Here is a 288,358-nt window from a genome sequence, read left to right as displayed (position 1 = left end):
GGTATATCTCCTGAGGCAAGGGAAACAAAAGCAAAAACAATAAACAAAAACTATTGTGGCTTCATCAAAATAAATGCTCTGTGCAGCAAAGGAAACAATCAACAAAATTAAAAAGAACTTTCAAAATAGGTGAAGACATTTGCAAGTGCAGTTATCTGATAAAGGGTTATTATCCAAAATATGTAAAGCACTTATAAAGCTTAACATCCAAAAACAATCAGTTAAGAAATGGGAAGAAAACATGAACAGGCATTTTTCCAAGGAGACATCCAGATGGCTAATGGACACATGAAAACATGCTTAACGTCACTCATTATCAGGGAAATAGAAATCAAAACCATGATGAGATATCACCTCACACCTTTCAGAATGACTAAAATTAAAAACACAAGAAATAACAGGTATCAGGATGTGGAGAAAGGGGACCCCTCTTGCACTGTTGGTAGGAATGCAAACTGGTGCAGCCATTCTGGAAAACAATGTAGAGGTTCCTCAAAAAACTAAAAATAGAACTACCCTACGACATACCAATTGCACTACTAGGTAGTAACCCAAAGTATACAAAAATACTGATTCAAAGGGATACATGCACCCTAATGTTTAGAGCAGCATTATCTACAATAACCAAATTATGGAAAGAGCCCAAATGTCCATGACTGATGAATGGATAAGAAGAGGTGGTGTATAATTTCACTTATATGTGAAAACAGAACAGATGAGCCTGGAGGGGAAAAAAAGAGGCAAACCAGAAAACAGACTCCAGAGAACAAGCTGATGGTTACTGTTGGGGAGGTACATGGGGGATGGAGTAAATGAGTGATGAGGATTAAGGAGAGCACTTGTGATGAGGACTGGGTGTTGTATGTAAGTGATGAATCGCTAGGTTCCGCCTGAAACTGATATTGCATTGTTTGTTAACTAACTGGAATTTAAATAAAAATATGCTGTGTATAAACCTTAGGAAAAAAAAAAAAAGACGTGATACACACACATGCACAGGAATGTTACCCAGCCATAAAAAAAAAAAAAAAGAGAGAGATCTTGCCATTTGTGATAATATGGATGGACCTAGAGAATATTGTTAAGCAAAATAAATCAGAAAGATAAATACCATATGATTTCATTTATATGCAGAATCCAAACAACATCAACAGTAAAAAACTTAACAGAAACAGATTCATGAATACAGAGAACAAACAAGTGCTTGCCCAGAGGGAGAGAGGATGGGGTTTAAAAAAAATACTATCGCTCTGTTTTGATTTCCTCATGAACAAAAAAAAAAAAAAAAATGAAGCACAATAATACCCAGATCTCTGTATTACTTTCAGGTTTTTTTCTAAAGCATTTTTAAAAATATGTGTATGTTTGCATGTGAGTATACAGATATAAATTTTATATGTGGGCAGCCTGGGTGGCTCCACGATTTAGCACCGCCTTCAGCCCAGGGCGTGATCCTGGAGCCCAGGGATGGAGTCCCACGTCGGGCTCCCTGCATGGAGCCTGCCTCTCCCGCTGCCTGTGTCTCTGCCTCTGTCTCTCTGTGTCTCTCATGAATAAACAAATAAAATCTTCCCCCCAAAAAATTTATAGGTATTTAAAAAATATCAAATGCTCCTTCAAATTATCTCTGATGCATGTTTTGATGTAAATACCTTTTAGGAGTAGATTTGGGGGAGCATATATCCATGCACAATGGATGAAGGCATTTAGCTAGGTGTAATCAAAAGTATGTATTTTAATCAGCCCTGTAGAATTTGGTGTTCTTTCTATTTTGTGTATGATTCCCTTAATAAATATTTCTTGATATTTCTCACTGATTTCATTGGTACCATTACACTCACACAGAACATTTCTATTTTAATTGATAACTTTTGACACTCATAGAACATGAGAGATTTTGGAAGAAAAACAACTTAAAGCAAATAAAAACATTCAAAATTATGTAAACTTTAAAGTGAAGCATGTAATATATTTTCCTCTCTACTTTTGATATGTAAGAGAAAAAAAAACAAAAACAAAAAAAACCACCCTGAATCATGGAAGGCAATCCAGGTAGATGGCTGTCCGTTTGGCCCCAGACAGCCCTGACACATAACTCATCCCCTCCACTGGCTTCCAGAAGGCATCTAATCACACTGGCATAATTTGTTTTCTGTAATTTTATTCAAGATTTGTGGGGTTATAAGAAGGGTCACATTGCCCAGAGCACTTAATACAGCATTTCATTTCAAAAATTCCTGTCCTACTCATTTCTTGTGTAAGTTCCCCGCTTTTTCTGGCCTCTTTTCTCCTGTATAATAATTAGGCCCCTAGTTTTTCTTTCTTTCTCTCAGGAAACTTCCACTTACTGTGTCTCTTTCTTATGTGCCTATGAATTATCTAGGAATGTCGTTCAAATGAATCAGATTGTTTCAGTAGGTCAGGACAGACCTTAAGGTTCTATATTTCTAACAATTGTACCCATGTTAATAGATGCAGCTGGTCCATGAACCACATTTTACTAGTCAGGACCTCACAGATGAATTCTTGTGCCCCATAAAGATTTCACTCTTCCCGGTACCCCTCTAATTCAGGGCATCAAATTATTCCTCAGTAATAGATCAATCCCATCTCTAAAGAAACCAAATCTAGTCTTTCTTTCATTAAAGATAATACTCCTCCACCAAATTTACAATGTTCTTGGCACATTTGTGCTCTCTTAATTTGTAAACACGAAAAGCTATTTTCTTCCTTGAGGCCTTTATTCATATTGTTGACTACAATCCGAATGATACTCTCTGGCCAACTCCCCATTCTGTCTTTAAATGTCTGAATCCTTCTGATTTTTACCTCTCAATTTAAGTGTAACCTCTTCTAAGATTCCTTAAGCATATCTTAAGAAGAACAGTACAAAATGTCTGATGATGTTCTTTCTCCGGCAACACTATGAATCTTTGCCCTCCTTGGTGGTGTATTGGACTCACTTATCCTATTTTATAGCTCCCATTTATCCACCTTTCAGATTAGTACTTAGCTAAATGAAACATTTTAATCAATTTAAATTAGTATCCTATTGCTGCTTTTAAAACACTACAAACTTACTGTTTTAAAACGAGACAAATTTATCGTACGGTTTTTAATGTCCAAAACCCAAAATGGATTGTGAGAACTCTAGGACTCACCAAACCCACTCTCACTGTCCAGTATTCTTTGGAAAAATGGTGAAGTCTACTTGTTTGTAAAGATGAGCTTTGGAGGGATGAGCTAAGCACCATTCATCGGCCACATTCACTAGTGGTATCTGCGTAAGCCAGCACAATGTGGCAGAAATTTCTCTTGTTTTCAGTGTATAAGAGGGGGTGTATCTGTAGATAGACATGGGCAGGGTTATATGAATAAGAAAGATTTCCAGGCTTTAAAGGGATTTAAATGAGATCTTGCTCTGTTAGATTTGTGGGTTTGTTTTGAATTATTTTACTTACATTTTCTAGATCTGCTGTGTATTTTCAAAGCACATTTTAAAAATGTTTCCACCTGTTCCATCAGAGGGTGTGTAATTTTAGGGCATCTGGAGTAAATTTAGTAACATCAGTGTTAACATTTATACAAGGACTTAAGTCACGGAACCCTAATGGGATCCAGAAAGACAGGTTTGAGAAAATATATTTGGCAAGGAGATCCTGAACCAAGACAATCCAGCTCTGATGCCCTTGATTTTTCTCACCCACAGAAATTGTGAGATAAAATACATTTATTGTTTTAAGCCACTAAATTGTGAGGTGATTTTTTATACAGCAATAGGTAATTAAGAACTCTCTTTTCTTATTTTTTCTCTACTTTTTGTTCTTAATCCTAAACTTCAAAATAATATATTTTCTCACCACGATTGACCTGGATCATAATATCCATAACACCTCACACTTGCATTTAAATGATAAGCTCAGTAGAACACCCATATTTTGAAGTACGCATGAGGGAACTTTTGCGATTATAGTTAGGCTTCCATAGGAAAAAAAAATAGAAATAGAAAAAAATAGCTACAAATATGTAATTGGACCTTGAAGATAAACTTTAGCTCAACAGGCTATCTTTTAGTTCTGTTAGCTGCTATTCTTCCTATTTTCTGTTTTTAGCTATGACTTAATGATTTGTTTTCTGTTTTTTTTCTAAAGATTTATTTATTTATTCATGAGACACACACACACACACACAGAGACAGAGAGAGAATGAGAGAGAGAGGCAGAGACATAGGCAGAGGGAGAAGGAGCCTGGAGTCTTGCAGGAGCCTGGTGCGGGACTTGACCCCGGATCCCAGGATCACAACCTGAGCTGACGGCAGCCGCCCAACCGCTGAGCCACCCTGGCATCCCTGTTTTCTGTTTTAGAAACTCAAAATGTTTATAGTAAGAAAGCAATAACTGTATCCAATATATAATTTTATACATAGCTACTGAGGCTTTTCTTTGACTTTTACATTAAGCACTGACATTTTCAGTTTTGACAGTTTATTTACCACATAATTAGGATAAGTTTCCCATTAAGATAAAATGAACAGAAAAATAATACTAAAAACAACAAATGGAAAATAGAATGTGCTATAATATAACCTTAGATGTAACACAAAATGTAGTATATTAAATGTTACTGACAAATTTATGTGAAGTGTTGACATTTTTTTTGAAACATTGAAATCTTCTAAAAAAAGAATCACACCCTTCATTCAAACTCAGTGAAAATAACTTAAAACTCTGGTCTATTTCTTATTTATCTCTTAAGTCTGTGCTGATTTTCAGATTGATATAATAACATTAATTTGCATCATAAATATTTTGGAAGTTTAGTTTTACTTCATGGCTGTTTGTAAAGTTTCAATTTGTGGTCTATTATTGTTTTATTAATATTACTAATCTTGTTATTAATTATAATGTATGTTTTTGAAACTTCCTTGCTTAGCTGCTCACACTTTGTAAAAAAATAAAATCATCTCTACACACTTTGTAAATAAAGAATCATCTCTTTACCTGGTTATATTTTCATTCCTCTGGTTATATTTTATTTCCTCTGCTTCTAGTGGAACAGAATATTAACAAATTAGTATATTATGAAAGCTTTCTTTTCTTCAAATGTTTTCTAATTTTCAATTACTTATTTATATTTGTTCTGTCTAGAAGTCTTTTGTAGACTGCTTTTTAATAGACTATTCATAAATAGTATATCAAGAAATAATAATGGCAATTTTTGAAGGAATTATTATGGCACTACAAATTTAGATTATCTTTTTAATTCTAGTATATTTTCTTGTTTTATAGTTTTCTTTCTACGTTCCTTTAAAAAGTTCTCTGGAAGTAGATATTAGATTTTGTTTCCTTGAAAATATGTTACTTTTATTTATTTATTATTCATGAAAGACACACCAGGAGGGGGTGGTCAGAGACAGACAGGGAGAAGCAGGCTCCATGCAGGGAGCCCAACGTGGGACTCCATCCCGGGTCTCCAGGATCACACCCTGGGCTGCAGAGGGCGCTAAACCGCTGAGCCACCTGGGCTGCTGGAAAATATGTTTTTTAGATGTGATTTTGTTATTTTGGCTTAGTGGTATGTATGTGTGTATGTATTTATGGTATTTGATGTTTATCGTATTTGCAGTGCGGTCATATGTTTGCTGAGGAGTTTGTGGATAAAATAGCTTGAGAATTTAGAGATTTTTAAAATATTTCATATTTGGTAAGCATATCAATTTCTCATCAGATTCAGATGAATGATGTTAGGAAAGGGGAGTAAGCAAATACCCTTTAAACACTGAGATAATTAAAATGTAGGGAAACTCTTGGAAGGTACCTAATGTGTCCTTTCCTGAGAGTACCTGTTTGCTTTAGAAATTTTGAAATCCTAAATACTAAAGAAAATAAACTTGTTATATGCAGTTACATATTTTAATTGTAAGAACTTTTCCTTGAAATGAGAATATTTTTAATTTAACTAAAATTACATTTATGAATAACTAATATGGATCTTAGAATTAATTATAACCAGTAATTAAAAGCATTGTGGCCCTTAGGTAATAATGATATTGCAAAGCATGCATCCAAAAGATCATTATATGAATTTTAGTTAAAATAAGTTTTCTTAGCAATAAGTATAAAATACTAGTTAAGCTGGGCAAAATACAGAAATAAGGTATATGATGGTTACCAGACAAGGAGGAATGAGGGAATGGCTGAAAGAGGTGATGGGAATTTTTTTCATCGAAATGAAAAAATAATTAACAAGATAAAATAAATAAGGTATAAACTTCCAATTAATTTTTTGTATATACATATATATGTCTGTGGGTTTCCTGGATGATATTTTTTACATGCTAAGAATTAATGCTAAAATTACAGCATTTCCAGCATATGTTAAAAAAATGATGATTCCAAAACTCTTCCCCCAAATTTTATGATTTTAACCAAATCTTCTCTGATAGATGCTTGCATCTCTGACTTGAGTAACCTAGAGGTTTACACATTTTAAAGATGAATCAAGTTAGCTTTAATTTTACATTTGTCAGTTAAAACCCATAGCAATAGCCAAAAAATCATAAAGACTGTATAATATACCAGTGTCCCTGTGGATTTCACATACCTTACAATCTTTTTAGTCTTCTCCAAACCTAACCCTTTAACCATGGCTACCCCTACATCCCTTATTTAGCCAAGTATTCTGTAAATGAAACACAGCATTGCTCAAGACAAAGATGTCATTTTTTGTTTCATGATAGATGAATAGAGACTAGAGTTACCAGGGGCCCGGGTAAGGTAGCTAGCCCCCTCTTTGTCCAAGACTGAAAGGTATAGCATACGTGGGACTTTTGATGCTAAAACTGGTAAGAGTATTAGGCAAACAGGGAAGGTGGGAGAGTTCGTCTTTCTGAAAGTCTTGGTATATGTAACATCAATGAAATAACTTGAGTAAATGTGTGATTGGTCAGTTTGGTAGACAGAATAATTAGTCCTTCCAAAGGTATTCATCTTTTAATTCCCAGAACACATAAGTATGTAACGTCCAATGGAAAAAGGGATTTTGTCAATGAGATTAAGTTAATGATATTGAGATGCAGAGATTATATTGGATTTTCCAGATGGATTCAATGTAATTTCAAGACTCTTCATAAAAAAGGCAGCAGAAAGATCAGAGCTAAGGAAATCAATGTGACAGTGGAAGCAGAGAGAGATTTTTAAATCTTTTTTTTTTTAATTTTTATTTATTTATGATAGTCACACAGAGAGAGAGAGGCAGAGACATAGGCAGAGGGAGAAGCAGGCTCCATGCACCGGGAGCCCGATGTGGGATTCGATCCCGGGTCTCCAGGATTGCGCCCTGGGCCAAAGGCAGGCGCTAAACCGCTGCGCCACCCAGGGATCCCCCAGAGAGAGATTTTGAAGATGCAACATTGATGGTGGTGGAAAAAGAAATGACAATATAGCCCCTAGAAGCTAGGAAAAAGAGGAAATAGATAGTACTATAGAGACTCTAGGACTAAGTCTGATGATGCAATGCCTTTAGCCCCATGTGACTTTGATTTTGTAGTTTTGACCTCAAAATAATAAGATAAAAAATTTGGTTTGTTTTAAGCCACTCTATATGTAATAATTTGTTATTTCAGCAATAGGAAATTAATAAACAAATTCCTGAGTTGGTGCTTATTTTTCGACAGTTTTTATGGGTTTATTTAATCACTATTTTCATCTTTTATCCATTTGATTAAAAACATATATTTGCTATCAGTTATTAACATCTTACTTTGTGCCAGGAATTGAAGTAAGCTTTTTCTGTCCTTCATTTTGATACTCTTTCTTTTGGACATGGAATCTTGTGTAAATGTGCATTTCCTCTCTTTTTCTCTTTTTATATTTTTAGCTTCCATAAATTATTGGAGCACCTGGGCAGCTCAGTCAGTTAAGTGTCTGACTCTTGATTTTGGCTCAGGTCATGATTTCAGGGTTGTGAGATAGAGCCCCATGTTGAGCTCTACACACTGGGCATGGAGCCTGCTTAAGATTTCTGTCTCTCTCTCTCTCTCTCTCTCCTCCTACCCCACCTCTCTCTCCTTCTCTTAAAAAAAAAAAAAAAAAAGGAAAAGAAAAAGAAAAAATGTTTAACTTTCATGAATTACCAACAATATTAACTTAGTATCTTTTAATAATTTATTAATTAGAAAACACTATAAATATGTAGATGCACTGATATATACACACAGTTTCAACCAGAATCCCTTCATGATTAACAAAATGTATCTGTGGAAATTCTAACCATGGTAAAAGAGGTCCCTCATAGATATAGAGCACGATGATGTTTTCTTGGCACAAGTGTAATTCCCAACCTTTTTTTCCTGTTTCCCATTATGTTCTGACTTTTTTATTCAACCTATAAAATACACAAGGAATACTGCTTAGACAACAGTAGCATACAGCACCTTGGATTAAGAGATCTGCATTTAAATTTTAGTTCTAACACTAAAGCTTAGGCAATTTACTTAATGCATCAAATAATAATTTTTCTATCTAAATATAGATATATCTATCTATAGATAGACATTTAAAATGAACACTTTTCATTACTGAAAACAAAATGATAGTGCTAATATTTTCAGTATTTCTACTAAAGCAGTATTAAAACTAATATAAGGGCACACGTTAATGTTAGCATTTTAAAAATATTATCTGATAAGATGATGATAGGTCATCAATGAGAGATTCTTTCTAAAACTTCTTCATCTTATTAAGAGAACCCTTTCACACTGAAATGTGGAGCTTTTGCCTAATGGATATTGAAGTTTAAGATGATTTATGTGTGATATTTGGAAGTTGACTAGGGTCTCTCTAGGGTACAAAAGATGGTAAAGTTTCTTGAGGGGTCCATTCTCTAACACTTTCCCAAAGTATTCATTATATAAGATAAATGGTGTCAATCTAAAAGTTTCAAACCATTCTGAAGTTCCCTATAATGCCTGAGAAGTCTTTTTATACTAACATAAAGAAATAGTGTCTTGACAACTACTGTATTATGATGTGCTAAAGCCTTTTTTTTTTAAGCCTTAAATAATTTCATGTTTTCTCAAATTCTATCCAGAGAAGGTTTTTTTTTTTTTTTTTTTCTCATTTGTAGAAAATAGTTGAAACATCTGGCTACCCATAGTTCTGTAAGTCATTTGCTTCTTCTGATTTGTCCTCAACACAGCAGGATTCTCTAAAAAAATAAGACAAAACTAATTTCAAGCTTATGGTGTAATGATGCTGTGATGCTGTGAATATGATTCCTTTGAAAATCTTGGAAAGCTACTTAAGAAATCAATTCCAAATGGGAAATGCATTAAGACTAGGATGAATAAGACAATTTTCTTTGGTTTCATGGAATTACCAACTGGGAATTTTAGCTTATTTTCTTCAGTTGTGACAAAAATATACCAAAATATCTGTGCATGTAAACTAAATGATCATAAACAGCCATGGCATTTTATAACAGGTAGAAAGTTGTATTAGAAAAATAAATATCTAGGGGTGCCTGGGTGGCATAGTGGTTGAGCCTTTGGCTCGGATCATGGTCCCAGGATCCTGGGATCGAGTCCCTCATCAGGCTCCGCACAGGGAGCTTGCTTTTCCCTCTACCTATGTCTCTGTGTCTCTCATGAGTAAATAAATAAAATATTTTTTAAGAAAATAGAAAAATAAGGATATTAAGGATTTTTTAAAATAGTTTTGTTAATGATCTACATATGAAAGAAATGATATTAGAAAGGATAAAATATATAGTGTCATCAAGACCAAATTTACTTTATTCTCATATTTGAATCTTCAGCATGATTCTCTGTTTGCATATATATTGTTTTCTTTTTTTAAAAAAGATTTGATTTATTTATTTTAGAGAGAGAGAGAGAGAGAGAGAGAACTCAAGTGGCAGGAAAAGGAAGTGGGGCAGAGGGAAAGGGAGTGAGAGAATCCCAAGCAGACTTTCATTGAGTGGATTCCAGGACCCTGAGTACATGACCTCAGTCAAGAGTTGGATGCCTAAACCAGTTGAGCCACCTAGGTGCCGCATTACTTTTGTTAACATTCATGTAAAACTCACTCTTTTTTTTTTTTTAAAGCATTTTCCTTGCTTTTTATTTTTATTTTTATTTTTTTAAATTTTTTAAATTTATTTATGATAGTCACACAGAGAGAGAAAGAGAGGCAGAGACAGGCAGAGGGAGAAGCAGGCTCCATGCACCGGGAGCCCGACGTGGGATTCGATCCCGGGTCTCCAGGATCGCGCCCTGGGCCAAAGGCAGGCGCCAAACCGCTGCGCCGCCCAGGGATCCCCAAAACTCACTCTTAAATAACTGAAAATTATATGTTGCCTCGTGTGTTTTAATTCAAATAATGGAGGGGTCATAAATGCATAACCCCAAATTATCATGATAACTGATCATTTTTAAGGCCTTTAATCTATTTAGGTGGTTTGGCTGAAATATAGTATGGTTCATTAAAAAGTCTTAAATGCCAATAAATTGAATAGTAATGGATTTCCGTTTATCTTAATTTCTTAATAATGTTAGCATTTTTCAGAGTCACCTTCTATATTGTTTCCTGGCCCTTCTTTTTGATGACAAGAGTGACTTTCAGCCTCTAGTACACCCAAAATAATGCCCCATCAGAGGAAGAGTAGGGCTAGACTCTACTTAATTCATCCTGTAGTTTATCAGAACTTGTAGAAGCCCCCAGCATATTTCATTTCAGATTCAATTAGCAAGAATAAGGCCTGGTGGCTGACACTAGGTTACAGTAGAAGTGAGGAGTGTAGTCACTGGCCTTCTCAACCTGTAGAGAGGTGGGCTGGGCACTGCAGCAAGGAAGACTCAGTTGGGAATTATCAATGTTTAGATAACTGAAGGAGTCTGCCATTTGCTTGATACCTGAGGCCACAAGAGAAAGACAAGTGGTGATTAATTTTGATGAGATTAGTGACTAGCAAATGACATTTGCAGTAAACAAAACATAAGCAAATCATGAAAGCCCAAGAAATAAATACAAAAGGAGATATAGCAAAATGTTGCTAAATTTTTCTTGTATAGGATCATAAAAAATGGGGCAGTGCTATAAGGTGGACATGATTCCTGCTGTGTACTTTACAAATGTCAGTGCTATTACCTTTTAGTCACATTGAATAATGATGAATACTTGCAGTCAATTTCCCAGAACCTTCAAGGTGTGATGTATGTGATGTATGTGATATATGGGCTAAGGTCAAATTTTATTTCATAAATCAAGAGAATGTACCTTTCAATGACACTAAAGTTTAAAGATTAAATAAGTACTTTGTCTTCTAGATTATCAGGTCATAACTGTATATTTAGAAAGATATCTCTAAATATGTCTCTATTTCCATATTTTATTCCAACTAATAATATCTTATTTCTCTTCAAATCCCTTAAGTATGCAGAATAAATACATATAATAATCAACATACAGTATATGCATCAGATTAGATTTTTGAAATCTGAAATTTCTTAATTTAAATCACATTTGCCCTTATGAGTTTCTAACTACGCACTGTGGACCAGAACCGACTAAATTTCACAGTCTTCTTTATTTTATTTGCAAGTATAATTATGACTTTTAAATTTCTCCTGGTTAATTATCTCTAATGTGGAGGTCAGAGTGAGAGCTAGGTTAATAATACCCTATTTTGAAAAGAAAATGATCTACATCTTAAAATGTAATAGGAGTACAGGTATTAGCCCTTCTTTGCAAATATGGAGGCGGAAAAATTAAAAATGGAATAGTTTGCCTACTGTCATATCACTAGGTCACCACTGAATCAGAGCTCAACACATTCCCCAGTGATCATTTTATTGCTTTCATCTCTGTCTTCTCTCATCCCTGTGGTATTCTGCTTAGACACAGGATTCTTAATCTCAGAAATGAATTCAAGCGGAGATGTTTGCAGGTGACAATGGCTTTTGAAAACATCAATATTTTATCATCAGCTTTCACTTGCCTATGATACAGCAACATGACAAGGCCCAAGGAAGAGATCTATTTTTTTAAAATGTGATTGCAACATTGGCACTTAACAGAAGACCAGCATGAGCCCCAAATGTGATTTGTCTGTCTAGGCAACTCAATGCTAGAGAATTTCACAAAGAACTCTTTACATTTAAAAAGAAAGTGATTAATTGACCAATTACTAAAGAGGAGTCTTGTATTTTTATATTTGTATTTGTCTATTCAGTAAGATTTCCATACAAAAGTATTTTCAACAAGTTGAAGGACTGTGAGTTTAAAGATAATGTCATATCAGTACAAATTAATGGTAAATACAAGTTACAGGGATGATAATTATAACATTATTCACACAAACTTAAGATCAAAGATATTTTCTTGCTTACAACATTACCTGTAAATTTTCAAGTATATTTTAGTCAAATAAAAGAAAAGTGATGAGATACAATATTTAAGCAACTTGTCAAATACTCATGTATTATGTATAGTGAGGTACCATGATCAATGGAAACCTGCCATAGATTGCATAGATATTTCTATTCACATGGTTTGTTGTTGTGTTCTGCATTATTGATGTTTTGGATTGTTCTTTACCGTTCTTTATGTTATAAATATAACGAAATACTATGTTATCTTTTATGTTTCAAATATAACTAAACACAGTCATATTAATCATTTTAAAAATCGGCCATTACAACCACATAAATAAATTTCAAACTGTTATACCAAAAACATTTAAGCTTCATGTTTATCTATAAGAGATAAAAGTATTTTTTAAAAGGTTTATTTATTTATTTTAGAGGAAGAGTGTGTGAGTGAGGGCAGAAGAGAAAGAGAGGGAGAGAAGCAGACTCCATCCTGAGTGTGTGGAGCCTGAACGATAGGACTCAAGGTGGGACTTGATCTCACCACTGTGAGATCATGACCTGAGCTAAAATCAAGGCTCTCCATATTTAAGCGATGGAGCCACCCAAGTGTCCCCAAATAAAATTATTTTTAAAGTGTTTTGTAAAAAAAAAAAAAGAAAAAAAAAGTGTTTTGTAATTTCTTATGTGGCTTCAATTTATAAAGTGAGCTCATTATTTAAATAGTGTTTTAGATATATGGAAAATAAAGCATCATTCAATATACTTGAATGATTATTTAATAAATGTTTGCTTGTTTTATCATTTGTTTTTATTTGCTTTGTTTTGTTTTTACACAAAGAGATTTAAGACTTTTAATATGTTGAGTTTTAAAAAGCACACAGTTTCCCTAGAGACTGGCTTTGAAGTGACTCCCCAAAAGAAGTGCTTTAAAATGTTCCAGAGGGAGTGCTTTCCCAGTAGGAAAAGAGTTGGAATGCTGGCGGGGCTGCTATTAATACAGTTGGCTTTTGTTTCACAGAAATACCAAGTAGCCCCTGTCATCAAGGTTCAGTTCTGAATAGAGAAACCACACTTCTTAGAATAGAGAATGCCTCCATTCCCAGTGACCAAATGTTCTCAATTGTCCATTTCTCTCTCTTTTTTTTTTAATGTTTTTTGTTTGGACATAATTGATACGCAATGTTGCTTTAGTTTCAGTTGTACAACAGTGATTCACCAAATGTATAGATAATGCTATGCTCCATGAGTATGGCTACCATTTGTCACTATTACAATGTCACTGATATTTTTTTACCCTATGCTTTGTCTGGACCAACAGTTTGTCAGTGTTCTTTCCTGCTTACAGGTCCCAAGCCTAATGCTCCCGAGTTTGAGCAAGAACTAAAAAAGTGGAACATGCCCTCTTATCCACTTATTCTAGGAATCCACTGATTGCAGCAAGACACTCTTCCTGTCAGACTATAATGATCATTTTCCCTTACTTGTCCAACTTTCTCATATAAGTTTTTGCTGATCTTTGTTACTCGTCCTCACCACATAAAGAAAAGCCTTTTTCCTTTTGATTTTGGGGCACTTGTAGATTTCTAAGATCGAGGCATTCTCCCTTTATAATAAACTTTGTTCTGAGTAAAGTATTTCCCCATCTAGGTCCAGATTTATATTTATTTGACAGCACCCTGTGGCTTGAATTAGGATGAAAAGAGAGGGGCAGAATAAGGCCAACTGTTTGTTCTGACAAGAAATCCCAGCAGATTTCCACTGATGTGGCCCCTTCTGCTTTTATCAAGCGCCTATCCTTGATACTTTTTTTTTTTGGGGGGGGGGGCTACAGAGCTAGGACAGATGGGGAATTGCTTGGATTCCTGTCCATGTTAGCACTCAGAGTAAAGATGTCTGAAGCAGTGAAAAGTTGTGGAAAAGTCTCGCCAAAACTGTGATGTTCTTTTATTGCGGCCTGCCTTATCATGGAGTGAGAGGTAAACATGTCATCTCTGTCTATCTGCCTATTGATCTCCACAAATAGAAGTGTTGAAGAGTAACAGAAAAACCTACCACAACCAAATAGTTTGTATCAAGGCTGAATTTATTAATTTGGCAGGAAAGAGAGATTCATATCACTCTGGAGAGAGTTCAGTAGTTCACTCGGGTAGTGCGAGGGCTAGATTATAGGGCCAAAATGAGCGAAGTTACTTCAAACTATGACAGGCTTTTGAGGACATTTTTGATTGGTTACTAAAGGTAATCTAAAAATCTCTCTTTTGACTGGTCACTTTTCATCATGACAATTTTTGGGTGGATATGAAACTGGGGCTCAGTTCTTAATAAGCTCTGGAATGGTTTAAGGCTCAAGAAAACTGTGAACTTGTGAAAACTTCGAGAATTCCTTTACAGAAGCCAATGATATGCTTCTGAGATACTAATCTTTAACAGTAGGTGAAACATGTAATGCTATCGAATATGTGTCAAATAATGGTAAAATGTGTCTTAGGAAAGTATTATGTTCTTAAAGTCCAGACATTTCAGAATCATACATTGTCAACGTTTCCCACTCGCATGAAAAATTACAGGGAAATGTGTGTTTAGGATAAAACAGGCAAAGTTGTAATAGAAGTTTAAAAACCTAGAATTTTTTTCTCCAGTCCTTAAGCTCAAACCATAGCCTCACTACGTGATTAGTTTGTTAAGGCTACCATAACAAAGGGTTACCGTTTGAACAACAGAGATTACCGTTTCAAGATTCTAGAGGGACAGAATACAAAATCAAGGTGTTGTCAATGTTTCATTCCTTCTGAGAGCTAGAAGTTATTTCGGAAATATAATTAAAAACAAAATTCTGTTCTATCTTAGAGATCTTCCCCATGAATATCATAGAGAAAGAAAATAATTTTATTATTGAATGATCATTAAAGTAGAATGTGATGCTCTAATAGGCAAATCACTAAGAGGTTGCAAAGACAGAAAGGAGTCTCAGCCTTTTATATAGTCAAGCAGATAAGCAGATACTTATTCTCAAGATGAACAATAATCAGTCTTGAAGTCAGAGTAGGTGACAGCACCATTTTTCACATATAGTTTATACCAGATTCACCTGGTAACTGGGGTGACCACCTCTGTTAGCTAATTGGCTTTATGGGAGGAAAAACAAACTTCTCATGTCTTTATGACACAGGAGGGAGTTCAGCAATTTGGAGCAAGTGCTCATAGAAATTGGGCTCCTATCCTTCCACAAACACTGGGAGATGGGGATTCTATCTCTCTTGCTATTTTGATTTCAAAGAAATAACAGATCTTTGAAAAAAAGATATTCGTAGGTCATAAGATAGACAGAAAGCTCATTTATTTTCTAAAAATATTTGTCTACATGTCAAAGAAGCAGAGGGAGACTTTAGTCTCTTAGGTTTTCTAAAGTAAATGATTTAAGAGAAGGGAAGTGGATGAGATGTCTCTAATTTATAAGAGGGAGAATTAAAACTCAATTTTTAAATTTTTATTTATTCTTATAAAGGGAAGGATGTGTTCCAGGCATCTTCCTGGACTGTAGATGACCATCTTCTTGTGTTTCTTCACATCATCTTTATTTATGCTTATCGGTCTCTATGTTCAAATTCCCACTTTTTATAAGGATATCAGTTATATAGGATTAGGGCCCACTCTAAGGCCCTCACTTTAAATATTTGATTACTATTTAAGTACTTAATTACCAATCTCCAAAAAGTTCATAATTTGAGTTCCTGAGTGTTAGTTAGAACTACCATATAAATATTTGTAGGGGGTAGAGTTCATTCCATAACAGCATCATATTACCACCTGCAAGGATAAGAGACTGAAGAAATTGGCAATGCCCAGAGAAAAAGCCACACAGGTGGCTGGCTGGAGGTTCTGATCCAGTAGGAAAAAGATATATTTCTTTAGCTCACTTTAGTCATAGTAAATTCAGGAAGGCAGAAACAGTGAAAAGGAACAATACCACTGTTTTATAAGGGATTTATCACTTTGCACACTCCTGCTGCTTGAAAGGAGGAAGAAAAAACTTCTTGACCTTTTAATTCATTATGATTCTATCAATCAGTAAAAGTAGCACAATTAGAGAAATTTGAAATTTGCACCTGAAGCCTGGGAAGATTTACGATTCTTTTTATGGATTGTCTCAAAACTATAGACACTTTGCTGGTGAAATGCAGATTGAGAATCTTTTTTTTTCACTTTTTTAGAATATATATTTTTTATTGAAGTTTTATTTGCCAACATATATTAAGAATCTTAAAGCAGTTTCCTCCCAGGGTCTATGAAAACCACTCTACCCTGAGGCAAGTAACCACTTATAATGGACGAATCCATTTTTTGTAATCCTCTAAGACAAGGATTTTTACTCATTACAGGAGTATAAATGTCCGCCTTGTTTGATATTAGAAAATTTATCCACTCTTTACCAACCACAAGCCAGAAGTCTCGAATACTTGTGCAGATCTTTATGTGGAGAAATTTGAGAAACATTATTGAAATTTACTATCCTAGCCCAGTCTCTGGTGACTGAAAGAGTACCAGAATGGAAAGTTTTAAACGTACTGGAAGCATATTACATCACCTGAATTTTGAATTAAACCATCACTTACAGACCATTTGAGTCCGAGTTTTGGGCTAGCTGCAGAGAGTGAGAATGGAGAAAAGCCAAGTCTCCATTCTTTGCAGCCAATTGGGTGTTTGCATCAATAAGAACCATGACAAATGGTCGCATTAATTCCCCCTCTTGTGTGGCCTGGGGTCTTTGCTAGCCTTTACATTAGCCCAAAACCTTGAATAGTAAGAATCCCACTGAAAACTGTAGAGGAATGTCAAAATCAGGGATTGCATAAAGCTATGATTACAGTGGTAGACCAAAGTAAGCCAGAAAAATTGGCCAGAAAAATTGATAAATTAGAGGAAACAGAAGCATTAAGTTCAAATGTTGAAATATGAAAACCATTGAATAAGAGCAGAAACTATGGATCAAGGGCAAACCAAAAAATATTCTTAGGTGAAGTTATTTTGGTCTAAGTTCAAATGAAAAGAAATGCATATTCTTGAGGTGTGTATGTATGTATGTATGTGTGCATGTATGTATGTATGTATGTATGTATGTATTTTTAAATCAATATGTGCCAGATGTTCTGTTGTAAATGGGTGGATGACAAAATTTAAAGAATTTATAGTAGAACATTAAAATAAAATATTTTATTTTCGATTGAAATAAATACATTAAAATTATATACTAGTTTTATCGAAAAATACTTTTGTCACCAGTGAGTCTGTGTTGTGTGAATGGAGGTCTTGGGCTCCCCATGGGAAGACTGACGTGGGGATTCATGCTGGAAGAAACACAGCCAGAAGGAAAGTAGCCAGCACAAAGCAGTTTATTAAAGTAAAAGTACACTCTCAAGGTGGGAGAGGGGGCAGGTTGTCTGGTTGATGGAACCGGCCCTGTTGGTTGTTTTGTGATTGGGTGTTCTCAGGTCTTTCTGAGCTGGGAGGATTTGTGATGTAGGGTGGGGTGGTCTCTAGTAAAGGCTGCTTCCAGTCATTTGCAGGATTCCTCCCACAGGCAAGGAGGGGATGTTTTGGAACCTACAAGATTAGTACTGGAACTATCACAGCAGCCTTGCTCCATGGGGTGCTGTACCCGAAATGCAAATGAATTAAAATGAGTCTAGGGGTTACTTAGGGGCAGAGGTGGAAGAGGAGAGCTCATGCTCCGCACCTGTGGCCCTTTGGTCTGTCAGCCTCCAAGGTGTTGGAAGCCGCAAGATCAGGGTGTTGTGCCCCCAGCTTTTAAAGTGTAGCTTATTTATCACCATCCTTGCCTCCTGCTTAGGTCTCTATCATTCCCCTTCAAGGATTTGGAGGGCATTCCTTCCACAGCTCATCTAGCTTCTACCTAACACTTCGAATCTAAATTAATTAACTGTAAGTTTTGTGGTGTCTCACATAGAGAACAGAATTAATATTACCATAACGCAGTGTATATCTTACACATGTTATTGTATAAAAGGTAAATATTATACTAAAGCATCTGTTTGTTCTGTTTCAGATTTTGTATTCTGGTATATACCCCAGGTATAGCTTGGCACAATATATGAGGAAAACACAATTCAGCAAAATGTAATAAATGTCAAGGCATAACAAGTTTCATCATAGTGGTTAATTTTGACAAAATGGTGAATCAGCAGAACTCAGCAATTCCATTACATGTAGTATACAAAAATCTGTTGAATACTAAAATATGTTACTTAATTTTGACTGTTCCAAGTGTGTAAAAAAATTGCGTAAAGAATAATTAACTATTTTTAAAAAGAGTAAGTTAGATCATGATTAATATACTTTAATGGGTATCTATGATCCATTTTAAGCTAGCAAAGTTATGTCAGAGGAAAATTTTACTAAGCGATACATGCTCTGATTTAATAAAATAAGAGATGTGTGCGAATGTACAAATGTGTGTACATACATATATACACATAACATGTAAATTATTTGTTGCATGCAATTTATTTATTGCAATATAAAATTGATTTATTTTTTAAATCAAAATTTAATTTATAAATAAATCTAATACATTGAAAAATGGAACATGTTCTAGTTTTAAAAAGATGAGATGGTAATTTTTGTTGGCCTTCACTTCCCTGCAGATAATTTTCTTTTAATGGTCTCTAAGGAAAGATAATGATGCAGTATCCCTGAGTGAGTATCTCATCTTGAGAGAGCACAAGATTATAGTTTTTAAATGATAATGAGTTTGAATTAAAATTTGGCACAGTAATGAGTTTACACCATTTCATTCTTTGTCCTTGCTTCAAACTCTGTTTTGAAAAGGAAGTGTAAGACTGTTAATGGCTGATATTGTCAGAGCAAATAATGGTAATAGAGACCTCTTTTCCAAGGGATTTTGACAGAATCTGTACCATGGAAACAATCTCTCAGCAACAAAATTGTTCAAATTGGGAAATAATCCCCAGATCCACGAACCCTTTTTGCTTATACTTTTGTGATTTTCTTTAAACTAATTTCCCTATCAAAAAAAGCCTCCCAGGATAAAAATCTAGGACTACATTAATACTGTATTCTCTCTGAATTAGAAAATCACACCGTAGAATCACGTCTTTGAATGTTCCTTTAGACATAATCAAGAATAGCACATTCATTTGAGATAGGGAGGGAACGAAATCCAGGATGCCAACCTGCATTGCCCAAGGCCAAGTAGCTAGTGAGTAGCAGAGCCTCTAGGGAGATAGACTTCTTCCTTCCTATTCCTTTTCAGGGACTCTTTTACTTAAGTTGTTAACAAATACAAAATATAAATTGAAGGAGTTATCCATAAAATTAGAAATGAAGTATACTTTTACACAGTTTTATTTATTTATTTATTTATTTATTTATTTATTTATTTATTTAAATTTAACTTTTAAAATTTGAGTTAGTTGACAATGTTACATTAGTTTCAGGTGTACAACATAGTGATTCAACTTCTGTATATATTATGCTGTGCGCACCACAAGTGTAGCTGCCATCTGTCACCTTACAAGGCTATTATAATATCATTGACTATATTCCCTGTGCTGTGCTTTTTATTCCTGTAACTTATTCATTCCATACCTGGAAGCCTGAATCTCCCACTCCCCTTCCTCCATTTGCCTATCCTCTAACCCACCTCCCCTCTGGCATGCATTATTTTTTTAAAAGGACTTGATTCTAGAAAATAATGCCCTTATGAAACTTTCCATTAATGTCATATTTAAAATTCATGTTGATTAGAACTATGATACTTGCTTTTAAAATTCTAGTGAATAAATTTTAATATGGATTGAATTGGGCACATTAAATCATTTATATATTATTTCTTATAAAACAAAACCCCCAAAATATAAGAAATTCCTCATCTTGTTACCAACTGAAAAAGGAACTCAATTCACATTAGACCAAGAAAATGAAAAATTTGAGTAATGATTTATAAGCAATCATTAGAAGAATAAATGTTTTCTCTACAGGTAGATATATCATCTACCTAAATATGTTTTGTTATTTAACTTTAATTAATTTCTTTTTTTTTTACATGTATGTTTTTATATGAGCGACTGCCATCTGTTCAAACCAAGAAACAAAAATGTTTCCAGAATCCTCTTTTAGCTTATGCATTTCTGAACAATTGGTTCCAGAATTGCCTCTGGCACCTTGCTTCTAAAAAGGAAAATACAAAACAAAACAAAACAAAAAAAAACATGATTAAGTTAGTTTAAAACCAGAATGCTTCCAGTAAGCCTATAATGGCTCTATCTTTGGGAAATTATTATATATTCTATGGAGCACTATTGTTCTACATTAGGGTTTCTCTGTATTTTTATTCAGTTTTTCCTTCAATAAGTATTTAATGGGGACATTCTGGGTGCTCAGTTCAAAGAGGACATTAGTGGAATAATTGTGAGCAAAGCACACAGATTCTTAACATTGTAGAGTCTCAATCTAATGAAATAGTTTGTAATCAAGCAAATAATCACAAAAATATACAAATATATGTAAACTACCATAACGCTGGTGAAACTGCACATGTTGTAACCTTGAATAAATATAAAATAAGTAACTTTGAAATAGTGTAAGAGGAGGGGTTAATCATTTGATAGACCAGAAAAATCTCTGAAGATGTGATCTTTAAGTTAAAATTGGAAGGAAGAGTACAATTTCACAAAGTGGGAGGATGTGTGAGGTAGAGTTAATACTGTCCCAAGCGATGGAAGCAAAAACTGAAAGTGACTTTGAGCAGAAGCATGTCATTTTTGCAGAAATATAAAAAGAATAAAATGGCTATTATCCAAAAAAAGTGGGGAGTGTATTTGAGGCAAAGCTGAAGAGCCAGACTTTTGATGGTGTTAAAGAATTTAAGAGTAGTGGAAGTGCACTGATTATTGTGTTTACATTAATTTCTTTTTAATTTTATTTTTAAGGACAGGGAGTAACATAAATAAAATGTTAACTTCATACAAATATTCCTGAGTACAGCATAAATAGAATGGTTTGTAAGTGCTTAAGGCACTTGAAGTCAAATTAAAAGACTTGCTGACTCCAGGAGGGATATGAAAGTGTCTGGGAGTAAGAAGTAGTTTTGCATGTGGAAAGAAATAGAAACAGTGTTTGCGGTGTTTAGGAGGGGAAAAAATGGACAGGAATATGACAACAGATTAGAGATAATGAAGACTGTGGGAGAGTGTGATACTGTGTTTCCTGGCTTCTATAGCTGGGTGGAATCAGTTGTCATGTAGGCAAAGCTGGAAAATAATCACTTCTGATATTGGAGAGGATGTGCAGAAAGGGGAACCCTCTTGACTGTTGGTGGGAATGTGAATTGGTGCAGCCACTCTGGAAAACTGTTTGGAGGTTCCTCAAAGAGTTAGAAATAGAGCTGCCCTACGACCCAGCAATTGCACTGCTGGGGATTTACCCCAAAGATACAGATGCAATGAAACGCCGGGACACCTGCACCCCGATTGTTCTAACAGCAATGTCCACAATAGCCCAACTGTGGAAGGAGCCTCGGTGTCCATCTACAGATGATGGATAGAGAAACTGTGGTCTATGTATACAATGGAATATTCCTCAGCCATTAGAAACGACAAATACCCACTATTTGCTTCAACGTGGATGGAACTGGAGGGGATTATGCTGAGTGAAGTAAGTCAATAGGAGAAAAGACAAACATTATATGGTCTCATTCTTTTGGGGAATATAAAAAATAGTGAAAGGGAATAAAGGGGAAAGGAGAGAAAATGAGTGGGAAATATCAGTGAAGGAGACAGAACATGAGAGACTCCTAACTCTAGGAAACAAAAAAGCGGTAGTGGAAAGGGAGATTGGGGTGACTGGGTGTCGGGCATTGAACAGAGCACTTGGTGGGATGAGCACTAGGTGATATGCTATATGTTGGCAAATTGAACTCCAATAAATTTTTTTTTTAAAAGATAATCACTTCTGAGGGTAGAAAGATCTTGACTTTGGTTTGGTCTTGTTGAGTTTAATTTGCCTTTGAGTCATCCAGGGAGTGATTCAAGCAAGCAAGTGGGTTGTAGGTCTAGAGCTAAGAGTATTTTAGGAGAAAGTGTTTTATATGTGGAAGCAGATCTGCCTAGAAGTAACTTTTATTAAAAAAAAAAAAAGTACTTTTGTCTGATAATATAGAATAGTTATTAAAACTGTGTTCATCCCAAACCAACTTAATGTCATCACATTTGAAATCCACCCTCAAATATGGCTGTTATGCAAATGAGTAAATACCTCTTCTATTCTATTCTGAAATTAATGCTGATCTTTAAATTACTATTTAGGAACATATTGAAATTTTAAGTAAGAATTACAATCTAATTGAAGCAAAACAAATGGTGATATCTGAATGGAATACTCCTATCATGCTTACAGATTCAAATATATGCCAAAATAAAGTTCATCACCCAAGACAAGGACATTTAATTGTTTTATTAGTGAAGATTTAGGTTTCAGAGGCACCAAGACATTTTACTTACTCCGAGTGGACTGTCAAAGACATTGGTGTTTGTACCCTAGATTTCTGGGACCGTGTAAATAGCTCAATTTGAAACATTCCTTAGTTATGAGGGTGTGGGAATTGTATATAAAGCTTATAATGGGGGCTTCAAATTAAATCTCTTAACTAAGACTTCATTGCATGAAATATCATCTGTTCCTTTAATAAAACATATAGTAAGACAATATTATGTAAAAAGCCCTTGGAATGCCCCGAACCATTAGACAAGAGTTCTTACTTTTGTGGCACTTAACAGTCTATCCGAGTGAGACCACTATAAAGCTAAAGTGCCCGAGAATATTATCAGAGAACAGTATTCAGGGTCAAGTAGTAACCCAAAGGGAAGTGTGGTCCATTGTACCCGGAGGTGAGGGTTAGAGTCTTAAAGGGGTGAAAAGGAGTAAGTGCTCTTGCTTCACATAGAATTAAATTTAAGTGCAGTTGATGGCGGAGATGCACTCTCCTAGATGCCTGTGTCACCTTTCTCTCTCTTAAATCACTTAAGACTTCCTTTTCCTGCCTTGATCCAAGAGAACTTTAGCACTCTCTTCACAGAGAAAACAGAAGCAATTAGGAGAGAATGTCTGCATGTATCTACCACCACATTTATCAAATCTACCTGAATCTGTGTTTTTGTCTTTCTTTTCTATCACAGTCGATATGCTGCTTGAATTCCTTTATGTCAGAAATATCCTCCTGTGATTTTCTATGTCTCCCTTTCCCTGTCATCACTTCAGAAATTGTTCCCTCTTTCTACCTCTACCAGCATGTTTTCTTTCTGTTAAATCATTGCACTAACATACATCTTGGCTTTCGTATCTCACAATCTCAAAAACTCTCTTTTGACTCTGAACCCCTTCCAAGTAACATAAACTTTTTAATTTAAATCTTCTGGCTTACTCCTCTCTTTTTCCTTTGGATACACTTCAGTCATGATTCATTTCTCATGACTCCACTGACACAGCTCTTCTCAGGATAACTAATAGCCGTTGGATGCCAAGTTCAATGGACAGTTTGAAAACTTCATCTTTCTCAACTATCAGCAGCATTTGACAAAACTGATACTTATCTAAGTGAGCTTTTATGCAGTCTCTTAACTTTTTAAATGCTCTTTATATAGATCAGCTGCAAATTCATATCTTGAGCCCACACCTTACTCCTTAACTCCAGAAAAGCATTTGTACTTGGTTGATCTGCAAGGCACTTCAAGCTTAATATATACAAAATGAAACTATAATTCCTCTATCAAACCTACAATTCCAGTCGTACTCCAATCTCAAAAAAGGGATATCTTCACTTTTCTTCTTGCTCAGACCAAAACTATGGAATGATCCTCGAACCTTGTCCCTATTTCATACTCAGTACCTCAACAATGCTATAGACTATTCCACTGACATTTCTCCCTTTTCTGACCAATTCTCACTACCTTACTTCAGCCATTGTTGTCCATGACACCAAATTTTATGATTTTAAAGTCTCACCATATTGCTCAAACTCTTCAGGGTTTTCCTACTCCAACAATCCAAATTCTGTGAGAAGGTCTGGGTCACTGTTTTATCTAAAATCTATCCCTAAAAAATAAAAAATAAAAATAAAAATAAAAATAAAAATAAATAAAACATATCCCTTACCTCTTTCCTTCATTCACATTCTTATTTTCTCACTCTGATTGTGTTTTTCTATTGTCCCAGAGATTGTGCCAAGGAAATTCCTGTCTTGATGACTTAGTTTTGTGTTTTGTAGTTTTGTTGTTGTTTTCTCTTTCTGCCTGGGAAATGTTCTCCCAGAATTTACAAGCACTTTTGTCCTTTCCTCAAATATTACCATATCAAGGAACCTTTACTAAACACCCTTGCATAAAGCACTACATACCTACTTAAGAATCTTTGTCTTTTAGGGCACCTGGGGTTGCTTAGTCATTTGAGCATCTGACTACGTGTTTCAGATTAGGTTATGATCTCAGAAGTCATGAGATTGAGACCCACATTGGATTCCACACTCAGTGGGGAGTCTGCTTGAAGAGTCTCTCCCTCTGCCCCTCCCTGCCCCTCTCTCAAATCAATAAATGAGTCTTTAAAAAAAAGGAAACTTTGTCTTTCTTAAGCTGTTTTGTTTTCTTTCTGCCACTTACTCAGCCTTTACACTTATATTTATGTATTTGTTTTGTATATTTTTTCCACCAGAATACAAACTATATCCACCAAAATATGACTACAGTGAAGTCTGTTTTACTCACAACTACATTAATGATGCAAAAGTCTGCATGTAGCACATATTAATTTCATAATAACTTTTGCTAAACAATTGACTGAATAAATAAATAAAAGATACAATGTGAATAATGTTTCAAGTGTTATGGGAAAGTATGCCTAGAAATATAAAATATGACTTTAGAATGCGGTTACATTTTTTGTATGAAAGAAAATTTAACATGGCTAATTATCATTTTATCAGATAAACAATTATTATTTTCTATGTTAATCTATAAAAACTTATAATTCCATTTCATTTAGGATTTCCTGATATAAACAAATAATTTTGAGGGTCTATCATGTCCTTGGCATCACATTAAATAATTGGTACACAAAATGGATGAAGAAGACTTGATATCATTGACCGAAGAAAAGAACCATCATGCAATTTCTGTACAGAAAAGTAAGTGCTCTCATTGGAAAATACAGTTTTAGAGTATGCTTAGCAGTGGGGTACCTGAGTGGACCCATTGGTTAAGCAGTTGACTCTTGATTTCAACTCAGTTCATGATCTCAGGGTCCTGGGAGCAGTCCTCATGTCAGGCTCCCCTGCTCAGTGGGGAGTCCACTTGTCTCCCTCTCCCTTTGCCCCTCCCCCTACTCACACACACTCTCTCTCCCCCTTTCTCTAAAATAAGTAAATAAATCTTTAAAAAATAAAGTACGCTAAGCAGAAGTATTTCACATGGTCTTTATTCTAGGCTCTACAGATTTAACTGTTAGAAAAATTGAACACTTGCTTGATGCACCAGCTGGACAAAGATGCCACCTAAAAAAAAATAAATGTATTATTTTTTTTGATGCTTAGGCCTTCAAGAAGTTTTAAAAGTGCCTCTATTGTCATGTTTCTCAAAGTGCCACAATCGCAAAAGGCTTTAACCATATTTTTCTAAGGATAACCTTACATCTTTAATTTTATTACCATACATTCAGTATAAGAAAGAGCCTTTTGTTTAATGCTTATGACTACATTTATCTAAAAACTGGAAAGAACAGTACTGAATGCTGATGGGTAGAGACATCTGCCAATGCAGATCTGAGATTATGTTGTACCACTTAAATCTACACATGGTAGGCCATAAAAACTTAAAAGTGAAAGTGTTCTGAATCCATTTCCTACTTTCTCTGACTCTAATGGCTTCTTTGATCTTGCTCAGAAGCTATAATTGGGACACTTTGGAGTGAGATAACCAGAGTTTCATTGACAGGGGGGTAATTTTGTTTCCTGAGGGTATGATCATCCTTTTGGTATTTTGCCAAGAATCATTTTTAAAATTCAAATATGATTAGTGAATCCTTAAGAAAATATATATATATATATATATATATATATATATATATATATATATATAATGTTCTTACTGTGCAAAAAGAAGTAAAATAGCTATCCTTCAAATGTAAAGTTAAAGGGATCACATTACATGATGGAATATCTATTTCGCACTGATGTTAGTATTACAAGAAGTGAAATGGAGGTGCAAGAAGAGAAGAGACATGATAAGTGGCAAAACAGAATCTTCAAAGAACAAAATAAAAACATTAAAAAACGGGAGGAGCAAAGGATATAGAAAGCTTATAAATTTTCTCAGTTAGTACAATGGAAATTTAATGGAATTAATCCTTTTTACACATTGGATCATTTCAGAGAGAGGCATTGCAGAGAGACTTTCCAGAGCAAACAGAAATGTGGCAAAAGACAACAGAGGAACAGAAGACAATTTGAATGAACATGGGTCAGAAAGAAGAAAAGAGATTTAAAAAATTCATCCCTAAAGAGACCCTTACCAAATATCTAGTTTGACACAAAATTGAATGACTACACTTTTAATATATTGCCAGGATAAGCATAGGTTTTGTTTTGTTTGGGGTTTTTTTTTTGGTCTTGTGATGAGCACTTTTAAGATCTATACTCTTAACAATTTTCAAATATGAAGCACGATATTATGAAACATAGTCACTAAGTTATACATTACATCCTCATAACTCACTTATTTTGTAACTGGAAGTTTATACTTTTTGACTTCCCAGTCTTTTTTTATTTATACAAAATGCATAATATTTAATGTAATGACTATAAATGTAATTACAACTTTTATCGTAAACTAAGTTCTTTGTTCTACATTTTATGTTGGGTATATGATACAACATATTTTGGTTGGCTTAAAATGAGGAAAATTGTCATGTCAATGGAATTGAGGTAAACTGAGCAAATCACCTTAAATGTTACTATTTCTGCTGCTCATAGTTATCATGGAACCATGATGAATAACAACTTAGCTTGGTGTTTAAAGCATTTTTTTGATCCTGGAATTGTTGATTAGTTAGGATGATATGCAATTTTCCTATTCGTCCTATACAATATAAGGTATTATTTTTTATATAATTATTTTATATGCACAAATTTTCAGGTTGGCATCTCGAATGACAAATGTGGAATTTTATTGTAAACTTGTATTTGGAACATAATGAATTGTACAGTATCAATTGATATGTCAAAATGAGAATTTTAAATTATAATACCCAAAGAAATAGATTCACAATCACTTTTGGGAGGATAATTGCCTTAAAATAATTTGTGGGCTTACACAAAAAGGCTGAATTTACATGAGATTGGAAATGATGCTATTAAGTTGACTTTAGGTCAACTTTTGCATCCTTTGGGGAAAAAAAATTTTCTTTCACCTGGTCTTGAAGAATTCCTTTGTCTTCTTAAATGAATACATTAGGAACCTTTACTTCAATAAATAACCATAAAATCCTGTAACCTCAGGGGATCCTACCTTTAGTCCCCTTTTTTCTTACTCTGAAATGTAATGGGCCAATCTTTTCACCATGGGCCTCTGATAAACTAACCTTATGGGAAAATAGTAAATTTATTCCAGTCAGATCCAGGAAAAATATGACTATGAATTTAGCGTTCAGAAGTAAACATCTATCTCCTAGATGCTGGAAAACAAGCTTGCACTTAACATAACCTCTATGTATTTTTCCTTCTTGCCAGTGTGTTCTCACCTAGTGACTCACTAGTCAGTCCACAATCATCCACAGATCCATTCAGCTCAACCATTTTAGGCTTGAGATAATTGCTGTGTTTGATGCTTATATGCATAGAGAAAGAACAAATTGGATGCACATAATCTATTTTTTCTCTTTTTGAGAATGTCATAATAATTACTAGCCCTTAAGAAAATATGTTAAGAAGACTATTTTCTCATGTGGTTTATATAAAATGCTAAGTTCGATGGTATTTAAATAGATACTCAGTTGACGCCTGAACAACACAAGGATTAGGAGTGCTGACCTCCTATGTAGTCAAAAATTCCTGTATAACTTTTTATTCCCCTGAAACTTAACTACTAAGAGCCTACTGTTGGATGCAAACCTTACCAATAACGTAAATAATCGATTAACCACTTTTTGTTACATATTTTATATAACGTATTCTTACAATAAACTAAGCCAAAGAAAATAAAATATTATTAAGAAAGTCATAAAGAAGGGCCAATACATTTACAGTACTGTATGGTAAAAAACAAAACAAAACAAAACAAAAAAAAATGCAGTTCAAATCAATGTCGTTCAAGGATCAACTGTGATCAAAGAAAGTTATAGTTTTAAATGTTTTTGATGAATCACTACATTAAACATTCGGTGACATGTCCCTTCTCAGCACCAAAATCTGGACCCTATTGTATGTTAATGTAGTGTGAGAATGTTCATTGAATATGTAGATAATGCTTTTTACATTTAACCACAGAAATCTTTTTTATAGTGCATTTAGCAAGATAGTTATTCCATGAAATATACTTTGATATATTCTATAGTCAGCTCTTTCAAAGTCTTTCCATTTTCTCCAAATTTCTCATTTGTAAGAAGAATTTATGTATTTATTTATTTGAGACAGAGAGCAGAAGTGAGGAGGAAGGTCAAAGGGAGAGGGAGAAACAGGCTCCTTGCCCATCAGGGAGCCCAAATTGGGGTTTGATCTCAGGACCCTGGCATCCTGACCTGAGCCCAAGGCAGACACTTTACCTACTGAGCGACACAGGTGCCCCAAAAGTTCCCATTTCTTTTTTTTTTAAGATTATTTATTCATGAGAGACACAGAGATATAGACAGAGATATAGGCAGAGGGAGAGCAGGCTCCTCGCGGGGACCCTGATGCAGGACTCCATCCCACGACTTCGGGATCATGTCCAAAGCCAAAGGCAGATGCTCAACCGCTGAGCCACCCAGGCACCCCAAATTTCCCATTTCTAACATTTCCTAATATTCAGTAGAGAACAGATGTCAATAAGTGGAAACTCACCCAAGTTCCTATCAGAAATCCGCAAAATTACTTGTACGTGCATCAATTTATTTCATTCTTCTCCTATCTAAAGAAATACCTCCAACTATGCTGTGAGCTCATTGACTTTCATCTTCTCAGAAATTTCCCCCACTTTAGATTTTTTCCTGTTTTCAGCCTTTCCTTATTTAATTCACAGTGGCATGATTCTATTGACACTATTTTAACTCATATCATACTCATAAAAACAAAGTAAAAATATCTTGCTTCCAGCTCATGTTCCATTGAGTTTTTGTGTTATTAACTATAATGAGTATAGTTGTCACGAGTGACAAAGATAAACACAAGCCACAAACTTATTTTTGGCTAGTTGATGTGTGTTGGGAGAAAATCCAGTTAGTGTTCTATGTCAGGTAGATGTTCCATATAGTTTCCAATTTTGCGGTAAACCTAAAATTGCTCTAAAAGTTGTCTTTAATAAAATAAATAGAAAAACCAAAAACTAAAAAAAAAATCTTTATATTCTCAAGAAATAAAGCATATCTACACACAAAAACGTGTATGCCAATGCACATAGCAGGATATTCCTAATAGTCAAAAGTAGAAACAAATTAATTAATGAATGGATGAACACATTTTTATATATCCAAACAATGAAATAATATTTGGCAATAAAAGAAATGAATGCTGATGACATGCTATGGCATGGATAAACCTCGAAAACATTTTGCTAAATGAAGTAAGTCATAAGAGGCCACATATTGTATGGTTTTATTTATGTGGAATATGCAGAATTGGCAAATCTGTAGAGGCAGAATTTTTTTACTGTTTGCCTGGAGCTACTTATTACCTTTGCATCTATGTGCAAGATAGAGGTTTATTTCTTTGTCATATAAAGGTCTTAGCTAGTATATTGGCTCTGCTCCATCTATTTCCTACATCATCATCCCTAGTAATTTACCTTTATACATATATTTCCACATTTACTACATTAGGGGGTGGAATAGGCAAGGAATATCGTGTTCATGGTTAAACACATGATAAAAGTGTAATGGCTAAGGGGAATGGAGTTTTGGAGAGGATAATAAAATAAATGTCTTATAATTTCTTGGACTTGTGGTAATAGAAGCAAAATGTGGTAATGGATGCACAATCTTGTGAAAATACTAAAAATTGTTAAGTCATACAATAATACTAAAGATTATTTAGTAATTGTTAAGTAAGTAATTACCCATTAAGTAATACTAAATGGTTAAATTTTATGGTTATGAAATATATGTTTGTTTCAAAATGTAAAATAAAATTTTAATTATTTTACAGAGGAAGGGACCCACAAAGGCAAAACTTCCTATGGTTCACAAAAGCTATGATGCAGCCCTGACTCTATGTTAGCAGAGGCTTGGAGTAAGTGTGCATTACAGGCTGCTTTTGCCACTACTTTTTTCTTTTTCTTTTCTTTTGAGAGAGAGAGAAAAAGTGTGTGTATATGGGGGTGGGGAGGCGGGCAGAGGGAGAGAGAGAATCTTAAGTCGGCTCAACCCCCAGCACAGAGCCGAGCATGGGCCTCTAATCTCACAATCCTGAGATCATGACCTGAGCCAAAATCAAGAGTTGATGCTGAACTGATTGAATCAGCCAGGCACCCCTTTGCCCTTACTTCTATTTCTGACCTTAAAATTTGAAGCAGAAGCAAGCCAGTACTAATAAAGCTTACTTTTCAGATCCTTCAGTCTCATTTTATGTAATGTTGAAAACATACCAATAGTTCACGAGATACTTAAGGTTAAAAATACCTTTGGTATTGAAAATTACACAAGATCTGACTGTAGATAGCATGTAGACAACTGAACTCAGCCTTTTTTTTCTGGCATGGCAAATTAACTGAATGACCTCAATCTGGATAAAAAATCAGAACAGAATTAGTGCCCTTTAGTTTTCATAAATGCAGCATGTATTAAGAGAAAAAAATATCCTAAGAAAAATTCAGTAGAAGTATAGGCCCCTATTCTGATATTTAAATGAATAATACAGGCTGGGAAATAGCAAAATGAATAGGATACTGAAGCCTTGGCTGGATTTCCAGATAGAATTTACTAAGTATGGGGTGTTTCATCTAAATGGCATTAGGATTCCAGTTCCCCTAAGGATAACATTTGGTAAATGTTCACAAATCTAAAATTGCTCCTATTCTATATTTGGAGGACGGCTAATACATAAGCTAGATTCAGTTTTTTTCTTCCAAATACATGGTTTCTTTGGTAGTTAATTATACCCTTTTATAATGAGAAGACTTGAATTAAATTATTTAATAATCATCTTTTTTTGGTCGTGGTAAAGTTAGGCTGTAATAGAGATACAACAATAATTTAGCTACTTAAAAAGGATAGGGATTTTTTTCTTTTTCACGCACTAAATCACGGTCAGTATTACAGTTGGCAGGCAGCTCTGCTCCATGAAACATGGCTCAGTTCTCCATGATCTCCAGCTCCACAAATTCGGGTTGATATTTGAGGCTGGTTTATCTTCCCATTATAGACTATTTAACTTATTCAGGAACTTTCTTCTTTCATCTTTAGAGTCCATTATTTAATCCATCCTGAAGGGAGGAGACTTTGGGGTTGACTAAAATAAGTGGTTTAGAAGCTGTGAAAGCCCTCTGATGAAATACTCCTGGATTATTATATAATAGTCACATCTGCAGAATCTAGACGCAGACTGCCTGGGGGATATTTTCAGCTTTGTTATTTATTAACTGTGAGAACTTAAGCAAGCTATTTAATGTCTCCTTTTCCGTTTACTCATATAAAAAATGCATGTAATAATAGTCATACCTCAGGGGAGCCTGGGTGGCTCTGCCAGGGAAGGGCCAGACTCTTGGTTTCAGCTTAGGTCATGATCTCAATCGTGAGATTGAGCCCTGTGTAGGACTCCATGCTCAGCACACAGTCTCCTTGAGTTGCCTCTCCCTCTTCCTGCTTGCTCTCTCTCTCAATTTCTCAAATAATAATAATAATAATAATAAATTTAAAAAATAGTGATACCTCAATGATATATCGAATCAACTAATAGATTTAAGGAGCCTAGATAGTAGCAAAGCCATAGTAAATGATCAATAAATAATCCTGAGTACTGTCCACTAAAATGTTAAATGACTTAAGGTAACATGAGATATAGTTGTCTTTTTTGTTTATGGTTTTATATCTAATACCCAAAGGGCCTGGTCAATAGTAAGCACTGAAATGTTTGAGTTAATGAATATTGAGGCATTCCACAAAATATTCTTACGTTCATCTATTTGTTAATACAAAGAACCTAATACCCAAAATATGGTCTAATGTAATTGATACAGCGTAATGTTTGTGAACTAACATATTGGGATGGTTCTGATTCAAATGCTAGATCTTCCACACCTTAAAGGTTTATTTAACTTCTGAGTCACATTTGCCTCCTCAATAAAGTAGGATTACTAAATGCATACCTCTCAAAAGTTATTTTAACATCAGGTAATATGATATACCTAAAGTGCTTAAGAGGATAATTAGAAAAGTGATGAATGTATTACTGGTATTATTATTACTACTATTATCACTTCCCATTTGGATAATCATTTAAAGTGTAGGGGTTCTCTTTATGTTGTAATTACATTAACATTCACTAAGCCTACTTTATACCCTTGTTATTTTGTCTTTCATTAACTTTTAAAATGCTTGTTTTCTCAGTAGACATGTTTCATACCATTTTATATTCCATCTGCTCTCACTGGTATATGACTGCAATGAATGCCAACTGGTGATTCATCCCAGTGATTTAGAGAAAGTGTTCTTTAGATATAAAATCCAGTAAGCCAGTTTCTCTGTGATCAATTACTCATGTCTTTCCTTCTGAAAAGAGATATTATTTAACAGGGCTGTCACTCAGTAAACCTCTCAGAGACATGGTTTCCTCTAGATACCGTCTTCATTTAAATGAAGTTTGTTTTTTTTTGTTTTGTTTTGTTTTGTTTTTTTTTGCCATCATGTCTCAGAAGAGCAGTGCTTCTCTCCGGCATAGGTTCACTGATCCTAGAGGCCTTGCTGCTAAGAAAGATCTTCACAGATTCTTTGACACTTATTGTCCTTTTGTTATTTTTCTCACTGACAAAGGACAAGAAAATGAGCTCTGACCTTATTATTATTCTGTAAGTCTTTTCAGCGGAGACAGTCCCTTTGGAGAAATTGTTGTCACTCATTTAATTTTCTTCCTGTAGTATCATTTTGAATACCCTCTGACTTTTATGAGATAAGGTTCTCCTAGTCTCCTCTCCTCTTTGAAGACAAGGAATATCCATCCCAAATATTTTCATTGAGGTAACCAACAAATACATATATTACCCATTCCATAGTATTGGCATAGGCTATGTGCTAAGGATAAGTAGAATTTACTCCGTTCTCCTGGAGCCACCAAGTAGTATGAAAGATGGCTGAAGATTAAAAAAAAAAAAAAAAAAAAAAAAAAAAAAAGAAAAAAAAAAAAAGTAAGGCCTGTAATCTAGTGCATTAAAAGGATCTAATTTTTTAGATTTTTGAAAAACAAAAGAAAAAAAAGAAAATATATATATTCATCCAACATATTGTTTGGGTTGACTTTTAAACTTCGAATGCCCCTTATTTTACTTTCAGTCTGTATTTTATTTTATTTTTTTTTATTTATTTTTTTTTTTTTTATTTTTTTTTTTTAATTATTTTTTTTATTGGTGTTCAATTTACTAACATACAGAATAACACCCAGTGCCCGTCACCCATTCACTCCCACCCCCCGCCCTCCTCCCCTTCTACCACCCCTAGTCTGTATTTTAAAAGACAGTCTGTACCAAGAAATAGAAATAATTTATTTTAGACATAAAGGATCCTTCTTTCTCGTATTTTCTACTGAAATAGTGCCAAGATTAATAAAGTACAAAAGCCTGATAGATCATCATTGATCATCATGGTCCTATTTTATGATAATTTATTAACTTTCAGACTTTAGGAATCCAAAAGTCATTACATGTCTACAGGTTTATTAACATTAGGGAGTTAATGCCATAAGGCTAAATTCCCACAATTATCTTCTGTTTTTGGTATAGTACATATTTTTTGGGTTGTGGAATAATTACATAATTGTGGTTTGACCGTCAGAATGTTTTCTAATAATAGACATCTATCCATGTAAGTTAGTTGCTTTCCTACATATGTTTGATTAGTCAGAATGTTCTTATAACTTATGTAGGAGTTCATAACTCCATCCCAGACATTTAGAATTGGGAATATATTAAATTTCCACATTTCTCATGAAAATTGAAATCATAAGAATTTATATAGATTGGCTATTTTGGTAATATCTTCCTGAAATAATTTGAAATAGGGGCACTTGGGTGGCTCAGTCAGTTAAGCTCAGGTCAGCTCAGGTCATGATCCCAGGGTCCTGGGATGAAGCCCTACAGTGGGCTCCCTGCTCAGCCAGGGTTCTGCTTCTCCCTCTTGTTGTACTCCTCCCCCTGCCCGTGCGCTCTCTCTCAAATAAAATCTTTAAGTAAGAATTATTTTATTTTATTTTAAATAAAATACAATAATTTGAAATAGTTTTCTCTTGAAGATATTCTTTGATTTATGGACAATATGGCAATTTCTTTTAAAGTTTTCTGAAGCAAACCATAATCCTATAATATTATCTTCAGGTTGATAAGAGATACTATCTGCCTTGACTTGAAAGAATGCTTACCAGAGTTGGATCCTTCCGAAAGAGTTGACACATACAGTTGTTCATCTTGATCGGAATCCCCTTAGGAGAGACACCTGGGTGGCTCAAGTCAGTTCAGAGTCTTCCTTTGGCTCAGGTCATGACCTCAGGGTCTTGGGCCTGAGCCCTGCATCAGGCTGTCTGCTCATCAGGGAGTCTGCTTCTTCCTCTCCCTCTGTGTGCACTGGATCTCTCTCTCAAATGAAAAAAAGACTCCTCTTAGGAGATTGTTAGGAGACATGCTTAGGTCAATTGAGTGATCTGCTGACCGAACAGCTACAAAGTATATATTAAACAAGTTTTAGTACAAAACGCTGTGTTAGAGTTTGCTTCTGGTTATTAGGGGATAATTTGTGTGGGGTAAAGGGGAGTGAGCATGACCATCTCTTCCAATCTGACGGAGCATGTGTGTAAAGTGAGCTCCCAGCTGAGTCTGCTCAATCTGGGAAATGATAGGGAGGCAGTACATGTACCTGTAAAATTTGTGTTCCTTTTGAAAAACGTCATTTAATTTCCACCCATTAATTTCAGTAGTGCTTCTTAGCTCTGTTTCCAGGGCTGTCACTATTACTTAATTCACCAGTAGTTGAATACTTCAGAGAAGTGAGCAAAATCATCTATTCTGAAGCCGGAGTATCTTTTGTTTGGATCTTCCTTTTAGCTGTATGACCTTGGGAAAATAACTCTCTGTGCTTTGGTGTCCTCAACAGGGAAATAGGGACAACACTGCTACTACTAACCTCATACTGTTTTCAAGAGGGATAAGTGCATAAAACACTTCGGTTGATACCTGGCACATAAGTTTGCTCAGGAAACATTAGCTTTATATGTGCAGAGTGTTATGGATGTTGAAAGGGACTTAGACTAAGGTCTCATAATAGACAACCTGATGGTTCATTTCTGTTGCCGCTCCAGATCAATTTGCCAAGCTTTTTTGCTGTGCTTTGTATTGATCTGCTTTGTGCTACACGATGCTAACATCTATATGCCGCATCACTGAGCTTCCTTGTCTTTTAGCTTTTCCATTGGGTTTAGCCAATGCAAAGCACCAGAACTAGATAAGAGAGTAAGAAGACAGGTCAAAATGTTGATGTCCTTCTCTGTTTGCCATGGGTATGGTATCTTAGATTTCTTTACCCACAGGAACTGGATTCCAAACTTTGTTCCTATCACACTACTTGTCTCCTTATTCTTTTTAAACTATGGGTGAAAAGTCCTATTTTCATCCAGTCCCCCTTTTAGGTTCTCCTGACTCTGTCCTCTCTTTTGCACATAATCCTTTTTCTTGAGTTAAGCACATTGAATATGTTGAATATGACATCTCTCTTTTCTGATGAATTAAATATGAGGACAAAAATGTATCATGAAGAACTTCTTTGAGGCTTGCAAAAAGGCCCTTGAAATATCTCTGCCCTCCAATCACCAAACACCTACTCTTCACCTAATTTTATGTTCTTAACATTACAGGGAAGTGGAGAGATGGTCATGAGGTGTCAAAAGTTACAAGAAATCTTGTTCATGGAAAACTGAACAATTTTGATTCCCTTCCTCAATGTGCAGGGTAGGTAATGATTCTTTCCCAGTGCTTCTGCTACCTGTGGCTATATAACAAGCTACCCCCAAAACTTGTGACTGTAAAACAAAAGCATTTCACGTACCACACTATTCCATGGATTGGCAGTTTGGTCAAGGCTCAGGTCCTTCTCAGATAGGCCTGGCTGTTATTTTCTGGGCTTGATCAGAGTTCCGGGTGATTAGCTAGAGTAACTAGAAACACTTTTTGTACAAGAATTAACTCTTATCCTCCAGGAGGGCAGCTGAGCTTGTTTGTGCCAGGGAGGACTATTTCTTAGAGCAAGGGTAAAACTGCAAGTCTTTTCGAAGGATAAGCTCCGAATTTGTACAAGTCACTCCTGCCATATGCTATTAGATTAAAGTAGAAATGCCAGCAGCCTTAATTCATGGCATGAGGAAATAGATTGCAATTCTTGATGGGAGAAGTTATAAGCAATCTATGTGCAATTTTTCAAAGTACCATAGTCATACCTCCCAGAGTCAGGGAAAATATTGCTTCATGAGAATAAAACAAAATTCCCATGAACGGATCAGAGATATATTAGCAAACATACAATCTGGCTCCCTTTCTCTTCTTAACTAGATGTTGACTAAATTCCTGAATAGGAAAGTTACTATATGGTTCTCATCAAAGCAGAACAGAAAGGAGAGAACAGAATGCTTTTGGCGAGGTCTATCATGTGTCTCCTAATTTTGAGTGGTGGGCCAAATTCTGGAAGTCCTTTCCATTACTGATTAAATGCTTAAAGCTTTGGTAATGAAATAGCCCATGATAGGGGGCTAAGGACAAAGTATAGATCAATAGAGTACTTCCAGAAAAGACAGAGGCTATCTCCCAGCAACTCAATTCCGACTCCTTGCTCCACATTCTCCATGACAAATATTTATTTTTATTTATTTAATTTTTATTTTTATTTATGATAGTCACAGAGAGAGAGAGAGAGGCAGAGACATAGGCAGAAGGAGAAGCAGGCTCCAGGCACCGGGAGCCCGACGTGGGATTCGATCCCGGGTCTCCAGGATCGCGCCCTGGGCCAAAGGCAGGCGCTAAACCGCTGCGCCACCCAGGGATCCCCTCCATGACAAATAGAGGACAAAGCATATCTTAGAACTTCTGAAATATCATGTGAATGAAGACATAAAGCAAAGAAAATTTGCCTGAAGTAAAGAGATTAATGATATCTAGAAAACTGGAAAATTCTGATTTGTGAGTAAGAAGTCAGTTGGTCAAATCAGTAAACAGTACTATGCAAAAACTGACCCAGTGCCTAAAGGCAAGGAGATAATACTTCCATAGTAAACTAAGTAAACTAGTGATGATGGACACTTGGCAACTCCCAAGTGGAAATGGTAAAAAATATCTATATAATTTATTTATTTTAAAATATTTAAAAAAAAAAATAAAAAAATAAAAAAATAAAATATTTTTATTTACTTATTCATGAAAGACGCAGAGAGAAAGGCAGAGACAGAAGCAGGCTCCATGCAGGGAGCCTTGATCGGGGACTCTAGGATCATGCCCTGGGCCAAAGGTAGGTGCTAAACCACTGAGCCACCCAGGGTTCTCAAAAAAACATAATTTAAATAAGACAGGCAAGATAAACCAGGGAAAGGTGTGTGTTCTTTCTTGTTTACTGTCCCTCTGGCTACTTCTTTTTTCTCCTTCAAGATGCATTGCTAGGTCTTGTATTGATAAAGGACATTTATACAATGAAAGATAATGAATGCTGTAAGAGCACATAAGAACTTTCATATGAGCATATTATTCCTGAAATCGTTGTGATCTTTGTTCTCAGTGGATTAGAACTTAACGCATTTCTATGGTTGATTTTGTTTTAAATTAAGTTTTAATGAGGTAATTTCCTTTTCCTCACAAATTGAAGAATAAGGATGAACTTTCTTCGTGTTTCCTCAGAATAGAATTCTACTTTTAAAACAATCTTGAAAATGCAACTACCCTGTGAGATTTGTAGCACATTTTTTTAGCGTGGGGATTTTCTTTTTGATCACTTATATTTACTGTTTTTCCTCTTGGACCTTCCATAGGAATCTATAAAAAGAGCTTTTCTCTCAAAGATTAGCAGAATTTCCCCTTTATCTTAAATTCACTTCCTTGATCCCAATTCACAAAAGTGTTTTTGCTGCATATGCAGAAATTTACCAAAAATATATGCCTAAAATTGTGAAATCCACATTAGTTTTTCTTCTGAAGTATTATTTATAGATTTCTGTTGCCTGGTGACATGTATATTTATTCTTAAAAGGAAGATGAATATACTATTTAGAGAATAAATAAAACATATTTTTGTTATACTGCTGAATATAAAAACAAATCATGTTAATTAATTTGTCATATATGTTCTAACAGCAAGCAGTTTAGCTCTATTAGTTTCAACTGAATTAGAGTAGATTTTTAAATAATTTTTTTTAGGAATTCAGATCACTCTTTCATTTAACAGAGAACTGCATTTAAATATCTTTTAACATTGTTTATAAATTGTTATTCAGTGAGTAAAACTGATGGTTATTGCATTAAAGCTTTAATGAATAAAGGTTGGGAATATTTAATATAATTTCATGATAATAAGTAAGTATGAGAGTAGATTAATAATGAAAAAATGCAAAATACGATCTTTCATTATAGCTGGAAGGTTAAGGAATTAATTTTACAGACCATGAAATGGAAATAACTTCCCCAGTATTTTATTAACTGATGCTCAGATCGGTATAATCAACTCTCCTATTCAGAGCATGTCTGTTCTCTGATCTAGTAGCACCAGATCGACATTTCCAGCAGTTCATTAGGTTAACATAATTCAATAAATAAATACCCAAGTAAGAACTACATCATATTACATGATTATTTCTTGATAAGATGCCTTATTTCATTAAGCAAATACATCAACAGTTCTCAAACTGAAACAAGTGTGAATTTGTTATCAACATTTTTGTAAGTCAGGCAATGTATTAGCACGGTGCCATCAATACAGGAATCTACCCTTCAGCAAGAAAACAGGAATGTTTAGAATACTGTCAGCCTCACAAACAGTTCTTTCTCACTGATAGGGAGAGCTGTAATTCAAAGTATGGGATTTTTTCTATAAAAATTCGAGTATGACTGTATAAACACTCTCAGATGACACCTTTGGAAGATATATATATATATATATATATATGTATATATATATACAAATATATAGGTTCTTGAATATATTATAGATATATATTATGTCTGTCTATATGACTATCTCTCTATAGATTATATATATTCTAGTTTTGCCCTTGGGTAATTTAATTTTTTTTTTTATGATAGTCACAGAGAGAGAGAGAGAGAGAGAGAGAGAGAGGCAGAGACACAGGCAGAGGGAGAAGCAGGCTCCATGCACCGGGAGCCCGACGTGGGATTCGATCCCGGGTCTCCAGGATCGCGCCCTGGGCCAAAGGCAGGCGCCAAACCGCTGCGCCACCCAGGGATCCCTGCCCTTGGGTATATATGACGTTGCTCATCATTGAGGAGATACAAGCTAGTTATGGAATGAAAAAGTCACAGGAATAAAAAGCACAGCACAGATAATGTAGTCGGTGGTATTGTAATAGCATTGTATGGAGTGAACAAGCATAACATATAGAGAAGTTGAATCACTATGTTGTACACCTGAAAAGCATGTAACATTGTATGTGAACTATACTCAAATAACAAAAATATTAAAAATAAAAATAATCATGTTTGGGAAATAGGCGGATATTTGTGTGGAGAGCCATCAAAATGTTTCCCTGGCTCACCTCTGTGATTTGCTTTAATTGAAGACATATGGGAAAAGAAACCATATATTTTATTCAGTGGCCAGAGGAAAAAGTAATGAGATTAGTGTCACCATTGCCCGTTCCTCTGTTCTTTCATTCTAGTAAGATGTTCCTAAATTCCAAATTGGCCTCTTTAGAATGAATGTGGCTAATGATAAGTGTGATGTTCAATGTTCCTTCTTGGAATTAAACTTAATTGCTGCCAGGCACCATTTTTATTTGCTTGCTCTACAGATTAATTTAGAAGTGGTCTTTCAAAGGTTTTAAAGCATAATATCCAAATGCAGGACATAATTCTCACTTCTGATCTGTTTTCTAGTGCTTCCTCTGCCCCAGTCCTATGCAAGAGAACAGGGCAAGTTTCCCAGTATTGCCTGGCTTCACGTATAGGATTGTATTAAAAGTGTGAATACAAATTTACCTATTATTATTAGTGTTAACAGAAGATTAAAAATAAACCCAAATATATTTTAGTTTTTTTTTAAAGATTGTATTTATTTATTCCCGAGAGAGAGAGAGAGAGAGAGAGGCAGAGACACAGGCAGAGGAAGAAGCAGGCTCCATGCAGGGAGCCCGACGTGGGAGTCCTGCAGGACTCCAGGATCACACCCTGGGCCAAAGGCAGGCCCTAAACCGCTGAGCCACCCAGGGATCCCCTATATTTTAGTTTTTAAAGAAAAGTAGACATATCTAATCTACACATACTCCATATGACTTATTTTCCAAGGCATAGTAATAATATACAAAATTCTGTGGGAGTTTCCCCCAATCAAAGGTTTATTTTCTCATCTGAGGAAAAAAAAAATAGAAATCTCTTCTGTACTGTGTCACTTAGGTTTTACCGTTGGTGATATTTTTTCGACACTATCCTAACATTTTGCCATGTTTGTGTAATTAGTAAAACTATTTACTGACTCATTGGATTTTTTTTTTATAAAGCAGAGATTATTATTCATGTTGTTATTTAATAGTAAGCATTTCAATGACTGAAGTCCCATTGCTTCATTCAGCCTATTTTTGTAGTTCATGTCATTAACGAATAATAATGTAGACTCAGTCCCTCACTCACTATAAGTACACAATAAATCTTGTTGTATGTACTATTTGGAACCACTTATTTAATACTATGATGGAATATCAATTTTATTTTATTTTTATTTTTGTTTTATTTTTATTTTTTTATTTATTTATGATAGTCATACACACATAGGGAGAGAGAGAGGCAGAGACACAGGCAGAGGGAGAAGCAGGCTCCATGCACCGGGAGCCCAACGTGGGATTCGATCCCGGGTCTCCAGGATCGCGCCCTGGGCCAAAGGCAGGCGCCAAACCTCTGCGCCACCCAGAGATCCCCGGAATATCAATTTTAATACATTATTTTATATAACTGCAGTTTTGTTAGCTTTTTCTATTATAATTTGATATTCTGTGCCTTCAGATTCAGGTATTATCCTTATCTAGAATTTGCTTTTATAATTTTAGATCCTTTCATTTGCAAAAAAATATTTTAGGGCTACCTGGGTAGCTCAGTCAGTTAAGTGTCTACCTTCAACTCAGATCAGGATCCCAGGGTTTTGGGATCCAGCTCCACATCAGGCTCCCTGCTCGGTGTGGAGTCTGTTTCTCTCTCTCTTCCTCTCTCTCTGCCTCTGTCCCTCTCTCCCTGCTCATATTCTCTCTCTCTGTATCTTAAATAAAATCTTTAAAAAATATTTTAAATTTGTTCTTTATGTTTATTATAGGTTTTAGTTCCCTGTTTTAATATAATGAAGACAAGGGTAATACCTAAATAAAGACATTTGAGAGTAAAGTGAATAGTCATTGTAAAATGCTGAGTACAATGCCTAGCACATAGAAGCATCAATCCATGTTAAGGTAGCTATTCTCCTCCTCTATTTACCACTTCCTTAGTCTATCAATGACCAAATGCACATCACACTATAATTAAAATCGCAAATATGCTCTATACTAAATGATTGAATTTAATAAATGACTACAATGATAATTTGAGCAATGTTATGACATCTCAAAAACGTCATTTTTAGATATCTCCTAGATATTTCTAAACTACCATGAAGATGGGGATAAAAAGGCAGTGATAAATATTTTCTTAAATGTTTATAAAAACACAGTTTGGGGTACCTGGGTGGCTCATCTGGTTAAGTGTTTGACCTTGATTTCAGCTCAGATCATGATCTCAGGGTCATGAGACTGAGCCTCACCTTGGGCTCCATGCTCAGGATGAGTGGGCTTGAGATTCTCTCTCTCTCTCTCCTGCCCAACCCCCATCCCCGCTCACACTCAAATAAATAAATAAATAAATAAATAAATAAATAAATAAATAAGTAATAAAATATTTAAAATTTATGTTTTTAGCCTTACAAAATTACTTTTAGATATCAAAAACTTAATTGTAATTTGTGTATTGTGTTCTCTTGCACAGGTGAATGGACTCCATTCAACATGTAGTTTGGATGTGGAGACCAAAGATGCCATGCACACACCAATGAGGTATGAAAAGCTTTATTATTTATATATTTGACAACTCTGGAGAGAACACCAAAAGCTAAGTCCAATATGGCTAAGTTTTCATTATGGTTAGATAGTAGGGCTGGATAAAAGTTTGCTCCAATGGACAGGATGTATGTGAATTGAATTTCCTGCCTGTGCCCAAGGAAGGGACAGCCAGGCTTTCTTATCAGCTTGTGTAGATGTGGGACTCAAGAAGATGGAAGGGTGAGACTTTAAAACAGTTAGTAGTCAAAAGTCAAAAAAAAGGGTGTTAGTGTCTTCGTTATGCTGTGACCTTAAATTTCAGTATCAAAATTGACTGAGTTCAATAGAGTCAAAACAGTTTCTCACCACATTCTATTCAGAGATTCCTTTGACTTTTTACTAAATATATGGTAATTCTCATTTACTTATTTTTAAAAGATATAATCGTGAAACACATTTGAAGCCAAAAATTATAATTTTATTCTTTATCTTTATACCATTTCTAAGACCTAATCAGGTACCACTTTACATTTTAGTTACTTGTGTTTATGTTTTGTCTATTGAGTTGAGTTTTAAAGTTTTAAAAGGAATGGGTTCTGCATTGTACTATTTTTGTTTTAATTTCTCATCTAGCCTCACATAATACTAGCATTTAATAAAGAATTACAAAATTAATAAATTAATTAACTTCTTAATATCCTATCAATGAAGTTTCTTGGTTGATATACCATCTTGCAAAAAAGGAAATTATAATTCTTTCAAATACTTTTTATTAAAAGCATTACTTTTCTCAGTATACTATTCCTATAGTTAATAGAAAAAGGCACCAATATGTTTTCTATGAAAAAAATAAACTTGGAACTAACATATCACATAACTGAGCCATTCTTTAAAAGTTGGTATTAGAGAGAGTTTATAAATGTGATATACTCTGATGATTATAACTTTTAATTCTAATAAATATATAGAGTTGAATGCTTTATTTGGCTGCAATTGCTGTTTATATGCATATTGTTCTAGAGCATGTTGTACTTGATTATTAAGTGAATGTGAGCATACCGAATTTCCAAATATATGAAAGGTTTTAAGTGAATTTTGTAGGATAATATACACTGAAAAGTAGTATTGAATGGGCATATAGACAAAATCAGAGCTGAATCTCTATATTCATCTCAAGAATATAATTGTCTAAAATATATGTCCTTATTATATATATATGTGAGGTTATTATTTATTAGTGTAATGATTATATACTAAATTTATAATAATAAATAAATAATATTTATTCATCACAGCATTCATAAATATTTTAGAATTCTGGTCAATGTTACATAATAGGCATTACAAACTCAAATGCCTAAATCTTATGATAACAGGCAGGCCATAAAAATTTAATGAAGCAGTTGTGTAAATGTCCATAGAGAAATTTCTGGTGACTAAAGAGTTGAAATACTTCCTTCCAACTAGTGTAACTTCAGGGTACCAAATACAGTTAGAACAAAAAAAAACTAGCTTACTAAACAATTTCTGTTTCTCTTGAACCTAATAAAACTCTAATATTAGACACAACTATACAGTACCATCATTGAAGAGAGAAATAGACCAAATTATACTAAACATGACGAGGAGAAGGAACAAGAAAAGCAAACTGAAAGTACTTGACATAGGATATAAGGCTCAAGACTCTGTCTATGTAGGAGAGATCCAGAGACTGCCCAGGTGAATGGCAAGAGGAAGTACCAGGGGGCACGTGGCATGGAAGGCAATTAGTCCCTCTCACTGAGCAGTTTGGTGACTGAGGAAAGATTTCTTCAAGGAGATCACATTAGCTCTCTACCTTTTTGTGCTTCTGAATATGAGAGAAAATTTAGACATTTGACAGAGTTTGGAGCTAAATTAGTAATAAGAATACATAGAAAACCAAGCCAAAACTAGCAGGGAAACCACAAACCATAGTCTATATAATTTTGGTTACATGGAAATGAATTATAGTAACAACACAAACCACATATTTGTGAAAGATATTTATAGTATATGTTGTTGAAAAATGACCAGTGTCGAAATTACATAATTAGGTGTTTAGAAACAATAAGAAAATACCAGTCATGAACAGGCAATTTGTGAAATTTACTGGGTGACATATAAATATAATGGAAACTTTCTAATTTTCACGAGTAGATTCCATAAGAAAATCCAGAGGGAATTATTTATGGATGAAATATCTTGACTTATAAATGCTAGTAATACTGTGGTGATTTTTGCTTCATTTCTTAAGAGTATATTAGATAACATATTCTGTCAAACAACAACAATGGTAACAAAGATTGCAGGTAAGAGAAGGTCCAATGTCTGTACATCGCTAGTTTAAATGTAATGGCTAATCAGCTGGTGTTTCTATTCCATATAAATTGTTATTAAGCAATATTTATTTTTACAAAACACATACTATTACTGAAATCTGTAATGTAACTAAATATATTTAAGTAAGAAAACATTTTCATAGCGTTGTTCAGCTTGCCTTTACTCACAAACCATTACCCAACTGTGAGAAAAGAGGAGCAAGAACAGCCCAATAATTAGGTGATTACAAAGATAATTAAACATGCAGAGAGAAGGCTATGTATTTGATTCCTTCTTTGTGTTGGCTTGTGTTCTGCTTCTGACATTTGGGGTTGATGGCCTGCAATCCTGTAAAATCTCATTACCATATTCGTTTAGAAGCGCAGATCTCTGAATACAATTTTAGTGAGGTTTTAGTTTAGTGAGGTTTGTTTGTTTGTTTGTTTTAAACAACTGGAAAAAAATAGTCATGCTCTTCTGTAATTTTGGAAAGATCTTTTTAAATAGTGACCTGATTATGACTAATAAGAATTCCACATACAGTCCTTAAGTTTAGCAGTTTAGGCTCGAATCAATACTGTGTTGAAAGCATTCATGTTGTTATGAATTTGAGTATAATTATTTTACATTTATTTTATTTTAATCTACTATGTGTTCATAATATTTTACCAAATTAAGAAAAGTATAACTAAATTTTGAGCCTGTCACTTAATATTTAACAAATCTTTGCTTCATGTCGACAAGGTATGATTTGGGACCAATCGGTTTCGGAGGAGGTCGTTGAGGGGGTGTGACCTCAGGTTGACTCAAACACTGGACCCCAGGCAATGGGAAGCTCCTCACAGCCCTCTCCTGTCCTTGGAATGCACAGTCTGCCCACCATTCCTGTGCTAGGAGCTGTTTCGGTGACGCAGCCTGGAGACAGTAAGGAGCTGTTGAGACTATCTAGACTGGGTATGACTAAATTCAGTTAAATCCTCTCTATAAACTTTTAAGATTCTGGGAGGCGAGCGCAGCGATCCTCTTGCCCTGTTGCTGCCCAAGACAAGCTTTGTATATAAGTCCCCTGGCTTATCACACCTACCTGCTGGGCTAATCTCCCCTTGCCCTTCCTATAGAGGAGCCAGTGGTGAACCAGCAATCATTCTAGTGGAAGTAGGCAGATGAAAGGGTAAAATGATAAACACACCGTGTCTCATGCTCCATGGCGATATTCACTGTGGAAATATTTATTTTAAAATAAATTAGGAAAGGAGAAATGGGTTTGAGGAGGTGTAGTTTTAAAAGTGGCATTTAAACTGGACTTGAAGGAAGTTCTGTGGCTAACTTCCTGGATTTCTGGGCAAAAGTAATTGCAAGGATGGTGATCAGTCAGTGCAAAGGGAAAATGCTTAAGGAACAGCAAGGAGCCCAGAATAACTAAAATGGAATGAGTTAAGGAAACAGAGGAGAATAAGATCAAAGAGATAATGGGTACTTGATCTGTGATCTGATAGATCCTTGTGAGGACTGACTTTCACTTTGAAGAACAATAGAGATAAATTTTGAATAGAGAAATGAGATGCTCACACTTAATTGAAAGGAAGTAGAAAAAAAAGAGAAAGAAAAAGAAATGCAATACATTCTGTATTCTGTGTTCAAAATTGGTGGTAGGGCAAAGGTTAGTTAGAACACTTGGAAGCACACTGCAAATAATACAGGTAAGATTTTTAGACCAGGATTTTATCAGGGGATGTGATGAAAAAAAAAATCATTCTATATCAGGCAAATTTTGAAAATTCTATATCTTATAATCAATAAGATTTCCTGATATTTAGGATATGGATTATGGAACAGTAGGAATGAAAGATGACTGCAAGATTTTTGGCCTGGACGAGTAGTAAGATGTTATTGCCTTTTTGTTTGTTTGTTTGTTTGTTTGTTTGTTTTTTAATGTCAGTTTGGGCCAAGTTGAGAATAGAACAAATTTAGGGGTGAAAATTGGATGTTAAACTTTGGGCATATCCCACTTAATTAGACATCCAAGTGGAAACTTAGAAGAGTTTGTTGGAAATATTTTTGGACTATAAGAATGAGGCAAAGACCAAGGTCTAAGTTTAAGAATTTCCAGTTTATCTTTGTATTTATATATTTGTATGTCTACATATTGATTCAGATATGCATAGTAACTGAGAGAATGGATAGATCATCAAGAGCCAGAACTTAAATAAAAGAAAGAAGAAAGAAAGAAAGAAAGAAAGAAAGAAAGAAAGAAAGAAAGAAAAAAAGAAAGGAGGGAGGGAGGGAGGGAGGGAGGGAGGGAGGAAGGAAGGAAGGAAGGTAGGTGTGGACCACTCTAAAATATAGAGTTAGAGAGAAGAAACCAGTCAGGGAAAGTGGAGTAAACTCAAAGAATAACCAACATAATATAATAAAGGGTCCTGGAAGCTAGCTCTGGTGCTTGTATACCAAAGTGGAAGGAATCAACTGTGGTCAGTTCAACCACTGGCTATGGCAGGGTTAATTTTACTTATTTGTTTGCTTGCTTTTGTTGTTTTTGTTTGTTTGTTTTTTTGCTTTTGTTGTTAATGCTGTTTTGTTTTCTTTACTAACTTGATTTTTAAGTCATTGCAATCTATTTTTTATGCCTGAGAGGAGTATTGAAGGTAATACTATCCAGACCATATATTAAAGTTCAAATAATGTAGATTCCTCTCTCTGAAAAAAATCTTCAGACATAAGTATAGACATATATTATTCTGACATTTTTGAATATACAAAATAAAAAGAGTGATTATGTTTTAATTGTATCTGGAAAATATGGTGACTCAACTAGCTTCAATTCTGTCTTAAGATTAAACAGTCAAAACTAACGGATTTATTTTGTTTGGAAACTAGGCACATTAAGAATTAATCCCCCCCCCCAAAAAGAATTAATTTCCCTCAAATTTTACCAATGACACAGTCCATGAGGAAAAGAAAAAAAAAAAAAAAAAAAAGCTGATCAGACTTCTAAATGCATTTTTTCCCACCAGAGGAACTTCATAGATTATTTAGAAGTTATAGAAAGTATTAATATTTCACAGATCTGGTGATTTCTTTGATCAAATTGTACCCTTTGATTTATAGCAAAAACAATCATATACCTACTAAGTATGAAATCTGTTAGTTCTATCCTCATAAACACTTTATCAGTCATTCTCAGATCAATGGAAGGGAGAACTCAAACCAGTTTTATTAAAGTGCTGAAAAATGGTAGTCAAATGAACATTTCTTTATAAACAAGCTTAAAAATTTAATGTGTCTTATTCTATGTAGTCTCAATATATTTTCTCCTAGGAGGTGCAGGTTCATAACTTACAGGTGGCTGGGTTTGTTGTGATGCACTGAGTGTTTAAATCACGGGTAACCAGACATGTGATGTAACTACCAATTCCCCTCTCCTGACTCAACATAATTTTTTCTTTTCTAAGCAGGCATTGCACATGCCATAATTATTGGTTGCTTTTAATTTCCTTATTTATTGCCACTTATTCTTCTACTGATTATAATGTGATTATAAGAAATATGAATAGATATTTAACTCATTTTTTCTGACTACTTCAAACCACTCAGTGTCATCTTCCTCAAATATTTGATTCATGCTGAAATAGCGCTAGGAACGGAAAAACTAGTTACTTCCTAAACTGAAAACCAGAATGTTCTGAACGAAAATGCAAACTAAAAACTTTGTTTTCTGGGAAATTCCAAAGATTAGAAAAATTTCAAATATTAAGTGCAAAGTATGTGTTATTTTCTCAGCATCAAATTGAATCTTTAATATGTGTTAGCTCCTGGTAGTAAATCTGTTGAAATAGTCTTCAAAAATTTTATAATCTAGTAACAGAACATGTAAGTTTGTTCATAACATTCAGTGTTTGTTATTTAAAAAAGTTTGGTAACAGACTAGTCCTGTCAGTGCTAAATTTCTATATATTTTTTTTTTTTTTTTTTTTATGATAGTCACAGAGAGAGAGAGAGAGAGAGAGGAGAGAGAGGCAGAGACACAGGCAGAGGGAGAAGCAGGCTCCATGCACCGGGAGCCCGACGTGGGATTCGATCCCGGGTCTCCAGGATCGCGCCCTGGGCCAGAGGCAGGCGCTAAACCGCTGCGCCACCCAGGGATCCCGCTAAATTTCTATATAAATTCCACTGTAGGAATCACCCTGGGCATGATATTTACTCCTTACAGGATGAATAATAAAAGAGAAAGAGAAAAGATAAAACATGGCACAGAAAAGGAATCATATGCAGTCTTCCTGTGAAGTTTCTATCTTTTGTTTAGGTCTTATTCTCCAGATTAAACCAAGGCAAGTTTTCTGGCAGTTTTACAGATTTGCAAATAATTATTATATACAATTCTCCTTCTCTCTCTTCTCCTTTCCCATGTCTTAAATTGTCTATATTCTGTTTTCTGGACAATCCCCATTGTTAGTAAAACTTTACATTCCCTAAGGGTTCTTATCTCCAGTCTACATGTTTTTAGTTCTTTTAAGATTTCCTCAAATATACGGTGACTTGCAATCTCCTTGATAAAATTTTCAATGAAAAAAAACCCCAAAACTCCTCTAGTCTATTTGTACACATTTTAAATGTCATCCAGTTTATATTCCATGAGTTAACTGATCATGAAGAAACAGAATCAGAACTATTACCTTTTATTCTGAAAACTATTCTATTCATGAAGGAAGAGTGTTTTAGATTTTCTTGTCATCTACATAGCATTCCTTACATGTATTTCATATATTCTCAAATAAAATTCACTGATTGATTCCATAGAAAAAATTGTACAAAAGACTTAATCATTCACAAGCATATTTATAATAGTTCATATTTCAAAGGTCTCACATCCTATCGATGGGTAGATAACGAGGGTTCAATAACACTTGTCCATATTTAAGTGGCAGAGGCAAAACAGCATAACTTGTACTAAAAGCTCTTTTACAGTCTTGCTGCATTCTAGTTCCAAATTATATGCAGTAACTCAGCTGTTCTTAATTCCCTGAGTGAATCATGTTTTGCCTATAAAGATGTAAAAAAATTTGTTATAAGTGAGATCAGAACTGCTTCTAGGAATTAAATAAAATGATATTCATTTTTATAAATACTAGTTTATTTCATAAAAATACAAAAATATAAATATACATTTATAAAAATATGAATGAATTAACACAAAGACATTCTTCAACTAAATAAATATGGCAGTAATAGTCATTCCTATTTCTTTAGGGATATATATATTTTCATATTAATTTACAAAGCCGTTGCACAATGTTTAATAGTAAAGGTGACTGTAAGTCAGTTAAGAAAACATTTATAAAGTCTTTATATTTAAGTAAAGGCACAAAAAGCCTTTTATGTAATTTTTATTGATTATTGATGTGATATACTTTCCTTCAGAGATTGTTAGGCAAAGAGAGTGAACTGGTTATTATTACTTTTTTTTTAATCTATATCATTCGTATTCATTCACGGAAACTTACTGATTAAGCAAACCCTTACTAAGACAACACCTACGTATTGTTTGTGATTTTGATTTTTTAAAAAATTTCCTCCAAGGAAGAGAATGCAGGCCACTCAATCTAGGAACAGGAGAGTACTTCCAAAAACATGGGTCAACTCATACAATACTCTTAATCTCGGTCACTGTCATCACCCCCATACATATCAGCAAGCTTTTTAAAACGAGGCCCCCAGTCACTGAGGTAATCATAATCTTGGTTACAATCTGCTGTGAGAGACTCCAAAGAACTGAGTGAATCTGCGATGGAATCATTCCCTTCGTAGGCATATGTTGCCAGTGAATCGTAAGGTGGTGCACTTGGGTCTGAGTCATTTTCTTTTAATCTTCGGTGGATGAAATCTTGTACATCAATATTTTCCCACAGAGGCACAGTCCTCCTTATCTGGAAAATAGTTTCAGGCATTACATCCCTTCTAAGTTTACTGTCTTCTCTTGCTTCTGGATTCCTTAGTGTGCCAATGTCAAAAGCTTGGGTATCTTCTTCCCCTCCACCTTCATCATTGTAGGTCACAATGTTGTCCCGGACATCATCTTTTGAAATAATCAGGGGTTCCTTTTTCCTCTGCCTCTTCAGTGCAGCAAACAGTACAACTAAAACTATTCACAACAACAAAGAGAAAATAGTGAGATTTCATGAATCAGGTGTAAAGTCACTGTAAGAAGACTTTGGCGAGGGGAGTTTGTGTGGTTACGAGAGATGCTAAGATTTGTTTGGACAGAGGAACCATCTTACACAAATACAAAGTGCCTCGGCCAATGAGTGGATGTCCTGTATTGGTAAAGGAGCAGTGACTAGAGTCCATTTATTTACTCTCAAGACTCCACTCTCCTATAGAGCTCTGGCCTTGAAAAAGCCTTACTCAGTTATGGCTAATTCATTTAGCCAACTGTTAATTATGTGATACCTCCTTCCTCTCAACAGTGTGCTTGCTTAAAAATACTAAAATTCTAAAGCTACAGTCATTATTATCCCGAGAGAAATTAAAACCAATTTAAAGTTTTCTTAATGACTCAAGGGAATATATGCAATCATAAATATGCATGTATAATATGTATTATATATGAATGTATTACACTTATGAATATATGTGTGTGCATATATACATAAATACATACGTGCTACTGATCTAATTCCTTCCAGTAGCTCATATTAATTTAAATTCCTTTACGGACGTGGTTTTGAAAGCCTACTTAAATTCTGAAATATAACTATAAACAGCAATATACAATTCAAAGTCTAACTTATCTTTAACTTGTACTCATCTTACAGAGTAGCTCAGACTAATTATCTTGTTACTGAGGACTCCCTGGACTTAGACAGTTGCATTGGAAGCTTCTGGCTAAAATGTTAATTGTAATCTATTTGCTATATTGTTTTTATTATTTACATACCCGTGTTATAAAGTTAACTATGAACCTCCCTACGTAGTACATACTTTCTTGTTTTTCGTTATATTACTAAAATTTAACATATGCATGTATGTGACAATGAATCTCTGCAAAATAAATGTTTTGCAATTTACACATACATTTTTAAAAAGAAAAAAATACATGATTAACAAAATAAAAATTTTCCATTGCAAATGACCAAGTCCCTAATTTTATATATAAGAAAAGTTAAGAGGGACGTCTGGGTGGCTCAGTGGTAGAGCATCTGCTCTTGGCTCAGGGCATGATCCTGGGGTCCTGGGATCGAATTCCACGTTGGGCTTCCTACATGGAGCCTGCTTCTCCCTCTGCCTATGTCTCTGCCTCTCTCTGTGAGTGTTTCATGAATAAATAAATAAGTAAAATCTAAACAAAAAAAGTCAAGAAATGAAGATAGTCTCCCTAAAGCACACTTGCACATTGTATGGGATAAATAAAAAACAGCTTTCCCTTACTTCAGGTAGCTAAATGTTTTATCAATACCCCTTATGTTTTATTAAAAAACAGGAAAATATTAGCTCAAAAATCTGTCATTTCTTTTCTCAATTATCGTATTGAGATTACACAAAGCAAACTCATTTACATCGAGACCAAATTCACCATGGCCCTTGAGTTCCCTATAACGCCATTAAAAGCCTATTTAATGCTATTTTCATATTTGCCCCACACACATTCCTTTGCTCCTACTAATTGGTAGCAATAATGAAAAAAAATTCATTAGAAGCATCTTCAGTTAACCTCCAAGGGATAGGCTATGGGTCCTGAGCTATATTCAAAATCATCTTGGAGACAATTAAAAAATATATTTTCAGTAAAAATAGATCATATATATCCTCTCCCCTATTAAAGGATGAAAATAAGTTATTTAACGCCAACACAGATCTGAAATCCACCAATCTAGTGAATTGTGCAGTAAAAAGAAGTTTCCTTCTAAATTTAATATTGAATTAATTTATAAATTCTCTACTTTCCTCAACATTTTTATAAATTCTGGCTATAAAAGAACAACAATATAGTCAAATTATTTTCAGGGCTTCAGGGCTAATATAATATTTAACTCCCACAAATGAACCTTAGAACCTGTTCTGAGTTTTTTCTCCTCTGTTAGGTCAAAATCATTTGCATCATTTCCCTAGGCTGAGGTTATTAATTGAGTAGAATTCAGAGAGATTAAGATAAGTATCAGAAAATAGTGTATCATTATCTTTATTAATCTATAACTGGAATTTAGTATTTCTATTTTGAGCATCAGAATATCAGTTACAATAGTCATAGTAAGAGTGTGTATGATTATTAGACCAATAGAAATCACAGATATTTTATATTGCATTTTAGTTATGATGTATCTCAAATGATCATTAAACTTGCACTAGAGCAAGGCACATATGACAATAATTAAGCACAATTTGCTTTTATTTTTTGTTTAATTTGGACAAATGTATTTCTTTTGTCTAATATATCCTATTTTTATTAATTTAAATTATTATTCTAAATAGTTTCCATAAGTTTCATCTGACTTCCAAGGTGTCTAAGAAACCCAAAAGCTTAAAGGGTCCCTCCTCAGGTTTTAATGCTTGATTTTGCCTTGTAACATAGACAAACTTAAAAGCCACATTTCTTCAAACTGTAACAGATATGTCTAAAATATCATTGTTCTGTATCACTACCTTGCAAAGAGCAGCCTTTCTTTACTATAGAAGTTTAGTTAACTGTGTGAACAACAGGTGTTGGAGAGGACGTGGAGAAAAGGGAACCCTCTTGCACTGTTGGTGGGAATGCAAGCGTGTGCAGCCACTCTGGAAAACAGTATGGAAGTTCCTCAAAAAGTTAAAAATAGAGCTACTCTACGGACCAGCAATTGCACCACTATGTATTTACCTAAAGGATATAAAAATACTAATTCAAAGGGATATATGCACCCAGATGTCTATAGCAGCATTATCAACAATAGCCAAATTATGGAAAGAGCCCTAGTATCCATCGACTGGTGAATGGATAAAGAAGTGGTGTGTGTATATGTATACATATATTACTCAACCGTAAACAAGAATGAAATCTTGCCATTTGCGACAACATGGACAGAGCTAGAGTGTATTATGCTAAGTGAAATAAGTCAGAGAAAGACAAATACCATATGATTTCACTCCTGTGTAATTTAAGAAACAAGACAGATGAACATAAGAAAGGAAAAAAGAGCAGGAAACCATAAGACAGATTCTTAACTATAGAGAACAAACAGAGATGCCAGGAGGCGGGTGGGAAGGGGGATGGGTTAAAAGGGTGATGGGTATTAAGCAGTGCAGTTGCTGTGAGGAACACCGGGTGTTGTTTGGAAGTGTTGAATCACTGTGTTGCACACCTGAAACTAATATTACACTGTATGTTAACTGAGATTTAAATAAAAACTTAAAAAAAGATGAAATTACAGCAAAAAAGCTTTATGAGCTTTGATAATGAAACCTTCTAAATTAGAACCAAGTTTAACTAAAATAATAGAAAAGCACCCCATATGTAGGCAACCAGTTGGGAAGGAGGAAAACAAGAAATGTGTGCCTTCTGTATTGCATAAGACAGAAACGTGGCACACTTTTCAAAATAATGGAGCAGCCCTCTAGGATTTCTGTATAGAAAAAAATACTATACAATTTAGTTTCATAATATTATTGATCTAAGCTTATTTGGAGAGTGTTTTTGTTCCCCCACATATGCATGCATGTCTTCATGTCTGTGTGTATCATCTTAATATGGAAATTTTAAAAATAAAATTTGAAATATACACATGTCCATGTTGTTCAAAATAAGGAAAGTAGAACTATTTGAGCACATAGAACAATATAATATCAGTAGCACTTAGATGAAAGGTAAGCCAAAATTTATTCTTCGTGAGGATACCAAAATATTTTACAGGAGAGTTGACCTTTCTAGCAGCAATTCTGAGATGTGGCTTGGTGATATGTATGTTCGGAAGCACCCTGAGAAAATGTTTTTCTAAATAGTTGGATCATTTTAGCTGAGACAAGTGTTTTCCCCTCACTTTCATCAATCCCCCACTGAAGTCCTGCAAGGATATCTGGCCAGAGGGATTTCATCCAGATAGCTTGAAAGGATTTGCAGTGAAAAGGAGCCAGCACATATGAGCGTTGGAACATAAATTTGGCTGGCTCTCATGCCCTCAGCATAAGCATTTTGGATGAATATTTGACGGAAACAATTTTGAGGGAAATGTTTTACAGTGGAACGACTGTTTAATTGAATTAAATTGCTGTCCTGTTAGGGCATGTTCCAATAAAAGATTTGCTATTGGAAGCATGACTTTAGAAGACATTGCAGGACTAGGTATGACCACAATGTCATAGTGATATATTTTTTTAATGAACTTAAACTTTTGATTTGCACCTATGTATAACATGCTGTATGAATAAAAAGCTTATGTTATCTTGACAATTTAAATGTACTTGTGAATTAGGTGTCAAATATGTATAACTTAGTATTTGTTAGTAATATTACTTATAAAGATAGTCTTTGGTTTTGAGAATAGTGGTTCAAAGGGGAAATTCTGAAATAGACTTATCTGGGTTTGAATGCTAGTAAAAACTTTCTAAATGAGTGAATCTGTATAGGTTATTTAGTCTTTCTTTTTAAAATATTTTTATGTATTTTTTTATATTTAGTCTTTCTTGAGAAGAATCAAAGTATTTATCTTAATGGAGAGATTAAATCAGTTACAAAATTAAATGTCCTTAGAACAGTGACCATGATTAGTTAGCACAGAGCGGTAATAATATAAAATAGATTTAAAAATATGTCTATACCTATGTGTATAGAGCATTAGCCATTATCTCTGTCATCTCTAGAAAGCTGAACGTAGAGCCAAGTGAATTTTTTTTTCTAATCGAAAGAACAATTTTAATAAATAGTTAAAAGTTTCAACCTTTAGCTCTAGAGAAGAGTGCTCTTCAGTTGCATCATCACTGAACAATATGGGAGAGGCTTATTGAAGTGAAATGAGCATTCGGAGGTACGACTTACCAAGTAGAATGATGACACAAAGAAGGATAGCAATGAGAGCCCCCGTGCTCAGGCCAGCAGATAGGACCAAGGCCTCTGCATTGCAGGACTGCATGTTTCCTTGATTGTCGCAGGCGCACACACGGATAGTGAGCGTGCCAGTGCTGCTCTGAATTGGATAATCATTGTCAAAGATCAAAATCGGCAGTAGATAGGTGCTCATTTTGTTGCGGCTATACCCATCTTTTCGAGTCATGATCCCTGCTGTGTTATCTAGGGAAAAAAAAAGGTGGGGGAAACAAAATACTTAGGGCAGTTATTCATTTTGCATCTGAAGGTCTCAATTTTAGCTTTAAAAATGTTCTATACCTTTATTGTCTACAATGGTGAAGTTCGGATTGAGAGGAAATTCTGGTACTGGTTCAAAGAAAAATTTGTGGCCTCGGGGAGGATCATCTTTGTCCATGACACTGACAGTCTGAATCAACTGAAACCAAATCAATAAATTAAATAAAGCACAACAAAAAGCAACTCTCCTTGTTATATGACATTTTAAGTCAGTGTTTATGCTTTACATGTGTCATTGACATTAAAGAAACAAAAAAACAGGCCATTTTCAGAAATTTTTATAGTTCTGCATAATATAACAATTAGTTAAAGGTAAAAAAAAAAAAAAAAACCTCCATCAGGTATTACTGTGCAAAGTATCACTATGAATATTCAACCACTGGAATATCCAACCTTAAAGAAAAATTTAATCACTCCAACATCTATCCTCTTTTAATATTCATTAGAAAGCACTGGTCTGTTTTATTAGTAATTGGTTACCAATCTGTTGCCCAAACTAAATGATCGTCTCAAAGACAGAGAACATAACAGATGCATTTTTAAAAAACAAAAGTGCTTAGCACAACCACTCCCACAGATCAAGAATGCTCTGAATATAGTTTTGGATAAATAAGCAATATGCCACATAATACCAGAAAAGCAAAAGATCTTAAAGCTATGGGCCACCCCAACTACAATCAAATTGCATATTTTACTCAAATTACTTGCTTTTCTTTTAATGATATTTGCAAAGTTTAGCAAGATATATAAACAAATGCTTTTAGAGTTCCAAAAAAAAAAAAATCAGTGCCAACGTTGAGAAATCACAACACCTCTTAGCTGTGTTCACTCTAAGTCAGACGTGTGCCATAGTGTGAAGAGGGAGCAACAAATAACAGGTCAGGCAGAAAAAATTCCATTGAGTGTTTTATAGTGGAAAAAGCACATTGAGGTTTTGTTTTTTTTAGTCATGGGCCTGCCATCTGTATGACTTGAAATCACAGCCATCTAATCACTCTTATTTTCAAATTTCTTTTCCACAAAAAACAAACAGTTGCACCACTTCCAGGTATAATAGTCCAACTCTTGTGATAAACAGTTATTGGACTTTCATATATATGGGACCATATATATATAGTTTTCTAAAGTGCATAATAATTAATACAAGCTTAATGCATCTTTTCTCCTTAGGAGATCGGATCCTGACAAAGTATTTTTAGTACATTAATACTTTTGTTCAACCTCCTGCTCCAGATTGGCAATGATATATCTAATTTTTAGTAATATTTTAAATCATGAACAGCATTGGTCCTCTGGTGATACAGCTGAGTTCTTGAAATGAGATGGGCCACTGTTTAAGCGTATTTTAACATATGCATAACTTAAAATATATCTTTAACCTTGTTAATTTCAACAAGCAAGTTGTTTTCTGCCAAGCATATGAACAAGACAAATTTTAGTAGTAGTAGTATCTATTAAAATAATTATTAATTAATATCAATTATACTTTATTGTTATCAAACATTACTTTGTAATATGTATCAATTGCTCACATGAATCAATAAAAGCTATTAACAGACAAGTAAAGACTATATATATGCTATTGTCAGTTGTCTCATGTCTCTCCAAAATATATGTTCGAATTCTAATTTCCAGTACCTGTGAATGTGATCTCATTTGGAAATAGGCTCTTTGTAGGTGTAATCAAGTTGAGATGAAGCCATAGTAGAGTAGTGTGGGCCCTAAACCAATGAATGGATTCTCATAAGAAGAGAGAAATGTGGATACAGAGAGATAGAATAAGGATGTCATGGGACAGTGTACACAGAGACTGGAGCTATTCTTATAAACCAAGGAATGCCAGTGATTGCTGGCAATTATACAGAGCATAGGAAATGGCAAGAGTCCTCTCCCGGAGTCTTTACAGAGAAGATGGCCTGCAGACACATTGAGTTCAGACTTCTGGCCTCCAGAACTGCTTGAAAGCACATCCCTATTGTTTTAAGCTCTCTAGTTTGTGATTATTTCTCATGGTAGCCTTAGGAAACTAATACATCCGTGAAGATTATTTTAAAATGGCTTACATTTATGAAAAAATGTTCATATTTTACGCAAATGAGTAATTTGTGAAGGATCCATGTTAAAATTATTATGAAATATACTGTTTGGTGGACATTTAAAATCTAGTATTCCAATAAATAGGCAATCATCCACTAGCTATATGACCTATTTGGGCAGCTGTTTGGAGGCATTGATAAGTATTTATATATAAAATTTATATATAAAATTATGCCCACTTCAAAGGTAGAAAAAGAATACCAGGGAGTGTATAAATACAAATGTACTATAATGCTCACTATAGTGTTGTCTGCTAGAGTTATATTTTGCTTGTAAACCAAATTTCCATTATTAAGTGGATAGTTGACTAAGCTCATTAATATATAGCAATGCTATAAGAATTCAGCATCGAATTAAAAATAATCATTACTAAATTGAGAATATGTCTATTACATGTTACAAAGTAAAAAAAAAAGAAAAACAATTTTTAATCCAGATAACTGCATAATGATTCTTTATTTTGGAAAGTAATAATAATACCTTATTTTTACTTTTGTGTATGTAAGTGGAATATGGTATGTATCTCTGTCTTAGTCTGCTTGTTCGGGCCGCCATAAAAATTACTACAGCCTGGATGGTTTCAGTACCAGAAATTTATTTTCTCCCAGTTCCGAAGAGTGAAAGTCTGAGATCAAGGTACCAGCTTGGTGAGCTTCTGGTGAGAGCTGTCTTTCTGGCTTGCAGACAGCTGCCTTCTCACTACATCCTCAGCTTGCTTTCTTCTGAATGTGTGTATGTAGAGAGAGAGAGAGAGAGATCTCTAGTGTCTCTCCTTTAAAGGACACGAATCCTCTCAGATCAGAGCCCCAACCTTACGATCACATTTATTTAATTTTCATTGATTCCTTAGAAGCTCCATCTCCAGATATAGCCAAACTGGGAGTTAGGGCTTTAAATGAACATTCGGTCCATTGCAATCTTTATTGGAATAAAAGGAAGACAGTATTTCACTTTTATTTTCTATATTTAAATAGACATGATGGAATTACATATGATTCTTAACATCTATCTACTTTTTCTTCAAAGAAATGGCTAACTTGTTAACATTTATTTCAGTAAAATTTGTGCAGTCATTTGTAAAATATTATATTAGTGTCAAAAATGAACACATTCTGCATTTGCTTAAAATTACGTTAGAGATCTTTTATATTTTGGAGGACTTTACAAGAGGACTTTGTATGTCTTGTACAATCTTTTTATCTCAATAATATTAAAGTTAAAAAATCACAAAGTATAATTTATCAAACCAAAATATCCTGCCTGGGAGATTAAGAGGAAAATGTAATCAACGAGACAACTACTACTATTCCCTCTATACTAACACAGAACAATTTCATTTTCATACTTCATGTTTTAGTTAGTAATGTATTCCATTGTATTCTTTAATATAATTCAGTATAAGCATACTTAGGAATCCAGGTAGGAATTTTCACATAGATATAGTTATAGATATTCATTAGATACCCTGTATATAAATTAAAGCATATCTTATAACTTTTCCTATCACATCATGGGTTCCATAATAAAAACAACTTTAGAAATCATCTGTTTAGATCACTGTGAATGTTTTGGTAAAGGGAGATGAACAGGTGACAAAGAGGATTGACAAGAGTTTGCATCAAAAAATTTTGTGCAAGTGAATTATTTTAATGTTATCTGTCTTTGTGAAGAGGAAATATTTCTTTAAAGTTTATAATAGTTTTATTTACCTGCCCAGGTTTTGCATTTTCACAAACAAATGTTTCATAGTACATGGCAAATTCCGGAGCATGGTCATTTATATCTAGAATTCTGATGAAGACAGGGATGTGGCTACTTTGTTTTGAGTTATCTGCAACGAGAACATGTGTAAGACTTCAGTCTCATTTACAGAGAAGCAGTAATACCACTCACCCCATTTGTAACTTAGCAACAGATCATTTCGGTGGTATGCACTTTCTCAATTGGATGCTGATGAATATCTCAGCTTTCTTACATGGTCCATATGGAAAGCATGATCAAAAAGAGGAGAATATGATTGAGAATGAAGTATTATTTGTAAGACATAATTTTCTTAGACAGATTAATTATTTTTATGAGGTCAGATCCTATTTCTATCCTAGAGTAGGTGTAAAAGAAAATCAAGTTTAAAAAATGGATATTTGGTAATCATTAAAATAATGAAAAAATCCAACACATTCTGATGTTACTAACGATAAGATTATTTCACTCAAGAAATAGAGCCTACTTAATGCTATCATTTTACCACTTTGGTGTTCAAGTGATGTATCTCCCACTCACTTATTTCTGTGGCTGTAATGGTGATGTTGTGCCAAGGAGATGATTCCCGGTCAAGGGGTTTCAGAGTGAAAATAGAGCCATTTTCGGAGTGAATGCTAAAAATCCGGTCCATATCAGTATGTCGATCAATAGAGTATCTGGCAGAAAAGAGATTCATGAATCTAGGCATGAAGATTATTAGCTCATCTACTATTTCATAATGTTATAGGCAATTCAAGCAATGTTCTCATGAGGCATGACCAGTAAAATGCCAATAACTTTCTTGAATTTTTATTTAATGTAATTGTCATTTAGAAGATTTGATATATTCGGCTTTTTCCATCATTACTGTTCTATGATTATGTGTAGTTTAGAGTTATTATTTATATTCATGAATCCTTGTGTCAGTCTTTAAGAGAGTTTTTAATTGTCACTTGATTTATTTGACCTATCTTAGACCTATGGCAATGCTTGAGACACATTAAGCAGTCATATTAAATTTGATAGAGTCAATTGCATTAGATAAATTGAAATTATGTCAAAAAACATAAGAACATGCATCCACAGAGTCCTTATGACTATAAGTGAATAGAGAGAAGCTGTGGCAAAATGAATTGCTCTTGAATGGCTTTCTATTCAAGGAACATCTCGGCTGAATCAAAGGTTATCCTCCAATCGATTCCTCTGACCTATTCCAGCTAAAATGAAATGACATATTACACAGAGTTCCATGACTCTTTTTTTTTTTTTTTTTCATCAAGGCTGAATATGGAAGATGTCATCATAAACTTTGTGTCAGTCTGTGGTAGAAAATAATGCCTCCCCGCCTCCCCCAAAGATGCCTACCCACCTCCAAATCCCTGAAACCTGTGACTGTATTACTTTACATGGTAAAAGTAACTTTGCCAATGTGATTAAAGTTAAAAGTCATTGAGGAGAGATTATTCTTGATTTTCTAGATAGGCCTACACCAATCATATGAACCATTTAAAGTGGAAGAAGAAGGCAGAGTTGGGCTCTAGAGAACTGAGACAGGAGAAAAAAAAAGATTTAAAGTATGAGAGGGACTTCTCATTACTGGCTTTGAGGCTGGCGGAAAGGGGCCACATGCCAAAGACTGCAGGCAGCCTCTAGAAACTCAGAACGAAATTTGGGCTGACAGCAAGAAAATAAGAATTTCAATCCTACGACTGCAAAGAACCAGAATCTACTAATAAACTAAGTGAGCAAGGAAACCATCTCTCTCCTACAGTCTCCAGACAGGAATGTGGCCCTGTCCAGATGAGCACTTTGACTTTTGTCCAATAAGACTCATCCCAGATCTCTGACCTATGAAACTGTAAGATAAGACACTTGAGTTTCTTTAAGCACTAAGTTTATGGTAATTTGTTATGACAGCAACGGAAGGCTATAATATAAGGGATATCTTTTAAAAGACTAACTTATAATAATAGAATCATTTAGTGATGTCAGGCCATAGTAGGCTACCCAATACTTTACATCTGTTTGAGGTTTCTGCTGCTGAGTATTTAATTAAGCCATATAGGGAAATAAGTATTTCTCAAACATTAATGTTCATATGAATTACATTGGAATCTCATTAAAGACAGATTATGATTCAGTTGATGTGGTGTCGGAGCTGGGATTTTTATTTCTATCAAACATCCTAGGCAAACCACATGTCATAAGTCTATGGACAAGGCTTCATATAGCAAGGTTATATACAATGGAATAAACTGATTAGAATAAAGATAGAAAGGAGGAAAAAGAGAGACAACAAAAAGACTAATCAGCATCTGGTGTAGTTCTCATTTTCCTAGGTATCTTATTAAAGTCACTTAGCAAAAGAACTCCTTTTTGATCTGGTGAATCAAGGAATTACAGCCCCCACTATGAATTTGTAATATATTCGCTATCAGGTACTGACTTTGACAAACATAAGTAATAGATATTGAGCAGCCTATGTTCTAAACATTGTGGAACATTTGTAATTTAAAAAATATTAGATGAAAATCTTATTTACCTAATTCTATGATTTTTTTGTTTGCTTTGGCTGTTTTAGTAAAGAACCCATGATTTAGTCTACTGCTATAAGAACTATATTGAACATAAGAGATTCATTCATAAACTCAGATTTCCAAAATAATTGTTAATACTTTAACATCATGGGGCTTGCCTAATTTATTTTCTGCTAAACTTTATCAAGTGATTTTCTTAGAATGACAGACACTATTTCAGAGTATTTGGGCATGTAGAAAAAAATGTATATATATATATATATATATATATATATATATATATATATATAGGATTTCATCTCAAAGATGGAATAAGTAAAAATTTACTTAATTGGGTTCAGGTTCTTTTATGTATCTAGTATCAAAATATAAAACCAGCCCGGTGGCCTTCTTGTCCTTTAGAAGGTTTGTGTAATGGACATTAGAGCCACATGGAAATGGTAGTATCATCTCACTTTTTCAATAATCATAATTATAACTTTCCTATATGATGCTATGAAAAAAATTAGGGAGATTTAAAGAAACTTTATATGGTATATGGTCACTGCCTAAGAGCTGCACTTCTGGTGGGGGAACTCCTAAAGAGATAGAGGATAACTAGAAACCAGATATAAATATAAATACTTAAAATAAATAATGGTATATACATATATCTTCTAGGAGCAAAAGTTATCAAGTTTTAACTAGCAATTCATTGTCACACAAGTATCTGAGATAGATCTCACTTTTAAAATAATTGCTAATGTACTAAAATTGAGGATGGCAGTCATATTAAATTTTCTTTTTAATCACTATTGCTTAATAAATGCTAAAATGGAAAAAAAAAGTGTTTCTTATCTCTAGGCCTCAAGACTCCTACAGTTTAGTTCCTAATGTGTAAGCTAAAAAAGTCACTAGAACATTTTTAAAAATGTTCTATTTTACTTAAATATTTACACCAAATCCTGCTTATGAATAAAACAAACCTAAAATGAACACAAAGAAAGCACAGTAAAAGAACATAACTCAACCACATCTATGTGTATTGAATGGAATTCAATTTATAATATTTGCCTGAATATATTTCTTTCCATTATTGGAAAAATCAATAGCTAGCCATTATCTGCTTATGGCTAAACAGACATTGGATTTCTTCCTACTGTTTGCATTGAAGATCAAAATAAAAAGTTAAAATCCCTTTGTGCTCATTGCTACTTGCCCTAGAGATTAGCATGAGGGTTTCTATGATTGAGGAATAGCTAACAATTCTAACATTATGCAAGTCCAGCTTTGACTCATTTGGGGCTTATGTGGGATCAGAATAAGTTTCTGACTGTCCTACTCATAGATTCTATCTTGAAAGGTACCACTTTTCACGTTAAGAATTCATGGGGGAGAACCACTTTGACAATTTAAAAATAGCTCTCTTTAACACTGCAAAGTTCCAGGTCTATATTCAGAAATTTGCTCTGGTGCAAATGATATCTTACAATTTGTCAAAGCCCAGAGATAATTTTCTATTAATCAACAGCCAATATTCTATTGTCAGTGCAGAATGGGACATGCTGGTTTACCTATTAATAATAAATACACTGGATTACCACAGCTGACCAGAAAGAGCCTGATAAACAACACAGGACAATGCTATCTCTATGTTCCAGCAGATGGCCTATTAAAGCAGCACTATTTTATTCATCTCCTTATATTTAATTTTGAGCAATAAGATAAAAAAAAAAGCCTACTGGTATAATTTTTTAAATGAACACCTTCTGCAGAAGCAGGATCTGCACAAACAGCAAATAAGTGAAAAAGAGCACAAGCGATCTGAGCCTGTGGAAGCTGAACTCTGCTTCTACCTTGTTTGCTTTTCAAATTTAATGCTTTACCTTTAAGAATCCAACACATATGAGATCCCTGTATTTTCATCTATCACAATAAAACACATAAATTAAATTACAAACACAAGAACAAATGAGTTGTGTGCAGAAATATGTCAAAGGTAGTACTCGTCTTCCTTTACTGAATTCCAGGTACATCTTCCACTAAGTCAATATAATTAGGCTGTATGTTTGCTCTTTCCTTTCCAGCTACTGCATTCCAGAAATGTATTTTCTATCTATGAACTACAAAACTTTCATTGTCCTTTAGAAAGAGAATGTGGCTATACAGTGCTTGGGCAAATAGTTCAAATCTTTTTTCCCCCAAATATTAGTGTCATGATTTTTAAATAATCATAGTCTTAAAATAAACAAACATTATTGTTTTACTCTCTATAATAAAATCAAGTTCTGGGAAGCACTGGCACATGCGTGCACACACACACACACACACATCCACTTGTTCACTCATTTCAATTTAGGGTGGACTCATGCACACAGACTAGCTTTTATTAATGCATAACTAAAAAAGCATTTCTTTCCAGCAAGTTTGTTGTGTACTTCCTTCTCATTTTGACCGCAGTAGAAAAGATCTCTTCTAAAATTTGTTTAACTTTAAATATGTTGAGCATAAAATAGGTGTGAAATGAGACAACATGTTCTTTCAGAACCTGTAAAGCTATAATCAACCCTATAACTTGGGAAATCCATGATTACTAATGAGGTGAAGCAAAGCTGACAACAGCTGCTAATTGTAATCATAATCTCATGTTGCAAGTGGCAGATGTATTTCAGAAAATATGTTTGATGAACAGATTTGCTGGTGGGTGAGAAATAGTTCCTAAGATTTCCCTGGAAAATATCTCTCCATTATGCTTATCATAGCCCATTGCTGCTCTGGGGATCAGTCATCCTTCTAAATTCTATAGCAGCAAAAATACATATTACAATATTGTCTCCTTGTTGAATTATTGCTAGTTTCTCATGCTGTTAAAAGTTTTTGTGGGGAAAAAAAAAGTTTTTGTGGGTTTTTTGCGTATATCTTTATGCAAACAAGAATCAGCCTATATTCTATATTTCATACATGGCCTTTCATGTTGACAGAGTTGGCAGTATAATTTTAGCACCATAATTTGGGATAAATTTGTTTCTTTCAGTATTTTTCTTCTCTTTGTCATAATTTATGAGATTTTATAGGTAAAAACCACTATCCATTGTTTCTTTATTCTTGAGGGCCCTATTAAACACAAATACTTTTGGGAGAACTTAAAAATTTATCAGTCACTTTTATATTCTATGAAGCAAGGTTGCAAAATTTACTATCAGTATTTGACCTAGAAATTTTACTTCTAAAATTGTACCTGAGGAAACTGCAGATAAAGGAAAGGATATATTTATATAGATTGGGTGGATTATGTATCTATATCTATTTCTATATTTGTATCTCTGTCAATCTACATCTATATCTAATCCATGTAAGGTCCAAAAAAAATTAAGATGTTTTGAGTAATTTAAACACGTATCTGAATGCAGCTCAAAAGTATTTATGGAAATGCAAAGCTAAAAGAAAAAAAAAAGAAAGAAAATGCAAAGTTACCTAATACTAAATACAGTAAGAGCATGGTATCTGTCATCCAATAAAAAATTACAGGCATGCAAAAAAAAAAAAACAAGAAAATATGACTGCTCTGAAAAAAATCTGCCAATTGAAAACAACCCAGAAACACTTCCAGAGAATGAATTATAATCTATGAAATGAAAAATACTCTAAATGGAATTAAAGCAGGTTAGATATTGGGGAAAAATTGATTAGTAAACTTAAAGATGAATATAAATGGGAACTATTTAAAATGGCTAAGACAGAAAAAAAGAACACTAAACAAATAGCATCAGTGCACTGTATTGCACTTTTTTTAAAAAGATTTATTTATTTATGATAGACATAGAGAGAGAGAGAGAGGCAGAGACAAAGGAGGAGGGGGAAGCAGGCTCCATGCCAGGAGCCTGACGTGGGACTCTATCCCAGGACTCCAGGATCGCGCCTTGGGCCAAAGGCAGGCGCCAAACCGCTGAGCCACCCAGGAATCCCCCTGTATTGCACTTTTAAGAGACCTAACATAATTATAATTAAATGTCCTTAAAGAGAATATAGGGCAATAAAAATATTAAAGAGACTGGCTGAAAATTTCCCCAAGTTTGAGGAAAGCTATAAAGTCATATATTCAGAAAGCATTACAAACATCAAGTACAAAATAAATGAAGCATATTTATAGAAAGGTACATCATAATGTGATTGCTTTCAACTAGTGACACAATTTAGAAGCATCCTAAGGAACAACTTGCAAGGTATGAAGAGAAAAATAAAGACAACATAAAATTTTTACTGTATTGGTAGAAAAAGCAACAACACATCTAAAGATGTACCTAGAGGGAAATTTATTTATCACTAAAATACACATATGAGAATAATAGTACGTCTCGAATCAATGACCTCCACTTCTGATTCAAGGACATAGACAAGAAGAGCAAATGAAACTTGATTTAAGCAGAAAAAAGGAATGAAGATCAGAGCAAAAGAAAGAAAGAAAGAAAAAACAAAAGAAAAACAATTCAAAAAAATCAATGAGACTCGTCCGTTCTTTGAGAAGATCAATCAACTAAAAAAGTCTAGTTACACTGGTCAAGAAGAAAAGACACTAGATACAAATTAACAATATCATCGGTGGCTATCACTACTAGAGTATCTAACGGACAATATAAATATTATGAACAACTTTTTTCAACTTTTATAAAATTCAAAAACTCTCTGAAAGATGAAAAAAAGAGAAAAAAAAAAAAGCCAAACAACTCATGCAAGAATTAAGAAAATCTGAAGAGCCTTACAACTATTAAGGAAATAAAATTTGTAATTATAATTCATATAAAAAAGATTATACAGTCCCTTGCTTTTAAATTCTACCAAACATTTAAGGAAAAATGTCAATTCTACGCAAACTCTTCCAAAAAATTAAAAGAGGATCTTATACTTCTGACTACATTCTATGAGACAGTTTTATCATGATACCAAATGAAAACAGACATTACATGAAAACAAAACTGTAAAATAATGTCCCAATAAAAATAGGTGCAAATTTATTTTTCAACTTTTGTAAATTGAATTTTATATAATAATTATAGCATAATGTGACTAGGTGGTATTTATCCCAATAGTGCAGAGCTTGTTCAGTACTTGAAAAATAAATTTAAAAAATCATCGCTTTACTATATGGCCATTTCAATAGACATAGAAAATACCATTTGGCAAAATCCAAACTCTATTCCTGATAAAAATGCTCAAAACAAAAGGAATAGAACAAAATTTTCCCTGCAGATGGCATAAAACTAAACGATGAAAGACTATATGATTTCATCATAATACAAGAAAGAAGTCAAGGATTTCTGCTCTTATTTCTTCTTTTTAACATTGTTTTGGAGGTTCTTGCAGTGCAATAAAGCAATAAAAAGAAATGTAAAAGATGTTTTTTTGTAGACATAAATACCTGAAAACACAGCTGAAAAATATCCCTATAAAAGCAAAGAAGAATACATTATTTTGGGTTAATAGATTCAGTATCATTATGATGTCCTCAATTCTGTTTATATTAATCTACACACAAAACAATTCAAATCAAAATTCTAACAGACTCTTTTGTAGCAGTTGACATTTGAAAATACAAAGGGCCTAGAATTACCAAGCAAATTTAGGAGAGAAAAAAAGTTAAATGACAAATAGTATTTAATTTCAAGATTTTTTATAAGAGTACAGATAATTGTGATTTTGTGAACATGGATAAATACATAACTGGAATAGAAGGGAGAGTCCAGTGTTGGATCCATATCTACGTGGACAATTGAATTTTGACAATGGTATGAAGGCCATTCAGTGACAAGAATAGTATTTGCAACTTGTGATGTTGGAAAATCAGAGTTCCATCTACCAAAAAGCCATTGATCCATACCTTACACAATATAAAAAATAACTTAAAATGAATCATAGATGTAAATATAATACTAAAAACAATAAATCTTCTAGAAGAAAACATAGAATAAGAATTTTGGGACCAGGAAGATGTTTTCAATATAAGTCACTAAAAGCTCAATCTACAAATTTAAAAGTTAATAAATTAGATTTCATCAAACTTGAAACCCTTTGCCTTTTGAAGGTCATGTTATGGGAATGTACATACAAGCCATTAAGTAGGAGAAATGATTTGTAAATCACAAGTCATAAAGGGCTTGTATCTTCTGTGTGATGTGAGTGTGTGTGTGTGTGTGTGTGTGTTGTGTATCTCCAAATTAATAATAAAGAGATAACACAGTAAAATCTAAGCAAATATTGTCTAAACACTTCATCAAAGAACAGGTATGGGTGGCACATTAAGCACATGAAAAAGTGCTCAATATCGTTGGCCCTAGGGGCAAGAAGGATACTCTTACACACTTATCAGAATGGCTACAGTTAAAAAAAAAAAAAGCTGACTGTGCCAAGTATTGGTGAGGTTGTAGAGAAATTGGATCCATCATAAATGCTGTTAAAAATGTGAAATTGTATAGCCACTTTAAAAAATACGGTAGTTTCTTAAGCATTAAACACATATCTACCTTATAGTCCAGTCATAACTCTTCTAGGTATTTACTCAAGAAAAGTGAAAACATATAAAAGTGTGTGTGTGTGTGTATACACACAAAGTGTATATATAAAAACTATAACAAATTCTGATGCACAAAGTTTGTGTACATACTTATACACAAATGTGTTTAAAGGTATCACAATATCCAAGTATTTGAAACAACTCGCAATGTCAACGGATAAGTGAACAAATAAGCAAATCGTGGTATTTCTGTCTGTTGAAATACTTTTCATCGACTGGAGAGGTAAACTATTAATGCACGTAACAACATTGAAAAATCTCAATATTAAGTAACTCACTGAGTTACTCTTAGTGAAACAAGTTAGACAAAAGAGAACAAACGCTGTATGACTGCATTTGTATGAATTCAAGAAAGCCCAACCTCATCTGATCTGTATTGACAGAAACCTGATCAGTGTTGGCCTGGAGATTGTGCGGCAGGGGGTGGGGAGGTGGTGGCGGGAGGTGGCGGATGTTAGGTAGTTGGGGAGGGAGGTATTAAAAAGGTATATGAGCAAATTTTGGGGGTAAGATATATATATGTTCATTATCTTGATTTTGATGATGTTTTAGTGGGTGTAGGAATACACAAAAGTTTATCATACAAGTTAAGTTGTACAGTTTATTGTTGGTTAGTAACCTCAATACATTTGTTATAAAGGAAGAGTAAAAAGGCTGTAATTTTCTAAGCTAACATGTCTATATTTGGAGCTTATGAAATTCCCTATTGTGGGCAATGGGAAAATGAAGGGAAACTAGACTAAATACAAGGGACAAAAGCCATATTTCGCCCTTTGCATAATTTTGTCTCTGAGGAATCTGCCTTGTGTAACTGAAATCAATCAAATTAGCCTACAAATGAGGAATATTATATTAATTATCTCTAATTAGTAAACAGGTCATTAGGAAGGCAGGATATGTTTGCTCAAGAACTGGCTGTGCATTCAGATCAACAATAGTTTGGGTCTTTAGTCTGCTAATTATCTGTACTGTGTCCTTTAAAGTCTTTGCATCTCAATTTATTCTTCTATAATTTTTTTAAGGTTTTATTATTTATTCATGAGAGAGAGAGAGAGAGAGAGAGAGAGATAGACAGGCAGAGGGAGAAGCAGGCTCCATGCAGGGAGCCCGATGCGGGACTCAATCCCAGGACTCCAGGATCACGCCCTGGGCCCAAGGCAGGCGCTAAACCGCTGAGCCACCCAGGGATCCCCTAGTCTTCTATAAAATTTGGGTGACAACAATTGTACCTGCCTAATAAAGTTGTGGTGAGGCTTAACTGAGCTAATACATATAAATCTCTTTAGACTCTCTGGTTTATAGCAATTGCTCAATAAATGGTAAAAATTATTTTACAGAAGAAAGGATAGGCAAAATGTGTGACAGTCTCATGTCATGGAGTTAGGGCCACAGTTGGACATGGCTACCCATCTTTCTCCACCCATCCTACCCATTCACTTATGTCACAACCATATTTGCATTCCCCTTAAGATCCACGTGTAGCCATCACTTAAGGTTCTGGCATATTTGAAAGCTTTGAAAGGGCTAATACAATATTCAAACTTCGGCAAAGTGTTACACCAAACTTCCAAATACCACGTTAATTTAAATACGTTGTCATTCTCAAATGCCATTACTAAGTCTCTGCTATTATTAGAATATAACTGACATACTGTGTTTTCCCCCGAATTTTGATAGATGGTGTGCCGAGTGACTATTTTAAAAGGAAAAAGCAATATTACACTGTACGGTAACACTTTAAAGAAAAAGTTGAAAAAATAATGTAAAAATGAATAAAAAGTATTTCAACATTTTCAAATTACCTCTTAATAGTATTTCTAGAACAATTTTTTTCTAACTTATTGGTTTAGATCACTTATTATTTGAACCATGATTTCTCCAAGAACGACGGTGAGATAAGATTTCACAGTCGTTAAAGGATTAAGATCGCAGACTCTGAAGCCAGATGGCCTGATTCTCAAATCCAGCTCTGCCACTCACTAATTGGCAAGTTATTTAAACGCTCCGTGCCTTAATCTTATCATCCGCAGACAGGTATAATATAATAGGACCTACCTTGTAAAGTGATGAGTCAAATGCAATGACATATTGAGATCACGTAGAAGGCGGTCCAGCTAAGGGTTTCTGCTATGGAAGTCTTATTACTATACTTGATTATACTTATTACTATACTTGATCATACATAGAACTATGTAAGGTTTTTCACACATGCTTGTAAATAGTGAGAAGACGATCATCTTTCTGCAAATGTAAAGTTTCGTGAACTACTTACTTTATTAAATTGTTCATGGCATCTGGGTCATATGCTGTAACCTGTCCAATGATGCTGCCCTCCTTCACATCTTCATCTACTTCTATCAGGTAAAAAAGTTTACTGAACACAGGAGGCTCATCGACATCTTCCACAGATATTTTGACCACGGCTGTGTCTTTGAAAGGTCCCAGGTGTAAGAATCGTGGGTCAGGGTGAGTGTTACTTGCATCCACTCTTAAAGTGTATAGCATTTTGTTTTCAAAATCTAAATTCTGAAGTTAAATAAGAAAAATTAGTATAATATACCAGGCAGGACAATGGAAGACAAGATTAAAATTTAACAACCAACTCTGTTAATGGTACCATCATTGTGGTTGAAAAATTTTCCCAATTATTCCTTTTAGGTATATCAAATATATTATAAATTATTCATAGAGGGTAACTGGGTATAATGGTATGCACATTAAAATTGATTCCCACTTAGTAATGAATTTCACATTTTGATGGTCACAGGCAAATGTATTATCTAATGGATATATAGATTATTTATTATTATTAAACTTATACAAAGTTAAAATCAAAGAAAATATAGAATAAGGTAAAGATTTCGCTAAAACTACGCATATAAGTTGCTTTCTTAAGCCCAACATTTCTAAAACTGGTAATTTTAAAAAGAATAAAAAAACATTTTTCATTAATCTGAACACTATGGAAAGCAAGATGTGAATGAAAACAAGAATCAGGAAAGCAGAACATAATCCATATTTAGCTAGATTATAGTATGTAAAGTTTCATAATTTTCTCCCACACTGCATTAAAAATCAAGAAATCCAACGTACAAACATGCAGCATCTTCAGGTTTCATCTACTTGAAGAGACTAATTTAAATGTCTTGAAATAAAGTTATGGCTGCATGCCTACCTTTTTGGCCTGAGAAGATATAAAACAAGTACTTTTGAGGCTATCGAATCCTAGTTTGTCTACTCTTAGCACAAGCAGGTAAGGATTTGTATCACTTTTTGTAAGTGTCAGTGGTGAAGATGGTTAACTTATTTGAGATGAAACCGCAACTGTACCCACTTCTGTGAAGGCTGGACAGTGTGTAAAGGATGGGGAATAATAACCCCTTGGCTTTTCTTCCCTCAACTGAAAAGCAAAAATAAACTAGAGGTGCTCAATGAAGAAATGAAGACAGCGTAAAGAAACCTGTTTGACAGTTATAATCCCTTCCTGTGTATTCTTGTCAGTGATGACATCAAACATGTCTGCTCCATCTCCTTCAGCAATGCTGTATTCCATCTCAGCATTTTCCCCCACATCGGGGTCATTGGCTTTTATCCTTCCAAGATGGGTTCCAAGAGGTACAGACTCGGGAGAATGAAATTGATACGTACCTGAAAATTAAATCAGAGCTGTTTTGACAATTCATCTTTAGATAACAATCTTTCGCTTCCTCTGCCTTTGTTACTTCAATAAATCAATTTTAAATTGGGAGAGTTTTTCATCATATTGGATTGTAATTGGAAGCTGCCAAAAATTATAGATTTATTAAGTTGGAAAAATAATTTATAAAGGCAGAACACTCTCATTTTGGAATTATAAATTCCAGGAAGATTAATCGAATGTTCCAAGGTTATTTAGATAATAGATGGTAGACATGATATTAGAATCTAGAACTTTTACTCAGGAGGGCAAGAAAGGTGATTATTTACTGCGTGTCTGGAGCTTTCAATAATGTCATTATACATTTTTACCTATTTTAAATTATTTCAAAGATATGGATTTATTCTTATATCCTAAGTCAGAGATAGAAAAATAAATCCATACACAGGAACTTTCTCTTCCTTCCCTTCTTTCTTTTCTTTCTTCCCTCCTTGCTTGCTAATTAACGCCTGTAAGTGGAATATGAATGTTTCTATTTCCTACAGTTCCAGCCAGTCATTATATTGCATTGTGCTCCCCTTGAAAGGATTTCAGTTTGTGACTATTCAAGAGACAATAGGAAAAAGTTACAACAAGTTAATGAAAGTTAGGAGTGTTTTTAAACATTTAATATGTGCTGAACTCTGTTTAAGGCCAAAGGCCCTCTATATTATTAATTAATTTAATTCTAACATTAGTCTTCATAAGACTAAGGTAGGTACATGATCTTCAGGGACAGGGCTCAAGGAAATCATCCTATAAAATTGAGAAATGCAGGGTGCATAAGTCTCTCTGACTTCAAAGTCTATATATTCTTTCCAATTTGCTTGGTGATTATGAAGGACTTCTATATCCAGCTGCCTGGATTGGGATTCTCATCACTGTGCAAGTTAAATTCTCTAACCCTTGATTTCTACATTATAAGAATAAGGTGATAATGACAGGAATTAACTCATAGTTTTGTTTTGTTTTTAATGAGAATTACATGAAACTATGTCTTTAATATGTTTTCTCCGTGACTAGTTCTTAAACATTTTTATTACTGTTATAATAGTTAAAAACTTTTTAGCTAAGACTATAATAGATCATGGAATTAAAGAGTGGCAGATCATTTGAGAATTCAAGTCATACTCTTTCAGTTTATATTTAAGGAAACTGAATGCAAAGTTTAGATTTATGCTAATTAGGCTTGTTATTCATATTCTCAGCAAACTTTTTAAAAACATTTATCAGATGCATCTGTCAACCACCCAAAATTGAATCATCAAATATTTTAAATTTGACTAGTTTGGCAAATGCTCTATGTATTGGATTCAATATCATAAATTTAATTTTGAGACCTCTTAATTGAACATTTCAAAATAGGGCCCTTTATATATTTATTCACTGCAAAAAGGAAACATTTGCAGCAAAGGATTGGAATCCATTTTTGTAGTAACTCATGGCATGCAAAACATCCATCGTTTAACATACAGGCCTAAGATGGGGATGACTACAAGGTTAGTGAGTGATTTAATCTTTACCAGGAGGTAACAGATACTAGCAAACTTTAACACATCTCAGATGCCATCAGAACTAAGATATACTATAACTCTACAGGCCATTAGGAAAAACAAATGCTATCAGTGAAACCCAACTTGCACGGATTTTGATACAGTATCTGATTTCAGAGACTTCAAAACATCGAGTGTGTTTTAGAACCAGTTAAATAAGAGAGTCTTATTCTTAGATACAGACCAGATAACTAAGGTCAGACAAGTGACAGACATGGATTTGAAACCAGGCAGTCAGAATTGAGAGTCCACACCGTGAACCATGAAAGAGAGAAGAAAAAGAGTGAGATGATCATAGCAAATATTGGGAAATCAATTTGTGGAAATTGTGATGTTTGTCGGGGCGACAGGCTGTGGATTTGCTTTTATTCATAAACTAATAGTGAAAATATTAGTACAAATATTAGCCTCTGTTTGTTGTGTGTTGGAGGAGGCTTTGGACATGAGGTAAATAAAATCTTCCTTACTCTGGGGAAATCGAGGAGGATTGTTGTTGACATCCGTCAGAGTGATGTTTACTGTGGTGGTTCCAGAAAGGCCTCCCATCTGGCCGCCCATGTCTTTGGCTTGTATAACCACTTGGTACTGCTCTCTATTTTCTCTGCTCATGTCTGGTAGTGCAGTTTTTATTATGCCTTTTAGAAAAAGTAGACAAATATTTTACAATTTAATCACTGAGTTTTAAGATTAACCTATGCAAGATCTATTTTACAGAAGTTCATCATAACAAACAGATAAAAAGTTGGTGAACCTAAACATTTAGTGTTTAGTTTAATGATCCATAAACATTAAATTGTAATGGACAGAACAGAAAGAATTTTTCCACTGGCTATTGTACAGGGGACGAGTTTTGCTAAATCAATTTAATTATTAAAAAAATTAATTATCTTCTTGATTAAAAAAAACATTAACTTCATTCAAAAATCTTCAGATTAACAAGCTTACTTGATTTCGATGATTGCCACATTCTTTAGGTTTTGAGTATTTCCTGACACGTGAAGTGCTAAATCTCTGAAATTTTGTATTCTGTGTCATAAATTTAGACTCAATAAGTAATAGTCCCAAAAGATAACAACAGTTCAAGTAATCTATTTAAATACTATGCAATTTGCTTTTATTTCCATGGAATAACTATAGAGGACAAGTGGAACCTTGATGCTGGATAGCTGTTAAAATATAGAAAAATCTATATTTGTGCATTCAGATGTATTACATCTTGAGAAAGAGAGCAGCAAGTCTTAAATGTTATTACCTGATTCTGGATCCACTGAAAAATAGGGCTGTCCTTGCAATATGCTGTAGACCACTTTGGCACTGTTTCCGTAGTTGGCGTCATCTGCATCTGTCGCAGTCACTTGTATAACAGATGTACCTACACGAGTCCCCACCCAAACACAGATGCTTAAATACTTCTAACTTTGAAAACTTTCTGAAAAATTACTGCTGTTCATGTGGTGTGTTAGACAACGGTATATGTTTAAAGAAATTTGTTTAAATGACACTGCTTCAAAAAAAATGGACACCCCTTTTCTTTTTCATTCTTTTTTTTTAATTTAAACATACTTCAATTTTATGGTTTGAGCTATCTGAAAAAAAAAGTGAGCAACTTGTTTTATCACAAAAATTAACATACCGAGACAAATACACTGCCCTTTTATTTGATCAAAAATATTGTAAAGAACAATTTTTCTCTGGATACAGTGCACATGCAATTTTCAATTAATGTGTTTATTGCTAACTGGGAATGTGTATCCAAAGATAAAACCAGTATTGGTAACACCTGGGCTGCTTTTTTTTTACTCTGGTAGATTAGTTGTACATTGTAAATAGAATAAAAAAAAAAAAAACAGGTGGACCCTGTTTTTATAAAAAACAAAAACATAAAATTGACCTGTAATGTTGTATCTGGGTGAGATATAAATGATTATTAAGCATCAATGTCTCCTTTTAAATCGTAGTTAACAAAATCACATGATTATTGCTATGCCTCCTATTATTTGCTGCACATAATTAACCAGTAAATATTTCCCCACAAAGTTGAGAAAGTATATAGTTCTGTCACATGCAATACTGAATTATACACGACTCTCGGTTTAATTTTATTTTATAAGACTTGAACCATTTTCTTTTTATTTTATCACAAATTATGATCTTTAAAAGATAAATAGATTTTAAAGTTGCAAATTTCAGGAGCTTAGCATCATGAAATATCTTAGTGGGCTTTTCTGATATTTCACTAATCACTCTAAAGATTCAAAGCATGGTTGTAAAACTACTATTAACTAACACCTACTATGGATCCCTTGGGCAACATGAGTTGGTATGACGTTTTCTAGTACACTACATATGATTTTCCAAAATTTACTTCTGCTTCTTACATAAAGTTTAAAATTACTTAGGACAGCACAAGGTCCATCTGGGCCCTGTCACCTACTTTAACACCCCAAGTAGGTTACATCCTCAGAACTTGTCTCATAGACTTGTAGTGAAAGTTCTTCAAAATTTGCATGTATATGCTTATGCAAATTCTAAAAATTAATTAATTGTACACTCCGATTAGATTAACAGCTCATTTCCTATCAATGTATCTGAATACTAAAGCATGAATTTAGCAGCATGCTTCTTTGTTTTTTCAAAATTAAATAAGAGAAGTTGAGCTCTCCCTCTTGAGGCCACAGAATGGGTAGTCCTGTGAGAGGTCACCCTGTGACTCACTAGGAGGATCCCAGGTTTTCTCCTTTGTCATTTAAAAACACCCACTCACGTCCCAGCCAGACCAATGCAGAGAAAATAAAGTGCTCTCCACCTCCCCACAATAATGTTTAGAAGTTCAACTAAAATGGTTTTCTGATTTATACTGAATTTTTTATGCAAACCTATGTGAACATATATTAGTTAGAATAAGAATTATTTTCATACTTGAGGGTTATTTGAAATATGAATTATTCAGTGTAATCAATATGCTAAATGCAAGTAGTTAATTCATCAATTCCATGACATGTATTTTGCTATGTTTTCATTTTTCTTTTACTGTGGGTGTCATTTCATAGTGAAAAGAGGTAAAAATACTCTTCCTTACCTTTTGACATTTTTAATAATATATTTTGTCGTTAAATTTGTTTTCTGTTGTTTGCTTTTTATTGTGGGTATGTGATCTTTGAACATATTCAAAACACTTGACCCAAAAAAGGCAAATAGTTTAATCTAAAGAATAAAAAATCAATCTTGTAATGTGACTAAAATGTTATAAGCACTCATATAAAGTACTATCCCTTTTCTTAGAATCGTGGTAATGATTAGGAATGCTTTTTAACACTGATGAACACTGACAGCATATTATTATGACATTTATAAGAGTAGAATGAAAACTACTGTGTTGAACTTAAGGGAATGGATAGTTGTATTTTTTTAATAAATGTAATGATTTATTGCACAGTTAATTTTATTTAGTAATAAAATTAGAAAGTAGTTTCTGGGCAGCCTGGGTGGCTCAGTGGTTTAGCGCTGCCTTCAGCCCAGGGCCTGATCCTGGGGACCCGGGATCGAGTCTCACGTCAGGCTCCCTGCATGGGGCCTGCTTCTCTCTCTAGCTGTGTCTCTGCCTTTCTCTCTCTCTCTCTCTGTGTGTGTGTCTCTCATGAATAAATAAATAAAATCTTTTAAAAAAATTAGAAAGTAGTTTCTATGTTTATTGTACTTATTTTATAATTATGTGTTCATAAAGATGGATTAAAAGATTTTGATTTTTATATCCCTGAGAATTTTCTGAAATAATTTATAATTTTCATTTGTTCTCACATACTTTGAAATAAATATTTTACTTCTGTATTAAACAAAGATTGAAAAATTAAATTTAGTGAAGTCTGAATGATAAATTTATCATATTTATTATTTGTAGACTTTGTCCCTTTGTCCTGTGTGATGTAAACTCTCCAAAGGCGGGGGCTAAGTCTGGTTTTATTCAACATTTTATCTTTGAAGCCCAGCAGAGTTCTAGCAGAAAGTCATAATGGGAATGAACATTTACAGAATGCTTAAGATAGGCTTGGCAAATAGCCCTTAATTTATATGATTATTCTTGTGATAAGCATAAGATGAAGGCCTTGAGACATGGAGAGGTTGGTCATGGCCACACATCTAGTAGGTGAGAGAGATGGAATTCAACTGAGCCCGTCTGAGGAAAGAAGCACCATTCTCAACACTTCAATCCATGGCTCGTCAGGGCATCATGGCTTTTATGAAACACATTATTGAATCCACAGGCAGTGAACCAAGAAAAGGCTTGGAATGAGTCATAAATGATTCCTTGGGTGAGTTAAATGTGTGATCTGTGAAAACTACAGAAGAATTTCTTCTTGAGGAGATAGATGGTATGGGAGGGGAACTGGATAAGTTTTTGAGAGACCAGTTGGGGGAAATACCCAGTCCAGGAGAAGGTATGCATCAAACCCTACAAATACACACAGTGGGATTTTGCCTGGATGAAGATGAATGCATGCAAATATAGATAGGAGACAGATAATCTTTAATCAAAGTATAATGATCACAAAAAATGCAAAAAAATAAAAATTGGGATCTGCCATAAAATCACTGCATTCCATTTTCCTTCATTATATATCCTTATACATTATCCAGATGATGTGTTCTGATGAAAAGATGCTAATGCACTTCAGATTTCAACAATTGGAGTCATTTGATTTTAACTTTTGAAAGGGAGAGAAGTGTGTGATTCTGAGAAACACTGTGGAATATGGCATATGGTTTTGACAGAAAGAATCAGAGGCAGGGGGCTAAAGCAAGGAAAGGAGTTGGTGAGAGAGAAAAAGAAGAGACAATTAGGGCAAAAATAAACTGAAAAAGGTGACAGTATGGAGGAGAGCACTGAAGGATATTATTGAGGAGAAGGGTAGGATACTAATAAAGAAATTTCATTTTATTTTATGACTCTATTTACCTCCAAAGTCAATAATAGTAGTTCTTTCTTTTTCTTTTTCTTTTTCTTTTTTTAAGCTCTGGTTTAAGTAAAAATCACTAATATAATGAAACTAATATTAGAATTAAATAATTTATAAAAGCAGTCTATTATTATTTATTATTTATTATTATTTATTTTTTGTCTATGTATGGGCTTTAACTCTTAGTATAGAGATTACACACAGCCTGAAAAAGTTCTTAAGTATCATCCTTTAGTATTTCTTTGCAATTGATTATTTGTATAGGTAAAAATAGAGACAATCACATCTACAAAATTATTCTGAGTTAATATTAATTTTCCCTTAATTACAACAAAAGACAATATAATTTCAAAATATAAAAAGCATTAACTATTAATTTATATATTAATAGATCTAAAATCTTAAGGTACATTGCAGTCCTTCCCCTTCCTCTTATTTGGATTTAACTTTGTTGAGAAGGGCATTTGAATTAAAGAATAAAATAAGAAAAATGCTACTTTTGAAAAGTTACTAAGAATGTAACAAAATTAGAAGTTTTTCAAATTATGTTTTGCATAATAAGCATAACTATCTTACAGTGGGGGAAATACTAAGGCATTAAAATTATACAGCTTTCTCTGCTTTTATTTTTTTTTTTCTTTTTGCAAATAGTATAGTAACAAATTGTGTGTTTGGGGGCTCACTCTTTGGGGCTTTTTTTACTTATTTATTAGAAAAGGTATAATGTGGTGTCTTCTGTGTGTGTGTGTGTGTGTGTATAATATCTACATTTATATTTAAAAAATAGTCACACATATATTAAAGTCTATCTGTGGGCCAAATATGAAGAAATTAATGCAGTGATATCAAGCTTAGTATTAATAATAAATATCACCATAAATAAGATAAAGATTTACCTGTAGTGTAATTTTTTTAAAGATTTTATTTATTTATTTATTTATTTATTTATTTATTTATTTATGAAAGAGAGAGAGAGAAAAAAAAATCATGAGCCGACTCCGAGCTAAATGCAGAGCCAGTCACAGGGCTGCATCCTAGGACCCTGAGGTTCTGACCTGGGCCACAACCAAGAGTCAACACTTAACAAACTAGGCTCCCCAGGTGTCCCAAGATGTAACTGTAGTTTTAAAATCTTCTTATATTAATATGAAAAGCTACAACCAGAGAAATATAGCTACCTGCTATATGGTGGTTGTTGTGGTTTGTTTGTTTGTTATCAGTTTTGTTGGAATTGTAGGCACAGAGGCAATGCAATTGATAATGATTTGAATTTTTAATTAGGTTCTGCTATAATCAGAAATTGTACTGCCCACAATTTAAAATATATATAAATGAAATATAGATTGTCTTACAGGGAAGGGCTTTTTTGACAACATAATCTGCAAGCTTTCTTCCATGTATAAACTTATATATTCTGTATTTTATTATGGGTATTAAACAAGTGAAGTATTTTTTTAATAAAATATTCAAGTGCTTATTCTAGACCTGCTCTTATTATATACTTAATAAATATTAATAAAACAGTGATATAGAATATATTTGAATTAGGTAGTTGGGGGTGCCTGAGTGGCTCAGTGGTTGAGCATCTGCCTTTGGCTCAGGTCATGATCCCAGGGTCCTGGGATTGAGTCCCACATCGGGCTCCCTGCTCAGCAGAAGAGTCTGCTTCTCTCTCTCCTTCTGCCCCTACTCACGTGCTCTCCCTCTCACTCACTCTATCTCTCAAAAGGAAAAAAAAAAGAAATTAGGTAGACAATAGGAATACACAGAGTAGAGAGATAATATTCCATTAAACAGCACAAAATAATATGGGGAAAATATAGGTTAGTTGAGTTTCAATATCAGTAGTCTCTGATAGATAAATATTCTGGTTTTTAAAATGAGGTAATTTGAAAATTTTTAGAGTTATTCAAATATAAATCAGTTATTATCAAAATGTGTCATATTCAAATATCTGTTGTCCAAATTACACACTTTATTCCTGTAGATCAAACTATTTCCAGAAGGATAAATGAATTTTTTTTTATTATTAAGTGTCAAAATATCTGGAAAAATAGGGGCACCTGAGTGGCTTAGTCAGTTAAGCATCTGACTCTTGGTTTTGGCTCAGGTCATGATCTCAGAGTTGTGAGATCAAGCCCAACCCCAGTGCAGGGTCTGCTTAGGGTTCTTTCCATCATCTTCTCCTTCCCCCTCTGCCTCTCCCCCTGCTCACACTCTCTCTCCTCCTCTCTCTCCAATAAATAAGTAAATAATTTATTTTTTTTATCTGGCAAAATAACATACATGCAGGATAAACAGTAATATTTTATAAAGGTTAAAGTGTGTTACCCAAAAAACCAAACTACTTTTTTTTTTTCAAAACTACTTTAGAATACTCATTAATAGGAAGTTGAAATGGAGAGCATAATTTTAGATGTATCTTTAACTCAATAATACGCCCATAGGAGATCATGATGTTTATCTACATTAGCCCGCTAGTCATCATATATGGACCAATCAAGTACTTTCCACGAGACTACACTGGGCCAGCAGATATTTTAAAATGTTAAAGAAAACACAACCATTCATATTTCATCCTAGGCTTTCTGGTTTCATAGCACTCCTGTCTAATTTGCTAACCTCCTTTCATATCATTGGAATGGATACCTGAAAAGGCAGTAGAACTGCACTTTTCTCAGAGGGATGAGATTTCAATTGAGGTGAGAAGAAATAACTTCTTTACAAACCTTGGTTCTTCTGGCTAGATGACACACATAGTTAAGAAACATTTTATATCATTCAGTCGGTAAAGATGGATAGAAGTTTGTTTTTCCTTGGAAAGAAATCGTTTTAGACTGAAGCATGTATTGATTATAAGAATTTCAAAGTTAATCACCGAAAAGTGACTTTGAAATAATACTCAACTAATTTAGTATGAAACTTTGAAAATTAGTTGTATATTTTAGATATTACAGTAAGTTTATATCACTTTTTTAAAATATGTTTTATTTAATAATAGGTCTTATCTCATTAACAAATCTTAACTTACACATACAGATAAAAAATTGCATTATAACAGATGGTATTTAAAATTGTGAGCAGCCTTAAAAGTGAAACAATTATTTTCTGTTTGCATAATAAACTATTATTCGGGAGTGAAACACAGCTAAAATAGCATTAAAAGACTTGGAATATTGTTATTATGGTACCAGGTTATTTGATCTTATTTCAGTTGCTTAATCTTTCAGAATCCTGGGTTTCTAATTAACAGAATGAGGATTTAAAGTTCTATTTCCCATGCCTCCACGTGAAGTTGTTTCAGTGATCAAATGAGATGATCAAAAGAAATTTGTCAAATGCAAGCATTAGTTGTTATGCAAAATAATGCAAACAAAACTGTCCAAAACTGTGCAAAACTGCTGACACTCTCTGATATGTCTTTTCTGTTTCAGGCGAAAATACATTCAGCTTGACTGCCATTTGAATAGCGGTTGAGTAGAGGTGAAGATGTTGATTGAAATGCAATGGAATAACTGTTCTCAGTAATCATATTTTTAGATCACATACTTAGATATCATTTTAAGTATAAGTTACAACATAGTAGGATTCATTAAAATATATAAAATTGAAAATAATTAGAAGTGAGATAGTTAAGACTAAATAGTAGTTTTCAGTTATAGTTCTTATCTTGAAAGGGGCCACATATGGTAACTGTATGCCCGTAATAATTATCTTAGCAAGCAAACAAATAAAAATGTTAGTTTACATGGATTAGCATATACCTACCGACTCCAGACATTTCAGGAACACTGGCAGTGTATAAGTCTTTTGTGAATTTTGGTTCATTGTCATTGATATCATGGATTTTAATAATAAATTCAGATTCAGGTTCCACCTGCCGCCCGGTCTTTCTGTCTATAGCCTTGGCACGAAGAATGTATAGGGATTTTTCTTCTCTGTCTAATTTCTTTGCAGCATGAATATCTCCTGTATTTTCATCTATAACGAATAGACTGCCAGCTCCATCTCCTGTTAATATGTATTTTAAATTTCCATCTCCTTTATCTTGGTCAGTGTGAAGCTTCAGAAAGGCAAAAAAGAGAAGTTCTATAAATACATGCATTGCTATTACAGAAAAAAAATAATTTTGGCACATATCAATTCGTCTCCACATAACATCACGGAAACAATGGTTATAACAGCTATCTTAATTTTCACTGTAAGAATACTAAACATTTCAGCTTTATCATTCTCCAAAACTTTAAATAATTATATTTACATATAAGGGACTATATTTAAAGTAAGATAAAAATGAATATATTTTTTGAAACACAGTTTTGAATGATTCAAAGATTTAAACCTGTAGCACATTAACAAATAAAAAAAAGATCAATAAATCTAATTTGGGTGTAAAATATTGACATACTCCTGATTACATTTTAATATCATTCAACTCAAAGAGATGATATAAGACATTTTGAACTTTTGATGATAAGTTTATGATATATTCCATAATTATAAACTGATTTTACATCCCTTCAGTATGATATTGTTTGTATATTCAGAGGCTCTGTCTTCAGAGAGACCAAACAGAGAGAGAGAATTTTAATTTTAGTTTTAACTTCAAAAATTCTTCTCTATATGACTTTGGGAAAGTACACTCTCAACCATGATGTTCTCTCTCTCTCTCTCTCTCTTTTGAGATTGACATATTTTCTGGGCTTATATAAAATCCAAGTGATATAAAAAAACATAAGGCTTTTCCATTGGTCATATAAATATTTTTTCATAAGTTGCCTTTCTTCTTTTGATATATAACCATCTTAAAAATAAACTACTTAATGTATGAGGCTGTCCAAGGAGTATAAAACAAACAAATAGATCATCTATTCATAGAAATGTAACAATTGGAAAAAATCTTAACATTTTTTTCAATCCAACACTATTCTGAAACTTGAGCCTTAACTAGCCTATTCCTCCCATGTTGTCTTCCGCATATACTCCCATTACATCCTGGCTCCACCTATTTTTTTGGTGTCCCCTTCCAGCTTTGAATTATTTGACTATTTAAATAATGTTTCTATTTTTTATGTTAGCCAAAATAACAAAGTTGGGATTCATATTTTATTCCTCTTTACTTTTAATCCCAATGCTAAACTAATCATATACAGTCTTTTCTTCTCTGAAATCTCTTCACTCATCCATATGTCTCCATCTCTATGGCTATCACCCTGGTTTTGTCCTCCATCAGAACTTTTCTGGACCACTGTAGTAATTTCCTAACTGACCTCTGTCTCCCCTATCGCTCTACTCCAAACAATTTTCCATTCTATAGAAAGTGATTTTTCTATATCAAAAGTATGGTCATGTTATTTCTTAGCTTAAAGATCTTCAGCAAGGTACAGTGCAACAGAAACATGAATATAAATTCTTACAATTGGGTTAGTCTCATGCAAATTTGTGTTACATTGAGCAAATTATGTGTGTGTTTAATCTAAAGCTATTCTATTAAAAGGAAATAGTATTCTTTTAAAAATAGTCTTTATTTTTATTATTGTTCTAATTGTTTGGACTCTATCACTTTACTTATGCATTTTCTGTAATCTCGTCCTTGTCTCCAGATATATCTCTGTCACCTTTACCCACTTTATTATCATTCTGTACAGACCGATAGTATTGTTTTGCCTTGTTCTATTTTCTTCATTTCCAGAGGGCCTGTTCTAATTTCATATTTCATGTTTGTGTATTTTTCTCTTACCCTTTAACATCCTTCCCTTCTCTGCATTGTATCTTAACTAAATATTTATCATAACTCATTTAAAATAAGGATGATTTCTCTGAGTCTCTAGATTAGAATGGATATGCCAGTTATGTAATTAAAAAGCACATTTCAGTGCCCTATCATGATATTCATCACATTTGGTGAAATTGTTTACTGAGCTCACTAAGATGTAATCTAAAAGAGAAAGCTTTATTTTTCTTTTAAATTGCTAGGATTTCATTGAAGATGACATAAAAATAGAAAGACATTCCATGATCATGGATTAGAAGAACAAATTCTGTTAACATGACTATACTACCCAAAGCAATCTACACATCTAATGTTATCAAAATACCAACAACATTTTTCACAGACCTTAAGCAAACAATTCTAAACTCTGTATAGAACCACAGAAGACCCCAAATAGCTGAAGCACCCTGGAAAAGAAAAGGAGAGCTGGAGGCATCACAATTCCAGACTTCAAGCTTTATTTATTACAAAGCTGTAGTAGTCAGAATGGTATGGTACTGGCACAAAAATAAACACATAGATCAATGGAAGAGAATAGAAAAACCAGAAATGAACCCACAACTACATGGTCCAATTAATCTTCAACTAAGTGGTAAAAGATATTCAATGGGAAAAGAGTCTCCAAAAAATGGTGTTGAGATAATTGGACAACAATATGCAAAAGAATTACACTGGACCACTTTCTTAGACAAAACTAAATTTGAAATGGGTGAAAACTCTAAAACCATAAAAATCTTAGAGGAGGTCACAGACAGTAACTCTTATGACACTGGCCAAAGGAACTTATTTGCTAAATAGATCTCCTGAGGCAAGGGAAACAAAAGTAAAAGTAAACTATTGGGACTTCATCAAACTAAAAAGCTTCTGCACAGTGAAGGAAAGAATAAAACTAAAAGGCAACCTTTGGAATGGGAGAAAAGATATTTGCAAATGTCATATCTGATAAAGGGTTAATATCAAAAATACATAAAGAACTTATAAAACTCAACACCCCAAAACCAAATAATCCAATTTGAAAATAGGCAGAAGACATGAATAGACATTTTCCAAAAGATGACATCCAGATGGCTAATAGACACATGAAAAGATGCTTAACCTCACTCACCATCAGGGAAATACAAAGTGACAGTGAAATATCACCTCACACCTGTCAGAATGGATAAAATCAACAACAGGAAACAACAGGTGTTGGGGAGGATGTGAAGAAAGGGGAAAACTCTCGCACTGTTGATGACAATGTAAAGTGGCACAGCCACTGTGGAAAACAGTATGGAGGTCCCTCAAAAAGTTAAAAATAAAACTAACTATGATCTGCCAATTCCACTACTAGGTATTTACCCAAAGGATACAAAAATACTGATTTGAAGGGGCACATGCACCCCAATGTTTATAGCAGTGTCATCACCAATACCAAAATTATGGGAGGAACCTAAAGTCCATTGACTGCTGAATGGATACAGATGATGTGGGGTGTGTGTACATGTGCGCACATGTGTGTGTGATGGAATATTATTCAGCCACAAAAAAAGAATGAAATCTTGTCATTTGCAACAATGTGGGATGGAGCTAAGGAGTATTTATGCTAAGCAGTATAAGTCAGCCTGACTCATATGTGGAATTTAAGGAATAAAACAAAAGAATACAGTGGGGCGGGGGGGGGGGGAGAGGAAAGCCAAGAAACAGACTCTTTAACTATAAAGAACTAATTGATGGTCACCAGAGGGGAGGATAGGGTAAAATAGGTGGTGAGTATTAAGGAGGGTGTTTGTTGTGATAAGCATCTGGTGCTGTATGTAAATGTTGAATTGATAAGTTTTAAACCTGAAACTAATTTTAAACTATATGTCAACTAACTAGAATTTAAATAAAAACTTGGGAAAAAAAAAGTCAATAGAAATTTTACATACATACACATAACAAAATTATTTTTAATTTTCTCTATATCCTTCCTCATCAGTTTTCCATGTATTTAGCATAATTATAATATGCTTTAAAAAGCCAGTTATTTTATTAGCAAAATGAATGTATTTGGGAATAGCAGAAGAACTCTAATTCAGGGCAAACAAACTATGGCAAGCCATAGGCACATCTGAGGAGACAAAGGGAAAGTTAGCTTTTATTAAGTTTGAGGGGGAAAATGGAGGAAATTTGTTTTAAACCAAAGTTCATTGAGGAAGAGCAAGACTTTGAGATGTGGCAGTTTCTCATTGGCTGCAAGTGGTGAAGAGTGTGTTGTTGCTGGAGCCGGAAGAGATCTTCCTTCTCCCTGCAGGTTATATAGGCGCAACCAGTGGTATGTGTGGGAGGTATGTTTTTATATTTTACTGAGATGCAAATTCCTATGGAAACCATTCACTTTTCAAGCTTTCTCTCCTTATTTAAAGTATTTTGAAGTCTAGAAGAATATTTAGCCAATATGGTAACCATAATCACTACACTTTTCTCTGAATGATTTTTATATTTGATTTTAAAAATTTCAAGGAAAATTCAAAATTAAAATTTTGCCACTGGGATTGAATATGAGGTCCAGAGAGAAATTAAAATAGTTACAGATTTTCAGAATAAATACATTATGTGAATATATTGGATTTTACAAGATTTTCAAAATAAGCTTATTGTCTGAAAATACTGAATTTTAATTGAAAAATAAAATATTTGCAACAAAATATTATTTTAGTCATTCATATATTGAAATCATTATAATTTAGATTTATAACTTTGTCCTACCTATTCTAATTCCTGCCATGATATTTTATATACACGCTTTATTCTGGTCATTTAAAATGCCATATTAAAAGAATTATCTTACATAAAAATACATATTTTAAAGCAGTGTCTTTAAATCCACAATTTCATTTGAAAGAATAAAAACTCACAATACTTATTTTCTGGTGCAAGCTAAGGGAAAAAATACTATCTTAAAATATTGGATTTTTTTTTTATCATATATACTATTAATTTTAAATTATACATTTAGAGTTGATAGAAATCAATAGTAAAACCTATTATACTATAACCTAAATATAAATAACAAACATGAATCCAAAACTCAACAATTTCATAGGATCGATGAAAACAAAATAAAGTAGAAATCTTATGAATATTGTTCATCTATTATAGAACAAAGGCCACATAAAATTCCTGAAGAAATATGAGAAACCAAATATAGTTATTTTCTTTAGATCTCAATGTACCAAGTAGTCTTTCCTCCCTGGAAGTAGCTTACTTGCCTCTCTTCTAAATTTGAATAAAACCCTGGTAGCACAATAAAACCTAGATAGAGTTTTGAAATGCTATTATTTTTCAACAGATCATTTTTGTATGGTATCAACTGTATCATAGTTTTGCCAGCTACATTTATTTATTTTTTTAATTTATTCATGAGAGACATGATGAGGAACTCCTTCCCAGGACCCTGGGATCACAACCTGAGCCAAAAGCAGACGCTCAACCACTGAGCCACCCGGTGGGGCCCCTGTTTATTTGTTTTTAAGAAATTTGAAAAAAGTAAATATGTATATGCAAAATAAGCTAAAAATTTTAAATTATGTCTGTTTAAGACATACATACCCACACTGAAAGGGTCCAGAGGATAAACCTTTCACCACTACTAGGAGAAATAAATTTGTGTGGGAGCTCAGCGTCATTTAAGAGCTTTGGGATCACTCCTCTCTGTAGGCTACAGCTTACCACGGAAACTGCAATCACTGAATTGGGGTACCTAAATGCAGTGGGAGTAATTGGATCCCAGAGTGGCTGGGGCCAAGTAGAAGCACTCAACTGCCCAAAGGAAGGTAGCAGGATTACCATAAAGGACAGCAGAGTCAAAGCAGTGGTCAGGATAGTCTGACTCACTCAGACCTAGGACGTTGGCTAGTTGATCATGGTGTTCCTTGAAGGGCAATAGATAAGCAGTCTACTAAATTCTCATTTGATCTGTAAAAGCAGAAAAGTTTAAGGTCAAGAAAACAAAAGACTAACTTGAGCCATAATACAGAGAGTCAGGACTCCTCAGTTCATTCCCAGACTTGAGCCAGTTTGCTGACCCAGATCCTTTGAATGAAGGTAATGTTGAAGCCCCCCTTGAGAACATTCCCTGTACATGCCCAAATATTCATACTGTTAGTCTTTTTCCCAATCTTCCCCAAATGGACCTATGCCTTTGGCCAAAGTAATTGTGCACAGTAAGGGGAGGAGGTAGGAAATAATCAGACATTCGAGGATTAGTGGACACTAGCTCTGAATTCTCATTGATTCCAGGAGACCAAAAACCTCAGTGTGATTTGCCAACCAGGGTAGAGGTATGTGGAGGTCAGGTGATTGACTGGAATTTTACCTGAGGTGTGTCTAGGGGGCCCAGTGGATCCTAAACCCATCCTGTTGTAAAAGATAAATTTTACATCTGTCCCATCCTACAATCAAAAAAGAGGCACAATATATAGTGGTCCTCTTTGGATTCTTGAGGTAGCATATCTTTCGTTTGGATATGTTATTTCTATCCATTTACGGAAACACCTGAAAAGCTGCTAGTTTTGAGTGAGACCCAGGACTTGAGAAGCCTCTGCAATATGTCTGGCCTGCGGTAGGCGCTGTTCCACCACTTGGGCCATAAAATTTAGCAGATGCAATAGTGCTTGAAGTGTCAGTGGCAGATGGAGATGATGCTCTGAGCCTTTGACAGGCTCTTATAGGTGATCAGCAGTGCAGACCCTTAGGATTCCGGGATGGAGACCTGCTATCCTCTGTGGATACAATCTCCTTTTGAGAAAGAGCTTTGGTCTGCTACTGGGCCTTAGAAACTGGATATTTAACCATGAGCCACCAACTTACCATGAAGCCTGTGCTACCAGTCACGAACTGCATGTTAACTGATCCAACAAGCCATAAAGTTGAGTATGTACACCAGCACTCCATCATCAAATGGCAGTAATACAGATGCCATCAGGTCTGCACATGTCCTGAAAGTGTAAGTTAAGTTACAGGAAAAAGTGGCCCAAATGCCTCTGGTCGCCACTCACGTTACACTGCCTTCTCCTTCCCAGCCTGTACTTATGGCCTCATGAGGAGTTCTTCCAATTGGTTGACACAAAAGGAAAAGTCTGAGCCTGGTTTACAGATAATTCTGCATGATACTCAGGCCTCAAAGAAAAGTGAACAGCTGTAGCACTACAGTCCCTTTCTGGGACATTTTTGAAGGGCAATGGTGAAGAATAAACCTCTCAGTGGTCAGAACTTCAATCAGTGCACCTGGTTGTTCACTTATTTGGAAAGAAAAATGGCCAGATTTGTGATTATATACCAATTCATGAGCTGTCACTAATGGTTTGGCTGGATGTCCCAGAACTTGAAAGAAACGTTATTGGAAAATTGTTGACAAAGCCATTTGGGAAAGAGGGATCTGGGCACACCTCTTCAAATGTGCAAAAAACATGAAAGTATTTACATCCCATGTGAATGTTCACCAATGGGTGACCTCAACAGATTGGAATCTTAATCAAGTGGATGGGATGACTTGTTATGTGTCTCCCGGTCAGCCTCTTTTCCTAGCCAATCCTGACATTTCCTAATGGGTTCATGAACAAAGTGGCCATGGTGACAGGAATGGAAGTTATGCAAGGGCTCAGCAACATGGACATTCACTCACTAAGGACTATCTGGCGATATAGTCACTGCTGCATGCCCAATGTACCAGCAGTAAAAACCAACATTTAGCTTCCAATATGGTATCATTCCCTCAGGTGATCGTCTAGCTTCCTGGTGGCTGGTCCATTACACTGAACTGCTTCCATCCTGGAAGGGACAATGTTTTTATTTTGTTTTTTTTATATTATACCTAAAATAGATGCTTACTCTGGATATAAGTTTGCCATCCCTGGACAGTGATTCTGCCAAAATTACCATCGATAGACTTACAGAATGCCTTATCCATCATCACGCCATTCTGCACAGCGTTAGTTCTGATAAAGGAAATCGCTTCACAACAAAACAAGTGTGACAATAAGTAAAAACATGAAATTCACTGGTCTTACCATGATCCACACCATCCTGCAGCAGCTGATTTGACAGAATGATGGAATGACCTTTTGAAGACTCCGTTACAACGGCAGCTAGGTGCTGATACGTTGTAGGAGTGGGGTGAGTTTCTTTTGAAGGCTTCATATGCTCTGAATCAGCATCCAATAAATGGTGCTATTTCAGGATTCACAGGTCCAAGAATTAAGAAGTGGAAATGGGAGAGGTTTCTCTCACTATTACCCCTAGTGACACACCAGCATAACTTGCTCCCTGTTCCTGAGGCCTTATGTTAGGTGGCCTAGAATTCTTAGTTCTACAGGAAAGAATGTTTCCATCAGGAGACACAACGGTAATTTCATTAAGCTGTAAACTGAGATTGTTGGATTCCTCACTCTTCTAAATTAATAGGCAAACAGGAGAGTTTCTATATTGCCTAAGGTGCTTGAGTATACAGGTGAAATGGAGGCAAGGAAGAGTATGCTTGGAATCCCTTAGAGTGTCTCTTAGTATTAATATGCCATGTGATTCAGATGAGTGAAAAACTACAACAACCCAGTCCATAAAAGTCGTCCAGACCCTTCAGGAATGAAGGTTTGAGTTGCCTAATGGATAAAGAACCACAACCAGATTAGATGCTTGCTGAAGGTAAAGGGAAAATAGAATGTGTAGTGGAGGTAAATAATTACAAATATGATCATGTGTTTAGTGATAGAAATGACTCTTTGTCATGAGCATGTTCATGTGTAAACAAAGCAAATATCTTTTTATCCCTCTCTTTTTCCCTTATCATATAACATAAGATACATAAACTTTATAGTATTTAAGTATTATTAATCTTAAATTATTGTATTTAACTCACAGGATATCAAGGAGAAGAATATCCATCATTAAAGGACCTTACCTCTTCTGGGGAAGGGGTTAGCACAATTTCAGTTGTATGCAGAATAGTTGTATCCTGTTAGGCAGAATTATGACCTCATGATTGTCTTTATTTGAGATTACGCATGGTTTAAGGAAATGTTTATGGGTGCCAGGTTAAGAAGGAGTGGACTTATCATGGTTAATTTTATGTGTTAGATTGACTGGGCCATACAGTTTCCAGATCCCTGGTTAAACATTATTCTGGGTGTGTCTGTGAAAATGTTTCTTGATGAGATTAATATTTGAATCAATGGGTCAGGCAAAGCAGATTGCTCTTCCACTGTGGGTATGAATCAGCCAATCCACTGAAAACCTAAATACAAAAAAGGCTGAAAAAGTGAATTTGCTTTCTTTGGCCAACTGTGTTTGAGCTGGGACATTGATCTTCTCCTGCCTCTAGACTCAGATCAAACTGGAATGCAACATTTCCAGCCATTCAGACTCAGTATAAAGCCTATATAATTGGTTCTCCTGAGTCTCTACCTTGCCAACTGCAGGTTTTGGTCTTCTGCAATCATGCAAAACCAATTTCTCATAAGAAATACATATAAGTAGACATATAAATATGTTCTGTATATCTGTATCTATGGACAACCCAGAGTAATCCAATAATCTTAAAATAATCAAAGGAATAATTATAAGTTTAGGGTAAAAAAAAAAAAAAAACAAGAAGCTGATTTCATGTAGAAATAAAGGAAACCAGAATCGTTCAGTAAAAATAACTTCCAATAATTAAGAAATAATATTTTGAGAGAAAAAAATGCAGAGAGAATTCACTGTAATAAGACTTTTACTTTAAGCAATACTAAAGAAATGTCTTTAGATTGAAAGGAAATAATCCTAAATTGAATCCTTGATGTAAAGAAAGAAATGAGCCTTCAAAAGGGCAAAAGAGCCAGTAAATGTAAGAGATTGTTTAAAAATATTCCTTAAAGAAAATCAACTCTATAAATCTTGGAAAAAATCAATATATTTTAAGATTTATATAACACAGTAAACATAAAATATATAACAATAATAGAAAAGTGGAATATAAATGGAATTATATTTTTACAAAGTTTTAACATTATGTGGTGATGATATCATATTCCAGTTCAACTTCAGTAAGTTAAGGATGCATATTATCCTTTTCCTTATTATTCTTTTATAATCCTTAGAGCAACTGCTAAATAATACAAGGAGATAAAGCTGAAATGGTAAGGATATCAATAAAATGGAACAGTAATTAGTAGGAAAAAAAAAAGATGAGACAGAGAGAGAGATTTTTTTGTAAACAAAGGCAGGAAACAAGAGATAAACAAAGAATAATTAGAACAAATGTAAAACAAGAAGACCAGTAATAGATATAAGCACAAACATATTAGTGATTACATTCATATTAGTGGGCTAAAACCTCAAGTAAGAAGAGGATTATCAGAATCCACTAAAACAAGTACTTCATTATATGTAGATTATGAGTCATGTCTGCAATATGATGATACAAATAAATTTAAAGACATAAAAACTGTAAATATTAACTATAAGGAAGTGTGTGAGGCTATGTTAGTATTTGACAAAATGAACTTTAAGAAATGATACAGAGGAAACTTCATAATGATAAACTTCGTAAATGATGTATCTCATGACGATATAACAATAATTATTGTTCATGGAGCTAATAATAAATTTCAAAGTGAAACGCTTCTCATAAAACTAAGATAAGTAGTAGACAAATCCAAATCACAGTTGGATTTTGTTATGAAAATGATTAGCTTTTAGTTTCTTATAAGAAACTATATATATGTAATTATACATATAATTGAAATTATGAGATTTTCATACAGACGATCATAGTAAGTCATTATACTCTTTTTACATCATTAAAGCAGCAAATGACAATAAACATGCAAACAATAGACATGTTCTTCTAGTGCTATACATATATACTAATCATATTTTTAGAATATTCTTTATTTGTAGAAAAATTACAAAGATAATCAGTTCCCACATACCTCACACCCAGTTTCCCTTCTTAACCTCATCTTACTGTGGTATATTTGTTACACTAATGAACCAACACTGACAAATGATTATTAATTAAAGTCTATATCTTATTCAGAGTCCCTTACTTTTTATCTAATATATTGTTACCTGATCCACATTACATGTAGTCTTCGTGCTCCTTTGATTCCTCAGTGCTGTGACCGTTTTTCAGACTTTCTATGCTTTTTGATATGCCCACGGTTTTAATGAGTCTACGACATGTGTTTAGTAATATGTACCTTTACTGGGATTTATCTCATGGTCTTTCTCATGATTATATTAGGATTATGTGCTTTGGGGAGAAAGACCACAGTAGAAAAGTGCCATTTTTTTTATCCCCTCATATCAAGTGTATGACACATCATTGTCGATGTTCACTTAGTTGACTTGGTGGTTTTCCAGTGTCTCTACCACAAAGTCACTCTATTGCCCCTCTTTCTTACTGTGTTCTTTAGAAGGAAATCATTATGTTTTACCAACATTTAAGGTCTAGGGAGTTACACCCCTTTGAAGGGGAAATGTCTTCATATATCATTTGGAATTGCTCTACAATGGGACACTTATTTATTCTCTCCTTTTTACTTATTTGTGATTATTAATATCAGTCTGGACTCTTGGATTTTTTTTAAATTTCGGGTTATGGTCTAATATTGCTGTATTTCTTCACTCCAATTTTTTCAGTCTTGCCCATTGGGAGCCCTTACAGTTAGTTCTTACGTTCTTTTGACATATCCCTATTTTTGTTGTGTGTTTTTTGCATGTGTGCATTTCCTTAATTTCTGGCAACACAAGATACTCCATGATCATCTTGTGGATTTCTTGGTCTAGTCCTAGAGTCAGCCAATTTTTCAAGAAGCTATGGTTCTTTTTATTGGAAAATGACATTAGAAATCAAGATCTGAACACAAGATATGTTTATTGCTACTGGGGTGTCATTGCTTTTAGAACCTCTCAGTTGATAAAACAATGAAATATACTGAATGCTAATCTCTCTCTCTCTATATATATATCTGATACCAGCTGTATCAATATAAAATTCATTCAGATACCTGTGTTTAGATATTTTAACTTGCTAATTTCAGTAATTAGAGACCAAAATGACAAATAGTAAAAAATGGTAAAGATACAGAATATCTGGGCAAAGCTATTAACTAAATCAATCCCAATAATATTTCTATAGCACAAAACCCAACATCTAGATTATATACATTCATTTCAAGTACACATGTAACATTCATCAAATTATACTATATCTTAAACTGGGTTGTCGTTGCTAGCCCTTTCAAAATAACAGCAACTTATTTTTTGTAACAAATTAATAACCTAAAAATAAAATTAACATGCAAATGCAAATGGCCTAGAGAAGCCTAGACAACTTTGAAGAAGAAATAAGTAGGAGAATTTATGTTGTTAAATTTCAAAATTCATTCTATAATTTCAATAATGAAGGCAGTCAAGTATTAGACAAATGAGAACAAAATAGAAAATCTAGAAATAAACTCACAGATACACAGTCATTTGAGTTTGGAAACAGGTGCCAATGCAATTTTGTGGATGAATTCTCAGCAAATTCTTTAGCAACTCAGTTGATCATCAGTATTTAAAAAATGAAGAAACTTCATCCATACCTCACATGACCCACAAAAATGAATTTGAGATGTATTACACTTAAATATAATAGCTGAAACAAGAAAAACATCTTGGAAAAAAACATGACTCTGACTTCACGATACTGCGATCGGTAAATATTTCTTATGCAAAATCAATAGGTGCTAACAATAAAGATAATAAAGACAATATGTTTATTTAATAAAAATTTAAATCTCTTCATCAAAAGATAGTGTATTTTGATGCTCTGCTGTTAGGTGCATACACATTAAGGATTGTTGTCTTTTTGGAGGACTGACCTTTTTGCCATTATGTAATGTTTCTATTTATCCCTGATTAGTGGTTCTGTTCTGATATTGGCTGCATCTGATTTTCATATGGCTACTCCAACTTTCTTTACCGTTAGCTTGGGATACATTTCTCCATCTCTTTACTTTTAATCTGTGTCTTTATGTTTAAAAAGATGTTCATTTTAGACAGCATATAGTGGAGTTTAATATTTTTTTTTACCCACTCTCTCTACCATTGGTGTATTTAGATCGTTTGCATTTAAAAAGTTTGATTGATATAGCTGATTTGATATCTACCCTATTTGTAATTATTTTATTTTAATAGCTGGTTCTTTATTTCTTTTTTTTTGTTTGTTTATTTGTCTGTTCTTTTCTGCCTTTTCTGGTTTATTTAGCATTCCTTATATTCCATTTTCTCTCTACTCTTAGCGAACCATTTAAAAGTCTTTTTAAAAAACACACATGCAGGAACCTTAAATATATATTACTAAGTGAAATAAGCTAATATGAAAAGACTACATACACACTGTATGATTCCAACTTTGTGATTTCTGGAAAAGACAAAACTTTAGAGGTAATAAAGATACCGCCAGTTGCCACGGATTTAGGAGAGTGAGGGAGGGGTGAATAGATAGGACACTGGGGATTTTTAGGGCAAACTACTCTGTAAGACACTATAATGATGGATACAGGTTAACATTCACTTGTCAAAACCCATAGAACTCTACAACACAAAGAGTGAAGTCTACTGTAAATTATGGACATTAGTTATAAGGTAACAATATTGCTAACAACATCAATTATAACAAATGTACCACACTATTCCATGATGTTAATGGAGAGGAAACTCCACTCATACTATATATACTGGAATATCCGTTATTTTTCAGTAAACCCAAAACTGCTTTAAAAACAAAATCTAAAAAAAGTCTATTAATTCAAAACAAAATGAAAAGTACAAAATCATAAAAAAGTCCATGTAAAGATAAAAATCAAGCCATTAGACTGCAGAATATATGATAGCAAAAGACTCATCTCCATGAATATGAAAATACTACGAATCAGTAAACAAAAGACAAAGAATCCAACCAATACAAAGTAGGTCAAAGGAAAACAGTCATTTCATAAAAGCAGGTACTTGAATAGTCAGTAAACATATAGAAATGTTCTCTTTGGCAAATTACTCTTCATCAAAATGCTATTTATAATAGTCTGACATCCAACAGTAGAAATGATAAGCAAATTATGCACATCGATAAAATTCAGTAACTCAGCATTAAAAAACAAAATGCAGATGCATCCAGCAACATGTATGAATCTCAAGTACTTTAACGTGACTAAAAAAAGTTTTAAATATGAGTTTATTTATGGGAAGCTCAAAAACAAGCAAAATTTAGTTATGGTGATGTAAATCAGAATATTGGTGTATTGATATGAAGGTCAAAATGACACGTTCAGAAACGATGGATATTCTTTATACTTTGACCTGAGAAAGAGTCATGTGTATGCGTGAGTGTGTGTGTATGAGTACGCATAAACGTATGATGTCATCAAGCTCTTAAGAATGGCTTTACTTTTTTTATATGTAAATTATGACTTAAAATTACTGTAAAATGGTGTATCTTAAACAACAATAAAAGCAGATAACAGCTCATAAAGGCAATGGGATGCTATTTGGGTTTATAAGATGAAAGGATATGTTGGGGCTCAGCCAGTCGCTGATGTGCTGGGAGATAACAAATGCCCTTGGCATCCAACGTGCTAATGTGTCTAGAAATCCATCCAATATCAATAGAAAAAAAGTTGCTTGAAATGGCTGTGGCTAAAGTGCCGAAGCACTGGGGCATGACATCATGCATGCCCCACCACCTCTATATGCAGCTCTAGGGGATACAAGTATGTGTAATCTGGCCTGACACTGATTCTTAGTTCAGTTTTGTTAATCATGTAACAGATAAAGCATCAAGGGTTACATTTAAATGATTAGAACAGCAAATTCTGTCAAGGTGGACTACTTGGGTATGTTTCTTCTACTGAAGGTACATGATTTTATATTGTTATTACCATATAGATAGAATCAAGGAAACAGGGATGTCTGGGTGGCTCAGTGGTTGAGTGTCTGCCTTTGGTTCAGGTTTTGATCCTGGGGTGTCGGGGCTAAGTCCTGCATCGCAAGGAGCTTGCTTCTCCCTCTGCCTATATCTCTGCCTCTCTCTCTGTGTGTCTCCCATGTATAAATAAAATCTTTAAAAAAAAATCAAGGAAACAAGTTTTGTAAGCACATCACAGTACTTATTACACACAGAGAAGTGCTCTATTCAATAGACAGTTGAAACACTTGTTATTCAGAACTGGTGACTGAAAAGTCTCTGGGTTGTCTTAATACTCTAAGTGAACATGTGCTTAAGTTTGAGTATGACAGTAAGTAAAGTGAGATCTTCACTTTTGTAGACTCTTGAGATAGGAACGGATGCAGGGGGGAATGAGATTACAAAACACTTCATCATCCCATCTAAGAAATTTTTTCTTCCATTTTTCCTTATCAGTGATGCCAGATCTATTTAAAAATTTTGTATATGGAAAGAGGCTTAAGATCTTATTTTAATGTCACTGAATTTGCCAGTGAATATTTTTAAAGTATTTTAAGGTATTTTGGGATTGAGTCATAAAATCAACCCTGTGGCCAAATTGGGCTACCTATAATGCAATTTCATTATCAAGCAGCAGGGGTTGTCCAATATTCTCTACCGATCACATCCCAAATCTGCCTAGAGACGGGGGCCGGGATGGGTGATAGGAGTTAATAAAGCAGCTTTTATTATCAGCTCTGTAGGTAAATAACATGCCTGCTAAGTTGAAAAGTCAATCTTAGGTGGAAAAGTAATAAATAGAAATGGGAGACATACCAAATTGAAAAGGTATCCGTAAAAAAGATTAATATACCAGAAGTAATATTACTGTGCAATTTCCAAGTGGGCTTTTCAGAGCAAGGGAATAATACTTTTAGTTATCCTTCTCAAAGCAAATGATGGCCATTTGTGGGTGGAGGGGGAAACCTCAGGACTTGTTATTCCCACAGAAGTAATATTGAACTCCTGCTCATTACGCTCTGGCAAAAACACACGTGCTGACTTGTAAACACTGGCCCCATTGTTTTAAATGTCCTATGGGTATGTTAGGAGCTCACCTGCACATTCTGAGTAGGATTGAAATAACATTCCTAGAAGGTTGTCAGCATGATGAAAACCTCTTGCGTATCCAAATAGGGTCATTGGAAAATGCTCTTTTCCAGGAGATTGTCAAAGGCTAGGAATTGGTCTTAAGAGAAGACAAAGCTCTAATTATATGGATTAATTTAATAATAACTTTAGCAAAGCTGTCAACAGTGAGAAAGCTTATTCATTACAGAAAACTTATTCATTATAAGAAAAGACTACCAGATATCATCATCTCTGATGCTTTTAAAGGTCAATGACTTTGTGCCTTAAAGAGAGGCAAGCAAAGGAAGTTAAATTGTATGAGTACTATATTAAATCTAAGTAAGTGTTGGGTCATCACAAAGAAATGTGTTTTTTATCATTGTTTTCTAATGGTCTGAATATTACAAAAGAGTCTTCACTATGGTGCAACTCACTGAGTTTGAATAGAGCAGTAAAATTTAATCATCTTTACCGGGTTTGGGGTGGGGGTGGGGGATAGTTGGCATAGTGTACTGTGCTGACAACTGAAAGCCAGTGTCTCAAACTTTTTCCTATGGTAACTGGAATATTTTTATGTCCACAAGTCCAAACGTAACCCAGAATTCACAAAATAATGTTCTTTGGTCACCATCTCAGTCGGTGGGAAGGTATGATACATAGGGAAATTACTAGATTAATCTCTTTGACAAAGCTACATAATGAACACATGATTTAGAGGATTACATTAGAGCCAGACTTGTGTAAATAGTAATTCTCCAAAATATTTTATGTTCTAATTGAAGCCAGCGCTTGATGAAAGGACAGTGAAAATGGTTTTCCAGAAAAGGAAGTAAAGCTGGCTTTATAAAAATTACACATTCAATAAATGCTTACGTCAATGTATAAAAAGTTCAAATGACTGTTGTCACTAGGGAAATAAGAGTAATTACACTGACAAAAGAATATTAAAACCACTCAAAGGGGATATCATCATGTTTAACAAGCTTTGCAAAGGAAATTCTTATTTAAAATTGCATGAGTCAAATCCCATCCATTGTCATGTTGTTAGTAAGATTAATCTTTGTAGAAAATATAGCACAAGCTATAAAACAGATAATAAAAATGTATCTTAGAAATATGGAGATATTGACTGAGGACAGAGACTAGTCTAGGAATTTAAACTGCTTACCTTGATTGTGTCTCCTTTGCATTATTAGAGACCCTCTTCAGGTTGAGAGAAGCCATGTGAACATGACCTAACGTCAGTGTAAATATGCTAAGAATAGATGTCCTAAAAACTAATGGTATTTGGTAGAAGAAGAATACTTCTCTTTTAAATGCTTTAGGAGACCATCTCTGGTTTAGATTTGCCTATATTAAGTCAATAACCAAAAGAAAAAATCCATGATTCTTTCTGGAAAAGGTCACATGTGAGTATCTGTAAGCTATTTGAGTACAAAATGGAGATGCTTATAACCTAAATACACCCAGTTTTCAAAAGCAGGTGACTGTTGATTTCACTTAGGACCTAGTCTTTGACATGGGCTAGAGATGCGTCCTATGGGGATCTGGGGAGCTGCACCAAATCCCCCCACCTGTCTCTCTCCTCCATCTATTTTTATAGACTGCATGTATCCTTGAAATTATTAGTAGGGCTTGATATTGGGTAATATGCCTGACTAATGCAATCTAATCTGAAGATTCCCAATCCTTTGTTTTAGCTCAGAAGGAAAGAACAACTACTTATAATTCCTTAATCAGAGACATCCCAATGCTATTCTCACAGTTATCTTTTTCCTTGGTTCAAAAGTCCTCTCAAAACTTTCATCTTGAACATGTAGGTTCAGTTAAGAATAAAATAAAAGAAAAATCCTAGGAATTTTGTTGTTCTAATTCTCATTGTACTAAACCACAATGTCTCCATTTCCCAAAGAACACACAGATTAAAGAGAGAACGAAGTTGAATAGTGAGGTTTTAAAAACAGTAAGGAAAATTAAAATAAATATGTAGCTAAGAAGCGTGTTATAGAATTGATATTCTATGCAATTTCAGCATGAAGCATACTGGCTGTGGTGGATTCTTCACATTGACCCCAGTGTAATCTCAATGTTTATTGAATTTTATGATTCTGCAACGTATTTCCTCATTTTTATGGAAAGATTAAAGTTCATGCTTATATCAAACATTCTTTTTTTTAGAAAATCTCATAGGTCAGGGCACCTGGGTGGCTCAGGGATTAGAGCGTCTGCCTTCAGCTCAGGGTGTGATCCTGGGGTCCCGGGATCAAGTCCCACATCCGGCTCCCTGCATGGAGCCTGCTTCTCCCTCTGCCTGTGTCTCTCCTTTCTCTGTGTCTCTCATGAATAAATAAAATAATATAAAATAAATAAAATAAAATAAAAAAATAAAAAAGAAAAGAAAACCTCATAGGTTAGTAACTTGACATATATACAGACATTATATAATTTGGGTTAAATTATTACAGAGTAAATTTGAAATTTTCCTATTATTCTATTAAATTTTCTCTATTATACTTCAAAAATTTTATTAAGAGTAAAACATATGCACCAGTGCTGCCAGTGCACCCACAAAGCATTCTTTCCTAGACATTGCCATGGATACCACCTTAACGAATTTATCATTATACAGTAGGAATCCTTATCCCTGTCTTCTATTTATACTTTCTTCCTAAGTAGTTTACTTAGCAAAATGACTTTATTGGCAAATTGTATGTGTCTTCCTCCCTAATTTTTCCACTGGCTTTTGAAAAAAAATTATTTATTCGTGAGAGACACACAGAGAGAGAGGCAGAGACACAGGCAGAGGGAGAAGCAGGCTCCATGCAGGAAGCCCAATGCGGGACTTGACCCGGGGACTCCAGGATCATGTCCTGGGCTGAAGGCAGATGCTCAACTGCTGAGCCACCCAGGCATCCCTGGCTTTTCAGATCTAATATTTAAATGCCTGCCTTTTATATCCATCAATGTGTCAGATAAGCCATTTAAACCTTTATCTGGCCGAACAAGATTCTCTATTTCTCCCCGAGCTATCCACTACTCATCCCAACACTTTGCTTTTTCCATGGTGGTGAATAGAGCCACCTTTTGCATAATTCCTCACACTGAGATTATTTTCTCTCTTTCTTATGGTCTCAGCTCTTCTGTTAACATCTTATTTCAACTTAGTTTATCTTTGCCAGGACTGTTGACCACCTTAATTATTTCAATGGCCTCCTACTCAGCCTCCTAGAGTCCCATTTTCCTTTAGAATCCTTTTTTAAGACTGATCCTTTTCAACTAGAGTAAGTTTATATGAATTGCCTGCTTAAAACATATTCATGGCTTTTCATTGTACTAGATCACACACACACACACACACAGTAATCAATAAAACAAAACAGAACAAACAAATTAAAAACAGAGAGAAAACCAATGGAACACCATGGCTTTCAGGAACCTACCTCACCTTGCCTCTTTCCACTTCCTCTAAATTTATCTATCTAGTCATTGCTTCCCCCCCTCACTCACTGAATCACACCTGCATTCGCTTTCTTTTTTCACCACAGATTTCAATATAATTGGTCACAAACACTTCAATTTAGAATGACAGATTAATTACCTTGCATAAGGTCATGTTAGAATTTTATTGTGGGAAGATGACTTATGATTGTTCGTTCTTTTCTATAAATACCTAAATTCCAATTAATAGCATTCACACAGCTTCTTTCATTTGTGATTAACTATCAATTATGAATATTAATTTTCTAAATTTCTGGAAAATCTCGAGCTTTATCTTTTAGGTGACCAACAAGTTTTTTCACATTCTTGAAAAACTAAACCATTACTCCTTGGATTTAAAAAAAAACCCTCCTGTGGCGAAGATAAAAAAAAATGAGTTGTAAAAAAAGAAAAATAAATGACAGTTTTTAAATTATAAAAACAGTGACAAAGCTTCATAAAATCAAATGCTGGCTATATCATGTATGTCATCATAAAATTAGATTTAAATAACAATTCATATTGGACTGTTAGAATATGTTCATAACAAGCTGTAAACTACTCATTGTAAACTAAAACTAAACATCAATAATCTCTCAATCCTCAACTATTCTTTTTCTTTCTAGCTGTTGGCTTCATTAGCTCTCACTATCTGAAATGTCTCCTCATGCCTTTGCAGTATTAATTTCTGATTGCTGTTAAAGGTTCAGGCTAAATGTTACAATAATCAAAAGCCCTTAGATATACGCTGTATTAACTTCCTGTCACTGCTGTAACAATTTACCACAATCTCAATGGTCTAAACTAATACAAATTTATTATCTTTAGCTTTTACAATTCTCCAGGTCAAAAGTCTGACGGGTCTAATCAGGCTCAAATCAAGATATCAGCAGGGTCACATTCCCTTCTGGAAGTTCTAAAGGAGAATCTATTTCCTCACCTTTTTAAGTTTCTAGAGGCTGTCTGGTTTCTAGGCTGATAGACCCCTCCTCTATATCAAAACCAGTGAGAGCAGGTCGAGTGATTTTCACATGGTAGCTCTCTGAAACTTTTGTGCTTCTCTCTCTCTCTCTTTTTCTCTCTCTCTCTCTCTGTCTCCTTCCATACCTATCCTCTCAACCATCTCAAGATCAGGTCCTTATCAACCTCAATTCTCTTTTGTCACATAAATGTACCAAAGTCACAGATTCTAGGTATTGAAAAACATACTTATACATAAATATTCATAGCAGCACTATTCACAATAGCAAAAAGATGGAACCAAAGATCCTTTAATGCATGAAGGATAAACAAAATGTGGTATATTCATACCATGGAATATTACTCAACTATAAAAAGAAAGAAAATAAAGAAACAAAATTCTAATATGTGCTATAGTATAATTGAACCTCAAAAATATTAATAGTGAAAGAATCCAGAGATAAAAAAAATGGCATAATATATTATTACATTTATATGAAATACTCAGAAGAGGTAAATTTCTGGAGATGGAAGTAGGGCATTGGTTGACAGGGGCTGGAGGCAGGCAACTAGTGAGTGCTTAATGGGTATGGGTTTTCTTTTGGGGGTAATGAAAATGTTTTGGGACTAGATAGAAGTAATATTTGCACATTGAAAATGTATGATGTTCCACTGAATTATATACATCAAAATGCTTAATTTCATGCATTAAAGATTATTAATTATAATTAATTATAAATTATAAATTAAAGAAAGACAAATTGATGAAACAATAATTTGGATCCTTTTCAATTTGATTTTCTTTCTCTTCTGTTATCATGAACTTTTACAACAGTACATAAAGAAAAGGCATCCTAAATGCTTCCATTGAGATCGCTTGCCTGGGGATATGCATTATGTAAACAGTAGACTTGTCATGAACGGTCTTGGACACTAAAAGATAAATGAATGATCATTGTTGGGCATGTTTATGTTCATGTTAAATTTATTATTATTATTTTTAAGATTTTATTTATTTATTTGAGAAAGAGAAAGTGAGAGACAAAGCAAGAGCAGAAGGGGAGGGACAGAGGGAGAAGCAGACTCCCCACTGGGCAGGGAGCCCTACATGGGGCTCGATCCCAGGACCCTGAGATCATGACTTGAGCTGAAGGCAGATGCCCAACCGACTGAGCCACCCTGGCACCCGTGTTCAAATTTTTTTGAACCTCAATTCCATGCTCAATAAAATTATTGATTAAATATAAGGATAAAATCAAGATAACTCATGCATAAACACACAGATGTTATCATCCATGTCTCATTCATAAAACAACTGAAAAGTTTAGACATCATATTAGACTTTCAATTAATAATATAATTAATGATACACTTATATTAATACATTACTTCAATGGACATTGTGAAGTTACAGAGACTGGATAACTCAATGAATGTTAATTAAAACATAAAATAAGAATGTGGAAAAATGTGCTTTAACCTTGAACTTAAAGATTATTAGTAAGAAGGAGCACTGATTAGGAGTTTGAAAATCTTTCTAAGTAAATACTAATATGATTTTGGAAAAGACATTTAATCCATCTCACTAAATTGAAGAGCTTTTACCAAATTATATTCTAAGTTTGTGGCAGCATTAATATTATAGTTTTCCATTAAAAGAGAAAAAAATGGAATGAGTACTTATGCTAAATGTAATCAAGAAATTGTGAATAGTCCTTTCACAAGCTTTGTAATAGAGCTGTCATTGTGTTTTGTTTTATTGTTTTGTTCAAGGAAAAATTCTCTTCATAAAACTTATGTTCAATATAAGGCAAGCCTTTATGATGATTCATACCCACAGACATACACACACATTTTGGAACAAGAGGATTGAGAAATATTTTTTAATTCTATATTTTACTAAAGGCAAACTTCCAAGAGCACAAGAAAACAGTTGTTTCTACTCTCTAGGAATTTGGTCTCGAGAGTTATGGCATATCCTTTCTCAATGAATACACTGGAATCAAAGTCATAAAATATATAAAACTATAAATTGTGGGCTTTTTTTTCTTTAGTAATCTTTCTCTCTTCCCAGAAAAAGTGTGTTGACTGAATAAAAGAATTTTGCCTTCATGAATCAAAGAGATTTTCTCAATGCCATTATATTGAGGCCTTGTAATTTTTTGGTAAGAGATAAATAGAACAGCATCTGATCTAGGAAAATTCTAATCACTTATTCCCTTGGCAAGAATTTCCAGCTAATAACTTTAATTCTTATTGGTCTCCTAGTGATTTTACTGGGACAGACAATAAAGAGATTAATCAATTACTAGAGACTGTTCTAATATCCTTTACCCATGATAGTCCTTTTCTAACAGAATAGTTGTAAATCTATCAAAAAATGGAATATCTTATAATTTAAACATCCAGGAAACGTTGACTTTAACTAGTCTATATCAGTAAAATAGTTTTCCTGTTATATCATTTAAAAAAAACTTTCTTTTGTAGTCCGTACAAATGGGAAACAGTAATTGGACAGCAAGAAACGGAATCATTATTTTAGTCTAATTGCATGAACATTTCTGGATTGGTCTCAAAAAATGTGGAATCTGTAGTGACAGAAAGAGCCAGAATACTAGATTTTTTGGTTAGTTTTCTCTCACATTCTATGTAGAACTGATTCAAAAGCATTGCAGCAGCAGTAACAACATAATTAAAGAATTTGACAATAAAAAAAAAAAAACATTTTATATTTTCATAAGCATTTAAAATGTTAAATAACTGTATAAATCATTTTGGTGTGTTTAAACCTGCATGCTCTACTATTAATCATAATACTATATAGTATTTTTGCCAGCTGAGTTTAGTGCTATGAATCTTTACGTTCTAATTAACCTGTTCTCCCCTTCAGAACTAGGGCATCTTCCCAGCTCACTGATGAGGTTCCATTATTCTTGCAAGCGCAGAGAAAGGGACCAGACCTGGGTTAAACCCTTTCCCTGGGGCTCCCCACAGCCAGGGCTTAAGTCACAGTACCAGGTCCTATGTTCATCGTTTCAGTTTGGGGGAGCTCTGAAGGGCAATTCCAGATCCAGAGCTCTTCATGGGGTTGGCTTTTGTACTATGTCCTGGCTTAACTCCTCTGTCCAATCCTGTATCTTTACTTCCTTATGGTTCTAGTTCAGAGCGTTTCCGGAAAGATCTTTATAAAGATCTTCACAAAACTCTGTCTCAGGACCTGCTATTGTAGGATACCATCTAAGATGCAATCTATAGCACACGTCACCTGATTTCTTCCACTTACCCATCCAAAGAACAAAATTTTTAATTTCTGTAAACCTACCACTTGCTTTTCCTTTTATTTTTTTTTCCTGCAGTAAATGAGAGAGTCTCTACTAACTTTCTCCACTTAACTCTTCTAATATTCCCAAGAGAGTGCTTCACAATTTGGCTTCTTCCCACAAACTTGAAATGTTCTTTTTACGTTTATCACACCCAGGATTTGTTAGTCCAGTTAAATGCATCACTGTGACATCATTTACTAAATGATCATTGCAAATTAACCTTGCTTAAGCTTTGCAATGTTGAATTTTTCTGGTTCTCCCAGAGCCTGTCGTTATCTGTATTTTTCTGACATTTTCTGGCTTTGAAAATATATGCATTCCTTAGTTTCTGTCTTAGAGTCCTCTTTTGTTGTCTTTTTTTGTGTTATTTTCTCCTGTCATCTCTCCCTATACTTGTTGCCCTGCAATTTAAATCTTGTCAGTGTCATCAAACACTATAGTTACCTGAGTCTCTCTAAAGGAGCAGCCTACTCATAAGATTCAAGACCAAATAAAAAATAAATTAAAAAAAAAAAGATTCAAGACCACGTCCTGTTGGACTATCTCTCTGGAAATTAAAACTGTATCTCTCCAAATTTAAATTGATTATAAATTAAAATCCTTGAGAAAATTAATTACTTGAATTATGTTTCCTCAGAAAGAGTAATTATGAATGTGCTCATTTATTTTGTATGAAGTATATTCCAGGCACTTTTTTAGGCACTGTGCATATAGCAGTGAACCACATGTGTGCCGATGCCTGCTAAACTCCACTAGGGAGAAACAGCAAGAGGTACACACATCCTATTTTACATTACATCCATACTTTTCGAATGCTATTTTTTAAATTTCATATGGCCTTCATTTTACTTTCCATTGGATACAAATTATAGACCCACTGTGAACCATGAACTAGGCAATACATTATATCTGAGAGATAAAAATAGCATTAATTTAATAGATTTACATTTGAATGGAACGCTGGGAGTTCACACAAAGGAAATACAAAATGATATCATTAGCATATGTACAGAAGTATGTTCAGGAAAGAGAAGAAACCTGGAGAAATTTGAAGGAAATTTTTCTGGAATTGAGGTATGAGGTGAGTTTTGATAGATGAATATGTGTTATATTAAGTACACAACAAATCACAGAGGTAGGAGGTGGTTTAGGACACTTAAAAAAAGGGGCACCTGGGTGGCTCAGTGGTTGAGCGTCTGCTTTGGCTCCAGTTATGATCCTGGGGTCCTGGTGTAGAGTTCCCCATCGGGGTCCTCGCAGGGAGCCTGCTTCTCCCTCTCCTATGTCTCTGCCTCTCTCTTTGATCTCTCATGAATCATAAATAAAATCTTTAAAAAAAGGGATAACACTTAAAAAAGAATAAACCATTTATAAAATGCCAGAGGTATCAGAACATGACATGATCTGAAGACAGTAACTGTTTCCATGGTCAAGGCCATAACCTTTGGCAGGGATGGTGGCTAAAATTTAAAGAGAGTGATGGGGCCAAGTCTGGACAGGTTTTCATGCCACACGAATTAGAAGTGTTAGTACTTTGTCTTACTATAATAGCAAAACATGAAGAAGATAAAGAATTGAGATACTAGACAAGTATGTAAACCAAAGTAAATACAAAGATCACATCTGTCCTCAACTCATTGACCTGAAACACAGTCTAATATGTCAGAGGTATCCATATGCAACTATTAACTGATGTTGTTTATCTTCCTTAAACTTAAAATCTCTTGCACCTAAATATTTTTTTTTTTTGCTTACAAATTTATCTCAGATAGCTTCTCTTATCATTATATATAGTTTCATGTTCTCATTTTTCACAGTGAAGGAATTGTTTATTCTCGGTTAAGTAATCTTCAACAGATGGATATTTAGTTTGGTTCCTTTGTTGTTGTCACTGGTTATTATATCAAGTGCTATAATGAATACTCTGGTCCATATATATCTTCATATATCTCTAAGAAGATTATCTCCTGGGCAAATTTGTAGTGGGGCAATTGCTGTATCAACTATTTACTATTATTTTATTTTTATGTTGGTTTTGGATACTTGTAGCTACAACGTACTTCAAAACCCCTTGCCAGGTATCAGGCTTTTTCATTTTTTTAAGGCTCTTTGAAGAAGAACTGCATTTCATTATTTTGATATTATTTCTACTATCGTGGGTGAAGAATCTGTTTTAACGTTATTGGCCAGAAAAAGATTTTCAGAATGACAATTATTTAAAATTTTTGAAATATCATTTTCATGATTCAACATATATTTTCATGTAACAATGCCAATTTTTCATATGCAATTTGACAACTTTGGATATAAAACCTCATCTTTCTTTTTTTTAAATAAATTTATTTTTTATTGGTGTTCAATTTACCAACGTACAGAATAACACCCAGTGCTCATCCCGTCAAGTGCCCCCTCAGTGCCCGTCACCCACTCACCCCCACCCCCCGCCCTCCTCCCCTTCCACCACCCCTAGTTCGTTTCCCAGAGTTAGGAGTCTTTATGTTCTGTCTCCCTTTCTGATATTTCCTACCCATTTCTTCTCCCTTCCCTTCTATTCCCTTTCACTATTACTTATATTCCCCAAATGAATGAGAACATATGTTTGTCCTTCTCCTATTGACTTACTTCACTCAGCATAATCCCCTCCAGTTCCATCCACGTTGAAGCAAATGGTGAGTATTTGTCATTTCTAATGGCTGAGGAATATTCCATTGTATACGTAGACCACATCTTCTTTATTCATTCATCTTTCGATGGACACCGAGGCTCCTTCCACAGTTGGGCTATTGTGGCCATTGCTGCTAGAAACATCGGGGGGCAGGTGTCCCGGCGTTTCACTGCATCTGAATCTTTGGGGTAAATCCCCAACAGTGCAATTGCTGGGTCGTAGGGCAGGTATATTTTTAACTCTTTGAGGAACCTCCACACAGTTTTCCAGAGTGGCTGCACCAGTTCCCATTCCCACCAACAGTATAAGAGGGTTCTCTTTTCTCCACATCCTAACCTCATCTTTCTAAACCTCCTTTTACTCATGTAACATCAGAGTTGAAGGTGGTTAAAATCTCTTTTCTAAAGTTCTAGAATTTTATTTAAACACCTAAAGAAGATAATGCCATGGGTATCAAGAAACTTTTTTGGAATATATTTTAAGACACAACTGATTTTTGAAAACAAATATGCAAGAGACAATGAACAAAATTGTGTCCTCTTGGGAAACATGTCATGTTCTACAATGAAAATGGTTATAAATTAGCATCAGGTAAAGACAAAGCTAATGAAAACCAATGTCTTTTTGGTCTATTTCACATGCTGTCTTCTTCTTAAGAGAGCTTAAGTAAAATTTTATGCTGAAATATCAGTGTAATAAATTTGTGTGAAAAAATAGCTTTTTCTTTTGTATGTATGTTCCTACTCCCGTGGCTGCTGGACTATGTGATTCTTTTTTTTTTTTTTTTTTTATTTATTTATTTTTTTTTGGACTATGTGATTCTTGTAAACATTCACTGTAAGCCTGAGATGTCCTAGCATAGTGTCTAAAACTAACAGATATCAATACATAGTTGTAGAGTTCAATCGGGTTGTATTGATACTTTAAAAATTCAAAATCTCCTTTGCTTGATATCTATAGTTATTTCTTTTAATTCTATTTTCCTTGTTTTATTTTTGATATCAAGAACCCTAGACTTTTATTTTTCTCTGTCTGTTGATTTCACTAGTAGATTGAAAAAGAAATTATATACATGTAAGTTGTATGTATGCATGTATATGTATATACTTTTTTCAAAGTATGTCATATGAGTTTCAAAATTTCTTCATAAAAAACAATTTTAAATTATGGAAAATTTCTAATGATACTTTTTGCATTTTTTAATTAAAATAAATTTTAAAATGTAGTAAATTTTGAATTCTAGTAATTCAAGTGATGTTAGGTTTTTGTTTTTGTGCAGAAGTCACAAAGCTAAATAGTCATTGTCTTTTTTCTTTATACTATAAACAGTTTAAATTATAGTTACTGACCATTTAATTTTTTAATTGATTAATTAAAGGTTTTCAAATAGCTGAGTGAAGAAATGATCGTGAAACACACTGCTTTAACAGTAAAACAAATCCTTATCAATTTATTTATTGTTTTTCTAACAACTCACCTAACCTTATAAATATGTGAAGAGAAATAACCTCAACTACCTTAATATATGTACACACACATGATGTATGTAGTTCCATATTCATATATATTGTTTTCTCAATATTGCATTGCTTGGATATTCATTACCAAGCTTTGTTCTTCAAGTTACATCATACTTACCATGCTTGTTAATCTAACATAAATATAATAAATAACTAAATCATTGTAACAACTCCAAAGAGGTGTGATAGAATAATTGAGTGCATCCTGAAATTTTTTGCATTAGTATCGAGAACCTTCATTTCTTTGCCTTCACTCAATTTTCTTTCCCTTGATTTACATAGACTAGATCTTATTTATTTGAGAAAAAACTCATTTTGCAAATTTGACCTTGTCTTGTATACATGTAAATAAGATGATTTTTCTCATAAATGTTGCAAGTCCCACAGCGATTCAAATGTCTAGTGTGAATATAATAAAAACAGTCCTGAGATCTTTACATATAATTCAAACTGAATACCAACATAAACTTTCATTTCCTTTAAACTTTCTGATCCATAGCGGGGGAAAAGAATGTTAGCAGTAAAAGCCTCAGAAATGCTTCTGACATAGAAGAGGCCATTCTTATCACAATTCACACATTTCAGCTACCTTTTATTCTACTGAAGTTCCTTTTGACATAAATGCAAACTCTGCTTCTTTTCAGCTTTATGCAAAGCTAAAATGGGAGCCTCTATTTCTAGCCTTGACCACAAAGTCAGAAAAGAGAATGTGTACTGTATGATTCCGGCATTATTCACCATGAAAATGGTCAAGCTGAAGCACATATTACCAGGAGTGAAATGACATGAGAGAAAATTAGGATTCACTCATTGGTCATATTATATCTCATAGAATACAAATGAAGGTTATTGCCTTGAACACATCATTTTCAAGAGGCAATTATTATACTGTGGGGAGTGCTAACTACAGCAATGCATTATCACTCCCACTATTTCATTCCAACTTCAGAGAAATACCTGTTCAGTAGGAACAACTTTAAATGGTACTTTCCAGTGTGCTCTCAATGTACACAATTTATTAAATATAAGTCAAAAAGAAGGGAGTTTAGAGTGAATCATTTTCATGCAACTTATTATTATTTGTATATGTTGCTAAAATAAACTAATGCCTGAAATACACATTGACAACAGGATTTTCCTTAGGATATTTGCTCAAGAAGTTTAAAGTTTAGTCTCTTTACAGGGAAAGCTGTTCTTATTTCTCCAACTAATGTGTGTGTATGTGCGTGCATGCATGTGCACACGCACACCTGCATGCATCTGCCTAGGCTGAGCCAGGGCATTGGACTGCAATGGATTAAATAATTTTTCTTTTCATAGCCTGCACAAAAATCACTCAGAACATACTCGAGCACAAGCACTCATGTGCACACATGTGTGTGTACGCACACGGGGACACAACTGTGTGATTAGAAGACATAAAAACACTATAAAATATTGTGTAACAGGACAGAGAATAACAACCTCTGGCTGGCAGATGGATAAACAGCTCATAAGAATGATCTCAACTGTAAACCTTTTAAATTTGAACAGGATTTTAATATGCAGAGAATAAAATGGAAGGTATATATAAACTGTGGAGATGTGGGGATTAAATGGTAAATATTGATTATGCAATGAAAAATGGCGAATGCCCTATTGTTAACAGTTTTAAAATAACAGTACTCTCAACATATTTGAGTTTTTCCCTAGGCAAGCACCATTAAAAATGTTTGAAGAGGATAACGTGATTTAGAAGAAGTACTCTCATAGAGTATATAAAGGTAATTTGAAAGACAAAATGAAAATCAGAGGAAATAGGACCAGTTAGAGATGTACTATAAGAAAGCTGATGAGAGACACTGAGAGACTACTTGGAGCAGAAACAGATACATCACCACACTTAGGAGTTGGGAAGATAAATTAATAGAACCAGATCAATCACAGAAGAAGAATAAACTCACGGATTTGTTTTTCTTGAATATGTTTTGTATTTTAGATGCTTTTTTGAGGCCGTGGCAAGCTAAATACTAAAAGCATCTTTATCAGGACTTACAACATATGGTCACACATTTAAAAATGTCTCCTGGTTCTGCACTTTTGTTGCAGGTTGTAGGCAGGAGGAAGAAAGTAAGGAGTGAGAATGATGATTCTTAATCTTAGGATTGCTAACTGCAGCAAGGTAATAGTCACCTTATATTTTTATCCAACTTCAAAATGACACCTGGTCATGAGATGGGCTTTAAATTGATTACTGGGGGATCCCTAGGTGGCGCAGAGGTTTAGCGCCTGCCTTTGGCCCAGGGCGCGATCCTGGAGACCCGGGATCGAATCCCACATCGGGCTCCCGGTGCATGGAGCCTGCTTCTCCCTCTGCCTATGTCTCTGCCTCTCTCTCTCTCTCACTGTGTGGCTATCACTAAGAAAAAAAAAAAAAAATGATTACTGAATGTGCTCTCTATATTAGCTCTACACTGTGGTTTCGGGTAATGGCTTAAGAATTTGGAAAACATAAGCTACCCATGTTCTGTAACCTATAAAATGTTGTGCTAGGTATCTGATTACATCAATTTATCATTTGCTTTTGTTCTTTAGCTCGCAATCACTTTTTTTTGTTTGTTTCGCAATCACATTTATGGCAACTATTTTATATCATATTCTTTTACTGAAGAAAGTTCCTAAAGATTAGCAGTGCAAGCCATTTTAACTGTTGACATCCAGCTCAGAGTGAATTTAAATTTATCACAAGTATATAATTATAGAGCATTATCCATCAATTTCAACCTCTTCCATAATTGAAGCTTTTCAAGTGACCCTAACAAGAAGTTTCACCAATTTGAGTATCTGTCTCTTTACCCTAATAGGATAGAGGAAACATATGTTAATGAATATTTCTTTGAATGGGTTTTGTTTCATTTTATATTGTGATCTAATTTTTTACTATAATATCATTAATGAATTTAAGGTCCAAAACAATGTTTATAATGCATTTTCACGATTTAAAATATATTGAAAAATCAACCAAATAATATATAATGTTTATATTATTTAATATGGCTCAATTTTACCTCATTACCTTACATAATATATTTTAAAACCTAATTCATTCTCTCTTTTGCTTCATTTTGCTAAGATCATGTCTTCATGTTAAGGTCATATTTAGTGAGCAAAATGATGATTTTTGTACTTAGGAAGACAAATAAATAGGCATGAGTTATAACTTGCCCCTTTTGCAAATTTCCACCAAAAACAGTTCAGTGAGTTTGGAAAATATCTGCCTATTTAGTTTAGCTCTGTCTTGTGCTTAATGAGTGAAATGATAACAATAGTGATAATAATATCATAGTCTTGTGCTCAAAAACCTGGATTAAAATCAACATTGAATCGAGTGTTAATATGTTCCAGGCACTGAACTGTAAAAATAAATAAATAAATAAATAAATAAATAAATAAATAAATAAATCTGTATTTTCAAAGAATTGTCTGAATAGATATAATAGAAGTGTTTTTATAAAATGCAGTAAAAACAAAGGATGATGTTTATTTCACATAATTCCGTTATATATACAGTGGAGTAAAAGATTAGATAGGTCAAAGATAAAGACTAGTTAGTGACAGCTGAGTTCTTGCCTTCACACTCTCACTGATATATTGATGAAATAAGTGGGAATGTTCAACTGCGCCAGGGGGGAAGGGGTACTAATCACTGATTTCACAGGGTGTTTGAGATGCTGTAACTGGAAGAGCAGAAGTAAAACAAACTTGCTGGTCCAGACAATAAATGAATAGAAAATGTGTACAAATGGCCACTGCAGTGTTTTATATAAGTGATGAATCACTAAATTCTACTCCTGGAACTAATATTACACTATATGTTAATTAAAATTCAGACAAAAACTTGAAATACATACTAAAAAGAAAAAAAACAAACAAACCCCAAAACCAAAAAAATAATGACCACTGCAGATGTTCATTTGAAGGTCGGGGTTTTTTTTGGGCAAGAAGCAAATAGTGGACCACCGTATTTCTTATTAAGCTAGAAAATCTCCACATACCAATGATTTATCCTTTAGAGTGACGTATCACAGAAAGGAATAAATTCATACTATTACCTATGATAAAACATAATCTGAAAGTTGTACCTAATATTATAAAACAAGAAATAGAAAAAATAGGTATATCTTCTTTTGAATAGACACATTGGGAAAATATTATCTTACAATATTACGAGCCTTAGTGGTACATGAATCCTGCATTCACATTATGGAGTGTTTCTCAAAAGCAATCTTGATATTTAGCGGCATTGGACAAATATGCCCACTAGAATAATCATGAAAACATGATCAAAACAGGTATGCAGGCAGACAGCCAAAAGTGATGACCAATCATAAGAGAAGTACTGCAAAGGATATGACCTTGGGTTACGCTTTTTGTGGCCTATTCCATTATCAGACTCTTCCTCTGACGGTACTTTCCAGTTATGGGGTTTGTGACCATATATTTAGAGCCCAGGCAGAGAAGCAGTATTATTTGGATGAGAAGACAGTGGGCAAAGTTTGGGTTTGCCAGAAGAGCTAAAAATTGGAGAGCACAATCTTACTGAGGGATCAGAGAGTGGAGCCCTAGGTCTCTCTGCTAACATCTCCAATTTGATGTTTAACTTTATAGGCTCAAGATCCAACTCCAAAATACTTAGTAAAACATGTCAGCAAGAGGGCCAAGAAACTGAACAGATCCCATCAGTAGGAAACAGAAATTATCTTTCAGTTATTGCCAACTTACTGTGTGTTTGCAAATACTTGAAACCTTCTGTAGAGCTCATGAAGGGACAAGTCCTGAAAGTAATGACAGTGCTGAAATAGTTCTGCTATACATGAAATCTGTACAAGCAGAAAGTAACAAAACAAAGCGGCAATATTGCTCATTAGGAAATCCTGCTGAATGGTGTATTGAAGTTCTTTGAACAGGGATGCCTGGGTGGCTCAACGGTTGACCATCTGCCTTCAGCTCAGGCCATCATCTCCGGGTCCAGGATTGAGTCCCGCATCGGGGTCCCTGAGAGGAGACTGCTTCTCCCTCTGCCTATGTCTCTGCGTCTTTCTCTGTCTCTCACGAATAAGTAAATAAAATCTTTAAAGTAGGATGCTCTTTGAACAATTTGAGTGACCCTCTGAAAGTTTAAAATTATTTCAAAATAGACTTAAATACACAAGGATGTAGATTGGGATGGTATTTAATCTTTAGATGAATTTTTAGTCTTATAACCCCAAGGCATGTTGTATTTTTCCAGGTAAGTCTCCTTCAGTGTTTCTAGCATTCGTAGTTCATCCTCAATCTGTGAGAGTTCCAGTCTGTTCACGTCATCACTTCCCCTTGGGACTTTCTTTTTACTCCTAGACATTCTGATGTTTAAGTGGTTTAAATCCGCATTTCCTAGTGACTTGAGCACCTTGTTATACATACACTTATTGGCCACTTCAGTATCAATAGTGAAATAACTATTCAATCATTATGCTCATTTTTATATTTGCCTACTCATCTTTTCCTTATTGGTTTACATACTTCTATAGGTATATAATATTCATCATACCAATTATGGCATGTGGTATATGTATTAAAATTACCTTTCTTAATATGTAGACATTTTATCAAGTCATACATCCAAATAAATATTTCAGCGTCTATAACCTAAGAACATGACAATTGTCTAAATAATTATAATTATAAAATTAAAGAAATTTAATCATATATTTAACATTAAAATAAATAGTCCCTCTTCAAAAATGCCTATAGTTATAATAACTAATTTATGATAATAGTGCTACCAATATTCAGCATTCAATCCCAGGTCACACATTTCCTCAAACAGATATGTCATGTTTGTCTCTTAATTCTGAAACAGTTCATGAGTCTAGTGGAAATTGAAAAGCTAAGTTTAAAGGTTTATGAAAATGCAAAGGACCTCTTAAGAGGAACATGGTTTAAATGACTGATTAAAAGATAAAACAGTCATGCTTCATAATTACCATAACCTGGTATTAACATAAGGATAAACAAAAAGAACAACAAACACATGCATATACAAATAGCCACATGAATGACACAATAAGTGGCCATTAGAATTAGATACAGAAATGATCTTTAAAAACACAATGCTGGAGCAAATCTAGGTCTCTATGTGTTCTGTGATCTCTACTTTACATCTAGTCCATAAAGGAATTAAATTGGCTTACATAGTAGATAAAACAATGATGTTTCCAGAAAAAAGCAAAAGATATTATCTTAATGATAGGCAAATGTCTCTTCAATCTCTTCAATAAGACACCAAAACTAACAAACTCAAAGGAAGAAATTGATAAATTGAACCAAATTAAAAGTAAGAAACTTTCTTCATTTGGGGACACCTGGGTGGCTCAGTAGTTGAGCGTCTGCCTCTGGCTCAGGGAGTGATCCTGGAGTCCTGAGATAGAGTCCCATACTGGACTCCCATAGGGAGCCTGCTTTTCTCTCTGCCTGTGTCTCTGCCTCTCTCTCTGTGTGTCTTTCATGAATAAATAAATAAAATCTTAAGGATGAAAGGAACTTTCTTTATTAAAAGACACTATGATGGTAGTGAAGTTAGCTGAAATTAGAGAATAATTTCAGTATCTCCTGAAAAAATGACTTGTATATATACAAACTTTTATAAAGTGGCAAGGCAAAGTTAGATAGCAATAAAAGCATAAGTAAATATATGGAATAAATGGAACATTCACAAATTTCTGAGGAAGTATATGTTCATTCAATATTTTGAAAACATTTTATGAGCATCTACTAAAGATAAATCTATGCCCACTCTGGGATTCAGGAATCTCACTCTTAAAAATATACCCAAAGAAAATGAATCCACATGTAACAATAAAAATGTGTAAAAATCTTTATAGATTCTTATATAGATTCTTATATATATCTATATAAATCACATCTAGTTAGAAGCTCATCAATCATTTATCAATAGAATAAATTAATTTTGGCATATTTAAACAATGGCATACTGTACAGCCATTAAAAGTTAATCCTACATATAATGTCATACTTGAACCTGTCCTGCATAAAGTTGAAATATAGAAGCCAGGCATCCTGTGTAATCCCATACATATAAAATTCAACTACTTGCAAACTTATCAATAGGAATTGGAGTCAGCAAAGCAGTAATCTTTGAGAAAGCATTGATTAGAAAAAAATGAATGAAAAAGTGTCTTCTCACACGCCCCAGATTTTTTTATATTGTGATTTTGGTCATATTAACATATATAAATAGAAATGGTAAATAGGTAAATAAAAATTTCACTGACCTGTATATTTACACACATTAGTTTGTACCTGTATACTTAAACAAACCAAGTTGGCAACACATACCCATGCATTCATTAAAATCCTTATCTATTGTTGCAGAATTATTTGTTTACAGTCATTATTTATTACTTGTAACGGGGTTCTTAATAATGTTATTTTCTATTTGACACAATATTACATAGCAATTAAGAACTATTTCTAGAAAATCATTTTAGGACATCAAAATATGCTCACATTTTAATCTTAGGAATGCTCCACTATCTGCATACATTTATCCTCTCCGTGTACACTTTTTGCTTTAGAAAGGAGACCATTTTATCATTGATCAACTCTAGTTTTAAAATTATTCACAATTTTCTAACTACACTTTTTGCACTGTCATTCCAAATCTTAACATTCTGTATTACTGCTTTTTGACTTAGGACTTACAGAGAATAGCAAAGGACATGGTGATAATGGCTGAGTGATCTAAGGCAAAGAAAGTAAAATTAGCAGGCAAGAGCTGGAGAACAAATACGTAACAGCAATTTCCTGGTATCTCTGAGTTATTTTTAAATGTATGTTTAAACCTCACTGACTTTCTTTCAATTTCTCTAAAGCTTCAAATAAGTGGTCAAAAAATAATCTCTATGAAATTAATTCTAAATGTTGTTAGTTTTCATAATCGATCACCCTGTCACTGTTTTCTTGAACTTGATGGAACTGTGAATGTCACAACATTTCAGTACATTAAAAAATATTATTGAAGTATAGTTAACATACAATGCCATATTAGTTTCAGATGCACAATATGGTGATTTGACAATTCTGCACATCACTCAGTACTCACCATGATAAGTGTAGTCACCATCTGTCACCATAAAACTTTATTATGTTATTGACTACATTCCCTATGCTGTATTTGTTATCTCTACGACTTACTTGTTTTGTGACTAGAAAATTGTACTTCAACCATTTTGTTCATTCCTTCCCTCTTCCCCTCTGTATTTAAGAACCTATTGTTTGTTTCTTAGATTTCACATGTAAGTGAAGTCATATAGTATTTGCCTTTCTCTATTTTACTTAACATAATACCATCTAGGTCTATCTTTGTTGTTACAAATGGCAATATTTCATTTTTTATGGCTGAATAATATTTCATTGTGTATATAGACCACATCTTCTTTATCCATTCATCCTTCAGTGGATACTTTTAGAACTAATGAATTCAGTAAAGTTGCAGGACACAGACTTAAAATACAGAAATCTGTTGCATTTCTATATATCAATAACAAAGTAGCAGAGAGAGAAATTAAGAAAATGATCCCATTTACACTTGCACCACAAAAAAAACCCACAAAAAACAACTACCTAAGAATAAATTTAACCAGGGAGTGAAAACCTATAGTCTGAAAACTAAGACACCAATGAAAGAAATTGAAGATGACACAAATAAATGAGAAGATGTGTGATGCTCATGGATTGAAAGAATTAATATTATTAAGTTGTCCATACTACCCAAAGCAATCTACATATTCAGTGCAATCCCTATCAAAATACCAATAGCATTTTTTTTCACAGAAGTAAAACAAATAATCCTAAAATTTTAAGAAACCACCAAAGACTTTAAGTAGCCAAAGCAGTCTTGAGAAAGAAGGATGAAGCTGGAGGCGTAAGAATCCCAGATTTCAAGATATGCTAAAAAGTTATAGTTATCAGAACAGTATGGAAAAGTACAAAAATATACACATAGATCAGCATAACAGGATAGAGAACCCAGAAATAAATCCATGCTTAACTGGTCAATTAATCCACAACAAAGGAGGCAAGAATATACAATGGGTAAAAGACAAATCTTTTCAATAAATGATGTTGGGAAACTGGACAGCTAAATGCAAAAGAATGAAACTGGGCCATTTTCTTATAGCATACACACAAAAAAAAAGCCCTAAAAATGGATTAAAGACCTAAATGTGGGACCTAAAAACATAAGTCTCCTAAAACAAAACCGGGCAGTAATCACTTGACTACTGGCCTTAGATGTTTCTCTTGAAGCAAGGGAAACAAAAGCAAAAATAAACTATTGGGGCATCACTTAAAAAAATAATACTTTTTTGACTAGAGCATTTTTTGTTAGTTCTTCCCAAAACCAGTGACCAGACAAGGTACTTTGTGGACATAAAGGCTAGGCAGTGTCTAGGAGCATATTTACCCTTCTCAGCTGTCTTTCTTCTCTGGGCTGGGGATGGTTGAAGATTTTAACTTCCAATTTGATCTTCCAATTTATCATGAGCAACACAAATTGTTATTTGCTAATATTAGATTAACAGAAGTAGGAAAAAAATGAAAATTTTCTGGTACTTCCAGTCTATAAAATTTGAAGATAGATACTGAAGTTTCTTGACTTAATTCAGAGCTGCCATTATAATGGATTTATGGGAAATACTGACATAACTTTGTATTTATGATTTTTCATTATATTCCTCTTAATGACTTCCCTAATATCATTATATAATAAAATTTCATGATTCCTTTGTTTACATTTTTGAAGCAATACATGTATATTCATTTGTATAAAAATATATTTAGCCCATCGTAAATTAGAATTTTAAATTTATTTTAAAAATTAGTGTTTTTTAGGACAAATGGAGTATAGTTTATCTTATTTTGTTGTATATAAACAAGTTGGGTTTAATGCTCATTGTAGGTAAATGTGTCTGGTAAACTCTGAGATTTCCAATAATGCACCAGAAAAGGATAACTTAGGAGCTAGGATGATATACTAAAATTTAGGGTTACACCACAGGACTAAGAGAATAAACAAAATAGTCTGCCTTGAAAATTCTAAAAGCCTACAGAGAATCAAAGTAGAATCTCATAATTTCACTTCCTGCTGGGACGAAAATCAACAATCTTCAGGGAAGAAAACAAAATCCAGAACATTCACAATGTGTTACCCATAATACCCAGTATGTAATCTAAATTTTATAGAGTTTTAAAAAGCAGAAAAATATAGCAAGACGATAATCAATAGAAATAATAGAAATAGATAAAAAATAACTCAGATGTTATATTTAATAGGCAAAGGCTTTAAAGATTACTATCATAAGTATATTAAAGAATTTATAGGGCATACTAAAAAAAATGGTTGCATATATAAGGGATTCCATAAATTATATGAAAAATCTAACATGCAGAAATGGAAACCTAGGACTAGAAATCATAACTTCTATAAAAAATATATATAACAGTGAATTGGACACAGAAACAATAAAAACAATAAATGTGATGACACTAAAAGCAAATTATCCAAATTAAAGCACAGATATAAAGATACAGTGAAAAAATATATAGAAAGTCTCATTGATGTATAAGGTGATTTGTAGTGCCCTAATATATTTGTCTTTGGAGTTCGTCCTCCCACCAAGAAATAGAGCAGGCCATAAAAATAAAAATGAGTAGACAATTAAAAATTTTGATGCAAAAAGATCAACTAATCTAAAAACGCCCCTGAATTCCAAGCTGGTTAAACAAAGTACATCTAGAGGTATCTGGATAGCTTAATCAGCTAAGTGTCTGACTCTTGGTTGTGGCTCAGGTAATGATCTCAGGGTTGTGAGATCAAGCCCCATATCAGGCTTGTGCTCAGCACGGAGTCTACTTGAGATTCTCTCTCTCTCTTCTCCCTTGCCCTTCCCCCTGCTTACAGTAAATAAATAAAAACATAAATAAATAAATAAATAAATAAATAAATAAATAAATCTTTAAAAACAAAACAAAACCTACATCTACATATCAAAGTACAACTGATGTTGAAATGGACTGTCAGTGAGCAAAAGACACTGACAGAACCATAAAGGCAACCAGAGACAAATACACATGACATAAAGGGCAACGGTGATAAGAATAATGACTGACTTCCTACTAAGAGTAATAAAATCCATAATGTAAAGCAGAAAAAAATTTTAAGTGCGAAGAGATTAAAAAGCAAAACAAAACTCTCAAGTCAATCTATATTCCTGTATCCAATTAAAATATTTTTTTTCAAAAATTGAAGTAAAATAATATTTTCTGATAAAAAGAAAAGCTGAAAATATTTGTTTCCATCAGATCCACACTACAGGTTCTGCTAACAGAAGTATTCAGGTTCAAAGGAAATGACAGCAAATAGAAATTCAGATCGATATGAAAGAATAAAAAGCACTGACTAGAAATAGTAATTACATAATAAAACATAAGATTGTATTTTCTTATTAAGTTTTTAATAAATAATGAAATGCTTAATTAAATATTAGCAACACCTGGTGCAGTTTATAATATATACAGAGGTAAAATATATGACAAATATAGAATAAAGGCTGACAGAGCAAATAAAATTGTAAGATTATTGCATTGCATGCTATAGTATATTTATTTCATTTGTATTATAATAAATTAAAGATGAATTATAAAGAACAAATTCAGATACCTAATAAAAACACTCAATTGACCCAAAACCCAGTAGGAAAGGAAAAACCAATAAACCACCTCTGTTTACAAGACTTGTGTTTAAAATAGAATTGCACAAAAAGGCTGAAAGCAAAAGAATGTAAATGATAAAATGTACAAACATACTCCTATATGAAGTGTGCCTAAGTTTGTATCAGGCAAAATAAGACCTCAAGGAAGTAGTATTATCAAAGATCATACATGATGTTTCATAAAAATAGAGCATCAATTGATCAGAAACAAATATAATGGCCATGTCTCTAATAACTGTGTAAAAATAAAGAAAGAAAACTTGATAGGGGTAAAGAGAGAAATTAAAAATGGAGCACTTTAATATTCTTCTCACAGTAAGAATTGGAATAAGGTGAATCAAACCTGTAACCATAGGAAATCGAATAATAACATCATCAAGTTTACATAAGATTGAAAAATACTATAGCTAGTGAGTATGCAAAACACATTTTGCAAAATAGTTTTTTAAATTGCATTTTTTCTAAACCCATTAACATGCAATAGCAATGGATCTTATTGTATTTATAGAGTAAAATCAATAAAACATAAAGAATGGGAGAATCTTTTAATTTTTCAAGAAAAGCGTTTGTTGTAGAAACCATTGAAGAAGCTGAAACTTTCACGAAATAGCCACCTACAAATATATCCCTCCCCATTTTAGGGGGAAAAAAGGCCTCTTTTCCTTTAGATTTGCCAAGTCACTTATTCATTGATCTTGAACTCATTTTTGTGCCTCTATTAGCAGAGTTCTCAGTATGATGATTTATTGTAATCACATCCCTAAAAAATTCTGACTTTAAAATAAGTTATTTACTGAAGGAATTCCTCGAAGTGTGTATTCAATAGCATATACAGAATGACCTCAATTACTGTACGAAATCAGTGTAAAAAAGCTTGAACATCCTTTAGAATATTGTCCTAAGTCCTTTTCCATTAACAATACCAGCATAGCTATAAAACAATTAATATGAGTTATTAGAGTTTACTGTGGACAAATTACAAAATGTTTGCGTGATCCTAGTGCTAAATTAGGCTAAGTAGAATTTAGATATCAGGAATTCAGTCTGTTGGGTAACAAAACAGTATCATCCTTCATCTAAATTGAGACTTCTATCAGGTCCTTCTCCAGCAGGTCAGCAATAATAGCATTTTGCTTATTATAGATAGAGACTTTTCTGCCTACAATAAGTTATTTTTATCTATTTCTAAGATAGAGACCAGTTCATCTTATATATTCTTATTTTTAAGACTCAGCCTTGGTGTCCCACATTGTAGTTGTTCAATTTTTAAAACTAATTGAATAATAATACATAGGGCTAAAATCCTCATAACATAGTCATAATTTTACAAATAAATATCCAATTTACTAATAGTGTCCTATATTGGCATATTTTGAAAGATAAGTGTTACAAATTTTCTGAAATGCAATTGGCTAATGCATACCCAGACCTTTAAAATCATTCATAGGGATCCCTGGGTGGCGCAGCGGTTTGGCGCCTGCCTTTGGCCCAGGGCGTGAACCTGGAGACCCGGGATCGAATCCCACATCGGGCTCCCGGTGCATGGAGCCTGCTTCTCCCTCTGCCTGTGTCTCTGCCTCTCTCTCTCTCTATGTGACTATCATAAATAATAAAATAAAATCATTCATATTTTTGAATTTTGTAATTCCTCTTCTAGTAACAAAATAGTCTAGGAAGTGTAATTTAAAAGACACTGAAAGTTAGCAGGTACCAGTTTTTCATCACAAAAGGGTATGTGTGTGTGTGTGTGTGTGCGCGCGCATAAAACCAGAAATTTTGGAAAAGATATAAAATTAATTTAATTAAAAATTATATATATGAGAGAAGCCTGGGTGGCTCAGTGGTTGAGCATCAGCCTTTGGCTCAGGTCATGACCCTAGGGTCAAGTCCCACATTGGACTCCTGCTTCTCCCTCTGCCTATGTCTTGCCTCTCTCTGTCTCTCTTCCTGTGTCTCTCATGAATAAATAAAATCTTATTAAAAATTATATATATATATTACTATATGGCTAATACTGAAATTTCAACATGTACAGAAACAGAATTAAATGAGAAAGACAAATTAAAAATTATATAATTAATGTAAAATTAGCAATATTAAAATATATAATGAGGAAATAAACAGAAATATGTAAGCATTTTAACCTTATGTTGGTAGTGTAATAGTTATCTTTGATTTTTTTCCAATTAATTTTAATTTTTTGGACCAAATTTTTTTGTAAGGAGTACAAATTACTTTTACAATAATAATAGTAATAATAATAATAATAATAATAGATGATGCTTATGCTTAATATTTTTCACAATCCAAAAAAAATATTTTTCACAATCCTCTCTCTAGACCCTCCTGGAGATTTCATTCTTTTTAAATTTCTTTCTTTTTTTTTTTCTTCAAAAACTGATGAATATGTAAGTATGGATATGATCTTCTGCAAGTTTGGAAGGAGAAGAAATAAGTTGATAAGTGGTATAATTTTGATAGGAAATTCTAGCTGGGGAGACTGACAATGGGCTTTTTTTTTTTTTTTTTTTTTTTTTTTTTGGTATGAGGACGCACTTGAGATAGGAATGAAAGGAAGAAGAGGTGAAATGATGGGAAAGGGTTTAGAAATACTCTCTGAAAAAGCCCCATGACCCTGATAAAATAGAATTCAAGTATATGGAAAAGAAAAGCTTGCTTAGAGCTAAAGCTACATAGTTGTGGGGACACAGAAGACAGGCTGGAACAGGCAACGAATGATATTGAACACTTAGAGAATTCTACTTAAGAGAATCTGGGTTATTTTTCTAGAGATATTTTGTCCAAGAGGTTGAGATCATTCAAGAAACAGCGTGCAATACTTTTTTTAAGAATTAAAAAAAATAACGAAGTCAAGTAAAAAGTCTATTTAGTGCGCTAATGCCGTGGCGCAGTGAAGTGGTGACATAGTGCTAGCAACGGAGGAATTGGCAGTCAGAATTAAATGATAGCACTCTATTATAAAAGTGGAGTTTTAGAGCTCTCAGTGTGAAATAAGCCTTTGTAGACTGTCCAGAGAACCTAGCCTTAATGCTTAATATTTTTCTCATGTGTTTTTAGTTTTAAACAACTAACCTATAAAGAGAATTTTGGGATACAATGTGCCCATAAATCTGAAACAGCTGCCACATGTACTGCAGCACAAGTAAAGCTTTATAAAGATAATTTATTTAGATTCTGAAATACACTATAATATACTATAAAAATCTATCAAACATCCTTCAGGAACTTTGAGACTTTATTTCTGTTTCTGTACACATCAAACTGCCATTTTCTGAAAGCCTAAGAGAACATTGCCTATCCGAGTACATTATTTTATGTATGCTTTGGGGAAATATCAATATTTAGTGCATATGTCAATATCCGTAAGTACAAAAGAGTCATCAGACAGTTTCATCACTCAATCCGATATAAACCAGACTCCTATTCGATTTCCAGTTGGTACCTGTGCTTCCCATTGTTTTAGTTAACACCTAAATCAGTTGTACAACCGTTGTAACCGAGAGTTTGATAAATGCTAAAAATCCTCTTCCATTCTGGGATTCTATAATTATACTCATGATGATTTCAGCTATGGAATAGTAAAAGTTTTTGAATTAAAACTGTAAAAAATTTAGAGCTAACCCTGTAAAAAATACATTGTATTTAAATGGTGCCTAGTTATAGGCAGTTCCACAGTGAGGTGTTGATGGCTCTGAGCAAAGCAAATGCTTTGAATTAAAATATAAGGATCCCTGGGTGGCTCAGCGGTTTAGCGCCTGCCTTTGGCCCAGGGCATGATCCTGAAGTCCTGGGATCAAGTCCAAAGTCAGGCTACCTGCATGGAGCTGGCTTCTACCTCTGTCTGTGTCTCTGCCTCTCTCTCTGTGTCTCTCATGAATAAATAAATAAAATCTTCAAAAAAAATAAAATATAATGGTCAATTATGTTGATAGTTCAAATTATTTTATGGATACTAATGTTTTCCTTCTGAAGGAGTAAATGCTATACCTGTAAGTTTGGTATTTCTCTGTGTAATAAATATATTTTAATCATTCTATATTAAGTATCAATTCTCAGTAATAGGCACACAAACAATTAATTCTTAATCCACAACACCTCTGGATTGTCCTTAGGACAATTCCTCAGTATCTAGATCTAATGTGTAAGAAATCAAATGCAAAACAAAAAAAAAAAAAAAAAAGAAATCAAATGCATATGAAGTTTCTCTAATAGAATAGTTGGAGCCTTTGCTATGCTTCTTGTTAAATTTATTTAAATTCTACTCTTAAGCAGTTTTACTCTTTTGCCTAAGTAATTCAGCCATATATGTCTATTCAAATTACAGGCAAACTACATGGCAATTGTCATAACCTTGTAATCCTCTTAAATAAGATCCAAAGACTTCCCTCAGTACAGGAAACAGAATGAATAAATCTCTGATAGCTTCCATCAAAAACGAGCAACCAAACTTCAGATGTCATTATTGTGGAAAACAAAAATTACTTATAATTTTTTAAAACATTTAAATCCAGTATAAAATACAGAAATCACTCTTAATTTTGGCATTCCTCACTTTCCTGTCCTGTATTGCAAAAGTCTGAAGTGACATACAAAAATATTTTCTAGTTTTCGCTTATAAAAACATTATCATAATTCATTTTATTGCTCCTCTAGTCCATCCTGACAATGAAAGCAAACTGATCATCCCACACTTGTGCAACATTGATAATGAATTAGTACAAAATCTTTCAACAGGATTCACTTTCCTTGCTGTATGTAAAAACAGCTCATCATGGAATTCTGGGCCTTTTACAGTAGTGGCCTAACTTCATCCTATTAGGCTAGTCTGTGTGTGTGTGTGTGTGTGTGTGTGTGTGTGTGTTTTATATGCATAGGGCGCCATATGCAATCCCACTTCCTTAGATTTATCCACATGCAAATTTTATTAAATTCTTACTAGCTCTTCTTACCCACAAATGCAGCCCCATCGACAATCCTATAGAATACATCAGAATTTTGGAGTTAAAGAAATCTTAGTGACAATTTAACCTAACAAGAATTTGAGATTTGGAAAGTTTAATTAACTTGTAAGTTCTGCACAACCAGGAGTGACCCTTGTAAGTTTCATGTTTATGTGCACGTACAAGTATATTTAATTAAATTTTTGCTACTACTTTATTTGTTTTAAAACCACTTACTTTAAATTCAGAATCAAACTCTAAATTTTACATCAAGGATTATATATTCTTAAAACTTTATACAATTTTACATCACCTATGAATTAAAAGAGGACTTAAAATTGCCTGCCATCCCAACCTCCTGTAAAACTAAGAAAAAATATGAAAATCCTTTTATATTAGATGCTACCTAATCTCTTTGAATCATGGTGCATGGTAAATATGGTAGGTCTTTACATCACATGAAGGTCGCCAAGGGAGTGGCTCCGACAAGACTAGGCAAACAGAACAATGTGGTCAAAAAACCGCAATCTGTGTGGCATTCGAAAAGTTGAGTACTCAGGAGAACTCAAGTAATTGATCAAGTTGAGTTGTAAAGGTCTAGTTAGTCTCTACATATGTAAATAAATAATGATTTCAAAAGCCGGAGAATAGGTTAGGAGAGTTTGTAGAGCTTTAAGAACTTAATGAGCACTAAGTATTTGGAAGCCCACTTTTAGAGTAAACTAAATATATGATGCATGGTACATCTAAGACAAGGCCCTATTACAAAACAGAGATAACATTTTTTCCCCCAAAAGCAGTACAGGTGTTTTATTTTGTTGAAGTTTCTCTTTCATACATGTGTTGCCTTCCAAGTATAATATGAAAACAGTTGACATATATTTTGATTTTCTTCATTTGACAAAAATTCTTCTTATTATAATGTGTTTACACCTTTGGCTCATAATCCGGTTGTCAAGGATAAATGGGCACAAAAAACTGAACACCTTAATTTATGTCCATGAGTTAAAAAAAAAAGGGGGTTATTTTCCAAAGACAAGTGATAAAATATTTTATGAAAACTAATTAAATAAAACTATGCACACATTTAGTTCCTTTTTTTTGATGGATTACTGAACTAGTTAAAAATAAGCAGGGTGGTACAAAAAGATCTAATGTATAGTGTATATTTTAAAATGTCATGCAGTAACGGTGTCTGTTAATCATTGCATAATCAGCTCTTAGAAGGAAGCTTTTTTTTTTTTTTTTGGAAGCTTTTTTGTTTACAGCTAAAAATAACTGATTGTAGTAGAGCCTTGATCGCGTGGCAATTGAGTATCTCTCTTTATCTGTGGCTATTCTTCTGCATCTGTGAATCTCCAAGGATGAAACCCTCTATGTGAGACCTCGTGAACTGGATGTGTCCTTTATTCACTGTCTTAGAAAAAGAATCATGAGGCAATTTCAAGTCCTTAGACACAAACATTTGTCAGTTGAACTTGAAATATCCTGATGTTAGTTATTAACTATACTTTGGAAAGTGATGTTAAATGAGGGATGCAGGGTGATGCCCTATGACTAACCTGAGGAAAAATAAGAGGGAAAAAGGAATCAGCAAGTGTACTATATGGGGCAAAATGAGTATGACCCATGGAACCAGAGGAGAGAGATATCAAAAGAAGAGGAAATAATAGGCTTCCGATAAAAGAAGCTACATTTGAAAAAAATACACTGTCACACACACAAAATGAAAAATTAGATCAAGATTTTGGCAATTTTACAGAATAAATGTATTTCTGGTTTAAAAGCAATTGGCATGACTTTTGTGATATCAGGTACTTTTTATAGTTTTATTTTTGTCCTATTCTATCTTACCTGCCTTGTGTTACCAGCAAGTCAAAGAATACTCAGACCATCGCAGTCACTTCTAGTATCATGTGCAGAGAATCAAGAAAACAGTACATATGATTTATGGGCAATATGAGTAGCCATCATTGTTTATTTTGTTCTAAGAATTTGAAAGTATCTCAGCATTAGGCACATACCTGGGACAATGCAGTGAATAAAGGAATTGTCCTGTATATAGAATGATATGAGTGAGACTGGTATGGGGAAGATAGAATAATAGAATAGAAATAGAATAATAAAATAATATTAATAATATTATTGATAATAAATAATAATAGAAAATTCTGGACATCAGATCATGTCATCTATTTTGAGACAGAGAAGAAACAGGAAGAGAAAAGTTATGAATGTGTTTTCTCAAAGTGGGATATAAGAAGGGAAAGTTACATATTCTCTATTTCATTTGTTCCAGAGTGCTAATGAGCACCTGATGCTGCTGCTGCTAGGATGGTTTTAACTTTCCTAAAGGTTAAAAAGGTACTGCCTTCTTCTTCTGTTTTCTTTCTCCTTCTAGAATCCTTTGGTCTAGATTATAGGCAGGAAGTGGTTCAGCTTGATATTAAGAAGCAGAGCATCTAGATAGAAGTAATTGTTACTTGTCCTTATACACAGTATACTATTCAGATTATAAATTGTTTATTAGTACAGACCAATATAATTTTCAATATATTATTGTATCTTTTTGCCTGACGTAGCACACTAGGTTATTATTTATCCATAAATTTCAAAGACAAGTTTTAAAATCTTGTAATGCACACACATAAACTTAAATCATATAGAGCTGATTAATAATGACTCAAGTCCACATATGACATTTTATTTTGAGGCTTGCTATGGATACTGACCGACATTTAGCTACCTGAAGAAATCACATTCCCCATTCTAGCCTCCTGCAAACGCATACAGTGTTATGCCTTCGGCACATCATGATTAGTTAAAATTTTTAAATAATCATTCTTTTAAATATTCAGCATGGGAGGTTGCTAAAAAAAATAAATAAGTTGCTATGATTTTCAGCTCCTAGATTTATCATTAAACAACTCTTACCTTGCCAACATATTGTGTATCTGTACCTGTGTACTCTTCCAACAAGAAGAACTGATTCCACATCCAGCCACGCTTGGTGCGATGTAACATTTTACCGTCATCTTTTGTCAGATCCACCACACTTTTGCTTGGTAAATCACTATTAGCTTTCTCTTGTAGTGGGATAGCATCCACTGTATGAAACATATAGGTCCAGATGAATACTGATAGGCAATAGTAAGTCCTCATTATAAGCAGGTTCAGCAGGATCTCAAAGTCTATGTACGATCTGATTCCCCTGAGGAGTAGAGGGAGAAAAATGCTTTATGGGTTGTGTTTCATTTTCATATAACCTGTAAACTATAAAACTTATCTAAATGTTATTAAAATTTTATGAATAATAGAGGTGCCTGAATGGCTCCATTGGTTAAGAGTCTACCTTTGGCTCGGGTCATGATCCCAGGGTCCTGGGATTGAGCCCCATGTCATCAGGCTCTCATGGGGAGTCTGCTTCTCCCTCTGCCCCTCCTCCCACTCAATCTCTCTCTGTTGTTCTCTCTCCCTCAAATAAAATCTTTAACATATACAATTTTGCAGACAATATAGTATATGTACATTATTTTTCCATGTTACATCAGTGAACTATCATTAAAACCTCACATATCACATGGCTAGGTAAGGAGACATGTAGCACAAATAAATTAAACAAAATTAACAGTTGACTTTAACATCACTATATTGAAGCCTATAAATAAGAACATATTTATAATTTAAAATACTAAGTATTTGAAAAAAATTAAATCCTACAATATACCAAAGATTATATTGAATGTTCCTAAAGTCTTTAAGATTAGTATATTTGTTAATTATACATATATATGAGCTTATATATTTTAAATTACATTGTTCTTTCTGCACATTTTATTAACGTTTACAATATTTCTTCTCTTCCTCCAAATCTTCCTCCTCCCTCATTCCTCCTCTTCCTCTCTTCCTCTTCCGTGTTCTTCTGTAACATGATAAGATTTTCCCTCATGGCAAATTAAATTATACCAAATGTACTTTGGATTGTGTCTTACAATACCTAGCACCATACTATGTTGATCCTTTATGATTGATAGCTATATTTTTTTCTAACAGTTTAGTAAGTTAATCAAATTTGTTGGAGTCTGAAGAAAGTATGCTCCAAATGGAAACATTTTTACCCTATAATTTAAAAAAACCCAAACATTTATTTCCTAAAATAATAGGAAAAATGAGAACATAAATTTGGTATGAGTTTAAAATTACATATGGGGTCTCAGCTATGGGATAACTTGATGCAGAATTTTGCTGCAAATAATGTCTCTCAGTCAAGATGGTAAGTTGATTTTTCTTGAAGTAAAAAAAGCAAATATGGTAATTCATTTGGTATTCCAGAATTAATTTATTAATTAAAAAATTGGTTTTATTTGTGAAACATTTCATTCAGAAGATGTAAAATTATAATAATGCTGCTGGTGACGATAATGATTTTGGTAAGCAATAGAAACCCATCTCAAACTAGTATAGGCAAAAAAAGAATTCATTGGATTATAAAATCAAGTGACATGTAGAAAGAAAGGAATGAAAGGCACAAAGAGGCAACTGGGCCTTTCCTGCTCATAAAAACAAGAATTAGGGGCTCGGCTGTTTAGTACTATTCTCTCTCGCTCACTCCTCTCTCTTCTCTTGCTCTCAACTAAGCCTCCTCAACCTGGTGGGATATAGAAATATATAAAGTTCAGGTTTAACATCTTCCGATCCAGAAAACTACTGATAGTATTTTCTAATCTGAGTTTGAAAAATTCTGGGAATGGACTTTAATTTACCTGGCTTAGGCCAGATGCCCAACACTGGACCGACCACACATCTCTGGAGTCTGTTGTTATCAAGGCATAAAGGTCAAACACATGCTTCTAGCTTGGCTTTATCCCTTATTACCTGTGAGATTTGGGGATATTTACTTGGTCTCAAACTACTTTTTCCTATAAAAGGAGAATAATTAATACCTGACTCACAAAGTAGTTATTAATTTTATGTTGAACTTTAATCAATACAAAGTAATAGCTATTTGTATCACAAGGACTTTATTTTATTTATACAAGAACATATACCTACAAGAAAATTGAGGTGGGATGAATTTTAAGTCATCTGACCAATGTACAAGTAGTAAGTATTTAGGAACTAATTTTTAGACACACAGCCTTAAACAATATGTCTTACAAAAGATAATATAAGTAGTCAGTGTAGTCCTAACATTCAAATTTTCCAAATGTTAATGTCATCATCATCATCAACCATTGCTGTTTCCACTATAGCCATATATAAATATATATATATATATATCAGATAGAGAATGGTGGTTGGCAGATAATAGTGTGGATGCTTGCTATGGTCCAGAGCTATTGGCTCTGTCAGCATGTATGTAATCTAATTTTTATACCTATTATTTAAAAAAATTCTTACTTAACCAAATACACATAAATGGTCCCAAATCCACACGTTCCAAAATGAGAGAAATCAAAATCATATTAGTTTTTGACTCTGAAATCTCAGGTGAATCTTACCTTTTATCAAATTTTATGTGGCTATTTATAATCCTGTAAATCGAACCACAAACAAATGTAAGGCTCTGAAATAAGTATCAGAAAACTACAATGCCAAAAAGTGCTTAGAAAAAGTGCAAAAGCAACGAACCCTCTAGAGCCGTGAGCACAGAACATGCCCTGCATTTTGGTGAAACAGTGATGGTGTAGTGTGGGAAAATAGGCAACTGGAGAATCTCAAGAACAGCTGGTATCTCACTTTGATAAAATGCAACAAACTCCTTAGTAGACCACACTGGTCACCTGTTTCTTTCCCCCCACTGGGAGATGTCTTCTGATCATTATCCTTACTGACCACTCTTGCAAGAGAAATTGGAGAGCGTTCTTTATTTCCTGTGGTCTGTTCTAATTCCAATGCCCACTCTGGGTGGAAGCCTTTAAGCAGAAAAATCCACTTGTAGTAGATGAAGCCAGGATCCTGTAGGTCTTTATAAGCTAGAGGAAAAAAATCTGCATTCATTTTCAGTGCAATGGATATCAGTTGGAAAATATGGACACTAAATAGTTAGAAAAGATCAATTTGACTGCAGAGTGGAAAATAAGCTGGAGGGTAGACAAGAGATCTGGTTAAGGAGGGAGGTCAGTTAGAGTCTATCTCTCTAATCAAGAGACAGATGGCAATGGCCTATAGAGAAGTGGTCCGCAGTGGACATTGATACTGGGCTCAGGGTCTCTTTCATTCTTTAATATGCGCGCACACATTACATGCGCTATAAGTTTTGCATGCTTTCGCCTCTAATGGCCTACACCTGCAACTCTCTTTGGAGGACTTCCCTGGGCTACTGGAGCCAGTTTGCTCACATGCACAGGGGGCTTAAAGTGCCTACAAGTTTACAGTCATCTCCCATGAAATCCCTGAGCCATTGTCTAACAGGTGCAGAAGTATGGAAATCCACACTTTATTTACATTCCAGAGTTCCCCCACAGAATCATGCTGAGGCTGCAACCTCAAAAAATCATAACCTGTTTGGATTCTTGCTTCTATACTGCTTTCCCATGCTCCCTCTCACTTCCTGACCTGCGAGCAACTTATTAACCAATAACTTGTACACAAATACTCGCCTCAGGATCCACTCTTGGGAAATGGACCTAGGATGTGAATACAATCCACATATGAATATGTCAAGAAAAGTATATACTACTGTCTCATGTGTTAATTATGGAAGGTGGAAAAAAAAAAGACAAATAAAATGTAACTTCTGGATTATTAGTTTGTGACCTGAGTAGACTATTGTGCCATTTTGGGGAGTGTTGCTTATAGCAGAGAAAAGATGATCTATTAGAAAAATGAAGAATCAAAAAAATAAAAAATTAAAAAAAAAAGAAAAATGAAGAATCAATTTTTTTCTTATTTGTGGTCATTTTTATTCTACTTACTAATGACATTTCAGCATATTAATCATAGGAAGCAAAATGACTCACTGTCCTACTAATATAATTTAGTTTAATTTATATATTTATGACAACTCTTTAAGATGGGTTTTTCTATAGTGCCTCTTATGATGATAAGAAAACTGAGGCACAGAGAGGTTAAATGACTTGCCCAAGTTTATGTAAGTAGAGACAGAATAATTGAGAAATAAATCAAGGTATGCCCTTGAATTGGGCTCCACTGCTCCAGAAATGGCCTAACATCTGTGATACTGGCAACCAACACTTATTCTAACGTACGTTCTGTGTTCTAGACACTATCCTGAACTCCCATCACAGAAATACTACAAGGGGGGATCCCTGGGTGGCTCAGCGGTTTAGCGCCTGCATTTGGCCCAGGGCGTGATCCTGGAGACCCGGGATCAAGTCCCGCATCGGGCTCCCTGCATGGAGCCTGCTTCTCCCTCTGCCTGTGTCTCTGTCTCTGTCTGTCTGTCTCTGTCTGTCTGTCTCTCTTTCTCTGTGTCTTTCATGAATAAATAAAATCTTAAAAAAAAGAAATACTGCAAGGAAGGTATGAAAACATTAGACAAAAGAGTAAACTAAGGCTTTGCTTGTTGAAGTAATCTGTTAATATCACAAGGTGGTAGTCACCTGTGGGAAAGATGGGAGACATCCGGGATTTGAACTCTGTTGGACTGATGTCAATGTTCCTGATATTAATTGTACTGCTACTAAGTAATATCACTCCATATGCACCCACCTGGGCCTTCCTTCATGTGCTTTAACCAAGACCCAATTCAGGGTCTTTAGTCACAATCTGACCTGGAATGGTCTTATTGTTTTCAGTCTCTCTATCATATTCTGCTTTCTTGAAGAGTCTTCTTTAACAACTTTTTCAAAAATAGCTTATCCTATTTTGGTCTCTATTGATTTCTTTTATACTATCCATTTATTTCCTACATATTATCCACCATGATTTTAATGATGTCTTTCATTTAGTGAATTACATGTTTATTGACTGCTTCCTTCAGTTATGGTGTGACTTATACGGTATTGAGATATTTTGTAAATCACTGTGTTCTGCATAAAATAGTTATTGATATACAGTAGGTACTTAGTATGTATTTATGAAATTAGTTAATCGACTCATGCTTAAGTGGATAATCCTTAGTTTGAGTCTGGGATCACCAATGAGATTGCCTTAATGGCCCATTGCATAAACAAGCGAATAGAGATACAGAAAGAGCTGAACTGGGAGGAAATGTGCCTTTGAAAGAACTCTAGTGTGTTTTTTCCTAACAAATGAACTACAATCTGTATTTCCAAAATAAGAGTAATATGCATAAAAATGTGCATAACGTGGGCTTAAGTATGAGCTTCAGTACATGATTGGTATAAATTATAGACCGTTTAAACTTGAATCCCTTTCACTAAATATATTCTTTATTTTCCTCATAAATTTTGGCATAATTCTTTCACATTTAGAAAATATTAGTGTACCCCTCCAGTGGCCAATTTAACACCAGTACAGTCCTCTGCTTTTAGACAAAAGTACACATTATAAAAGGTTTTTTATTGCATTTTGTTTTAAAGTTAGTAATTCTTATCTCATGGGGTTTATTAAAAATTCTTCCCATTCCTTTATTTATTCAATAGCAACAAGCTGATTACTAAATTTTCTATGCTTAATTATCTCTATCAGCCTTAAATGTTCTGCATTTTAATCATATTTTTGTTGATAAATAAATACCATCAGATGCATTTTAAAGTACAATATTTTAAATTCGCTTTAACTTTGATTTTGTAATCAGGGAATTCACTTGAATCTTGTTAACTTTAAAAACTGAAAATTGTTTTATTATTATTCTCTTGTTCCAACAATTATATTTCAATTGAATTTGAGAAAAATGGCTGCTGGCTATTTGTGAATCCAAAAAAATGTGCGTTATTGTAATTAAGTAGGATGTTCAGCATATAAAATCCACATATGAACTTAAGATTATATCATTATTTCTTATCCCTATAGTATAAACTCAGATAAAGTATTTTCATAATTCCAACCTTGTTTTTTAAGCAGTTTCTCAGATGAAATGTACATATAATACAAGTATATATGATAATTTTAGTATTTTATTACTATTTGTAATCAACAAAGTACTTCCATATACATTAACCTATTTATCTTTTTAAAAAATGTGGATGTGGTCATATAATTTACATCTTTTTCCAGGTAAGATATATGAAGATTGGAGAGATGAAAAAAGCTGATTCTGATTACCCAGTTACTTAATGGTGTGGGCAAAAGTCATCTTCATATTGTTTGATTCCTTGGCCAGTAATCATTACATAATACTATTGTGGGTTTTTTTATTTTTTTAATATCATTTGGAGAGACAAATCTGACAGCTTAGTTAGGGAAACATATAGAACAAATTATATGAATTTGAATAGACATTAAAATTATGAGTCTTACATAATCAAGGAACTATTTAGGGATATACGTTTTAAAATAACTATTTTTCATAGTAATTGATGATTCTTACACTGATTATAAATATGAATTTCTTTATAATATGAATCATATGCATATATAATTGGATTATTGGTTTGTTTTATTTATTCAATATATATTTATTTATTTTTTAAAGATTTTATTTATTTATTCATGATAGAGAGAGAGAGAGAGAGAGAGAGAGGCAGAGACACAGGCAGAGGGAGATGCAGACTCCACTCCGGGAGCCCGATGCGGGACTCGATCCGGAGAACCCAGGATTGGGCCCTGGGCCAAAGGCAGGCGCTAAACTGCTGAGCCACCCAGGGATCCCCTCAATATATATTTAAGGTCTCTAAAATCATTTATTGATTTTTTCAACAAACCTCATATTCAATTATTGTCACATTGCAATTTAGGATTTTACCCTTACCTAATAAATTTATATAATGATCTCAAGAAAAACAGAAATTGATGGAAGAAATATGAACTGCAGGTTTGCATAAGGATTTCTGAATAGTTGACATTAAGTAAACTCTCAGCTTTTAATATTTAGCTTTAGGTTGTTAAAAAATTTGCCGTATAGACTGGTATCAGAAGAGAAACTCTTGAATCAGGTTTTGCCAGTGTCCTATCAAAATAAAAATAATAAAATTGTACATAATAGAATATAAAGACAAATATAAAATATATAGAATTATATAAGGAGATGTAAACAACCTATTTCCAGAATCTGAGAAAAGTAACCACAATCTATAACGAGAGTGAAACTAGAGTAGGAACATTAGTAATGAATGACGATTCTCTATATGTGAAAAATCCATCAAATTTCAATGAAAAAGAAATTGACAAGCAAGTTTTACCCAGTATTGGTCCCCTGAATGGGGATCCAGAGGTTCAAAACTTTTGAATAATCTTCTTCTACAAAGATAAACCTTTGGAGTTTGCCCCAATCCTATTATATCTATTCAGCATATGCACCCCTGTAATCTAATAGGATGGGGGAGGAAATGAAACAATTTAGGGAGTATTATCTTGTGTATATATTTTAATTTGGAGATCTGCCTTACAAGTAAATCATTTTAGTTAGTGTCAGAGAGGGAAAAAATGGCTGTTAAGTGAGAGCAGTCCACATTCAAGACTTGTTTAAAAATGTTGGCTAATGAGGTATTATTGGTGTGGGAGAGACAGGTAGAATTTGATAGTATCATAAACAATAGTGACATTTTTAGTCAATGTGTTCTTAAATATTAGCAACTCGATTAAAAATTTAAAAGTTGATATGGGAAAATGATACACAGCATGAAATTGGGCTATAATAAAGCCTATGGGAATGCACACCATCTTATCACACATAACACTTTCACCTGAAGGCAAAACACACACACAAACAAAATAATAACACCTCACAGAGCACAATACAGAGTCCATGAAAATGTAGGAAATCAGATGAAGAAAGGACTTTATATGGGAAAGAGCAATTAAGCTAGTATAGGATATAGAGGAGAACTCAAGTCTCATGCTTCTCACAGTCTGGTGAATTTCTTAAATACATGACAAAAGGAGAAAAAAAGACAACAATTTTTATGGAGAATAAGTGAATAACACTAATATATAAGAAATTTTCTTCAAGACCAGTAACAATATAGAGAACTTATAGAAGTATCTAAAAAGAAGTACAAATGAATTATGGACATGTATCCATTCATTGTCCAAACAAAATTGATAAAAATCATGCCATTTACAAAGATTGTTCTAGGCACTGAGGACACAGCAATGAGTTAAACAAAGTACTTTACCTTATAGAAATGATAGAGGAGACAAATCATCACCATCAACAACAAACCAATAAACTGGCAAATGATTTCAAAACTTACTATAATTGATATTGATCAAGACCGCATGGTTTTGGCAAAAGGATAGACACTGATATCAATTGAATAGAATAGAGAGTACAGAATTCAATCCATGAAAATTTAGCGAACTAATATTTGATAACAGGGCAAAAGTCAATTCAATGGAGAAAAGGTGGGGATCCCTGGATGGCTGCCTTTAGCTCAGGGCCTGATCCTGGAGACCCAGGATCGAGTCCCACATCAGGCTCCCTGCATGGAGCCTGCTCCTCCCTCTGCCTGTGTCTCTGCCTCTCTCTCTCTCTCTCCGTGTGTCTCTCATGAATAAATAAATAAAATCTTTTTAAAAAATGGAGAAAATATAACTTTCTCAACCAATTTTGCCAGAAGGCTGGACATCCAACTGGAAAAATTTTTAAATGAATCTAGATACAGAACATATACTTTATACACAGATTTACTCAGAATGGATCATCAGCACATATGTAAAAAATTGCAAAATTTCTTGAATGGAGAAGAAACTCTTAGTGACTTCAGATTTAGCAATGAGTTTTAGGTACAGCATGAAAAGTATAACTGATGAAAGAAAAGCCCGCTAAGATGGGCTTTATTCAAATGAATATACTTGCTCTGTGAAAAACACCATTAAGAGAAAAAAAAAAAAAAAAAAAAAGACATGGCATCATCTGAAACAAAATCTGCACCAAATACATATCTGTGAAAGAATTTATACTTAATATATACAGAAAAACATGCAAAACTCAATAATACAAATACAAACAACTCAATTAAAATGAGCAAAAAGTCTGAAAAGACACCTCACCAAAGGGTTATACCAATTTTAAATGAGCATAACACAACACAAGAAAAAAGAAAAACAAAGCCTCTCAAAATCCTTTATCATTAGAAAACCGCAAAATGAAACAACCAGAGGCTCTTACAAAACTCTTAATGGAAAAGTGATATGGATGTGGAGCAAAAGGACTCCCTTCATTGCTAGTAGCAATGCACTAGGATACAGGCACTGGGAAAAAGTCTTTTGTGGAGCTAAACATATTTTTTACTATATATTCCAGGAATCATGCTTCCAGGCATATACCTAATTGACTGAAAAATAATGTCTGTACCAAAACTGTCACATCAATGTTTATAAAAATTTTATTCATAATCTCTAAAAACCAGGGGAGTGGGAGGGTGGAGATGAATAAATTGTAGTGTAAGCCCTGACAGTTTTCCTTTTTTTCCTTCCTTCCTTCCTTCCTTCCTTCCTTCCTTCCTTCCTTCCTTCCTTCCTTCCTTCCTTCCTTCCTTCCTTCTCTCTGTCTCTTCCTTTCTATTTTTTTTTTCTTTCTTTCTTTTGGTAAGGAAATATGTGAATATCCATCGCAACTATGGTTATCTCAAATAATGACATTGCCAGTCACATGACTAGATAAGGAACAGGATGAACCCTCACACTCCTCTGAGGATCCTTTGTTTTAGAGATGATGTTTGATTTAGATAACTGATCATTTAGGCTGCTTGTTTTCTCTTGAAGAGCTTTAAATTCCTGATATTATATTTTAAATTCACCAATAAACTGTGACCCTGAGAAACCCTGGGCCCTCGCTGTCAACCACAATAAATGCAGAACCTCAGTGGCTCTACTTTCTTCCACCCCATCCACCTTTTCCTCCTCCCCACCAGGTGTGTGCCCAGGTATCCCTTGTGCATTACAGGAGTGGCAAGGACTAAACCTTTTCTCTCTCTTTCTTTTTCTTTCTTTCTTTCTTTTCTTTCTTTCTTTCTTTCTTTCTTTCTCTTTCTTTCTTTCTTTCTTTCTTTCTTTCTTTCTTTCTTTCCTTTCTTTCTTTCTTTCTTTCTTTCTTTCTTTCTTTCTTTCTTTCTTTCTTTCTTTCTTTCTTTCTTTCTTTCTTTCTTTTTTTCTTTCCTTTTTTTTTCTTTTAAGAGTTTCCAGATGGTTACTGCTTAGGGCGCCTTTTTATCATAAGAATCACAGGGCCTGGTCCATTTACAATATTGGTTATGGGCAGGTTGAGAGTGGTACAATACATAGGGGAGTGGATAAACAAATTGTGCTATATTTGCTAGCTAGAAAATTGATCAGAGATAAAATGAACTATCAAGCACCAAAAAAAGGGGGGGGGAAGGAAACTTAAATAAATAGTGCTAAGTGAGAGAATCGAGCCGGAAAAGGCTATATACAGATCAATTCAAACTACGTATAAGATATTTTGGAATAGGCAAAGTTGTGAGTGAGTTAGGGACAAATGCGGCTAGGCAGGGATAGGCAGGGGGCCAAGAAATCAGGATCACAAAAATCCCAAAAATGTGAAGATGAAAGAAAACCAGAGATAAACCAAAATTCATCTGTTCCAGGTGCCAGATGTGGGATCTTGTTATAACAGCTACTTGTAACCAACAAAGAATTACCTGACCGTAAAAGGGAAGTAAGCCATTGAAGGTGTTATCACTAGTCCTTACTCAATGGTGATGTCAATAGATAATGTTAAAAGGATTTAGGTTCCTGGTTAGATTTCAAGAAAAGACCCTACAAGCCCTGAGTGGCAACGCTGTCGGGATCCCTCTCAGTCCTGTGAGCTTTCTCCGTATCCTCACTTAATAAACTTCGATTCTTTTACTCACTCTCTTTTGTCCACAAGACTCATTCTTTGACCTTGTGAGCAAGAACCCAGAGTTCCTGTATCATGAGGACAGCAAAACGATGAGCAGTTGCCAGTGGTTTGGGTTGGGAGGAGGGGTAGTGGGGTGGGGATGAATTGGTGAGCAGAGGAACTTCTGAGCAGTGAATTCTGTAAGATATTACACATTTGTCAAAAACCCACACAGCTTCACAACATAGAGTGAACTGTAATGCATGCAAATAGGAGGAAATCACTTTGAAGTTGGGGGCTGGAGCCCCAAGATGGAATGCAGACTGTGACAAGAGAATTTAACTTATTACAAATGTTTGAAATGACTTTAGTGAATGGAAGGGGAGGAAAAGGTGTTGACTTCAATAAAGTGACTGGATCTCTGGGTGGCTCAGTGGTTTAGTGCCTGCCTTCAGCCCAGGGCGTGATCCTGGAGACCCGGGATCAAGTCCCGCATCAGGCTCCCTGCATGGAGCCTGCTTCTCCCTCTGCCTGTGTCTCTGCCTCTCTCTCTCTCTCTCTCTCTCTGTGTGTGTGTGTGTCTCTCATGAATAAATAAATCAAATCTTAAAAAAAAAAAAAAGAAGTGACCAGAGTCTCTAAGATTAAACGGAAGGTGGTTGCACACATGCACTGCATTCCAGTTAATAAAGCTATTTCTCCCTAAGATACAGTTAACAATTCTCATGCTGCTCGACATGGGTATTGAGACTGAATAATTAGATAAATCGATGGAGATATTGGGAGTCAGGTTTCTTATTGTTGTTATGGGAATTTACAGATGAGCAAAAGGAGGAGAACGGCATAATTCATGTGATGATGGATTACAGTTGGAGGCATTAATGAAAACTCATATACTTTGATATATTTATGGATGGCTATATCATAAAGCCTGGATTCATTCCTACCTCTTCCACTCCCATTAATTTAATCCCAATGAAATTCATCCTTGTTCTATCAGCTGAGATGGCCAAGCAGCAATGCCACTCACTACCAGTCAGCTCCCCTACCGCCCAGATCTTGGTTTCTAATATAATTTTCCAATTAAAGAAACTAGGGCTCCTTGGAGGAAATAGCTGATTTTAGCACTGGAGCAGGAAACACACAAGATGATCCAGGAGCATCTTGCAAGGCCTGAAAGTAAAGGAGTGCTTAAGAAACACACAAAAAACAAGCATCACATTAACAGAGATATGTCAAAGGCTCACAGAACAAAAAAAGCTCTCAGTGGGCAAAACTGGATTAACATGAGCAAGAAACTAAAGTACTTTATAACAGTATGGGTAAAAATAGATTACGGTGGCATTTGAGCAGAAAGCCGATATATGAGGATTTCAGTGGGGAAGGGACTAATAAAATGCAAACTTAGCATGCAAGGGGCAGGAGAGGAAAGCATATTCATGCCAAGAAGCCTTCAGGTCATAGAAAGGATGTGAGTATCTAAAGCTGAGTGAACAAGGGGATAGTTATAAACTATGAGGTTCTAGAAGCAGACTTCTAGAGTCTTACAGGGAGTCTTAACCATCATGATATTAAATTCCCATAAGGGTGTGTGGCAGAGGAGGATCCTGACATAGCATTAAATGGGTAACTCGGACTCGCATATGAAAAATGGACTTTATAAGGCAAGAAAGGGGACAGAGAAAATGGTGACGTGATTAAAATAATACTGATAAGAGAATGTTGTCATTGGGATGAAGTTAATGGACGTGGAGGAGGTAGGAATGAATCCAAGACTTTGGTTTGAACATCAGATTAGAGGTGCCATTTGCTAATGAGAGGCACTGGAGAAATTCAGGTGGTATGTGGGAGTAGGGAATCAGGTTTTGATTTAGAACATGCCTTACTCACTATTCAAGTGGCAATAACCCAAATGCATTTGGACATTTAAGTCTAGAATTTAAGGAATTGTCAGAACTGACAGAAGATTGAATTTCATCAGTCTGTTCTATGGTTATTAAAGATATGAGAGTGGTTAAAATTCCACAAGAAGTGCAAAAATAAGAATGCGGATTTGGGGTGCCTGGCTGGCCCAGTTGGTGGAGCGTACAAGTCTTGATCTCAGGGTTGTGAGTTTGAGCCCCACATTGGGTGTAGAGATTACTTAAAAATAAAAAGAGTCTTAAAAAAAAAAAAAAAAAAAGGAATGCAGTTTCAATTTCAATGGAAAATAAGAAAATGCAGATTTTGTAATTAAGGTTATAATTATAAACCTTATGATTAAGGTTTAAGATTACATGGCTTAATAGTTAACAATGAAAGCTACAATTCTGAACACACACACACACAAAAAAAACAAGAATAGTATTCAGCGCTGTTAAGGGGCTGCAGCATGGGCATAGTTCTTGGTATAAAAAAAGAATGTTATTAGTGGGAAAAGTAAAACGCATAACATTTTGTTGAAAGTACTTTGTCAAAAAGCATCAAAGCCTTACAATGGTTCAGTGTTTGACTAAGTAATTCAGATTCTAGGAAAGTTTCTTAAGAAATTAGGCATTTGAAAGAGAGGTTTGGGTTTAGGCATGTTTATCAAAATATTATTTATTATTAGATGTTCTGGACATTTTGTTTGCACCTTCGGATCTATTCTCAGTTCTTATCTTGCTCAGTACAGCAGGAGATACATTTCTAGGAACTATACCAGTGCGCTCACTGGTCCTTGTTTGAATTTAGCTGACGTGAGACATAGACAGGAGATGAAGGGGAGAAGGAGGGGGAAGTAAGCTCCTCCACATGCACCCCTGAGAGCGGGTTACTTTTCTCTAACAAGGAGCCATAGCCCCTTCCAGACAGCTGGTGCTTTGTCAGAATAACGGGTACTCCCTCTGAAGTAGTGTCTACTCCAGCACCATGCCCCTTTAGGTCCAGGAGGGGTAACAGTATTATGCTGTTGTGAATTATGGCAATACCCCTGGTTCGTTCCTTTAAGCCTGCCCACACCCTCTATTAAACCCCTCCCCATCACCGAGTACATCATCTGTTTCCTGAAAGTGTCTTGACAGTAACACTGCAAAAAAGTTGGAAATGAACTAAACGTCTAAGAGTAGGGAAAGGAGAAGTAAATCATGCAGCTTACATGGAATAGAATGACATGAAGGCATCAGAAAGATCTACATACTAATTTTTTTTACCAAATATATACAAAATGCCAACTCTTCTAGGCATTTTTCTCGAGGAACAGAATAGCAGATTCCTTGAGGAGTTTACATTCTAGGACTATACATATATCACAGGAGTTTATTTATGACACACCTCTGGAGAGATTACTGAAAACATTTTTTATTTCTTCTCTGTATCTATGAGTCTCTTCTTACTGGCTTTGGTTGTTGCTGTTGTTGTTTGTTTTGTTTCTTACATTCCACATATAAGTGAAATCACACAGCAAGAAATCACACAGAAAGTTGTCTTTCAGACTTATTTCACTTAGTATGATACCCTCCAGGTACATCCATGTCATATATATCTGTACCATATATATCATATAATTTATATATTTATGTCTCATATAAATCTATGTGTAAATATCATATATATCTCACATCTAGATTTTTTTTTAATTTTTTAAATTTATTTATGATAGTCATACAGAGAGAGAGAGAGAGGCAGAGACACAGGCAGAGGGAGAAGCAGGCTCCATGCACCGAGAGCCCGACGTGGGATTCGATCCCGGGTCTCCAGGATCGCGCCCTGGGCCAAAGGCAGGCGCCAAACCGCTGCACCACCCAGGGATCTCTAGATTTTTATAATAATATTTAATCTATCAGGAAAATGAAAGAAAAACTTAAATTTATATCTCAAATTATTAATTAGTAGAGAAAGGTATAAGTGAATTTCCTGCCTGTGGTTTCACATCAGCTTCCAGTGATAGAAATGAACATTAGAGTCTGTTAGATACAAGTTAATGAGTGCTTCACATGCCTTCAGCCTACACCAAGTATTTCTCATTTAAGAAAGAGTGCATAGTACTAAAAATTGTCCATATTTCAAAATGTATTTGATTTGACAGAGCTTTCTTGACATAGGTCCAGAATCCAATAATTCAGGCAAAACTGTTGGCCTGCTTAGGTCTTAGAGTGGATAGGGGGAAAATGAAGACCATGTGTTTGGTGGTAGGATATGCTTGATGTGCTTGACAGTACTATTGAGAGGAAGGGAAATTAAATAGCTCTGGATTGGCAATTACAACACGAATATCCAAACATTTATAATGATTTCCACAGTGGAGATATAGATAAGTTAATATTTTAAATATTCAATATCTTAAAATTTTTAAATTAAATATTTTAAATATTTCAAACCGTCAACAGAGTCTCATAGATTTTTAAAAGGAGTTTTAGTCTTTTTGTTTCATGAACATCTTGTCAATCTGACAGAATAATGTTTTTAAAGCATGAATTACGATACAGGATGCAAGTATTAAAAAAGGAAATCAATTCTATTGAAATAGAGCTATGAAATTATTCTTACAAACTGATTTTGGTAAAATAATATATGGTCTTCTTAATTAATGCAATGAATAACAAGACCCAGCAGCAGATCTGACTAGTACCATAGTGTCAAGGAAAGACAATGAACGTACAGGGTACTTAGTATTATATTTAATTTCTGCTGATGACTAAGTCACAGATACCTCGCTAAATTTCAGCTAGAAACTAGTACAACTGTTGGTGTAATATTTCTCAGTTTAAATATATAAATTCTATGTTAAGATTCTTTAAGACTAGTTTCAAAATAAAAGGGACTTAAATTTTGAAAAAATACATAATTTTACAATGACATAGATGTAGGCAGAAGAGCAAATGAACACTAAACCTAGAGGGAGGACATATAGATTAATATTCTGAGTTTGTCACTCTCTTAATGAGCTCAGGCACATTTACCTAAGTTTTATTTTCATTGTATCTGGGATGGGAATCATAGGCTTACCTTATAAGGAGATAAAATGATTAAATTTATGAGTATAAAAAGAATCTGAAATACAGTAGGTTCATAATATATAATTAATATAATTATAGTCTTCCTTTCCTTCAGACTGAAACTATTGATTCAGTCATTAAATAATTATACTCTATTAATGTGCAATAAAACAATATGCATTTGCCTAGGAAACTATAAATGAGATTGGAGAGGGTCATTGTAAACTATTACATTCAGCATTTTTAAGGCATAAATACAGCCACAGTTTATTCTAAGTGTTAATCTAGATTCTGTGGTAGACACTATTGTGTTCCACAGAGATTCCATTTACTGGGCCAGTCTACTCACCAGTTGTTGGGTTTGGTTCCTAACTGGTTATACCTAACCTCTTCTAAGACATTTTCTGGACTGCTAAGGAGCACCAATCTAGGGAAGTGACTCCGCTCACTGCTGTGATCAATGACAATGAGGTACAAATAGGCAGATCCTTTGCCTCAAAGTGGGTCAACTCTCTAATCTATTTTAGGCCCAGAGCCTTCTCTCTGTGGATCAGGCAAGAGTACACTCCATCTGAGACTATGTCAGTGTGTTTTCTCTTTCTGTCTCCTGTTTTATTCCCTTTGTGTTATAGTTTTCTCCTTAGAAGCGCAATATTAAGTCAATCACCAAATCTCAGACTGGTTCTAGGGAAACACGTAAGATTATATATACGGTCTGAATCAACTTTTTACTCTGTTAGAAGTGAGCCATCCAGTTTTTTTTTTTTTTTTTAAATATCTATTTAATGCCTGCTGTTGCCAGACACAAACTTTAGATGTTTGAGATACAAACAAAACATGTGAAGACTCTTGCCCTTATGTAACTTATATTCAAGCAGGAAAAGATGAACACTACCTAATAAACATAATAAATGTGAAAACAGTAGAGAGAAGATACTCCCTACCATTGAGAAATAATAGAGCAATATGGTGGGGTCTGAACATAGGAGCTAGGAAAGGGGAGGAAAGTGAAATTCCACATTGGCCTCTCCGGGGAGGTGTTAATTTGAGTAAAAATTTAAAATAAGGGGAGCTATACAAGTAGTTATGTGGGCAAAATATTTTCTGCCAGAGTAAAAGCAAAGAAAGGTACCATGGCAAAGGAGTGCCTGGCTTGCTTTAGTTGTGTCTGAGGAGGGTAAGAGAGGGGCAGATATGAGGAGAAGACAGACTGGGGGTGAGAGGTTCTTATAGGCCAGAAAGGAAAGAAGAGTAAAATATAGTAACATCAAGCCAAGTGATCAAAAATATGAGGGCTGGACATTTCCCACTGGACTGAAACTATAATCTTCTCTATGTAATGAGTATATTGCAATACTTTTATGAGTAACAATCTTCCTTTACCTGAATTATTCAAATAATCTCTAAATATTCAAATGGCCAAATGGTCTAACTTTTTCATTCCTAGAACACACTACAAGCTTCCTCAGTGACAAATTAATTTGCAAATGTTCTTAGCCGTGTCTTTATTTCTCTCTTCCATGAAGGTGCCCTGGAAAACTGTTCAAATTTTAAGATTCAAACTACTGCAGCTTGTTGTTTGAGCATATGAACTCTGGAACTTGGAGGAGCTCAAGTTTCAAATCACAGCTCCACAAGTCCTAGCCAGATGATCTTAATCCTGTTAGTTTACCATGGGTTCTCCAGTTTCCTGGCTGTGCGTGCTGTATTATTGTGGTTTCTATGGTGTACGGATTTAAATTAGTTGATACACATAAACTAAATAGAATACTCTGGATACGCTAGTTTGAATGGGGTAGTTAATGCAATGATAACAGTATATTAAAATACTCTGTTTCCTACACTTAGCATGATTATCAGAAGTCAGCGGTAAAAATGTTCTACTTCATCTTTTTTTTAAGATTCCATTAGCAACTCAGTCATTTAAGACAGAAATTCTTTTTTTTTAATTTTAATTCTAGCATCATTAACATACAGTGTTAAATTAGTTTCAGGTATACATTGTAGTGATCCAACAATTCTATATATTACTCAATGCTCATCAAAATAAGTTGACTCTTAATCCTCTTCACCCATTTAACTCATTTCCCCACCCACATCCCCTCTCACAACTATGTTTTGTTTTGTTTTGTTTTGTTTTTTCTCTCTCTATAGTTAAGAGTCTGGCTTTTCTTGTCTCTCTCTGTCTTTATTTTTTTTTATTTTTCTGGGCTCATTTGTTCTGTTTTTTAAATTCCACATATGAGTGAAGTGGCATGATATTTGTCTTTCTCTGACTGGTTTATTTCACCTAGTATACTCTCTAGGTCCATCATGTTGTTGCAAATGACAAGATTTCTTTCTTTTTCTTTATGGCCAAATAATATTCCATTGTGTTTATATACCACGGCTTCTGTATTCCTTCATCTATCCATGGACACTCGGGCTGTTTCCATAATTTGGCTATCGTAAATAAAGATGCAATAAACATAAGTGTGCACACGTCCCTTCAAATCAGTTTTTGCATTTGAGTAAATACTCAGTAATATGATTACTGGATCATAGGGTAGCTTTATTTTTAATTTTTTGAGAAACCACCACACTGTTTTCCACAGTGGCTGCACTAGTTTGCATTCCCACCAACAGTGTAAAAGAATTCTATTTTTTTTTCCGCATCCATACCAATACTTGCTTCTTGTTTTTTTTGTTTGTTTGTTTTGTTTTGTTTTTTGTTTTTTTGTGTGTTTTTTTTTTGCCATTCTGACAGGTGTGAGGTGGTATCTCATTGTGGTTTTTATTTGCATTTCCCTGATGATGACTCATGTTGAGCATCTTTTCATGCATCTGTTGGTCATCTATAGGTCTTCTTTGGAGAAATGTCTATTCATGTCTTCTGAGCATTTTTAACTGGGTTATTTGGGGTTATTTCGGTGTTCAGTTGTGTAAGTTCTTTATAGATTTTGGATACTAGCTGTTTGTCAGCTTTGTCATCTGCAAATATCCTCTCCCATTCCATAGGCCAACTTTTAGTTTTGTTGATTTTTCTACATCATTTTTATCAGAATTTTCAGGCCAAAGGTGGCAGGAAAAAAAATAACTTTGCAATTGGCATTCAGTCTTTTAACATCTCCACCCAGAATTTGCACATATCCATTACACTCCCTTTTCATGGACCAAATAGGTCACTTTGTCTAACGCCAAAGGAACTGATGAGGTACCTTCCTACCAGACAGTTAGACGTTAGAAATATTTAGAATATAGGGACTCCTGGGTGGGTCAGTGGTTGAGTGTCTGCCTTTGGCTCAGGGCGTGATCCCAGGATCTGGGATCGAGTCCCACATCGGGCTCCCTGCATGGAGCCTGCTTCTCCCTCTGCCTGTGTCTCTGCCTCTCTCTCTCTCTCTCTCTCTCTCTATTTGTCTCTCATGAACAAATAAATAAAATCTTTAATAAAAGGAATATTTAGAAAATAACAAAGGTGATTATGACAATTCCAGCCCCCATTATGAAATACAAGGTCAGTTCTTCCTCTTGGAGAAAAATGTGCAGCTACAACTCACAAGTCACATCCAGACATGTCATCAAGTTACAACTGAGGGAGTCCGGAAGAAATACAACATGCAGTAGTTTCTATATCAAATCTACATGAGGCCTTTCATGACCAGAAACCTATGAACCAAAAAATGGTGTGTGACCCAGAGGCAGCATAAGCACGGCAGAGTTTCTTCAGAAAGTTATGGCAATTTTGAAATCCTGCTTGCATGTCCTGCTATCCTGGCAGTGCAGAATTAAGCTATACTTAGACTTTATTCTTCAATTTTACTCCTTAAGAAGGGTGTCCTATCTATTATTCTTTGTGCCCCTTCACCTTCTGGAATTACTTCACATTTGTTGACCTCCTTGACCACTGCTGAAGAACGCAGTGGATAGATAGTATCACTCTTTGCAAGTTAAACACATTTTTTGTTGTTGTTGTTGTTGAACACATTTTTTAGCCAGCTTACGTCCATGCAAGTTGATGGTCCCAGAATCATCTTAATGTTAATGAGACCCAGAATATTTTGGTCTCAACTGGGATGGCTTCTTTGGCAGGACAGTTCTTAAAGACTAAATCTTTTTCTATTCGGCTCTAGTCTGTTTCATTTGTCAAGAGTCACTCCATGGAAATATTAAACGCACTTTTTTGATTTACTGTATTTAATGTTTTTTATACCACTCTACCACAGATCTTGCTATACCTACTTGATTATAGGTTTCTTGCTCTTATTTGGCTTTACTGGGTGAATTTTAGCTTCAATGTCTTTGATATGAGACCAATTATCCAAGTATAAGGATTTACTGAGAACCAAACACTTAACTAGATCCTTAATCTTGCTGATATAATCCATTCAGAAATTTTAAAATAGCCACAGTGGCCATTCTCTTGATATGCTTTTTGCTACAAAAGTTTCAATCATCCATTTTCACACCAAACTATTATTTCTCTTTTAACAATGAGCATTGAAAAAGTCGTCTCTTCCTCTCAGTCTCTCAGTCACCTATTCATGTCATTTGCATTTCATTACATTTTTTTTTGCCAACAAACTGACAATAGTTCTATGAATTTATCTCTTTTTTAGTAGTATTTGACAATACAGCCATACTGACAAATACGTTCTTCCATTACTCTGATTTCACACATTTTCCCTTAGGGCTACAAGTTCACTGGGCCCAGGACCTGCCATCCGAGTTATCACAAATATTATACTCTTGTAGGAAATGGATTTCCACCTTTTGAACTTCTGATTAGGCTTTCTTTACAGTTGGATAGTCAGGCCTTAAGTCAGTGTTACAAATTTTATAATCCGTTGTTTTTAGGACAGCATATCACTTCTAGTAGATATTTATGCACCTGTCATACTATGCCATAGTAACAGAAAACTTTCAGAATCACAGTGGCTTTAGAAACAAATGCTTATTCTTGCTCAGGATATATAACCACTGTTGTTGTCCTGGGAGGTTGTGATAAATCTTATTATTAGGAATCCAAGGCAAGGGACATTCTATTGCCATGATTGCCAAGAGAAGAGAGAGGAAACATGGACTATCTCATGTTGGCTCTTAGGTCTTCCACACAAAAAAGAAACACACCCATATTTCAGTGGGCAAAGCAAATCCCACAGTTATGTCTAAATTCAGAGGTAGGGGAGAAGGGCAATCTTATGATGTGTTTGGAAAGAGAAAGAAATTTTTGGACAAGAGTTATTTTTTTTTAAGGTTTTATTTATTTATTAATTATTTGACAGAGAGAGAGAGAGAGAGAGAATAATACAAGCAGGGCGGGAGCAGCAGAGGGAGAGGGAGAACAGGCTCCCCTCTGAGCAGAGAGCCCAATGTGGAGGTGTATCCCAGGACCCGAGAATCTGAAGGTCGATGTTTAACCCACTGAGCCACCCAGGTGCCCTTAGACAAGGGTTCTGATAATTGCTTCAATAACAAATGAGAATGCTTGCTCCAGGTTTGTTTTTGCCAAAAGGATATATTCAACTCCTCACACCTAGTACCTATGAATATGAACTTAATTGGAAATGAGGTCTTTGAAGATGTTATCAAGTTAAGATGACATCATCCTGAATTAATGGATCTTTATCCAATGGTGTCCTTATAAGAAGAGATGCAAATATAGAGAGAAGAGGACCATGCAAAGGAGGAGGTAGAGACTGGAGTTAGGCTAGCATAAACGAAGCTATCAGAGGCTGGAAAAAATAAAGAAGTATCCTCTACTAGACTCAGTGGACGAGGTATAGGCCTGCCAACACCTTGATTCATATGTATAGCCTCCATTGCTGTAAGAGAATACATTTCATTTGTTTGAACCCATCCAGTTTGCTGTATTCTGTGACAGCAGCCCTAGGAAACTCACACAGTGCCTATTAAATATAAAGGTTTATTATCAATTTTGTAATATTTTCTTGACTTTATCTGGTAAAAGTAAATGATTTTTTTCTGTGCTTCAGCATCACTGAGTCCTTAATATTAAGGACACAGGGTTAACAGGAAGCATTTTTGAGATCATAGACTTGGAATTGTTTTCGAAGGTTGTTATATAACTTTTGGTAAGACACTACACCTCTCTATATCTATTACTTACTTTAAAACAGAGTTATAATACTAATAATAATGCTCATGGAATTGCTGCTAATTCTCTTAAAAGTTTAGAAACATGCTCAATTAAAGTTAGATATCTTTAAATTACTTATGACTATCTCCTTTGTGATTTTTGACTTCTGAATAGGATTCAAAATAAGAATATTTTTTTCATCCATATAGTTTATCATCTTTCACAGTGAAGAGCAGAAGATTGAAAAATATGTTGACTAAATAATTTAATTAAGTTAAATACTGAATAATCAGTATACTGAGTTACATATAGTACATTTCTTTAGAATTCAATCTTGAAAAATAATGTAATGTGAAAGAAAATTATATGAGCTACGTGGGTATTAAAATATAAAATCATATATAAATCATGACCATTTGCATTTAAGCATTCTCTAAAAGTCTATTTTTTATTTTAAAACATATATATTTATTTTTAAAAGATGTATATGTTTTATTTTTAAATATATATTTTTATTTTTAAAACACACAATTTTTTTCCTCAGCCTATATGAAAAAACACCAGCAAAATTCCATTTATGTTCCTGAAATGCACTGTGAAATGAGCTCTATCAGATCGATAGTAAAGATTTCTTGGCGCTGATGCCAATTTAAATGTTACTATAGCAATCACCATGGTAATGTTTTCAATTAGTGATACACAGTCACAGCATAACATGAGTCTGTTGTACCATTTGGCAACTTCAAAATGGATCTACAGATTATTTAATTTTACCAGTCAAATAAAATCTAAACAGACCAAAAAAGAAAAATAAAAAGTGAAACCAGCAACAACCATGAAGTATTCCTAGGTTTCAGATTTCAAATACTCTCTAACTAAAGTTTAAAAATATTTTAGTGTAAAAATCTATAAGCATGTTTACCTTTGCCAATCACCTATTCAAGCACAACACAGCTACAAAACTTTTCCTTAATGTGTTATTGTCAGATACTGTTATTAAAAATCCAGCATTTAGTGAGAGAGAGGGTGTGCGAGCAGGGGTAGGGTGCATACGGGTGGGGGGCAGGCAAGCAGAGGGAAAGGAAGAGAATCTTAAGCAGGCTTCATGCCCAGAGCAGAACCCGAGGCAAAGCTCCATCTCACCATCCTGAGATCATGACCTGATCTGAAATCAAGAATTGGACACTAAACCAATTAAGCCACCCAGGCACCCCAAAAATCCAGTGTTTATATCATCTAGAAAATTCATCTGAAAATAAATGAACATATAATAAAAAAATTATCATTAAATCTTATGGCAGGAAGGAAACTGGACATGATAATAACATAAGAGTCGTTCACTATTGTCCCAGCTAGTGTGTGTTAAGTACCTGTTATGGACCAGGCACTGTTCTAGGTGCCTCACAGCCTTGGCAATCATTCATTATTTTGAGACAGCCTAAGTCTTTCTCTTCCTAGCCCACTGGAATTGTTTCACCTTCATCTTTAAGCTTCCTGTGGCTATTTGGCCAGTGGAGTTTGGGTGGGTGTTATGTATGCTCTAAGAAGGTTTATAAAGTGCTGCATGATCCTGCCATGATCTTTGCCATACCCAATATGGTAAGACTTCCCAGCCTACGACCCAAAATAAAGACAGAAGGGGCTTCCCCACATCCCCTCAAGCCAACCTGTGATGGATATATCACGGGAGAGAAAAAGAAATTTTTTTTTGTTGGAAACTTCCTGCACACCCTAGGCCTTTACGTCTCATGCATATATCTTAAATCACATGAATCACTTAAATCACACTCAGAATCTACTTGATGAAGGCACTAGCATTCCCATTTTATACATAAAAAAATATAAAAGTTCACAGTGTTTACATAAATTGTCCAAGGTAAACATCCATTAGGTGATGGGAGAGAAAATAAAAATCAGCTGTGAGAGCTGACTGCTGGGACCTGGCCTGGTGACTAAGAACTAAGCTATGGTTTCCCCTGCTGAATACCAACAATTTAACAGAATATCATCACCAAATGAACTCACTCAATAGCTATGAAAGAATAAGGCAAAAGCAGAGGCACTAGGTATCCCCACAATAACCAAATATCCTTCTTTCTTGGTTACTACTTTATCAAAGACAACTTCAAACTATTTTTCCAGGTTCTTATATAAAAATCCATAGACTTGTCCTGATTTCCCAATATTACCCAATCAAGTGCTGATCTCTGCTTTTATAAGTATTTCCCAGATGCCCCAGCATATTCCCAAATTCTATAGTAAGCCTATCTTAACTTTCTCTGACCAAATACTTCCAATTTCCCCATGATGGGCCATATGCCTTATTACAGGAAGTTAACTAACTTAACTTTGACAGCAACTGTGTTCTCTGTGATCCTTTGGGCATTGAGCTTTTCCTTTTTTGGGGTGAGAGATTGGGCTTTTCCAGTGGTAGTTGATATTATACATGGGGAATCTGGCTCTAGTACCCATGATATACTACTGTGCTGTAATCCAAATAAGGCAGTATGAATATTGATAATAAAGTAATTAACATCATCTATTTCTTTTACTGAACAAATCAAGAGATTGAAATTAAAACAATATATCAAAACAGTGGTGATATTGGCACTGATAGGATTTATCAGAATGTGTGTGTATATATATGTGTGTATATATAATACATATATTATACATATAAACTTATAAGGAAAATTTTTGAAGAATGGGCTTAGTTCCCACCCCACTGCCCCAACTTCACATGCAAGGTGTTGAATCAATTATACTCCGATCTTATGGGACATAATTATTGTTTGTTCATACAAAGACCTTTGCTTTATTTCATTGATTTATTTTTATTTTATTTCCATATGCTACTCTCAGCTATCCCAACTTTCCTGAGATTTTTCAACAAATAAGAACTTGTGAGTCAAAAGTGTTTTACAGTAAAAATTAACCAGGCTTATAATGTACCAGAGGTTTGCATATTACTATGATCTGATTTGGCGGAGGAATAATGGACCAAGTTTTAAAAGATTCAATGCATTCAGTCTATGCCTATGAGATGGTGTCTAATGGACTACCAACTGGAGCTCTCGATGTTACCTGTAAGTGATGAATCACTAAATTCTTCTCCCGAAACACTATATGTTAACTGGAATTTAAATAAAAACTTGAAATAAATAAATAGATAAATAAGCAAAGTACAAAAAAAAGAAAAAAGAGGAATACCTAATTGTAGCCACTATTTCAATAATTTGAACATGACATCTTTCACTTTACACATATTGCACATAATTGAATCTAATTTTTTAAGGACTGTAAAGTTAAAAATGCTTAAAATTTACTGAGAAATCCTGCACAACCAAAGAGGTTAATAAAGGACTGAATTATCTCTATAACCCACTGCATTCCCAAGGGAGAGTATTATTTTCACATTAAATAATCATGCTCTCACTGCTAATCTTCATTAGGACTTATTTTCTTTGCTGTAACAGAAAACTAATGAGCAAAAGTGCATCAAAGTCAACCTCCTAAAATTAGGCTTTATTGAAGTTCCTTACACCTCATGCTATGCATCCTTCTCTGTAGAAAAACCATTTAAATTTGTGACATGATAAGACTACTTTATTTTTATTTTTTTCTATATATTTGTGAAAGGAACATATGTTTGCTGCTTAAATAGCAACATTAAGCATCAGAAATATGAAATGCATTCACCAAAACCAAAAACAGATCTTCAAATATTGCCTCCTAGGAAGGTGTCTATTACTAAATATAAATTCTAAATTGTAAGATCTGGTTACATGGACATTAATGATTCATAGAATTATTTAAATAATGTTTTCGTTGCATAACATTATAACCGTATTATCTGCCAAACACTTGACACAGCTATCTTTTGCTAATAGGATTCTGTGTATTAAGCATATAAGGGTCACCTGTGTCAACAACACTGTGACTCAGACTATTCGATATGTCATAATCTCCTGGTAATAATTCAATGAATAATCATTTTTTGTTCATGGTTTTGTCATCCTGATGTAATGAGACCACTACCAGCACCACCACCACCATCATCATCACTATCACCATCAGATCTAATGTAGATAAATAGGCAGAGATAGATAATGACAGATACAATGTATTACTAACACTTTATGTAAATTTTATTAGGTAATCTGCCCTTTAATATTTCTACATTTTACAGATTTCAAGCAGTTTACTTTTTTTTCCTCAACTGCATCTATCCTCAGAAATTAATATAGTAACATCTCAATAAATCTCTAGTAGACAGTACCAGCATGAGTACCTACTACTAGTAAACTTCATCTTGTTTTTTCCAGAACATTGATGCAGTATCAAGTGTGGGTTTCGGCCATACATTCACAAATCATTTCTATGACGCACTACTGGAATCAATGGACAGTACTAGTAGTTGAGCAGAGGGAGGAAGGTGAGAGAGATTGTCATTTGATGAAAAAATACATCACTCATCACAAAATGCCACAATGTGAACGCAATTATAAGATTTACATTTTAAAAAATTCAAACATTGTGAATTTTACAGTTGGCCATTAATTCAGGAGAGCCCATTTGGCCAATATACTTAAAAACCTATATGCTATTCATCTTACAAGAATGCTTACTTAAAGTTTATCTTATTTGTGAACTTTTAATTCGTCAATGGTTTATTTTAAATCTGAGGATTTGGTTCCATCCGTTTGGGGAAGAAATTTAGTGTAATTGGCCACATAATTTTCTCCTAAGTAGTAATTTTATATTCAAGAGTAACTTAAATCCAATGTGGAAATTATCCAGGAAATGAAATTGTTTTCTTCAGCCAACTGTTAAAAATCCTTTTAAGAACCTAAAACTTAGGGTATTATAACTTTTTATGTATGAAATTTTGGTGAGATTGAGAGAAAAAGTAAGGAAGCAGACAGAAAGTTTCAAAGAACACCTTGTGTCTTAATTAGCAGACAGAAAAGATACACTTATTCACTTAAAAATAACCCTGGGAGGTTTTTAAAGGTTTGTATTCACATCACTTGGAGTTTCAGGCGCCAGCGTGTTCTCAAGTTTTATCATTAATGTTTCTCTTTCGTCTTTTCTTTTCCAATATGACAAGCTTCAAGTTGACTAATATATACTTTTCAAGTATATTTCATTGAGCTTCACAAATGGACATACAGGGAAAACTATCATGGGTTGCTCATACAGATAAAGAAACTCAGGCTCGGTAGAATCAAACTACCTCTTTAGGATGAGAGAATGTGACAGCATTGGAATAGGAAACCAGATGACCTAATTTCAGAGCCCAAGATTGTGATTCAGGTTTATCTTGTTAAAGGAGCCTCTGATGCTGCTACCTACATCAGGCTCAAATCCCTCTCTGATTTTTCCCGAGATTCATTATTGAACCCATGCCACCTTTTCGACTTCAGGCCTATTTCCTAACACAGCTGCTCTTTTCCAATTATGGTTTGTGTATGTGAGAGAGAGGGATTATATTATCTTTGATTTTCATCATAGAGGCCGGAATTGGTTCTAGTAAAAGCTAAAAGATATTAATTCTAATTTCTATTCATTTTTAAAAGAAAGTTTAAGACCCATTATATTTCTCCAAAAATCATTGGATCAATCTATATGCTGCAAATGGTATTTTTTATAAGTAAGGGGAACCTCCAAATAGAAAGCCATTCTAACAGATTTAAGTTTCTATTTACTTAATGGAAGAGCTAAAACTGAGTGTCATATGTAAGTGATGAATCACTAAATTCTACTCTTGAAACAAATATTATGCTGTATGTTAACTAACTAGAATTTAAGTAAAAACTTAAAAAAAATAAAGGAAGAACTAAATACATTTAGTTTTCACATATTATGAATAAGACATTTCTCAGATGTATATAGGTTTTCCTTAACCACACTTTAAATATACAGAAATTAAATATTTTTATATCTACCTAAAGTTAAGAGAGAAAAATAGTGCAAAATAGTTCTAACCCATGGGTCGTTATTAACGACAAAATATTGACAAAATTAATAGCATTTTTTGGATTCTTTTAGAAGTTATGATTTGTCTTTATGAAAGCACTTTCTGTCCTCAGGGAATCCTTTAAATCATATAAGTATGGGTTAAGCGATGGCCCTGTGCTTTCTGGTGGAAAAATCCAAACGCTCACATATCATAGAGGGATATTAATCTTTCTCTTTCATATTGCAAAATTTTGTTTAAAAGTTGGCATCTCTGAGATATGTTATCAGTAAATTATCCTACTTTTTAAAAATACTTTCTCATAGCCTGGGAAGGATTGAGGATTCTGAATTCCCATATAACAATTACTGTCAAAGTAATACATGCCGGTTAGAGAAATGTTCCCCAGCTACATGGCAGCCACCTGACAGCAAAGGATGGAGATGGCCAGTAGGCAAGTCCTGGGAAACTACATGGACTGTGGAATTTAGATTTAGCAGTGATGTGCTGCATGTAATTTATTTCTTTCCAGATTTATTTCTTCTGGTTCCCTAACAATATCTTCATTCCCTTTACCCTTCTGTCAAGGGTGCTGCATTATATTATCATTATTCTTTGCTATTCTGTGCTAGTATTAGTAGAACCAAGGGAAACAAGAAGCCTAGTGAGGGTTAGGCATTGACATGGGCTGAGAACCTTGAAGACCAATCCTAAACAAATGGTAATAGGTGAAATCCAGAATTTTAAAAGACTCCTAGGTATTTTAAAGAAATAATTGGTAGATTAGGTTTGCTTTTATCATGCAACTAAAATTAGGTATTTGGAAATGAAAGAAAGAACAGCTTAAAAGGCCAGAGAAATTAGGTACACATCTGGTATTTCAGATGAGAATATAGATTTGGAAAGGCTCATATTGATAGACTGAGAAATTGATATATGTGATACATATGAAATTTTGCATGTTTTTAATAAGATTTTTACTCTGTTTTTTTATTCTTTGATTTTTCTAAGATGCTCAATTCATCTTACTATTTATATGTTACTATTTATATGTAACATTAGAAAAATAACATATTAATTAACATTTCATAACTCAGAATTAGTTTCAACCTCTTTGTCTAAATATTTCACTCTTAAAAAAGTAAATAAATATTTCACTCTTTCTGTCTCTATAACTAGAAAATATTAGTAAACGTGCTGGTTTTATATTTGTATGATATTGGTGCCATTTTGTGTGTAGGTTGAGGAGATGTAATTGCCATATGTAGCATTTATACATGTTGAAATCAAGCTTCTAGTAAAGCTTCTGCATATTTGGTATTTAATTTATACTTCAACAGAACAGAAAAATTAGTACAAAGATGGCAGCCAACTCACATTTAGCTGGGAAAAATATGGCCATTTAATCAAGAAGCATGAAAATAATACATAAATCAGTGCAGATGAAGTAGATTATTAAATTCTTTCATTGGAAACGATTTAAAATATCCTTCTATTTTAAAGGATATTTAATGGGACACCTAGGTGTCTCAGCAGTTGAGCATCTGCCTTTGGCTCAGGGCATGATCCTGGAGTCCTGGGATTGAGTCCCACATCAGGCTCCCTGCATGGAGCCTGCTTCTCCCTCTGCCTGTGTCTGTGCCTCTCTCTCTCCAAGTCTCTCATGAATAAAAAAATAAAATCTTAAAAAAAAAAAAAAGGTATTTAAGAGAAGAGTGAGTTATTTCCCTACATACAAAGATTTCTAGTGTTCTTACACTGTATGTGGACTTTGGAAAATATATAATTTTTTAACATTAATAGAATTTTTGTTTTGTTTTTATTTTTGTTTTGAGAGAGAAAGAGACAGAGGGAGAGAGAGAGAAAGAGCTGGGGGAGAAGCAGAGGGAGAGAAAGAGTCTCAAGCAGACTCCAAGCCTAGTGCAGAGCCCAGTGCAGGACTCTTGATCTCACAACCCTGAGATCATGACCTGAGTGGAAATCATGAGTCAGACCCTTAAGTGACTGAGCCATCCATGCACCCCAGAAGATATATTCATATTTTTGAGTTGTTCAAAAACAATTGTAATTTAAAGTAGCAATAAATTTAAATGCATTAGAAGAAGTGCTGTTCTGAGAGATCAGGCTTAGGAAGTAGATACAACTGGAATAGATGGGATAAAATTCTATTCCTTTTGGACTCTCCTGTGATGACATACCCATGATAATTTATTTTGCATAATTATATGATAGCATTAGTATTTCAAAATTAATTTTCAAAAATGTAATTTTAAAAAATATTTTAATCTGGAAGTTTGTCTTAATTTTCTACTATATTGAGCATAATAATGACGTTAAAAAATTAATTCTCTTAAAATGTGTTCTATTTCCAAAATAGAAAGTTAGCAAAACATTTCTTAAAAGATTTTATTTTATTTATTCATGAGAGACAGAGAGAGAGTCAGAGACCAGGTAGAGGGAGAAGCAGGCTCCTCATGGGGAACCCCATGCAGAACTCGATCGCGGAACCCTGGGATCACGACCTGAGCCAAAGACAGATGCTCAACCACTGAGCCACCCAGGCATCCCAGCAAATAAATTTCAATTGCAAAAAAAAAAAAAAAAAAAAAAACTACAGAAAGATATAAACCTTCGTTTATAATTTCAGATGTGTAAAATATAACTTCTTTTTTGCTGGAAGGCAAAAATTCCATCAACTATAGTATAAATATATAATTATATTTAGGCTATTCAATAGTAAATGTTTTAATACATAGAGTTCAATCACTGCAAGAAATATAATAGCTTAAAACAAAATATCATTTCAAGTGTTTGAATTATTTTAGTGTTAGCATTAAACTATTTTCAGTGATAATATTATAGCATAAGATATATATACATACATATATATAAACTATTTTAAGTATTTATTACATACAATTAACCCTTGAACCATATGGGGATAAGGGACAACAAACTTCCACCCAGTTGAAACTTCACATGTAAATATGATTTCTCAAAAACTTAACTACTAATAATTACTGCTGACCAGAAGCCTGACCAATAACATAAACAGTTAACAAATATTTAGTATATGTACTATATAGTGTATTATTAAGGTAAGCTAGAGAAAAAAATTGGTATTAAGAAAACCATAAGAGAATATACATTTTATTGAAAGAATTCTTTTATTGAAAGAATTCCATGTGTAGGTGAAATCGTGCAGTTCAAATCTGTGTTCTTCAAGTAATAAGTGTATGTATAAGATATATTATAAACACAAGCAGCACATACAGGCTTGCATAACATACATATGTCTATCTAAGATGTTACATAAATTGCTTGTTTCATACATCTCGGTGTGTTATTGTTTATGTCATTACTGAAAGTAGTTTAAGAATCTTTAAAGTTAAGAATTCACCAAATTTATAGTATCTTGCGTTCAATACTTTTAAAAGTCTTTCTTGGTTATTACACGTTTTAAGGATAACTTGTCCATGGTTTATGAGACAACTGAGCTCAAATATTTTATTTGGAGAAATAGTACTGAAAAAATCATTTTAAAATTAACTAAACATTAATTCATTTTAAATAATACATATTAAAACACTGTCAAAATACATCTTTAAAATGAAGTGTGCAATACCTTAGTATTCAACCAGAAAATAAAGAAATTCCGGAAGTAGATTTGACTTATTTTCACTAGAAAACAGATTAAAATGATTAATTTTATGCAGTTTAATAATAGAATAAAGATGATCTCCAATATAAAATGACAGTTGAAAAGAGAACATATTAGGGCATTCTCTCATATTTTTATATTGCATTTGGGCCATCCAAAAGAGGGAGCTAAAGTATTGTGCTAAATAGCTTGATTTTATGACTGAGATTTTTGGATCATATGAATTGCACACTGTGTTTAGATGATTTAAATGGGTCTGATATTGACTTTTTAACATTGACATATTGTGTGTTAAACTTATGGTCCTAAGATTGTATATTCTCCTAGAAGAAAATTATTTTTTCAACTATCATATAATTACAAAAATAAATTACAAAAATGGAAGGGACACTAAGTAAAATCTCTTAATATTGACTCTATAGGAAGGGGAGGAATCAATAAGCCTCAGGTAACTTGAATCACATGATTTTGTTCTACATTTGTATAAATAGGACTAATAATATTGAAATTGTTTCCACGTACATGAAAACACCTAAAAGTAATATATAACATGATGCATCTATAAAACTTAAACCAGGAATATGTAATATTTTACATAACTTTAGCAATATCATGGGCAAAGAGATTCTGTATGCTAATTGTGTATGTGGTTTATCTAACACAGCTGCTATCCATTTTCCCCATAGACTGGGGACACGATAACATTATAAATAATGGTTCCTTGCCAAAGAAAAACAGAATCTGTGCTTCCTTATTACAAAATGTTATTTCACAGTGAAATTAATTTAATTAATTAATAGATTAATTTCCTTCTTCAGAACATCAGAAAGAAATCTAACTCCAGTAGGAAATCACAAAGAGAAGAGATAATTTACCTATAAATAATTAATTTTCATGTAAATAGATTGTGAAGGCAAAATGTTTAATTGACTATCAGATATTTGTATTGTTTTGTTTTCTCAAGACATTACATTGAAACAGAGGGTGTTGTTGCTCTTTTGTGATTTGGGAGAACTTATCTTACACACTCATGCTTTTCTTATTTGTCTCATAACACTATAGATAAAACATAGCTAAGGGTAGTAATTTCTTATAGATTTAACTGAGGAGTCTAAAACTTTAAGTTGCCGATGGACTATTTGTTGACCTAAATCAATGAAATGGTATTCAAGGACAGATTTATTAAAATATGCTAATATATAATGTCTCAAAGAAATAACCTTTAATCCTTTTTTTCAAAAAATCTGGTCTTTTATAAATTGAATGTTTTTTGGGAATTCATTTGGCATTAGGATCGTTTGCCCTTTAAATGGATCCAATTTTATCTTTAAAACTGATGAACTGGGGGATCCCTGGGTGGCTCAGCAGTTTAGTGCCTGCCTTCAGCTCAGGAGACCAGGGATCAAGACCCACATCAGACTCCCTGCGTGGAGCCTGTTTCTCTCTCTCCCTGTGTCTCTGCCTCTCATTCTGTGTCTCTCATGAATAAATAAATAAAATCTTTAAAAAAAATAAATAAAATAAAACTGATGAACTGATGTATTTGTTTTTGTCAATGATTGAGTGGTTATATTAAGAAACTGTTCCATATCATGCAATCTTTGCTTTAATATAGAAATAATTTGTATATATAAATAATGCAAAAATAGCATAATTTTATAACTGCAGAAATATATAGAAAGAAGTTCAATTAGATGAGCAGATCACACTATTTGAATTATCTACACACAAAAAATGATTTAAAACACATGACTGAAAAAAAAATAAAACACATGACTGAAACTTGAATTTCTAAAATTTCTTTTAGGTGGTTGCTAATTTGAATCCATTATCATAGTTATGAAAAGAATGTTTCAAACAGAGTGATCCTATAGAGATGATCAACAGATACATTTCTGAGTACTTTTGGACAACAATGAAATTTCAAATCATATTTTTATACATGGAAATTCTGATATGAGTGGAGGACATTTAGGCATACGGAGAAGCTCAACTGAAGAGATGCAATTAGAACTAACACAGAAATCTCCACATCTCAGAAAATATCTTCAATAGGTCAGGCATTAAAAAAAAAAAAAAAAAAGAAAGAAAAAGAAAAAGAAAAACAACAACAGACATAAGAACATGATATCCCAGTCAAAGGAATGCTTAGGCATTCCTATGCATCTCCATTATTCTATTGTTACGTTTTTTACCAACAAGATGGAAGCTTGTTTGAGAAACAACTGAAAGTTTAATGTACTTATTTTAAGCAAAGATCCATGGACTTTGGAACTGATAAAGCCCTTAGATGTTTTCTAGTCTATAATTTTGTGAATGAAGAAATTGAATTCCAGTTTGACAAATGATGCACACCCCTTATTCTGGCCTTTTTATTTCCCATCCACTGTTCTCTTTACCAGATTGGAGTGTCATTCCACCATGTAAAATTTGGGAAAAAAATTAGTCAACTGCACTTTAGTTCTTGCAGACAGCATATGACTTGGCATAAATAAATCTGTTTTTCTTCTCTACTTGCAGAGTTCAGCAGGTTCATCTTATTCTTTCAGCAAAGTTTGTGGAGACATCTAGGCCCAACCACAGAGGTGTATCAAATGGCAATCATTATTTACCTCTAGCTACCCATGTTTACTAGCATGCCATATTTTACATGTGAAAGGTTATGAATTAACAACAACTTTGTAAAAATATAAGGATTTACATTGATAAAATAATATTAATCAGATAATCTGTTCCTGGAGATCTGGATTCTACTCTTGGTTTATCTCCTCTAGCATCACTTTGAACAAGTTTCCTGGTGTCTTGCTATCCTAATCTGTAAAATCAGTCAATTAAACAAAATGTCAGTTCTTGCTGTAATAATCCTTGATTATATTGAATCATTCTTTTCTCAATTTAAAATTTCTTCCAAGAAAGAGATCACATTTTATAGAATATATGTTTTTTTTTTTTATTTTAAAATAGCCTGTAATATCATTAGAAGCCATTATGATAACTTGGCTCTATTTTTATTACTAATGAAAATTAACAAATATTTTCCAGGATTCAAATTTTTCATACATTTTCAAACATATTTTTCATGCTTTTATAATTGGGAGTGTTTTTTTAGTGTCCTGTGCCTTTTGAAAGTGTGATTGCTTACATAATTTTTAACATTTCTTCAATTTTTCCAATATGTTCATATTGTTACTCCCACTCTCTGCATTCATGATTGATAATATGATATTTTTAAAAGCCAGTGTATATTTCTTTGGAAAAAATATGTTGCCTAATCAAGTCAAAAGTATCTTTCCATCAATTATTTGGAGCTATAATTATTTCTCACTTTTTAATTTCTTTTAGGAGTTTAGACAAGGAAACCCCTGAAAATTTACACAATATTATACTTTTCCCAAGTACAATGGTAAAATTATCTAAAAACAGTATTAGAAACTGACAGTTTGAGTATACTGTAAATATACTACTACTACTAGTAATAATAGTAAGCAAAATTAATAACTATTAAGTGGCTACTATGATAACCACTTTGATCCATGTATTATCATAATCATTCTAGACAACAATCCCAATGAATACAATTATCCACATTCTCATATGAGGAAGGAAATTTAAGAAGATAAAGTAAATTAATTGAGACCACGCTGGAGGCAAGAGGAGGAGCTGATGTTTTTAGTTGAAGAATCTGAGCTCTTAACCATTACAGGTAACATTTAAGTCAACATCTTTGCCTACTCTGTGGGGATTTGTTCTGTACTCGGTAGCTCAAGAAAAGGGCAGGCAGATTTTGGTTACCAAAAGGAGAAGCAGGGACTTCGGAGATACAGAATTAGGATCAGACCAAAAGTTATAAAAACTCTACTTTCCAATGTGGTATAGGAGTCCATTTCATAATTAAGCAATATAAAACTTGCTTAAGGAATAATTTAGCTAAACATGATTCACCCAAAACATATTGTTGTATTTCCTCATTGAAAACAAACCAATAAATTTTCGTAATACAATCTTAAAACTCCAAATTGCCATATTTCCATTTTTGTTTTATAACTATAAAATACATCTTAGTCACATGAACACTATTATGTAGGATGAGAAGCATATTATCTGTACATTATTTAGGGAGAGAATGTTATCATTATAATTGTTTACTTTGGCAAATGGTGTAGACCTCTCAATAAACATTGAGTACCATGCCCATAGGTCTTTTTATTTATTTTTTTCAGAGATTTATTTATTTACTTTAGAAAAAGAAAGCACGTGAGGAGGGAGAGGGTAGAGGGAGAGAGAGAGAGAATCTTAAGTGGACTCTGCACTGAGTTCACAGCCCATCATGGGGCTAATTCCCTGACCCTGAGATCACACCCTGAGCAGAAACCAAGAGTCGGACTCTGAACTGACTGTGTCACCCAGGTGCCCCCATGGTCCTTTTAAAGATGGATGTCTAACCAGTCTTTGTGAGGATAAAGGTCACTTTTTCAATAGATACATTGTATATCCAGAACCCAAGAGAAGATGACAGAGTCATCTAATTTAGACATGGTTAGGAAAATATTGAATACCAACCAAAAGACCGTCTGGGGTTCTGGTACAAAGAAATAAGAGTTAGTTTAATATAGTTATCTCAGAAAATTTAACTGGAGATCATTGAACAGGGAAAATCAGTATAAAAAGAAGAAAAGCCAGAAAAGTACCAGAAAACAAAGATAGGCATGACCTAACAAAGTGATGGAAATGGAACCTACAGAAAGCAGACCCTCAGAAGTGGAAAAGAATTTCAGTCACTTAATTAGATTCCTTCTTTTGGAAACTATATTAGAAGTATGAAAATCATGTCCAAGATAAAATCACACAGGGAATCCACATTTAAAGGCTTTTGAAAAAATTCTAGGACAGATTTTGCTATTTCTAGTGCCTTCAAAAAGAATAGAATCTCCCCAAAATTCAAGATAAAGGAGGATCAATCCTATTATGGATTTATTTTGGGTGTGGGGGAAGAAAGAGTTGTAAGGCTAACTGTCCCTTCTCATTATAGATAATGATACAGAGATATACACAAGCAGATTAGTTTCCTCACAATTAGATATTCTTCTCTGCCTCAGCTTGAGTGAATCTCAAGGAGAAACTAGAGAATCTCAAAGAGAAACTAGAGAACTTAATAATTTGAACACTCCTAGTTAATAATTTAAATATTTTACTGTAGCTGTCTGAAATTCCCACTACTATTAAGTAGTTAACACTTAATGCAAGTCTTTGTATACATAAAAAATAAATATATTATTTTAAGACTATGTATTTAATTGAAGCAAAAGGAAATGAGTGCAGATTATTGTTAAAACATTACTATGAAAACCAGAAAATGTTCAGTTCACATTCTTATTATTAAGTTTATAAATATCTAAATAGGCATCATAGAACATCATAGTGTTTGTATATTAGAATTAAAATTGTTATTTTGAATATATTATAAAATAGCAGAATTCGTTAACATTCCAGGTTTTTGAGTCTGCCATTTCTTCCACCTAAAATAGTGTTTCTCATATTTCCTTCTCTTCATTTAGAATCAATTAAGATTTTACCTTCTCAGAAAAACTTCCCTCATATACCCTGTTCCACCTACCCCTTCAATAACTCTCCATCACACTACCTATTTTCTCAGCATTTATCAATACCACATTTATCTTATTTATTATTTGTATCACTCCTTTAGAGAGTACCTTCTTGTGATTAGAATCTCCTTGTGTCATATTTACTGCTATAACCTCAGCACCTAGAGAAATGCTGAATGCACAATAAAGGTCGAATAAACATTTGGCATCCATACCTGATTGTGGAACAAATTTACTAAAAAATACAGCTTAAAATAATTTCTATGCTTCATAAATAACATTAACTCTGTTTTACACAGATTATGGATAAACTATCAAATTGTTAACATTCAACACAAATATAACTTTCAAGTTAATTTTTATAAGTGCTATTCATAAGCATGAAACCATTAACACTATTTTTATTTGAACTATTTTTTTTAAAAACAGAGTAAAATTCTTACACAAATAAACCACCTTTATAAGCTCTATTCATTTGAAGGTCAAGAATGCCATTCACTTTATACTCAATAAATTCAACAAGTAAAAGGGAGAAGCCATAAAATGCTAGAAGGGGAAAGTTAAATACCTGGCATTAAAATATGTGATGAAAAAAAAATATGTGATGACATGAGACACTATGAAATTTTATTACCATTGAAAATTTACCAAATGCTACTTATATTTAAAAGACTTTTGTAACTCACTCATGTCTCCAAGATCCAGGTGTAATATACTCATTCCAACTTCAAGCAATAAACCTTATATATCCTATTTATAAGAATAAATATTCTATATTAATTTTAATATGTATAGATTTACAACACAAAATATTTTATTGCATGTTATGTCAACTTAAGGAACCATATGACATATATGAATATGTACATTCGTTCTGTTGTAACTAACTTCTAGGTTTATCCTACCTAATTTCAAGAACAAAGAAATTAGACATCAAATTAAACTCAGTTTCTCACGCTTTTTTATATGGAGAGTCCCAACAATCTTTACCTGAATATAATGAACCTGACCAATAACATTCTTAATAATATAAAAGTAATAACAGAAGCTGCTCTAGGAACAATCATGTTTTCTCATATTATGCTATAATATAAATATGGCTAATATCTTAACACCAGAAGCTCCTAGAGCTCTAAGGCATTAAAAGACTTTCTCAAACTCATATAGTTTGGATGTCTGACCCCAGGACTCTGCTTGCTCCTTCCAGCCATAAAATATTACCTATTTAAACTTTTTGTTTATTGCATTTTGTTTATGAAACAATTTGCACCCAAAAATGAAGGTAACCTACCAACAAAACAGAACAAGTAAATGGAGGTGGGAAGAAGCTGCGTGTCTACTGACATCACCAGCCTCCTGCATTTTTACTCTTATTCCAGAAAAGTAGTATTGTTAAATATTGATATTTTAATTCATGTACTCAAGCACTCAATATCTTTTTGGGGGTGATATGTAAATTCCATGAATATCATGAAAGCTTTAGACTTTTTTTTTTTTTTTTTTCCAAAGAACTCACATTAAATAAAAAACATAGGGCAACCTGTGTGGCTCAGCGGTTTAGCACCGCCTTCAGGCCCAGGGTGTGTGATCCTGGGGACCCAGGATGGAGTCCCAAGTCCGGCTCCCTGCATGGAGCCTGCTTCTCCCTCCACCTGTGTCTCTGCCTCTCTCTCTCTCTCTCTCTGTTTCTCATGAATGAATAAATAAAATCTTTTAAAAAATCATAAACATAATGTTCCTATAAAGATTCAGGATAGTTTAAGTCATTTGAGACCTAAACTTTGGGCACCTTTAGGCTAGTGACCATATTTTTAAGACTAAATTTAGCAGAAAAAGTTAAATTGTAAGGTAAACCAGCTGCTGAAGAACTTGGATTCAAGGCTGAAGGAGTATTGATTTTTTTCTAGATGTGATGAGGTATGGGCTAGGGGTAACGGGCTGGGGGTGGGGTTACTTGAGCATATTCTTAATTTACACAATTATCCTTTGTGGAATGCATCAATTGTTAAATTGTTGGCTAAGTGAACAATTAAAAGGTTATTATAAAAATACAGCAAAGAGATACTAAGGTTTTTACAAGAAAAGTACGCCAGGGACTAGACAGGAATAAACCAATGCAGAATATGACAAGGGTTATGTCCTCAGGATTTGGAAACACCTTATAAGAAATAACTACAAATCACAATTTTTTTTCCTCTGTATGTCTTATGGAATCAGTGAGGAGGTATGATAAAAACATGGTCTTTGATTAATTTGAAAAGTAGCTTTTATTTTATTTTATTATTTTATTTTATTATTTTATTTTAAAAGATTTTATTTATTCATGAGAGAGGCAGAGACACAGGGCAGACAGAGAAGCAGGCTGCATGCAAGGAGCCTGATGTGGGACTTGAACCTGGGAATCCAGGATCACACCTTGAGCCAAAGGCAGGCACTCAACCACGGAGCCACCCCGATGTCCCGAAAAGTAGCTTTTAAAAGGGAGTTTTGTCCCAGCTACTCTGTGCTCCCTTTTTCACATTAGGATTTTCTATTTCAACTTTAGAGACAGTATCAAATGAGTTCATTTCACACAGCGTAACGGGAATGGTAGAGCAGTCTATAAAATGTTACGTATTTTAAAATTGAAGTAATGAGGAACATTTATACTTGAATAGCAAGGATGGGATTGACAGAGGGTTTTTTTGGATGAGTTTAATGCTATCAGATAGGGATGGATTAAAGATTCCAAGCTATGTGGACAAGGCTAAGACAAAATAAAAAGTGAAATTACAAGCAGATACATTTGGTCACGTATGGCAAGAAGAGAATCTCTAACGAGTGAAGTTATTTGGAAACAACAGTGGTTTGGCTGAGAGGGTCTCCCCAGCACATGTTTTACCAGCACAGAGCCTGGGGACTGAGCAGGTATTCAATAATGAGTACATTTGAGGGTAAGAAAATGAAACAGTCATCCAGTGGATGGATTGATTATTGCAAATAATCCGAAGGCCTTTTTCCTGGTAGTGATGTTTAAAAGACAAGAGCAAAGGTGCATAGAGGACTCTGAATAGGCTGTCCATATTTAGGATACTACATTACTGTACTAACGTTATGAGAAGCATTGCTTCCACCTACGCCTGCAAACTATACGATGGACTGTCACTTCTATTACAGGGAAACGGGGCAAAGATCAGCTTCTTAATGTGAAAAGTTTTATATGCATCAATTTTGAGACTTCTGAGGCCAAGCAGTCAATACCAAAACGATCTGCCAATTAGTCTCTTCACACACATGCCTTATGAAACTTCAGTATGTAAGGATAGCCTTAGGTTTTCAAGCCCCAATTTGTCTCAATAATTTTCCAAAATCCTTATGCAGGGCTGTATTCCCGGACTTACAGTCAAACCTTCTTTTTTTTTTTTTTTTTTTTAATTTTTATTTATTTATGATAGTCACACAGAGAGAGAGAGGCAGAGACACAGGCAGAGGGAGAAGCAGGCTCCATGCACCGGGAGCCCGACGTGGGATTCGATCCCGGGTCTCCAGGATCGCGCCCTGGGCCAAAGGCAGGCGCCAAACTGCTGCGCCACCCAGGGATCCCACAGTCAAACCTTCTTGTCAGAAGCAGTTAAGTCTCCTTGTTCTATTCATCTCTTCTTAATGAATTGTGATCTTGGTAATACTTCATTCCTTGCGAGACCCACTTCCAGTCAATTAGAAAAGTGAAAGTAAGGAAGAGGTGGAATGGTGAAGAGTGTCTAAAATCATCCATGAATATGTAAACCGATTTTTATTAGCTCCACATCTAAGGAGTTTCTCATGTTGGAAAAGCTACCTTTCTGTTACAGTTCACTGAAGCACCTCCCCAAAAGGCAAGCCACATTAAAGAAGGTAGGCACTGTACTTAAATAATATACTGTCTTTTGAAGTGGAGGAGGAGTGGGGGTGGGGAATAATGAATGATAAGGGGAAAGAAGCAAAGCAGTAAATGCAGAAACAGAAGCTAAAGTTGCAATAAAGGTAAGAAAACACATGTTAATTAAAAACAGCAAGAGAAATAAATCATCACAGTTCATTGCATGGAAAAAAAAAACTGTTTTTTGCGAATCACCATAAATTTGTACTCAGTTTGGTAGAAGGCAGTGGACAATGCACAGCTTAAGTTAAAGTGTAAGAGAAAAAATAAAAAGATGGGTGTAAAATCTTTTCCCACATATTATAATTATATTTGAAGGAGAAGATGCATGTTACACTTTGAGCATATAACATGTCAATGAGCATTTTACAAAGAGTAACATATTGGGGTATCATATATGCACATGTAGAGTTATATACGTATTAATTTATCATTAGATATATTTCATTAATACATATGCTTAGAACTTCTAAATCACATCCTGGCTACTAAAAATCCCTTCTGTAATCTTAACATATGCTTACTTTCCTATATGCTGAATTGGTTGAAAATATACTTGTAGGAGATTGATTCGTTAATACTTTTAAATTTTTCTTGAAATGGAGAGAATTGAAGAGCAGTTGTCATATGAGTTCTAGATGGCAGAAGCCAAAATGCAAGGAATAAAAGATAATAAAAACATCAAGTAATTACATCTAGAAGAATTATCTAAAATTCCAGTTTTAATAAATTATATATATCACTGCTAGCTGATAAGACATCTCTTATGGGGAGAAAGCTGTTGTATTGAATATGAATAGAGTTTTATAATTTAAAGTTACTTATATTCTAAAATCTTCTTTCAGACCCATATTTTATACAACAAAATATTGTTTATAAATAGGGATGTGTTTGTACAAACCCATAATCTGGATAAAGTTTTCATTCCAGATGATAGAATTTCCTCACATTCTTTTCTATGGGTTGTTTACTTAAATTTTTTTTTTTCAATTTGAGAAGAATACAATTTATAAATATGGTGAATGGAATAAATGCAAGACATACACATACTGGTAACAATTTTATTCTGAAGTAACATTTTGTTCCTCCCTGAATACACTTAAAACTCAATGTCAGTGTAAGACTTCCATAAACACAATTTAGTCTTGGGTATAATGGAGAAGAATCTCCATGCCTATGTTTAAATAAAGGTTGTGGTCATCCCAAAGGCAATGCTTCATTGGTCAAGCAGCAAGCCCTAAAAGTAGCATAGATCTGGGGAGATGTCAGATATCCATGATGGCATCACCATTAGTAAATTCAGATTGTTGTGTGACTCTACTACTGAGTCTGTGATGGAATCCCACCACTTCCTAGTCTCCATGCTATCATTTGATCTCTATCAGTTTGGGTATTCATCTTGGATATAACCAATTACAGCTTCAAGTAGTTTCCTGATATAGCTTTAGGTTTTTTTAGCTCTGTCAGAACAATTCTCCTCTTAATTTCTAAACTCACAAAATATTTCCAAAGTTGGAAATTTCTTCCTATTTAAATAGCAATGCATATTTAGCTATTGAAAATGAAATTTGACATGGGTTTCAAGTCCAAAGTAGTGCAGTTGAGACATGTCATACATATCTATATCTCTATGTAACTATAGAGATAAATCTGTAGATATAGACAGTACTGATAGGTCTTCACTTTAATGTGTAAACTAACAGTACAATATTAAAAAAGGATGTTGATTATGGACATTCAGTTTGTATTTACTTATAATAAAACTAGCTATTTCAAACTGGCCAAATTAATTTTAATCATAAAGAAAAATATATTTATTGCAGGTATGATAACATTCTTCATTGTTAATGATTGTATCAGAGATTGCAATTCTAGCTAAGCATAAAAGTCAAATACAATTTGCATACATAATTATACATATTATTATAATAGTGCCTTAATTATGTAATATTTGGAAGAGTAAGTATTGTCAGAAATACAAATCTGAATCTTATGTTAAAAAACATGACAGAATTGAATCTATGTAAAATATCACATCATCTTGATAAACCGGCAAGATTTAGAGGAGAAGAAAAAATATTATCTCTTTTAATAGTTAAACCTAATCTAATCCCTGTTCAGTACATGCATACAGTTGATTTATAATGAGCTAATAGGTTATAACATTAATCTAGAAAGAGTGACCGTAATACAAACATTTATCCTTGACTGTTGTGGTAAGTATTGCATATATCTTATTAGATACAAAGAAATGATATTTAATCTTAGTATTACATTCTTAATATAAAGCAATTTTGCAATTAAGCAAGCAGTTTACCCAATAATACATATTATTATACACATTATTTTTACATAATAAGTATAAAATGCTTATTGATCTAATCTTCAGCTAGGGAAAATTGGCCAAGTAAATACCTTAAAAATCTACCATGTAACTGTGCTTTCTTTGTTTTATATAAAAAAAATGAAAAATAAGACTTTATTTTCCCATAGTAATAATAATCTAGTTTTTACCAACATGATTTGAGATAGCATTATAATTCCGACTTTGCAATACTTTTCCTCACATCATGAGAGTGGGTAGAGGTTATATTTTATGAGGTCTTCAAAAGTTATGGACATTCAATGGAGAACAATTATTTCTGGTTATAGTTTTAAAAAATGATATTCCCTATTCAAAAACTTATCCAAATCAACCATAACACATGGACTATAATTGATTTAACTTTTTCTAAAATTAAAAAAATATATAATTGCTATTTTATCACTTCTTCATTATATCAGATCTCTTATGGCTTGACAAAAGAGCTTTTTAGTGTATGATGTCACACCATTTTCACAACTTAAAACTATAATTGATTTATACATTGAAATAATTGTTTCTCCTTTCTGTTTTCCATACATTTTTAAGTCTACACACACATAAACATATAAGCATACCTGCCCATGGAGATACCTAATATACAGGTACACAGAATTATGGAAGGGAACACAGAGATAGATGCAGATATATATAAAGACAAGAAGATACAGATGTATAGATGTTACTTTGTAATTTGACCTGTGAGTTTGTGTCCTCAGGTGTTTCACCTGTGAATTAATTACCATTACAATGAAAAAGAGATCTGAATTTCTTGAATTTATGATACAGTCTTTGCTTTGAGGTACTTATAACACACAGAAGTGAATATTTCTTAAATATTCCTGGCGATTACATTAAATTTTTACAGTAACCTGCTTTAGTAGAAAAAAATAGATGATGAAGAAGTTACTTGAGTGTCTGGAAGAAAACTCCCTTTGCAAACTTTCAGGTTCGATGTCCCAGTTTTAAAAGTGGAATATTTCACATGCTGTCTTTTGTCCCAAGAAGTGATTATTGGTGTTTATTTGCTCAGCCTACACATCGTTATATGTGTTGTCATCTCCCTTGTTATACTGGCTTCTGGTGAATATTGTTTCTTGTTTATTATGACTTTCCTAAGATTGGGTTTCAGTAACTATGGGAAAAAGTTCATCATGCATTGGATACTTAATTAGTAATAAAGTATAGTAAGCTTAGCATATTCTAATATAAACTCTGTCAGGTGTATATATTTCTTAAATACATTTAGGAACACATTCATCTTTCAACTCAAAAATCAAATAATAGCTATTAGTCACTGCTGTTTCCACTAGAAGCTGAATAAGTGTTTAAGGTTAAAAAAATATAATGAAAAAACCCATGTTCTTCACAACTATAAGGCTAATCTCAAAAAGTGATATGAAAAGCAAGCTTTTACATTTGTACTTATGAAACAATCATACACTCTGGTGTTTCATTGATTAATTCGAAAGACCAAGACTTATCTTGTTCCTGAAGAGACGTAGGGAATACAAGAGCACTCATTTCTCCTGCAATTGATTTATAATTTGGCAAAGTAATGCAAAAGCTCAGAAAAGGAACAAAAAGATAAAGCCCTAAATGTCATTTTAAGAAATTAACAGGTCTTTTCCTTTTCTCCACCTTTCCTCTTAAAAATAAATCTCTTTTTCCCTCTGTGTGTGTGTCTCCCCCCTTCTCTCTGTCTCTGTCTCTCTGTCTCTTTTTTCTTCTACACATGCGCACATAAACACAGCAACAAAAACAACACTTTATGAGGTTTCAATTTTCCCTTCATAAGCAGTAGGATCCATTATCATGACTTTTATGTTTTGGGAGGTGTTTCTTGGTAGTGCTAATATAAAATGTCTTGGGTAGGCTCCAGAGACCGTGCTTTTATTCAGGCACTTTGCATTCTTAATGTGGCTATAAGACCATCTCTTACTAGTGCTAAATTTAGGGATAAGTGCATTAACATATTAGGACTGCTATGGAAATGTATAAGTGTATAAAGACACTCTACTCACTGTGCATTTCCTACCATATTTTAATGATAAGCATAATGGTGGTTCCAGGATGAGGAATTCGAAAAGACTTATAAGAGAAAAAACTTTTTCAGAATGTTTAAAACAATCCAGGAGACATTTTCAGTTAACCACTGTGTGTGTGTGTGTGTGTTTGTACACCTAATATGATTTTCATGATTCAACATTATATATTTTCATGTAACGTTGCCAATTTTTCATATGCAATTTGACGGCTTTGGATATATAACCTCATCTTTCTAAACCTCCATTTACTCATGTAACATCAGAGTTGAAGGTGGTTAAAATCCCTTTTCTAAAGTTCTAGAATTTTATTTAAGCACCTAAATAAGATAATGCCATGAGTATTAAGAAACTTTTCTTGAATATATTTTAAGACACAACTGATTTTTGAAAACAAATATGCAAGAGACAATGAACAAAATTGCGTACTCTTGGGAAACAGGTCTTATGTTCTTCAATGAAAATGATTATAAATTAGCATCAGGTAAAGACAAAGCTAATGAAAACCAATGTCTTTTTGGTCTATTTTACATGCTGTCTTCTTTCTTAAGAAAGCTTAAGTAAAAACTTTAAAAAAGAAAGCTTAATTTCAATTAGGTAGATAATTTAAGAAGTAAAATACCCAATTTGATAATAAAACACCTCACAATAAGCCAAACTACTCTACAGTTAATATTGCCATTGATTTGATATTATATGTATTATGGAATATAAATATAATAGGATATATATATATATATATATACTTTAAGTCATGAGTATAAATATTTAAAATATCACATTGGACATTTTGTAAAGTATCACACTCTGTTTTTTCAAATGTTAGATTTATTTATACTTTAGATTTAAATTTTCATTTGAGGGAACAAAACTAGTCTTAAAGAATATAGCAAACTAATGATCCATTACATTGAGGCATCTGTATTAATGCTAAGTAATTATCTGTCTAGGCTGTTCACTTTCATAAGAACAAATTACAGCCAATGTTTATTCATGACACAGTCACATATATTCTTTAAATTAACTTTCACCTAAATTTATACTTTCTTGCATACAAGAAATTGCCATATTGCTCCTATATTTTATGCTATATAATTTGAAGCATTGTCCAAAGCATTCTGATTAACTCTACCTATACGTTGTGCAAATATTGTAGAAAATGCGTATCTGCTTCAAAGCACTACTACTATCTAAAGAGAGGTAAACCAGTGGGGAAAAAAAATCTCGAGTTATTGCTTTTTAAATACCATTTGGCAAATGCACCATAGAAGGGACACTCTACTGGCTAAACTTTGTATATACAGTGGTTGCAGGAAAATACCAAATGAAATCTTTCCGTGGAAGGTGACATTCAGAAGGGCTTCTGATCCAACTACAGTTTATCAAGTCAAACAACACAACATTTCAAAACCTAATTGCAAAGGTAACTTTGATATTGTGATCTTGTTACACATAAGCAGTGGCATTAGACATTCTTACTTCAAATATGCAATGAATACAATAATGGTGAATAATTATGCAGAGCATTTCAAAATTGTTTAAAAGCTATCACTTTTAAATGATGGAATAAAGGGAAAAATCATATTTTTAATCTCAGAAAATATGACCTTACACAACTTGCTTTACACAGTCTTACCAAATCTATCTGACTTGAAGTTAGTGAATTACTTTTAAATTGGTACTACTACCTGCTTCCTCTAAAGCATTTTTCTAATCATTATTTCCAGAATTAGATTTGCTCATACCATGCACTTAACCTTACATTTTCTAATTTTTCAAAACAAACAAATACAGATCCGACAGTAGTTTAGCACCTCAGCATACATCTATTGAGGGCATATAATTATTTTGTACTCTTTCTTTGAGAAAACTTCAGGTGAATTCATAATCTGAGGACAAGACCACAAATGTGTGCTTCATGTTATGTCTAAGTTCTCTGCTGTTATATGCTGAAATAGCATGTTATTTCATTTTCTTGATCTCTTAAAAGATTTACCATTCAAACCTGGATTGACCAGATTCATAGTTATACAAATGTATTCTACATGTGGCATAGCATTGCCTAGGCAATGAAGCAGTGTCTGACACTGAAAATAGGATTTGTCCTCCATTGAATGCAGTAGATGTTAAACACATTTCAAGTTGAGAGGAGCAAATGATCAAATTCATTCTTAGTTAGCTAGGACTGAAGATGGGTAACTCTTCTAATTCCATAGATCAAGAGCCAAATGAAGATTTCCTCCTGTCATGCAAAAGTTACCACTTTTTGCTGTCACAAAATCATTTTCTTTTTGCTGCACAGATTACAAAAACATTGTGAAAAAAAAATCTGTATTAGTAATCTCCTAGATCTATAACACAAAATATTAAGTGACATCAAATCCTCAGAAAAGAAAAAAAATTAAAAAAAAAAAGAAAAAAAAATCCTCAGAAAAGACCTCCAGTGTCTCCTCAAATCTATAGTCCCCTCCATTCTCATCAAAAGTTGATCACACAAATAAATGAGAACTTAGCTACTACAGGTAATCACTTTTCCTTTAGTGCACCTTTGGTATTCAAACTAGGTTCCCAGAACACACGCTGTTAACAGTATCTAAATGTAAATACTACAGCATACTGACAATCTTGTAGTTCAAATTCATCATGCCTTTTTTGAGCTTAGTGTGCTTAAAAATGTAATTGATGTGAATGGCTACATTGAGTAGGCAAAGAAAAATAAAACAGTGCTCCATGAAATCATTGCTTTTTCCATATCATTTCAAAAAAAAAAATGTCAGTTTTGCCTTTGAAGCTCTCCCTCCTGTGGTTTTCATCCAGTCTTTACGACATTAAGATACCTTTGCCTGTGATAATGGAGAGCAATTATAGCCAACAGAGGTACACAGTCAGAATGTTGACTTGAGTAAGAATCACAAATATGTGAAGAAATCTTTGCTGGGTAGCGTGAGCACCCTAACCTTGACAGCCTATGTCCATCTGTACATGTGTTATTCATACTCTTTGTAGATTGTCTTATTTTAATATTAAAAATAAAGAAATCACTTCTTATGAAATTATGAATAAAAACGCCTTTATTTTTGACAGTTCCGACTCAAATTTTGTAAACAAAAGTTATGAGAAAACCAGGCATCCATTTGAATTAATGTAATAATAGTATGCAGGGACACATTAATATGTAATTCAACACCCCCCAAATCAACTAACACAATGCAAAGTTGTTGGGTTTGTTTGTTTGTTTGTTTGTTTTTAGATAAAAATGCTCCAGATGCCAATTTGAGCACTATGAAAAGAGCTCTGGTGAAAGTAAAATATGAAGCAAACACTGCAAGTTTTCTCACCGAGCATCTTACTATCTCATTCAAATACTACAAAATGTATTCTTACCTGCCTCCAAACAGATGATGAGGGAAGGAGCGAGAGGGACAGACACAGAGACAGAGACAGAGAGCGCAAAATAAAGCAAACCGGGAGAAAAGCAGGACTGGCACTGCTTCATTACAAGAAAGCAAACCCTGAATAGCTTCTCCTGTCAGGTGAAGTGAGGAGCATTTACCTTGTTTGGCAGCGGAACTGAGTTGAGCCCAGCTCAGCTCTGGCAATTCCGGTGTCGCTTCTGTCTCATTCCTACTCTTCTCTTTTTATAGCATCTTCACAGCTGAAGCTCCGTGCATCTCAGGGTGCCTCCCTCCCCAGCATCACTTTTAACTCAGGCAGGCAGGAAGCTGGAGCCAGGAAAGTCTCCGTCTGATTGGTTTGCATTCAGCGTTTCTGATTAATAAGAGGCGCCCTGTGGTAGGAAGAGGCGCTGGGGCGCTGCGGGCCCCGGGGCTGGGGGTGCTGGGGGGCGGGGGCCTGGGGGCCTAGGGGTCGGGGGGTCAGGAGTTTGGAGGGGCCGGGGGCTGGGGGTGCTGGGGGGCTGGGGGTGCTAGGGGGCTGGGGGGCCGGGGGGTTGGAGGTGCTGGGATGCTGGGATGCTGGGGGTGCTGGGGAGCGGGGGGCTGGGGGGCGGGGGGGTCAGGAGATTGGAGGGGCCGCAAGCTGGGGTGCTAGGGGACTGGGGGGCCGGGGGGTTGGAGGTGCTGGGATGCTGAGGATGCTGGGGGGCCGGGGGGGTTGGAGGGGCTGGGGGGTGGAGGGTCGGGGGGCTGGGGATGCTAGGGGGCTGGGATGCTGGGGGTGCTGGAGGACCGGGGGTTTGGAGGGGCTGGGGATATTAGGGGGGTGGGGGTGCTGGGGGGCCGGGGGTTTGGAGGGGCTGGGATGCTGGGGGGCTGGGGGTTTGGAGGGGCTGGGATGCTGGGGGTGCTAGGGGTGCTGGGGGGCAGGACGCGGTGATTTGCAAGCGAATGAGGTGGGTGGGATGGGAGAGGCGGGCTCGGTCAAAGACCCCCCACGGGGGAGGACAACCCAGGGCTTTGGGGTCGGTGCAGCCGCCCGGCTCATCCTTTTGCCCCTGGAGGCGGTCACCGCAGAGAGTATGCACCACATGCACACGCTGTGGCTCCAAGGAAATCTGGGGGCCGTCCCCGCAGAATTCACCACTGCCCATTTCAATTCAGTACCAACATTCCGACTCGAAGAAAATGAAGAGACAGAGTCCAGATCCCATGCAGCCCTGGTAATGAGGAATTTGTACCCGAGTTTATAAACTGAAATAATCTTTCCAAAGCAGTCGTTTAGAATTATCTAGGGAGTGACGAACTGCCACGTGCTGTGTAAGAAAGGGAATGATTTCGAGCATAATCTCCAGTGTCTGCAGCACTGCTTTTTATTTGATTATATGCAGTCGAGGGGTTTTCACCTCCCCCGGGGAAGGCCCCCAGGTAATTGGGCCCATGGCCACATCACAAGAGCTACTAGGTGGTGCACCTGTTAGATCCGCTGCTGTGCACTGAACAACTGTGGGAGGCAGAGTAAAGCACAAGGGAGGCAAACCCTGTTTCAGGAGAGAAGTCTCTTTAGTACTTCTGGAAATGGCACAATAAGAAGGGTATTGATTAGTAGATAAATCCTTCTGAAAAGAAGTTCTAGTAATAGTTGTATGAAATGCACGGTGGGACTATGGCTCACTTTATAACGGCTCGTTAAGTCGCAGTAAGTAAATAGCTTAAGTGCCAAAAAAAAATATCAATATCCTATTTGATGCTTCAAAGGAAAACTGACAATAGAAAATCAAAATAAAATTGCCACCTCCCCCCTTCCCCCAGTGGTGACATTTATCCTGAAGTATAGATAATAGAGCTGCCTGTGTGTGGCATGAGAAACATGGAAGTTCATTTCTTAAAAGAGAAAGCAAATAGTTAGAAAATCCAGTTTTACAAACCCCCAAATAAAATATGGCACTACTGATGTGTGGTAACTGAACTCAGAGTATGTGGTTTTTAAATAATTGTGAATTCCAAGTGTAGGAAATGGGCAACAAAAGGGACTTCATTTAGCTCATCTACAAATGAAGGGACAGGAAGCAGAGTGAAAGCTTTATGCATATTGTCCAAGTCTAGATGGATCCAACTGGTTGAGAACAGCTTAGTGAATTCTTCATGGAGGCCAAGTGTGTTTTCCGGAGGCCAAGAAATTTAATATAAAATTTACACGCCCTTTTCTACTCATTTCTTGCAAGTCTGCCTGTTCGGTTAAATGAAAGTGTATATTCTGGAAGTCTTCTTGCTAATGCTGAGATAAAGCACAATATGTAAAGTGGGAAAAGAAACCAAACAAAATACTTCATCATAGTGTAAGGTAAATATTCACAAGTAAAACCTTTACATCCCTAAAGTTGAATACATTTCATTTCCCACTGAAACCCAACTGTAAGGGGGGAAAAAAAACTACTTTGTGTAAAATCTACAACCCCATGAGGCATTCTATTATTACCTGGTTGGAAGTTACTTTTACTACACCTAGAAAAAGAGCAGGGGAGAGTGTCACCACATAAAAAATGGTTATTCTGTCAAGAATGTTTCAGCCGCCTCTTTGTCCTAGTGATTATGGAGCATTTGAAAACAGGAGGCCAGGGGATCCCTGGGTGGCTCAGTGTTTTAGCGCCTGCCTTTGGCCCAGGACATGATCCTGGAGTCCCAGGATCCAGTCCCAGGATCCAGTCCCACGTCGGGCTCCCTGCATGGAGCCTGCTTCTCCCTCTGCCTGTGTCTTTGCCTCTCTCTTTCTCTCATGAATAAATAAATAAAATCTTAAAAGAAAAAAATGAAAACAGGAGACCTAAACCTTGGGATTTTTGAAAATCCTTTTATATCGTATTTATAACTACTTGTATGTTTTCATATATAAGTAGAATTCTATATTGTATAAAGCAGGTTTTAATTCTTAGAATAATGTTTACGAATATTTAGCCAACAGGTCTACCCAAAAATATTAATCATCCTTATTATTTACAGTGGCAGGAGTGTATTTTCTCGTCTGGTGTATTCAGACACCAAAGTCATTAATAGTGAATGTAAGTATTATTTGAACTATTCTTCCTAAAATTCTTTTAGCATGAGTTAACTTTTCTTCATCACGTGGTACCCTGAATGTGTGAGGGCAGGCAGCTAAAGAGACCAGCAAAGAGCAAGTCCTGGCCAGCTCTCGGGAACGTCACAGGCCTGTCCCCACAGCACTCAAAGCGATGCCACGATGACAGGAGAAGTGGCATCAAACCAGACAGGCCCAGGAAACAGACTGGAAACCCCTGACCAAACAAGGAAGCAAAAGTATGGCACCCCTGCTTCCAAGGAATCCTGATCTCTAGTAATGAATATTCAACCCCTTGTTCCCAACTATGGTTAAAAAAAGCTGAAAAGCTAGTTTTCAGGTGTGCAGCTCTCTCTGTCTCTGTGTCTCTGTCTCTCTCAAGCTCACGTGCTCTCACGTCTGAAGAGTGTACTTTTGTTTTAATACACTTTCCTGCACGTGGTGTTCATCCTCTGTGTTGTGTCTGCCCTTGAATTTTTTCTCTTGATGACAGCAAGAGTCCCTGGTGACATCCTGGGGATGGGCTGGTTTGAGGACTCAGGGCCCAGAGTCTCCCCAGTTCACCCAGCAGCAAAAGGAGCACCGTATCATAAACCAAACAAAACACAGGTCTTTGAATTTTTCTCTTTTCTTTTTCTTTGACTATAATGCATCTCCATACTTGAGGATGCCGTCTATTTAATAATGTTCAAAATAACTACTTATCCTTGTGAGTCATGATAAAAAATAAGTATTTAGTCTTCATTCGGGTATCTGGCACTGAGCTCCTAAAACCTTTTTGAAAATTCCTAACTGATGAGAGCATTAAGTTGCCTTTTGTCATGTTAAAGAAGTGACTTTTGGATGGAGGCTGGTTGCCAGGAGAACAACCTTGTGATTAGAAGGTGAGAACTTTTAGTCCCACAGCCCTGATTTCTGGGGAGAGGAAAAGGGATGGAGATTGAACCAATCGCCAAAGAGCAATGATTTAATCAATCATGCCGATGTAAATAAGGCAAAATCGAAAAAGACAGGGTTCAGAGAGCTTCTGGGTTAGTGAACATCTGGGGATTTGGGAGAGTGGCACTTTGGGACAGGTCATGGGTTCTGTGCCTTATGCATCTCTTCCATATGGCTCTTCCTGAATTATATCCTTTTATAATAAACTGGTGATCTAGTAAGTAAGATGTTTGTCCGAGTTCTATGAGCCCCTCTGGCAAATTAATTGAACCTAAGGTGGGACCTGTGGGAACCTCTGATTTGTAGCCACTTGGTCAGCATTAAAAGTCACAATCTGAACTTGTAATTTACATCTGAAAGGAGTAGGGGAGGAGGGAGGCAGTCTCGTGGAACTGAATCCTTGACTTGTGGACTATGATGCAAGCCTCAGATGGATCATGTCAGAATTAAGTCAGAATTTTAGGACAACCAACTGGTGTCCCCAAAATTACGTGTCCGTGTGGTGAACCTCCCTGATTCCACCTGAGAATTGGTACCAGATCTATTTACCCTGCCCCAGACACCACTCCAATTGTTTTCTTTTGGTATTTTAATGACTTAACACGTTGTTGAGAAACATTGAAAAAAAAATAAAGTAGTCACAATGCTAGTTTATCTGGCACTGAGGTGGAAACTAAAAAGGCTGAATCAATGAATAAAGTAGACTTTATACTCAAGTGAGTTGTTGAGCATACAGTTGGCCCTACAGTGTGCAGAGAGGACCATAAAGACATGGTTTTGCACTGAGACAACTGCGAGAAGATCTTTGTGCTGGGACACCACTCATAGGACCACCCTTGAATTTAAAATGAACATCTGCTCCCTGATAAGAGCTGCTCATCCCTTCCTGGTTCACGTCTTTATACAACATCTTTTGCATACCACTATTATGAATAATAACCCCACCAGACCTCTAAACCAAGAATTTGCTTCTACAACTTGAAGATTAAGCTATAATCAGGAATGGAGCAAAATTGATAAATTATTCCCTCTTCCCCTAACAAGCCATCAATAGTACTCCAGTCATTGCTCACATTGCCACTCATGGCACGCCCCAGCCGTTTCTCATCAACATGATTCTCGTCATTCTGTACTTTGAGATCTCCCCGCAACTCATCAGCATTCCTCCGACCAGTTATGCCCACTAGTGAATCTGTTTAACGTCAGAAAATACTTTGTATCTTCAGCCTTGTGTTTGAACATTCCTTCCAATTCCCAACTCTGACTCAAAGACAGCTGTTGAAGGGAGGTTCTTTTCCATTTCATATTTCTCATGTGAAAGATAATCTCACTCCCACAGCCCGTGCACAACAGGACCCGGAGTGGGAATGAATGAGCTCCTTGCTCGTCATTGCTAGACCCTTTTTCCTTACTTACGCCTTTACCCAAGCTTGCCATAGATTTCATCAGGCCTAAGTCTCCTTATTGACATCATGGAAGAATGAGATGATGATTCCTCATTCGTTGAAGCTGGCTATAGTACTTGGCTTCGTTTCTCCTTCTTCTACTTTTTCTTCTCCTACTCTTCTTCCTCTTCTTCTCCTTTTCCTTCATCTCTTCCTTCTCTTCCCTCTTCTTCTTCCCTTTCTCTCTCTCCTTCTCCTTCCCAGCCTTCTTCTTACTCCTCCTCCTTCATTATTACGTTATTACTGTCGTGGTTGTTGTTATTTTGCTTTTTAACCACTACTGTCATCAATCTCAAATTCAACAATCACTTACATGATTTACACGACACTTCTCTTCCTTTGATTTTTCATTTACAATGAGTATGTCCTCCTCTCCCCTTCAGCTATAATCTCATGGTCATACTCTAACTAGGAAAGAACCCCCGCACCTCTTTCTGGACAACCATGATAGCTCCCCTCCATTCTCTGTCTCAGGATAGAATAGCAATGTGTTAACTCAGTAAGACAAAAATCGATCAACATGAAGGCTACTGGATTTCTACTTGCCTTTTATAATTGGTAAATGGATGTCTCTACTGGACAATGTCAGAGGAGGGAGAATGATCTTTTTATGCATGTCGCCTTATCTCAAACCAAAAGATCAAAGGATCTGGTGCCCACAGACCCCTCCAAGGACAAGGATTCTCTTTTGAATAATTACATAGGGTTCCCAGATCAAATAACCCTCCCAGTAAAATGAAGAAATTGAGGCAATAGAAAGATTTTTCTACCTTTTTCAGTTGTTATAACAAAATATATTGACTGGATGGCTTATAAACAACATACATTTATTTTTCACAGTTCTGGAGGCTGGAAGTTCACGACCAAAGTGCCAGTAGATTTGGTGTCTGGAGAGAGCTTACTTTACATCTTTTTTTCTATATCCTCCTGTGGTAGAAGAGTTGAGGGATTACTCTGTGTTCTGCTTATAAGGGCACTAATCTTATTCATTAGAGCTCCATCTTCATGACTTAATCACTGCCCCAAAGCCCCACATCTTAACAGCAACATCTTGGCCTTTAGAATTTCAACATATGAATTATGGGGCAACACAAACATTCAGACTATAGCAATATTATTTTGATCTTTCTATTTCCTGTAAGATTTGTTTTTCCTGGGTAAACCTTACCTTGCACTTATGTACGTATCAACTACTGGTGTTTGCTCCTAACCTATAGCTTAGACTTGTAACTATCAAAAAGCAGTATGAATATGTTTTTTCAAGAATCCCAATTTTGCTATTCTGATTCCTACTTCCAAATCACTCCCTCCATTACTCTGATGTCAGCAATTCAACTTTCCTATCAGGATCTCTCATCCATAGACCCTGAATCATTTTTAATGTTTGTCACTCCTCTGAGGTTCTCATGTCTGTGCTCAAGGGCCATTATTAGACTATTCCATTGCATACTCTCTTGTTGTGTTCTCTCTCCATGTCTGCATACACACTCCTCCTCCAAAGAGTAACTTTTTTTTTTTTTTTTTTTTTTTTTTTTTTTTTAGAGAATGGTGGAAAAAAGATAAAGAGAACTTTATGTTGTGTCTGTGGCAATGAAATATGGAGCAGGGATTCTGGGGTCATGGCATGATCCATACACCAAATAATGCAGCTAGAGTAGAAATTTGGAGTCAGAGTTACTGTCTTAGCTGTTCTTTTGTTTTTTCTTCATAGTTCAGAGAGCTTTGACATATTCTAGGCTTCATACAGAAGATGAAAGTTTACGAATTTCACAGAATCCTTGAAGTCTTTCCTTGGATATTTATAAATGGTGCAGAACATGGATGGTTGATACAAGTCCTCCACCACTTAAAAAAAAATTCTGCTTATCATTATACTTATTGCATGAATACTACTGTGCCCATTAGTATATTAGCTCCTGCTATCACTAGTCATGATAACAGCACTAATTTTAACAATAGCAACTGCTATGATTTATTGTACACTTGCATTAACTGCAGCCATTTTATAAATATCTTAAAACAACTCTACAAGATAGATTTTGATTTTTTTCTTAATATCATGCAAGGAAACTCATGGTCAGTGAAGTTATTCATCAAAATCTACTTAGCTAGGCAGTTGATAGAACCTAAAGTAGAAACCAGTTCCTTTTAAGTGTAATGGCCATCCTTTTAAGCACTATACTTATTGTACAGCCTCCTTTAATTGCCCGCTGGCCACACAGTGCATCACAACTCTGGCATTAATGGGCAAAGGTAGCTGGAATATTGTTTATCCCTTAGACAGATTTCTCATCTCCAAAGTTTCTACACTCTATAGAATCCTATCTACAATGCTTATCTTTGGGGCACCCAGGGGACTCAGTTGGCTGGGTGACCAACTCTTGATTTCAGCTCAGATCATGATCTCAGCATTGTGGGATTGAGCCCCTGGTTGGGCTCTACCCTGGGGGTGGAGCCTGCTTGGGATTCTCTCTCTCCTTCTGCCCTTTCCACCTCTCCTTTTCTCTCTAAAAAAGTAAATAAATAAAATAATGTTGATCCTTGTCAAAGAAATTTTTAAAATATGGTAAATAAGAAACATGTATTTAGATTTAGCATAAGTTCTAGCAAGGAACTAGGTTAGAAAAACATGCCAATTTATGAATGATTTATAAGTATTAAACATATTTTAAAGCTTTTTTTCCCCTGGCTCTTGGGTAAATCTTTGGAAATACTTACAAATGCTTGTCCAGATTATGTTAGTCAGATAAGTATTCTAAAAAGAACTTGTTATAACAAAAATTACACTGACACCTACATTACAGAATGATATATTTTTAAAAACCCTAGAGTTTTATTCATCTTTGCATCTTTTTAGCACACGGGCAAGCACAAGAGTAGTTAGCCAGTAAATGGTATGTTACATGATTTATGTAAGTTTCAAACAAAATTTAAATTTAATAAAAAGTCATTTATCTTATTTTTAATTGAAATATTTTGTTATAAACTAGTGCATAAGCACTATGTTTATCCTAAAAGTCTGAAAATAAAATCACTCAATAACACACAAATAAAATTTCTATAGATATATTTAACGTGTAACTTAAATCACATACACAATTTTAAATAAATGGGATCATATTCTGTGTATTATTTTTATTATGGATATATTAACATTTTTGTTTTCACACTTTTTTTTTCTTGTCTTTTTTACTCACATCCATGCTTCCTTTTACAACCCCTTATTTCTGTGTAGGTACTGACATTAACAGATTCTCGTATAATTTTTCGTACTTCATGTAATCGTATTTAAAAATCTATTATCCTTTTCTATATCTATATTTGCATCTATGTATCTGTGTCTTTGTCTCTGTCAGTCTATTATCTATGTTGTTTATATGTTATACTAGTGTTTTTATTAAAAATAAACAGCATATTTTATTATCTTCCCTTCATCTTGCTTTTCTACTTAGTAATGTATTATGGATGCTTCTACAAGTCTACTGGTAAACATTGTTTCAAAGGCTGCTAAACATGCTATTCTATTTAATATTTATAGATATTTTCTTTTTGTAAAGTTTGTATCAGCTTTTAAAATAGAAAATTTGGGATTTGTTTTTCTTGGTAAATACTTCATCTACTTTCAAGCTTCTAAAATTTATTTAACGGCTCCTCCTTGTCTGCTATTTCCTCCTTAGGAGTATTTTTTTGGTTTCTTTTGTTTATTGCTTTGAGTTGTTGTTAGGAAGGAGAGAAATTACATATCTGTATTAAGTTTTCAGAGTAATATAGATTCTACGTTTAGGTTTTAGTTGATTAATGAATGCAAGAACAAAAAATAATGGCATTTGCTCCACAAAATTTCATAAGAAAAATATAAATTAAGAAGCTCTCATATTGAGAAGGCTTGGTATTTATAACTTAGATCCTAAAGAGCTTTGTAAAAATCTGCCCATGCAAATAGCAGAAATTGTAGAATATTGAAGGAAGAAAAATGTTTCTCAATAAATGAGCTAATGCTTATTTCTCTGTGTGTATTATGTTTTGATTTAGTAAACAAAAATTTTTAATAGGTGGCTCATAAAGACCCTTTCATCCGTGCCTTTATTTATTTTATTTTATTTTATTTTATTTTATTATTTTATTTTATTTTATTATTATTTTATTATTTTCCATCCATGCCTTAATTTTAAATGCCTTGCAAACTTCCAGCTTCAATAATCCTTTTGTTTTTTCCCCAAGTCTTTTAAAGATAAAAATCTATTTGACATGATGAATCCCTTATTTTTTTCATTTTATTTTAAATTGATTATTTTATTTTAAAATATTGTTAAGTTGCTATTTGTGCCATCATAGCAAATTTTTATATTGTGTTTTACAATGCGTAATCACCAACACATTGTATTATACTATGATTGTAATGTAAATATGCTATATAAATTGTACAAAAATTATAATTAATGTATTACAAAAATATATGTATTTGTTTTAAGTGTATAGCCAAGATCCAAGAAAAGATTAAAAGGTCTGAGTGAACAGTGACAAAAATGTTATCTTCATAAATAAGCAAATCTTTAAAGAATACTTTCACATACACAGTACTTTGCTAGAAGCACTGAAATACAAAAGTAGAAAGAATTTCTTCTTTAAGAAACCAAAGGAATAGTTTACAACCCTGCAGAGTGGAAATAACCTTGAGACATATTCTTTCTAAATTCTTTTGATTCTAACCTACTTGTGTTTTAGCACCTAACCCTGGTTGGAAGAACTAGACCAGTGGTTCTTGGCCCTGGTCACACGCAAGAATCATGTGAATGTAGGATCCTCATTCTGAGATTCTGACTCAGCTCCTCTAGGGTAAAGCACAAACCCTGGCATTTTCAATAGCTCCTCCTGGTGATTCCAATGAACCGACTGGTCCAATAACAATCACAGACTTGGGAGTTGATCTGAGAGTGGGCTTACAAATTCAGCCCCTAGTTATGTTCCAGGAGAAGGTCTAAGCATGTGATTTCTAGAGATCTCCTAAGATTTCAGGTTCCAGGACTTCCAATCCCAACATGCAGTGCTCAAGGTAAATGGAGTTTTTCTTTTTTTTTTTCTTTTAATTTTTTTTAATGGAGTTTTTCATACTTCTTGAATATACCACGTTTTGTTTGGTTTGCATACTTCTCATAGTTCCTTTTGCCAGGAAAATCTTTCTGTTCTCTGTATTTTTTTTTTTTTTTTAATTTCATCTCTGTGAAGGTGTCCTTCCTTCAGCAAAGATGTTGCTTATACAAGGGTAATAGTTTACTACCCCTCTTCAGATATCACTAATGGACACGCATTTCTTTCTGTGCTTTGTATTTGTTGTTGATAGGTCCGTCTCTTTCCATCAGATTATAAATTCCTCAGAAGCTAAAATCTTGGGACCCCTGGGTGACTCAGTGGTTGAGTGTCTGCCTTAGGCGTAGGACGTGATCCCAGAGTTCCAAGACCAAGTCCCACATCAGGCTCTCTGCATGGAGCCTGCTTCTCCCTCTGCCCATATCTCTGCCTCTTTCTCTCTGTGTCTGTCATGAATAAATAAATAGAATCTTAAAAAAAAAAAAAAAAAAAAAAAAAGAAAATAAAAAGAAAAGAAGCTAAAATCCTTCCTTATTTACACATTGTGACATCACCAGCATGCATATTATTACCTACTGGTATATAGTAGGGCTCATAAAAGGTGCTGTAAAAATTTTAAATTAGCCAATTGGCTAATATATAAGACCTCACATCTTTTTTCTAAAAGAAAGAGCTGTCTGCAATCACCTCATTATCTGTAAAGTATGGCTAACTTTATGCAGCAGAATAATTTAACAAGCAAAAGTAGATTAACAACTATTACAAACACTGCTCAAAAGGAAATGTAACATTAGTTAACACTGTTGTGTATGGAGATCATTATCTTAATACCTCTATATTAATTTCAGGTTTTAAACCAAAAAATGTACACAGAAGAACTAGACTGTACTTAGGTTTTGTTGAAATATAGTCAATCTTATTGTTTCATAATAAAAACTACCATAGTTTGAAAACCAACTATGATGGTTATTTCACTTAGTATCTCTTAAATTTACCTCATTGGAACTTCACAATAATAAAAAGATGTATGAATTTTCTCACAACAAATAAATGTAGGCTCAGAAATGGTCAAATTTAATGGCCAAATCACCCAACCAGCAGGTGGTACAGTTGTTTTCTTTTCCCAACACTTGTTATTTCTGGTGTGTTATACTATGAGAACACCAGATTACATATTCCAAGCACATTTGGCTGATTTTCTCTGTGTTGTTTATCCTCTAGGGGAATGGGCTTAATAATTTAGATAACGATTCCAAGTTTTCCATATAGTAAATGTGTGAATCTGAGCAAGTTAGTCTGTGGCTCACAGCCTGTTTTCACACAACAAAAAAGCATATCCTGTGGTGGAGGTATATTTGAAAACAAACTATCTCAGCTTTTGTTTTTCTGAGACTGTTTTTATTTCATCTTCATTATTGAAGGATATTTTTGCTGGATATAGAATTCTTTGTTAACTGCTCTGTTTTCTTTAGTCACTTGAAAAATAACATTTCTTTGTCTTCTGCTAAGACAAAGTTTCTGTTGAGGAATTAGTTTTCTTTCTTACTGATTATAAAAGACAATATTTCTATTTCTCTGGTGGATACAATTCACTCTGTATTTTATTCTCTGAGGTTTGATTATGACCTTCCTAGCTGTAGTTTTCTCCGTGTTTTTTCTTGTGGTTTATTTATTCACTTTTTAAAAACATGTGATTTGATGTATCCTTTTATATTTGGAAAATTAATGCCCAATATTTCTTCTAAAAATTCCTTCTGTTCCCTTCTCCCACTCTCTTCTTCTATGACCTCTATTACATGATTGTTCATTTTTTTATCATATGCTACATTTCTCTTATGCTTTGTCTTTTCTATTATTTTTTCTCTCTCTATGCTTCGATAGGATATTTTATAATGAACTATTCTCAATTTTTCTAACCCCATTTTCTGTTTGCTAATACCAGCCTTGTGTTACCTCATCTTATTGAATCGTTTTGTCAACTATTTTCCCTTTAAACAAGTCAATCCTCTTTCTCGGTACTGTGCTTACTCTAATATCTGGATTATTTTCAAGTATACTTTTATGCTTTTAATGACAGTTTTACCTCCTGAATATTGCTGGACTATTTTATCTCCTAACATGTCTAGAGATTTTTAGTTTGTACTAAACATTGTGGAAAACATGTCCTGAGAATGTGGATTGTAATGCCTTCTTCTGAAGGATAATGATGTTTGCTTTATTGTGCAGTCTAACCCTGTTGAAACTGGCTCATAGGCCCATTAGGGCAGATTTATTACTGTTTGATCTTTCTCCTAGTGCCTTTCACAGTTTCAACTGAATAGTAAGAAACTTCAGTGTTCTCACTGGCTGGGTTCATACACCAAAATATTTCAGCACTGTGAAAACACTGACATTTCCATTTGGCTCTTTAGATTCCCAGCATCTGTTCCATCCTAGGCATCCCAAAGTTTTGCCTTGAATATGTATAGCCAAGGACACCAGGGAAATTTTTATATAGATTTTGGAGAATCCTTGTATGTAATCTCTACCTTTCTCATATCCTGTCTCCAAAATTGAGTTGCCCTGGTTTCCAATCTCTGTTTCATTTGTCCAACAATATAGTCATTTCAACTTGTACTCGATTTTCCTGTGCACCTTTGGAAAACACACCCAGAGAAAAAGCTAAGATAAATGTGGATCTCACTTTTTATGCTTTCCTTATCTCAAGTTATCATGGCACTGAATTGGTTATTGTCCTAGAGAAAAATTGGTGTCTCAATTAAATTAACCTCAAGTGAGGAAGGGGTGACTCACAGATCTGCTACTGTTATCTCTTTTCTTTACAGATGGCTTCTGTGACTCCTTATGGTATAAAATTTCATCTCTTGCACACATGGCTGAATCTGAGCCATGTGCTCTTATTTTCAGGTAGCTGTATATGTCAGTTTATTTTTTGCTTCCATATGCTTATCCCTCTGCCTAGAAAGTTTCCAGTTCATTTTAATCTCTTCCTCTCCAGTTTACCTTTAAACTCAATTTACCTGAAGAATAAACACATACTCACCCTTCAAGACATAGCTCACATACTACCTTCTCTTTAACTCTTTCTCCTCACTCCCTGTGCAAACAGAATAAGGAGCCCCCTGCTTTATGCTAAAAAAAAAAATATTGAACATAATTCTACATTAGCATTTTTCTGTTTTAACATATGGCAAACTAAACTATATGCTTTTCAAGCAAAACTTATTTATTCTCCTATTAATTATGTTACTTTCTCTCCCAGTATAACAAGTACATGGGAGGGGGGTAATAATTAATACTTATTATGTAAAAAAAAATAAATGACCGTCTGAATAAAAAGTATAATGCACTTGATTTCTTATGCAATATTGGGATAATATACTTAGTGATTTACATGAAATATCTCTAATTATCCTAACCACCTTCTGATTCAAGATTAAAAAAATGAACAAAACTGAAGCAGAGAAAGTTCTTGTATTAGGTAACCATGAATTCAGTACTGAGAAAGTGTTTTTCTAAGGCCCTAGAATCCATATTCTTTCCACAAACCTAAACTGACTATATAATTCTCCATTTGAATGGAAATTTTAGCAAAATTATTATTATTTTAAATCTTGCAGAAGATGTATTAAGACAATGCAGCATAAGAAAAAAGCTTTTAATTCTATTGCATAATCCAGAAAAACAGAATTACATATATATGTGTGTGTATATATATATATATATATATATATATATATATATAATTATATAATATACACACATACACATCATAATTTTTTAGAAAATTATGGATTTTGGAACTTCTATAATATTTTTAAAATAGAATTCATAAACTCAAGGAAAACATACCACTCTGAAAAAGTAAGAAATATATTTGGAATTTCCCAGAATTTGAAGGCACATATATACAATGTATGCGATTTAAAGAAGTATGTTACTAATTTAACTGTTACCACTTAGAATTTAGAAAATTATAAACTATGTAACCAAGCAAATGTCTTATTAACTTTTACAAATGTATACACATAATTTTAATCAAAATTTTAGAGACAAGTTAAGTATGGATGATTTATGTGTACCGATATAAAGGAATTATTCCATTTGAACAGCAATTCGTACTATTTAGGTGAAATCATTCTTTTATTAATCACTAATGTAAAGTAGAAAAAGCACTTGTGACAAAGTGTTTAATTATGAACTGAACAGTGAGACAAATTTAGGCAGAATTATATATCTTCTAGTGTTCTACTATAGAACACTAGAAGATATATACTGATATATCTGCACTGATACTGCATTTGACAATAGAATTAAGTTTCCTGTTTCAGACAGGTTTTATCAATCACATAGGAAGTCAAAATGGTTTCAGATTTCAGCACCCTGAGACTTTTCTCCTGCCCTTACATAATATTAGTGATTAAACCAAAGCTGCAGAGATACATTTTATAAATAGTTATCTAAACTCTAGTCACAAAACACACTGAGATTGGCTTACTATTAAATTGATTTTTCAAGTAATTGACACAGTTTCAATTTTTTTGTGTGTGTGTACAGAAATGTCACTGCCTTTCTCTCTGTTTCTCTTTTCTTCTATTCTTTCCCCCTCTCTTCACTTGGACTGATTTCTAGTTCAGGACACATTATTGGCAAATAGCAACTAACCTGGAAATCATTGCATCTATGTTGGCAGTTTAATTTCAATGTGCAAATAAAACAGGTTTCCCCAATTCCTTGGATATACCAATATAAGTACTAAAGTACAAATGTCACAAAATTAGATTTTATAATCAACTACTAGTATGACTAGAAAAATAAAATTTAATATCTTGATTTATCTATATCTTTCTGAGAAGCTGTAGTCTATATAGAAACAGACAGAAACACTGTCTAAAATTATACAGAGATAAGTGTTCTATAGTTTTTCAAGTGCAGATCTTTTACCTCTTTGGGTAGGTTTATTCCGAGGCATCCTATGTTTTTGGTGGAATTGTAAATGCAATCAATTACTTAATTTCTCTTTCTGCTACTTCATTATTGTTGTATAGAAATGCAGCAGATTTCTGCATGTTGATTTCACGTTCTGAAACTTTATTGGATTAGTGTTATCAGTTCCAGCAATTTTTTTGGTGGAGTTATTTGGGCTTTCTACATAGACTATCATGTCATTTGCAAATAGTGAAAGTTTGACTTCTTCCTTGCTAATTTGGATGTCTTTTATTTCTTTTTGTTGTCTTATTGCCTAGGCTAGGGCTTCCGATACAATGTCAAATAACAATGGTGAGAGTGGACATCTCTCTTGTTCCTGACCAGAGAGGAAAAGCTCTCAGTTTTTCCCCCTTGAGAATGATTTTAGCTGCGGGTCTTTCATATATGGCCTTTATGATATTGAGGCATTTTCCCTTCATTTCTACTGTGTGGAGGGTTTTCATTAAGGGTAGATGCTATCCTTTACCACGTTTTCTTCTGTGTCCATTGAGAGGCTCATTTGGCACTTATCCTTTCTCTTATTAATGTTATCATCATGCAATCATGTTGATTGATTTGCCAATAATGAACCATACTGGCAACTAGAAATAAATCTCATTTGATCATGTTGTATTATTCTTTTAATGTACTCTTGGATTCAATTTCCTAGTATTTTGTTGATAATTTTTTAATTCAGTTCATTAGGGATATGGCCTGTCAGTCTCCTTTTAGGTGGGGTTTTTGTCTAGCTTTGGAATCAAGGTAATGCTAGCCTCATAGAATGAGTATAGAAGTTTTTCTTCCATTGCTATTCTTTGAAAGAGTTTGAGAAGAATAGATACCAACTCTTCTTTAAATGTTTGCTAGAATTCTCCTGTGAAGCATCTGGCCTAGAGATAACACAAAGAAATGGAAAAACATTCCATGCTCATGGATTGGAAGAACATTGTTAAAATGTGTACTACCCAAAGCAATCTACACATTCAATGCAATTCCTATCAAAATACCAACATCATTTTTCACAGAGCTAGAACAAATAATCCTAATATTTTTAAGGAACCACAAAAAACCCCCAGCAAAAACAACCTTGAAAAAGAAAAGTAAAGCTGGAAGCATCCCAATTCTGGACTTTAAATTATATTACAAAGCTTTGGTGATCAAGAGAGCATAGCACTGGCACAAAAACAGACTCATAACTCAGTGAAACAGAATAAAAACCTAGAAATTTACCCACAACTATATGGTCAACTAATCTTTGGCAAAGCAGGAATGAATATCCAGTGGAAAAAAGTCTGTAAAACAAATGGTGTTGGGAAAACTGGGCAGCACATGCAGAAGAATAAAACTGGACCACTTTCTTATGCTATACACAAAAATAAATTCAAAATGGATGAAAGAGCTAAATGTGAAACAATAGACCATCAAAATCTTAGAGGGGAACATAGGCAGTAACCTCTTTGAACATTGGCTATAGCAACTTCTTACAAGATATGTCTCTTGAGGTGGAGAAACAAAAGCAAAAATAAACTATTGGGGATCCATCAAGATAAAAATCTTATGCACAATGAAGGAAACAATCAACAAAACCAAAAGGCAACATTCAGAATGGGAGAAGATATTTGCAAATGACATATCTGATAATGGGTTAGTGCCCAAAATATATAAGGACTTATCAAACTCAATGTCCAAAAAAGAAATAATCCAGATAAAAAATGGACTGGAGACATGAATAGACATTTTTCCAAAGAAGACATCCAGAAGCTTACAGACACATGATAAGATGCTCAACATCACTCAACACTCATCATCATCTCAACACCTTTAGGAATAGCTAAAATTAACAACACAAGGAACAAGTGTTGGCAAAGATGTGGAGAAAGGGAAACCCTCTTGTGCTGTTGGTAGGAACAGAGACTGATGCAGCCACTCTGGAAACCAGTATGGTGGTTCTTCAAAAAGTTGAAAATAGAGTTACCTACGATCTAGCAATTGCACTTGTATTTACCCAAAGGATATAAACATACTGATGTGAAGGAATACATGCACCCTGATATTTATAGCAGAATTATTAAACAATAGCCAAGTTATGGAAATTACCCAAATGTCCATTGACAGGTGAATGGATAAAGAAGATGTGATGTGGTGTGTATATATATTATATATACACATATAATATATGTATATGTACATATGTATATGTACAACATGTATACCTAGTTGTAAACCATATATACACATATATATGTAACTATATAGAATACTCAATGGAATGTTACTTAGGTATAAAAAAGAATGAAATCCTGCCATTTGTAATGACATGGAAGGAGCTAGAGTGTATTATGCTAAGTGAAACAAATCAGTCAGAGAAAGACAAATACCATATGATTTCACTCATATGTAGAATTTAAGATGTAAAACAGGTGAACATAGTGGAGAGAAAAGAGAGAGGTCAACCATAAAACAGACTGTTAATTCTAGAGAACAAACAGAGATGCAAGAGGGGTTGGGATTGGGGGGATGCCTTAAATGGTAAATAGGTGATGGGTATTAAAGAGGGCACTTGTGATGAGTACCAGGTATTTTATGTCAGTGATGAATCACTAAATTCTACTCCTGAAATTAATATTACATTGTATGTCAACTAGCTGAAATTTAAATAAAGACTTGAAGCTATAAGAAAAAATAAAAAGATACAGAGAAAGAAGGAATGAAAATCCAATGAACATTAGTAGAAATGAAAAGATGAGGTTGTATTAACTCTGTTTAGTCTCTTAAATAGCAAAATACCCAAGGAAGTATTTGCACATATGCTTATCTGCTGGCTTTCTTGCCTTAAATAAACAGACAAAACTTTTCTTCTGCATTATGTTAAATTATTACTTTCCAAAGCTGTGTCTATTAAATCAGATCAATTTTTGTATGATATTATTCCTCTTGATTGTCTTAAAATAGTCTTCAAGTCAAGCATTGAACTGTGTCAGCTACCAAAAAAAAATTTTTTTTTTAGTTTGAGTTTCCTTCTAGCAGAAATGAATATTGAACATCAAGATGCTAAAAGCCTGTCAGCAATTGCATTATAAACCTAACTTTGTAATGACTATGAAAATTCAGTTGGAAAACATTTTCATCTGTTGCAACTGTTTTCAACAGTCAAAATTTGACTTTATAATGCTGTAAATTAAAAATGAATAAAAGAATCTAGGAAATGTTTCTTACTCTTGATCAAGTAAATTTTCAAAGTGCAATTTAAATGTGAGATTAGTTTTGAGTATAAACTTCTATGTTCATTGAAATCACTAATTTTCCCATGATCTTTTTAAGTAATAGTATTGAATGATCTGGTAACCATGTAAGTATTTAAGGAAGAAAAATTGTTTTTTTATTTCATGGCCAATGTGTATTTTATAAAAATGGTTCTACAATGGTTTGAGTTCACAAAGACTTTTTTTTTTTGAGCACAAGTCATTTATGTCTATCTAAGATATTTAAGAGGAAAACATAGACAAAACCCTTTCCTAATTTATTAAGGTGAATAATATATTTTTCTGGACCATTAAAAAAAAAAAACATGACTGGTGAATTTTCAGAGGTTGAACATGCTCAATGTTGACTATGCGCATAATTGTGTATTTAAGGGGTACAGGAAGAGGTTTGGTTGCTTCTGTTTATCAAATTATGTATTTAAATGAAGTTTTTAATACTTGCATTAAGAAATCTATGTGTATGTTTAATTTACTATCCTGTTTTTGCTTATTTTTGTTTGTTTATTTATTAAAGATATTATTTATTCATTCATGAGAGACACACAGAGAGAGGCAGAGACACAGGCAGAGGGAAAAGCAGGCTCCATGCAGGGAACCCAACGTGGGACTCGAAGTGGGACTGGTTCCTTGGATCCCAAGATCACGCCCTGAGCTGAAGGCAGACCCTCAACCGCTGAGCCACCAGGTGTCCCTGCTTATTTATTTTTTTAGATTTTAAGTCTGGTTATGGTGTTGATTTTTTTTTTTTTTTTAAGAGTCTCTATCTGCCTCTCAGCCCCCTTGGTATGTTTGGTATCTATCTTTTTCTTTTTCTTTGTCATTTTTTTCCACTGTCTCACCTTCTTTCTCCTCCTGTTCCTTTCTTCTTATGTATTTAATTGTGCAGCATGCTTTCATACTTCGTTTTGATGGCTTGACATGGGTATACGGTATTTCAATTTCACTGAATGGCCATAGAAAAGGTCAACAACTCCCCACTGATGGACATTTAATTTATTTCTCATGTTTCCTCGCTACAGTTTTACAAGGTATATGCATAGTGTGATCATTTCTTTTGGAATTCTAAAATTCGACTTGATATGTCAAAGGTAATGTACATGTTTAATGTTAATTTGTGCTGCCACTTATTTCCTTAAAAGTTTGGTACAGGCGGGACCCCTGGGTGGTTCAGCGGTTCAGCATCTGCCTTTGGCTCAGGGCATGACCCTGCGGTCCTGGGATCGAGTCCCACGTTGGGCTCCCTGCATGGAGCCTGTTTCTCCCTCTGCCTGTGTCTCTGCCTCTTTCTGTGTCTCTCATGAATAAATAAATAAAATCTTAAAAAAAAAAAAAAAAGTTTTTCACAGTCTATATTCCCACTGTCTGTGGCCAAGTTTCTTTCCAATGTCATTGTGGGTACTAGAAATTATCATGTGAATGTGTGTATGTGTATGTGTGCAAATCTTATGAGCAATGTGATCTGCTTCTTAACAGTATGATGCAATCTCCATGCATGTCTTTATAAGCAACTTTAAAAAGGAAAGGCCAGAAGGATGAGTCCTAAAATTTGATTTTCATTTGCCATAATCTTAAATATTTTGGATATAATGCCTAGATTCAAAGGGCTACTTTTATTAACTATAATAGGAGAGAATAAACCTGACTGTTTTAATTATCCATAATATTAAAAAAAGAGAGATGCCATTTAGTTGTTTTTTTTTAAAGTAACTTTAGATTTATTTATCTCCTTGGTTTACTACTTATAATTAGTAAACTAATGAATTTTCCTGTGTTATCAAGATAGTAAGCCAGTTCAGTTCAAAAGAGAATCTTTTCTCTCAGGTTTTTAACTTAAGAAACTCCATGAAACCCATAGTTATTTATCTTTTATCACATCAAACTGAAATGTGTTGTTATCAGTCAAGTCACTATTAGTTTTACTTGAAGCCTAATGACATGTGGGAAGTCCAGGAAACAGAATAAAACATGTATCTAGGAATTATTTCATCAAAAAAGTAAGTGAGCTGGAGGATGCATATTCTCTCCCCCTTCAGTCTTTGAGCTCTGCTCCTGAGGAATGATGCCAATTCTCATCCTGTTGAATATGTAGCCAACTGTTCCCAGGATAGCAGTAGAAACTTGGTTAGGTGTGCAGTGAAGATTAGACTAGAACATTGATTAGAACTGGTAATTAAGAATTAGTGAATATCTTTTATGCCTTGTTTAAAAGTAGGCATGAAAAAGAGTGAGAAACAACTTAAAACATCAAAAGCATATTAGTTCAGTAATGTCTCTATGGTTTCTATGTTTCCAATGGACCAGTATATGTTGAGATATCCCCTACAATAGTAAGAACATGCTGGAACTGGCATTTCTTACCACCAAAAGAATTAGTATGCTTAGGAGTTTCTTTATATTCTTGATGCAGCTTATATATTATTTGGACATGTCACTGGATCTCAATAACCAAATACCCAGAAGTCTGCTAGATTTTTAATGGCCTTTTCCAAAAAAAGGAAGTCTGTGTAAAAATTCCAAGCCTCACCAGGGCATATCTGGCCACTGCTTGGTTCCAAGCTATTAATAGGGGAGAATAATAACACTGGCTTCCCCATATTCCAATATTCTACAAAGGGATCATCTAGTCATGAGGTTGCATGTTGTTTATATTGGATCTTTTCATTATAGAGAAGATATTGATTTGTCCTCATTAGAATAAATGCATTTTCTGGATATGGATTTATTGTCAAAATCACTATCAATGGATTTAAATAATAATTGGTTCGTCATCACTTTTGACCAAGAAACACATTTTAGAGCAAGTAAAGTGAGACAGTGAGTTAAGATCAGAAAGTTTATAAGCCTTCTACATAAGACTTGCCCCAGATCGGTTCACCAGTAGAATGGTGACTCAGTTGTTGACTCAGTTTTAGTGCCAGTGGGTGCAGACAGCATTTAGAGTTGAATCATGTCTTATGATGTAGCATGTGATTTTTACCAGCAAAAAATACAATGGTTTCCCACCACCCCCCAAGCCAGAATTTCAGAATATATCCTGAACAAAGATGTGGAAGTGGGAGTGACTGCTTTCTATTACTCCAATTATTTGCCAGAGAAAACAAAAACAAAAACAAAAAACTGCTCCCCATCTCCAAGCCCTAGGATCTACTGGATTAGGGAACCCCAATAAGTTTTTCATTGACCTGAAAGCTGAGATCACCATCTGAATATTTTGGACTATTCTTGTTACTGAAATTGTAGATAAAGAAGTTACTACATTCAGTGGGTTGATCATGAGTCAGGGGAGAATAGAATAAAATCTTTCCTCTACAATGGGAGCAAAAAGAGATATATCTGGAATCCAGAAGCTTCTTTGGGACTTCTCTTTTTATCTCATTTCTACAGATAAAAATTAATGAAAATGTAGTCATTCAATAAAAGTAAGATTGTTGATAGTAAAATCCCTTCAAAATGAAAGTTTTAGCTACCTCTCTGAATAAGAAATAACAATCAATTGAGGTGCCAACAAAGGGAAAGGAAATAAGGAATACACAATGTATAAAGAAATGATAAAAATAAGGACACTTATTTTGTGGCTCAGTTGGTTAATTGACTCTTTTTTTTTTTTTAAGATTTTATTTATTTATTCATGAGAGACACACAGAGAGGCAGAGACCTAGGCAAAGGGAGAAGCAGGCTCCCTGTGAAGAGCCTGATGCAGACTCAATCCCAGAACCCCAGGATCAGGACCTGAGCTGAAGGTAGATGCTCAACCACTGAGCCACTGGGGTGTCCCACTTGTCTGACTCTTGATTTCAGTTCAGGTCATGATCTTAGAGTCATGACGTAGAGCCCTGCATGGGGCTCTACACTCAGCATGGAACCTGCTTAAAAATCTCTCTCTCCTCCTCTCTCTGCCCTTCACCCCACACTGTCTCTCTCAAAATAAATAAATAAAATCTTTTAAAAAGGAAAATATAAATACAAATTCTGTACATATGGCCAGTTGCAGAAATGAATATGGTGGTAGCTAAGCATATTTTCTTTTTCATTTTGTTTTTCATAGATTATATATAACCAGTTGTCTCTTTACATAGTCACCTTGAATTAATACAGAATGATTATTTATTTTCAGTTGCATAATTTAATATTTAACTCACAATATGTCTAAGAATGGTTGTGACTGAGCTGCCAAATATATGATCAGCACCCAGAGATGGATAAAACTAAATATAGAACTTAGTGTCTCTATTTTTAGGAAAAATGCAAGTACATTTTTAGTATACAAAGAATAGTCACATCAAGTTTGGAAGAATAATTTGCTTTAACTTTATTCTGACATTTAAAATGGTTAAAAGGAGTATGTTAACAGCAGAATGGATGACAGGTTGATTTGTACCGTATCTGTCTTTAATTTGGCCTCACTATGCCCTCCTTCTATGATCTGTGACCTCCGTACCTTATAAGAGATTCCAGGAATTATATTTCCTATATTCCTCATCCATGTGTGATTCCAGATCACAGGTAACAATGAGAAATATCCCCATAAGATTTGGAAAGCAGAAAGGAAGGAAAATCCATTATTCTCTGGAAGCTTTTGCAGTGAAGAACAAGGGTAGACAAGATTCACTGATTCCCCATAAGAACTTAACTAAGGAAACCCATGATCTATCTCATGGTCTCCAGCTACTTTCAAGATCTACTGTAGCTTAAAAACTGTGTCCACTTTGCCCCCAGGTAGTGCTCAGACAAGTGGTTATGGTGAGAATACTGGTTTCTGACAATTCTTGCCCCCAACAAGACTCCTCTAATGGGTCATCTTTGTTCTTAAATCCCTATTAGGCTGACTCAAACTTTCTTCTTCTTTTTTTAAAAATTTTATTTATTCATTTGCCCCCCGTCCCCCGACCACACACACACACAAGAAAGAGAGCACAAGCAGGGGGAGCAGCAGTCAGAGGGAGAGGAAGAAGCAGACTCCCTGCAGAGCAGGGAGTTGGACATGGGACTCAATCCCAGGACCCTGAGATCATGACTTGAGCCAGGTCTCAATCCCAGGACCCCGGGATCATAACACTTAAGCCCCTGAGTCACCCAGGCACCCTGACTCAAACTTTCTAAGACCTTTACTAAATCTTAGTCTTTCCTATTCATTCCTATCATGTGTAGGAGTGACATCTCAGCCTGTAGTCTTTCCAGCCTGCTCTTTGCCCTATCCTCTTTATCTTTCCCAGGTGTTGCTACCAATAAATCTTTGCATTTCTTGTAGGACCCAAAATAATAAACATTCACAAACACACAAATGAGTGCATATGCACACACACACCCATAAAGCAGAGTGCTAAGAGGAATAAAATAATATTTAAATTAAGATAACATAGACTAGGATAAAGACTGTGTCATTTGTCAGAATAAAATCCAGAATGTTTTCATTGAATTTTTAATTTTATTTAATTTTAATTCATTTTATTTCCTCCATCTCACTAGCCAAATTTAATAGTCACAAGTGACTACTGGCTACCATATTAGAGCAGAAAATCCTGATGGACTATTCTGATATAGAAGAGTTGAAATGACCAAAATAATTAATCTGTATAGGGGGAACATTGTCAAGAACATAATTACAATCCTAAAATTCATGCAAATTCTTACGTAGTAGGAAAGTAATTATATTAAATAATCAGAGAAAATCAGGTGAATTCAAGTTGACCAGTTTTGAAAAAAAAAAATAAATGAAAAGAGAATTGCCCTATATTCTTGAGCATTAATAGCATTAATATTTAATTATCAGTATTGGATAATATTGCTCAACTGGCATATGCAATAGCTCACTATCTTTTCCTCTATTCTCTCAATTGTGTAATTTAGTATCTCACACAGACACTCCTTCTACTTTTTCTCCCTAAATATCTGCTGTTTTTCTCGTAGAGCCTCTTGCAGTTCTATCAGCACTGCAATTTTGAGGAAGCTGGCAAATCTCTCTAAGCCTCAGTTTTTACATCAATCAAGTGTAGTTAATATCAACCCTTCTGATATTTTGAGGATTATAATTAATGTTGTTTTTCACTGGATGCCTTCTTTATGAAGAGACAATATTTCAATGCAGATCATAGGGCAGGTTAAATTTTTGAAGCATCTATAATTGTTTGGGCTTGCCCTAGAGGAAAACTTAACCTTTCTAGACTTATTTATTAGGAGATAGGAATGTCGAGAGAGAAAGAAAAAAAATATGATGTCAGTTTTTAAACCATGCACTTTGAGGCAAGGACAGCACATGCAAGTGGAAATGCCTGATAGATCCCTCAAGAGACAAAATTAGGGTTCATATGTAAGGTCAGTGTCAGAGAGCTGGCCTGAAGTGCCACAGTACTGAATCTCATGACATGTGGCTGTGCATCATGGGAAATTTTTTGTTAGAACATAAGAAACTTATGGTTTAATAAACTATATTAAATCTTTATTTTTACTCTTAAACATATCTTGTCCTTGTTTGTTATTAATATAAGATATAAAGAAAGCCTTTATTTATCATGATTCTAAATATGCTACTATGGAAACAAATTCAGAAAACATAATGGCTGATATTAGACATGACCAATTAGCCCACTGTGCTTGAAGAATTTGCTTAAAATAGTGGATCCCTGTTCACACTAAATAAATCTACTAAGATATTTGCTTGGGTATTCTATGGCTATTGCAGAGAATTTGTCCTAAGAATTTTTATCATTGGCCATTTGTATTCATTTCTTGTGGTCAAAACTAACACCAATACACATGATAGCTTTACAATCCCCCCAAAAGATGTTATATTAATATTCACATAACTCTTAGGGATTCTTTGAGCTTAATCATTGTGCAATAGTACAAATATTAAAGATTTTATGGTGTAAATTTTAATTATACAGTGAAATCTTTGCTAAGAAAAATTTCCAATTTCTGAGAGGTAATAATTTATTGAGGTTGATTTTATTAAAAGAAAAGCTCATGCACAATTTTCTTATAGACTGATGTTTCTCATGCATAATCATATTAATATGTAAAATATTATTCCATAAATATAATTTTTTTCTGAGTCAAAAGAAAATATTCTTTTAGATCATTTCCTCTTTCTAATTACCTACCAAACCAGGATGCCTCTTGGACTCCACAAGGAAAAAAAAGCCCTATTTCAGATTGCACTCATAATGTGCTAAAGAACATTTTTTCCCATGTGATTTGTTAATGGATATTAACAGTGAATAATAACAAAAGTTTGCATATTCTGATTAGAATAAGGAATATTAGCAGGCTAGAATTAAATATGAATATTAATACTACAAATGACTACTAAAATAGGCTGTAATTTACAGAAGTAAATGTGCTTCCAAATAAGGTTTTACAGACATTTCGAAATGCTAAATTAAAACATGAAATAAATACTTTTCAGAAGATACTTCTCTTATACAGCCAAATTTACTGGAAAATATTATCATATCTCATTGTATTTGACTGAGAGTATCTACTTCAGGGCCATGAGAAATTTGTATATACAATACATACTTTAGTTAATTAATATTTTTCCGTTACAAATACATAGAGTAATCAGTATTAAACATAGATATTAAGTTTACCTAATGGGAATATTATCTATTATTCTTATTTTATAAACTCCTTATCAAGTTGTGCATACTATTACCAGTGGATGTGGATGATTCTATACATTATACATAGAATAATATGCAATAATACTCTTTTTACTGAGGGATAGACATTAATTATTAGCTTCTTGTAACCAGAATCCTTTTAATGGAATTTAAGCTTTGCTGAAAATCAGATATACACTACTGAATTATAAGTAAAACAGTAAGAGCTTTCCCTCTATGGTCAGGAACAGGACAGTGATGTCCAATCTCACTGTTATTTAACATGTAATGGAAGCCCTCACCTTAGCAATGAAACAACAAAAAGAAATAAAAGACATCCGAACCAGCAAAGAAGAAGTTCAACTTTCACTATTTGCAGATGATAAGATACTCAATGAAAAAAAACTTGAAAGAACACCAAAAAAACTGCTAGAACTAATACTAATTCAGTAATATTGCAGGATACAAAACCAACATACAGAAATCTGTTGCATTTCTATATATCAATAATGAAGTAGCAGAAAGAGAAATCAAGGAGTCAAGCCCATTTATAAGTGTACCAAAAGCAATGTTACCTGGGAGTAAACCCAACCAAAGAAGTGAAAAGCCTATACTCTGAAAACTATAAGATACCAATGAAAGAAATTGAAGAAGAGGACACAAATGGGAAAAGATTCCATACTTATGGATTGGAGAAGAAATATTGTTAAAATATCTATACTACCCAAATCAATCTACACATTTAATGCAATTCTTATCAAAATACCAACAGCAATTCTAAAAGAGCTGAAAGAAACAATCCTAATATTTGTATAGAACCACAAAAGACCTCAAAAAGCAAAGCTGGAGGCATCACAATTCTGGACTTCAAATTATATTACAAAGTTGTGGTGATCAAGAGAGCATGGTATTGGCACAAAACCAGACTCGTAGTTCAGTGAAACAGAATAGAAAACCTAGAAATTGAAGCATGACTAGATGGTCAACTAATCTTTGCCAAAACAGAAAAGAATATCCAGTAGAAAAAAGATAGTCCATTAAACAAGTGGTGTTGGGAAAATTGGACAGCCACGTACAGAAGAATGAAACTGGACCAGTTTCTTACACCATACACACACACACACACACACACACACACAAAATCAAAATGGATTTAGGACTTAAATCTAAGACTTGCAACTATAAAAATCCTAGAGGAGAACACAGGCAGTAATCTCTTTGACATTGGCCATAACGATTTCTTACTAGATGTGTTTCTAGAGGCAAGGGGAAAAATAGCAAAAATAATCCTCATCAGAATAAAAAACTTCTGCACAGCAAAGGAAACATCAACAAAACTAAAAGGCAAACTTTGGAACGGGAGAAGATTTTTGTCAAAGACATATCTGGTAAAGGATTAGTATCCAAAGTAAAGAACTTATCAAGCTCAACAGCCAAATAACAAATAATCCAGTTAAAAAAAATGGACAGAGGACATGAATGAAAGTTTTTCCAAAGAAGACATACAGATGGCCAATAGACACATGCAGAGATACTCAATGTCAATCGTCATCAGGGAACTACAAACCAAAACTCAATGAGATATTACCTCAACACTTTTCAGAATGGCTAAAATCAACAACACAAAAACAACAGGTGTTGGGACGATGTGGAGAAAGGGGAATTCTTTTTCACTGTTGGTGGGGATACAAATTTGTGCAGTTACTCTAGAAACCTATGGTGGTTCCTCAAAAAGTTAAAAATAGAGCTACCTACCCTACAATCCAGCAGTTGCACTACTGGGTATTTACCCAAAGGATATAAAATCCTGATTCAAAGGGATACATGCACCCTGCTGTTTATAGCAGCATTGTCTAAAGCAGCCAAATTATGGAAACAGCTCAAGTGTCCATTGGCTGATGAATGAATAAAGAAGTCATACACACACGCACACACACACGAGTATTACTCAGCCATCAAAAAGAGTGAAATCTTGCCATTTGCAGCAACATGGATAGAGTTAGAGAGTATTATGCTAAGCAAAATAAGTCAGAGAAAGACAAATACTATATGATTTCACTCATATGTGGAGTTTAAGAAACACAACAAAGGAGCAAGTGGGAAAAAAAGAGAGAGGGAGGCAAACCAAGAAAAGGACCCTTCACTATAGAGAACAAACTGATGGTTACGGTTGGGTGGGGTGGGTTGGGGAGGTAGTTGGGAGGATGAGTTAAATAGATGACAGAGATTAAGAAGTGCATTTGCGGGCAGCCTGGGTGGCTCAGCGGTTTAGCACTGTCTTTGACCCAGGGCCTGATCCTGGAGACCTGGGATCGAGTCCCATGTCGGGCTCCCTGCATGGAGCCTGCTTCTCCCTCTGTCTGTCTGTCTCTCTCTCTTTCTGTGTCTCTCATGAGTATATAGTAATAAATAAAATCTTAAAAAAAAGTGCACTTGCTGTGGTGAGTACCAGGTATTGTATGGAAGTGTTGAATCACTGTATTATAAACCTGAAGCTAATATTACACTGTACTAAGTGGAATTTAAATAACAAACTTTTAAAAATAAAAATATTCATAGCTGCTTCCAATGAGAAAATATTCCTTGATTTCCTCATCATATACTTATTAAATCTGTAGTATATGCCAATAACTTTGATACAAATTATAAGGTGGTAAACAAAATGGATTAGGTTTTCCATAAATGTTTCCATAAATGTTTTTCCATAAATGTTTCTGCTGTGGGAAAGATACCTCTAAAATAGGGTTCAGCAAACTATGATCCAGCATCTGTTCTTGCAAATCAAGATTTATTGTAATGTAATCAAGACAATTACATTCCTTAAGGGTGTTTTACTTGAAATAGGAGAGTTGAATAGTTCAGACAGAGACAATGTTGTGTACAAGCCTATTATGTATACTGTGTCTTTTATGAAAAAGTTTGTCAATTGTTGTTTTAGAATATGAAGTATACTTGCAAAACAATTTTCTGTCTAGATTTTATTAAATTATTTTTTCCAACATAAGGAAGAAGAAAAAAGTCAAAAACCTGACACTACTCAAATTCAAGACTTTCTTAAAACTACGGTATTGGAGACAGTATTACTGGTAAAGGAATAGACAAATAGATCAATGGCTCATAATAGAGAGAACCAGAAATAGACCCACATAAATAGTCAACTTATCTTTGACAAAGAAGAAAATGCAATACAATGGAGAAAAGATAGTTTTTTCAACAAATGGTCTTGGAACAACTGGGCATCCACAAGCACAAACATGAATTTAGATACAGACCTTACACCCCTCACAAAAATTAACTCAAAGTGGATCACAGACCTGAATACGAAATGCAAAGCTAGAAGATACCCTGGGAGAAAATCTAGGTGACCTTGGGTATGGTGATGACTCTGAAGATACTACATCATGAAAGGAGAAATTAATAAGCTGTATTTCCTTAAAAAAATTTACTCTGTGAAAGGTGATTGTCAAGAGAAGGTGAAGACAGGCCACATGCTAGGACAAGATATTTGCAAAAAAGACATAGTTATATATTTTGGTTAACAGTCCTTTATCAAGAGAATGGCAAAGTACTCAGATAAACCCCACACCAAAGAGATATACAGATGACAAATAAGTATATTAAAAAATATCCAAGATCATATGTCTTTAGGGTACTGCATATTAAAACACTAATGAATGGCACTGCACACCTATGAGGATAGTGAAAATCCAAAACAGTGGACAACATGAAATGCTGGCAAGGATGAGGATCAACAAAACTCTCATTCATTGTTGGTGGAAATGCAAAATGGTACAGCTTCTTTGGAAGACAGTTTGGCAGTTTCTTATTAAGCTAAACATAATCTTACCATACGATCCAGCCATTGTGTACCTTGGTATTTACCCATAGGAGATGAAAACATATATCCATACAAAAAATGTGCACATGTGTTTTCATTGCAGCTTTATTCATAATTGCCAAAGCTTGGAAGCAAACAAGATGGCCCTCCATAGATGAATGGATAAACTCTGGTATACGCAGACAATGGAATATTACACAGTGCTAAAGATAAATGTGCTATCAAGATATGAAAAGACATGGGGGGAATCTTAAATGCATATTGCTAAATGAAAGAAGTCAATCTGAAAAGGCTACATACTATATGATCCCAATTATATGACAGTTTGGAAGAAGCAAAGTAACAGACACGGTAAAAAGAGCAGTGGTTGCCAAGGGTTCTGGGGGAGAGAAGGATGAATAGAGCACAGAGGATTGTATGATTCTATAATAGTGGACACATGTCATTACATATTTGTCAAAATTATGGAATGTACAATGCCCAGAGTGAACCCTAATGTAGATTAGGGATTTTGAAGAATTAAACAAGATTACTTGGAAAAAGATAGTGGAATTTATATGAAACCCCATATAACAATGACCTCACTACAGGGAAGAAGAAATTTCTTTGAATTTGATTGAATTATTAATAGTATACTACCAGTATACTTGTAAAAAATAAAAATAAATTATGTTTTTCCGTTGCATTCATTTGAGAAACTGTCAGGTATCATTTTAAGCAAGATCACTTAGATTATATTAAATTAGCAGAAAAACCCTAGTATAGCCAGAACCACACAAAGAAAAAAAAAAAAAAACTATGGTGTTGCAGGACACATTTTTCAATAGTTACTATTAACGTGCTTATTTTGTAAATATGATGTATTTCCTTTTTCTATGTATTTTCACTTGTTGTCTCCTTACTTATTGGATGTTCATACCTAGTGTCTATTTTGATTTGACCATGCCTAATATCTTACTAGTCACAGAACTTTTAATATCACCCTATTTCATGGTGATTTAGTAATTATTGGATTATCATTGAAAGTTAACGCAACACTGGAAATAAGAATATCTTCTGCACTTCAGGAAATAAGTATAAGCAGATGAAAGACAAATACCTCTATGATAAATCTTCATGATTATGAATTAGAAAATGATTTCTCTGGACTAGTCAATTATAATCTCATTAAACACAGATAATTATCTCATATAATCCTCATAACAATTTCATGATATCATTACAATATCATTATTCTAATTTTAGTGATCAAGAAACAAAATAGAAGGACTAAATTACTTGGAAAAACCTGTTTGCTGGTGGTTGATGAGCAGAACTGAAGGTATTAATCCAAGTCTATGTAGTTCAAAAATCTGTGGGTTTATTGGACTATTTTTTTGACCTGCTTTAAAATTTTTTTGCAATCGATATAACAAATTTCTAAAAACATACTCTTATCTTGTCCTTGGTTGGTTATGACCTGAGTATTATAATATCCATTAGAGATCTCAAACAAATTGCATGTTTTTCAAATGGACACAATGAACTGTGACGTAAATACACTAGGAGTAAAGTGAATTGCACATTTCCTCAAATCTGTTTGAATCTTTGTATTGATATCTTGGAATACAAGATGTAAGAGGTAATATAAGACTCTATCTAAAAGGCTAACAATTCGACAAAAATGTATCCATATAGAATGTATTCATTGAAAAAGTCTTCTTAGTTTAAAAATGACTGGTTTCTTTTCTTGGAGCCTTTTGCAGCACCATGTAATGTCCCTAAATCTTTGTATCAACTTTTGTCTAAAAGCAGCAGAATGGGAATGAGAATGATGTGACCTCAAGAGAGTCACCACAACCACCACACTCTACTATTTACCCTCCTCACATAACTATAGAATAAACTGAATTCTCTAACATTTAGAATGACCTCTATATTTTCTTTTTAAAAAAAAAATGGTTAGTTTATACATTGGAAAGCCACTTTATTATTTTCTAAAGAAACTCTTTAGAGACCCTTGAATAATATTTCTATATGGAAAATGACTACTAGCACTGTTTATATGTCACCAATTTCATCTTCACATTCCCAGTTCTGATGACATTAACAGTTACCTTTTCACTCCAGCAGCATGGGGATTGGGTTTACTATGTTCATTCAAAAGAGAAAATCCTGAAGCCAATGTGCAATTTTTCACTGAAAAAGTGAATCCAAACAAATAAAAATCTGTAAAAATGACAAGCAGAAAGATTCCTACTCTGAAAATTACTTTGACACAATCCCAAATAGAACCTATATTCATAATTTCTAAATAAAGTGGAGTTTAAAAGTATATAAAAATATACTATTATATTGAAAGTAATTTATATTCTTCATAGTTTCATTATATAGTGCCCTGAAAACTATATCCTTGCTCTTGGCATTTGGACAAAATTTTACATTTGATATCACTAGTGTCTGAAACATTAACAGACTATTTATCTATCTGTAGTTTTATTGCTATTACTTGTTCTAAAATATGATAGCAAGTGATCTCTTTTGATCGACATAGTTAAGCTATCTAGAAGAATACTCCTACTTAAAGAAAAACATAGTGATTATTTTCAAAACATTTAGGAATATAAACCACTAAGACACTTTTTAAAAAATCATTTAAAAATACACCAGGGCTTAATTTATAAAACATGAACAGTTTTGTAGTATATATTTTTAGAGTCATACAAAACAAATTATACTAGAATATGGGCATTAGTAGGCACCCCATTTAGCTACTAATTTCACTAAATGAGCTAAGTAGTGTCCCTTTAGTGCTTGCTCTCTCAAGTGCTGATATAAACACATTAGATTATCACATCAGCCATATTATATATCAGTTATTATCTCCCACTTTTCTAGTTGAGAAATTACTACACAGAAGTTAGCGTCTTTCTCAAGATTATACCATTGATAAATGGCAGAGCAGATATTTGAACTCAGGTAGTCTAACTCCATAATAAACCATAACCACCACTGTATAATCGATGCCTCAGCTACATAGCAAAACCATAGAAAGAGATATGTTTTTTTACCCCCCCAAAACAAAAGCTTAAAGCATACATCTCAAAGCTAGCAGGACAAAAAAGCTCATCTCATTTATTGAATATTTATTGAGCACTTTCTATGTGGTAGGAAATAGAAGTGCCAAGGATATAGCTGTGAGTGAGACAATGCTTCAGTCCTCACAGATCTTAGGTTTGTGAAATGTATTCTTTATGTTGACCTAAACCACTGTCTTGGTTGAACTACTCCGATTCTAATTTTATTCACCATCAGGACAAGATAGAAAGCATGACACGATGGTATTTTTAATAGTCACTATATACAAAGGCAGGGTCACAGTTGTTACAAAATTTGCAAACTAATCAATAGGCATGCCTTGAATATAAAAAAGTAGATAACAATTCAAGGTTACATATAGATTCAAATATTGTGTGGCATCCTTTGTATGAAAGGAAATAATTTTCTTTTTCTTCAATTACACTTGACTCTGTCAGGATCCTTTGCTGCAGGAGAAAAATATCAAGGAGAAACTGAATATCAGAGAGAATATATACTGCTTACACTGGAGGATTTTTCCCCTCACCTCTGAGCTCTTTGGAAGTTAAAAAAAAAATCTTTTATGATATTTTTGCTTAATTTTTAAGTTCTTAAAACCTGGTTCTTTATAAATACAAGGAATACAATGGGTACATTAGATTTTTTTTTTAAGGCTGCATAGGATAAATATAGATAAAAGGAACCTAAGGAATTTATTAGATTATACTTTACCAAAACAGATCAGTCAAATTCTAACTGTTATAATTGGTCAAAATGGTTACCTTCACTCGTTTAATTTATAACATACCAGTTTGAGAAATTTGTACTGTTCTGTGTTTTAAATAAGTTTGTTAGTTATGTTTCATTTTTGTTGATTTACCTTACAGATGCTAAATTTTAGGCGATTATGTCTATTTTTCTCTTCACAGGTGGGTAGACCGAGAAGCACACTAGTCCTGATAGATGACCTTTTTCGTGTCCCTTGCCCCTGGGCACAGCCATGTGACTCAACTCTGGTCAAAAGAATATGGGGAAGTTGGTGAATACCATTCCCAGGCCTAGTCATTAAATCATGTCACACTAACTCATATTAAAACCCAAGGGCCTCCGTTTAGAGGACTTGTTGAGTTCATCATGGCAAATTTATACATATCATGTACAATATATTTTATACAATAATACTATTTTTTAAAGATTTTATTTATTTATTCATGAGAGACACACGGAGAGAGAGGCAGAGACACAGGCAGAGGGAGAAGCAAGCTCCATGCAGGGAGCCCAACATGGGCTGGATCCCGGGTCTCCAGGATCACACCCTGGGCCAAAGGCAGGCGCTAAACCGCTGAGCCACCCAGGCTGCCCTGTACAATAATACTATTAATCATAATATACAAGTGAAGGAATGTAGAAGGAGAGATACCAACCCAACATAAAAAGATTGAGATTGTACCATTTCTGCATGTTCTTTTTTTTTGGTATCCATATTTTCTTAAGATGAATTTGCCTTACTTTCACAATAAAAAAAAAAAGGCATAAAGTTAGAGGAAAAAGAATAAGACAGATTAAGTTTTTGTATTGAAGTATGTGTGATAGGATTTTAATTTAAGGTGTTGGTAATGATTTCATGCAAAATAATAAGAACTACATCAGCATAACTACCAATTTTTATAATTTTTGCTTTCAATGGATATCATTTTTTAAATTTATTTATTCAGGAGACAGAGAGAGAGAGAGAGAAAGAGAGAGAGAGAAGCAGGTTCCACACAGGGAGCCAGACGTGGGACTCCATCCCGGGTCTCCAGGATCACGCCCTGGGCCAAATGCAGGCGCTAAACCACTGAGCCACCCAGGGATCCCCCAATGGATATCATTTTTTAACCAATATTATTCTATCAACAATTTTCCTATTGTCAGAAAGTTTATTTCTGCTTACTTACTGTTATGAGTGTTTTTTTTTTTAAAACAGAACTACTTAACTGAAAATTAGACCCAATTTTCAAAATTTGAAAAAGGTTACAACCAAGAATGAGAGGGATGATCTTTGATGAATAAACATAAAGGCATCAACTTGCCTAAATTTTGTAATACTATTTTCTAGCTGAATATATGAGGGATACAAATGAAATTGTGGCATTGGAAGAAAAGCTCTCCATAGGACAAATAAAAAAGAATCATAAATCTGATGTTTTAAAACTATAAATTAATGTAACTTTATACTTCTCTTGAGAATGAAGAAAAAAATATAATGATAACATAAGACATATAGAAAAATCTCTTTAAACTCCTCCTATGAAGTGGTGTTCCACATCGAGTTAGCTCTTTTATTCCTATCTCATTTTTCTATAATTTCCCAAATTATAGAAAATAATTATTCCCTCAGTCACTTATTCACTTGTCTCTCCCTTTGCTCTCTGTCCTCTCTTCCTGTATATTTTCTTCTCTCCAAGCACTAGTGATGCAAAGCTTCTACCTTAATTGCTTCTTATTTTCTTCAAATCCGTAACTCTCTGTCTAATACAATGTCAGCTGAAATCTGAAGCAGTACCAAAGAAGAGGAGAGAAATGGGAGGGAGAATTTTGACAATATTTATACACTTAGACTTTTAATGTTTTTAGTGTCATCTCAGATAAAAACTCCTAATTGGAGTTACTCATTTTTGAACAAATTGAAAACAACCAATTTTTAAATCATTGTTTTTGTTCCTGAATTTTTAACCAAAACAATATAGTAAGAAGTATCACCTATCACAAAACACAGAAATTTTTGAGACCCTAGTAGTTAAAAAAAAGGTGACAAAAGTAATTAACATTAACCACAGGTCAAATAATTCTGTCATAAATGTTCTCTTTCAGGAACTAGTTTATAAAAATTTATTAAAATAGGAAAGTCAAAGGCCCAAAGTGATATATTTACCTAGGCACAACTTATTTGTTCCTAGAGATGAATAAGGATTGATATAAAGGTTTTTTCCCTGTTCTAGAACTTTACAGAGATGTGATCATACATAATGTTCCTTTATTCCATCTTACCTCTTTAGCATAATGCTTTGTGTAGATCATTAGTCTGTTCTTATTTATGGATATGAAAAAAAAAATTGTACTACACCAGACTATAGTGTCCATGTTTATATATTGCTTTTTAAAAAAATCTTTTTTTTTTAAATTTATTTATTCATGAGACACAGAGAGAAAGAGAGAAAGAGAGAGAGAGACAGGCAGAGGGAGAAGCAGGCTCCATGCAGGGAGCCCGACGTGGGACTCGATTCCAGGTCTCCAGGGTCACGCCCTGGGCTGAAGGCGGCGCTAAACCACTGAGCCATCTGGGCTGCCTCATGTTTAAATATTGTTATATGTTCTATATGGAAGTAAATTTTGTGGATGGTGTGAGACATGGGTAGATTTTGTTTTTATCATACGGGTATACAAAAGTTCAACCTCTCCCTATTTTTGGTAAAACAAAACAAAACAAAACAAAACAAAAAACCTTTCCCCAAATGAATTCTATTGGCATCTGTTTATAGAGTATCAAATGATTATGTGTGTGAATATTTCTGTGGGGCTTCCATTATGTTCATTTGATGTTTATGTCTATACCTATGGCAATGTTCTTTTGATTACTGTGGCTTTATAACATATCTTGAAATCAAGTAGGTTAGGTCTTCCGCCCTCATTTTTTATTATTTTTTTTTGTTTTTTTGAATTCTAGGTCCTTTTACTTAAACCTAAATATTTGTGCTTTCTTTTACTTGTTGTATATTGATTTTATATCCTGTGGCCTTGCTAATTAGCTTATTTCTAATAGGTTTTGGTAGACTTCTTAGGATATTCATGTGTGTTTAGTATATATATAATTATGATTCAAGAGAGTTTTACACTTTATAATCTGTGTGCATTTTCTTCCTTTTTCTTGCTTCATTGTACTGGGTGGGCCTGCAATGAAAAATTAAATGAGAGCATGAATGGAAATCATTGTCTTATATTCAATCATTTGGAGAGCATATTATATTTTTCATTAATTATGGTGATTGCTGCTGGATTTTCATACTGTCCTTCATTAGGCAGAAGTTTTCCTTCATTTCTAGGTTTCTGGGTGTTAAAGTTGGTGAAATAATTTCTACATTTCTTGAGATGATTATGGTGTTTTCCTTTCTTACAATATTTTGGTTGAATTTGAAGAATAGTAATTCTGGCCTTAAGTTCTTTAAGTTCTTAAAAGAACTTAAGGTTTCTTTTTCCTCTTCCATTATTGATATAAAGAATTTGAATCATCTACGTTTTCCTAAAGATATATTGATTTTATTGAGGTTTTCAAACAACTATCTTTAATTTAATTGATTTTCTATATTGCTTGTTCATTATATATTTCATTGATTTTTGACTATTAATGATGCAGAGTTAGGGTTTTATAAATATCTTTTGATTAAGTCTTTCATCATGAGGAAATGTTCAGTTTTATACATAGAAATATTCACTTTTTGTGAATATTTGTCTACTTTTTGTCTGATCTTGTTAAAGACCTTGTTCCTTATAATGAATGCTTGCATGGTATATCTTTATTTTCTCTTTATTTGATGTTATGTCTGTATTTATAAGCAGCAAATCACATAGTATTACCATTTTCCCTTCAAGTATAATGATCTATGCCTTTTAATTGTAATATAGATATCAGATATTGATGTGCCCTGGGTAGAAGTGGACCTGAAGGAAATCTCTTTCTGTTAAACATACAAAATTCCCTGCCCTTTACATGGTTGTATATTCAAGATGAACCATATGGATTATTATTCTCAATCAACTGATAAATTTAATATTTAATATGCAAATGTCTATAATAAATACCAGTTTCATAATGCATAGACAATAGTGGTACAATATCAATTTAAGAATTTTCCCAGTCTAGGTTTCTTTCTCATTTTGTGTAAAGAGATAAATTGTGGAATAATTTAGAGGTATTCAAAATGCCAACCTCTAATAATTCAGCTATACAAACTCAACATTTCTTACTTGCCTTAAATAAATGCTTTATTTACTTAAACTCTAAAACTTGGAGTGCTTGGATGACTCAGTTAGGTAAGCATCTGTCTTTTTGGCTAACTGAGGGTATGATTTCAGGGTCCTAGGATCAGGTTCTTACTCAGTAGCAAGTTTGCTTCTCCCTCTCCCTCTATGATCTCTTTGGCTTTCATCCTCTCTCAAATAAATAAATAAAATATTTTAAAAACACACAGAAAGCTCTAAAACTCATCTCTAAATCATAAATACAGTTTTGACTATACAGTGTAATATTTTATAATTTATTACCTACTTAGAAAATATTGTTTTTAATTGTTATAAGCTAAATATTTGAACCCCACAAGTAGAGACATTAATGAAAATACAATTTTGTATCTCAGTTACAGAAAATAATTACTTTATAATATAGTATTTTTAATCCAATGTACCTTTAAAGAGAGTTTAGGAATTTTGCCTTCCATAATTGATGTAAACTAATAAAATTATTGAATATTTATTTTCACAACTGCTATTGCTTTCTGACTTAAAAATCTAATGATGATTCTTAAATAACTGAAGCATATAAATGGTGTTAATGTGTGTAATGATAATGTATAAAGCTCCCTGGTGCTTAGGGAACAGTCATGGTTTCTTTGGCAAATGGGAGCTTGATGGAGTGAGTTTATTTGAGCAAAAATATACTTATTTGGAGACATTTCATCCACTTTCATTATGTAGAGAACTAACACTTTCAATCTGTGGTGAGGAAATCCATGTTTTCATTCTAAGCATAAAACTTTCTTCCTCACGATATATGCTCTTTTTCTAAAACTTTTTTTTTTTTGAATTTGAGAATTTTAGCTATTTGATATGGCTTTATTATATTTCTTCAATCCTTACAAACATACTTGCTATTCTTATATGGAAAGTATTTAGTTTTTTTCATTTAATTAATTTAACTAATTAAACACAATAAATTAGTAATTATTTAGTGTTTTATTTACAGCATACTATATATTTTCATTTTAATGGCAAGGTTAGGTAAAAGCAGTCAGCAACTACTCAGATAAGAAAGCTACATTTATTTTTCAGAGCCAGAGATGATTATATAAGTTTGAGAATTTAGAGTAATCTAGAATATTTTCCCCATATAGAGGTTTACTTTTCTTTATTTATCTTAGCTTTTGAATAACTTTATCTTAGGATCAGTTGTATTAGTTTTCCTCTCAATATACTTAAATGATGTCTTTATGCAAACAGTATGAGAAAAAATAGTGATGATAAATTCATGGTTAAGAGTTTGAGGTATAAACTTGGATAAGTCCTAACACTTTGGTTTTTTGAGAAAACAAAACCATAAGTTTCCTCCTGAGCATTGAAGAATTAACATGAGATATTCCTAAAGCCACTTCTGATTGGAAGTCCAGGAAAAATACAGATATTAATGGTCATGCTCTTACTATATGTAAGAACTTCTGGCTTCATGACGTGTTATTGGTTGCACTATGGTGTCCCTGGAGCAGTTTGATTCTCACAGGATTTTCTGAATTGACAGGAGATTAATTCAAATGGATGATATGAGCCAATTTTAGGATAAGGACTATATTTTTAATTGTATAAACATTTCCTTTTTTTCCCCCAATACATGATTTCTTACAAATCTCTGTAAAATGACATGATATCCAGTCATATTATCACAGTCAAATTAACAACTATCTGGAAACTTAACACCAACTACCAAGTTCCTTTTTGGTTAAAACTGTATTAGCAATTACTGGCCTGAAATACTCATGGTTTTTTATCTTCATATCCAGAGTCAAATATAAGCAATAGAATAAGAGAGGAAGCAACATTTAAAAAAAAAAAAAAAAAAACTTTCCTTTCCACAGTAAAGAAATATTGTCTCTTTTCAAATAAAAGCCTATTTAGAAATACCTAGAAGTACTACAAAAGATTTAAATAGGGTTGAAGAAAAAAAAAAGACTATTTGTTACTTAAAGTAAAATAGTTTATATTATAAGAAGCATTTTACTAACCATGAGGGAAAATAATTCTGGTTTCATGACTAGCAGAACACATGCATTTTCATCTAACCTTAAAGTGTTCCTTTGTTGTATACAGAACTTTAATAATAATAAACTTTATCTACTTTAAATTATTAAAATTAGAACAAATACCAAATCCAAGGCCTGAAAAATATTTCTAAATCTGCCCCCTAAAATGTTAGGTACTCAGCAGATAGTTATTTAAAATAAAGAGAAAAGCCTCAACTCATTTTCCTTGTATTGAATTCTTCTGAATACTGCATCATGAATGCATGAAAGGCTTCTATTAATATTTGTCTTTGATTTTAACATTAGTTTGTGCACACAAAACTTAATCATTCAGTTGATATATGCTAAGGTATTTTAGTAAGAATACGTTAAAAATATATTAAAATGAATTTTTATCAAAAAATAAACAGCCTTCTCTATGAAGGGTTGCAAAAAGTTACCCACAATGTAGTTACCTTCAAAGTAAACATATAGAAATGAGATGGATTGTGAGTAGTAGAAAATTTCTATGCTCAAAAGATGAGAAACATACCTACCGGCCGATGTTTTGGCTGTCTGTAGTACTCATTCACCTTGGTCAAATGACATAATACTTCCAAGATTCAATTTGTTTTTTATGAAATGGTGATTGGAAATTTTTTAAGAGGGAAAAACGAGAATATGTTCATACACAGCTTGGCACAATGTCTTGAACATAATACCTATTCAATAATTGTAATTTATTTTTATCATTATTATTATTTTTTATCATATATATATACACACACAGTCATTTCTTTTTTTTAAGATTATTTATTTATTTATTTGATGAGAGAGAGAGAGAGAGAGCACAATCGGGGGAACATAGGACAGAGACAGAGGAAGAACAGGATCCCCTCCAAGCAGGGAACCTGATGGTGGGCTTGATCCCAGGATCCTAGGATCATGACCTGAGCTGAAGGCAGACTCTTAACTGACTCAGCCACCCAGGCCCCCCTCTATAGTCATTTCTAAAGAGAGTGTTTTTGCCTAAAGAGTCATTATTATCTAAATATATACTTCTTTTATCAAATAGTAGGAAAACAGATTTAAAGAATACTATTAGGCTTCTGAGACAGAACAAAGCAAACTCTTCATAATTAATTAGTCCGAAAGCTCACCCTTCAGACCCTGGCCTGATCCCAGGTCTTCCTTTCCTTTCTTTTTCTGAACTGGCTTCATTTCCTTAACAGCTTGTTCCCTCTCTATGAATGACTCTGAAAATATTTTGCTACAAACAAATAGGCAAGGAACAAAAGATCCATCTCTACAACCATTATCCATTACATTTCATTTTAAGGAATCACTCAGGTTCTGCTTTCTGCTCTCTAAACCGTTCTGCTCTGATTTAGTAACAATAATGTCTTGAGTCTTCTCTGACATGGTCCCTTCAAATTTATGTCACTGTCTCTTGTATCAATCTCAGTTCAAGATTTGTAGATGGAAGTCCATTCTCTCCTCCATCTTTTGGATGAATTTCAGATAGACGCAAAAACAGTATATGTCCAGTTTCCAATGAAGATTGTTCAGACATCCCCTGTTTGCCCCCAAATAGAGTTCAGCCTGGTACTGGCAGTTAATTCTATTCCAGCTCTCCCACGCTCATATCTGAAAACACTAAATAGAATGCACAATGACATCTAAAGTAAAGGAGGAATCACTTTATTTCCTAATGTTAAGAATAATTCACAGTATAGATGTCATCAGATTGGATCCCTAAAATGTGAGAAAGAGTACAAGGGAAGAAAAAAAAAAAAAAACAAAAAAAAAAAAAAAAAAAAAAAAAAAAAAAACATGGTCACCATCGTTGTCTGTAATAGTTAGAATATTTATTTTTTTTTTCTCCTGACAATGCCTTAAAAACCAAATTGGTTGCATGACATTTTCCCAGTTCAAACATTGTTTCCTAGGATCTAGCAATTATCATGAATGCAGGGAATCAAGTTCCTGATCCATTTTCCCCAACATCCCTCTGGTGGGAGAGTATCCGGCCTGTAATCAAGACCAGGAGTTTTGTCCAGGCACATGATTGATTCTATTACAAATATTTCCTCCTTAGTTTGCTAAAACCCTAACAAATTGTACTTTACCTAATCATCTGTCTACTGATAGCAGTATTGGTTACATAAGGTCATGTACCTAAGCTGAGATTAGAATCAATCTTGATGGATGGTAAAACAACCATAACAGGTGACAGAGGCACAAGACATCCCCAGTACTCTTTAAGAAAGTCTGTCGTAGACAATGCAATCTTGTTGGCCTGCCAGAGATAAGAAGCTAATAAAAATAGTGAAGCAAGAACAATATGAAAGTTAAATGGGTCTTCAACTGCAGAACACATTCCAAATGCAAAATTTATCCCTGCAACCCCCAAACCATCTTTATGAGGAAAAGGCAGAAATTCTGAAAGCTATGTCAATTTTCCCAAATGTTAATTACTAACACTTTTATAAACATCGAATAGTCCAAACAAAACACTTGTTAAAAGTTGTGGAAGTTCTTTGCTCCCATTTGTACCTGAATTATTTCTTAGGTACTCTGAGCCAACTAACTAAACCACCTAGAACAATGAGTCAAGTTGACTCAATTAAGAACAAAATAAAAATAAATTTCCATGGAAATAGAGAGCTGCATTCACACAAATGCCAAAATAATGTCTGATGAATAACATTTCAGTGAACACAAATGAAATCATAATTTGCCATTTACTCAATTTGTGCTATTAAATGCTTGATAAGAATGTCAGGAGTGTTTTTTAAAATGCTCATTAAAATGATTTATTATAATGATGAAGTAGGATTGCTATTAAGGGATTAATATGAATTACGCATGTAAAGGAAAAGAATTTCGGGGGGAGAAATTGTAAGGAAAGAAGAGAAAATATGATTCTAAAAGTGGATCATAAATACTCTTTTTGTAAGAACGTCATATGGTCATTGTACCAATTTTAAAAGAATAAGGCATTTGATAAAAATGAAACATATACCATAGGTACTCTTTCTTATAAATGTGTACTAAACTTAAAGAAAAAATACCAGTAAGTAGTTTCATATATTCAAGATTTCAAATTTAGATTATAGTACTGTAACCTGAAAATTACTATATAAGCAACTTGTGTTATGTATTCTTGAAACTATCATTGGCTGTTACAGATTTTTTATGCTTTAATAATGTGAAAGCATATATCTTTGCAATATATAAAAATCCCTTCTACTGAAGCCATAGTAAACACTCTCATTTACATAATTTTTTTTAATTTGTACTATCCAATGTCCATTGGCCTTGAATTTTACAGGGAAAGATTATAGTCTCAAATATTCTGTTCTCTAGGATTGAACAGTTTTACTTTCGGGAGAAAGTGACATGAGCAAAGTCAAAGGGAGAAATGAAAAATTTTCTGCTGAATTTGGCTCATGTGCTTTGAAAAGCAGCTTATATAAGCCAACCCCAATTTTTTCTATCATCTGCTGGAATAACAAGCATGTTTTCACACACCGAATGTTGTAATCCTATTTGTCAGGTTGTTAGCTTGTGTTTCCAAATCTCTGATTTAAACTGGCCCACAGAATCTCTGGTTAACTAAAGTCTAGCAAAAGGAAATGAGTCTCTGTCACCAGACTGTTAAAAGGTCAACAAGAGTGACAGCTCCACCATCTCAATTGCAGATTTTCAGCTAAAAGCCAACTGATGTCAAGATTAAGTCAAAGCTGAGACCTCATCATAATAAACAGATTGTCAAAACAGCAAAGCACTCCACAGCTTAGAATAGGAAGCTTAGGAGCCTGGCTTTGTGTCAGTTTGAGGGCATGGCAGAGGGGAGGGGGGCCCTCAAAAACCAAACTACAGCTTGTCATTCCAACATTACTCTTTGGTCTTGAAAGATTTTTGGTCTTCTGTACATAATTCTAGAGTGAGAGAGAGACAGAAAGAGAAAGGAAGGGAAGAGAAACTATGTTTATATCCCTGTGGCTTTTAATTACCTTAATTTGATGTCTGTGTTAATATAGTAGAAACATAACTACATTTAAAAGTAGAAGCTAGGGACACCTAGGTGGCTCAGGGGTTGGGTGCCTACCTTTGGTTCAGGTGGTGATTCTGGAGACCTGGGATCGAGTCCCACGTCGGGCTTCCTGCATGGAGCCTGCTTCTCCCTCAGCCTATCTCTCTGTCTCTTTCCCTGTTTTTTTTTTTTTTTTTCATGAATAAATAAATAAAATCTTAAAAAAAAAATAGTAGAAGCAAGTTGTAGAAATTTGGCAAAAGATAATAGAATCAACAAATAGAAAATGACACTGATGGTAATGGCATACTAAGGATAAAATTAGTTTATTTGCAGTTACTCTTAATTTAAACAAGACCTTGGAAGTTAGATCTCCAGGACAAAAATAAAACTTTGAAAAGGAAAACTTAAAAATTGTTAAAATGGATGGAATTCAGTATTGGGAAGGGTCTTTTGGATCAATTTGCTGAGTTATATAGGTATCTTAAAATTATATAATTGCATATGGAAACTTGTAGTGTAAATTTAAGGATACTGTGCAGTGAGACATCTTGTGTCACCACATATACACACAATAAAATACAAATAATATATATTGAGTTCATATTATGAATCAGGCTGCCTTCTAGAAATGTAAAATAAATTAGAAAGCAAATGGCAGAAACTGCCACCAAATAAACACCTTTATGATGTTTATATTCTTGTAGTAAGTTTAGAAATGATAAGGTTTTGTAAAAATGAAGATGGTGCAATGGGAATTTGAACCACAAGTGTGTGTATGTGTGTGTGTTGTGTGTGTGCGTGAGAGAGAGAGAGAGAGAGAGAGAGAGAGCCAGCGTACATATGTGCATGTGTGTGGTTGTGTTGGGAGGATTGCAATTTTCTTTTCTTTTTTTAAAGATTTTATTTACTTATTTGAGAGAGAGAGAGAATGAGTGGTTGGGAGGGGCAGAAAGAGAGAGAGAAAGAGCAAGTGAAAAGAAGTAGACTTCCTGCTGAGCAGGGAGCTCCACACGGGACTGGATCCTGGGGCTGGGAGATCATGACCTGAGCTGAAGGCAGACTGTAACCCCCTGAGCTGCCCAGGTGCCTCTGGATTGCAATTTTAAGAAGAATAGAATGTTTAAGGCAGGATTGGTTGAGAAAATATTTTTGCAATGATCTGCATAAATATCGTGAGAATCTTGACTAATCATTTAAAATCATAACATGATTAACATTAAAAACAAAAAAGAAGCATGAGTGAAAGAGAGCCAGATAAATGGAAAGCCATATATCAAGTCAAGGATATTAAAATGCTAATGTAAAATTTTATAGTAAAATATTATTGGTAAGTGATGGGTATTCACTATAAATTTCTTTCTTTGCAGAATGTTTAACCATTTTTAAAAAAGTGTTGGAAAAATACAGAATTTTCTCTGTACACATATGTATATTTTACACATTCTTCTTTTCTTTCTTTTTTCTAAGGCTTTACGCCTATATCTCTAGAAATTACATGTATAAAGTGATTTAACCTTTATTCCCCGTTCTACTATTTTGACAACCATTAACTTCCAGAAAACGTGTTTACTTTTCTCACATGACTTTGTATTCAGAACTTTACAACTAAACATTAACATTTTACATAAATTTTCTTGCTCAGTTTCAGAACATGGAGAAGCCGGAGGGGAAGCCTCATATAAAATCCAACTGGAAGTTATATTAGAATTAAGTTTGTATATCAAAGAGACAAGAACTGCACTCTAGGAATGCACGATGTGTCTTTTTGAAAGAGGTACAGTAATATCTGCCTACTAGCAAATTACCAGCTGACTCCAAGCAATAAAATGATTTCAATAAGTCAAAGACAAAATGTCACCATGTATTCAATCACAGATTTTTTAAAATTCTAAACTCACAATTACTGTTCACAGTGTATTGAATGACATCTCTAAAGTTACAGTGCACATATAATAACTTAATAATTATTATATAAACTTTTTTATATGAACTTTTTAAAGAAAAAGAAACAAACACACCAAGCAACCTTTCTAAAAAAATGTTATTCTTACACCAGAGCGTTTTTAAAGATAAAAAAACTCTAATTAAAGAAAAGAATCCTGAATTTCCACTAAGTTGACTCCTGTGAGTGCGAGATACTTCATACCATTGGCGTTTGAACCAGTGAATTTTAACTGGATGGATCCACTTAGACACAGACTTTTACAATATGGTATTGTAAATGTATTTTCTTTTCCTTATATATTCTTAAATATATAAGGAAAAATAATAAAATAAATAAATATGTATATTTACTCTAGCTCACTTTTCCTTATATATTCTTAAATATGTAAGGAAAAATAATAAAATAAATATATATATATTTACTCTAGCTTACTTTTCCTTATATATTCTTAAATATATAAGGAAAAATAATAAAATAAATATATATATATACATATATTTACTCTAGCTTACTTTATTGTAATAATATAGTAGATAACACATATGACATACAAAATATGTGTTAATCAACTGTATGTGTTACTGGTAAGTTTTCCAGCTATTAGTAGTTTAGTGTGGGGGAGTTGAAAGTTATTTGCAGAATTTCACCTGCGTTGTTCATGGGTCAACAGTGTTATCTGTCCTTAATACATCATAGGTGCTAATTTTTGTAGAACTACTGAACTAAGTAATTACAGCTCGACATATTGGGGTGAACTTCAAGTCATCACATATTCATGTGCTCCTCTGACATATCTTAGTGTACAGAGACAATGTCTCCTTCTCTTTTTTTTTTTTTTGTTATTTTTCCCTGTCCTTTTTTTCTTCCTGTCAGCACAAATGATTTCACTGATTTTAAATATAAGTTTCTCAAGAGAATATGGGACATGTTTACATCTTTCATGTCTTAACCTAAATGGCAAACTTCTTTATCCACATTGAATCTCAATTTATTCTTTTGTTAAGAGTGAATAATCGCTTAGATGCTAGGAAAGATTGGCAAGAATCATATAATATAAAGATATCTTCCAGGAATTTTGAAGAGTTGATAGTTTACTGAATTCTTTTATATTATCACCTTGCTAAGCACCAATGAGACATTTTGATGCAAGTTTTTTGGGTGTTTTAGATTATAGCTATTTATATTTTAAAAATTTACTTAGCACATTTTTCATAATAAAATATACTCAGACGTTTCAAATGCTGTATGTCCTCTAAGGTTTTCTTCAACTTTTTTTCCCCCATGTTAGAATAACGTGTTGGTTAAACACATGTTCGAACTCCAATGAAACATTTTGCGTGATTTTTAACCAAAAAAAAAAAAAAAAGACTTGTAATGAATGCTTCTTTGGCAAATATTAGTGCCCCAAATTTAGCAACATAAATATTTATGAGCCATCAACATCAGCAGAAGCATAGAAAAATTAATAAATAGCATTTTCATTATTTAAAAGGGATGAATGCTTTCGGATCCCTTCTTATCTTTAAGGTACTATTATATATTGTTAATTGTAAAAAGGATACTAAACTTTAATAAATTGAAGTTTTGAACATGTCTAAATTCATGCAAAATACTGTTGGTAGATACAAATTTGGCAGGATGGTGAAAGCTGAGACTCCTCCCTGGTAGTTGTTCTTAGGGGGACCAGAGCCACCTTGCCCAAGGCTATGTCTTGTTCTCAGAGGAGCCTCCATCCAGTGACTAATTCTGCTGGGGCTTAGAGTCCCGGCCTCCTTGCCTCAAGGTCCACCCTTACTCCCAAGCTGAGCTTTGTCCCAGTTGAGTCCTCTGTTGCCACAATATCCAAGTCCTGCTCCCCACTCTGTCTGGTCCTATTTCCCTCCTCTCAACAGGCGACCTTTCTGAGAACATGCCTCCACAGACTGCCTTCCCATTGCTTTCAGGACTTCAGATCCTATATTTTGGGGGAATTCAAGATGAGGGGTTCTGAGAGACAACAAAAAATGACATTTCTAAGGATTTTAAAAATTACCATTATGTTCTATATAACAATGGTAACTACATCAGATTTCTATTTTATCTATAATATCCAGAGAAGTGCTTTGGCTGTAATTTTAACTCAGTGCCATGAGTGCGGCCTCCTGCGTTACTCTAATTTCTCTAATTTCCTTTTGTATGTAATGTATTATTCATAGAGCAAACTCATGATATAATGAACTAAATAATGTAAGAAAGCACACTTAATGGCTTTTCTAACTTAGATTAAACATTCTGAGTTAGGGCATGTTTTAGTAGATAAATATAGGATACATGCTCATCTTATAATGACAGCTAGTATTCACAGATGGATTTCTACAAATTGTTTGCATTTGAAAATCAATCTCAATTTCAAAACCAGGACAAGATGCAAAGAGAAAAAAAAAAAAGAGAGAGAGAGAGACAAAGCTCCATATGTACACTTATCAAATCAACTGAACAATCTCTTTCTACCTGTAGGTAGAAAAAACAATGTAGTTTACTTTTGACATGTCAGAACTTAAAGTCCACTTATGAATTTTATTTTTATTACCTGTAAGAATAACTTAGTAAGAAAATCGCATTGTTATGCTGTCAACACTCAATTGTAAGCTTTAATGTCAAAGACCACATAGTTTTTTTAGAGTGCTGGGAAATGCAACACGAAACTTAATAGGTGATGGGAACATCCAAAACATGTAATAAACACTATCATCCGATTGTTTGCAAAACCCAGTTTTTCTCTGAAGAAGAAACAAAAATTACAGGTGAGCATTACCGTATTAACTCCTTAACAAAAACCTTGCTAAATAATAGCTTCTGGAAAACTTTTGATTTTACATTTTTCCTTTCACACTATGTGATTCTGTACTCTATTTCACAGAACAATGCTCTGCTGAACGCTGTCACTCTCGCAAATGGTATGGTAGCTGTCAGTGACTTTCAAAGAAAGCTGAATAATATGTACATATCTTATTTTAATGTGTTCAGAACACATGGACCTTTTTGGTGTTAGGAACGGGTAAAGAATGTGACCATAAGGTGAAGCATGGCTCATGCTGTGGGGCCAAACAGCACGAAACCCCATGCTTCATTAGTGATTCTCCTCATAGCAGCCGGCCAATGGATCATGAAAATGAATCAGAAATATTAGGGCTTTTTTTTTCTTTTTTCCTCACTTTCTGCATTCACAAGCAATTATGAACAGTTGGAGTCTACCTTTCAGTGGGTAGTATTTCAGTTCTCTGCTTTTAACTTTATAGGTTTCTATTCTAAAATCATATGCCCTAACTCATACATTTGTTACAGATAACAAACCTGTTTGAAGATCTTTAAGATGAGCATCTTCCCGTAAAAATGGATGTTAGGAAATATGCCTTTCCTTTAAGTGGAAAAAGTCCCTCAGTTGTTTTGAAGTCAAACCACACTTATTAAAGACAAAATGGGTGTATGCTTTATGTATCTTTCTCCAGACAACAAAGCAAGACTATGACTCAGAACACTTAATTCTATGTTTTTGAAAAGCTATCCCCTAGTTTTCTCTGGAGACCCTACAGGAGCAAAGGGAAGAGAAATTCAAATTCGTTAATTTGATATCGCTAAGAATCATTTACATCACACTATGTGACGCTGGGGATTTTGGGGTTGGATGTATGCTATCCCTGAATAAGCAACCCTCTGATGCCTCTTTTTCCCCTAATATACAAAAATCGACTGTCTATCGTGGAGGGGTGAGGAGAAGCTTTGTTGCATCAAAATTGTAAATTGCTCATTAAAATTAGCAAAAAAGCTAATTTACAGGGTACCTAGGTGGCTCACCCTGTAGTCGGTTAAGTGTCTGCCTTTGGCTTAGGTCATGATCTTAGAGTCCTGGGATTGAGTCCCATCAGACTCCCTGCAGGACAGGGAGTCTGGCCAGCAGGGAGTCTGCTTCTCCCCCTGCCCCACAGTTGTTCTCTTGCTTTCTCTCAAAATAAATAAATAAATAAATAAATAAATAAATAATAAATAAATAAACAAACAAATAAATAAAATCTTAAAAAATAAAATTAGCTGCTACAATTAGTTAAAGTTCCATTCCAAGATAAGCTTGAATCATCATGAATAGCCACTTTCTTTTTGTTTGTAGTGGTTCAATGTCACCTACCCCAGCCAACAATGTTAACTAAATGAATTAGTTAACAGTATGTTTAGTTGCAGAATGAAGTTCAGTTTCTATTTATTCTTTGAGGGCAACTTTTAGAATCACTATATACAATCAAAGCCATTTGTATTCTCAAATCTCTATGATGGTTTTTTTTTTTTTTTCTATGATGGTTTTAACAAATGAAATCAAGCTATCTTTAATCTGAAAAAAGAACTATGCAATCGCACCATAACTGACTAGGGCAGCTTCTACTTCAGGGAAAGCAACTTATTTAATGGATATCTGGAATTACTAAAAAAACAATAATAATTATACTGCAGCCTATTTTCTTTCTAGAGTGAATTAAGTCTTGGAAGTGCTCTTTTCTCAACATCTAGTGATATATTTCCCAAAAAAATAAAATAAATTGAAAAACAATACATTTTTAAAATAGAGCGAAAATGGAAATCAAGCAGGGTTGTTACCTATTATTCTATAGTACTGAGTAATTTTGCATATCATGTAATCAACCATGTGATGTTCTCTCAACCAGCAGACTAACTTCATACATCAATTTTTGAAGCAATTATTTTATATAGTGAAGCAGGACTATTTATTTCACTTGAACAGTTATGATTTAACTTTCATTTCCGTCATTGTTAACCTTTTTTGCTTAGATGAATTTTTCAGGTTAATTATAGAGGGCCAGACTTCCCTCACTGAAAATGCCATTGAAATTTCTCAAATCATGAAGTTAGTACAAACCAAATGTAGCCTCTGAACAGTCCTTCTCTAATGTCTCTCCTTCAGATTGTTTCAATTCTTTCCTATTTGTACAAGCATCATAAACAATCTCATATAACATTCGTCCATCCTTTACTATAAAACTGCTCTTTTCAAGTTAAACAGTGCCTTACAATCATGCCAAATTATATTCACTATTTTATTGTTTATTATCCTGCAATCATTTAGATTTATCATTTTGTATCCATCTTCCCTCCACTTTTTAATTCCTTGTCTCTTCTATTGGAATCTAAACTATGTCCCAACAAGGAACATATCTTCTTCTTAACTCCATTCTCAATCCTGGGAAATATCTTTTTTTTTTTTTTTTTAAGATTTTATGTATTTGACAGAGAGAGAGAGAGAGCGTGCACACAAGTCGGGGGAACAGCAGGCAGAGGGAGAAGGAGAAGTAGGCTCCCTGTAGAGCAAAAAGACAGATTCAGGGCTTGATCCCAGGACCCTGGGATCATGACCTGAGCCAAAGGCAGGTGCTTAACTGACTGAGCTACCCAAGAACCTAGGAAATATCTGATTCATAAGATGCACCCAATAAATATTTATTTTTTGACTGGACAAATAAAATGCTTTATCAATTTCTTTTTAAAAATACACACCAAAAAAAAAAATACACACCAAAAAAAAAAAATCACCAAACAAGGGCTAGCAATCCTACATTTAATCCCTGTTCCAAAAATGACTGACTTTTCTCCTGTAAATGTGTGTAAAGCTCTTCACTTTTCTATGCCCCAGTTTCTCGGAGGGATTTGGCTAAATCATGTCTAAGCTCCTTTCCGATGATTCTATCGCAATGATTGAAGGAATCTATAAACTCTAAAATTATATTTATTTTAAATTTTATTTCATTTTTCTCCCTTAGATTTTAGCTACAGCAAGGAATTTCATCACCTAGGAAAATGTGAAGTATATACCTAGTTGAGATACAAGTGCAGTGTTCATTGCTTTCATTCTCTGTTTTTATTTTTAGATCTTTCAGTTTCTTCAATTTTCTAAACATGCTGATGTTTAAAATCATACCTGTTGTTATATTTGTGAAGCTATTTTCATCTTTTTATTCCTTAAAACTTTAATGGCTCTGCTGACTCCCCCATAGCCCTCTTTCTCAACAATTTCAAACAGCCTTTCAAGGATTTTGCTTAAAAATGGAAATGGTAATGTACTTCAGTTGTGTACACAAGAAGAAAACTGATGTGATGAGGTGATAAAAGTGTAGAGTATGTGAAAGCCTTTCCACTGAGCGCCCTTTCAGTCCTCAAAGAATGAGCCCACTCCTTTGTAAACCTGGATACTTTCCCATCCTTGTATTATTTATCTTTTAATCCACAACTTTGTTAAAAGGCTTACAAAATGAAGGAGATCTTTTGTTTATTTAAGCCTGTGCACTTTTTGCATTAGGTTCTGTTTTATTGAGTACATTATTAAGTGAGTTTAGCCTCAGGAGAGGCAACGTTATATTGCTCTACTCCAAATTTCTGATTTGGCAGGCAGAGCCCTTACTTGGGTCAAAAGTTAAAGAAGCAGGGACGCCTGGGTGGCTCAGTTGGTTTAATGTCCGACTCTTGATGTTGGCTCAGGTCAAGATCTCAGGGTCCTGGGATCAAGCCCCAGTCAGGCTCTGCACTCAGCCTGGAGTCTGCTTGAGGTTCTCTCTCCCCCTCTTCCGTTCACATGTGCTCTTTCAAGCAATCAATAGATAAGCAAACAAAATCTTTAAAAGATAAAGGTGCGCAAGCATATACATTAGAAAAAAAAAGAATCAAGTAACTTTTTGGTAACAATATTCATAGGCCAACGATGATTCACTAACAATAAGCATTTCACATCATGTCTGCAATCATTATCAAAAGACTTAATTTGGGCAAATGAATGGAAGTTTCTTTTGGTTTTCCAGTTGTCAGTTCAGTCATCTCCATTCCCAGATGTTAATCACCATCATATAGCATCAGAGTAAAAAAAAGGAGAAAACAGAGTATATGTAAATTCTACAGAGGGATATATGTATATCCTACAGAGAGAACTCTTAAGAGGAATATATGTATATTCTACAGAGATAAACATTGCATACTAATAAAGTAGGAGACACATTTTACTTTATATCCTGTTTCTAAAGCACATTAATTTCCTCTGAAGTACTCAACTTATGATCTCTTCAAAGTATATCACAATCATGAGTCTTCATTTACTTTGTATGCTGTTTGACTTTTTTTCAAAGATTTTATTTATTTATTGGACAGAGAGAGAGAGAAAAAAGAATGGCAAAAAAATCTTAAAATAGGGAAAACTATTTTCAAGCAAATAACAAATGCTAATGGTAACAAAGGAAATAATAATATATAGAAACACTTGTGTATTATTTCTCCTTCCAGGGCACACTCCTTAGGTTTCCATTAAACATAAATTTATGTGTACCCATTACCCTTTTCTCTATGGTCATAAACAGACATAAAGACATATGCATACTCACAGTTTATTTTATTTTAAAAAGATATACTTAAATATGTATTTACCCTGTTAAATATCTTTGACCTGTAACTTGCCAAAAGTTAGCAACTTAAAACTTTTGAACAGATGTACTACATTCCCTCTCTATATTTTCTGGAACATTTTAATGATCTCTATCCTTTATCATTTTCCTGCTTGCGAACACTCAAGTTGTTACACACATTTTACAATTACAAACTTTTCTAGCTAGCAATTAACTAGCATTTTTTCATTTAGGAATTTTAAAAAATTTCTATGTAGATACGCCAAAATGTTAACCTCAATTTTTAAAAGATATATATTTTATTTTAAAATTTATTTATTTAGTTGAGGGAGAGAGAGCCAGAAGGGGGAGGGACAGAGGGAGAAGAAATAAGCAGACTCCCTCCAGAGTGAGGAGCCCTCCACAAAGTTCAATCCCAGGACCCTGATCAGGACCTAAGCCTAAATTAAGAGCTGGATGCCCAACCACCAAACCACTCCTAAAAACATAGGTATTAAATATTAATATACTCTCCTACATTTTTTCCAAATGAGTTTTAGCAGTGATCTTTAAGAGTAGAATGCATGAGGTTACCTATTGCCCAAAAGGTCACCATGCCTGGTGAACAGCAAATAACCCATTGATGTTTTAATTTACATTTGCAAATTGCAATCTGCAATAACATCTTACAATATTAAAATCTCTAGGAATAATAATTGCTCCTTCCATTCTGAATTTTATTTAATTTTAATGGTGTTTGAGTAGTTTTATTTATATATAGGTCATCATTTTGAATTGTATTCTTAAGTAATATTATGAATTTTTGTTACTATTGTGAATAGGATTTCTAAACTGATTCCTTTCCTAGCTAATGGCCAGTAAGTAGCAATTTTATATCTTGTTTTTCAGTTCATCAAATTATCTAACATAAATATGAATTAAAACTTTAATGAGCATGTAGTAAATGCACTTATTGCCTTAAATACTTACTTTCTAAAACATGGTTTGTTCTTATTTCAACTATGGCAAAAATTTATTTAATAAAATAAGATCTGTTTTTAATTAAAATATGGCAGATGCACATTAAAAAACTCTAAAAAAGTAATTATTACAACTAGATTAAAGCTATTTGAGATACTATCCTAAAATGCCCTGAAAGAAAGATTAAGGGCTTTTATGTACAAGATATAGAATAAGAGATAAAAGAAATTTTCAACCACTTCAGAAAGAAAAAAAGGTCTACATACAAATACATGATTCGAATGAAATATGGTTGAAATATATGTTTAGATCTTTTGAAATAGCATCAATAACTCAAGAAGGGAAGAGAAACCCAATCATTTACTAAGAGGCTCATAAATACAATTGGGTTATGTTTGTACTCTGAGCTATGCTTAGTAAGATGTTGTTAATGAATTTTTGCTAACTGCCTAGAATTATTTTTAAAAATTTCTTGAATACACAATTTTTAAAAAGATTTTTATTATTTGAGAGAGAGAGAAAAAGAAAGAAAGAGCATGAGCATGGGGAAGATGTGAAAGGAGAGGGAGAAGCAGGCTCCCCACTGAGCAGGGGATGTGGGGCTCGACCCCAGGACCCTGAGATCATGACCTGAGCCCAAGTCAGAAGCCTAACTGACTGAGCCATCCAGGTGCCCTGAACTCAAAATAATTTTAATGAGATGGGAATTACGTATCTTTTGAAGCTTCTCTAAAGGATAATTCAATGAGTAAAACAATATTTTTCTGTTAATTGTAAAAGATTTTCAGTAAACTTGTGCATTTGGTAAACTTTTTTTTTCTACTTAATATTTCACACTTGAATTCTCACCAATGCCAGTATCACACGTTTTGCTTCCTTGTTCTATGTTGTGCTGGTCATTGGCCAGTTTGCCTACACATCCACTCAGCAGTCCTTCCTCACTTTGCTTCTCTGTGTTTCAGTGAGGCTAACTCCTAAACACTGATTTTCCAGTCTCCCTTCTAGCTAGCTTCCATTTGGGGGCAGTGGCAAGTCCAGCATCATGGGCCTGTGAATGGGGCAGTGGCCCAAGACCATGTTAGAAACTTTGTGCTTAGTTAATGCTTCACTGTTTTTGTCTTGAAATTCTTTATTTTTTTATTCTTTTTTTGTCTTGAAATTCTTAATAAAAATATTTTTACTGGAAAGTGGTGAAATATTTTTGTTTTATCTATTTAGTGATTATATATTTCAACTTTACAGTTAGTTGTACTCCCAGCCACTGACTACCATTTCATACCACACTCTCCTATTACAAGATGTATCCTGACCTGAAATGATCTTGCACAATGATATTTTTATTCATTTATTGATGCCTCCCCTGACTACCTTCAACTCTGTGAAAGGAAAAAGCCTGGCTTCTTTTCTCTACTGCTGAATCCCCAGTGCTTCGAATTCTGCTTGACTAATTGAAGATGCCCAATATGATTTCATTCAATTAGTGAATTCAATATTGCTGGTGCTCATTATCTACTTTCTGTCTATAGGGATGAATTTTTTGACAAGTAAAGAAGCTTTCTTATATTGTGAATGTGATGATTCTTTTAATTCTGTTCTTTTTTTTATCTGACACTTCATAAAGCTTAACATTTTTATATTAGTCATCCAGAATAAGCACTTTTTTTTTTTTTGCTTTTTTACCTGTGGTTTCCATGATTTTTTTTTAATGTGCTTTTTTTTCTGAGATACTTCTCAAAGTACCAATTCAAAGTTCAGTAATGAAAACTCTTTCAATTCATGTTAGTATTTTTCAAGTCTCATATAAGAATGTGCACCTTTTTTCAGACCTGAAGCTTATATTATTTAGAAATCATTCTTCAGGAAGCATAACAGCAACAAAATTTGTGGAGCCCTTGGATAACCCTATGTTTGGCCCAGAAACGACCTTTTGTTCTGCATTCTTACATCCTGTGAGTTCTTGGACTAATTCTGTGATGTTCCTCCATGGTGTTTCCATTCTACTTTTTGTGTTTATCAACCCCCCACTAATGATGGTGTGGTCAAATTACCCTTATATTTCAACTTCTACCTCAGTAAGAGACTTGCCATAAGTGCGGAACACATGCTCTTGGAGAGGTATTTTTCCTGGTAAAGATTCATATGTTTTATGAAGGTGTTCAGTTCTTTTAATAATGGAACAGTTTCCCATGGCAGGAACAGCAGTTCTTTCAGGTGATTTGACTTGAATACTTTTTTCTTTTTTTTTTTTTTCCAAAACGAATCTTCTGGTCACCTCTGCTCACTCACTCACTCATTCACCGGGAGTGGTGAATGAATAATTATTGAAATACATTTTTTTATGGAATCATAGTTAACATACAATGTTAAATTGGTTTCAGTTGTGCAATATAGTGATAGAACAATTTTATACACTATGCGATGCTCACCATGATAGGTATAATCACCCATCTGTCATCGTACAACGTTACTCAAATATTATTATTGTAAATAAAGTGCTATGCAGTACTTTTTAATCCTTGTGGTTTACTTATCTTATAACTGGGACTTTGTACCTCTTAATCCTCTTCATCTCTTTCACCCCTTCCCCCTTCCTTCTCCTCTCCATCAGTTCTCTGTACTTAAAATACTTTTCTGCTTTTAAATTTATTTTGTTTTTTAGATTCCCCACATACAAGTGAAATCAGGTGGTATTTGTCTTTCCCTGTCTGACTCATTTTACTTAGTATAATACCCTCTAGGTTTATTCCTGTTGTCATAATGACAAGAGCTCATTCTTTTTATGGCTGAGTAATATTCCATTGTACATATATAAAACATTTTCTTTATTCATTTATCTAACAATGGACACTTAGGTTGTTTCAATATATTGGCTATTTAAAATGATGTCTCAATAAATATAACAGCGCACATATCACTGTGAATTAGTATTTTTGCTTTTTTAAGGTAAATACCTAGCAGTGGGATTATTGGAGCATATGGTATTTATAGTTTTAACTTTTTGTGGTACTCAATGTGATTTTCAAGAGTGATTGAATCAATTGAAATCTCCATCAACAGTGCATATGGGTTCTTTTTTCTCCTCATCCTCACCAACATTTGTTATTTCTTGTCTTTTTGATAGTAGCTATTCTGAGAGTTGTAAGGTGATATCTCATTGTAGTTTTGATTTGTACTTCTCTGACAATAAGTAATGTTGAGTATCTTCTCATGTGTCTTTTGGTCATCTGTCTTCTTCAGAAAAAAAATGTCTATTCAGGTCCTCTGTTCATTTTTCAATAAGAGTATGTGCTTTTTAGTGTTGAATTGTGTAAGTTCTTTATATATTTTAAACACTAATTCTTTTTGTTATTTTATTTTTTAATTTTTATTTATGATAGTCACAGAGAGAGAGAGAGGGGCGCAGAGACACAGGCAGAGGGAGAAGCAGGCTCCATGCACCGGGAGCCCGACGTGGGATTCGATCCCGGGTCTCTAGGATCGCGCCCTGGGCCAAAGGCAGGCGCCAAACTGCTGCGCCACCTAAACACTAATTCTTTATCAGATATCATTTGCAAATATCTCCTCCCATTCAGTAGGTTGCTTTTATGTTTTGTTCATAGCTTTCTTCTCTGTGCAAAAGCTTTTTATTCCAGTATAATCTCAATAGTTTAATTTTCACTTTTGTTTCCCTTGCCTGAGGAGAAATATCCATAAATGTCAAAGAATTTACTAGCTATGTTTTCTTCTAAGAGTTTTATGATTTCAGGTCTCCTATTTGGGTATTTAATCAATTTTCAGTTTATTTATTGTGTGGGGGGTAAGAAAGTGGCCCAATTTAAATTTTTTGCATATAGCTGCCCACTTTCCACAATATAATTTATTGAAATGATTGTCTTTTCTCTATTGTATATTATTTCCAGTTTTGTCATAGATTAACTAATCACATAACTGAGTAATTGCTGAGAAATCTAACTTGTTCCACTGATCTGTGTGTCTATTTTTGTGTTGGTACCATACTGTTTTAATTACTATAGCTCTGCAGTATACCTTAAAGTCTGGGATCTTTTCATTGTGTGACAATGCAAAATAGGTTTGTATTAATCTGAAGCTTGGTTAATGATATTTTAAGCAATCATATTTGAACTTGAAAAATAAGGATGAATATATGTAGGCAAAGGCTAAGTAAGTTCTTATTGGCAAACACCTTCCAGGTAGGACAGCATAAGAAAAGGCACGGGGCAGGAGTTAGTGGGGTTTATTTGAGAAACTCAAAGAAATCTAGAGTGGTTGAATCACAGTAGGGAGAGAAGTGTTATAGAATGAAAGAAAAGTGGTAAGGTAGGCCTTAAATCATTTAACTGTAGTGTGAAGAAATGACTGAAGGGAGATAAGATGATGTCTATGGAGTACTGTTAGGAGCCCACTGCAGTATCTGGGCAGCTATGAAAGAGAGGAGGAAAAGTGTTCTGCAGGAATCAATGGTGTCCATGGTGATGAACAAATGTGAAAGGATGTAAGATTATCTGTCAGGCAAAATGACAGCACAAAGTGATATATGGATGTCGTGATCAAGGGAAAAGTTCTGAGAATTGAAAACTGGATTCTAAGCTTAAGAAACTGGTTTGCAGGGATGCCTGGATCAGTCAGTGGTTGAGCACCTGCCTTCAGCTCAGGGCGTGATCCTGGGGTCCAGGGATCAAGTCTCACATTGGGCTCCCTGTGTGGAGCCTGCTTCTTTCTCTGCCTGTGTTTCTGACTCTCTCTCTCTCTCTCTGTCTCTCATGAATAAATAAATCTTAAAAAAAAAAAGAGAAGAAACTGGTTTCATGGTGGTGTCATTCACTGAAATAAGTAAAGATTGAAGAAGACAGACATTTAGCCCTTTAAGGTTAAGACATAGTTGCACCATCCAAGAGAATATGTTGAGAAGCTATGTCATGACTTGTAAGTGGGTCTGATCATCAGGACACAGGTCTGGGCTAAAAAGAATCCTTTGGGATACCTGAGCATTGCAGGTTGGTTGCAAATGTAGTGTTGATTCCAATCTGAATTCTGATTTTGACACTTGTGGCTGTGTGTAATAAGAAGAATTTATTATCCCCTCTGATCCAAAGATTATTTATCTCTAAAATGAAGATGTTTATTTATATATTAGGTAAACCTTCCCAATTTTACCATTTTTGCTTCTAAAATAGAGCATAAATTTATAAAGCAAGCAGAATAACCCTTAGGTTGTTTTGGTTTTTCTGGATACAATGGCTTTTGATGAGCAAAGAAGAATGAATGATTTTTAGAGTTAATTTCTTGGAGGAATTAGCCAAATTTGATCTTTTTTGTGGCTGTCTACTCTAAGGGTGAAGTAGTAGTCTATCTTCCCAATGCATACTAATGGATATAATGATATAATCAATAGTAAGCTATGAACTTCAACAACACATTCCTTTTTCTTTCTAGATGGAGCAGAGGAACGCACAAAATAAATTAAATTAAAAAAAAATATTGTTTGTAGTTCATGAACTTTATCAGTTGGTTTTTAAAATGTCAGTTCCTAATCTACATACACTTGGTTAAATGTAATTCTAGTACATTTGGCTTTCCTGTCTTTTTGCATACTAAACAAAGAATAATTGTTATATAGCAAGAAGGAATTTATAGAAGAAAGAGATATGAAGCATTCATGGAGCAAGTGCTATGTGCTTTTTGACCCTAAAGAAACAGAGAAAAACATACTCTAGAACAGTCTATATATGTAGATATCTGTTTGGGGCCAGCTGGTGAAAGTATAATAGCCATATGTGACTTATTGTGCTTAGAATATCACTCTATAAAACAGATCTAACACATGGCCAAATCTGTAATATAACCTACTCTTGTATGGCAAGTATTAACATAAATGAGTATTTCCTATGGTAAAAAAATTTTTTTGATTTTCCTGTTTTCATTCTTGTCAAGTATTACATTTCCTTTCACATTTTTACATTTAGGCAAACCAGTGCAATTAACATAACATATTTATTCTTACTTCATTAGTGACATTTACACCTGCACTATTAAAAAAATGTGCTAATGTTTTATTTATGATTTTTTACAGCCTTACTTATTGCCATTCACCTCATTCACATTTAACAAAGACAGAAACTAATAAAAGCCAGGTATTGGGAATTATTTATCCTTATTCCTGGCATGATATCAGCTTTAATGAAAAAATGAATAAAAACTTAGAGAGTAGTAATTACTCCACATTTACCTCACAATGCAGATGGAGTATAATGCCGTGAGTTTCTCTGCTGTGTCCTTCATGTATTCATATCACATGTGAATACACAGAGCTGTCACTAAGCATAAAAATACACAGAGCTGTCACTAGGCATAAGTCAAGCTGAACAAATGGGTTTTTAATTTGCACTAGAAAATACAGTCGGCCCACTGTACCTGATCTTACATAGAAGGACAGTACAAAGACATATAAGAGGTTAAAGCATTTAAAATAGTGGGCTCAAGGAGATTTGGTGAGGAAAAAACGGTATTTAAGGTGAAGTAATGTAACAACACACCAACACATCAATCAATGAGAATACTTTGCTATGAAAATTCATGCTAGAAAAGGGCATTACAAAAGAGGTACAAATCGAATGCAGATCAATATGCCTAAAAAGAAGCTTTAATAAATCCTGAAGAGTTTAATGATTTAGAAAAAGGGACAAACCTGAAATAGTAGAATAGTTAAGATCATGTAGTTGAAAATCAGGATGGCTGATTATTACAATCATTAATCTGTTGAATCTGATTGAAGGCAGTTACAAAAAAATGGCAAGTGCTCTTAACATATGGGCCTACCTTGTTTGTGACAAATATCTATAAATCAATGATGCATGAAAAAGAGCTTTGTAAAGGATAAATAGAAATAAAGTATTTAGATTTGAGCTATGCAAAAATGCTATCATAATTTTAGGACACATTTAATATATTATGCTCAAATTTGTTCTTCAACGAAAGAAATATGTTGCTTACAAAGGCCAAATGAAAACACTATTTAAATTTCAACATTTCTATCATATTATCCCCTTAATCTCAGGACATGCAAAAATGTATGGTGACATTGATACAATATAAAAATTCAGTAAATGTATTATGAAAATGGATAAGGCAATTTGGCAGGCTTTCTATATGTTATTGTAGAACAATTACCTTGAGATGGGTGTTATTATTCTCATATAATGACAAACTGGTTTTCAGAGATGTTGAATTCTTTATTAAATGTCTGAAACTTTCTTAGTACAGATTTTCTGACGTCAAGTTTAATGCTCTTTGACTTAACTCTTAATTATATTCTGAATGGGCTGAGTTATGGGCTGAATTTTGTCTCCACTAAATTCATATATTGAAGCCCTAAACCCCAGTACCTCAAATGTGACTGTGTTTTTAGATATGGCCTGTAAAGAGGTAATTGAGTTAAAAGGAGGCTGTTAGGGTGGGACCTAATCCAATCTGACTGGTGTCCTTATAAGAAGAGTAAATCTGTACTCACAAAGACACATCAGAGATGTTCACACAATAAGAAAAGACCACATGAGGACACACAAAAAAAAACTTTTGTTTTTATCTCTAAAAAGAAAAAAAGTAGGTAGGTAGGTAAGTAGGTACTGCACATGCAGAGCTGTGGTTTGCAAAGATGCACAGTTTCAAGACCATAACTGACATAATTTATAATCATTGTCTTCATCCCCTTGAATCTGTAACTCCACCAGCAGTTTATCAGTTAGGCAACACTATCTGAAGGTATGATTTCAGGAAAAGTAATTGTATTTTGTTCAACTTTCAGGATGAGAAGATGGGGTATAAACCTTATCCCTGTCCTTCTCTATCGGGAGTATTGCTGGATAGATAGATAGATAGATAGATAGATAGATAGATAGATAGATAGATATCCGATAGACACACACACTTTTCATTAAATATATTTATATATTTAGCCCAAGAACAGACCAAACTTTATAATCCAGAAGAGTATTGTCTTTTCTTACTTGTCCCATTTTATGGATTCTGGCTGCGATGAGCTAGGTCTTGGCACCTTCCCCATAACCTCTGTCAGGGAGTGAAGCTGGCATATCTTTCTCTAGAAATCATTCTTGTCTCACCTAGGTCCTCACCCTAGTGAGGGGGATGCCTGAACTTTCCTCTACTGTTGTACTCTAAGAACTGATAGGTTTCTCTGTCATAAAAATAGGAAATAAGATCCCTCAGACATTGTTTATTATCATTTCAACTGCAATGACCAATTTATTTCTCTCTCTTGACATTAGATAAGACAATCAAGGTATAAAACAATCTGGAATTCCAAGACTTTTCTAAAGAAAACTGTGTGGAGGTAGGGGGCAGAGGGAGAGAAACCCCAAAAACGTTGGCAAAAACTTTATGCTCCTAGTAGAAAACGTAGAAGGATGAAACAGATGAATGGAATAAACTCAACTATGACGTCAGAAAAGGAATCATCTGCCTCTGTTTATTAACAGACTGTCTTCCTGAAAAATGTCAATTATTTGATCCACCTCAGGTCAGCTCTGAGATAATGCAGTGTTGTCGTTCCCAAAAGAGAAAATACACAAAATGATTTATCAACACAAAAATCTGTTAAAAGGATGATGAAAACCCGAATACAATTTCAAATAACCATTACTCTGAATAAGGATATTATTAGTTTCCAGGCTACTTTTGAAATTCTAACCTCTACAATATTCCTTTAGAAACTTTAAACTCATAAGGCATTTATAGTCTTTGGAACTCAGAGAGGAGATTGAAGAAGGTTCCTGCCAGTTATTTCACTAAGCAAAATTGTTCAAATATTTCTGTGAAAGTTCAGTTGTTATCTAGTACTTAATGTTATTAAGACAATGCACGTTTTAGAAAATAATCAGAGCTAAGTTCAAACAAAAAATTATAGTTGTCCTTATTGAGTCCCTGGAAAAGTCCAGGCTTATATGTCCCTGCATATATTCCACAGAGGGGGGAGAAAGATACATAAAACATTGTTGAAGATTTCTTGAAGAGCCACACAATTTGTACGTGCTAAATATTCTAATATAGGAAAGACATACATACAGGGTTGCAAAACATTTTGCAAACTATGTTAAAAAATAAAACCCCTCCTTTATTATAAGAAAAATAAATACTAGGAAGGGTGAAAACTCTGGAACATCTTATAAAACAGTTAAAATTAGGTCACTGGCTAACTGAAGACAGTGTCAAAATTATAGAACATTTCACAACATTTGATTTTACGACAGGTTAAATAACTTGAAGCTATACTCTTTTGTAAACTTTTAAACTCTTTTAAGTGCTGATAAAATAAAGCTTTCCAATTAAAATACCGTCATATTAATATTAAGAATATGTACTAAGTTATGGGACATATACTATTTCCAATGAGGAAACTTGGAAAAATCAGTGTTTGTCTTAAGGTTTAATAAATCTTCAAATTAAAACAAAGCTAATAGTATATGATTATAGGTGATAGCATGGCACTCTAAAACATCAGAGCTCAATATAAGGTGAAAGGAAACCTAGAATGAGTTAAGTCCTAGGACCTGGTCCTAGTTCTACTGTTTCCACCATCAGGTAAATGGCAAGGATATGGTTTTTCATACCACAGCCCTGTCAGCAGAAACAGCAGCAGTTAGATCAGTAAAGGCTGTTGCAACTCAGGCGTGTTATATCCCGATCCTACTTCAGTAAAATGTATTATTTATAAAGGTATCACCACTTCTAAAATACAAACCGCTAATCCTATGTTGATAATTTTAGCTTTTTGAATTTGCTCAGAATTCAAAATTATTTATGTATATAAAAAACAAAATATAAAATATACTCCTGATAACATATTCTGTAGTTGAACTGAAAACAAGCACACTGCCAATAATAGATTATTTTCTTTTTTTCCAATAATAGATTCTATTTACACAAGAGGAATATATCTTTAAAAGGAAAAACTTGACCTTATATGTGTTGGACTATAGAAATTGTTACTCTTCTAAGAGTCTTGAAATAATCCAATATCTCCAAGATTATGTTTTCTAAATACTAAGAATCAAAATTTTGCACCGATGTATTAGTGAATATAGCTTTCAAATAGAGATGTTTTGCTCTGTTTCTAGAAGTTTTTATGCGTTTGGCAAAATAAATGAAACGTTTTTTTTTATGTGGTTGTGTATATAATTAGCTTTCTCTGTGCCTGAAAAATTATTGCTATTATAAAATTTAGTTGTACCTAAGTAGATATTACATTACTTGCTTATGGATTGCATGACTAGATTTTACTTATTAGAAGATAGTTTATTTTTCCCTACACATGGTTACTCGTGTTAGATAGGAAGCAAAGTTTCAGGGCACCTTTACATCGTACTTGAACTTTTGCAGAAATCTCTTAAATGGTCTCTTTGTGTTTTTCACAGTGTCGCATTTCAAAACTTTTACATTTTACTGACAGAGCTACTTCCCTAAACCAGATATCTAATGAACTATATCATTACTCTGCTCACAAATCTCCAATGATTCATTGATGCCTATGCCAGAGTCCAAACTCTCTCCTATGCCTGTGATAGGCTCCAGCACATCAGTTTTAGTCTCTGATTTTGTCCATCTACTTCTCCCATGGCTCCCAGCTTTATTGAAAATAACTAAAATTAATAAAATGATTTAAAGCCCTGCTTCTCAAGCACACACATTCATGAACATACATGCACGCATACTCATGTGCACATACACCCTAGTGCCATGACCATAGTTAATCAGACCTTCTTTATTTCTCAAGAGACTGTTCTTGTTATCTTTTGTTCACACTACAGTAGACTTTCTGCCAATTTCCAAATATGTCATACCCATGTTCTTCTCTGCCTCTACTTATTTGACATTTTTACCCTCGTGCCCTTTACTCATCCAACCCTAGGGACTCAAAGTTGCACAAATACCTCAAAACAGAGCTTATGTGCAATTCTTTCAGTGACATTTTCTCTAATTATTCCTGCCAGAATTGTGCTTCCATGAGACTTTTTGCTTTTTATAAACCCTTACCATATCTATAATTCATTATTTTTATATCATAATGATGAATTCAACTGTCTCCATAATAGATTGTAAACATTGTGAAAGCAGAAATTATCCATTTATTTTCTCTCTTCTAAAGTGTAATAACTCAAATGTTCAATGAGTAAAAAGAAAATACATATATTATTCATCTCAATTATTATTAAAATATATATGATCCCAGAATCCATTTGATTTTAATACAATCTATTTTAGGTATCTTTTGGAAATAAATAAAATTGAAAATAGTTATGGAAACTATGCTTTTCAAAAGAATTGTCATATATTATTTGAAAATGTTGCGATCACTTTGACATCATGAATAAATTAAATTCACTGAAATACTAAAGAGTGTACACAAACGCCATGGTTGTAATTAACTCACATAAAAATTATCAGCGTTGGCTTTTAACTGTCTCTCCAGATCTAAAGACACCCTGAAGGCAAACCATCTAGTATCTCACAGCCAGACCAAATGTTCTGAAACAGTGCTTTCTGCTGCCATCCCTGAATCAACTATCATAACTCTTCTCTACCTAAATCATATAGCCCCACTAAAGCTCTGGCCTTCAAATCTCTCATAGCCAGTCTGTGTGTCTCCAAATTCATCACTCACTACCTCCCTAAGTGAATTCTTTACTTTAGAAAATTGATTTAATATTTTCCCCATAAAATATGCCTCAAATCCCTGGCTCTGTTCCATTGCTTACTTCATTCCTACCACCTGGAATGTCCTTGCCTTTTCTCTTCTCTCATTAAAGTTGAACTCTCCATGGAAATTTCCCTTAACTGGAGTAATCCACAGTGATGTTTTTCTACCCTAAACTCTTATGGAATTTATTACTCGAGCTACTAATTAGTCAAGAAAACGATCAGTACTATGTTGCAATTCGATCCTTTTTCTTCATAGATGTGTGTTTTGCTCAAATTAATTTTTAGCAATAATTTTTATATTTTTTATCTCCAACCTTTTAAACACAATGCTTGACATTTAGCTTTAAAGATACATTAAGAGAAATGGAGACATCTACTTTAAAACATCTGAGAATAGCATTTTTTATTCATTATATGGTATTTTTCATGGATTGCTACTTAAATAATAAGATATAGATTATTTGCTACAATAGGTTATTGTTCAATAGCGAGAACAAATAATAAATTGAAATCAAGTAATGAATACCATAATGGATGTGCATGCAAGTTGCACTAAATTTCTCAAGTTGGTAGGGAAGAAATGCATTTGAAATTCTTCAGTGTGGTCTGATGCAAATGTAGTTTATCAAACAAGTATGATCAAAGACCAGAAAAATGGGTGGATCAGAAGTATTGAAAATAAGAAAGAGAAAGGGACAAGGAAAATAAAAGGAAATATAATTGTTTTATTCACAGGTATATGCACACTTGGTGTCTGAGTTTTCAAAAGCATGACTGTTTCTTGCTAGTTCATCAACTCAGTTTTTACAGTGAATAGGAGTGCTGTGTTGGCAATATCTTTATATTACCTCTTCTATTAATACATTACGTTATGGCAGCTAGCAATTAACATTTTTGTTTGACTTCTCAGAATTTGAACCTCTTTTCTATGCATGGAGAAATCTTAACTTAAACATCATAGTTGAAAGCAGAGTTCCCTTAAAGACTAGGGTGCAAGCACTAGACCAACACTCAGTTCATTGCCTAACAGGCTGTGAACTTTCAGTCAGGAGACAGTGACCCAAAAATGAAGTCACAGTAGAAAAAACTATTTGTGAGTACTGGTCTCTGTGGCAACAAATTCAAGTTTGCAGGAATAGCACTAGGGTTGATGCTTGTTATAGCACTCAGGATCCAATGGCAGCCATTTTGGTAGCAGAAAGAACGGTATTTGTACTTGTAGATGCTGCTATAATTCTGTACTGTAATTTCCAGTGTTTTTTTTTTTTTTTTAAGGTGCCTCAAAACCTATTTCTCCTGAACACTTAATTATCTTAAATCCTCATTTTATTTCTGTTAAATTAGCGAAACTTGGCTTATCTTACTTAACTCTAACAAGCTTAACTGAACCATTTTTTTAAATTTCAAATTTATAGACTACGATTTGAGCAATTTTGGGTTTATAGAAAGTTTGAGCAGAAAGTATAGAGTTCTCATCTGCTCAACACAGTATCCCCACCACAGTCAGCTTTGTTAATGTGTTGAATTAGTGTGGTACGCTTGTTATAATTAAGGAACCAATATTAATACATTGGTACTAACTCAGGTTACACTAAGGTTCAATCTTTGTATTGTACATCCTACGAGTTTTGACAAACGTATGACATGTATCCAACATTAGGTTGTCATAGAGAGTAGTTTTACTACCTAAAATCCTCGGTGCTCCACCTGTTCATTCCTCTCTCCCTTCTCTTGAACCTGTCAACCTCTGAATTTCTTACTATCTCCTTATTATTATCTTTTCCTGGATGTTATATAGTTGAAATCATATAATATGTAGCATTTTTCAGAGTGACTTTTTTCATTTAGCAATACGTATTTAAGGTCCCTCTGTGTCTTTTCATGGCTTGACAGCTCATTTCTTTATTTTGTTGAACAGCATGCCATTGCCTGGATGCACCAGTTTGTTTAACCATTTACTGTTGAGGGACTTCTTGGTTGCTTCCAAGCTTTGACAATTATGACTAAAGCTGCTATGTGCAGGTTTGTGTGTAGATGTAAATTACTGACTCACTTAAATAAATACCAGAAGTGTGATTGATAGAACTAATCAATTTTCATACCAGGTAATAAATTAATATTTCTATAAATAAAAATATCAAGGTAAGGAAATATGGTCAATTCTAGTTATTCCCAGCAGTTGTATTCTATAAAGTCTCAGAGATCACAGAATTAATGAATACTGATTCATTGCTCTTAGGGGAAATATAGGGTTAGGTCCTCTGCTCACAGACTTTTGCCAACCAATCAATACGTAGCCTTTTGTGATGTTTGTTTCTGTGTATAGATACTACACACACACACACACACACACACACACACACATATGGTTGATTCATCAATGTTGAACTCACATTCAACAATTCTACAACTCATGTTTAAATGAAGCCCACCTGATGCACATATTTTCACGATAAGGCAAATTGCAGTCTACTTGTGCTTAAACACTAGACTTGGGGCCCATTTTAAACAGTGAAATCTTTGGCGCCACATAGAGTTCATGGTGGTCAAAACCGTTTATTGGAAGTCTAGTTGAGAATTGGAAAAGCAGGCCTTCACAAATGGTTCATTTTTGGGAAAATGTTTACAGGGTAAACCTGAATTATGTTTTCCTATCCTGTACTATATATTCTGAATTTTAAAATTAAAGTATCAGAGAATCAACAAAAATGTCATAGAGTTAAATAAATTTAGATATCAAAAATTTCTAAAAAATTATGCTGTACTGGGAATTATATATTTACAGTACTCAAATATACAAAACTTGTGAATAAGATTTATTTTTAAGTAACATATTAATATTTAACTTATTTTATTTAAGCTATTTTATTTAATATGTGAGTGTGTTTTGGAGGAATTTGATGGAGGATTAAATTGAAAACCCTAACTTTTTTGAGTATCTAATATTTAAAGATGCTCTGGTTATCCATAAAATGACAATCTCTTCAGTCACATTACCACTTAAAATGTGATTGCTTCTTTCATAATTTGCTTCAGATCTTGTGCTTCCAGAGAGATTAATCCTATAAAGAGTAGAGATATTCTAAACCTTTGACAGTTCTGCTGAACTTGTTGTTTCTCCCCCTAGAGTTTTATAATAATACACTCAATTAGCTTCTTTGTCCCAGATTTCATAGAATAATTGCTAGAACTTTATCTGGTGCTTATGAGTTAGAAACGTTTATTCTTTTAGAGCATGTTTTCTGGACATTTTAATACTTTCTATGCGAAGTAAAAAACACATTTAATTTGAAGCCAACTATTATTTCCAATTTTTGAATTACTGTTTTATGTTTAAATTAAGCATATAAATGCCGGAGATTTTTTATAATAATATCCCTATTCATATCCTCTTAACACAATTTTACTACCAATTTTCTTCATTATATGACTGACATATGTTACTAATACACTTGGGATTTTTTTTTAGGCTGATTTTATTATTTTCAGAGACACATTTTTATTAATAAATATTATTCACATTCATTTGCAGTACCAGGTCATATGAGTTGAATTGCAATGAAAAAAAACTGGTTTAACTGAAACACCTCAATGGATAAATACATACATTAACATCAAATTCTATTTGCATTTGTCATTCTTGAAAAAAAAAAAAAACAGCAAGCAGCTAGTTGATGTTTAGTAACCCTCTATAAATAAAGATTGATTTTCAAAGCCTCAATAAACATTCTACTCTTTGTAAGCAGGATGCCAATTTTATAAGCCATAAAGTTTAATAGAAGATTTACTTATTAATAAATGAAAAGGGTTTAGGGACTAAAATATGCCTTAAACGAGGAAGAAAAATATGACCCTGTGGAAAGTAACATTTATCATTTACAAAAATGTCTTTTATTCATTTTAAAGAGCTAGACAAAAGTGTCACAAGAATGGAAAAACTTGTCTCTTTCATTGGTGGAAAAGATTATACTAACTTGTAAAGGAAGGATATTTTAAACTTTTATAATTAACATCCATTTTTAATTAGTATCACTGTTGCTGTTAGGAAAAATGAAGACCTAGAGAGAGTTCAAGAAGAGATGAACTATCCCAGTGTAATTACTACAACTCCCAGCAGGATCTTCTCTCATCTGATTAACACCACAGCAGGATAGTCATCTTGGCGCATTGCTAACTGCCATAATCACGAGGAAAATAACAGGGGTGAGAAGACTCAAAAAAGAATTTCCCTGACATTTAAAATTAAGAATCCAAACTTCTTTATGTTGTTATGAGTAAACTCATAATTCCAAACCTTTCTAGGAAATCCAATAGTAACCTCAAACTATTTTAAATAAATTTAAAAGAGCTAAGGATGAGCGTTTTAATACAATAAAACAGACTGTATTAAAATGCTTTATTATTCTCATATCGAGGAAGTATTTTAACTACCAATTGACTATTCTGTTGTGGTTCATTTGCACCTCTTCTTAATACCTGGATTGAAATCATTTCTTCAATAGATGGTAGTCACGGGTGTTACAACCTGCTTTGTAGAGAATATAAGTTTTTCTGCTGATGCCCATGTATAAGATTTCACAGATATTTAAATGTATATAATAAAAAACTCAAATGGCATTTCCAATATCTGTAGTCACATTGTGGTTAATGTTATGTTTCAAGTTAGTATGATATTACTTGAAACCCTACTCCAGGAAGTTGTTTTCTAAGTTATTATTTTGTGTTTTCATTTTTTTCATGTAAAATCTATTTCTTCTTTAATATTCTATGGTCATTTAACTGCCCAGCATTATTCTTAACTTAAAAAAAAATGACAATTTAAATGATGTGTTCCAAGACCGCTAGTCAAAATATTTAAAGACAGGTGTGAAATCAGCTTTGGCCATTTAGAATAGTTGCTCAACAAAACATAATGGCTACCACCTTGTCAGTTATATTGCTATGCATGGGCTGAGTTTTCCACACATTAGTTTACTTTTTCTTTTTTAATTGAAAATACAGTTTTTTTTTAAGATTTTATTTATTTATTCATGAGGGACACAGAGAAAGGGAGGCAGGAACACAGGCAGAGGGAGAAGCAGGTTCCCACAGGGAGCCCAATGTGGGACTTGGTCCCAGGACCCCAGGATCACACCCTCAGCCAAAGACAGACTCTCAACCATTGAGCCACCCAGGCATCCCTGAACATAATGTGATATTAGTTGAATATATATTATATTGTTGAATATAATGATTCAACAACAACAATTGTATACCTTACTCAGGGCTCATTAAGATCTGTGTACCCTTAATCCCCATCACCTATTTTATCCATCCTCTTACCTCCTCCCTGGCAAACACTAGTTTGTTCTCTTATTTATCCATAATTTTTCAAAATTGATGCTTATGGTGGTAACTATAATTGTTATATTACTAACATATTGTTATTGTATTCCCAAAACAAAAGAAAATAGGATAAACTGCAATACCAATGGATTTGTGATACTTTGGGGAAAGATAGCCTCCCCAAATCTCAGCAAGCTATAATTCAAACTAGATGGAATATTACTGTTCACTGGTATATCAGTTTCCTAGGTATCAGTTTTCCTACTGCTGCAAGGTACAATAGTACATGTAGCCTAAAACAATGGAAATTTATTTTCTCACTGTTCTGAAGGATAAAAGTCCCAAATCAAGTTGTTCATAAGGCAGTATTCTCTATGAAGTCTCTGGGGCATTGGGGAAGAATCGGATTTGCCCTTAGTTTCTGGTGTGGGGGAGAGTCTTTGTCATTCCTTGTCTTGTGGCTATGCAACTCCAATCTCAGCCTCTATCATCACATGACATTCTCCTTATGTGTCTTCTTTCTTCTTAAAGTCATATTGGATGAAGGCCCAAACTAATTTGGAATGACCTCATCTTAACTAATTATATATGCAATGACCTTAGTTCCAAATAAGATCACATTCTGTGGTAGTGGGTGTTAGAAGCTCATCATATCACATGGGAGGCACAATTAAATATACAACAACTATCTTATTAATAAAACCTTGCAAAATTTATAGCTTTTGACCACAATAGGCATCTTCAGGAGATTAACTTTTCAACATGTGGAATGTCAATTGAATATATTGTTAAGAAGACAATGGACAGGGGCTCCTGGTGGCTTGGTTGGTTAAGTATCTGACTCTTGATTTCAGCTCAGGTCATGAACTCAGAGTTGTGGGATAAAGCCCTGCATCAGGCTCCATGCTGGGTGTGGAGCCTGTTTAAGATTCTCTCTCTCCCTCCCCTAAGCCCCTCTCCCTCTCTTAAAAAAAAAAAAAAAAAAAGAAAAGAAAGAGACAATAGACTTAGAAAATGCTAGTAATGACGTGAAATTGCTTGCTGGATAGCATAGGACATGGATTACTCTTAGGAATATTTTCTTCTTTACCACCCTTTAAAGTACCTTGTCCAAGTCCTCAACTTTTCCATGCCCACTCAGGCTTCTTTGAGTACTCCCTTTGCACAGCATCATAGCTGACTTTTTAATTGTTTGTCAACATATAAGGCCCATGATAGGTTTATCTGTTTCCTGTTTATATATTAAAAGGAAATCTTTCCTAAAGAAGGAACATGATCTTACATGGAGTGAGATAATGGATGAAAAATGATATTATTCAGAGCTACTACAAAGAGGATCATGTAAATGAAAAGATTATTAATGAGAAGAAGTCTTATGATGAGAAGATAGGCAATAAATATAGATTTTTATATCATAATCCATTAAAGTTATTTTTCAAGGGGAAATGATAAAATACAATTTTCTTCAAAAGATGCAGAAGTTACTGAGGATGCTGAGTCAAAACAAATAAAAATAGAAAAACATAGAAAGAGGAATAATTAAGGGGATTTTAAAAAAAGCTAAAATGTGACATGAAAATGAAATTGAAGACAGGTGGAAAAGAACTTTTATTTTAAAGAAAAGGCGATTTTAGCTTTAAAGATGTTAAATTTTACCTAATTACTTTCTAAGAAAGACTAGATGCCATACTTGTTCCAAGCTATGTGACTAAGCTTTGTGATTATACAGTACACATCAACTGCAATCAGCCATGAAAACTTTAATGAGAACCCTAGTTCAGAAACAAGTAGTTTTTCAGAGGATGATGCAAATTCAAATAGCAGAAGTGCAAACTACACAAAGCAATCATCTTAGAAACGAAGAATTTTGCAAAACATCAACAGGTGCAAATCATACATGATGATATGGAATCACATTGAAATGATTATCTTCTAGAGAGGAAAAATAACGATTTCTGTAATGATAAATTGTCCATGTATTTTGTTTTGAAACAGATTTTCACTGAAACATTCCATAATTATGTACAGTCTTCATTTCACTAAAGGCAGTCTTCAGCCATAGCTATGAACCTAGAATAGCTTTTAAAAATAACAATGCCTAGGATTTACCCAAAGGTATTCTAGAATTCAGCAATTTTAGAGTTTGACATTTATTTTAAAATTTATCTACATAGATTATTTCACAAAATCATATCTCAGTTTCTTTTTTTTGTCTCATATTTTTTAATATGAATCATTGTATCAAGCAGTACAGGTTCAGGTGTGTTGCCACAAGAACCATCAAATTTTCAATGGTATAGTTAGATACTTTTTTTCTTTCACAGTTCGAAATGAGTCTCAGCAAATCTCTCTTCAAATCTCCTGTATGTGGTGGTTTGGTATATTATTCCAAGAGGCATTGGTTTCTTTGCCCTTCTATCCAAATATGGGATTTCAAGATCATTGGGGCAGGAGAAAAAGACACAAAAAGTCACAAAAACATTAAGTGATTTGTTCCCAGAGTCTTCCAAAATACTTCCATGAACAATTCATTCATTGGTCAGAAAGTATAGTACAGCAATATCCAAATATAACAGGACAGACTGCAAATATCTTCTACTCTTATTTCTGGAATTATTTCTGGATTATAGTTTGAAATATTAGTTTTGATCCATTATTTTGATTTTTTTTTCTTCAAGGAAACCAATAATACAAAAGTTCCACCTCCTCTGCCTGTTTTCCATCTCTACCACTTTTGCTCTGGTTCGTTGTACCTCTTTTTTTGATATCTCAGATACACTATCCTGATTATTTTTCTGCCTTGATTCAATATTGTTCACTAAGGGTTCATTGATGTCTGATCTATCTATTCTTAGATTTTGTATTTCTTCTTCAAGCCAATATTTCATATTTTCACATTTTTATGACATTTATTTAGTTCACTTTGCAATGCTATGTGAGTTTTCTTCGTCTTCATAGTATATTTATTGTTGAGATTTTCTACTAGTAGAAAACCTGTATTTTACATCTCTCTACAGTAGTTTTATGTTGATGTTTTCTTTTTTTATTCTTACTGAGAGTGCGGGGTTTCCTACTGATGTTTTTCCTCTTTTGTCAATTCTGCCCAATGCTGTATATTTTGATGTATGATTATGAGACAGGAAAAATTGATATTTTTTCTCTTCCATTTCTGCATGTTAATTTCTCTGTTTTCTTCACTTTTTCCACTACCTCATCCCCAAGGCATGCCTTGTCCTCTCTGATTCTTCTCCTAAAGCTGTCACTATGTTTCCACAACCAGTTCTATGAATGCTATGAACTAACCCAATTTCCAGCCTGTATTCAGTAGGTTTCTGTTGATTATTTCACTTCAACTCTCTGAGAATGGCACTGTATGTTTCCTCTGAGTCCTCTGTTCCTGGCTGCTTTTTGTCATGGAGTTTCCACATCTTCTTTTAAGCTTTCTATATCCATGGGGTGAGAATAGGCATAAAATCGTGGTTGATGTTTGGTTAGGAGTTTTTTTTTCCCCATTCTATTCTATTTAAAGATTATCTAGAGTTGTGGTATATTCTCTCCTGGTATTGTTGAAAGTACTTGTTGCTCTTGTTGATTTTATCATTATTTCAGAAGGGTAAGAAACAAATTTTAAATCAGGTTGTTGCCACTCTCAAATATTTGAAAATGATAGGAAGGATGATTGAAAATGAAGGAAAATTGCATTATTAGTATGTAAGCACTAGAGTCACACATGGTTATTAACATTTAGCACCAAATTTGTTCCTGAGCTTCTTGCAATAGAAAATTTAGGGGCAGCCTGGGTGGCTCAACAGTTTAGCGCCGCCTTCAGCCCAGGGCCTGACTGATCCTGGAGAACTGGGATTGAGTCCCACGTCAGGCTCCCTACATGAAGCCTGCTTCTCCCTCTGCCTATGTCTCTGCCTCTCTCTCTCTCTCTCGTGTATCTCATTAATAAATACATAAAAATATTTTTTAAAAATTAAAAAGTTTTTTAAAAAAGAAAATTTAGCCAATTAAGTGATTTTTATTGTTTAATAAAATTTTACTGTGTGTATTATATGTAAGATATATCAGCAACAATAATATATAAGATTAAAAAATATATATATCTATTTATTTATCATGAAAAATAACACATTTCATACCTCAGGGGAAAAATGTAGCTTTTCCCAGCACCTAAATCTAAAAGAAATTTCTTACATATCCATATATATATGTATATCCATATATATATGTATATACTATATATAATCTATATAATAATTCTTTTTGCACATTATCTATATCATAGGATGTATTTACAGGATGGAATTGTAATATTTTTAAACTTTCCAGCAAATGGTTAATAAATTGAAACACATAAAATGTTAGCTATAGTTATCTCTTATCAGCTCTAAAAGTAATATAATTTGCACTGCCATACCTCTCTATTTACTATGGGTTTATGGTGGGTCACATCCAGACCTTCAGGTATAAGTCTGCTTGGAATGGCCCATCAGCATAATCCTAGCTGAACCACCACAGTGATAGCTTCCAGGTTGAGTAGATAATCAGGTGAGCAAAGTCATAGGCCTGTACTTTCTTTCAAATTTTTGGGAAATGTTTTTTTTCTTCTAGTCTTGAATGATTTATCTTATAGTCCTTGAAATTGTCTACAATCTTCTTGTAACCACAAAGATCCAGTTTGAAGCCAAAGGAACAACAGAAAAAAAGTGAAGATAACAGATCTTTAATGTTAATGCCCCCTCAAAATGACTGAGAATTCCTCCCTAAGATATAAGCATAAGTCAATCATCTCCCATTGATTCAGCCACTTTGAACCAGATTTTGTGTTTACTTGCATGTAAAATCATCTTGAATGAAACAATAAAAATTGTGTGGCTCAATTCTAAATGTAAACTATGGGCATAAAAGCAAAAAACATAGTTAATGGAAACAATTACTTTAGGGAACAAATCAACAGATTTCAAATATTAGGGTTTTTAATCTGATAAAACTCAAAATTACATTCCAGGGCTATTTCTGAATATAGCCTTTCTTATAATAGTTACCAATTTTAAATTAATGCACATGTGCAAACAAAGACAAATGATTAGTAAAACCTACAAGAGAGAACACAGGAGAAAGTAAACAAATACTCACAAACTAGAACAAAAATCACAAGATGTGATATGATAGACACATATACACACACACTAATGGAGATTTGGATATATAATTTTACTTGTTTTGCTATATATGAATTTCCAAACCTCTTATTTCCTAATAAATGGATTCTTTATTAATCTCTAAAGGTACATCCTACTGGAATGATTGAGAATCCTAGATAACTGAAGATGTAGAGTTGTGGGCTATTTCAGCTACTCACGTTGCTGAGACTGGATCTGGCATCAGCTTGGAGTTGGCTGCTACTGTTCAGTTGCTAAGCGAGTAAGAGGTATCAGAGAGTAAAATTGCTCCAAAAAATAGATAAAAATAGTGACCAAACACTTACATAGCTTGACATAAAAATGAAGCTGACACAAAGAACTGTGCCCGGAACTAGCAAGAGAAATCTGAAATCATATCAAATATATTTTATCTTTTGTCATTTTAGAGTCAATTGTGATCTATATAATACTAGGTTCCTCTTCAACTTTTTAAAATATACTGATTTTCCTATCCTGGAGAAAATGTTTCAACAGAATTCATATATATATATTCATATATATATATGAATTCTATTGAATTTCATTATACCCTTTGTTGGCCTATTTGTTCTTCACATTGATATACTGATGTCTAGGAAATTATAGTCATTTTGAGGGGAAATTATATTTATTTTAAATTAAAATTCACTTATTTCATAGCATATTTACTACACAAATCATTTCAATAAATCATTGAAAATGTCTATATATACTTACCTACAACCGATTATTTCACTTTCTTTAGTTTAATTTAAAAAATAAGTTACTGAATAATTTTACAGTTTGATTTTTAGATCACTATTTTCAAATAAGAATGTATAAGCAGAAAATATATTTGGAGGATGTTAAAATTAATCATATGAAGCATTTAGTATGAGTATCAGCATCGATCTTTCCATCTAAATTTTTGAAAGTGAGTATTTAGAGAGCTCTAAATTAACCAGATCTTATTTACCTAGCAAACTTTTACATTTGAGTCACTGTAATCAAAGAAAAATTTCAGGAAAAATTTTCAGCCTGTTCTCCAACAATTATTCACATTAATTCATCTATACCCATGCTTTTATTTTAGAGTCTACCTTACTGGATCAATGGGAACCATGTTAAAACCTTGATGTGTTTGTATATTTGTTTATATATCTTCACTTCATTGTCTAAATTTGTTTAGATAGAAGCAGTGAGGATCAAATTATTTCACATTCCAACTATGCACAAAAGAGCGTTCAGTGCTGGGAGCAATTAAAAAGAACTGCTCTCTTTCTCTGTACTTTCATCCCACACATTGACAAGCCTTTGAAATAAAAGAATAAAACTCCTCACACATAATTAGCCAGTACAAACTGATGAAAGAATTAAATAAAATGTGTTCTGCTTAAAGACATGATCATCAATCTATAATTCACTCCATCACTACTGATTTGTAATGTAATGAATTAGTCAAATCATCCCATTCTCCCACACCATTCTTAAGGGGCAAAGATGATGGCCTCAAACCCATATGAATCTTTTAAAATATGGTTACTTGAACTTGATTAGTTCCTTTACAAAAAGAATGCAAAGAAGAGTTTATGAAGCCTCAGTGGGATTTAGTTAAAATGCTACTTTAAACTTTTAAACCAAATTTCATATGTAGTGACTTTCTACAACAAAGTTTTAATGTTTGAACAAAATTCAATAATTTAATGAACAAAGTTCGTTATTTATTATTGATTGAGGTTGAATATGAAGGAGGTAATTTTTAATAATGGGATGGTCATTGCTATTGGTCAGTTGGGTGTAATACCTACCATATTCTGAAGACTTAATATCCAACCCAGAAAAAAAAAAAAAATCCTTCCTTAATTAGAGAGCCAGCCAAAGCTATAAAGTGTGATGTACTTTGTTTTTTGATATGACTTCATGTAAGTAGCTATGCTGACATAATGTATGATATATACCCCTATTCTCTTTCTGTGTCTCATACAAACATATATTTCTATGCATTGATTTTATGATTATATGTGTATGTGTATATCTATAGCTATAGATCTCTCTATCATCTATCATCTCTCTATCTGAGAGAGCTTCAGCCCATGCTATTTGCCATAGAAATGATATGCAACTGACCACCCCAAAACGAGCTGATTAAAGTAAGTAGAATTTATTGTTAAGGATCTAAAGTTTTGCTGACTGTTGACAGAACTTGATTGGGTTTAGCTAGGAGGTTTACTGATCTTAATTAGACTTATTAACTCTATTGAAGTTGGGTGTGATTTTGTTCCAAGTGTATCCTATCCACCTTTTGGATCAAGTGAACTACCCTTGACATGTTTTTCCCATAGAAAACAACAGTAACATAAGAGGGAAAGTAGTAAAAGGCGAGACAAAGGGTTAGGGTAGCATATCATAATTTGTGTTATTCTATTGATCAAACTAGGCTACATGGTTGAACCCAAAGTCAAGGGAAGAAAAATTCACTTCACCACTTAGTGTGAGATACTATAAGGTCAAAAGACATAGGTAGTAGTTTCAAATGGGTACAAAATTGAATGATGGAATGGAGTCTGACTGACTTGAAGTAACGGGTTCCCAGTGTTCTGATAAGTTGCTATGGACCTCTTTGCTTCCTTAGTTTTCTTAGAGTTTACTATGTCAGACTGTGTCAATTCAGGCATACCTTCCTCAAAATTCATTCAGGCAAGTCCATACTTGCAATGAAGATTAAAAAATAATTCTATTTTTAAAGAAAAAAACAGATTGACAAGGTGAAACGTACCTGCTTAGGATAAAGTGGCTCTGATGTCTTAATGTTCACAATAATTATTATTTTTTAAATTGTATTTATTTATTCATGGGAGACACAGAGAGAGAGAGGCAGAGACATAGGCAGAAGGAGAAGCAGACTCCATTCAGGGAGCGTGATGTGGGACTCAATCCTGGGACCCCAGGATCACATCTCGAGCCAAAGGCAGACCTCAACCACTGAGCCACCCAGGTGTCCCCACAATAATTGTTAATAGTGAATATGTTACATGGCAAGAAAGTCTACAACTGCATTATATTTTTAAATTTATCATATATACGCAGTCTTGCTCCATTACCCAGTTATCCTGTTGAGAAATAAGGCACACAGAAGAGGTTAAACAAAGTTGACTAGGTAACATGATTAAGATTCATTTCAAAACCCAGAACTATTTGATGTCAAAGCCCATGCTTTAATTGCCAGGAGGCACCTGCTCTCATAAAACAGAAACTGGGCATCTCATGCACACTTTTGGAGAGGTTTAGTATATATAACGCATTAATTTGGAGTCAGGCAGTCTATAATTAAACCTCAGCTCTAATTATTAAGAAAAGAAATAGCTTTGGACAATTCCTTAAGATGCCTGGACTTCTTCATGTGCTGATGAGAATAATGTACCTATACCTTTTAAGGATTCCTTCAGATCATATGAGATGCTTATGAAATGTTTACAGAGTTCATACATGGAGTGGGATAAAATAAACTAATGATTTTTACTGTTATTAGTATTATTCTAGATTTCAGGAAGCATATTTCAAAACTAAGGAACTCACTGATGAGAAAAGCTAAAAAAAGCTAAAAATTAGTAGAATTTACCACTGTATCATGGTATTTACCATTTCCTCCTTTTTTTTTTTTTTTTTTTTGCATTTTACTTTTCAAAATGCAACTCCTACTGTGTGAAGCTTCTCTTTACCCATGGCTAAAGTTATGTTTTCCAAATGACCTTCCTCTTGTCAGCATCCAGGAAAAGACTATCCTAGCCCTCCTAGGCTTTTACACAGAGTATAGGGGAAGAACTCATGTACACCTGACACTGAAGTTGGGAGGAGACAGTGGTTTCAGAGCTGGAAAGGTGTTGTGGGGGCGGGTGGAGATGCAGTAAGACAGTAAAGCAGGCTATAGAGACTGGAGAAAAAGAGAGAGAAAGAGTCAGGGACTATGATGACCTTCCTTGGTTCTCTGCTCTGTGACATTATCTGACACACACAGTCAAGGTGCCAGCTGGGTCCCACCTCCACTGTGAAAGGATCATTTTCCAAGTTCCTGTGGTTGTTGGCAGAAGTCAATTCCTCATGGGCCATTAGACTGAGAGCCTCTGCCTTTTGCTGTTGGCCAGAGGCTGCCCTCAATTTCTGTTAGCCAGAAGTTGTCCACCAGTTCCATGACATATAAACCTCTTTAACACGGTCTCTTGTTTCATCAAAGTCATCAGGGAAGCCTCTTAGCAAGAGGCTTACATGAGATTGGTACATATTCACTTGAATATAATCATGTAAAACCCATTGCCTATGCTGCAACATAATGATTAAAAGCCAGTCATGATTCCTATGCACACTAGAGAGGAAGAAATTACACAAGGATATATTAAGAGGCAATGATCATGAGGGAGTCTTCAATGCTGTGTACACCACAATGAGAACGGTTTCAATAGAGTTAGGTAAGAAGGCGTGATATGAGCAAATTTAAAATAAAATGAATAATTCATATTCAATATTTTAATATTTTATAATATTCAATATTCAATATTTTATTATTCATTTCCCATACAATGGGAATTATCAATAATATCAACAAGTTTCACTGCAAATACAAACAAGGAAATAGGGTTGTATGTGATAAGGAAAGTGAGATTAAAATATTTTGATGAGAGGCTGTATGGCAATGAAAATATTGCAATAGACAGGGAAAATTGATTATGCAGGAGGGAGAGAGAATTGCCAAAATGACACCCTTGAATAGATGAAAGGAGGTAAGTGCAGGGATTGATTTTAGATAGAAACAAAGCCATTCCATTATGACATCTGACAATAATGTAGAGTATGTTAATGCAGGTGTCATGTGGGGGTATTTTGTGGAGAGAGCCTGAAGAGGGCTCTTTCTGATATTTTCTGATGACTGCAATTCTCAGAGTAGTAGGAAGTGAAGTGGTCAGTTCACTGAAGTCAGCTTCAGCCTGATTACGGGGGATGCGTTGCTGGTGGTTTAGGAAGAGGGGGTGGTGTGAGATGGGAGAGTAAGCAAGTGAATATCTTAGTGATTGTATTTGTTTGCTATGGCTGTCATAGCAAATTACAATAGACGAGGTGGCTTAAAAAAGTGAAATTTACTATCTCGAATTTCTGGATGCTGGAAGCCCCAAATCAAGGTGTCCATATAGTTGATTCCTTCTGGGACTCAGTGAAGAATGTGTTCCATACTTCCCTACTTGGCTTGTAGATGGCCTTCTTCTCCCTGTGTGTGTTCATGTGACATCTTCCCTCTTTGTGTGTCTCTGTGCCCAAATTTCCCCTTTTCCTAAGGATACCATTCATATTGGAATTAGGTTAACCTAGTAACCCCATTTAACTTAATTATCTCTTTAAAGATCTGTCTTCAAATAAGGTCCCATTCTGAGATTGTGATTTCTGCATTATGAACTGTGGGGGGACAGAGTTAGCCCATAACAGAGATCTATGGTTGTATTTCTTGGCATCATTAATAACCTGTTTGACATTTATGGTCATCCTTTTAAAATTTAGCCAGTTCATGAGTTGGTATACTTTCTTTTTTCCTTCTTCAAGCCATATTCAGCTGTACAGGTGCAGATGAAAGTAAGCAGAGATAGTTGGAATTAGTTCAGTCTACAGTTTTACCAAGAAAGGTTAACCACTGAGAAAGGAAGAAAAAAAACAACAACTCTATCAGGCCCTTTCTTGTGGTCCTTATCCTGAAGTATGTTATTCTTTCAGTTGTGGCTCCATTAGAAGTAGGAACTCTTAGAACTATCACATCAATGTGCTGTATTTCTTTTCTCTCCTGTGATTGACAAGTTCAAGATATACCCTGATCCTGGTTTGATGAAGGAAAACCTAAGTCAACTCAATATACAAAAATATGGATATGACTTAAAGCTTTGCTTTAGGAAACCACAAATATTTGAGTGTCATTTGTTTTCACAGGATAATTTGGCCCAAGATGACTGATACACTAGGATATATGCAAGAGAATGATTACAATTTAAGATTCATGAAAGCAGAGGTCTTCCGTCTTTGTTTAATAATATATCTGGATCAATTAAATAGTGCCTAGCACATAGTGATGACTTAATTAATGATCATGGGATTGAAGCTGAGGAATGAGGAATATAATATATCAAGTAAAAGAAAAACAGTGAAAAGTTGGTAAGATCAATGGAATGGAAGTTTTCATGGATATGAAGTTTAGTCCAGGTTGGGGTGATAGAGTGAATTGGGGAGAAGAGGTAGTGGTCAAAGAATGAGATCCAAGAAACTTAGATTATGGAATTTTATACTTGCTGATAATCACAAAAGATCTAAACCATGAGTAAAGCCATGCAAGATTATTGCTGAGATGAAGACAAAAAGAGGTTCAAGGAGTTGAAGTGTCACGTTTGGAAGTCATCTATGTATTTGATGTAATCATAGATAATTAAGGCAGGAGTAGTAATGGATCCAGTGCTAACATTTTTGAGCTATTAGGGGGAGGGGGATTGAACCAGGAGTTCTAGATGTAAGCAGCAATGGGGGTTAGTGGGCCAAAGGATTTGACAATACGTGTGAGAATCAAAACCAAAAGTCTTTAAGGAGAGGAAAGGGAAAATGTCCAAAAACCAGGAATAAAATCTAAAGAAAATATCCAGGCTCACTGGTACAAGAGCTGTGTGAACAAAACAATATATCATTGAGAATCCAGGAGTGGAAACCATGTTGTAGATCCATGTTTCCATCAGAAAAATAATTTGAAATGAATGGTCAAAGAAGAATTTTTTCTAAGAATGTAAAATAATTCCATGGACACAATAAAAAGGTGTCAGAAACTCAGATGGTCGAATAAGGGGAAGAATAAGGAATTATAGAGCTTTAAAAAAGATTGGATTTGGAGTGATGAGAAATGACTGAGTCTGGGAGTTCTTGCGGTTCCTACATTCAAGGATGAAGGATATAATGGGGTTGTTTCTATGGATTTAGGGCAGACTGTGTTGAGGAGGGCTTGGGTTTGGGAGTGGTTGTCTGGGGACCCATTCTAATTCATAGGATGGAAGTATAAACACTAAGTTGTCCTGACCTTATTCCCAGTGGCCTCTTTCACTCCAGAAATCTGCTGGTTAGGGGACATATTACATTGAGTCACTCTTCATGATGCTGACCTTGGAATGCAAGAATGAGTGTTTTGTTCCCATGTACAACCCCTTTTTTCATCTTTAGTTTTTCCCTTGCCAGAAAAATTAATTTGATGGAAAACAAGTTTCGGTTTTGATTTTTTTTGTTTGTGGGGGCGGAGTTTGTTTTTGGTTTGCTCATTTTTTTATTCATATGGGAAGAAAGAATCTATTTTATTTAATTTTTTAAAGATTTATTTATTCATGAAAGACAGAGAGAGAAAGAGAGAGGCAGAGACACAGGCAGAAGGACTTGGTCTTGGATCCTGGGATCTCGCCCTGAGCCAAAGGCAGACGCTCAACCGCTGAGCCACCCAGGTGTTCCCAAAAAAGGATCTGTTTTAAAGCCAGCCTTAGAGGTATGCATAAGTGAGTAAAGTTGGTGAAAATGTGATGTGTTTCTTCATTACATCACCACAGGGATTAAAAAACCGCCCTGAAGACATTTTATATGTGTTTTCCAACTATTTGGCTTCACAAGTTATAATATTGGTTATGTCTTTCCCAACCTATAATTGAACACCTAGGAACAATAAGTGGTTTCAATCCCTAAGCAACAAATGTGTTCATTCTTTGGGCAAAACATTCTCTTAATTCATATTTGTAGAAATAAGATAACATGACCCTTATATGTTGGGAAATTGTCACAAAGAAACTAATTTCCATTTCTGTAACTAGTCTAGAGATTATCAGAAAGATGGAGGAATGTAAATACTGGCTAGATTTTGAATCTGGGATGTGTGTGTGTGTGTGTGTGTGTGTGTGTGTGTGTGTGTGTATTTGCGTGATATATTGGTATTGAATCTTTAGAGAGGTGAGTTTTTGTGAAATTTGAATACAGGACACACAACAACAAATGTCTTTTTCTTAAAAGCTGCAGAAACCAGAAAGGGATTTTACTAGTTTTTTTTTGCAGACTCATTGAAAGGGATATGTAGTCATTCAGGTTAAGCACAGAAACCTGACCCAGAGATAATAGTTGAGCTACTTTATCTGTCATCTTTATATCTAGAACTAAGAATATAGTAAATATTTAATCTGTGATAGTCTTCCTTGGTATGATATACACGTATCTCTATTGTATTATACAAACATATACCCCAGAAAACACGTGTGTGTGTGAACACAGGCACACACGTAACTACAGCATTTCCTCATAACTAAAAAGTATTTGAACAATCACTGGGCCTGTTTATTTATTTGTCAGTTGCTTTTAGTTACAATGTACAAAGAAGGAAATGATAGACATGGACCACTTAAATCCCGGCCTCTGAATTTTTCAGCTATGAATAAAAATTCATTGCTTTACCCAGTTTATCATATTACACAGCCAATCCTCTCTTTAGGCAATTTTTAAATTTTGGTTTTATTTATGTTTACATTAATAGGCTATTTTGGAAGGTTTTAGATTTACAGAAAATTGAGTAGATAATAGAGTTTCATATATCCCTTACCCCAACACAGTATTTTTTCTACTATTTAACATCTTATATTAATGTGGTACACTTGTCACAATTAATAAATCAACATTGATATATTATTAATCAAAGCCTATATTTTTTAAAAAATATTTTATTTATTTATTCATGAGGGACACACAGAGAGAGAGGCAGAGACACAGGCAGAGGGAGAAGCAGGCTCCATGCAGGGAGCCCGATGTGGGACTCGATCCTGGGACTCCGGGATCACTCCGTGAGCCAAGGCAGACAGACGCTCAACCGCTTAGCCACCCAGGTGTCCCTCAAAGTCCATAATTTACATCAAGTTTTACTCTTTGTGTTGTACATATATATGAATATTATGAAATTCATAATGCCATGGATCCACCATGAATACATTAGGGCATCATATAAGATAGTTTCACTGCTCCCCAAATCCCCTTTGCTTCACCTATTCATCCTTCAGCTTCTCCACCCCAACCCTTTTGTTTATCATTGATCATTTTACTCCACTTATCATATTACCTTTTCCAGAATGTATATAGTTGGAGTCATACAATACAGAATTTTCCAATTTTTATACAGATTTTTGCATTTCAGCTTCCTCCATGTTTTTTGTGGCTCATTTGTTTTTATCATGGAATAACATTCCATTATATGAATGTAATATAGTTTCAGCTATTGGACCTCTTTGTTGCTTCCAGTTTTTGATGATTATGAATTAAGATGGCCATTCATGTTTATATGTAAAACTTAGAGCAAATTTTAAAGAACTAAGACTGTCACATATAAGCTAATTTCTCCTGATCTTGCTATCTTGCCTTTACCATTCATAATTTTCCTTTTATAATATCCTCTAACTAAAGAACCCTATAAGACTACATTGTAGGTGCATGTAGCTGCAAATTTCTATCCCTTATCCGGCTGATCCATTTATTTGACTTTTTAAATACTGAGGGTAAGCCATGCTGTGAAAAATACACTGGACTTCCTGAATTGATGATATTTGATCAATCCCTAGAAATAGTTCTTTCAATCACAGTAAGTGTAAGTAGTTTGTTTATCCTTTTTTTAATATATACACTTCATGGAATATCCTAAAATAGTAATCTCTATGGACAGATTTGCATATTCGATAAGCTTTATAACTTTATTTTTGGTTAGTAATAGAGACAAGCATAATATTGAACACTAGATCCTCAGCTAATATCAAATTATCACTACATTCAGTTGTTATCTTAGTGCCTTTTGCTGACTATATCATTTTTTTTTTTCTGAATGAATAATATCAAAAGAAGTAAAACATACTGGACAATGACTCTTGGGCCGAGGTGAATTGGTATGAAAATAGCATACTGGAAACACATTCATTTAATACCACATGCCAGAAAGCTCAATGACCACTCAAGTCAGAGAAGCCTAGAAAGACTGCACCGACTCAATGATAACTTGAGGGAATTAGTTTATTTAGCCAAACCTATCACAATAACCTAATAATTGATTTCCCCCAAGTGCTTTTGTTTCTCATCAACTTACTGATTTACTACAGATGGAACGACCTTCCCCAAAACATGTATTGTATGTTACAACTGGCACATGTATTCTATGTTACAACTTGCACACAAAACTCAATTTTCTTGGGGCACCTGGGTGGCACAGTTGGTTAAGTGTCTGTCTTTGGCTCAGGTCATGATCCCAGGGTCCTGGGATTAAGCCCCACATCTGCTGAGCAGGGAGCCTGCTTCTCCTTCTCCCTCTGCCTCAGCTTCTCCCCTTGCTCTTGTTTTCTCTCTCTCAAGTAAATAAATAAAACCCAATTATTCATTACACTTAAAAAATACAGTCTTAACATGGCCCACAAAATTTAAGCATTTTTTTGCACACAATATTATTTCCTAATATATATTCTTTCATTTTCTAGGTACACTGAGCTCTCAGTTAACTTACTAAAAACATTTTATCTAGTTCACTGAGTTTAGTTTTATTTTAATTTTTATATCAGCCAGGATCAGTCCCCATTTCTTCCCACTCCTTATCCAATTTTTCTCCTCTATCTCTTCTTTCTTCTCTAATTTCTGCTTTTTATCTTTTCAATGTATAGCTGGATATTCTTACATTTTTACTCTTTCACTTAGGTATTAGTCATCTTAAAAATCCCTAATGAGAATTTCAATGGAATTTCTTTGGATTCATGGATTTATTTGAGATAATTAACCTCTTTATATGACAGCATTAGCATTGCAAAACTGAAAATAACAAAATAAACTCTTCCTATTGCAAATGAGGAAGTCAAGTGTACATAACCTCTTTGAACTTCAATTTCCATGTTTCCTGCTGTGAATATGAAAATACATATGTCTAATGCACTCAATAAAACATAAGGCTCACAGTTAACTTTCAAAAAAGCCTATTTATTGTTATAATTTTAAATGCTAATAATTTTCCAAATGTCTGACATTATACTAGGCACTATCAATATAAATAAAATGAACCTTCTCAAGAAGTAAACCATCTAAATATATTTTTGGTAAAGTTTAGAACTGAAATTTCAAACTAATAAATGTATGAAAAAATAATGAATAGTAATTCATGGCCACAGATCCCAATCCAGAATTATCTCTGTTATATTTCCAGTAAAATCAGATATGAAAATCATTAGTTCTTTGAATACTGTTGGAGTTTTATAAACTGATACCTGAGGGCCTATGTACTGTACATCATTACTTGATTCATATGCTAAGCTGATAATTGTATCTTGGTAATCATGTTCATGATTGAGACTATGAATTGATCATAGTTTATTCCTTCTCATACTTACCAGTATAACAGAATAAATTGGCATGCTTTTTCTTAATTCTCTTTTCCCCCATGGGATGCCTGGGTGGTTCAGTGGTTGCGGCTGCCTTCCGCCGGGGACATGATCCTGGAGTCCCTGGATCGAGTCTCACATCAGGCTCCCTGCATGGAGCCTCCTTCTTCCTCTGCCTGTGTCTCTTCCTCTCTCTCTGTCTCTGTCTCTCATGGATAAATAAATAAATCTGTAAAAAAATTTTTTTCTTTTCCCCCATGAAAAGAATTTGTCTTTAAGATTCTTCAATCATAAGAACTTTCCAAAAATTCTTAGTGTCTGAGGTATTTGTCAGGATAATTTTTGATAACCTATTTAATTTCTGTGGAATTCAATAATTTATTCATTTTTTTATATTCTATGAGTGGATTTAGCATTTTCTAGACTACCAAACATTTTATTTGTGCTTTCAAATCTAATTGTATTATTTGGTATAATTATGAGGAGATGGATTTCACCCTTCATACAAGTTAATGAGTTGGCCTGTCACAGTTCCAGGGATACTGACAGAAGATGTGAAACTCCTGGGTCAGAGACAAGTGACTTTATTATACTGCCAATACCGGGAATGGTAGAAACTTGTGCACTTTGTTCCTGTATCACAGGAGGTTACATGGATGGCCAGATACAGCCTGCATGCGCAGTAGATTGCACACAAAAGTCTTTTGTATAAGAGGGACCTTGAGTTTAAGGAATCCTTCATTTTTATGTTTATCACTTTTGTTCATAAAGAGACATTATTTCAGCTTTTAATATTTCTAGTTGCACAAAAATCCAGAGGAAAAAAATGACCTGGATAAAAGAGCAGTCACAGCCTTGCAATATCAATGTAGTCACACATGTGGAGGTGTGGGAAGCCCTTGGCAAATTACCTCCTAACAACAGTGGTCTATTAAATCAATACATATACATATATATTCAAATCTGCACTGTGGCCTCTTTCCTGTTTTTAATAGTATGGGATCCTCTCTATTTTTTCCATCATCTAATTATCTAAATAATGTGCCCTTTTAGTAATCCTTACAAAAAGGTAACTTGAGAGTTGCCAAAAGTAAGATATATTTTGAAATATTTTCTCAAAATAGATTAGAGGTATATGTGATTTTATGTGATGCTAAAAACAGCTTTCAGCTTTTTATATTTGGAGGGTGTAAATCATTTTTTACAATGTAGCTTCACTAGATCAAATATTGCCATGTGGCGGGGGGGAGTAATTTTGGGTTATGATACTTAAAACTAACATTTTGTTAATGACTAAATTCACTGTTTTGAATTTCTCTTTTGTTTTTATTATTTTCTCCCATGATTTCTGCCTCTTTCCCACTTAAAAACCTTTCCTATTGCCTGTGATGTCCACTTAAATTATGATAACCTAAAATATTCTTCCAGAATTATTCACCTATCACCTCTTCTTCTATCTCATCTCTCACTTTTTTCCAACTTCCCTGTAAATTCCAGCAAATTTGCATTACTCCCCATCCCTGAAAATGTTCCCTCCCATGATTATTTTCCTTCTCAAAAGTATCTGTCTTCTGCTTAGACCTTCTTTCACCTAGATCAACCCAAGGTTTTCCCTAATTCAGGGTCAGGTTGTCTCTCTCTTGGGTATGGCTTTTGGTCCTTTAAGTATTTTATAATTTCTGGTGTTTGCCTTGGGTTTTATGTTCCATAACACAGTTTTAAAAACACAATCAATAAAAACCATTTTATTATTAAGTATTTTCCCCAAGCCTGTGTATTAAGGGGTACAACATGATGTTTTGATATATGTGTACGTCATGGGATGATTACCATATCAACTTAAATAAAAACAAGCATAGAAAAAAAAAAAAACAGACATAGAGTCCAATAAAACAGGATAGAGAAGCCAGAAATAAACCCACACATCTGCAGACAACAGACCTTCAACAAGGATGCCGAGAACACACAACAGGGAAAGGATGGTCTACTTAATAACTGATGTCAAGAACACTATGTATACACATGCAGAAAAATGTATTTGGACCTTTATCTCACACTATGTACAAAAGCAACTTAAAATGGATTAAAGACTTAACTATAAGACCTGAAGCTGTAGAACTGCTGGAAGAAAACATGGGAAAGCTTCTTGGATATAAACACCAAAAGCCTGGGCAGCAAAAGTAAAAATAGACAAAATTGCCTCAAACTAGAAAGCTTCTGCATAACAAAGGAAATAAAATCTTTCTCCAATCTAGACTTCAACATCTGAGAAACAAAGCCCAGCAATTAAATAATTAAACACTTTCACTTCAACTGTGAAGATGTTAAAAATATATATACAGTTTATTAAATTACATTGCCAGTATGAATTTGAAAAAAAATGTATATTTCAAGTGTCCTTATTTCTTCTCCCATTTATATTTGCTTTTTCCAGATCTTAAAATGTTTCCATATTATTATTTAAATATTGAAATATTACCTTAATGACTGAATTCTAAAAGATGAGCCACAGTAAGGGAATGCATGTAAAAAATAAACATGTTGAATGGTAAAATATAATATTCCAATTGAGAAGATAAATATTTCTCTACTTTGGCTATGACTCCACCAGTACTTTGAGCCTGTGAGTTTCACTCTTATTTTATATTGAAAATTAGGACACTATTTGCATGCAATACTATGCTAGTTCAATGTATAGCCCTGCTTTGTGTCTGTATTTTGTTTTGCTGTCAGGAAAGTGGAAAACAAAGACAGTGGGAACGCAGCCACATCCCTAGCAGAGGGACAATCAATATCTTAAGTGCATTCATTAGAGAAAGAATTAAGAAAAAAAAAATCCAACTAAATATTTGATACAAAAAAAGTACAAAAATACACCAATTAATATTTTTTCCAATTAATATTTTTAAATGGAAAAAAGAAACCATTACTACGATAAACCAGAATAAAATAAAGTTGAAATTAAACAAATAAAAATAAAATTCTCAGATCTTTAAACAAAACAATACTTATTTCTGCATTCAAACCTAAAGGCCCATTGTTGCCATCTCCTATGAAAACATGATTCAATAGAAATTCAAAAATGTTTCCAGAGGTAAATGACAACACATTTACACACACATAATCAGGAAGAAATCCAAGAGTAACTACGTTGTCATTAATCTATGGGCATACAGATTCAGTTAAGCAAGATGAATAAGCTCTAGAGATCTGCTGTACAACACGTACCTATAGTCAACAATACTGCATTGTACACTTAAAACATTTAGAACAGACTTTATATTAACTGCTTTTCCACAGAATATTTTAAATTCAAAAGAACTACACAGCATTAATTTTCTCAGCAGGAGCAATTCATGCTAGAGGATGTTTGAGCATTAACTTCAGTGGTTTGGGGAAAAAGATGAAAATTATTTTGTGCATGGAGGTCTTTGCCCGAGTCTCACCCAGTTCAAGAGTAATGACAATAGTATAAGAATTAAAAATATAGGGACCTTTACTGGGATCTTTCTAAATAAACTAGTAGAAGATGGTTGGTTTAAAAAAAAAAAGGGTGGAGGGAGACTCTCAATGGACAGATTTAGATAGTGAAAAGCAGAAAAACTAGAAATATTGACAGTGAAGTCTAAATAGTTAAGAGCACTTACTCTCAATTTTACTCATTTGTAAAATGGCAATAAAGCAATCACATCTACCTATTATGAAAATAAATGAGTTAATACCCATAAGAAAATATACTTTGATATTTAATTTAAAACAATCAGGACCCAAATCCCTAGATGATCTCAAATGGAATTTGGAAAAGTAGAAGGGATGGAAAATGATAAATGTGGAAAGGTTCTTAGATTTTTGTAAAGAAGAGAGAGAGAATATTTCACCAAAGATTTTGGAATAGAAATCTTTAACCATAAGTATTAAAATTTAACAGTAAACACCAGAAGAATAGACATGGGATGCTGGGGTTAGCAAACTACGTCCAGCAATTGAACACATTATTTTTTTTTTAAATTTAAAAGGGTGGTTGAAGAAAAAAATAATAAAGGGAATGTATGTAACAAAAATTACATGTGGCCCCAAAAGCCTAAAATATTCACTATTTTCCCCTTTAAGTAAAAACTTTTCCATCCCTATGTGAAAGAAATAACAGAAAAAAAAAAAGAATAAGGAATACTTAACCAATCTAAATAAGGGAGAACATTTGCATTTTGTAGTAAGCAAAAAATAAAGTACGATATACATACATATATCCAAATATATTGTTAATCATATACTATAAATTAACTAAATTATCTGGTTAAAAAAGCAGATAATTCTAGAAACAAAATGACATGTTAAAATGAAAAAAAGCAAATGCTATAGGATACCTTAACATATTCTAAATTAGAAACATAACACAGATTGAAAATCATTCAATATAATTAGCAAATGACAATAAATATAATCAACTAACGTCCTTTTTATTTAGAAAATAAAAATATAATTTGAATAATTTACATATTAGAAACACAAGCATTATAAATAGCCAGACATAAATTAAAATAACAGATCTCCATATCAAATCCCTTGTCCATTTTGGAAGCAAATTACATAGCAGCAAAGTTTTATTAGAGAATAACTTGAAAAGTGCTTCTAGTAAGTTCTTAACATAGGGAATAATAAAGAGAATATCAAAATAACTCCAGTATGAAATTGCAAAGATAAAACATTAGGACCATAGAAAAAGTTGGTTAGTTTCTAGTTGCACATAATAATAATGTGGGAAACAAAGGCAGAGAGAAAATATTATTAAATTGCCTTACTACTTAGAACTCATTGACAAGCCCTTAAAACAGGCAGAGTGACATTCCTCTAGGGTCTCAGCTGCCTGGATTTTGACACTTTGCTGAGGACAAAAGGCAATCTGAGCCCAAACGCCAGCACCCTGTAAGTCTACTTTAATTTGCAAAAATTCCTTTGGAAACTTCCTTTATCTCTACCCTATAAGACACGTGTTGGCGGTCATCCTCCAAGCATATGAGCCACCAACATACCTCTGAATGGTCTCATGACCGAGGTTTTATTGACAGTAATAAATGGCATTTTCCTAAGAATAGCTAGCCTCCTCAAGGTCCTGGAAACCTTGCTTCCAAATTCCTTAGACACTTATGTTATCCTAACCCTCTCCTAACTTGAAGGTACATACCGGGCCACTCCACAAGACCCCAGGGCAGCTCTTTCTGCTCACAGGCCCTGCTCGTGCTTTAATAAAACCACCTTTTTGCACCAAAGACATCCCAAGAATCCTTTCTTGGTCATCAGCTCTGGAACTCACCTATATTCTAAAACTACATCATTTGGCACCATGAAGAGACTCTAGAAAGCTTCCTTTCTGTTCTCACCTTCATTTAATAAACTATCACTTCACTCTTTAGTGTCTGAGAGATTCTTTCTTCAACTCCATGACACAAGAATCCTGCAACAGTACTTACATAAAAACTGTCTAAAACAAAACAACAAAACAACAAAACAAAACAAAACAAAACAAAAAACTGTCTAAAACTATTTAAATTTCATCAAATTAAATAAACACATAGGAGAAGACCATGACTACACACTACGAGAAGTCATAAAGACCTGATTCTATGTGCTGATTACTTTTAAGTATTTCTGAGATTTTTTTGTAAAGATTTTATTTATTTATTCATGAGAGACACAGATAGAGAGAGAGAGCTTACTTACAGAGAGAGAGGCAGAGACACAAGCAGAGGGAGAAGCAGGCTCCATGCAAGGAGCCCAACGCGGGACTCGATTCCGCAACTCCAGGATCATGCCCTGGGTCAAAGACAGGCGCCAAACTGCTGAGCCAGCCAGGGATCCTATTTAAGAGACTTTAATACACATTTGTATGATAATATTTGAAGCCATAATCACTGAATTCTAATAACATATAAATGCCAAACATTTTTTAAAGACCGAGTAGAAAAGATTAGATTTAAGTGGTAGTGGAAACAAAACAAAACAAAACAAAACAAAAAAACAAAACAAAAAAAACCTTCTATCCTCATATTGAACATAGTTCCACCATGCATTTATTCACAAAAAGATTACATTCTCTAAATATTTCAAACTAATATAGTAATTGAAATATTCTCAATTTATTTAAGTAGACTAAGATAATACTGATAACAAAGCAAGGAAAGCAGATACACAAAAGTTAAATAATAGAACAAATTCAGTTATGTATATTTTTGTAATAGCTTACATTATATATTGAGACAAAGCAAATTTACCAGAGTATTAATCAATGTCCAAACAAATTTTATCATAGAATTTTGTGAAATCTTCAGTATTAATATGTTTATTAAGGAACTACTATGGTACGTTAATAGATTAAAAAAATAAAATAGGTAAAAACAAAGATTAATACCATGAATTAACCACCTCCCCCTGCCCCAAAAAAAAAGACTTATAAATAAGTACATCTTAAAAAACTCCTTGGTATTTTCTACTAAGGATGATTGCATTTTGCAATAGAATTGACTATCCACATTCCTACTTCTATTTCTATAAGGTTCAACAAATGACAACTACATGAATATTTATCAAACCTTGAGCCCTGGAACAAAACAAGACTAAAGACTGTTTCCATCTTTTCCTGGAAGTTCAGCAATGAAAGCAATTTTTTTTAAAAACAACAATTATGATATATATATATACATATATATATGTATATATGTGTATATATACATATATATATATATGTTTTAAGATTTTATTTTTAAAGGACCCCTGGGTAGCTTAGCTGGCTAAGTGCCTGCCTTTGGCTCACATCATGATCCCAGGGTCCTGAGCTAGAGCCCCGCAAGGGGATCCCTGCTCAACAGAGAGTCTGCTTCTCCCTCTGCCTGTGTCTCTGGTCTCCCCCCACTTATGCTCACTCTCTCTCAAATAACTAAATAAAATCTTAAAAAGAAAAAAAATATTTTATATTTAGGTAATCTGCACTCAGAGTGGGGCTACAGCTCGCAGCCCTGAGATCAAGAGTTGCATGTTCCATCTACTGAGCCAACTGGGTGTTTAAGGGCAATTTTTAAAAATGCATCTTGTTTTTCTCCAAAACACAGCTTCTTCCCTCTATGAAAAAATGACAATAGTAAGTCCTTAGTTTTCCTGGTTTATACCCCATTGATTATTGGGGGTTCTAAAACTTTCTTCTAGAAATAGTCATAGTAACATATGTGACATCAGGTAGTAATTTATACTGAGTTTTGGTATTTGATGATAAAAGTCTAAGAAGATGTCATATGTGTAGCTGTTTTTCAATTATTTAGGGGAAATTGTCTGTCTGCCTTAATCACCACTACAGTTTCCTTACTCAATTCTGATAGCTCTCTCAAATAAATTAGCTTAACAAACGATCAAGTTGTAGCTAAATCAAGTTGTGGTTAAATAATTAAGGAATAATTAAGAAACATATTAGCATGTTAAACATTTGAACTTGAATCTCATAAGGTGTCAGTGCCCTGGATATCAGGTTTTGTGGTTGCTATTTACTGATTCTAAGTCCTGTGTAATACACCAGTCCAAGATATTTTACATTTAATCATTGGAACAGTCCTATAAGAAGGGGTTTATTATTAACGCTTTATAGATGCTGCTGCTGAAACTTTGGTTACTTAATGTTTTTTCAGCTGTACTTACAGGTTACTGATTAAGGACAGACTTGAAACCAAGCAATCCAATGGCATTCTGCTATTTTTTACTATTATAATTTTGAGCCAATTCATTTTGTCAATCAGCTTTGAAAAATTCATCCTTTCAGTCTGACAGTTTGTTAAAGGTAACTATGTATTATCATAACATTTCTGATAGTACATACAGCTTTCTTAATTTTTTTAGGCAACTCCACCCACAATAAATACAATGAAGTAAAGGGACACGAGTCTAGGGGGTGATGCAAAGCTTTACTTTCTGCAATTCATCTTTGAAATGGACCAAAGATCAGTTAAAGTCATCCTGAGAATCAACTGGAAGCAACCCTAGAAATGTCACCAGAAACAACACTTGTCTGGTTTTTCAATCAAAAACCCTCCATTGCTGCATGTAATGTGACGAAGATAATGGGATGGCATTTCCAGGAGTATCATTTTGACTGTGTGTGAACTTCTGTACACATAGGGAGGTAACACATTCAGATGGAGGGCTAATGGTTTGAGTTCCTTAATCCCTTTTTTTTGAATGAATGGCCGTATCCTACCTCATCCTACCCTGGGTAGTATCTCATCTTTATAGTCAGAAAGTATATTGGGATATATTTAATAATAGTCACCAAAAAAGTGTGTAAAAGAAAGTAAACTAATGCAAAATGAGGCAGATTTTTCATATTTAAGTGGGAAATAGCAAAGGGGACAAAGAGCTTCATTACCTAATGAAGTCAAGCTGTTCAAGAAAAACATATTTGCAAACAAGATTGTTACAGGAGGTGGGGTTATATCAGACACCAACCTTGGCCAGCACACAGAACACTCAAAACCCTCTTTTTACCTTCCACTTATAGATGTATTAATTAAAAATGTTTATTTAAGTACCTTCCTTTTTCTTAGGTAGCCTTTCTTTCATTCTACTTGAAAGTCATAAACCAACATGTTAGGTATTCCACTAATTCATACTGACCTTTTCTCCAACTAATTTGTATCAGTGGAGTTCATTTTATGAACTCTCCGTTATGCTCATTTCTTATATTTAGGGGTGGGGAGGGACAGAGGGAGAAGGATAAAGAGAATCCTAAGAAGGCTCCACATGCAGGGCACAGCCTCACATGGGGCTCCACATGGAGCCCTCCAGGGAGCTTGATCTCACAACCCTGAGATCCTGACCTGAGCCAAAATCAAGTTAAATGTTTAGCTGACTGAGCCACCCAGGCACCCCAATATATATACACTTTTAAAAGGCTAATGTTCCAGTGAGGGAGTTAACATGACTTCTGGCAGCCAAAAGGTGACTATCTCCAATGTCATTTGTTACTTCACAGAGAAAAATAATGCACATTACTGAAGCTAATGCACTTGCTCATGGTGATTTAGGAGGGAAAAAAAGTTCAAAGAGGAAATAAAACCTCAAAGTCTCTTAGTCATATTTAATTTTTCTAAGTACCTGCAAGTATTAAAGATCTGAACATCAAGTACAATGTCTAGTTTGGAGGATCACAATTTATATATTTCTGAAATGAATACACTTTTATTGTCTGTGATACCCATGTAATAACTTATCATGACCACTAGCTATCTATACCTCTTGCTCTGAAAATGTCATATTAGGAATATGAGATTTATGTCATGAGTAATTCTGAGAGATATTATTGATGTGTCTTTCCTTAAAGTAACGCAATGTATGAATTCATTACAAAAAAGTAAAGGTGTATTTTGTCTAGAATAATCGTCAGGATACCTCTAGCACCTGCTTATAACCAGGTGTATAACTGACTTTAACTAAAGACTGGCTCATCTGAAGGAAAGAGTTGGGAGAAGGGAGATTTAGGACAAGGGACAGTAATACTCACCCTACAGAAGATTACGTTTGCATGAATGCTTTAATGAAGACCTGTTGGAAAGAATGCCTGAGCTTATATTTTAGGCATTTGCATTATCTCCTAGAAAAAAAATAATTGAAATTTAATTTCATTTTATTTTATGAAACAATTGTACATTTGTTTGGCTATAAAAAGAAATGCTATAAGTTTTCTACACTAGCAAGACAGATGATGTACACTAAAGGGGTAAGAGGTAAATATGTAATCAGTCTTTGACTCTTTATATAAGTCCTGGATACTGCATGAGAGAATTTTTTTTTATAATAATAATCATCATTTCACTGGCTAATGTCAAGGGCTCTGGATCACACCAGAAAGTCAGCTTTTGGTCACATGGTGATATATACAATAAGTAATTGGGGGTGGGGGGCAGAAAACCAGGTGTCCAATCCTAGATTTGTTCATTGATAGCTGTGTACGTATCTGGACACTTAGAATTTCTGAGCCTCATGTTACTCATCTCAAAATTATTGAAACTGTTTTGATAACTACAATGAAATTATGTATTAGAAACTATTTCAAAATTATCGATTGTAGTGAAATACTGATAATGACCCTACATTGCTATTTTATGTTATTTGAGTGGTTCTTACTTCTCCTGCTGCTAACTCTTTTTTTGTTAAGGAAGACCAGAGAATGTATGGTAGGTAATGCACAAACCCAACTATTTTTCATATCAAGATATGGTATTAATGAACCACCAGGAGGAATGATTCAGATCTGCCACTAATCCTTTGATGTGTGAAAGCTACAATAATCTTCAGCAGATAAGAGTTTTGAGTTCAGGAAGATCAACTAAATCAAATAGGAACAGGGATGAATAGTCTGAAGACTGGGGCATTAGAGTCAACAAAAGCTGCACTAAACTGCAGAATTTAACTCAGGTCTAGGAAAATGCTTTTAACTTGTCTTTTTAAATTTTCTCTCTCTTCCTTCTTTCCTTCCTTCCTTCCTTCCTTCCTTCCTTCCTTCCTTCCTTCCTTCCTTCCATCCTTCCTCCCTTCCTTCCTCTCCCTCCCTCCTTTCCTCCTTGCCTTCCTCCCTCCTTGTCTACCTCCTCTACTTCGATTTAGCCTGTAGTCTGCATAGTGGGTGCAGGGTCTCTAAGTTTATGTATAGAAGGTAAATTTTTTTTTTTTTTTTTAAAGAAAGTAAGTCAGCAGCTTAGGCTAAACAGTGAGATTCTAAAGGATAAGTACTATACCTGTTTATTTTCTCTTACTCAGCATGTAACCCAAGACTCAATATGTTGCAAAACGATCTTAATTGATTAAAAAATGTTAAGTTGTGAGGAAAGGAAGGCTTACATCCAAATTCTGTCTCAAAGTGGACATTTATTGGAAATTAAAGGGCACAGAAACAATCAGACTTTTCCACTGTTTTGGGAAGCCTCATTCTCTAAAATCTGCAGCCCTAACCTTCACCATTGCAGGATATGAATAGGCAAGTACGACTGTATTGTTACTTTAGGCCACAAGATCCTCTCTGAAGTGGCAGTGGTATAGCCTATGGTACTCTTGACCTTGACCTTGATTACTATCCCATGGCATTGGACAACTGAACTTATCTGCTGTTACATATCTCTCTCATCCATTAAAGAATGGTGGGATTTGAATAATCTTAACCTTCTTTTTTAAGCCCTACTCATTTCACCAATGATGAGATCTCTAAGGTCAATTAGGTTAATTAACAAACTCTTGCATTTAGATTTTTTATCAATAGAATTTCATGTTTAAAGACTCACTTTCAGGCAGCCCCAGTGGCCCAGCGGTTTAGCGCTGCTTTCAGCCCGGTGTGATCCTGGAGAGTCAGGATCAAGTCCCACGTCAGGCTCTCTGCATGGAGCCTGCCTCTCCCTCTGCCTGTGTCTCTGCCTCTCTCTCTTTCTGTGTCTGTCATGAATAAATAAACAAAATCTTTAAAAAACAATCACTTTCTAGAATGTTTACACATTATAAAAGTATTTCAAACTCTAACTCAACACAAGGTATAAATAAGAGGTAACATCCACATGCCATGGAGATTTTAATTTTTTAAATAATGAATTTTTTTAAATAATGAATTACCCCAAGATTTGAATAATGTTACAAACTATCATCATTTTCTCATTTCCACAGCTTTTTTCTTTCTTCCTCAACTGGTGGTGAAGTGAATGTGATCTTGCAAGGTTTCTGCAGTCCTTTAGCAAAAACATTAAACCTTTTGCATTTTTAGTGTTTATCTTCAAGTCTTTAAGGAGAAACAAACAAACAAAAAAAGTCAAAACTAATGTATATGAACATAAACCTTAAGTAGACAAAAGATATTAGGAGCCCTTTTTTGTAGGATATGACTTCCTATTGTATAATTCCTGAAAGATTTTGTCTACCATTGTGGATACCTAAGGATGAAGCTTACAAAAGCTATATCCTCCAGAAATCCTTTCTTCCCCTTCCGCCTTTAATGAAGGCTGTGCCTCTGTCTCCAGCCCCCCACCCCACCCCATGGCTTAAATAGAAGCATCCTCTAGAGAAGTACTGCAAAGATCTGTGTCTCTAGTCCATATATCATTTTCAATGGCCTTTGTCTAGCTAGTGAGGGATGCCTTTAGAGCATTTTAAAATGCTGATCTGAGGAAGGGGTGAGTTTTATATATAGATATATTTTCTTTTCTTTTTTCTACATTCGTATATGATATGGAGCAGGAAGTGAAAGTTCAATTACCTAACATTACTTAACTAAAATAAATGCACACTTTTAAATATTAATTTTTACTACCTATAAAAAAAACTCAAAACTTGTTTATTGTTTTTTATACTTTGTTCTTAATGACAAATACCTAAATGAGAATTAAGACATTATGTTATAGTGTAGCCTCTCAAATCAAATTATGAATGCCATGTTAATAGAGAATATTGCTGACAAAATAGTAGATTAGTTTGGATTGGCTACTGTATTGAGCATTTTAGACTGATATTTCCTCAGAGGAGGTAAACTGTTTCAACTTTATAATTCATTCTTCACCGCTTCCATCTCAACACAAAAAGATGTACCAGTGTTTATCATTTTCTCCAGACTATCAATTGATTGTCAATTGATGTCAGTTAATCCATTGATTAATCAATGAACACAGATGATTGAAATCAGATAATTTTAGGATTGGATTCAAAATTTATGATTTTACATTAACCCAACACACTTTTACAATGATGACAATTAGCAGATAATTACATAAAATCCTACCAATAAAAACAAATGCATTAACTTTTCAATTAGTGTTTGAAACTTGATCTTGTTTTACTAAATTTAATCGAATATCAAATTGATATACAAGAATAAGATAAATTTAATATAAGTGATGTGTACCTAAACTAAACAAACATGTTTGAATCACATTCGGTAAGAAAATAAATTTGAGATATTGTCATATAATTTCAAGATACTTTTTGCAATTTATTTTTTCCCAATTTTATTGAATAAGCTTCTGTACGTACAGTTTTATCAACTGATATTTTGCACTGAAATTTTATACTCTATTTTTGCTATACCTTCCTAAGAATATCTTAAGGGCAATAGTTACTTTGCACCACAACTGAACTTGTTCATGTTTATCAGTTATTGTTGACACATGCATGGAATTATCTTGTGTTACCTTCTTTGATATATTATTGGGAAAACAATACTATAAAAATGTAATTAAAGGAATATCTTGATGACAAATTTTATAGTTCTTTCAATTTTAAAATTATGACCGTTAATATTTTAGCAAACTCTCCAAAAAAAGTGTAACAACACAGACCAAAGCAAAAAACACAAATAAATAACTGGATAAAGTTTTCATGAGGTGAAAGAATACCCATATTTCTAGCAGCAAGATCAATAAATAATTTTGTTTTAAAATTTAGTTTGAGTTGACTTATTAGTAAACCAGGTTACAGTTAATACTTTAATTTGTGAAAATGTAATTTTTTAGGTAAAAATAAATAAATAAACAATTATCGGCATTTCAACTCTTGCCATGTGTTCCTGTTCCCCAAGCAATGTTCATGCTAAGCATCTTGCAAATGGTTTGGGAAAAATATAAAAAGAACTCAGAGGTAGAACATCTCTTTACTTTTGAGTTAGTTGAGCGACCCAAACCAATTAACTTCACTGAATTTTGATTTCCTTATTTATTGATGATTAAATGGGACATTTCCTTTGCATATATTTTGTAAACTGCTTAATGATATAAAATAGCTCTTTTTAGTAGAAATATGAATGTGAAAATTTTAAGTTTCTAGTAGCTATATTAAAAGATAAGAGATAGGTGAAATTAATTTTAGTGTTTCTTTAACCCAAAATGTCTCAAACATTATCATTTCAATATGTCATCAATTTAAAAAGGTATTCCTGAATTACTTTATATCTTTTTTTCTACATAGTATATGCTATCCATTGTATATTTTATACTTTCAGAACATCTCTATTATGATTAGTCACATTTCAAACATTCAACAGCTGCATGTAGTTTGTGGCTACAGTGTTGGAGAATTCAGGTATAAACATTAAGTTTTACTAAGGGTTGTTTGATTAATATCATTTCCTTTTACAAAGAAAATACCAAGTAGTACAATCTAGAATAAAACAAGGAGACGTCACAACAGATAAACAATTTCAAGCAAAGTAAATATAAACATGCATACAATATACATAAAAATGTATATCAAATGTATATCAAAGATATACATATACAAAACGTATATCAAAGATTTCTTGACTGCATATATAAGTTGAAATGCATTATGCCATAATAAGAAAATAATAATAATAATAAGAAGAAGAAAAAAATAATAAGAAGAAAAGAAAAGTCATTGATTTGCAACTTAAAATAACACCCAATACTTGGAGGAGAAAGAACTCAAGTACATTCCTTCCTAAAGACATTTTTTTCTAATAAACCTGCTAGTGGATTAGAAGGTTTATGTAGTACTTCCAGCTCTACTTTTTGAGGAATGTTATTTTGCGAAATATTTAAATAATTAATACAAAATTTGTAAAACATGATAAACAGTAGAGAGTAGAAACTGTTCTAAAGAATTTCCTTCCTATTCTACAAGTCCCACTGAGGCAGTTAACTTTTTCCCCTATCCCTGCATATCAATTAAACTTATCTACATTGTAGACTTAAATTTTTTTAAATCAAGTTAGGTTGATGTAAATAATTCAACTGTTTGTGCATGTAACCATAGTCTCTAAAACTCATTGTTTCTAAGAAAAAAAAAAAAACAATAAGATAGATCTTTTCTTTTTTAATTTTTTTTAGATCTTTTCTTTCTTTCACAAATGATAAATGCCAGTAGCAATTTCCTTTGAATAAAGAAAGCCACTTGTAGAGGTGGGGGAGGGGGGTCTGATCTGAAATCTCTGAATAAGTGTCTGATAAATACTAAAATTGATTTATTGCAGGGAAATAATCCCATTGGTAGTTTGTAGAAAAGGAGAATCACAAAGGCTGTATGAAGATCATAGCAGACTACTTAAGTTACAATTGACTCTAAATATTTTTAACCTGAGCTTATTTCAAGGTTACTGATTCTTCTTACCTTGTACACACACAGTAGTTACAGAAAAACCAGTCTTCATACAAATGAGTCTAAAATAAAATTTGGTAAAGGAAACATCATCCTTGACAATAAAAACACCCTATCTTTTGAAAGGAAGTGTGTAACATCCTGTCAAGGTAAATGCACCACACTTCATTTCAATTCATATTATTATAAAGAAAGTAATACTCATCGGCTTTTTTAAAATTTACAGCTATCCATAACTTTTCATTCCATTAATAGGGGGATGTTTGCTATTTCTAATGTTTAATAATCGAGCTCAGAGGTTTAGATTTATTTGTCAAATATCTTTGACAATAAATTGAATGGGTGTCCATGAATATTAGTTTAGTTGAGAGGTCCTTATTAAATCAAACATTTATTTATAAAAGTATTTGGTATTAGTGTTACCAAATACGTTAATCTATTGAACATAGAGAAACAGATGACTAAGCACATGCGTGTTTTAATTTATTTATAAGTTATAAATAAAACTTTTTTAAAACTTTCATCTAATCACCAAAATAAGCTCTTTGTAAGAGTAACCATAAGAATGGCAATGAAAATTTCCTCATTTTTAAAATTAGTTTATTATTTATTTATTTATTTATTTATTAAGACTTTATTTACTTATTCATGAGAGACACAGAGAGAGAGAGAGGCAGAGACACAGGCATAGGGAGAAGCAGGCTCCATGCAGGAAGCCTGATGTGGGATTCGATCCTGGGACCCAGGATCACACCTGGGCTGAAGACAGGTGCTAAACTGCTGAGCCACCCAGGGATCCCCAATTTCCTCAAAGTTTAAGGGATTGTGTAAAAGTAACAGGGGTGCCTCATTGGCTCCGTGGGTTAAGGATGTGACTCTTGGTTTCAGGTCATGAATTCAGGGCCATGAACCTGAGCCCCTCATTGGGCTTCAAGCTCAGCACCCTGTGGGAAGTCTGCTTCTCTCCTTCTCCTTTTCCCTCTGTCCCCACCACCCCCTTGCTCGATCTCTCTCTCTCACTCCCAAATAAGTAATTAATACATAAATCTTGAAAAAAATTAGAATAAAAATAAAAGTGATCAGTAGCATATAAGATTAAATGAAAGTAGTTTTGAGTAGAAAAATATAAGAAATAAAATTGTTGCTAAGGGTTATTCTTTTTTTAAATTTTTTTTAAAGTAATTTTAATGAGACAGTGGGGAGCTTTTAAGTTCATAGATTTTAAATGACATTCATTTCTTTGAGGATAAAGAAATGCCAAGGGATTAAAATAAACTAAAGAAACAAATATGAGACTGCATTTATGTTGAGAGAAGGGACAGAAGAGTCTAACATGTGTTCCTAGAGCATGGTCTATGGACTACAGTTTTGGAGCCTAAAGTTGATGTAGGAATGAGTTAGGGGCAGACAGGGCTAGGCAGGGAAAGATAAGGGAAAGGCCCCAGGGTCACGATCCTACCCATTCCAAGAAAACAGAGATAAGACAGTAAAAACAGAAAAACCTGGCTCCCTAGCTCCAAAATATTAGGCAAATCCCCCTTCAATGGCTACTAAGTAATCACAGAAACTCATCAGACTACAAAGAAATAGGTCCTTAAGGTGTTATCCATAGTCCCTGCTCAAACCAAGATGGCACAAGAATCTCAAGGCCATGGGCTCCCTGACTAGGCTCACAGAAATCCCAGATGTAGAGAAATATTACGGAGGAGATTATTAACCTGAGAGAAGGGAACACCTTGTTTGGGCTCATGATATTTACAAAAACATTTTATTTGTAATTATGAGAGTTACAAGTCCACCATGTTTATTCTAAAAAAATATCCACCCTGGGGCAGCTGGGATGGCTCAGCGGTTTAGTGTTGCCTTCAGCCCAGGGCCTGACCCTGGAGACCCGGGATGGAGTCCCACTCGGGCTCCCTGCATGGAGCCTGCTTCTCCCTCTGCCTGTGTCTCTGCCTCTGTGTGTGTGTGTGTGTGTGTGTGTGTCCCTCATGAGTAAATAAATAAAATCTTAAAAAAAAAAAAAAAAACCCACCCTGATAGTGACAAGAAATTTACCTAGTTCCCTGGACAGTTTCCTATAAAAGACAGACCATAAAAGCCCTCAGGGCAACCCTGTCGGGACCCCTCTCACTTCTAAGAGCCTTCTCTGTATCTCTTCATAAACTTCCAGGGCTTTGCTCACTCTCCTGTGTCGGTGAGGCTCATTCTTCGACTCCATGAGACAAGAACCAAGCTCTCCCATGTGAAAATGAGATAAGGAGTTTGTGATAGAATAGAAATCAATTATACTATGTTGAGTGCACTATGTATATAAAATATCCAAAAATAAAAATTAAAAAAATAAATTAAAAAAATAAAATATCCAAAACTCAGAGTACAGTATCACAGGACTGATATCAAGAGCAAGTTTCCAGCAGGGTCCCATTGCTCTGGAGGCTCTGGAGAGAATCTACCCCTTGCCAACGTTGTCCAGTGGAGGTGGCTGCCAACATTCTTCAGCAGGTGCCACGTAGTTCCAATCTTTGTCTCCCTGATCTCATGGACTTCTACTCTTCCGTGTTCAATCTCCTTCTGCCTCTTTCTTTTAAGGATACTGGTGATTACACTTTGGGCCCATCAGATAATCCAGTATAATCTTCTTATATTAAGATCCTTAATTTTAACATTGGCACAGCCTTTGGTATATAAGATAATATTCACAGGTTCTAGAGATTAGGATGTGGACATCTTTTAACGACAGCTAAAACTGTTGTCACACTCAAAGATTCTCTTAATTAATTTACCATCTTAAAAATAGAGTTGTGTTGTCTTTATATTTTTTTCTCAAATTACTGTAGATTTGAATTGTATTCTATTTTTTTTAAGATTTTATTTATTTATTCATGAGAGACACAGAGAGAGAGAGAGAGAGAGAGGCAGAGACACAGGCAGAGAGAGAAGCAGGCTCCATGCAGGGGAGCCCAACGTGGGACTCGATCCCAGGTCTCCAGGATCACACCCTGGGCCGAAGTCGGTGCTAAACCGCTGAGCCACCGGGGCTGCCCTGAATTGTATTCTAAAACAGCATTTTGTTGTTCCTAAAAATTTAAAGGCAAGGCAAAAAGCCACTGAGATAAAATGAAATCAAGGTCCAAAGAGTATACGGATACATGCACATACTTTTATTTTTTGGCCTCATGTTACAACTTTAAGTCTTTTGGAGTTTAAGTATTAAAAAATTTAAATTAAAATTATGCAAAATGAGTTGCTCTTTCAGGTTTTTTTTCCTTTGTTAGTGATTCCTGCAGTTTTGCATTTTGCAGACAGCATACTAAGTTATACATTGTTATTTCCTTCTTTCTGTCAACAAATGGTACTTTTTCTTTGTTAATTATTCTACATTTAGACACTCCACAGAAATATTTATTTCCCTTGAAGAGTTTATTCTTTTAAGAGTCGTTAAAATTTTATTTATTTATTTATTTGAGAGAGAGAGAGAGAGAAAACAAGGAGGAGAGGTAAAGGAAGAAGCAGACTCCTCACTGAGCAGGAAGCCTGCAGAGGGGTTCCATCCCAGGACCCTGGGGTCCTGACCTGAGCCGAAGGCTGATGCTTAACCGACTGAGCCGCTGAGTAGCCTCTGAAATATTTATTTATAATTTGTATATTTTATGCATTATAAGTTCACTTGGCTACAATGGCTATAAGAGTGGGCTTATTATATTTCAGTTCTTTCTTACACTTTGTAGAAATTTGGCAATATCAAATGTTGTTTTTCTGTTTATTTCTGATTAGCTTGATCATAGATTATATGAACCCTTTAAATATTAATGTATTATAACATTGTGTTCTTTTGGGTCACTCAAAAATTCAGACAGATTTTTAAGCACTACAGACGGCTTCTTATTTAAGAAAAATGTTCAGATGTGCACTGAAACAATTGATAAAGTAACCAGACCCGTGAACTCCTTTACCTAACAACATTCTCCAAGTTTAGATTGAGAGGGAGCAGAATTTGCCACCCTAAAATATATCTCTTTGGCATAAGAATTATCTTGAGCTGGTTATTTTTAGGAAACAGCAGACACAGGAGAAGCTCTGAAAACCTAGTAGAAGTTACTGTTTTATAAGGGACATTTATATTTATAAGGGAAATCTCCATTAGTAAGGCTTCGGCCCTCTCTGAACCAAGAAGAATGACTAAATCTCTAGAAATTCTTACCAATGTTGAAGGCAACTGACTTAAATCTTCATAGCAGTTATACCCTTGATTAATTGTGCTTTTTCTAATACCTCCCATAACTGGCTTCTCCTCCATCCCCAACATCTTTTTCTTGTCTTTACTTGGAGATAGTATTTAAGGTGTTGGGTTAGGCTCTTTCAGAAAGTTACTCAGTTTTTATGGTTATCTCCTATGTATACAAGAAGTATAAATGCTATTAAACTTTCTGATTTTTTCTATTAATCTTTTTTATTCCATAAAGGATTCAGCCAAGAACCTAGCAGGGTAGAGGGATAACTATTTTTCCTCCCTTACTTGCACTGACTTTGGCAACTCTGTACAAGCCAGTCCCAGCACAAAGGTTTTGTGGGTGGGTGAAAGATTCACACAAACTCAAGCTGTATCAAAGAAATTATCCTTAAGGAATCTAAAATTGAAAAATAAAGACGTCAATCTCTCTCTGCGGGTCCC

General features: G+C 34.1%; 1 protein-coding gene across 4 annotated transcripts; it reads right to left on the bottom strand.

Annotated features, from left to right (window-relative positions):
- Positions 1 to 50,103: 50,103 nt before the first annotated feature.
- On the bottom strand, positions 50,104 to 180,566 carry CDH9 (cadherin 9). 4 transcript variants are annotated; one of them, XM_072825016.1, is made up of 12 exons: positions 180,408 to 180,566; positions 131,354 to 131,630; positions 83,640 to 83,934; positions 76,169 to 76,288; positions 75,384 to 75,551; positions 73,148 to 73,335; positions 71,960 to 72,213; positions 61,144 to 61,280; positions 60,573 to 60,694; positions 56,788 to 56,905; positions 56,440 to 56,691; positions 50,104 to 51,579 (listed from the first exon to the last, which is right to left on the bottom strand). In XM_072825016.1, exons 2-12 carry the CDS (start codon positions 131,579 to 131,581, stop codon positions 51,092 to 51,094), a joined length of 2,370 nt encoding a protein of 789 aa, XP_072681117.1. In that variant the 5' UTR covers positions 131,582 to 131,630; positions 180,408 to 180,566; the 3' UTR covers positions 50,104 to 51,091. The 4 variants fall into 4 exon arrangements, with proteins under 4 accessions (XP_072681117.1, XP_072681118.1, XP_072681119.1 ...); XM_072825017.1 differs by lacking the exon at positions 180,408 to 180,566 and adding an exon at positions 180,239 to 180,373; XM_072825018.1 differs by lacking the exons at positions 73,148 to 73,335; positions 76,169 to 76,288; positions 83,640 to 83,934; positions 131,354 to 131,630; positions 180,408 to 180,566 and having other exon boundaries at positions 75,384 to 75,547.
- Positions 180,567 to 288,358: the final 107,792 nt, after the last annotated feature.

This window comes from Canis lupus, chromosome 4 (assembly GCF_048164855.1).
Source record: "Canis lupus baileyi chromosome 4, mCanLup2.hap1, whole genome shotgun sequence".
Classification (NCBI taxonomy): domain Eukaryota; kingdom Metazoa; phylum Chordata; class Mammalia; order Carnivora; family Canidae; genus Canis; species Canis lupus.
Note: the sequence above shows the minus strand (reverse complement) of the source record. Positions and strands in the feature narration are given on the sequence as shown.

Bases quoted from the DNA above. Each gene is read 5' to 3' on its own strand.
- CDH9 (XM_072825016.1), bottom strand. From the start codon at position 131,581: ATGAGGACTTACTATTGCCTATCAGTATTCATCTGGACCTATATGTTT. The intron at 60,695-61,143 runs GTGAGTGGGAGA...TTCTCGTTGCAG, and splicing joins CATTACAGCCACAGAAATAA to ATAACTCAAAACAAAGTAGC. The intron at 56,906-60,572 runs GTAAATAAAACT...ATTTGGTTTCAG, and splicing joins AAAATGCAAAACCTGGGCAG to TTGATTCAGACTGTCAGTGT.